The sequence below is a fragment of the Fistularia commersonii genome, chromosome 22, assembly GCF_037954325.1.
Source record: "Fistularia commersonii isolate RoL2024-O1a breed Wild chromosome 22, RoL_Fcom_v1.0, whole genome shotgun sequence".
NCBI lineage: Eukaryota > Metazoa > Chordata > Actinopteri > Syngnathiformes > Fistulariidae > Fistularia > Fistularia commersonii.
The window spans coordinates 11,777,319-12,006,071 of record NC_141305.1 but is presented as its reverse complement, the minus strand read 5'-3'; the positions used below and the strand labels follow the sequence as shown (position 1 = coordinate 12,006,071).

The 228,753-nt window shown below is 43.2% G+C and overlaps 8 protein-coding genes across 37 annotated transcripts in view; 4 read left to right on the top strand and 4 right to left on the bottom strand.

Moving 5' to 3' along the window:
• Window positions 1-2,437: 2,437 nt before the first annotated feature.
• rad9b (RAD9 checkpoint clamp component B) lies at window positions 2,438-14,360 on the top strand. Its single transcript, XM_086169310.1, has 11 exons — window positions 2,438-2,471; window positions 2,768-2,838; window positions 3,081-3,212; window positions 3,344-3,458; window positions 8,574-8,673; window positions 8,879-8,985; window positions 9,911-10,017; window positions 10,848-10,912; window positions 11,180-11,302; window positions 12,940-13,138; window positions 13,606-14,360. Exons 1-11 carry the CDS (start codon window positions 2,438-2,440, stop codon window positions 13,720-13,722), a joined length of 1,170 nt encoding a protein of 389 aa, XP_086025436.1. The 3' UTR covers window positions 13,723-14,360.
• pptc7a (protein phosphatase targeting COQ7 a) lies at window positions 14,356-25,173 on the bottom strand. Its single transcript, XM_086169315.1, has 6 exons — window positions 24,604-25,173; window positions 22,839-23,018; window positions 20,729-20,927; window positions 17,564-17,687; window positions 17,352-17,481; window positions 14,356-17,207 (listed from the first exon to the last, which is right to left on the bottom strand). The coding sequence occupies exons 1-6, from the start codon at window positions 24,803-24,805 to the stop codon at window positions 17,149-17,151; spliced, it is 894 nt and encodes a 297-aa protein (XP_086025441.1). The 5' UTR covers window positions 24,806-25,173; the 3' UTR covers window positions 14,356-17,148.
• A 418-nt stretch (window positions 25,174-25,591) lies between these two features.
• On the bottom strand, window positions 25,592-30,265 carry LOC147221728 (serine/threonine-protein phosphatase PP1-gamma catalytic subunit A). 3 transcript variants are annotated; one of them, XM_086169314.1, is made up of 9 exons: window positions 29,638-30,265; window positions 29,196-29,561; window positions 28,810-28,874; window positions 28,416-28,547; window positions 28,042-28,272; window positions 27,799-27,903; window positions 27,362-27,585; window positions 26,965-27,099; window positions 25,592-26,305 (listed from the first exon to the last, which is right to left on the bottom strand). In XM_086169314.1, exons 3-9 carry the CDS (start codon window positions 28,862-28,864, stop codon window positions 26,216-26,218), a joined length of 972 nt encoding a protein of 323 aa, XP_086025440.1. In that variant the 5' UTR covers window positions 28,865-28,874; window positions 29,196-29,561; window positions 29,638-30,265; the 3' UTR covers window positions 25,592-26,215. The 3 variants fall into 3 exon arrangements, with proteins under 3 accessions (XP_086025440.1, XP_086025439.1, XP_086025437.1); XM_086169313.1 differs by lacking the exon at window positions 29,638-30,265 and having other exon boundaries at window positions 29,146-29,235; XM_086169311.1 differs by lacking the exon at window positions 29,638-30,265 and having other exon boundaries at window positions 29,017-29,198.
• Window positions 30,266-31,101: 836 nt separating this feature from the next.
• On the bottom strand, window positions 31,102-34,283 carry myl2b (myosin, light chain 2b, regulatory, cardiac, slow). Its single transcript, XM_086169316.1, has 7 exons — window positions 34,213-34,283; window positions 32,733-32,822; window positions 32,562-32,637; window positions 31,776-31,880; window positions 31,576-31,654; window positions 31,456-31,504; window positions 31,102-31,374 (listed from the first exon to the last, which is right to left on the bottom strand). Exons 1-7 carry the CDS (start codon window positions 34,213-34,215, stop codon window positions 31,270-31,272), a joined length of 507 nt encoding a protein of 168 aa, XP_086025442.1. The 5' UTR covers window positions 34,216-34,283; the 3' UTR covers window positions 31,102-31,269.
• Window positions 34,284-39,970: 5,687 nt separating this feature from the next.
• cux2b (cut-like homeobox 2b) lies at window positions 39,971-137,329 on the top strand. 4 transcript variants are annotated; one of them, XM_086169306.1, is made up of 22 exons: window positions 39,971-40,428; window positions 80,821-80,931; window positions 84,092-84,139; window positions 107,035-107,113; window positions 118,042-118,182; window positions 119,109-119,268; window positions 121,023-121,099; window positions 121,941-122,007; window positions 124,990-125,038; window positions 125,702-125,806; window positions 126,674-126,865; window positions 126,951-127,009; window positions 127,101-127,149; window positions 127,412-127,511; window positions 127,756-128,388; window positions 130,924-131,025; window positions 131,162-132,000; window positions 133,650-133,815; window positions 133,989-134,294; window positions 134,672-134,860; window positions 134,951-135,227; window positions 135,745-137,329. In XM_086169306.1, the coding sequence occupies exons 1-22, from the start codon at window positions 40,366-40,368 to the stop codon at window positions 136,550-136,552; spliced, it is 4,620 nt and encodes a 1,539-aa protein (XP_086025432.1). In that variant the 5' UTR covers window positions 39,971-40,365; the 3' UTR covers window positions 136,553-137,329. The 4 variants fall into 4 exon arrangements, with proteins under 4 accessions (XP_086025432.1, XP_086025434.1, XP_086025433.1 ...); XM_086169308.1 differs by lacking the exon at window positions 39,971-40,428 and adding an exon at window positions 40,700-41,129; XM_086169307.1 differs by lacking the exon at window positions 39,971-40,428 and adding an exon at window positions 41,017-41,157.
• Window positions 137,330-140,195: 2,866 nt separating this feature from the next.
• mtmr3 (myotubularin related protein 3) lies at window positions 140,196-164,619 on the top strand. Of its 11 annotated transcripts, none has more exons than XR_015107846.1 (23): window positions 140,200-140,375; window positions 142,570-142,646; window positions 143,903-143,963; window positions 145,228-145,317; window positions 145,853-145,969; window positions 148,881-148,904; window positions 149,781-149,863; window positions 150,327-150,493; window positions 150,568-150,664; window positions 150,939-151,052; window positions 152,500-152,690; window positions 153,054-153,185; window positions 153,314-153,425; window positions 154,382-154,577; window positions 154,995-155,180; window positions 155,436-155,606; window positions 156,528-156,673; window positions 157,075-158,470; window positions 158,545-158,572; window positions 158,665-158,775; window positions 159,620-159,708; window positions 160,583-160,609; window positions 162,574-162,761. XR_015107846.1 is itself a non-coding variant. In XM_086169296.1 (23 exons), exons 3-22 carry the CDS (start codon window positions 143,961-143,963, stop codon window positions 162,737-162,739), a joined length of 3,720 nt encoding a protein of 1,239 aa, XP_086025422.1. In that variant the 5' UTR covers window positions 140,200-140,375; window positions 142,570-142,646; window positions 143,903-143,960; the 3' UTR covers window positions 162,740-162,761; window positions 164,245-164,385. The 11 variants fall into 11 exon arrangements, 10 of the variants coding, with proteins under 10 accessions (XP_086025427.1, XP_086025423.1, XP_086025422.1 ...); XM_086169296.1 differs by adding an exon at window positions 164,245-164,385 and having other exon boundaries at window positions 157,075-158,572; XM_086169297.1 differs by having other exon boundaries at window positions 140,197-140,294; window positions 157,075-158,572; window positions 162,574-162,884.
• Window positions 164,620-167,240: 2,621 nt separating this feature from the next.
• On the bottom strand, window positions 167,241-214,128 carry citb (citron rho-interacting serine/threonine kinase b). 12 transcript variants are annotated; one of them, XM_086169283.1, is made up of 41 exons: window positions 213,787-214,122; window positions 208,005-208,112; window positions 206,505-206,648; window positions 206,251-206,370; window positions 196,504-196,674; window positions 196,351-196,404; window positions 196,220-196,273; window positions 195,077-195,217; window positions 192,397-192,522; window positions 191,932-192,027; window positions 191,606-191,722; window positions 191,292-191,401; window positions 190,998-191,172; window positions 190,505-190,702; window positions 190,356-190,409; window positions 187,069-187,266; window positions 183,805-183,998; window positions 181,877-182,012; window positions 181,676-181,780; window positions 181,453-181,593; window positions 181,058-181,177; window positions 180,216-180,441; window positions 179,743-179,901; window positions 179,539-179,562; window positions 178,605-178,772; window positions 175,793-175,982; window positions 175,586-175,674; window positions 175,398-175,502; window positions 175,150-175,319; window positions 174,717-174,761; window positions 173,324-173,404; window positions 173,102-173,237; window positions 172,875-173,014; window positions 172,712-172,804; window positions 172,522-172,630; window positions 170,961-171,089; window positions 170,664-170,744; window positions 170,512-170,590; window positions 170,252-170,425; window positions 169,586-169,874; window positions 167,241-168,420 (listed from the first exon to the last, which is right to left on the bottom strand). In XM_086169283.1, exons 2-41 carry the CDS (start codon window positions 208,011-208,013, stop codon window positions 168,397-168,399), a joined length of 4,974 nt encoding a protein of 1,657 aa, XP_086025409.1. In that variant the 5' UTR covers window positions 208,014-208,112; window positions 213,787-214,122; the 3' UTR covers window positions 167,241-168,396. The 12 variants fall into 12 exon arrangements, 11 of the variants coding, with proteins under 11 accessions (XP_086025409.1, XP_086025411.1, XP_086025410.1 ...); XM_086169285.1 differs by having other exon boundaries at window positions 181,058-181,165; XM_086169284.1 differs by having other exon boundaries at window positions 208,005-208,109; window positions 213,787-213,925.
• A 7,237-nt stretch (window positions 214,129-221,365) lies between these two features.
• Window positions 221,366-228,753, top strand: part of bicdl1 (BICD family like cargo adaptor 1) — a 20,512-nt gene continuing 13,124 nt past the window's right edge. For all 4 annotated transcript variants that reach the window (XR_015107843.1, XR_015107844.1, XM_086169281.1 and 1 more), the window contains exons 1-2: window positions 221,366-222,223; window positions 222,909-223,124. Coding sequence is in view for 2 of the 4 variants with exons in the window: in XM_086169281.1 (XP_086025407.1) it covers window positions 221,819-222,223; window positions 222,909-223,124 (621 nt within the window). In the remaining 2 variants the exon portion in view is untranslated. The remainder of the gene's footprint in view (window positions 222,224-222,908; window positions 223,125-228,753) is intronic.

Below are 228,753 nucleotides of genomic sequence, written 5' to 3'. Positions count from 1 at the left end.
TCTGAGAAAATAACATGCCTGTGATTATTGATTATGCTCTATATATGCAGCCTGATGAACATGCAACTGTGCCATTACACCTATGCCTTTTGTCAACAGGACAGGCATGTTTACTGACACACACTGACATATTCTCTGTCTGTTGTTTGCCCTCTTCTTACAAGTAACCTCAAGGTAAGTCAGATAACCAGAATTTGTTACCTAACCTTGTCAAAAGTTATTTGTTGTCAGTATTTAACGAAACAAAGGTTAAATTTAACGAGAACCCAATTTGTCAAGGTTGCAGCCATTTTTTGTACATGTATAAATTCTGTGTTGTCTACTGTATAGTTACTATTGACACAGAACTGTAGGTTTATTTTAACTCCTTGCAGTGTAATTGAGTGGAAGAAGGGTAATGTCATAAATCATAAATAGGACAAATGTAAATAATTTTACACTCTATGAATATTTGCAAATACAATAAGCAGAAAATACCCACAGAGAGCCAGAAAATTACCAGAAAAGATAAAAGACCAATACCTTCAAAATGAGCAAAATAAAATAGCATAGCAAACTATCTAAACATTAGCGAGTTAGTTTGCTAATTTTCACATTAGCTACCGGGAAGCTTTGGATCCTAAAGCTTGCCAATAACTAAAATAAGAAAAAACAAGAAATCAATTCATAATCAGGAAAATGTTGCAGAAAGAGATAAAGTTACGAGCATTTATATACAGTGTATTAAAATATTAATAAGAGGTAAAATTTGTAAAACACTGACCCCGTTTTTTTTTTGTTTTTTTTTTTTTGCTGAGGAACAATAAACATCTTTTCGGTTCATTATGCATCCTCAAGAAATACGTGGCAGATCCCCAATTTGTCACGTACAATTCGTCACATCGCCACAGTACATCCAATGCTTACAGCGAGACAGAGACAATGTCTTAACAGTGTGTTGCAACATTGCCACTACTGTTTACTGCAGTATCTTGATGAGGCTGAGAATAGAGCTGCACTATCACAAGGTACTGCAAAAAAAAAAAAAAAAAAAAAAAGGGCAATTTAAAAAGATTGATTTAATAACCAGAATAGCAATCATTAGCCTTGTAAACATTATACCTCCCCTTATACATGCTACCAATCAATTTTCTAATAAATTCTAGTGGCAAATTTTCCCACAGTGACGAGATTTTCTCTTTTAACTCGACAATATTTTTAGGATGTAATTTCATCAATTCTTTTTTAATATTCATTTTCAATATTAATTTATCATGATGTAATCTTTAGAGGAACAGTTCATTACATATAAAGATTTGTATAATTTGCCTGTTTACCTCCTTCACATTAAGGCAAGGGAAAAATTTGGACTTCTTGTTACTTATAGCTAATGATTTTACTTGTCCGGCCCGCTTGATATCAAATTAGGCCGTATGTGGCCCCCGGACCGAAATGAGTTTGACATCCCTGCTGTAAACCATAAATACAGAGCATGAATTGATGTCAAGTTGTCGATCACAATCAGTTCACATTAAAAGTGTTGTTGTATCTAATATCGTCACCCTCTTAAAATAATCGCCTAAGTCATTTTTTCAGATTTTTCAGGAAACACAAAAAAACCGAACCATTTGACACTCTTGACATAGGCAATTTCTACTGAAGGGGTAGAATGGCACAAACTGTTTAATTGAGGATGTAGGCAATTTTGGCAGAGGTGATCAGCATCATGAGGAGATGATTTAGGCAAAAAAAAAAAACATTTTTGTAAAAAAATGTCTTATGCGATTATTTTAAGAGGGTGACGATATGTGTTGCATATCGGATGAGTCATGAAATAAACAGCTCTTCTGTTGTGTTCTTGTTCAATGAGTAACATTGCATTGAAACAAGGATCTCAACCTGAAAGGTATATTTCAATTATTTACATTCGCCTCACTTAAGATTACATATCAGATCCTTCATCAATAAACAGAGATGGATTTATTCATACACGCCTTGCTTGGATATCTTTCTCTTTTGCTGTTGTTCAAAATGTATGTATATCAAATTATCTATTTACATCTTTATTACATGGAGACCTATTCTTTTTATTCTTCCTTGATTTTTTTTTCTATAAATTACACTTCTACAGTATGAGATAATATTTTTTTAAACAAAAAAAAAAATCTTGTTTTTTTTTTCCACTTAATAGCGTAAATGATAAAACGAAACAAAAAATCAACAAATAAGTGCAACAGAATCAGTGTTACGGTCCTACCGTAGTAGGAGGAAAACTGTGCCTGTTAAATTAACTTTTTAAAAAGCCCATATATATTTCGATAACATTGAAAAAATAAGTGTGCCAATATCCAATGTATTTTCGTTTTTTTCTTTTAACTTTATACCTTTATTTATTTAAAATTAGCATACGTCAATCCAAACTTCAGCCCGCGAGCTTCACTGTCATTGTCCATCCAAAATGGAGTGTGTCCTTGAGGGAAACGGTGTAAAAGGTACTTATATTTGTGGATATATCCACGGTCACTACATTATTTGAGAGTACAAAGTGATCTCTTAATGTTGTAAACCTCTAAAAGGCAATTTCAAAAATATGTTGAGGTGTACAAACCTGGACGGTTCTAGCTTGGCTAATGTAGCTTTCCATGTTAGCATTTTCAACCTAGCAAAAGATAAGGGAGCAGCTGAGGCAACACTGCTTTTTTACGTTTAAATAAAAAATACATTTCCCCAAGAATTTCAGCATAATGGCAGGTGTTTCCTTCTACCGTTGATATTTATTGTGACACAGCATTTGGAAAGGCCATTTATGCGCTTTCGCGGGTCGGAGATGAGCTTTGGTTGGATCCGACGGTCAGAGGGGTGAGTAACACCTCATTTACTGGCGCTTTCTACATGCAATCTCTGGGAAAGTTATCCCATATCGAACTGAATTGAATCTCAACTTTATTATCAAACTCCTGTCTCTCATCCAACCTCCCAGTTGAATAATAAGAGCACTACGGATTTTTTAAGTGCAATGTTAAGTAAGCCCGTGATAGGTTCCCTGATAGCAGCTGCTGTTTGCAGCGTCTACTAACCTGCATGTCTTTTGTGTTTTGAAGCTGGCGCTGAGAACAGTGAATTCTGCACAATCTGCATACGCCTGCTTCCTCTTCTCACCACTGTTCTTCCAGTATTACAGTCTGGGCTCAGATCAGAGCAGTGAGACTATTAAATGCAAATTGCTCATAAAGGTATGCAAATTTCCAGCCAACACAAGTGAAAAGAATCAAAAGAATTGAATGTAACACACCTGTAAAATGATGACACGTATTCTACTTAATGTATCATCTACTGCTGTGTTTACCCTATTTTCGTTTTCTAGAGTTTGCTACCACTTTTCCGGTGTACGACCTCCATTGACCGTAATGTGGAGAGATGTCAGATATCAATCAGCGTTCCCAGTTGCAGAGTGATCATCCAGTTTTACTGCAGGCATGGTGGGAAATACTGCATGTTGACCCCACACCAGTTATCTTATTTTCCTTTTGGCTGCTGTCTTCATGGTTCCCCTCAGTGAATCATCTACTTGTCTACACCTGTCCTCTGTGTCCCTTTCCCTCACAGCAACTACCTTCATGCCCTCTTTCACCACATCCATTAATCTGCTTTATGATATTCCTCTAGGCCTCCTGCCAGGCTTTCCAACCTCAGCATCCTCCTACCAATATATTTTATCTTCTCCGTGCATGTCCAAAACCAACTCAGCCTGGCACCTCTGACTTTATCTCCAAATTATCGAGCATCTGCCGTCCCTCTTATGGACTCTTTACTGATCCTATCCATTGTCGTCACTCCCAAGGAGAACCTAAACACTTTTGTCTCTGCTACCTGTAGCTCTGCCTCCTTTTACTCAGTAAAATACTCAGTCTCCTAGTAAAATAACATTGCAGGTCTCATCACCATTTTGTTCACCTTTGATTCTGGCTAATACTCACTTTATTACTTCACAGCTGACACTTCTATCCACCTGTTCCAACCTGCTTGCACATGTTTCTTCACTTTTTTAATTTTTTTTATTTAACCTTTATTTAACCAGGAAAAAGTCCCGTTGAGATTTAAAACCTCTTTTACAAGGGACTCCTTATACTTCTTTTTCACAATCTCTGTTACTTTAGACTATCAGCCCTAGGTACTTAAAATCCCTGAAAAACCTCTTGGAAGAACACATAACTTAATATCCTCTCTCTTCAATTGTAAAAAGCCAATGAAGATGTGATATATTGAGGCTTGAATGTCACACGTTCTTGTCAATTATATGGTTATGGATGGAATTATAGTTTTCTGTCATTTCTGATTGCTTAACTGCTTTTGTACTGAAAAACTGAATGAGTGGACGGTAAAAGAGGTGACTATCATGAACCACATAGTAGCAGAGATCAATAAAGGTGAAATAAGGCGGGCATTGAAGAAGATGAAGAGTGTAAATGGTAGTTGGTCCTGATGAGACCTGTGAAGGTATGGAAGTGTCAAGGAGAGGTAGTTGTAGAGTTTCTGCTTAGATTATTCAACAGGATCTTAGAGAATGAGAAGATACCTTAGGCATGGGCAGAAGTGTGATGATGCCCATCTTTATGTCAGGATCTCCTCTCGGCAGCCGAGAGGAGACACGGCTGGGATTAATTCGTAATCGGCGCCAGCAGCAGCAGCTGCCGCTAATCAAGAGCCCTATAAAGGGCAGCGGCACGCTCTGCCTCGGGCCGGGGAATTGTCCCAGACCACCGCGGACCCCTGCCATGGCCGGACCCCTACCCTGCCTTGACCCTGTCCGAGATCCTGCCTTCACCCTGCCCGGGGGCCCGTCCTGCCTTCACACTGCCTGGGACCCGTCCTGGTGAGACCCAGCCCTGTGCGACCCTACGTGCCGTTCTACCCAAATAAAGTGCTTCAACCCAGATTCCTGCTCCGAGGTGTGGTTCCCTGCCGGAGTCCGCCCCTGCGCTCCGTGACACTTTAAGAATGAGGAAGATGTGCAAAATTGTGTTAACTATATAGTTGATGAGCCATACGATGAAGAACCACTATGGTTTCATCCCTAGAAAGAGTACTACATATGAAGTATTTGCTTTAAGAATGTTGGTAGAGAAGTATGTAACCTGGCGCCGAGAGATGAACTATGGAATTGTATGAGGAAGTCTGGAGTGGCAGAGAAGTGTGTCAGACTGGTGCAGGACATGTGTGTGAGACAGTGATGAGGTGTGACAGAGAAGTTCAAGGTGGAGGTGTGACTCCATCAGGGATCAGCTCTGAGCCTCTTCTTGTTTGCAGTGGTGATGGACAGGCTGACATTTGAGGTTAGACAGGAATGTCCATGGACAATGATGTTTGCAGATGACATGATCTGTAGTGAGAGCAGAGAACAGGTTGAGGAAAGTCTAGAGAGGTGCAGGTATTCTCTGGAAAGGAGAGGAATGAAGGTTAGTCGCAGCAAGACAGAATATATTTGTGTGAATGAGAGAAAACAGAACAGTGAGGCGACTGGGAGTGGAGATTAAGATGGTAATGGATTTCTAGTGCTTCGGGTCAGCAGTCCAGAGCAATGGAGTGGGTGGAAAGAGCCAAAGTAAGGAATCAGTGATGCTGCATGGTTTAGAGACAGTGGCGTTGAAGAGAAGACCGGACGCAAAGCTGGAGGCAGCAGAGACAATAGTGATGAGATTTTCTTTGGGAAAGGATAGGATCAGCAATGAGCCTTTCAGAAGGACAGCACATGTTTTTGAGAGAAAGTCCGAGAAGCCAGACTTAGATGGTTCGACCATGTACGGAGGAGGGATAGTGAATATATTGGTAAATGGATGGGGTAGGAAGGTTGGACCTGCCAGGCCGGGGGTCGAAAGGAAGACCAAAGAGTAGATTTAGAGATGTAGTCTTTTGAACTGTCTCTGGTAGGCTGGAGGGCCCATCTCCTTAGGTTGGCACTTCTAAATGTTTTTCTGTTATGCCCCCCCAAGAAAGAAGGAAACATTTTGCACGCGCCCACCACCACTCTCAGCCACAATTGTAAATGGTGTCATTTGCACAACATTGTGTTCTTATTAACATGAAAGAAAAGAATAAAAAGAGAAATATAGATCAACTTGCAACAAAGAATAACTTTATTAACATAAGTGCTCGCTGGTTTACTGAAGTAGCTTTCACAAAGCGGGATGATTGTTGCCAATGTCTGGCACGTTTTCGCTGAAAAAAACTCAAGCGGCTTATCAGGGTAATAGGGGTGTAATATCTTTGGGGGATGCCTTCATTTATTTGGCTTCATGCTGTCCGCTTACAACATTTTCTGATATAGTAAACACACCAGTCTTTCCTCAGCTCCCACCATAGTGACAGTGAAGCCAAGCGCTACATACTTTTCGTCATATTTCCTCGCCTTAGCTTTCAAGTGACATTCGTTTGTCTCATCTCCGTCTCTCAGCGCCTTTATTATCATCCCTGTGAAATATTTTCCATGTGTCTCTTGAGGGTTTGCTCACTGCACTTGATATATCCTGCTCTGTGCTGTGCGTGCACATGCTCGGATTTAAAAAAACTACACCATAGAGCTTATGCTACATCATAAGCATGTTCCCCAGGGTTAACCCCTGCCCCCCAGCATCGCCCCCATGGAGCCGCGCCCCACTATTTGAGAAGCAATGCTACAGGACACGGCGTCCGTGGCTTTCAAAAAGGTGATAAACGGTCTATTTTCATGCTCTAATTGGAATAAAATATAGGGTTTTATTTGATTTTTCAAGTCAGTGCATTCTGTTTCTATTTACATTTTACAGAGCATCCCAACCTTTTGGAATTGGGGTTGTATAATGTCCTGTAACAAGAACAAAAACACCCGAGGGGGTATCCCTATGTACCAAACAGTTTCAGGAATGGATATAGCCTCCTAAAAGATGCTTTCTGTATTTGTTTTTATATCGTGTTTTAGCTCTGAGCATTTCTTGAAGATTTTTATTGTTTTAGTGTAATGACTCGTATTGTCTTTTCATACTGCTTCTGTGCAACCTCTGCCTGAAATCATCCACAGTATATGCATAATTAAGACATGACTTTCCCGGTTCCACAATATATTAATCATAACTATGAAGTTTCATGCTGCAGTCTCCCTTTTCATTGCTGGATATGGAACTTCAGCAGTTTCTCAGAATTTTGTTCTTTGCATTTTTAGTCATTCCAGCTGTTATTTTGACTTCCTTGCTCTTTATTGAGCCTTTTAGCAGTCTTAGCAGGATATTGTAATTTAAGGTTTCTCATATATTTTGATACCAGGACACTATTCAATGAGGGGAACTCTTTTCCTTCATGAAAGATGTGTACGTCACTATATGTTACAACAAAGGACTAACAATACAAGTCCCAAGAGATTGTTTGAAAATTAACTTCCCGAATTAACACCAGAATGCACAGAAAAACAACACAAGTGTCAACGATGTCTTCCTCTGTCAATTAAGTTACCTATCTAGGATAACAGTTGATGGATAACATAGTTTGCATTATTGCTGTCTTCAGTCTCCTGAACATCACCATGGCTGCCCCAAGCCACCGTAACCTGGCATCTTTGAGAAGTATGTTCTTAAAACACTGCAGTAATTATTAAGTGATAAAATATTACATATCATTTTATAATGATAGTGGAGTATCACTGTTGAAGTGCCCTAAATTCTTCCTTGATTCTTCCTCAGAATTTATTTATGAAAAGACAGCAAGAAATGACCTTACAACCTTCGATGTGTCAATATCAGGAAGAAATGACATCTTAATGAGCAGGTCTTATGATATAGGAAAACCACACCGTTTTTTTAATAAGAAACTAACTTTAATGAGAGTGGTTTCTGGGACATACATAAACATGTTATTTTATGTATTGTATTTGATTTACTGATGCAAAAGTCTCCTTTGTCATTATTATTTCATTCTCATTCATAATAAATTGCCAGTATTGTAAATAAGTCAATTTTATCATCTTTTGGTGAATTAGATATCAGTTGTAATTTAGATCTTCCCCATCTTTCCTACAGTATATATTGTTTATTTCTCCACTGAATAATGATGGAATGTGATAAATCATGATCAACTATTTTTGAACGATTAATTAATGCACTTGTTAACACACAAGATACATCACAAAGGCAAGAACCTGGAATTGTTCAATTAACCTTGTAAATAATACATTAACAAAAACGTCATGAGAGCAAGTACAATTGACAATATATTTTGTTTGCCTGTTTCATATAGTAATTTGAGTTACTGTTTACAAGATTTTTTTTTCATTGTGAGATTGATATGCCTTACAAACACAAGAAAACTCCATGCATTAAAGCAACACTTAACTGCAGTATTTGTTGTTACATTTAAAACTCGTATGGTTTGTGTCTGTGTCTGATGCATATTTAAATCCCAACCACTTTCAGGGGCTGGTCATTGTTTCAGGCCTGAAAAACCTGCATGGCAATAGAATCAGAACTGTATCCTTTGAGTCACTGATGGATCTGTGACATGAAATACATGCTCATACATTTTGTTCACACAAGATGGCAGTATGCTCCTAAAATCCTATCTTGTGACAGGCATAACCAAGACCCACAATCTGCATTACCAGGAGAGCATGGCTCTGCAGGCAGTGTTTGCTGCTCACCTCTGCCCAAGTCTGATGAAGGCTCCAGCCAGGTCAGCGCATCGCTCCTCGTTTATTAGATGTACAGTCGCAGCCCACTGGGTGTTTACATTATGATTTATGAGGAAAACACAATATTCGAGGACTGTTTCATGTAATCTTCCAAACTTAACTCTAGAGGAACACCAGGATATATCAGCAGAATGAAATGTAAACTTGCTTAGGTGAGTCCAACCCAATCCCTGTCCACCTCAACAGGCTTTTCAGCACTATGGTGATGCATTTTCCATCATCTCAGGAGGAAATCACTCTCTCTGTGACACGGCTGAGGGTCAACTTGAGGAATTACCATGAGGGAGGAAATGGTATTGTCCCTTTTTACATGTAGGCGTTACACTCGCTTTTACATTGAATGAAATATACTGCTCAAAAAAATAAAGAACACTTGAACAACACAATGTAACTCCAAGGCAATCACACTTCTGTGAAATCATAGTGTCCACTCAGGAAGCAACACAGATTCATTTTGACTTGTTTTAAGGACATTACATCAAAGTTGGACCAGCCTGGAGTTTGTTTTTACACTTAAATTTTGAGTGTGATTCTTATCCAGACCTCCATGGGTTGATACAATTGATTTCCATTGATCATTTTTGTGTGATTTTGTTGTCAGCACATTCACTGTGTAAAGAGCAAAGTATTTCATAAGAATATTTCATTCATTTAGATCTAGGATGTGTTTTTTAAGTGTTCCCTTTATTTTTTTGAGCAGTGTATAAAGGTATATATATCCTCTTGTTCAAATCAGGCTTAAATGCGGGCCCAATTGTCTGTCAGACAAATCAATTGGACTACTCTGGTCCTCTGCAGAAAACTGGTGTTTATATATTTTTTAGGTAATCTGTACTTAGCAGAGGCTCTATACAGGTATATACATTTATGTTGCTTTGAAAGGAAATGATCAAAGTAAGCCATCATCCTGATATTTATCTTTTAAAAGAAGAATCTGTTCAAACCCGAGTCTCACATCTTACTGTGTTTTGAGTTTCTCTGGTACATGATATTTATGACCTTTGTTGGAATTTATTTTCAGTGTTAAGTATTCTGAAGTACATGTTTTAGGCATGGATCAAACAGAATCATGAGCTGATGACACAAACTTTTTTTTTACTTGCAAAGTCATTTTTTACATCAGTGCTTCCAAAAGTACAATATCGGTGAGGGCCTTATTAAGCAATATAGTAGAGCTGAGTGCAAATTCCATTTGACCTGGTGACGCTTGTGTGACAGATCACACGAAGATGATGTCCACTGAGATGTCCTTACACCCGAGCGAGTTTGAGTACTTCCAGTTTGGAGGCGACTCCGACCTCACCTTCTGTCTGAAAGAGCTCAGGGTAACAGATATTTTTGGAGGCTCCCAGTATCCCATCACATGACAGTGTTTTGCGTGTGTGTGTATGTGGAAAACTGGCTCACCGCAGTCTTTTAATGTCTGCGAGGTTATGTTTCTGCTCTTATGACTGGGATTGGAGTGTGTCTGCTCTTCTGTTTCATTTTCACAAGAACTTTCCTCTCGGAGCCGCGATTCACTGTTATAGCAAAGTTAGCTGGACCTCGGTGACACAGTGATACTCTCGCCATACAGAGGAAGTAACTCATTTATGGGTTTTAGATGTTGAAATGTCGCATTTCATGGCTCTCAATGAGAGCCTTTTGTTTTTATGTGGACAACAACAGCCATTCCCATTCCAGTCTGGCTCTACTATTTATACTTGGACTAAAAGCAAAAACCCATCCCTGAGAACAACAATGTAATGACATCGACGCTGAAACAATGAGTTATCCAGAGTTGCTGCTTACAGATTCTAAATGAACACACCCAAGATTGTACTCGTTAGTCGACCACTTGGGAAATTGGGATAAACTACCCATGGAACAGACAGTAAGTTCCTTGAGCTGCATTAACACCCACAAACCTTGTTCCTAATGTCTTGGAAAGTGTCTGACACCCTGCTGTGAAGTGCTCCGTTGCCCTTATCATCTTATCCCTGTTGGTTCCTTTGACGGCGGAAAGCAGGTTCAGGTGATTTAGACATTGGCACAGACTCACAATTGAGCACTAGTGTTTTCTTCACACTCCAAATTAAGAGGTTAGTAGCTGTAAAACAGATGGACACGATCCCCCCTCAGTATTTGCCAGTCGATCTTTGTTATGCTTCTCCAGGGTTTGCTGTCGTTTGCTGAGTTACACTGCCTGCCGGTGTCAGTGCACTTCAGCGAGGCGGGAAAGTAAGTCTTTTTTTTTCCGTGAGAGTATTCACATGAATTGCAGCGGCGTCTCAAGTTGCGGAGATGGACGTCAGCGAGGGTGGTATCTTACCCCTGTCACCTCTAGCTGTGCGGGTAATCAACACCAAGCAACCTCCAGTTTCAATTGACAATTTTTCTCCATGGGTTGAGAGGCTGTTTCCATCGCAGCCTTGTTAAATCAGAGACCACTGAATGCATCTAAACACGTTTTAAAACATCGTCCATCTGTAATACCGCTCTTTGTAGGCCTGTGGCCTTTTCTCTGGAGGATCTGGCCCTGGAAGCGACCGTGGTGCTGGCTACTCTGTTGGCCCCTGAGAGCCGGGCCCCGTCTCAGCCTGCAGAGAACCCAGTGCCAATGTCACCCAGGTAGGCAGTCACTTACGTTCAATCTCATTCCATTTGTTTATACCCTCTACACATTTCCACGAAACAGTAAGACTTATTTCGAACCTGTAGGTGCCTTGTCGCAACCGAGGTCTTAACAGGCCCCGTTTCTCAGATCTGTGGTGATCGCCAATCACGGAGTATAATCGAATCCTCCCGTCGAACTACCTGAGCCTTTCTCCTGGCACTCGTGGTCAAGACGAGTCGCCCTCGTTGGATGTTTTTAGCTCGCTGAGAAGGCATAGTGTTACAGCGGCCAGCTTTGTGTCTGTAACGGAGATAATTAGGGCAAGCCGAGGGATAGGTGAGGTTAGGTTAGAGGCCTGTCCGTGTGGCTGTCTGTAATCACCTCATCTCTGTTATGCTGGCCAGTTTGGCTGCTCTGCCATTGTCATTTTATTCTGCTTTGCTGACTCTCGAGGTTTCTCTGTGCTTTCAGCTCTGGGTTGAAGAGCTGAATGTTGAAGGGATGAATGTTGAAGTTCACTTTGCTTGTGCTGACTACTTGGAGTCCACAGCAATATCACTAACTTGATTGCTTGGCAATTTTTCAGCCCATCAGACTTAACATGGTCATATTTACTAATGGTCCGTTTACTAATTTTTTTTGTTCCTATTTAGTGTATTTTTGTGTCATTTGTGATATCCTGATAACTCAAGTTGCTTGTCCACTGCGAGAGCTCAAGCTCCTAGTCTTCTGAAGTTGAACTCTAATTCTTTTTATGGTGTTTCTCTTGGTCTGGTTGCTTTTCTGTGAGTAATGACATGCATTGTGGCTGTGAGAACAGGGATGTTTCGTTGTTTGCTCAAACTGCACTTTAGGCTACTTTCAGTCAGCTAATTAGGATCTAATACATTACACGCTGACAAATGTGTTCAAAGAAAATAACAAAATGGCCAAGAGTATAAAATTGCTAACCCAGGAAGTAACATTAACCTTAACCTAATGTCATGATTTATTAGGATAGATATTATAGTCACTAAGTGTTGGTGTCAAATCATGAAAGTATTTTAAACACATCCTTAATAGCATAAATGTATTCCACTTTCAACTAAGCAGTAAAATTTTTCCGATTGCAGTTATGCAGAAAACCCAGTATCTAATTCCTTTAGTGTATGTGTGAAAATCCTGAAAAACATTCCTCTGCCATTTGAATATTTTTGTTTCTTCAATGCCATTTGCTTTTTTTCCTTCGATATGATGAACTCAAGAACAGTCTCTACGGGGCTTTTGAGACTGACGTGGGAAAAATAATTCCTGAATACACAGCAATGTCAGCCTTTTACGAATGTAAAGGTACTCTCATCAGTTAAGCGGCTGATGTAAATACTATGTAAAATATCATCAGTGATCGGGTCCTCAAGAAGGATTTTCTAAGGTTTCAATGCATTCTGCAATTCTTCTAAGAGTTAACATTCTTAACCTTTACTACTTTGAGTTGTTAAACTGTTGTCAAATGATATATCCATCACACATTTAGTCTTCACTCTCTGAAAGCATCAATATTGGTTGGGCGTCTCTTGAAAAGAAATGCTTTGCGATCCAGAGAATTTACCGACCAAGCAAGTAAGCTAACGTGTGACTGGTGTGCATAAGTTTTTGCGTGGTATGTTTCCAGGTGCGCAGACGCTGCTGCGGTAAACATCAGTGTGCTCGAAGCGGACGGCGCTCAGTCTCAAAATGTCCACGTGGCATCCAGCCAGCGCAGTCTCATGATCAACGCGGCCACTTCTATGTCGCCTCTCCCTCGGATTGGTGAACCTGTCGCACCCGACGAGACCCGTGTCGGCATTCCCACGACTCCCGCTCCCTCCCCGGTAACTCGACCATCCTGCGGCCTTTACTTTGTCACCAGGAATCTCACACAAGTCTCTGTATGGGGCCGGCTTGCTTTAGTCTCGACGGGTAGGGTGTTGCTGTGAAATGGTTTCCTATGATAGTGAGTGGAATTACACCCAGACTATAATAATGCCTTGCCCCCCTCTGATGTGACTCAAACTGGCATGGAGTGTGAGAATGAAATGTCATTGTTCTAAATGAATCCAGTTCATCCATCTGCTGGAATGACATACCTTAATACCAGACTTACCACCTGTCTTACTTTTGACTGCCCTGCTGTGTAAAAGCCTGTCATTGGGAAGTAGCCGCGGTATCTACTGGACTGTCATTTAAAATCAGCTGCTACTGAGGATCAAATAGGCTCAGTATATAACTCCATTGAACTAAGAGAATGGTTCTTTCAGGAAATGATAATAGTGCTAACACATCACATTTACCTTTATAGACCTGCTCCCTGTTGTTCAGGGCCTTGTCCTCTGAGGGTTGCTGTGCCAGGCTGCCGGTCCTCGCATGTTACAGCGACACGGAGGACACGGGGGACTCCTTCACAGGATGCCCGTAACACCGTCACTCCTTCGGTTTGCAACTCACAAATTATTATTTATGTTCAATGTCCTGTTCCTAGTATATTTATAACTAATGTGATTAGTTTAATCTGTTTAAATGTCTCGTTGCAGTAGATTCAACCGAAAGTTCAACTGAATGTATCTATTGTAGTTACCAAAATAAATGAAAACATTAGCCCACTTGTTTTGCCCACTTTGTAAGGCCACTTGAATAAGTCACAGCTAAGTTTCATTTTTCAATGCCAGTAAACTGGCTTTTCACTCCTGATAAGTGAAAGTCCTATCGGTAAGATGCTCTGAAGGTTCTCGGTCATCCACGCCACGGTCAGCTTTTGTCAAATCCTATTGTGGCGACTGGACTTTTAAATTTATATCCTTGTAAAGGAGAGGAGAGAACACAAGTCATGTAGCCACAGTAAGATTTGATAATGGTCGGCTGGATGGGAACGTCTGGATTGTGAAGAATGTGGTTCAAGACAAGCCATTCATTCTATCCGGACCTAAAGATGTGTCTTCTTGTCGCCTGAGCACTATCCTGTGATCGCCGTCCCCTCGTCAATAAAATGGGGATTTCTTTGTTAAAAGCATATACTCCTAAATAAGCTTATGATGAAATAAACACAGAATACTGAATAATAAATACTATACTCTTTATTTAAATATTGTACATATCTGAAAATGCTCTTCTCGGCTTGGATTTGCACCGCAGTGGTACACCCAATATAGACATACTCCGGTTTTAACAGAGGAAGAACGCGTAGATGGGAGACAACTGAAAAGTCAGGGAAGGTGAATCAGGAACGACATAACCCACAACAGCAGTGCTGGCATGGGGAATTGCTTTAAAATATTCTTAAGGCTGCTTAGATTGTCTGTGTGTTGCTTTATCTAAACCTGCTCTTCTGTGCCCATGGGCCTCTCTTTTCAGAAAGACATCCTACACTGCAGTCTTCCAGTGTGAACGTGACAGATTTAGCAGGGAAACAGTCCACAAGATAGTGCAGACTTGTGAACAGTGGGAGGGGGTCAAGTATGGCATGGCTTTATCACTATTCCTCAGTGCCTGACCAAGTGCACAAAAGAGGATTTCAGAAGAAAGAGATGACATACCACAGGTTAAAGACATCCAGAGTTAAGACAGTAGGGCGTGACGGGTAAGCCGTTTTCTTACTCATCACTCGGTTCCGGGCATAGTTGGAGCAGACTATGTTTTTTTTAAGGTATAATGTTGCCAGGATCTAAGTCTGATACAAGGCAGATCATCAGAGCACTACATAACATAACATTTCCACAGGGGGTTGAAAATGCAACTGATGCAGAATTGAGATCTGCAATAAAAAAAAAAAAACCTGACGACTTTGGTGCAAAGGAGGGCTAAAAGGAAATTCTGATTGTTTCCTACTTTTGCTCCTCTCATTCAATCCCAATGAACAAAGAAGATACAAAAATAAATTTGGTCACTTGACCAACTTCTACTGTATTCAGCTTTTACTTTTTCCACCAGATAGAGCGCTTCAGACCTTTTGTGCGTTTTGACTCCGTGAGATCAATTCAGCCCAGTGGATATGGAGAAGTCTAGCCTTCACCTCCATCTCAAAGACAATAATTACACACAGAAGTACTGAGAAGCACAAGTACATTCATGCCTCATTCACACACACATACCTCATGTACTCAAAACAAACTTCAGTAGCGGCTGTAATATTAAAGGGAGGGCATCTGTTTGACACTGCGTGTCTTCAGATGCTTTTTGACTATAAAATCCTAATTTTAAACCGCCAAGTAACAAATATAGTGCAAATCTGACTTGCACTTTTGTGGAAAAGGCAGCCACTCTCAGTGTGTTCTTACATGCAGCAACAACTGAAATGCCTAAGCATTAATCGGGGTTGGGTTGCAGGGGCAGCAGCCCAAGCAGAACCCCGGCCTGCCCTGTCCCATCTTCCACGGGAACCTCGACATATTCCAAGGCCAGCCGAGAGACGCTGACCCTCCAGCATGTCCCGATCATCCCGACCAGATGCCAGGGCTATCCTGTAAAGCTCCTCTTGATGTGAAGGAGCAAATGACTGAGCTCATCTTCCTATCTCTAAGGGAGAGCCTGGACACTCTGTGGAAGGAAGTAATTTTTAGCTGCTTGTAACCATGATTTATTGTTTTTTCGATCACTATCCAGAGCTCGTGATCAAGGATGAGGTTGGACACATGGATCGATTGGTAAATCAGCAACTTCCACCTTTTGGCTCAGCCCCTTCTTTACCCCAACAGACTGACGCAGAGTCAGCGCCGCCGCAAACACTTTACTGATCAAACTGTCTATCGCTCCATTCTTCCTTCTCTTGCGAACAAGAGATACTTGAACTCCACCACTTGGGGAAGGATCTTATCCTTACCCGGAAAAGGCACTCTGCCGAGGACCGTGGGTTTGGAGAAGCCGATACGAATCCCAGCCTCTTCGCACTCGGCCGCAAACGGCTCCAGCGAGAGTTGGAAAGCGCGGTCAGATGAAGCCAGCAGAACCACATCATCCGCAAAAGGCAGAAGGATCCCATCAAAATGCCTTCTCCAAGTCCACAAAGCACACGTAGACTGGTTGGGTGAAGCCCCATGCACCCTCCGGGACCCTGTTGAGGATGTAGAGCTAGTCCACTGTTCCATGACCAAAGCGATAATGATGCTCGTCTTCCTGAATCAGAGGCTAAAATATCTGACAATCCCTCCTTTCCAGGACCCCTGAAGAGACGTAACCAGAGGGGCCGCGGAGTGCAATTCGCCTGTAGTTGGAACACCAACACCAGTCTCCATTTGACTTTCTGAAAAAAGGATTAGACATTTCAGTTCATTTTTCCCAGGACAGCAGTCACACTAGATCATCAAGTATACCTTCCCTGCTCACAAATACAAGGTCTGATGCCCTTTGAGCACAGCTTTTCTAATGATCGCGGTTTCATCGGGGAACATTCGGCAGCCTGTTTATTCAGCCCTAATGGTGCCTTTTCCTGTGCAGTTCCCTTCTTGACACTATCTTTCCCTTCTAGCAACCCAGCATGGGGCAGCTCTAACAGTTGAACTCATGTCCGGTGGCTTCATCCACTCTGCCTGAGTCTAAACCTCCTCCCTGCTCTACCACTCAGGGACAGACTACTCATCACCCTCATCTCCAATGTGCCCAATGATTGCTTATCCCAGGCAAAAGGGATTATACAGTGAGCCCTTCAGCTCAGCCAAGGGGATGTTTTAGGCCACGTATAGGAGTTCGTTTGGGGGAGAACTGTGTGATGGTCAGCTGAGGGTTGAGGCAGGATAGAGTTGGGACGTGCTGGAGCGAAATCCTATGTCAGTCCTTCATCCTGTCCAGCAGGAATCAAAGCTGTCCATGAGCTGCACAGACAGACAGCCCCCGTGTCCAAACCACACTGACTCTAGTCAGTGTATTCTGCCACAATGGACAGCAGCACTGTGATGTCATCTGGCTTTCCTCCTACACAGAGAGAGCAAAGCAAATCTTCAGTCAGGATGAAGCAAGTGACGTACTCCCTGTGTTTCCACCCTCAACAAATGTAGTCTTTTCCTCCTCCTTTCTTAAAATAACCAGGATGGAGCAACAATTTCTTTCGTTACCTACCTCTTACATTCAGCCCGTTGTCACAGGCAAACTGTGCAAAAGGCGACATGTAGTTGGGATCGTAGGCTAGAACGTGGGCTTGCTCTGCAATACTCCGCGCGGTCTGCTGGATGCTCTCGTAGTTTGAATTCTGAGCAACAAAAAGCATGACGTTTTCATACTGTTCATACTACTGACTCAGTCTCAAACAATGAAGGGCATTTTTTTTTTACCTTTAGTTTCTTCAGCTGTTGCAGGATCATGTAGTCGGGCATGTTGTCGAAGAGCCCATCAGTTGCTGTGAGAATGATGTCACCCAGCTGGACATCGAAGGAAGAGCTGTCAGCAGCGTCTGGACTGCAAACATACACAAACATAGAAAATTCAGGCATAGAGATACGGCAAACCAAAATTGTGAGACAACAAAACCCAAAGCAAACACTAAGTGCACCCCAAGGACACAACACCAAGACAAAGTGGAACATGTGGTGTGTACTTTTAAGTGCAATGAGAATTGTGATGACCTATATACATTGATGAGACAAAACAACCTCTCCAAAAATTGATGGCCCTACACAGGAGAGCCAAGTCTTCAGGTAAGGACCCAGGACCACTTACACCTTAATGACAGAGGCTACTCCTACAAAGACAGCAATGTCCCATTTCTGGCCAGAGCGGACAGATAGTTTGAGAGGGGAGTAAATGAAGCCACCTTTATCAAACTGGAGTTGAGACGGTCACTGAGCAGAGACGACCTTTCACCTACATACAACACTGCTGAAATCCGTCCCAAGATGTTCAACACCCACCTACACACAAATCTGTTTGCACCCTGCAACACACCTGGAGAAGTCTACAACCCAAACCAGGCTCAGCTGTCTTCCACCTGAGCTTCGGTTCAAGTGAACTGACAAACGCATTTTTTGGGGTAAATTTGTTCATACATGAACTTCATGTCCTCCCTAACTTTCTATCGTACATACCCACGCACAGGAAATCTGGCCTGTCTGACCTGACAGTAATCTGGATCTGCAACCCTGCTCCTGAGTCTGTCCAAGAAATACCCACAGATTAGTGCAGATTACTTGACCAGGTGACAAAAGTGGAAATATTTATAAGCAGATAACATAGTGATGACGTTTGATTCTTAATTACTTCTGATGTTTCACCCAAATCCTGACAGAAATGTAATCGTACCTTTAGCATGAGGACAAAAAAAATGTAAAGAATCACCAAGTGGAGGTTTTGGAACAGACACTTCCATCTAATAAATTCCCACTGGCCACTAGTGCTGAATGAATAAAACGGCTTGAGTCAAGTTCTGTTCTGGGAAGGAACCCATCTCTTGCAGATCACATCCCCTGCACAGTCATGGGTGTTAAACAATCTGCGTCATGTCACATGCCTCCAGGTACAACCAAACATCTAGTTATTTTGGTGTAGCCTGATTTTCACATGACGCTCAGGGTCTCAGAAAACTTTTCACCAATGTCAAACACTGCCAAAGCATGGCTCTAAACTAAGTTCAAAATCTTAGTATCTCTTTGTAAAGTCGGACATACACCACCAGGAAACTCTTTTACTGCGAAGCATTTGGCAGCTTCCTGAGGTCTGTACTGCTGTGCACATTCAACAACAAGTTAGAATATTGGCCTAATGAGATCTACTCCAAAAGTAAACTGTAAACAGCAGTCATTTGAAGACTAACCTTAATGTTCACCATTCTAGATTAAAAAGGAAAACCCAACAGATGTTTTTTTATCTTGCAATGGTAGTTAATAAGAAAAAAATAAGTCTCAAATCAGACGCTGAGCACAGACTGAAATATATAGTATGTCGAAAATATATAGCTGTAAGGCATTGTACAGTGCAAAAAGTCATTATTTAACTTCATATGAGTATATGTATGTGATTGTGGCTCTTCTTAAAGCCCCATAACTGAACCATAGAACATAACTATTCGAACATGAAGGACATCAATCAGTAATTCTGGTTAAAACCATCAACACTAACTAATACTACATTAGTTTCGTGATATATGTATATCAACTGAACAATTACACTGAATTTCATAACTTGAAGAAACGTTAAAATTGTCAAAGGGCATCTCCCACCAATTGACCACTAAAATACATTGATATACAATAGAAAAAAGGAGGCGCCAACTTCTAAAAAAGTCATACAACCACTGTGAAGCATCAGGAGGGACTAGAGGATCTCATTATGCCGATCCTAATTAAAGACATTTCAGCATATTAGAGGAGCAACTTACACTTGACTTATTAAATGTCCACACTCCCACCTGACCTTAAATGTTTTCATGTCAAACACAACCTGCCCAGGATAATTTTTTGGTTGCATTGAGATACCCTGGTGTTGTGTGAAGTTACCTGAAGTGTCAAATTCTGCAGGTGCAGGTCTCTGATGCATGCCGGATATAAGAAATTTTATGCCTTTACTTGTAGCTGTAGATTACCCTTTTTTTAATGAAAAAGATGGCAACATTCCCAGAATTCAAGCATGCTTCTCCAGGTGTACACATTATACCAGAACAAGCTTGAAGTAATTGTTTTTCAAGAATTTCCTTTTATTCTACAGTCTCATGAATGTTGTTTCCATATCTTCTTTAGCTTTCACCCTTGCTGCGCTCTCTTTGGTGCTAAATTACAATGGGAATCTGGGATTGGAAGGTAAATCTGCTGGAAATTACCAAGAAATCTTTAAATGCATGTTGCTTGGAAAAGGGTAAAATATTTATTGAGGACAATATAACGCCTAAGGTTGTGACAAGCTTATAATGATTGTTTGAGGGAAAAAAAGTAAGTAAATAAATAAAAATAAAAATAATTATTATTAAAAAAATAAAAAATAAAAATGTGTGCCATCTAAAAGATAACTATAAAATACTGCACCATTCTGTAGCTCTTATGACGTTCTTCAGCACTTAGTCTTCTACAATTTTTTTTTACAAAGTACCTTTAAGAGGCTAACAATAATCTGCATGAGTTAAGAAGAGCCAAGTGGGAGGATGGCTGAGCCTGCAAGATTGACCGTAGACACTTAAGTTTGCTCATCAGCCTGCAGAGACTTTGACCGGGGTGCGAGGGAAAGCTGGGCAACAAGCCATTGCCTGCCCTCAAGTCTACTGGCATATACTATGTTGCTTGGCACACGACATCAACGAGGCAGAGCAGCGCGTGGACCCTGACGTGCTGTTTCACTACCGTCAATAACGGTGTGTGAGAGGAACACATAATGTTCTGCAAGACATCTGCAAATCATCCATGTTATCCCGTTATGAAAGAAAAAAGTTCTGGTTATATCTAAATTCTTAGCAAGCTCAGACCTCCTCCAGTATGTGCAGCACTTTCATGGCTAGTGCATATAGCATGTCTCACCTGTCACTGAGGACAGCCCCTTCTGCCCCAGGGGGGGCAATTGACAACTGGAAAGGTGTGTTGAAGTAGTGCTGCTGCTCATCAGAGCGGTGAACCACTTCTCCTCCTCGGACCACCAGGAAGCCTGAGTCTCCGAGGTTGGCAGTGTGTAGCCTGTGACTCTGCCGGTCCAACACCACAATGCAGGCTGTGCTGCTGCCTGCAGACACAAGGGACATGTGCAATTACTTTTATTGTTAATTCAGCCGTTCCATTGTTTTTGTCAGATGTAAATGGATTCATATAAATGTGCTTTTTTGAACCTGTATCACATGTAAGTGTGATTCTATGACAATAACCAAAGACCCCCGGCAAGAAGCAAGACTAGCTGGACAGCTGTGATGTTGTACAGGTAAAAGCTGCAAAGAGAGCTCTCTTACCTGTACTTACCTATACCTAAGATAAGATTTTAGCAACTTAAAAATAGTCAAATTAGATGAAAGGAAACTATGTAAGACAGTAACAATGTATGTCCCACATCATGGCACGCATATTTTGGAGTTGTTGATCAATAGTTGATCAACAACTTTTTCATAAGATTTCATATTAACTTGACTTTTAATAACATGATATCTATTATTGTGTGTGCTGGGCACAAAATATTATGAAAAATGTGTGATTTGCAAGATTACAAATACAGGTAACAGAAAAAGAAAATTTAAAGACATTCTCTTGAGAGCAAAACAGGTTTATCACAGTCAGAAGAAACAGGACACAGGGGATGAAACAGGTAAACTGGCTCCCCTCCACAGAAGGGCTTTTAGAAGCCATTTAGAGCCTCCAGACTCAGCAGAGCTGAGGGCGTTGGAGATAAACCTAAAAAGGCACTATTAACTTGCTAGAAACACAGCACGCTGTCAGTTCACTTGAATGTGAAGCTTTCTCTTTGTCAAGAGCATATTGAGTAGCTCACATCACTTTTTGACATATGATCAGGTTGAGCCTGAAGGTAGATGTAATTATTGATACAAACATCCACATATGGGGTCAGTGGCTGATACTAAGGCATTAGAAAACCAGGAGGCTACTGGCAAATACTGAATGATGAAAACTGACACTAGATAAAGAGTTTCAGTCATGATTTTTGTGAAACTACTGATGATTTGCAACATTTATTAAATACTTAAAGAAAACTCATAATTAAAAGGAAGATATCAGCAGTTTTTAACTTTCATAAAGTTCAATCAAATATTCATAAAAAAAACAACACTATACCATGATTTTTCCTCTTGCCGTTCACACACTTCATTGCATAGCAAGAGCGAATTTTAATGGAAAGATACCGGGGAAACATTTGGAAGGCTGATTAGTGCCATTGCCTTTATCTCATAAACCATGCCAAAAACAACACTGTGTTTGCAGGAATTTTTGGAGATCAACCATCTGTGAGATGCAGGGGGAACTTGAGCTGATAGAGCAGGAGGACAGTGTGTGGCCACACCCTGCTGGTGATTCATCTGGCAATCCAAAATATGCTCACTGGGATCAACCTTCAAAAGCCCTCACGCACTGTGACTCACTCTTTACGATGTTTTCTCTCCAGTTGTACAATTACAAAACTGTTGGCCTGAAGAACATTCCCCTCCGCCATGAAGAAAATGGACAATACTGTGTTGTTTCACCAGCTGCACATGTGACAATGTACTGGAAAAATACTGACACGCATAGAGATTTGTTCCGAAAACATCTGATGTTACATGCTTGTGCACGCTTATTTACAATTATGCTCAAGGAATGGAATAATGTAGGAAATGGATTGTGGCGTGGCATGCATAGAGACATCAGATGTGGCTCTTCTGATTCATGATTCAAAGATCTCAATTAAGCCAGCCGCAGACCTCGGATTAGAACAAACAAAATTATGATCAGGACCAAATGGAAAAATCTACTGGTTAATTGGCAGGAACACAACCATATGGGTTAAATTTATTGAGACTTGATACAGATCCAAATCAATATGGAGTTGTGAAATGGTATAAGCCTAAAAGAGAAATTACCCTCCAACTACACGCACACGCACACACACACACACACACACACAGACGCACACTTTTCCTGAGGCGTCACTCACCCAGCAGTGGCACTTTGTTTTGCAGCAGCTCATAATAACTGGTGGTGAGGACTCCCACAGGGTTGGTGGGAACAAAGCGTCCTTCCTTCACTAGTCTCTCACACGTCTTCATCAGTGTACCTGAGAACTGGGAAGGGTCCACACCATAGTCCCTCCAACCACCTACTCCATCTGCCACACCTACAGACAGGCAAGCATTTCATTGAACACTGCAGTTTTGTTGTTATGCATATGAAAGAAACATGAAAATATAAGCTTTATTTATGTATTATTTTGGAGTTTGGCTGATAAATATGGTAAATCAAGTACAATATAATGACTCTGAAGTTGTACCATTACACCTTCAAATTTCCCATTGCATTTTGAAAGCAAGTGCGCAACTAAACATTATTTGCGGATCAACTTTCAAATTAAAGCTGCAGCCACAGACACAATGATCCATATCTGGATGATTTTTCAAAATTTCAGACATTCTTTGATACAATATATTTATTTTACCCAGACTAAGGAGAGACAAATGTACAAAGCAGATAGTAATTGTAAATATGAAGCCAGAATTTTCCGTTTAAATGTTAGGCTATAGGCAAACACAGAATCAGACAAGAGAATATCACCTTCTAAGTCAACATCATCTAATTAAGAACATTAAAAAAATAGATTTAACATTAATTAACGTATAACAGGTAATTATTTCTGACATTTACACTCAATTACTCAGTGATTCTCAGAATCTTGCAGAAATCAACAGGCAATGCCTTGCAACAGCTAAATTAATACGAACAATTGGAGTGTTCATCAAATGTATCAATAACATTAATTGAAAGAATGAAGAACAAGTATCAAGGGATACTGAAGTACTGAGAATGGCATTTCTAAACAAGTTTAGTGTTGTTCTATTTGCATTTCAAGCTATTCCTGACAATGGTGAAAATGTCTCTTCCCACTTCAACATGCTCAACACTTTATTGTCTTTGATGCTGAAAACGTACGGAATCAATCTAAAAGCACTGCTCATAACTACAAAACGGCAAACCACTGTATCCTTAATATGGATATATAAACAGTGATGGGGAGGGGGGCTTGTTCTCATATGAACACGCTTAGTCGGATCCGAGCCTTTCTTAGAATGGAAACTTTAGTCTCATTACTCCAAAGACACGGCATCTTCACCGCTGACCATACATGGATGGCACCGAAAAGTCTCCACAGACTAAGGCAGAAATAAAGACGCAGTCCTGCTTCGCTACAGACCTCCAAAAATAACTAGACTTCTGTAAAGAAGATGTAGTGACTCGAAGTTTTGTGTACTTTTAAGATAAGTGCTGCAACAGGGCTGCGACAGGCAGTAGAGCTGCATGGCCCCGCAAAGGTGTTAGATAACAATAGATAGTAACACATAAGCTGTTAGGACTCATTGCAGTCTGCAGTGGATTCAACGCGGGTCGTAATGCTTTGTATTCCCAAGATACAAGATGGAAGACAAATAAACAGCTAATGATGGAGGTTCACCCGTTTAATTGTGTACATGGAAATTTAAAGTACTACGGGCGAAAATCCCCCAGCACAACAACTCTCTAGGTTAGCAGTGTGCATGACGGCGTGAATTTTGACTGCAGATTCATACGTATTAAAACGGCAGTGAAACGCGGGCGTGAAACACCAAAGTAAAGACAGCGACTTTGAATCATCTTCCATTACTTTGTGAGACTGTACGGTGCGGTTAAGGTTCCCCCACCCCGCAAACACATGGGGTAACGTTACTCACCCAAAACATCCGCGGATCTGTGTCGGGCGATGAAGCACGCGTCGTCCCCATAGCACATGCCTTTCTTCAAGATACCTTTACGAAAATCTTTGCCGAAGCCGCAGCTCGCAGTCACCAGGCTGTAGTCGCGGCTGTCTGTTTGAGAGAGTCCGCCGATGACAGCTCTGGCAACCAGTCTACCGTATGACAGCACGGACAACATCACCTACTCTCCAGCTCTCACCACACAAACCGGCCAAGCTAGCCGATTCGCTAGCTTAGCGTCGAAGTGAGCTAACCCAACGGGCTGAGCTAGCCAAACACCGCCGCACTGCCAACAGCCGGGGCGATTACATAGACAATGCCACTCGCCTTCGGAGTCAAAAACTAAACAAAACAAACAAAAAAACACAGCCTCAGGGCGCTTTACCGTCGTGCCGCTGAGACTACAGAAAAATCACAGAAAACCGCCTTTATCGTAGCAAAGAAACGCAAAGTGTTGGCTCTTCGACGCCATCATGCCAGTTGTGCCCTTCGAGACGTTCTATAAATTGTTGGACAGCTGCGTTCCGTCCTCGCGCATTCAGCTCTGTGTGCAAGGTCTTGTGACTGCTCTGACGTCACACGTCATTACGCAATCCAGTTTTCCTTATAAGGAAACATCACTTATCTGACAGCGTTTATCGACAAAACGATCCCCCTATCCAAAGACACAGAATATCTAACGCCCGTTTAGCTCAAGACAAACAATCGACTTGATCTTCAAGTAGCGATCAAAATGAAGGGGAATCATCACATATCATGCAGAAACAAGGATACCGATCAGTGTATAACCTTTCTGTATGCAAATTCCCCTGGGCGGCATTTCACACACCAGCATCCAGAAACCCGTTGAATGTTGAATCAACCAAGATTAACTTCAATCTCCATATTCTGTCTCCCTCCTATGGGTATGGTCCGGTGTAATGTGTTGTCACAAAAAAAAAAAAAAAACAATAAAGCACAGCACTTTGCAACGTTGTATATCAGTTTATATTGTGATTCTTAAAAAGCAAAAGAACAAATGACATTCATGTACAGCATTCCCCCTAAAATACACTCAAAGTTTATTAGAAAGATTTAGACAAGAGTGCTCCTTTATTTGTTTACTTTAGCACAAGACTTGATTTAAAAACGTGAAGATGCAGTGAGTCATTGCTCAGTGACATTGATAGTAAATAAAGTTTTGACTGAATAGTTGTGTGACTTTTCCTATTGGTTTTACAGCCATTGAATACCCACATAGGACAGTGAGGGGGGAAAAGATGAGAAATGACTGAAAGATGAAATAAAGTTGAAAAATTGTGCACAGCTTCAAACAAGGCATTCCTGTGCATATTAGCATTATTGTTACATCTTTCCTGATTGAACAGTCATATGTGGCAAAGACTAGCTGCAAAATGGAGTGCAAAACACCTGAGGTTTTCATGGTGACATATCAATTTACCCCTGTGGACAAAACAACAAAATATTTTGCTTTCATCTGGTAGGAGTGGATATCTTTTCACTATTGGCAATATGAAGGACAGCACATCCTTCAAATGCGAGACGAAAGCAGAAGAGTGAGACTCCCAACACTTGACACCTCTTCCCCTTATTTCTTTGCTTGTTTGGTGACCATGTTCCGAGGAGGAGTGACTGGACGGCTGCCGTTGGGCTTTTTCTTCTCAGCAGGTTTCAAAATCTACAGATACAGAACACAGAATTAAATGACGGCTATTGGTTGTAAAAATACACATTAAAAAGGCTTTATATGGAAGATCTATTTTTCAGTTTCAAATACAAAGAACAAATTCTGACCATTGTGATCGTGGTTTTCAAGTTTCAACTTCAATCACCATTAAATAAATGGTGCTGAACTGAAAACAGGAAAAAGGTATATTCCAAAAAGTTTTGCAGTTTCCTATCTTGAAATAAGATTGCCCTTATTGAGTGTAATTGATGCAGGCACACACAATCAAATTTTGTTCGGATTTCTACGAAATATGGAGAAGGGAAAGCATTATTATTTTGTTCACTCTTGTTCTGTTTTGGTGGTCTGTCCATCACTCTATGTTAATTCTTTTTTAAACCACCAATGTTCAACACAAACTCTTGAAGAAAATAGACAGTCTGCATAAATTGATAGGAAGTTGCTTACTTATTCGTACATTATATTTACCAAATAAATGAGGTACGCCCTTTCAAAGGTAAAAGCAGTTAAGATTTATATCAATGAATCCACCTTTGTAGATTACAGCATTACATATCTATTAGCACTGGCGGCAATTGTTTATAAATCCTGTAACAACTTTACAAAATCACCAAACATCTTATCCCTCATTAAACAAGTAAGCATTTTACCTGAAATGAGCACATGAGGGTCTCATCCACACTCATCATGGCTCCTGCATTGTCAAACTCCCCGCAATAGTTTGGCGCTGAGAACAATGTCACGAGCTGCCTCTTTGCGAAAAACTCATAGCCGTCCTCAACAACCTGCCAACCAGAAGGCAGTCAGTATCAGCCAAAACTATTTTGAAAGATGTAACCATGAAAAAAAATGCAAGAGCACACATTCAAATGTATTACTGAATGTTTCCAGTTGGAAGACCACAGTGTTAATGACATGCACTGCAAGATGATGAATGTGCGAGGAGTGACATACAGGCTGGTGCACTCAGAATGTGATGTCCTGTCAGAACGTACAGTGAAATCTCACAGTTCCATTTTTATCTAAGAGTGAGAGGACAGAGATTACCTGGTGGGCACGACAGATCAGATCCAGGTCATGCTTATGCAGGAACTTGGCTACCACCTCGGAGCCAAAGGTAAACGATACACCCCTGTCATTCTCCCCCCAGCCCAAAACGTCCTTGTCTGGATCAGACCAGAGCAAATCACACAGCAGACCCTGGTCGGGTACATCAGTGGGACGCATGATGCGCCTGATCTGCTCCATGGACTGAAGGTCAGGTGAGAGTCCTGAACAAGAACAAATAAACACACGGATATTAGGTCGATATCTATCACAAGGGTAGGTGAGGCCCACGTCAGTGGGCAAACTGCAAACACAGCATTACTCAAGGACAAACATGAATGGTTGACGTCAAAGGTGGACCATTTTGGACATCAGGTATGAGAGCAAATCGGAGGAAATGACACTAACAATTTAGAAACAATAAATAAAAGACCCACCTCCATGGCAGCAAAATATTTTCTCATCAACAATGGCAGCAATTGGGAGGCAGTTAAAACAATCTGTGAAAGTCTTCCAAAGTTTGATGTTGTATCTTCGTTTACCTTCAAGAAGGAAAAGAAAAGGCACAGCATTATAAAGTGACATCCTGGCAATTTGAAAACATTTTTGTGCTGCTGGCTTTACTTAAGACTCTTACAGGAGAAACAAAACATGAAATATATTCAAGTTGAATTCCTCACACTCATCATAAAAACCATATATTCTGTTGATTGAAGCACACTCGTGGTTTCCCCTCAACAAGAAGAAGTTCTCTGGGTATTTGATTTTGTAGGCCAGCAGGAGACAGATGGTTTCCAAAGACTGCTTCCCCCTGTCCACATAGTCTCCCAGAAAAAGGTAATTGCTCTCAGGTGGGAAGCCCCCATACTCAAAAAGCCTCAGAAGATCATAGTATTGCCCATGGATGTCACCTGCAGAAGACAATTTAATGGTGGAATTAGTACAGGACTTTTGGCACATCCCAGCATTGTCGCCTTCATGAAATGCTTGCATGTGCACACATTTTTTTTTCTTTTTACCATTAGCTATATCCATTGTAAAAGGCACAACTTACCACAAATCTTGAGAGGTGCCTCCAGCTCCAGGAGTATGGGTTGACTGAGGAAGATCTCTCTGGACTTGAGGCACAATCCGCGAATCTCATTCTCCTGCAGCTGTACATTCTTCCCAGGTTTGGCTCCTCTGACTGCATCAGGACACGATAATACAGCATACGCGTATTTACGGGGCCCCAAACAAGCAAATCATTGACCCGAAAACAGTTTTTTTTTTACAACCTGACAGTTACATCGGGAATTGGAAAATCTGACGCGGGCTAGCTTTCAGGTCTTCATTTGCGAAGCTGTTGACAAACACGCTAAAGCTAGGCATCCTTCAGCGATTCGCGCAAGTCACATTAGCATACAGATGTTTCAAGTGTCAGACCTGATATTACGACACGAACTTACCTTCTAAAAGACGTTGGATAATACTGTCTATGTTGAGTTTGTCAACGTCAGCCATTTCAGCGTTGCTGTTAATGAAACAGATTCAGTCAAATCTGGGTCTCCGCGTTGACACACTAATAGAGGCTAGCGAGCTCTAGCTATCCCAGCATTAGCAAACCGATGTTAGCTTGCTCGATTTCCGGCTGAGGGTTAAGGTGTTGGAGTTACCCTGTTACGATTTAGCTGCTCGATGATACTTTGGAGAACCTAACACGCTACTTAAACATCACAGTTAAAAAATCGACATCGATGGTTGGAATGAACAAAGAAACGGGGAATAAAAAAAAATCGTCGTACGCCAGCCGAAGGTGGCGACAATGTCCCGATACTGTTTTTCTCTGCCGCACCTCGTACAGGCAAGCAGCGGCTTCAAGGAGGTTGCTGGTGACTGCTACGTCCTCACTGCCCCCTGCTGGACTGGAAGGACAACGCGCCCACTACAACAAACTCAAATCAAAAGATGCTCACGGTTTGAAGTTTTAAAATAATCAGCGGAGTCCATTTATATCTCCTGGCTCACTATTAATGGTATTTCAGGGATGTACTGTACCTTTCTATTATGAGACATCACAACTTTCAATGAATACTGAAGTGGGACTCCATCAGGGATCAGCTCTGAGCCCCTTCTTGTTCGCAGTTTTGATGGACAGGCTGATAGATAAGGTTAGACAGGAATCTTCATGGACCGTGATGTTTGCAGACAGCATTGTGATCTGCAGTGAGAGCAGAGAACAGGTTGAGGAAGATCTAGAGAGGAATAGAGGTTAGTCGTAGCTAGACAGAACATACGTGTGTGAATGAGAGGAACTCGGATGGAAGGGTGAGGCTGCGAGGAGTGGAGATCTAGAAGTTGGAGGATTTCAGGTGTTTGGGGTCAACGGTCCAGAGCAACAGAGAGTGTGGAAAAGAGGTGAAGAGACAGATTCAAGCAGGTTGGAATGGGTGGAGAAAAGTGTCAGGGGTACCATGAGATTGAAGACTATCAGCCAAAATGACAGGACAGGTGAGACCAGCGATGCTTTAAGGCCTAGAAACTGCAATAATGACCAAAAAACAGGAGGCAGAGCTCGAGGTCACAGGGATGAAGATGCTAAGGTTCTCTTGGGGAGTGACCAGGATGGATAGGACCAGGAATGAGTCTATCACAGGAACAGCACATGTTAGATGTTTTGGAGAGAAGGTCAGAGAAGCGAGACTGAGATGGTTGGTCATGGACAGAGGAAGGATTGTGAATATATTGGTAGACGGATGCTGGACTTGGAGCTGCCGGGCAGGAGGTCTCGAGGAAGACCAAGGAGAAGATTTGTGGATGTAGTGAGAGAGGATATACAGGTAGTTGGTGTGAGAGAGGGGGATACATAGAATAGGGTTAGATGGAGAAGGTTGATTTGCTGTGGCGAACCCTGAAGGGAAAAAAAAAACAAAAGAAGAAGACCTAAACACAGATCCTATATGATTTTAAGGGACAGATTTTGGCAGAAGTGACAAGATGATTTCCATAAATTAATTCAAATTTCTATGTGATCCCAAATTGTCTGGTTTAATCACAATTATCACATAATATTATACATGAGATATATCCAAGGAATTAAAATTGCCGTCAGATAAAGATCTGACTAAGACAAAAAATAACAATATAAAGTAATTATAATGAAAAAGAGAATACCTAAAAATGTGAACTGTATGGCATTAATATCCTTGTCTTTTTTATAGATGTCCATGATCTGATTCTGTTTTGATCTTTTTCCATTAACACTGACGAAATCAAAATGGATACATTTGATTAAAAATGTCTTATTGTAGAATAAATCAGAACAAAGGGATAAAGGAATCAATTAAAAGTGGCAACAATGTTGAATATGATAAGAAAAGAACATCATAATAAATCAAGAGACTGTGAAACCTTTAAAAAGTTTGGCATTGACTGATTTGCATTACAGCCACTGTTACCATATGACATGTATGACATCACAGGCTCACCTCGTCCACCTTGCTCACCTCGCGTTGATGGTTTCAGTTGTATAAAATGCAGAAAGTAATAACACAAAGAGGACATCCTTAAATAGACATCAGATATCTTTAAAAGCTTTCGTCATGGAGAGAGTCGAGCAGGGCAGCCGTAGATCAGTACTGGGTAATGAGGGCAACTCCTCCTTTTGGCGAATACTGAAAGTCAGATGGCACCTTTTTGGAATTTATTCTCTCATCAGTTCTTTATTGTCTCTTCTTATTTTTCATCAATCAACAGGGGGATTCTTTAGTCCAATAAGCCTTTATTTGAATATGCTATCAAGCAACTACATATACATTGTAAAACATATATGTAAAGCAAGATCACATGAAACCCTTTTTGGCTTGGAATCTGTGTGATGGAACACATGAGAACATGTTGCTATAAATATGACTGCTGAACTATCCATGTTATTCCTGATCTTTCTCTTCTCCGTGTGTGATGACGTAGACTAGGTTCTTGTAATCTAGGTTCCCCGCGACATCCGGTGGAAATGCAGCAAACATCTGTTCCATCTAGGGACAAGAGGTTAGAATAGAAATGCACAGGCATTATTTGTTGAGCAGGTCTATGAACCACACAGAATTGGATCTTACTTCTTCAGCCGAGAATCTATCCGCCTGTGTGGTCAGCATCTCTGTCACACTGTAATGAGAAGTAATGATGAAGAGCGCAGAAGTCACTCACCATCATTAAGGCTCGAGTCGGTCGCTTACAAGTCTTTCTTCAGCGTTCCTTGTCCTTCTGGATCAAACACTTTGAAAGCATTCAGGATGGTCTCCTCCGGGTCAGCCCCTAAAGACAGCGAAAGACACCTCTGAGGGGGCGGAATGGTGATTTAAAAAAAAAAACAACAACATTTCCATCATCTCTAAAGTTTTAGTTACAGAAAAATGTCCTGTGTGAGTTTCCTCACCTTTAAGTTTCTCTCCAAACATTGTGAGAAAGACTGTGAAATTAACTGGACCTGGTGCTTCTTTCAGCATTTCATCAAGCTCTTCCTGCTTGACATTTAAACGACCTAAAGAAATAGTAGCAGCTAAAGTGAACAAGGTTTTATGTGCCGCAGGTAATTAGATCGACCGATGTATAGGTAGAACGACTTTATCTGCTGATAATGGCCTTTCACCAACATATACAATTATCAGTATAATGTGGAAGGGAGTGATTTTGAAACTGAACAAAGATCCATATGTTTAATAACCACACACAACACACACAGACTTATCTATATATAGATATAATCTATTATATCTACATTCCCAGAGGGCACCCAGCAGGACACGTTATTAGGTGTTGCTTTTTGGTTGAATGTAGGATGTGAGGCCCAATGTTATGCTCTCTGATACAGCCATTTGGATTTAGACACTGACAACTGATGCTACTGATTGAGCGTTGTATTGAAGTTCAGTCACAAACATAAATCCAATATCAGTCTTATTTTCAGTACAAAACTAAATTGAGACATCATGCCAGCATGTTTCTGAAAATAATGTGAGGTGTTGTTTCTGAAAAAGCTGTTGTCTTTCTGATACTTAATTTGTGGTCCATCTGGAGCAGCCAGTAATGCAAGATTACACAGGTGTAGCCGGTTTTATTACCGTACATCTGAGAAGACATCTTTGAAATCATAATTTTGTCCAAAAACCAAAGGTTTTTTTTCTAAATGTTGCCTCTGAACTAAACTGTGACCTGATCTTACCCAAAGCTGCAAATGTGTCCCTCAGGTCATTTTTGTCGATGAAACCGTCCCTGTTTTGGTCCATGATGGTAAAGGCCTGCAGAGGAGTAACAGTCACATACTGTGTCCCTGAGCCTGCACAGTGTACAAGATCTAATTCAGTGTGAAAGAAACATTTGCCAGATCACTGACTTCTTTGAACTCTTGGATCTGGGCCTGCTCGAACATGGAAAACACATTGGAGTTGGCTCCCTCGGCTCTCTTCTTTGCTTTCTTTGGTGACTGTGGTTTGACAGTGACACTCCAATTAGATCCAGCACCAATGACGAAGTCCTCACCTGGCCGCCTTCTTCAGCCCGGCTCATTATCGGTTTTATCTGACACTCGTGGTAACAAACCAGTCGCCAAACTGAAACAAATGCGGGGGCATTAATTCCTTGATGGGCAAGGTTTATATAGGGCACACATTTCATTAGGAGGGATTACAAATGCTGTCAGTTTGTTATGCAAATATTTACTCAGGCCGCCAATTTAGTGAGAATGCAGATGGAGCCTGGAGAGGGTGTGGTCCACTGCCCCACTCCCACAGTCACAGGATCACATGGGGGATTACTCTATAGGGCCTGGGTGATGACAGGATGGTACACTGAGCCCTGTTTGATCAGAAATCCCTCAGAGGCAAGGATTATGTCTCGTTATTTACACGACTGCCAAGGAAGTGAGGAAAAACAGCACAAGTGGATGCAGAGCAGTGACATCATATTGCTTAGATTCGCGGGCCTCTCGACAGCTGCTGTCTAACCCTTGTTGTGGATTAGCTCTCCGGCAGTTGTGCGTATCTCGCATAGACGGGACCTCTGGCGCTCGCCTCCAAATATTTCTTTATTTTGTTTTAAGAGGATTCCAACATCTCACGGGACATGATGCAGAATTAGCACTTTTTTGCCCTCCGAGTATCTCTGTCCCTCTGCCAATAGAAACATCCTGTTGCTAAAATGGTCTCAGTTAATTTTATTGTCACGTTTGTGACCTGCACCTGTTGATCTGTTCCGTTCCTTTCCTTTGCATGCCAGTCATTCTTTTGATTTTCCATATTTTCTTTTCATGCATCTTTTTCGTCAATCAGTTTGCTTTTTTGTCCTTGTCCTTTTTTCATCCTTTCCATGTGTTCTTTCTGTTATTTAACATTGTTCCTATCCCTCTCATCATTTCCTTTCCTTTTGTTGTATTGTTCTTTCATTTCTTTTTCATCCCTTAACCCACTGTCTTCTTTCTACATCGTTTCCTTTCTTTTACATTTCCAGTCTCTTTGTCTCCTTTAGATATGTTTACTCTCCCTTACTCCTCTTCCTCAACCACTCTCTTCTGACTATTGCCACCCCATTTTTTTTACATTTTCATTATTGTCAACAGATCAATGCTATCAATAAGTCATCAATAGGACAGCTGTGGTGTTGTCCTATTGATGATTTGAAAAATTCCCTATTCAGCACCTATAAGCCTTTTGACGTTGCACATATTGATTGATTATCACTGGTGCGATGAGTGCAAGGCAAGCCATGAGCACTAAAACACACACAAATCTAAGGACATAAACGCAACGCCCCCTCTCTTTCCTGTGGCTCTAAACAAGATGAAACAACAATGAAAGCGAGCGGCCATCTCCACTCACCATGTTTCTGCAGTATCTGGATGAGCACCAATCTGGATGAGTCCCGGTTGCTTTGTGACAAAGTAGCACTGAAAACAAGGGGTAGATATAGTATTCCCTCTCCCCTTTGTGCTTATGGCCTATTAATACTCCATGCCTTCTTTAGGAAGAGAAGCAGGTAAAGAGGATGAACCCCATTTGTCAGACTCGAACTGCATGCGATTTAGGGATAAGAGCCAAACACACATACCCCATAAGTGAGACCCAAGAATAACAATAGGACATAGCTTTGGCTAAGGGAGGGAAGGACAGTTGATGAGATACATCATCCAGCTGTCCATTTGCTGCTCCAGCGGGAACAATGCTACGCTATGGTGAGAACTTTTTCTTAGTAGCACAATGAATGCAACTGTTAGCTAATACTCTGTGAGCCCCAATAAGACTTGATCATAAACAGGATGCCTTGCCATCGTGAACACACCATTTGGCAGGTGGTCTGTGCACGTAAGAAGCCGCACAAATAATACTCACAGGGGAATCACACCCTTTTGTCCTTGAATCTTGGATGTTGCCTGAATTCATTGTTCTGAGTCTCCTCTTCTTTTCCTGGCTGTGGATTGCTCCTTGGAGGCTCGATCTGAGGTTTTTCCATTGTTTCTTGGTTAAACCTTCTTCTTTTTTTTTTCGTTCTCCCCGCATCACTTGGAGGTCAAAAGAACCAGGGTCGCAGAATCAGATGGATTCACAAGTTTCAACAATACAGATAAACTATCGGATCTGCAATGTGCAGACAATAAAAATAAAATAATGTGTCAGGGAGGTCAAGATTCCACAGCCCTATGCAATCATCAGTCTTCTTTCGTTTTCAAAAAAGAATCCATAATCACAGAAGAGGAGAGGGAAGGGAAAGCAAAACTCCCGACAAGAACCCTTTGAAAAACAATTTACCATTAATCATTAAACAAGAGACTACATGACAAATTACCAAATCTGTTCACCCAATTACACCCCTAACCAAACACATGAACAAATTAACCAAAAAAGGTTGTGTATGTTAAAACACACACATAAATTCCGTGTGTGTTGTCCCCTCCTGCACACACCTCCATACACTACTGCAATCAGTTGGGATTTCAAAGCGTCTGCTCTTTATTATGGTAGCTTTTGACTTTGACCCTCAACATGTTGCTGCATGTTCCTGCAGCATACTCTCTCTGTCTCACATTTTCAAATCAGGCCTACAATTATTACTTTAAGCCATTTGAGGGAAGCTATTGATTATTGTGCATTCGCGCCTGCCTCTCAACATCAAGACCGATTTCACAAGAGATGGATAGGACAATAGCGCAATAACACAATAACACATACACCAATCTCTTCTGTTTATTCACTGTTGCATTTCAGCCACAACAGGCGCAACGGCAAGGGACACAAATGAGGTTAGATCGGCTCTGAAACTGTAAAAACATAAACACATGCCACTTAAGTATATATTAGGTTTTAATATTTTTTGTTTTGACTTAGTTAAAAAAAGTTAATCTCTCCCTGCTCTTCACCAATAACTCAGCATGTATGTAACGCTTCTGACATGATGGAGGGATTTCTAGGGTCGAGTCTGAAGTAAGATTTTAAAAGCAGCAGAAATCAAACACGAAGGGAACAATTGTCTAACAAATGTCTCAGTGTTCACCCACTAAGCCTTCTTCATGTTAATCATTCATTTTTTATGTGTGCATTAAGTGCTCGCTCAGCACGCAGGATGGGAACATGTAAAGCCGATTTAATTAAGACATCAAACTGCAGCCTCGAATATACACAATAGCATACTCAATTAACTTTTCGAATGGCAGTTGATGAATTGTACTTTAAAGACATCTATCTATCTATCTATCTATCTATCTATCTATCTATCTATCTATCTATCTATCTATCTATCTATCTACCTACCTACCTACCTACCTACCTACCTACCTACCTACCTACCTACCTACCTATCTACCTATCTACCTATCTATCTATCTATCTATCTATCTATCTATCTATCTATCTATCTATCTATCTATCTATCTATAGGTCTGTCTGTCTGTCTATCTAGCTGTAATTACGCTGAAAATTGAGAGGAAAAGGGAAAAGAAGTCATATCAAAGTAAAAAAAAGGGAATTACGTGTTCATAGTGTGCACTTACTACTTTCAAAAATATAATGTCTTTCTATTTTTATGTAATCTATTATTAACAACAGACTGTGTTCTCATGCACGCAGGGTGCATCAGTGTCAGAGTTTTGACAGTGCTGCTTTTGAAAATCATGCAACAGCACTCAGCGAGATGATTAGAATTTTAAAATTTTGCTGTTTATTCTTGATATAACATGTCCCTTTTTCATTGTAACTTAATGAGTATTTTTTATTTTGTGTGTGAGTGGAAAAAGAGACCCCTACATTCACAAAAGAAAAAAATATTTTCATAGCTCATTCAGAACATGAGTTGAGACGAGAATTCAGGGAGTTTACGGTACTGTTAAAAGGAATAAAGATTCTGTCCTGCGGCCATGGTAAATGTCGGTCGAAGGTGCTTGACAAATTTCTGACCAAACTCAAACTCTCACCGAACAGAGTTTAAGATGATAATTAAATATACGACTTTACATTTTGATCTTAAAAAGGTGTCCCTCTGCATCTTCTCCAGACTCCTTTCCTACTTTCATCCCCTCACCATCTGTTTACATCTCTCGTCCACTAGGTAGTGCCAGCAACACAGCACTCAAAGCTAGATCCGCTCAAATGATTAGAAAATCCCATACACGCCGCACCTCACGGTTCCACTTTCTCATAATTTAATTCCAGCTAAATACTACTTTTTCTGTAGAAATAGTTTTAAGTGGACTGCAGTCTATTTTGTTGCAATAAAATCACATGGAAAATCTGTATCTTAAACCAAATTAGGTATTTCATTATGCTGATATAATGTCTATTCATAAAAATGGCATGATATGATCACATTTCATAATGAATAGTTTAATAAACCCTTTCCAAGTTCTGCTAATCACCTAGCCTGACCGAATACTCCTTATCATGAAAGTGAAGTACAGATGCAGTTGCATAGTGTGCAAATAAACAGAGCTTTCATGTATATTTTAGCCTTGCACACAATTTTTGAATCATGTAGAAATATCTGAATTAATCATCATTCCCTCTGCAATATCACTGTTGGGAAGGCAAACTAGAGATGGAAATTGGTATTAGTGATATTTTGTCAAACTTGATTTGATTATATTGTTAATACAAATGTAGTGATGCAGAATGCGTCTCCTTTGTGATGACAGTGAAGAGAGAAAGTCTCATATGTAGTTTCTTCTCCTTTTATTTTCAGAAATATTCTTACTTATCCATCTGACTCTTCAGCCACTCCTGGAAGACGCTTTCATTCCCCAGCAATGCGGCAGTGTCAGCATTTTCTCCACCACACACAGTAGTTTGAAATCCCTTGTCCGGTCACCTCATCAAAATCTTCGAACCACATCTCCCCTCGTTTTCACTTCAGGAAGTACTTTAGATTAATCTTTTTTGCGTTTTAATTTGAACGGGTTGTCGAGGTTACACGAGGAGGCCCGTGGCGCCTCGCTAGAGACGGCTATGAAAGTGAGGTCAAGAATATTTTCAGGACTGTAGGACTGACCGAGGCCTTCAGAGACTCAGCGACTTTTTTCACAAGGTTGAATTAATGGGTGATGAATGAAGTACCGGCCTTTGGATTTAGAGACTGTTGGGTCAACTCCCATCCCACGGAGTGTGGCTCTCCCCCCGTATTGCTCCTCCGTGAGAACGTCTATGTAGCTGGATCCGCTAAGGGGTGTGGTTTGAAGGGAGCAGGGTGTCCTGTAAAGCACAGAGACAAGGTCACAGAGACAAGATGAGACAGTACTCTATGTCCTGGAGCAGAGACTCAGTCTGCACCAGCGTCACTCTTCATCGCCAGCTGCCGTTTTACCTCTCCGTTGGAAGTCACTCTGCATTAAACAAAGTGAAAAACAATAAACCTATTTTGGGCGTGAAACACAAAATATGGTGTTGGGTGAGTGCAAGCTAGTGTAGGCTTCAAAGTCTTAAAGAAACGGGAAATGTTGTAGAAGATATGCAAACAAGTGCATATTTAACAATTCATCGCCTGAGCGTCCTCTGGTCGTAATTGTGGGGAAAAATGGTAAGAGTTAGTAAAAAAAAAAGCGAAACATCAAATTTAAAAGGTCTGAATACTGACAGAAAACCACAAGATGGTTCAAGAGAAAGTTACTCTGAACATGAACCATCAAGTTGTATAAGAAGGCAGGAAATAATCCTGATTATCTGATCATTAACAACAAATAATTCAAAGATTTACAGGATGTTGATAGACATCAACACAACACCACCTAGGAAATTGACAGAACTGTCTGAAGCGCTCCTTCTGATTTTGAGAAGAACCCGAGGGTCAGAGTGATGATCCAGCGTCACTTTTATCCTGATTAAAATCATGAATGCCAAGATTGAAAATGTGGCATTTACATGTATTGTAAGAGGAGGGGTCACTTTTCCAACGCCAGTTTATTCAGTCCAGTGTCCATTCAGGATTTATGCTTACTTTTGAATCCTCTTTTTTTTCCTAAATAATATCAAAAAATACATTAAAAGACGGAAGATGTTTTCTTTTTCATAAATTCACTAATGATTTTATCCTCAGACAGCCCTCTCCATTCATTGCAATGTTCCCGGGTGCTCCACTTTCCTTCTTATTACATTCGAATCCGGCACTTTAGCCTCACCCCGGAGCCACAAACAAAATGAAATAAGCAAAAACTTTTAATAATCTCCCCTCATGTGTTTGTCTATGACAAAGGAATATGTCATTATCCCCCCGAGGCACTAGAATATGACTCATGGAGATATTATTTTCTCCCGGACACTGATTTTCTTATGTGATATCAGCTGGAGGCCGCTGGTCACGGCGCCTGGGTACGTGACCGGGATGTGGAAAGTGGATTAAACCCCTAGATTTTATGGATACCTTCACTCGGCCATAATGGCATAATTAATGGAGGTAATCACACAATGTTCATCCGCACATAACCTTGCCTGGAACACTGATGTCAGCAGGGGGAGCAGCACTCTACAGCACCCCCCTGACCAGAGGTGGGAGTTATTTTAGGCACACAAAGACCACCCTCGTGTTTGATTAAGTGAGAGTACAATATAACACCTGACAGTTTATCCGCCCCGGTGAAATCACATATATGAGAAAAAAAAAAACACTTAAAAGATGTTCATCTATTTTAAAGGGGGTTTGGTTGAACGCGTGCACGCTTATCGATACATTATTATGGATTCTATATCGATGCATGTGATCAGAGGGGTGCGCGGGTTAACGCGATCTGGGGCTGCAAAATAATGACAATTCAAGCCATTATATCACATCGGAAAATGTGGAATTGCATTCATTACGTGGATCACATTATTTATTGATTTCCACCACTTCGGGTATGTTGTTTATGCGTGTGTTGGCGTTTAAAATAAACACTTGATTGAAGGTATCCAACACGTGGCATGATAAATGTTAATTAGTTTAAAAATGAAGAAATGACAGTCAAAAAGCAACGATAAAAACAGCAGGATTCAATGCAGCTGCGATAATGCCGACAGTTTCTGGAGATAGTTTTCTCCTTCTGGTGTCTGTGCTTGTGTATTTAATCCCACGGTGAAAAGTAGGCTCGGCTAAATTCCCCGAACTCCTCTGATCTACACATCATCTTTCTTTCTTTTTTTTTTGTCTTCTTGTCTTATGCTCTCCCCCTTCTTTTCTTCCCAGACGCTATTGATCAGCCCAGAGCTTTACGTCACTATTGATAACTTTGCCAAAGTAACATCAAGTGCAATTGTCCAGTTCACGTCGCGGGCGGAGGCGCGGATACTACAGCTCTTTACTCCCCCACTCACAAAAAAAAAGGACTTTTTTTTTTTTTTTTTTAATCCGTCTTACTTCCACAAACCATGTTGGTAGACTTCTCGTCAAAGCGAGCGTCTGTAAAGTGTCACTGTTTTTTAAAAGTACGAGCGGTGACCGTAAACGTTGTTTAACGAGGGGGGAATCCAGCCCACATATTTATTGCAGCCGCTGAAAAAATCTCCTCAATATCCCCCAAGATGGCCGCCGATGTAGGATCGATGTTTCAATATTGGAAGAAATTTGATCTACGGCGGCTTCAGGTTAGTGCTATTCTCACCCTTCTCGGTTGTTTTTTCGCCAGTGCTATGCCTCGTTGTTGTACCCGGGTGTGCGTTCAGTCATTTTCGAGAGAACGCACGCCGAAAGCGGCGGTGTTAAGCATTGATAGTTATTAGAAATTGATCCCTCTTCTGCCTTTGTTCAGTTCAATCATTGATCAGCGGCGGAGCGACCGCGGAGCAGCACAGCCTCCGTTAGCCACACCGATCCAGGATCAGCACCGCGGACAGCACTGCTGTTTACACGCTTTGGCTTTTTTTTTCCGCTGCTTTTTTTCTTTTTAATATTACCCACGATGTGTGCCGCCGTTACTTACACGCACGGAAACTTTTAATGTGCCCCGGCTCGTTTGGTTTCCCGGACGTTTGACTGTAACTTTTCCCGGCCACCTTAATGTTTAATGCGGTTTGTGTCGACGGCCGTTGAGCCGCCGCCGCCACCGCAGCAGCAGCAACCCCTCTCGCCGGGCTCCTCTTGTAATTTCTTTTTCCTTTTTTGAATATCTACATCCCTCCCCGCACAAGTTTCTTGTTTTTATCGTCGAACTGGAAAGTTTATTCGGTGGACATGCGTCAACATCTGCGGACATTTTACGGCGTTTAACGCGTAAAGCGAACACTTCGGGGCAGCCGTTGTTTGTAGACTGTTCTCGAAGTCTCCGGAGCGGCGGACCGTAATGTTTGTAAGTGTACGCGCGGGGAATGTGGCAGGTGAGCAGTTTGTTTGTAACGCGAGAGAGTAACGTGTACGTGTAGTAACGTCAACTAGCATGTCAAGCCACTAGCCTGTTAGCTTAACCTCCTTCTCTCCCGGGGTGAAAGTTGAATTTCCTCCACCGCATCGCTGACAGAGTAGGTGGGAAAGAGGGGTTGAAAGCACTCGAAAGAAAAGAGGGAAACGGTGTGCGTGTTGGAGGGGAGCTACACGTTGTCAGTTTCCACCCCCTCCTTCTCTCTCCCGAAGCCGCATAGGGCTGTTCGGCCGGTGGAGAGGGGTTGTGTGTGTGTGGTGGTGGGGGGGGGAGCTGTGTAATTGTATTCCCCGCTAATGTTTGTAAATCAGCCGCGGCCGGCGCAAGGGCACCGTCTCGGCCGTCTGACTGATGTTCTGTAACATGAGAAATGACAGCAGCGTGGCAGTCCGGCTCCCCCCTCCGGAGAAATCAGCCTACCGAGGAGGAGGAATGAGACCTGCTGGCGCTCGGTCGTCTCTGGCTGCTCGAGTGTTATTCCAGCTCGCAGCCGCCGGACCTCTCTCTCTCTCTCTCCCTCTCCTTCTCTCTCTCTCTCTTTCTCCGTCAGCCGGGCTGGGGATCACAGGGGAGGCGAGGGAGCTATTGTTGTAGCGGCTCCCGTGGAGCGTCCTCCCCGCATGCTCCTCGCCCCGGTCGCACGCAAGGGGACTTGATCCGAAGGGACGGTGCAGCTCCGGAGCTCCGTGTGAACTGCCCCCCTCCAGGACGCCCCGGCCATTACCTGGGGCCAACGAGCGAGGGATGTAGTAAAACAGGCAGGTTTGCAGGCGGTGATCCTCGTAAAAGTACTCTGCCGCTAACACAAGAAATATTCCCGGCACCTGCGGAAAAAAAAGTGTTAATTCACGCTTGCATTCCCTTGAATGACCTTAGCCCCTTAAAATAAAATATATCACTTTGATATCAGCACCACTGCCAAATGCGCTTCAGGAGGGTCTTGGTCTCCTTATAGCATGGATTTATAAATCCAAAGCTGTGAGAAATCATTGGTAGGTGCACAATAATCTTTTGCACTGGTTGCTTGCGTTGCATCAAAAATGACGTGTTTTCCATATCATTCTATGAAATTGAGACGAAAATTCAAGCACCTGAGGTTTTTTTTTTTGCCCCGAGAATGTGCATTTAAATGTACATTTTGCTGAAATAGTCACGTGCGGGTCAACATGATAATGATATTCTGTCCAATAAATATGACTGACTCAAAAGAGCATTGATGTTCCAGCTTTCTTTTAAATTCTGCATTGAAACGTGTCGGATGTCGTTCGACGACGTGGCCTGACACACATAAGCTTAAGGCTGCCGCTAATGATTATTTTAAGCATCTATTAATCCATCAATTATTTCGTGGTTAGAGAAATGGTTGAACAGTCTATAAAGTGTAAGATAATGGCAGTGTCCTCGAGTGCTGAGTAAGGCGTCTTAAATAAAACGTGTTATTAAAAATGTTACAAATTGATTTCTTAATGCTCAAAATGATGTGATGAATTGCTCAAAATATCACGCATTATAAATGTGGACAAAAAAAAAAGATAATTGTCACATTATAAGATAGTGAAATAGAGGATTTAGAGTTTCGCTGCTTGAAATGTGTCTCAAATTGATTGTCAAAACAGTGGGCAATTAGTTTAAAAGTTGACAACTAATCAATTAATCAATGGGTTGCAGCTTTTTATGAGTCACGGCATATTATGCTCATTGATGTGTTTAGAAAGTGGTGGCTGTTTGTGCAAAAGAGCGAGATTACTCAGAACTAACTTTCGTTAGATGGATGCTGGATTTGAGCAGTGTTGGACTGACAGCAACCCCTCTCGGTATTATAACAACGCGGCTGGAGCTTAAATGCGACATCCTGAGCCACACGTGTCAGAAATTAATATCGTCACCGATTTATCATTCAGTCATGGTTGAATCCAGTTTCTAGACGTGTAAAATCATTACAGCTGCTCCGACATCTTGGAACGGTTTTCTTGCCTCAGTCTGGTGACACATACGCGTTATTTATATCAGTGGAGCTCGTTGGAACATTTATTATGTCGTTACAAGTTATTATATGAGTAAACTGAGTGTGCAGATCTGGTGGTGTTTGTGCAGTAGATGTGTTCTTCCTAGTTGTACAGGATGAATAATTCACCTGCAGCCTGATGAAAAGAGGGCAGGGAAAGTGTAAAGCGCTGAGGTGGTGTGACCTTGGTTCCTGCTGGCTGCAGGTCACCCGGCCGCTGCTGTGGTAATCATTCACACCCGCCAGATGGCATTTCTGTGGGCGAGCGTGAAAAGGACGGGTCAGGGTCTGTCCTGCCAGGCCTGCAAAGAACTCCAGGCCAATATGGTACAGATAGAGAGAGAGAGAGAGACAGCGAGCGAGAGAAACTGAGAGAGAAACTTTGCAGTGCCAGATAATTAAATGGTGTGGTTGATATTCACTGTTTAGTTACATGGCAGTGTTAGATTTGGTGTCAGTTTATCACTGACAGGGCAATATCGGCAAATAAAAACTGTTGCGTGATAATCAGAGGACCACTTTTCAGTATTGATGTAGATCACGATAGCTGCTTTGGTATTGACAAATATGCAACATGAACAAATTGAGTGTCTTCAGCTCCATAACCAATTCGAAGTGTTAGTGAGCTGATATTTTAAATAGATTTTTTCAAAACTCATATTCATTCTAGATTTAGGACCCTGCCATGCTATTTCCTTCAATTGCTTACCTATTTCTTGCCAATATTTTGATCATTTCAGCAATTTCTCAGTCTTTCTTTTCCCCCAACCCTTAGATACATTCATTCAGAAATTTTTCAGAGCTGTCACTTTAAAAGTTTTGGGCACTGGTATTCTTATTCCAAAGTTATCACTCGTTGTCACTCGTAGAAGTTTCTCTTGATTCAGAAATACATCAATAGAACTCCATGGAGTGATACCAAAATATTTGATTTTTTTTTTCTAGACATTGAGCATTGTATGGTCAGTAAAATGGCTTGTCAGGACTTTTGAAATAAACATAATCCACTTTATGACAGCATAGATAAAAGGAATTTGATGTATCATTTCACTGCTATGTCTTTGCACTTGCACTTTTAAAAGTAATGCACTCTGAATGTTGAACTGTTTCGAAACAGGCCATTAAGATTTGTTTTAGCCATAGAAAACTCCAGTCTTTTTAGTGCTGTTATTTCAATCCATCTCTGTTGTTTTTAGCCATGTTGCAATGCTGCGCTCATACGGTGAAATAATGCCCCACTGATTTGTTAGCATATCTTTGCCTTGTTTCCAGTCTCTTTTTTCCATGAATTTAAGAGGCAGTGGTATTTTAGATCAGGAACAAAAGCTTGTGATTGTACTACATTTAGCATGACTCAGTTGCTCTGGTGTCAGCTCTAATCCACACACAGAGACAACAGTATTGCCAAACAGTGAAATTGCTTTGCAGCCTGTGAGCCTGGCTGCCTCTGCTGCCAGCCTGCTCTCTGTGCTGTTTGCCAGTAGCTTCCCCTCCCACACACACACACACACTCACACACACACACACACACCAACCTTGCAATCTCAAATTGGCTGTGAAAATCGGTCTCTGTCTCCCTTTCATTCATGCTTAAATGTATTTGTTTGCTGATATTGTTAATGTCACATGCATCAGTATAATCCCATTGTAAGGGAGAGTAAGTGCGTCCACAGCCCCTCAGATCTTGTATTATTTGTCGTAATGACTGTATCATTTTATTCAAGCTCTGTGATACGTATAAAAGGCGTCAAAGTTGCCCTCCGCCGTTGGTACGATGTGGGCTCATTATTTCATCTTTACTATGTTGCCTTATGCTGGCAGGTTTCTCAGATCTTCCGCAAATTACATACGATGTTTGAATGAAAGAGCTGCCCACCTCATCGTAATCAGCCCCGGTTGCAAGGCGGCTTCTTCATATAAACATTCCTTAATATGCTTTCATTTTCTCCACTTCATTGAATCGATGGGTGGGGCATGTCTGTCATGGTCTCACATCCTTCAGGTTGTCCCTCTTTTCCTTTGACACTAACAACAAAGGACATAAGGAAGACAGGAGCTTTTACAGGACTATCTGGGGCAAATTGAGATGTGAAATCCAGGAGCCATAACCCCACTACATAAAACGCGGGAACATTAGAGAGCGAGCGCAGTGAAACAGACTTCAGCATTAAGCTGTTTAACCTCTCTGTGTTGCATTAGTGGTAGCAACTTCAAAGCAGATGCTTCAGTGTTGGAAGCAGAATGACAAATGGGTTTAGAGACAGCTACGGTGAGCATTCTCACATAAAGACTAGGCCTGTCATTAATGTCAGCTTAATCACTTTGACCTTCCTTCAAGTAGATTTCCATACCTATCCCTTCATTTTTGTCTCGCTTGTGCTGCTTGTTCCAAACTGCCGTATGTGCTGTTGTGTGATAAGCCCATGTGCTCCGATGACATGACATTCTTTATCAATGAAATTGCACTTGAAATGTCTTGAAGCTATTGCTGGTTTGCTTAAATTACAACAGAGCATGTTTTTCTTCAATGTCCGACTTTCACAAAGACCAATTTGAAATCTGTTGTTCTAGATTTTGAGATAGTAGTCCACATGATCTGGATACAGTTAAAAAAAGGCTTTTAGAAAATGATGTTCTTGAAATCATCACCAATAAGCCTTGCAGAAAGAAAACTCTGATAAAAGCCAATAATCACAAACACTACTACATTATTGCTGACCTCGGGTAGGCTGATATTAGCTGTAAAGAATATTGAAATACAGTCTCTATTTCCTCTAAAGCGCCTCATGAACAGTTAATTTAACCCTATAATGCGCCATAATGAATTAACAACTTCTTTTTCTGTTCAAACCATAAAAAAATATTATGTGTCCAGGTCATAGGGGAGGTTCATTTACCGTGAACCAAGATTCAATAGTAGCTTGCACTCCATCCTACTACAGTGGGTTAAAGCATTGTTTAGTGTCTGTTGGAATTGATTGATTATTTTTTTACTTTACAGATCCAACTACCCCTTGACAGAAAAAAAAACATCCCTGTTTTTTTGGGATTCTGGCATTTGTTGAAAAAGAAATCAAATTACTACCTTTTGAAATCATGTCCTGGTGTGGCAAACAGAATAGGCATAATTTATCCCATAGTTGAACATCCCACAAAGAACAAGCTGTGACGTATGACGATAACAATACAAGGTTGAGCCAAGACAATTACGCACACCTGTCTGGTTTTGAGAGGGACAAGTGTTCAAGTAACAAACAGGGAAGGTTTACTGTTTGGACAGAAAGAATATCTCTCCCAGTACAAGATTTCTTACTTCAGGAACAGGTCTACATCTCTGCAGTACGCTCAGGGCTGCCCTCTGTGTTCGGAAGTTATATTACAGTAATAATTCAGTAAAAAAACACAATGCTCTGGTTGTCATGCGTGTATAGCTTCCAGCCATGTGTGGCAGTGCTGAGCACTCTGCATTATTGCCGAGAGAAAAATGTCAAGCTATTTTTGTAATGAAAGAGCCTCTTCTTCACCAAAATAAATCTTGTCATTTGCTAGTTAAAACCCGCATTATGCAGTTTCCCCCACACAACTGGTTGCTAAACTGAATGATACGGATATTTAACTGTATTCTCTTAAGACACATAAATGTTTTTTTTTTTTTAGCATGGCTGAATAATCCATGTTTTAAAGGTAGGGTGATGTAAAAAACTGTTATCTTGGGTCAGTGGTAGTGTAGAGAAACCCCAGAACTCCAAATGTTTTCATCAGAACTCAATTGTATTGCAGAAATGTCATTATATAAACTGTTGACAGTAAATTCACTGGATGATTCAAAGTAACAGAGACAATACCCTCAAAAGAAATGATGCTGTTGGATACTTGGTTCCAACAAAAAAAAAATTCTATTCATCTCTATTACGCTAATTATAGAGATTGATACTGTTGGACAGATCACCACTGTAATCGTGTGAAAAAATGTATCAGTTAAGTCACATAAAACAACCCCTCAGAGCAAAGCATCTTGGTTGAGGATTTTTCAAGGAATTTCATGGTATTGGTCATTGATTTTATTTTTATTTTTTTGCAGAGGGAGTTTTGCACTTACTTGTACTTACTTTGCACGTGTAAAGTCTACTGCCACTTAAATTGCACTCATCCTTGCACCTGCACTTTATGAGTTGCACACCAAGCCGCACTCAAACGTCTTATTGCACTGCCACTATTCTATTGTAATATTCATATTCATATATATAATCATATTTATCATAATGTTTACAACCTTCCTATCGGCACATATCCAAATGCACTGCGGACAGCATAGTAGGAATGTCACTGGACAGGGAAACACATTTCTATACTGTATACGTGACAATAAACACTTTGAATCTGAATCTATAAGTCCTCAGTATCTCAGCATCAGTCATTTCTCAACAATTTGATCTGTTATTTCTCAACAATTTGCACTACAGCAGTCTGGAATTCTCTTTTTTTTTGAAGAGCTTGCTGTGTAAGTATCCTCTCTCATCTCATACCAGTAGAGCAGTACCACACTTTTTTTTCGTCAGGAGCGCACCCTTTGTGGTTGACAGTGCTTCATAGCTAGAGAAGCCAGATTTTTCATAGCAGTGTGTTCTCTTGCCCCTAGGCTGGAGCAATTGCTTTGCAGGAGTAAATAACCAGCTTTAACAAAACTTCAGGGACACATTAGTCAGCTGGAGGATGGCTCCATGGCGGTAGGGCAGCCTCCTCTTCCCTGACAGTGAGGCGGGCGGAAGCTTCAGGAGGAAGGAGGTAATGGCTCATCGGCATGGTTATAAAGCTGTGTCCTCTCTCCCCGCTGTCAGCCAGTCCTCTGCCCAGCAAGCCCAGATTGAACTACGTTTCTCCAGTGTGGCCTCGGCTTTATCTGTTTTGACCGTCAGATTCTACGGCAGACGTGTTGAGCACCAGCCCTTTCTTGTTCATTTCACCAGGCTTACATTGAATCCCAGTGCCCTCTCTCGATTTCTACGTGGCGGGCCTCAGCTGAATTTGATAGAGATTCACTTGCTCTATTTCATTTGGCTGTTGCCTATTTTGTTCTTTGCGATTGCCCCCCGAAAAAGCTACCCCCCCGCCCTTTGAAATGGGCCACAGCCAGGCTTTTGTACGTGTGTGTTCTGATGTTGCGTGTCATGTAGCTTAGTTTAGCATGGCGTGATGGGTGCTCCTAGGCCCGATGCACGCATGAGATCAATGCCTCACTAACCTTCTCCAGGTTGTCTTTGGGGATCTGGGCTGCTCTCATTATGTGCCAGTGCTTGGAGTATGTTTACCAGACGGGAGGCATAGTAGTCTTGTGCATGTCACCTATGTAAGGACTGTTTATCCTCATTTAACCGGGCAGGGAAAGCGAGAAGGAAGAGCCTATGATGTTTAGGAAAAAAAAAACCCAGAATTTGTTATTATTAAGCAGATACGCTTTTTAATCACAATAACACCAAAGGTGAGTTATACCCTAAACAGATGAATCAGGTTTGTTGTGTTAGCAAGGCTTTGTGCAGCTGCTTCCCTCTATAGTTAATTACTCTCTTAATTCATCCCCAGCGTTGCAAAGGGATAGAATAAATCTGAGCTGTATGCACTCTCTCTGCATCACCAGGAAGGCGTAGACTGGGACCCTGAAGCGAGCAAGTGACTTCAAGAGGTATAGTTTATCATTTTTAATGGAGAGGAACAGGAAGTAGAGATGTGAAGCTGGGTGCCGTGATTTATATGCTGCCTCAGAGTTGGGGTAAAAAAGAGCAAGTCTATCTCCCTGTCCACACCTCCGGTTAGCAGTTGCTCCCATTCGAGTAAGATACCTGCTCCTCTCCAGCACCACCAAAATATACTTGCTCTTCGCCTGACTCTCCAGGGAAATAACACCAAAAGAGCAATTGTTTTCCCAACTTGAAGATTTTGCAGAAAGGACTGCACTTTTATGCATGAATTATTACAGCAGTGTATGATGATGCATCCCTGCCTTCTTCACCGTATCTGGTTTTGTTGTTCTTTGAAATGGCCAATGATATCATGCCTCCAGTGTCACCTGTTCATTTAGTTTGGTAGTGGAGGGCATTGGGGTATTGATTAGTGTTTGCAACTGTGTTAGCAGCTCTGCCGGTGTGTAATATAGGCCTTGAGGCTATTCTGTCTTTCCATTCAGTCTCATGAGTGTATCCTAGACCTTGCATTCTTAATTAAATATGCAACTTTTGACTGCAACAGGGTCACTATTTTTGCATTTAAATGTGGTCATGGACACCCCTCCTTACATACACGAAGTTCAGGGGAATATTCATACATATTGGATCTCTGCGCAAAAAAGGAATAAAAAGAACAAAAAACTGAATTGAGTCTTGCCTTTCTTTTTTCCCCAGTTTCCCTTGTTAGCTTACTTCTGCATTCCCCCTATAGTTTTTTTCCTAGATGAATTTTATGATATTTTCTACCCTCCCCTTTCCCTCTCCTTTTTCTCGCTCGGCAGTTTTCCCCAGATAGGTTCCACAGTGTTTTAGAGGGGATGGATTTAATTGCTCTGTGGGGATTGGTTGGCTGTGCCGGGCTCGGCTGTTTAATTAGTGTACCCTGCCGGGATTGGTTTAATGCTTCATGATCTTGAAATTGTCTGATTGTTCAGCCCTCTGGGGACTCTCCCTGCCTACGTAGGCCAGCAGGTTTAGCTAAACATTGCTCCAGGCTTCTGCTGTATGTGGCAGGGGTAAGAGTATGCCTGAGGAGCTGAAATTTTGCTTTCTGAGGGGGGGTTCAAGAACTATGACAAACCAGAGGACATGCATATGAAGTAGACAGTCCTCCTGGTTCCCTTGAGTTGACATGCCAGGCTTCCCTGGCATGTTTATTTGTACAATATTTAATCCCAGCTTAATGCGATATGGAAATAATCCAATTGATTATTAATGCAGTTCCAATATTTAAACTGTGATACATTGTTTCTGTACGATAAGTAAGCATATAGTTCTTTTTTGTTTTTTTTTGCTCTAGCCAGGAAAAATAGTTTCCCTGAATCAAGGTCTTATGTTTCTGAAGGGCCTACTTGATGCATTTTGTTGTTGTTGTTGTTTTCATTATGAGGCCAACATGGTCGCACATGGATCTCTGAGTTATGCACTTGGTCACCTTGAGTGAGTGGAGCTGTGGAGATTACATTTGTGTAAAAGGGTGCAGGGCGTCTCTCTGTCCCCTCTGTAGCCTCATAGAATGCCCTTGGATTTCTTCAATCATGGCAGTGATGTCGACCTCAACACTAAATGTGCTTGGCATCAAATCCTGGTTAAGGGACAAGTGTCTGCCGCTGCTGCTGTGCAGTCCGGTGCGGATAGTACCCACTGAAAGCTAAACTCATTCCGCCTCATCAGACTTATTGAGCCAACTCAGTCAAAGAAGTCAACCTTGAAGCGCATAAATCTCCAGTGGTTGATAATAAGAATACCTTAGTCTTCTCATAACGTGTTTTTCATGTTGAACTGTTGAGTGTTCTGGTGCAACAATGATTATTTTCTGTCTGAGCCTCCTCTATTAGGAATCCTCAAGGTAAATGACATCCAAATCACGCATAATGCTTTTGTTGACTGGATCATCTGTGCTACACTCAGGGGGTCATTTTTTTCTTATACCTTATTATGTTTACATCCTCTGAGAGACTGAGTGGATGCACATGATCGCTGAGGTGATCGAACACATGGCAACTGAGCTTATCCCAAATGAGAGTCTCACCCTCAGCTCCATCCTCTTTCTCCCCCTCTCTCTGGGGGAGATGCCCTGATTACTGAGTGACTTTGTGCTGGAATTGAGAGCCTCTCCACCTGTTGGGATTGTTGTTTGTGCAATGTTGATAAGGGTTGTGAGTAATCACGGCAGCCTTGTTGTATGGACAATCTTTTAATCTTGCTATTATGAGTGTTGTTCAGCTATGTCGTAACATTTTAGCCATTTCTGATAAATGTTGCCCCTGCTCTCTCTCATTCAGCACTGGATAGTAGGTGGACTAGAATAGAACGCAAAATCTACCTACATCAGGTCCTTTTCTAAACATTGTACCGTGAACTTAGATCAATGGTACATCAATGCCAAAGTCAACAATGACGGTGTCTCATAAAGCCTAAATATTTAAAATGTAGAGCTGGTTGTTCTTTAATGAAAAAAAAAAAGATGTCCCATCCCCACTGCCTTTTGGGCAGGATTGCTTATGTCCAGCATCCGTCTAGACGCGCGGCATCATTAACCTGCCGCGACCTCAACCCCTGATGAATTGGCTCTCACGTCCCCTACAGCCTAGTGTTTGCAGACCTCCTCCCGTCCACAGGGAGCTAGGACTCCTCTGGACTGGCCATTAGAGCCACTAGCTCCACTGGCAGGCATTAATAGGCCAAGTGGCCGGAGCCTCTCGCAGACTGCTGAATAATTCAGAGCGTCTGGACTGTGTCTAGTCCCGGGGTGCAGGGGGGATGTGAACTTAGGAGCAGGGTGCAGGGGCTGCACCGGGGTGCAGGGGTTAATAACAGGTCTGTCTCTCTGTGTCAGTAGCTGCTCAGTCCCTTCCATCCCCCACCTACCGGGTGATGCACCCAACCCCAACTCACGTATGAAAGAATCGTATTCAGTTGATTAGATTTTTCAAAATGGATCAATTTTTAATCAGCAGAGCTTCTGACTATGGTCAATACCATTGTCACTGGGAAGAGAGTTGCAGGACAACCATCTATATTTACATGAATGTTTGTTTTTTATTGTATGCAGATGGAGAGGTGAGAAACCAGCCAGAGCACTGCACTATGGAAGTCCCTGGCCTGCTTAAGTAGGGATATGGGCTCTTCATGGAGGTCTGCGCTAACATTATCACCACCCAGGCCTCTGCAAATACTGTGCTTTCTGATCTTGCCCTTTGAAAGATCAGCAGTATTTGTTTATCACGTCATAGCATAAAGATTGGTTTAGATTTTTTTTTTTTTTTTTTTTGTTCGCTCTGCAAATGGCGTTTCTGTCCAAAGATAACTTAACCTATTTGGATCTGCAAGCACAGAGAATGAGCAAAGTGCTGGCAACGTTGGTGTAATTCAACCATCAAAATTTCATTGAGCTGTTGGGACACCGTAACATGTTAAATAATGAAGAGTCCATAAACTTAATGTTGAAAAGGTCTCAGAACTGCTGAGGAGGTCTTGTTATGACCTGACACATAAACAGTAGCAGAGTTCCCTCGAAGATGATCCTTCTTTAGAGTACTCTGGTTTTTGTGGTCAAACCCTTGACAGTTCTTTGTGAAATGCCTCAAGAAACATTTGCATATAAACACCTAGGTGGAGAGCCTGCTCACTGTTATTAATCTTCAGTCTATCAAATGCCATTCTGTCAGTAGTGGGACAACATCCAGAACATGTTAGACCAAACAGAGCACATTGTAAGTACAAGTAGTGGATTAACATCCGCCCTTTTCAGCTGCTCTCTAAATGGCAGTTTATTTTACCATTAATAAGTTATTTAAATATGCACTTACATGGCGGGACACATTACAATATTTACCTAGCAGTGCTTCAATGGTGTCCTTTATTAAAGAGAGATATGTTTCCGTAAACAAGGTCAAATGGAGCAGTATGGTGTAAAATCAATACTCCACTGTCCTGATGAGGTTAAATCATTTATCAAAGTCAAAAAGATAGATCAATAATATCACAGCAAAACATTTTGCATTTTGCTTATTGCGCCTATCAGTGGTAATATATTATACTTAGTACAGCCATGAAACAATTATAGAGAAGAAGTAGAGCGGTTTAGGCTAAGTTGGTCAAGCGGGTGGCCCTCCATTCTGGAGGCTGGCAATTCCCTTGCTCCTGTCTTCATGGTGAAGTGTCTTTGGCCAAGACATGGGGCTCCCACTTGCTCCTGATGGATCCGGTTAGTTCCTTGCAAGGCAGCTCTGCGGCCATCCATATGTGAATTTGAGATCAGGGGTAAAGCGCTGTGAAACTGTAAGGTGTTGATAGCACGACACATGTTTAGACCAATTACCATTAAAAGCAATGGTATATATTGGTTTTGAATAATCACATATGTAAGATCTGTTTGAAATTGTTATATTGTAATACGCTTCAGATTTCATGGACATGAAGGATTTATTCTAAATTTTACCTTCTGCATCAATGTTAAACAAAGCAAAAGCACCTATTTAAACTGACTGTCCATAACTGTACATACGTATATCCATTTTCTACTTTTTTTATGGAATCATGGAAAGATAGAAAATCAGAAACATTTGCCTTTCTCTCTCTCAGAAAGTGGTAACACCAGACAATAGGATTTGTTCAGGGCGAACATACCAAAAGACATGTATCCGTCATTGTAACAGAGTAACCATGTTAATTGAGGCAGAAAGTCTTTTTGTTACACATTGACTACATGTCATTAGTTATGAAATCTGACAATGCATGGTCTGCCACCTCCGGATACTCACCACCGTCACATAGACTGCCTTTTCTGAGGACGTCAATCACAATAAGTTTCTAGTTTGAGTGAACAAAAGTACACAATACAATTTTTGTTTTCATCAATCCCATTCTTAAAATGCACTGTTGAGGCACGCATGTACGAGGCACGCATGTACGTGCCTGAAATCTGTCCCCCTTTGTACTACATTTTGGAACGTGTCCATAAGTCAAACTGCTTCACAACACAATCACTTGCTTGTATAGATGAGAACGTAGGTATTTGAGTCAGTTTTGAAAATTAAACATTTAAGAAAAAAATTTACATCCATGTCATACTGTAGGAGGGAAAAGTAGAAAGAAAGTTGCAGGAATGGTAACACGGGTTTTGTAAATCATTTCTGCAGCAATGATCACATAAAATGTCAACAGTTGTATGAATTAAATATTCTTTGAAGATGTCATACAAACAGCTCAATGGAAATATCTCTGATTATCGCATCGCATGTAACTTAAGTCCTTCTTTTAATAATTCCGTTTTGGTAAATGCAGTATTCCCTTGCACCACAACAAATGTCTTCTTACTGTGCGAGTTTACATGCCAGACAATAACAGAGATTTCATTTTTTTTTTCCCTAGGATTAACATTGAATAAAATATGAGACCATATTCCAATCTTAATACTATAGCTACTTCTTAATTTCCTTGACAAAGATCACATCTTGGTCCAATACCAAAGATTGACACTCTAAAGTGTCACATAATTGCATAAGATACATAGGCGACTTGCAAAACTGACCGGCCTGATGTCCTGCTTCTGTGAAGAGATGATGACTTTGACTTACTTTTAATGACCTATTGACTTATTGATATTACACTAGCATAATGACTTATTGCTGTACTGTTATAATGGTATATTGACATGGTGAAATGTTGACATATTGACCACATCAAGACATAATGAGATCAACATGGCCTTCATTGTAAGGATAATTTTTAGTTAACAACAGACCATCTTGTCTTGCAATACCACCTTATTCATCCAGATGCAGTAACAGTATGCTCCTGTCAGGTTCTTAAAGGTCTTAAATCATAGGTCTTATTTAGATTTATCTCCCAGGAAAAGTTGCACTGCTAGTGTTGAACTTGTAAGCTGAGGCTCCAGCTGGGGCATGGCCAGTACTCATGGAGTTCACCATATCTCCAAAGCTGTTAACCCGGTGGCAATAGGGAAATTGGACTGACACATAAGCAACAGCGTAATGCAGTTCTTGACCTTCGAAAATAAGTGTGATCTTGCATTTGCCAAAATGCTGATTCTCAGGTTAGAACAGCAGAGTAATCACACATTACACTTTCTTTACTCACCTTCTAGTTGCACTCAGATTGTCAAGTTCAACTGCCACTTAACTAGCTAAATCCCAAAATGTTTGTCTGTACCCAGCCACAATTTAACAACTCCCTACATAAATAGGATAGGGCTATCCTAAACTCATGAGAACACTGCCACTAGATCTCTGCTAATCCCACACATGCGCTTTTAACATTTTTATTCTTCTGTTTCTAACTGACAATGGATCAAACATGAATGGAAAAAGAACCCTAATTTGGATGGTGCACTTAATAAGAAAGGATTTTCCAGAGTTAAGACATGATCATAAGGCTGACTGGAAAAACTCAAAGCTTCCACTAAGGAGTTTTTATTTTTTGCTCAAAAATGAAAATGTTTTGATTCACTTGTAAGATGCCAGTTATGTTGTTTTCCCTTCTCTGCTCTCTGATTTATAGAACTGCATAAACCAGGCAAGGTTTTGAATTGTAAGCTGCCTGCATCCCTATAGCCATTCATATTTGCAGCTTTCCTCTCCAGACCAGTTTCTCCTGATAGCCTCCTTTTTCAGGTACAGAGACATGCAGTGCACTTTATATGCAGTTATGCTGAATAGGTGCTGATGCATGTTGAAAACAGTGTTGCAGGTGCCTTGTCAAAATGTGCAGTAGCACAACTCTGTTTAATATGCAATCAATCAGTTGGTGGATTCTCATTTGTACACGCAGCATTATGAGCTTTCTGCTCCCCAGACTCTCATGACACTGCTGGTGTTTTGCTGCTCTCTTGTTCTCCAGCACCGTGTCCCTGTTGTCTGTTTGTCTGTTTAATATGCAAAGGAGGTCATTCAGGGAGTCATTTTGGACCAGTGTAAACGAATCGGCAACAATGATTAGCTGGCGCTGCAGAGGAAGTGTCCATCACTGTGTTAGTGCATTTGGAGACTATCACTCCTCCCTCAGGTCATCACGCGGCTGCACTCTCATCCTCAAAGAAGAGGCACTCAGAAAAACACCCAAACAGCAACCAGAGTAAATACACTGTAAGTGCAGTTACTTAATGGGAGATTTTGCATGCTTAATTGCAAGTATAGATTGAAGGTCCATTAAAAGACATCAGTGTCTTGGCGCCCAGCATACAGTTTGAATATGCTTTAGATGGATTGATCCATTGACTTCTTGGCTTTTCTTATTTCAAAGAAGCAATTAGAAACAAAGTAGCATTATGCTACTCCGATGATAATTTGCAAAACAAATTAAACAGTTTTTGCTATTCAGACAGCCACGTATCTGATTCTGGACCTTTTTTGTTTGAGTTTATGCATGCATGTTTCAGGGTGGCACTGCTGAGCCCCTGAGGGAAATATCAGCCTTATTTATTGGAGCCTTTTAGCCCCAGCTCAATAGCAGCAGTCTGATGGCCAGAGTACTGAGGGACTATCTGGCAGAGAAGGAGGCGGAGGGAGAAGCTGGACCTGGCGTCCGCCACACTGACAAGCTCTTATTTACCGTCCAGATCTATGACTCATTTTATGTACCTAATCGTAAAGCACTGAGATTTATCGGAGATAACAGGCCGGTGGGGAATACCCCATGAGACTGGCAGATCCAGACCCTTCCCCCCTCGTGGGCCTCAGGTTGACTCTACCTGGACCTATATGCCAAACTCCTTCTTGGAACAGTATAGGCTTGGAGCTGAAGAAGTCCATATTTCTGCCAGATATAGACAGCTGATAGCTCATCTAATAAAGAGAAGGGCAATAAAAATTGGATGGGCTAATGGATGACTCTGTAAGGATTAATAGCAGCTTATTGGTCAGGTGCAGTGACCTCTTGCAGAGCTAACAATGTACAGGCTGAGGGGGCTCTTGCTGCACACTGCACAGCAGTAAATGACCCAAACCAATAAGCAGCTGTGGGGGGGGGGGGATTATTACATGCTTATAATTTATAATGTCCAATATCTGTTGTGCCCCCTATTTTTAACTCAGGGGAATGCTTAAGCTTATTTTCTGTTTAGCACTGTATTAATTTAACAGAGAAAAAGAATCTCAAGATTGTCATTCACACTAATGATCAATGTTGCTCAAGACCGCCACTTGTGTTGTGGCAAAAGGAAAAGCAAAAACAAGAAAGTGTGGTAATACCACATTTGTTCTGACAGAACTGCTTTCAGGGCCTTTTTTTATGTTCCTGGCGAAAATTAAAATTAAATGTTCATTGTTGTGCATACTGTTTAATCCAATAATGATCTGATGTAACAAACTGCTGTAATATCTCTCAGCATACTTAATCGGAGCGGACTTAGCCTTGTCACTTTATATTAACCTCTGCTGCAACAGGAGAAGGGCTTCACTAATCTGCCATTGTTGGGTTTGGCAGTCTGTAGCTTGTGCAAAACAGATTTGGCAGTCACTGCCAAAGTAAAGGCTTTATAATGACAGCAGGGCTTCTCTGCTAATGATGTAAAAATCTAATAATGGTGTGGTCCTCAGAATAAAGGGGAGGTAAACTGGTGGGAATATTGGTAGTATAGAAAGTTTTTTTTTCTTCTGGGGATAGGGTCAAACACTTCATAATTACATTACGCACTTTTGTCACTGTAAATTTACAAACAATCCCTTATGACCTTTTAAATTCTTTGGGTGTTACCACATACACGCATAATGCCGTGTGTATTTGTCTTCTGTTGTTTAGTTGTAGGAAGAGTGTGACATTGCTTTAGATGTCATTGAGTTAGCAGGGTATAAGCTTAAGCAGGAAGCATCTGTGCTCGAGACCTAACAATTCCCGGCCAGCGGGCTGACCTCACAGTCCTCAGCAAGGCAGCATCTGCAGCGTCATCAAAGCACTTGACTCCTGTCCCCCCCCCCCCGCCCGAACACAGCCTTGTAACTTAAAACAAAAATCTGATTGGTTGCCTCTCCATCCCCATCCCCTGTGCTGTGGATTAGGTCTCAGCCCGGGAGATAAAATAGCAGTTATTTCTCATGTGCTATGCCATTTTGTCAGTTTGACTGTTCCACTTATTCAGTGTTTTTTGACTTGCTGAGCTTGAGGGGATCTGAGTACCATTTCGCACCCAGATCTGAGTTGTGTTGATTGAATTAGACAAAGTCGGAAGATAATTAAGAACCGCAAGGCGCTGCAAAACTGTCTGCTTCCAAACTGGTGAAAACGAGACGCTGCCACATCAATGAGCTAGCTGGCTCTGCTTGATGTCAGTGGTGGGTTATATCAGTTGACACCCCTTACCTCCTAGTGCTGGAGCCAGTTTCCTCCTTTCGCTTTAATGTTTCTCCAGATATCATTAATCACAAGCAGTTAAACAGTTGCTTCTGACAGTGCACCACGTTTGCACAGCTTTGTTTGTTTCTTTCACGGTAGTAATATGATCTTCAACTGCCAAGTGTAGTTTAGGGCATAAATAAAAATCCCTCAGAGGTGTATCTGCGAGTGAAATGGAATTGTAACCCTTGCATACAATATGATTTAATAATAGCTAAAATGGTGATTCTGACGCCTTTTTTAGCACATGGAAAATGCCCTTGTGTTTTTTTTTTTTGTTTGTTTATTTTTTCATTTTCTTTAATTGTTGCAATAATTTATTAGCAGGGGTTTATTCACAGGTAATGTGAATCTGTATCAGATCTGATCTGTACTTCACACATGTGAAAATTTGACTTCCCTCCCGTTTCAAGGAACTTTCCAAGCAAAAGGCGAATTGCTAGTTGCCATAAAATTAAACAGTTGTTCAACTTTCTTTTTTTTCTTTTTTTTTTTTTTGGAAAGTCATCAAAGAAATTGGAGAAGGAGGCTCAGACAGTTGACTCTGTCTGATAATGTGCTGGGAGCTCATGTGCATTCAGGCACTCTTCAGGCTTTCACTTTCTATTTCACCCATTCTATTTTTCACACTATTTTATGGATGTTGGCCATGTTAGTGCTTCTCTCCCTTTTCCAGTGCTGGATAGGTAATGTAGCTGTGAGGTTAATGTTGGGAATCTTATGGCTCAGGCACAATAAAATTGACACTGTGAGACCTAGAGAGGTGCATTTATGGTATGGTCTAGCTACTGTATGTGTCTGCCTTTTGTGCTTGTGCAGGCCAGAATCTGAAACAGGGCTGGGACTGTTCAGAGGCCCCCAAAGGGGCTAGACTCTGGGCTTGGAGGGTGGGAGCGCAGTGGAACACAGGGTGTCAAAGGCTAATTTTCAAAGCCACTCACGGGCGCTCATCTCTCACTATGAAGTGGCAAGCGTGGCAAGTGGCTTGCACGTTGTCATGGATACTAAAGCATGGGACCCCAGAGATCCAGAGCAGGGGACGAATGCCTGCCCCGTCTATAGGATTCCTGTCAGCTATGGCCTGATAGATAGCATTGACGGATCATTTGTCATACTGTAATTGTTCTTCGCAAACATAGAATACCCACTAGTATAAACAGTACTGTGCCGCTGGGCTAATAAAGCGAGAAAATGGAAAGGGATTCACTGATCCACTGCCTCTTTCACTTAAAGAGACAATGGCTCTCTTGTCCAGGAAAAGCAGTCTGATTAGAGCTTTGAGGGCTGAGAAAAAGCCTGACCGAGAGAATAAAACAAGGCAATCATAAAGCAAACGGCACTCACTTCTCTGTATCGATGTGGCTAGGTGGGGGTGAAGTCTGTGAGCAGTGTTGACAGCTGAGGGAACAACAGGAGTAGGTCTACGAGTGATTCGTTTTCTTCCCCCTCTCTATTTGGCCAGCGAAATGGTAAGGGAGAATGCTTGTCCAAGATAACAAATACAGCACAAGTGCAGATGCATAGCTGGGACTCAGAGTTCTATCTGCCAAGCTCTGCGATAGCCAAGGGCCTGAGCTGGGTACAAATGATTCTGGGTACAAAGGTAGTATTTGTTCACCCTTGTTTTGGTATGGGTGGTATTAGTATTGGGAGTGACCCTGTGCCATCGCTCTACTTGTAATACTCTCCTCACCCTGACTGTGTCTGTGTGCTTGGGGCACTCAGACTTGTGTGACTATCAAGGGCACAGGGATTGCTAAGGTGAGCTGGAATTTTCTGAGCGTCACTCTCGTGAGTGTCATGACTCTCGTGATTGTTTGTACACCTGCGGAAAACGTCTATGAGTTGCCGATTATAGCAATACCTCAGTGCCCAGGCATCAGCTGGACATGGCTCTGTCGGATTCACAGAACCGCACAGAGCTTAATGTCCGTCAGCCCTGGATGAGTTTGATTATGATAAAGGTTGGCAGTGCCCAAACTCTGCCATTTTGTGAATTGACACTGCGTACATTCGCTCTCTTACCAGTGCTTGCATGTTTAGTAGGTGTGTGTGTATGTGTTTGTGTGTGTGTGTGTGTGTGTTGCAAAAAGGCCCATGTCCTGCTGAAAAGCAATTGCTCCTGGCACAACGCATGGAATATTTCACCCCTATGACTGTACCCTGACACACTGTGATGCCTTAAGCACTTTACGTTGACCCAGCACCTCACCTCCAGCCAGATGGACAGATTAAAGGGCCATTAAGCATAATTACTGTTTCAGTTTGAGAGGCTAACTTCTTCTGTTAGAAATTGCTGCCCCTCTGCTCTTTGTATGGCTCTTTAAATCTGAATTTCATTACATTCGTCCAATTTCCTAGTATCAGTCAGGTAGGTCTTAACATGGTAAGTATCATTTGAAAAGCAAATGGTGATTCATGGAGATTACATTTTCAAATACAGCTCAAATTGTAATTTTGTAGCTTGGCTTAGGTCTTCTGTCTGTTTGTTTGTTGCAGTTTCTTTCTGAATCTGTGGCTTTAAGCAAATCGGACTGAGTCTGATGTCTGTGGAGAGAACTGTGACAGGTAGTTGATGTGATCTGGAGTGGAGCAGTGTGAGTGTGTGGTCTGCTGCGCTGTCCTTCTGATTATGTAAAATGTGGTGAGGTGGTGTAATATTGGCTGGCTGTTGCAGTGGTTTGCCAGCTCCAGAGGGCCCGTTGCCAGTTTTACATGAGAATATGCAGCAATGCGATGTAATGTTCTCATTTCTGTATCCGTAAGAAAACCCACACAGCTGCTCTAGGGAAATTGGTCGATACCATCAACCCAGCTGGAGGCCATGGCGGCAGACAGCTTTCCCATTTTTATATCAACACTGATGTTTACTATGAGATCTCCCTTTACTGTAACCTGCCCCTCTTGTGTCCCTTCTCTTCCTCATTTGTCCAATTATTACACCCATGGTGAGAACAAACAGTTTCCCCACTTAATAATTCACATCACTTTCATCTGATACTCAGTTACCATGGGCAATTTAGTAGTTGAATAATTTTCTGAAAAATTCATTTATTATCGCTGTGCGTTATGAATCTGGAGAGTGGAGTGGTGGAGGATTTTAAATTGCGTCTGTGGAGCGAGGGATCCAAGGGTAGGTAATGTGTTCTAATGTTCGCAGCCATATGCATTGTTTTCAGGGCTCATCGGTTTTACATCGATTCCCACTGAAGTGTTTAATTGCATCATGAATATGATCTAATTCTGTCCTTTTCACTGAAAGTGGAGCACTCTCTGCAAATGATGTACAGCCTTGACAGCACCACATCAGGATGTATTTTATATGGAATGTAAATTATAGTGTTAAATTAGCCTGGAAAGATAACTAGCCTGCACGGGGGAATGGACTCAACAGTTTAATTTAGTGTCAAAAGGCCATGAAGGGATAAATCACCTCTCCTCTTGCTATTATGCCATATTAAGCTTTAATCATTCTCCTTTTCTTGTAATATCTCTTGTTTCTCACAGCTTCTTAAGACATAATGTTTTTTTGAAGCATCAGTTGACTGCTTATGAATGCTTCAGTTTGAACACATGAAATACAACGGTTGCCACTTAGTTTCAAAAGGCTACTCCTTGGGGAAAAAAAAAAAACACCAAAAAAAAAAACTTTGCCTCTAGATTCAGAAAATCACTGGCAGCATATTTTCTTTTTACATGGCAGCTTTTAGGAAGGACAAAAGCTTGCAAAGAAGTGCATGGCTTTAAGCTGTAGGGTGGTAGGTAGTGTATTCATGAAATAGTAGAAAATCAGTGGTTATAGACTTGAGTTCACCATAAGGACTTCTTTTTTCCTGCCCTCAAGGCTGGAGTGTTTGTTTGAGTGGCGATGCCATTATCTTGACTTACCCTCCATGACCCAAAGAGGCCACTGACGATGGGAGAAGCTCTCTTTCAGCCTGGTCTATTTGATGTGATTGTGTCCTTGTCAACAACCACAAGAAACCACCTGGCCAAAATGTGGATGTTAATGTGAGAAGTCTGTTGGGTTTATGTTCCCACACCAATTGCAAGGACTTAACATTCATTTGAATTTGCTCCCCCCCATCCAATAAGAACTTCAGTATCAAATGGACACACTGACTTGACCAAAATACCTGTGTTGCCTCATACACGTTGTATCGCTATAGTAACAGTTTGACATAGTTTTTGAAACCCATTGCTCCCTGCTGTGCAGCATGGCTGACTCCTTGCTCTTGGAATTCCTACTTATTTTGACAGCTCTCTGGAGAAAAGGGCCCTTAAATTATCAAGTGGGGCTGTAGTTGTTTTCCTTGTTTTCATCTCGGAAGAGGGGGGAGGGTGGGCTTCAGGGAGGAATTGGTATATTAAATGAGCTATGGGAGGTCTGCTGAGGGTTTTTTTTTTTTTTTAGTCGATGGTAGTTCAGTCAGATGAGAATTGCTGTGTTGGGCGTTTGAGGCAGCTGTGTGAAGTCATTTTCCGGGAGTGCAAGCGGGAGAGAGGTGCGGATTAGGCAGCGCCTGTGAGCCGGAACAAGTCTGTCTGGGAAGGGATGAAGGCTGCAAACCATACATCTAATTCCCGCTCACGCTGCTAGACAGCAGAGACACTCACACACAGCCAGTGTGAATTAGGCCCATTTGCTCCCCTCAGTCTGAAGCAAGTGAACACAGCAGCAGACAGGGAGAAGTTGACAGACTCCGCGCATCCCTTCCTCTCTCCTGACTCCAGCCCACCTCAAAAAACTGTCTCCAGCTTGTGCTTCTTCTTTTTTTTTTTTTTTTTCATTTTTTTCAGCGCTTCAGGTCTTTATTATTGCTGGCATCAATATGAACACAGTTCAAAAAAGAATCGTGGTTGGGGGGGGATTGGGAATTCCGTTGGCTGTGCAGAAAGTGTTTGCACCTGTGGCCCCGTTGATTGCATGCTTGACACTCAAGCGCTAAGAAATTCGTGTCTTTTTAATGTGTGTAATACTTTGCCTCGGGTCATGCAATGCCCCGAGGTTAAGAAAGGTTCATGAGGCTGGGCGCGGCGACAGGTTAGCTGATTTGCCGTCCTCCTCCTTCGCTCTGCCATGGAATGCTACTTCCTCTGGCTTGCTTCAACGTATTCCAAAACAAATCCGGTGCCATCTTGTCAGTGCATAAATATCTGACCCCAGAGCCATGCAGTACACGACCGAGATCAATGTTAGTGACCCACATACACCGTCCCCCCTGCTTCTTTGTGATTAGCCACTGTTTGTTGGTGGGTCAACCGCACATTTGGAGGGACAGGAAAGGATTTTTAAGCTCAGATCTGAAATAAAAAGTTACTCCTAATGTAACCAGTCATTCAGCATTTTCACTTCATGTGTAAATGCAGAAATTATGTCATTGCTGTCCCGATCCTTGGAAAGCAAGCTGTATTTCTTTTGATATTAAGGTTTTAAAGCTCTGTTAGCTGGGATAAAAGATGGAGATGTTGGTGTGAGGGCCCCCCTCCCTTGCTTCTCCCTGTTGTGCTTGTCTCTCCCATCACAGCCCTCTGCACCCTGCGTGCCCAGTAATGAGTTGTATTACATGCTCTGTGGTGGGCATGCCTTGTGTTAGGAGGCTGTGTTCAATCTTTGTAGTGTGAGTGGAGGGGAAGGCTCTTTGTGTGTCTTTGAGAAGCACTGAATTGAAACGGTGTGCACAAGAGTGAAGCTGATGAGGAGAGCAAGTCCTGAGAAGCACATGTGGATGCCTGGCAGGCAGTGAAATGTTGCTGTATGTTTGTGAGCACTTGTGCGTGGACTTGTATCTTACAGTACCTCTGTGGGTACTCACGGTGTTTCGGTTGGGTTTCAAGGAAACATGCTGCTATCTTGATGTGAGTTGAATTAGTCTCACTTCCTCGGTTTACTTATCCCGTGTTTTTTTTTTTTTTCTTTTTTTTTTTAAATAAGCTGCCAAGAGGTACTATGCATTATGTGAATGAAAATTTACTCCAGTCAGCTCATTCATCACCTGAGTCTCTCATTGTGACCCTTTTATAAGGACTGGCGAGAGCTATAGCTATGGGCTAAATGATTTTATGAGGCAGTATCATGGGGCTCAGGTCTTATTCTTTTTTGTAGGGTTGCATTTTCTACTTAGATGGCAACAAACTGCATTTGCACTTAAAACATATTCTTTAATCTTCTGTTATTTTACATACAAATTGCATCCTGGGCGACGCATTCATCATTGCTCATATCCAGCCCACTCTTAAATGAAAAATGTATCTGAGATGAATAATGGATCCCTCTATAGTATAATTTTATGTTTCTTGAATATACTGTAGTTGAGGGTCTTTCTTCTGCCTTATCCTCTAAATGTTTCCCTCTTGCTAGTATAAAAGTTTGGGGAAGGGAAATATAAAGAAATATTACTAATATAATATAGTTATTGTTTACCTGAGAGTTTTAAGGCAAATCTCAAAAGCAACCGTCCATATCAACTTCAGGGCACATTTAAAGTTATTGCGGTATCTTAGAATGTATGTCTGCTCTGTGGGTACGTTTGGAGGAGACTACACAAGTTGGTGTTTGGGAAGTGTTGCGGGGGTCCACTCAGGTTGAGTAGCCAAACCCTTTGCCTTTCTCTCTAATTACTTGGTAAGGCCTGGGGAAAATGGGCAGAATTGTTAATTGCCCAAAGATAGGGCCCCCCTCCCCCCGGTCCGGTTGTAACACAGCGGGGGTCTGACGGTGTGAAGCATAACCAGGTCTGGTGGGGTTCCAGTCCCACCGCGGACGTTCTCTCGGGGGAACTCTTAGTGTTCATTCCACCACACAGCAGCTCTGCATTCTGCCCCATTTCCACCCACCACTCAGGGAGAAGCACACCGCAGCTTTGACAGCAAACTCTGTTGTGCTCTACTTGCTCCTGACGGTTATGTTGCTGTCCCAAAAGTTTCCCATCCTGTCCTGGGAGACACCATGACACAGAGTTACAGATGGGAAGCATTGGACCGAGGCAGCTAGTGTCACAACGTGGATTGGAATCCACAGTTGGGATAAAATATGAAACAAATATGTCATTATACATATGTTTTCCACATTTTGTTCATCCAGCTGTTTTCTTGCTCAGTCCTTGGTGCTCCCCCTTGTCTTGCCATGTAAACCTGGCTAAGGTTGAGTGATAACAATCTACAGCTCCTTTTATGAAGCTTGATAATGGCAGGAACCTTATGCCATTGTCAAACTTCACCATTCTATCTGAAATGCATGAGGTAAATGAAGGGATGAAATGTTCACCTTTAATCTGCTTGTGGCAGGCAGACCGCAGCAGGGAATAAGAGATTGTGTCATAGGGAGACCTGAAATGGCAGGACATTGTCACAAAAGAATGTTGTAAAGCATTTTGCCGACAGCCTCTGTCAAAATCACACAGGGATTGTCATTACATCTACTTTTTTTGGTTCAGTATTAACAAACAATGATGGGGTTATTTTCACAGTGGTACTGTTTTGGAGTCTGTTTCTTCATATTCAATGGTAGATTTTTTTAGGGTGTCAAATGGTGTAAATGGAAAAGCAGAATTATAGGAATGAGATTTGTGTTTTCCATATAAAGAATGGGTTAAATGTGTAGAATTGTGTTTGTACAGTTTCCGTTTTGAGTTTCCCAGCAATGTTTTTTATTTTAAAAGGATGGAATTTAAAGGTATAGATAAAGTAGCAAGAAGAGGCAGGCCTAGAGGTAGCAGGATGAAAATGTTGAGGTTCTCTTTTGAAGTGACGGGGATGGATAGGATCAGGAATGAGTCCGTCGGAGGGACAGCGCATGTTAGACGTTGTGGAGATAAAGTCAGAAAAGCAAGACTGAGATGGTTTGGAGATGAACAAGGATAGTGAACATATCGGTTGAAGGATGCCGAGGTTGGAACTGACAGGCACGAGGCCTAGAGGGAGGCCAAAGACGAGATTTATGGATGTGGGGAGAAGGACATGTGAGAGAAGGAGATGCGGAGAATGGCATTAGAGAGAGGCAGATGAGTCACTGTTGAATTAAAAAATAGTATACGCCTATATTTTTGTCCGTGATCTACCCAACTAACTGCATGGTATATTCGCTTCTCTGAAACATCGCTTTGTTATTTTTTACATGTGTGTATGTTATTATTTATTTATATTGTTAGTCTGTTTTGAAGGGGCATTTTCAGTCAACCTGGTGAGTTAAGGAGTAAAATGCTGAACTGTAGCATTCCATATTTTGTCTCCTATTCAGTTGGTGTTATGTAGAGTTTACGTACGAACCTAACCCTGAAAATCATAAGGGGAAGATTTATTTCAGCCTCATTTATGACAGAGCATTATTTTGATCAAAATATACTTTGTGAGCTACTGAATGAATTATCTATTTGAATGCAACAAAATTCATGATAGAGGTCTTCCCCTTTTCATTTTTTTTAGTGAGTTGAAAGAATCCTCAACAAGAAAAAATGTAGTAACTCAAACACTGACCATCAACGCGATGCTACTTTCATTAGCTTTCAGCCCAAAATTTCTGCTCTAAAAGTACAATATTGCGAGTGCCACGTTCTCTGGTAAATCTTCCTGACAAAGAATAAAAAAAAAGCTGTGCTGAGACTTTTGGGTTTGGTTATAACTTATATGATGACATAGTATTAGTCCAAGCACGCCGAAGTTCATTGTTTGACCGGCTGAATGAAGTGCTACATCTCTTACTGTACAATGCAACTATCCTCTATGCAAAGCATTAAAAATGCTCAGTAGTTTTGTAAAGCTGTTGAGTCTAAAAACAATTTGATCAATTCAAGATTCAGGGCTATGGAGTTGACCGGCTGGTACCATTCATCTGTGGCATGGAATGATGCTTTCACACACTCTTGGAAAACACAGTTGCATTGAGTTCATCCGTGAATGAACCTTTCAGGGTGCCTGCAATATCCAGGGCGGCCATGATCCCCCCTTGGCGGCATGCTCGATTGTATCCCATTTTTCTCAGCCAGTCAAGTCATTCGTACTTTTTGCCTACGTCACTGTTGTCGTCTTCTGCTCTATCACTTATAACAGCTCTGTACTTAAATTTTTAATGTTTCTGGCTGTTTTGATGATGTGAGGCAACACTATCAAAGGCAAACACTGAACATACTTTACTACAAATGAAGAAGCTCGAATTATTCCCAGTCAGTTAAGTGTCCTTTGATTCCTTTGCAAGTTTAATCTGCAGAAATCGATAGAAGGATGCATGTTGGGCCTGGGAGTCAACAGCAGCCGTGTTTGATGGGTAAACAGACAACCAAATGGATGATGTGAGGGAGCATTCATCTTTCTTTAGGCAAATTGGGCTGCTAGGTCCCGACTAATTGATTGATTGCATGACTTGCTGATACAATCAAAGCTCGGCCTGATTTATGGCGATAAATCGATTGATTAATCAGGTTTTCTCTGATGGGTTTGGTCGCTGGTGGTGGTGGTAAGTTGGGGGGGGGGACACCTCCAAGTCACACATCTGTCTTGATGCCGTCAACTTTGTTGGTTTTGTGTGGTAATAAGAAAGGCCTGGATCTCCCAGCCGACATTTACAAAGAGCCAGCTGGCTATGACCCGCTCCCAAGATTAACCTCCACTTGTTCTCATAAGCACCGCTGATATTAAAAGATGGGGCGAAGCCGCTGAAGGAGCTGCAAGCAGAAAAAATGAAGTGTGACTTCTTTTGGTTCACCGTTTGCATACATCATTAGGGGAAACTACAAAAATCAATTGCACATTCCAGAGTAAATAAAAACAAATATCTTGAGCAGCGCAATGCAAGGATCTCTTGTTGACTCTTCCCAGATTACATATAGCCGGGTTTTCAAATGCTGATTTACAGCAAGATGGAGTCCATATCCTCTACTCGCTGCCTCTCTGCCTGTCTGTTTAGAATATGAAATGAAAGTTAAACACTGTGAATCTCCTGCATGGGGAGGAGGGCTCTGGACGCGTGGGCAGTGTAGCATCAAATAGGTTGTGTTTCCTCCCGTGTAAACGCCTAATGTGCGCCGAGTGCTCTGACACAGATGAATGTAAGGAATTTGCTGTAAAGACTTAACGGCCCTTTTGAGAGACAAGGCTAGGAACTGGTAGCGTGAAACCTGCTCCATGCCCCCCTGAGCACAGTGCGTGCACACATACGCACAAGCTTGCACAAGTGCTTACACATGCACACACGTCAAGGCACAAAGCCCTCCAAGGAGAGCCGCTACATCATGCTGTTAAGGCTGATGCGGACATCAGGGATACTTTTTATTTGCTTTGGATCCTAGATGGCGGCCCTGATGATGTGACGAGAGCCATCTCACAAACCTGCACCCCTCTGTGTGGAATGTTTGACAGAAAAATAATCCCGGTGATTTTTCCGGCCACTCTCGTCATTTGATATACGAGCGTTACCTTCTGTTGTAGATCAGGGTAAATTATAAAATGTTTCATGTGTAAACTGCCCTTTCATGTGGCTGCTCCCATTCTGCAGCATTGGAACTCGTCTGCCAGATCTTGGCGCCTTTGTGACAGCGCTCAAAGCGCTGAGCTGCTTGTTGTGTGCACCAGTTTTATTCCCACTCTCACCGCTCTATTTAGATTAATTTATTTTTGGTTCAAATGCTGTAAAATGAAAGTGCAATACAGAGGAGAGTAAAGGAGTGTTCTCTCACTCTCAGACAGGTGGCCCAGGTTTTATGTCGCCAGGCCCCAAGGGCCCTGCTAACTAAGTCTGAGTGAGAGGAGGGACTTCTTTCAGTGCTACACAGGTGGTGTGAAACACAACCCTCTCTCCACACCTGAAATATTCAGATTCTTCCAGCGGCGGCGCTTTGATCTCGCTGCAATCGACAAGGGAAAACTGAGAGAGTAGGGGGGAGAAAACAACAAAAACAAGAGGAAGAGCAGCACACCTGAGAGCGAACAGATTGACATTTCTTAAGAGAGAATAAACAATCGCAGGTTAGCTGTGTTGCATTGCTCCAACTAGTTGTTTCAGGTAAAAGTGGGCCATCGCAGTGATGGCTGCATCTACGGAGCCTTCTTCCTCTCTTTCAAACTGACCTCGATGGCAGAGCTCCACAGACGCCGTGGAAAACAAACCTTGTCCCTAATTTTATTGTTGAGGTTGACACCATCGCTCAATTTTTGATGCATCCCCTCAAGAAGCCCACGTTTGGGAGGCTTTCACTTTTGAAGCTTAGCTTTGGATGACTACGGTGAAAACCTCCCCTGTCTGTCCTCCACATTCATATCTCTGTTTGATTCGATGATTTGTCCAACTGAGGTGATCGTGCCTTCTCTCAGGTTTCAAGCCACTAGTCTGCTAATGAATCATAAGACTGTGTAATTAGTCATCCTGCGTGAACCACACAATGACAATAGACACCCTGATTGCAGCAGAACAATAGTAGAGCTTAATGATGATAAATAAGGTGCCGTAATTGGCCTTCATTTGGAACACTCAGTCATAGATTGAAGTTTGCAGTTTATAATTGGGGAACATTTAAAGTTATTCAGTGGATGCAGAATCCTTTGATAGGAATACTACAAGATCACTGGGATTAAAACACCCTTTTCATTTGGCTGATAATATATTAGGAATACTGCTCAGTAAAACTTACCATTGTACTAAATTAAAACTGCTTTCAAAGAATGTTGTGAATACACATCCTTCAAAACCTGGAAAATTGTTTGCTGACTTTCCACTCATTAAGAAAGAATAACTTGTTTTGTCGTCGGAAAAATAGAAAAAGCAAAATCCATCTGTCCACCCATTTCCTCTGCTTATTCAAAGTTGGGTCACGGGGGAAGCAGTTAGAGCAGAGAGACCCAGGCTTCCCTCCCCCCAGCCACATGGTCCAGCTCTTCTTGGGGGGATCCCAAGGTGTTCCCAAGCCTGCCTAGAGATATAGTCTCTCCAGCATGCCCTGGCTCTTCACTGTGGCCTCCTTTCTGATGGACGTGCCCGCAATACTTCTCCCCGGGAGGCGTCCAGGAGGCATCCTGACCAGATGCTGGAGCTACCTCATATGACTCCTCTCTATGCGAAGGAGCAGCGACTACTCTGAGCTCCTCCCGGATGGCCAAACTTCTCACACTGTCTCTTAGGGAGAGTCGGGCCACCCTGCGGAGAAAGCTCATTTCGCTTGTATCCGTGATCTCGTTCTTTCGATCACTATCCACAGCTCGTGACCATAGGCGAGCGTGGGAATGTAGATCAACTGATAAATTGAGAGTTTTGGCTTCTGGCTCAGCTCCTTCTTCACCGCAACAGACCGGTACAGAGTCCGCATCACTGCAGACGCTGCCACGATCCGCCTGTTGATCTCCCGCTCCATCTTTCCCTCGCTCGTGAGCAAGACCCCGAGATACTTGATCTCCTCCACTTTGGGCAGGACCTGTTCCCGAACCCAGTCTGGGCACACCACCTGTTTCCAGTTGAGCACCATGGTCTCTGATTTGGAGGCGCTGATCCTCATCCTGGCCGCTTGACATTCGTCTGCGAACCGCTCCGATGAAGCCAACAGAACCACATCATCTGCAAAAAGCAGAGAATTGATCCTGTGGCCACCAAACCGGATACCCTCAACCCGCTGGCATTTTAAAAAGGGGGATCACCACCTCAGTCTGCCAGTCCAGCGACAATGTCCCCGATGTCCATGCAATGCTGCAGAGGCGTGTCAGCCGGACAACCCTACAATATCCCAAACCTTGAGGAACACAGGGCGGACCTCATCCACCCCCGAGGCCCTGTTACTGAAGAGCTTTTTGACTACTACAGCAACTTCAGCCCCGGAAATAGGAGGGTCCACTCCAGAGTCCCCCGGTTCAGCTTGCCCTTTGGAAGACTTTTCAACGGGTTTGAGGAGGTCTTGGAAGTATTCCTTCCACCGATCTACAACGTCTTGAGTTCAACATCTTGATTTGAGTTCAGCAGTGCCCTGCTCCCACTGTACACAGTGTTAACAAAGCACTGCTTCCCCCTCCTGAGTTGCTGGATGGTGGACCAGAATCTCCTCGAAGCCCTTCGGAAGTCATTCTCCATGGCCACCCCCAACTCCTCCCATGCCCAAGTTTTTGCTTTGGCGACCACCGAAGCTGCATCCTGCTTGGCCTGCCTGTACTTATCAGCTGCCTTCGGAGCCCCACAGGCCAGAAAGGCCCGGTAGGACTCCTTCAGTTCGATGGCATCCCTCACCACTGGCCTCACAGCCGCAGCTCCATCTGCCAGCTCACACGACACCTGACCCCCTTGGCCCTTTCTATGGGTGGCGAGCCTGTGGGTGCAGGCCCGGCCACCAGGTTTTCGCTCTGGGGGGACCCCGGTGACCTGTGTCCGGGCAGAGGAAAGCTGGGTACTTCATCATAAGGGGTCTTCTGAACTGCACTTTGTCTGGGCCCTCACCTGGGACCTGTTTGCCTTGGCTGACCCTTCTAGGGGCATAAAACCCCTGACAACATAGCTCCGAGGATCACTGGGACGCGCAAACCCTCAATGTGGTGGCAGCTCAAGGAGGAGAAAAAGCAAAATAAGGACAGTAGCCTTCAGAAGTATATTTTTTATTCCCACAAAGAACACCAACTCATTTTTTAGAGGCATTCTCTTTGTTTTTCACAGAACAGATAAAAGTATTTCTTAAAATGTATGAATAAAATATGTGACTGTATTTGAGTTAATTTTATACTCATTAGATGAGATGATTTTTATTCATATTTTTTGTGTTAATTTTCCCTCAAATTTTAAGAAACACTGAAAAGACATAAAAGTCTATCTCTTTTTGAATATTCATATCAGGTGATTTTATATCTGATTGATAGTTGTAGGCCTAATAAGGACTGACCTCATACATTCATTGCTGAAGAACAAAGTCCTCAGAAGTGATCCTTGGTAACCTTATGGAAGATCATAGTCTGCATTAAAAGAGGAGATATCATGAATTTAATGTCCAGGTGTTGCTGTTATTATATGTTCCTAATAAATTGACTTTGCAGTGTATTAGTCACTAATATGAATTGTTGTGTGCATGTGTGTCCAAGAGTACATGTTGGAATTAAAGAGAGAGAAGTGTTGACAAGTAGGCTGTGCTCTGGTGCATCAGGCGCCAAAAAGTCTCTAAATGAAGCAGGGTATGACGAATAATGGCTGACAACACGAGTCACACCTTTTGCTGATGGTTGTAACGCTCATACGCTTCTCCTTCCTTTTGTAAGCTTTAGCATGCTGTTTGAAGACAGCCTGACAGACCGGGGATTAATTATTTTGGATGATTTATCAGACTTACTAGTCCCGAGTTTGGAAAGGTGTCAACATGAAATGTGGTTTGTAAGTCTCCACTCTCAATCTATGATTCTACCTTCCTGTTTATGCACGGTGCAGTTTTGACACAGTGGACAATGTGCATGTAATATATAGGATTGCAGGTTACGATTGTGGAAGTGAGGACCGTGTGAGTGTAAGAGTTTTTTTTCCCCCGTACATATATTTATATTCAAGATGTTTTTCAATTATTTATTTATTTATTTTTTTATTTCCTATGAACTCTTATATATTCCAAAATGTTCATTGAAATGAGCAAGCCGAAAAGAATGTTCTTCATGCTTCTTTGAATATTAAACCACACCCAGGACTTAGTTAGCCTTGCTCGAACACTGAGAGATGCAGAAAATCAAGTCTGACTTCTTCTACATGTTGATGCTTAAAACTTTCCCCTCCAAATGAATAGATAGCAGCACATGAACAGAAAGTTTGCATTTTTAGAAATGCTAACTTCTTTCATGTGAGTGTGCTGATCGTGAAAGTCTTATTTTATTTTGATGTATTTTACATACCAACCCTCACCACTGGTCAAAGGCTTCGCCTTTGTGTCCAAGGATTCAGATGGCTGACGCTGAAATTGGTGAGGATTGCTTCTCCCTCATACGGCTGCATTATGGAACATAACACAACTCACGTAGCGTTTCAGCTTCCCTGCTGCCACCAGATGAAGGGTTTCAGAGATTTATTCTAATGGACACAGCAGTATCAATCTTTTGTACCAGTCAACGAAGCAGTTTCCTGAACAGGAATCTAGACAAACAAAAAAAAAAGACCCCAAGGATTCTTAAACTGGAATGCCAGCTAAGGGCACCACATGAGCATTATCATGGCATCATCAGACCATAATTATTTGTACCCATGGTTAATAGGTAAATTTTTAACTACTTATAGAAATACACCACTATGTTTACTATCTATTGGAAATCGTGTTTGACCTCGTTGGTGTGATTCTTCTGCATAGAAATTAATGAGGAATAAAAATAAAACGATTGATTATCTGGCCAAAGATAGCGTCATGATGGAGAGGAAAAACTCACTAATATTCGCAGCCGGTATATCCATCCCACTAGTTTAATACAAATTAATGACTACTACTCAGTTTTCAAGTTTCTCGCCTGCAATGTTTGCTGTTTATGTACAAATCAAAATTCCACATTGCATTAACCAACTTTTTCACTCTGCATTATTATAACTACTATTATTTATTGCTGTCCTTATTATTACAGTTACTGCTAATAGCTATGAAGTAGAAGTAAAGCAGAATAGCCTTATTTATGTTTTTTCTGATGATGTTGAAGTAGATACACAAGTTTCCTTGACATCTCGCAGTGGGGTCCATTACTTTCTGTTCTTTTCGTCAAGGAAGGCGAAACAGTTTTACTTCATGTCTCGCCTCAACTGATGGCCAGTTAGATCTGACAGGACTTGTGCAGTAGCCCCCAGTGACACTTAAATATTTTATACAGACCAACTTAAACTAAATAGTCATTGATAGTCATTTTAAATACAACTGGTTTCCCTCCTTTTCTGATAAAATTCTATGAGGAGAGGGCAATTACGGTCTTTTGAAAAACCATTATTATAAAAGAAAAAAATGCAAGAACCTGTTTGTTCACTTGTTTAATATTTACATACATTCCTTGCTCTGTATGTATGTACTGAAAAACAAAATATATGGTTGCGCTTGCAAAAAAAGCAAATGAATGGGAAGTTTCTTGCTTTTTCAGGCAGAATAGGGACCTGAAGGGTCAGCCACAAGTCAGACAAGCGCCGGTGAATATCCTACTGCGCCCTCCTGTGTTCCTGGGGCACAATTTATTGATTTGATATAGAATTCAGTTTTAGGGTTATGGTGCTAATGTTATATAAATATATATATATATATATATATATATATATATATATATATATATATATATATATATATATAGATGTGTGTGTGTGTATATGTGTGTATATATGTATATGTGTGTGTGTGTAGGTATGTATGTGTATATATATATATATATATATATATATATATATACACATACATACATACAGATTTGAAAGTCTGTATACATTTTTTATGTCCTTTTAATCATACCCTTAATATTTAGAATAAATCCCTCTTCACGGGATGTTGAGTAAAACCGTGTGTTGCGCTCTGGTGGCCCTTATGCTCCAGAGAGGAATTGGTCAGATGCAGTGGATACATTTCATTGCTTTCTGCAGACTGACAACAAAGGTTTCCTTCTATCAGCAGTGTGTTTGTGGTGTGAAATTGAGCAACCTTGTATAAATTGATGGAGAGTAAAAGTGAGGGAACAGCAGTCGGTGGTAAACAGATGGAGGGAGATGCCAGGTGATTGCAGCCCCCCAGTGTTTCTCTGTCAGAGGCCATGCTGCTCACGTTCTTGGCGCCAGGTCATGGAGGTCATAGGCTCCTCCCCCTGTCTCGATGGTCCAAAGCACATACACACATGCGCACGCCCGCACAGTTTGTCTGTTTAAACCTGAACTGATACGCTGGCCAAAGAGGCCAGATAACAGTTCATTTTGGATCTTTCATATGGACAGCCGTCAACGTGCGCTGTTTCCCGCAACGTTCCACCCCGCCCCCCACACCCCCATCCGACTGCTCCCTCCTCTCTCAGTGGCTGGCGGAAACGAACGGGGGGTGGGGCAGGTTGTTTGTAATAATGTTGAGGCCAGACTAGACTGCAATGATTGGGGCCATTGATTGTGGTGATTTGATTTATTGATCAGTCCCCCTTCTCAAATGTGGCGTCTGAGATGCAGGGCTAATCTGAGGCAGCTATGGACAATCTTGTGCCTCACAGAGAATGGGAGGCGATAAGGAATGTATGAAAGGAAGCTACACTTATCTTAATCACACACTCGTCCCTGCCCTGCCTTGCTGCAGCCTCTGTGTGTGGATGTCAGTGCACATGAGTCTCTGAACAAGCATGTGTGCCTACCGCTCTTTTGTGCGAGACCTTGTGCGTGTGTTTGTGAGTGTGTGTGTGTGTGTGCGCGTCGGTGTGGTGGGGGTTGTGAAGCAGTACAGTCACCAGGCAGAACAGAGTGGATCTATAAATTGATGGAATTCAAAGCCTCCAGCATCGATTACCATTATAACAAACAGCAGCACACAGAATGTCTGATTATTTTTAGACAAAGATTCTGTGCTCTCAGCAGCAATTCTGCTGATGCTGTCACACTTTCAGGCATCTGCCTATGATTGCAATTAGATGGGATACAAAAAGAAAAATAATACCCCATCTGCATTTTCCCCTCTGTACTCCTCCCTCCTATTTTTCCTCTTTAATTTGTGCTGTCCAAGCCTGCTGCACACAATAGTGATTTTGACTCAGTCTACCTCATTGCAGTACCTTGGTAGTTTTTCCCGCTTGTCAACATTTTCTACCATGGTTCGTCTTTGTGAAAGGCCAGAAAATAGCTTACTACTACAGATGTAATCAAGACACGCGTAGTCTAATGAATCAATGTCAAATCCTCTCCAACAATACATTAGTGAGCTCTGCATTATATCTAAAACACTTGCACAGATTGTTACAGTATGTCTCTGTTCCAACTTTTGTCAAAGGAAATTGCCTTCGCTGGATTTATTCATTACCTAGACATCACTCAACAAGCAGTTTGTGATGAAATCCAAAGAGCTTTGTCTTTCTTATTCTTTCTCGCTGCTACCAGTGCCCTCCAATTCTCTTGTTTTGTTTATCCATCACCCAATACTGTCTATAGGGACCACTCCCTGCAGTTGTTGCTGCAACACACTTGCAAAAACCTGAGCCTCCTTAATGCAGCGTGAATGGCTGCCTGTCAGATCATGTGAGGGCTCCACAACAGATGCTGATAGGGCCATCTTCGGTCAGTGTCGGAAGGGCAGAGCCGACATTTGTAAGGCAAAGGACATTTGAGTCATGGTTTCACATGTTTTTTTTTTCCTCCCCCCCTTAGGTGCTCTGTAGTTCATGTAGCTTCAAGCCAATTCAATCTTATGCTTTCCTGATCTTTGTTTCTGAGTTAAAATTCAGTAGGATAGCTCTCCCCTCCAGATTGACTTGAGCACACAAGGGCTGATTCCATGCTCAAAATCCCTCATTCCTTCCCCTCTAGCCCTAGTGACAGCTCTGTTCTCCCCAGGGAAAACTCATCAATTATGGCTGGATGTTTGACTGGCAGAGGCTTAATGACAGGAGCTCTGTATTGACCCGACTGCCACACACTGAAAATTTGGTCCCAAATGCCCTTTTGAAAACCTTTCAAATGATTACCAAGAAACTCCTCTTTGCTCAGCAAGTATAAACTATTCAAGAAATCATAAGGAAGCGCGTGTTCACACGAATGTCATTACCATATTAGATGAACGGTAGAGAGGAGTGAGAAATTGGGGTAATGCTTTGAGTTTGAGGTAGATCAGTGTCATTTGGTAGCAGACCCTTTCCTTTACAGAACCAGCTTTGCAGAAGTCTTGCGTGATGTTGCTAAGGCTGGTAATATCTTTCCCTGTTGTCTCAGCCTTCCCAGTTGCCTTGTAGTACGTCCAGTAGCGCTGGACATAAGGTGTAACGTCCTTTAGTGAAGGTATATCTCTTAGAGGGAGAAAGCTGTGTGTTTGAATTGCCAGCCAGGTCACAGACGACCGTTCCTCTTTACCCGCGTTCCAGATCCTTTTCAGTTGATGTCCCCTGGGTCTGGTTGACAGACCTGCTCAAGATACCAAGATGATTTAATTCATAATGTATAAGAAAATCTTTTAAAATGAAAAGAACCTTTCTTCAGCTGTTAATCTGCAAAGCCTTGCCTATTATCTTCATTCGGGTGTGTTTTTAAGGTGCACTCAAACCAGGATCTCTCACAAGTGGTTTTTTTTTTTTTGGCAGCTTATGTGTCAGAGCCACCATGAAACGTGACCTCAGTGCTGACCCTGCATCAGTAAAGCTTACCAAGTCATACTTGAGCTTAACACCTCTACCACCATACCAAAATGTTACACATAAACCCTCCATCATCACTGCGTGATCCAAAGTAGAATACGGTTCCTTTATTTCTCTCCTGAAAGTCATACACTTACTTACTCACTTTTTATTTGATGTGCTGCTGCCATCCGCCCTAATGGTCTGAGAACTGTGGGGCGTGTCTGAAATAGCCAGGCTCTTATGAAAGCGCTATTTGGACTGCATACAGCATCGGTACTCACTAATCTTTTCAGGTGAGCTGCATTATAATGTGAACCCAGGCCACCAAAACACTGTCAGAGTTAAATTCATCAAGTGTTGTATCTGAAGTTCTTGAAAAAAAAATCCCACCGAAAGTCACTTCTATAGGACATGATTAGTTGGTTTGAGGTCATTTAAATCTAGTGGTATTTGGCTGGCTTTTGAAAACCCACTCTCTAATCTCCACAAAAGGCTCATCCCCAATAGACTATGAGGACTAACAGGAACTTGTGAATTTTGTCAACTTAATCTGTATGTCTATGGCCTCTCTAGTAGTAATTTTTTACTGGAATGACACAAAAACTAAATGTATCTGAGAAGCAGTGGCAGTAAGACGTGTTTACAGTTTGTCTTTACCTGAAATATCAGTCAAATCGGTCAAACAGACACCCACTGGTATTGATCGGCCGGTCAATCAGTTCAAAGATTGACGTTATCATGTGAATCGTCGTCTGAGAATCTAAGTGCAGACTTATTTTAGTCCATGGTGAAGGAGCATTCTTATTGTCCAAAAACACATCATCAGCCACAGAGTTGCACTAAGTCACCTATTCCTTTATCACTACTGTATGAACACATGCAACCCACCATTTCCCTTCCTTCTTAAAGAAATACTCAGCGAAAAATAGACCCTAATAGACTCTTCATGAGTAGACCAACACTAAGGAGAAAATACAAACTGGCCTCATCAGTTTTACAGTTATTTAAATATATTACATTGATTGTGTATAATGAACAACCACAATCAGTTTCCTCTAACAGCTGTTTTTTTCCAGTGGCCTTTTGTGCTCTTGTATCATATTTGACTTCGTATTGTCCAGTGTCATCCTCATTGAAGCCAAATGTATTTGTTGTATGTAATGTTAGTAAAAGAAAGTTTTCAGTAAGATCGGAAGTTGCTTCGATTTCCTCGCAAGCAGCATAGGTGTAATCCAATTAAACCCTTGTCTTTCCCCTGTGTTTGTTTGCTTGTTTGTTTTTTTGGTTTATCTTGAATTTTAAACCTAAAGTAGAGCCAGACATTGTGTTTGTAACATGCTGGTTGAATGAAGTCCATGACTGCTTTATTTTCCTCTTTCACTGGACATCAGGGCACTAAATCTGCCTACTGTATGTGGGAAAAACAGACTGGCAAGAGGAAGGGCATTGACACTGCAGTTTGATTTATCAAAAACATCTGGCAAAATGTATGTATGTTTTTCTGATTGTCGAAATCTTCTTGTCTTGGCAACCAGACTTGAATTTTTCACCCCTCATCCGAGAGGCTTCCTCAGTTCTAATGACCAATGGGGAGTTTTCGAATATAACTTGCAGGTTTTTGGGCGGGTCTAGATTATGGTGGCTTGTTATGTCAGTGGAAGAGCGGATCTGCAGAAACTAGGTGTAAGGGGGGTTGTTATTTTAATGGGGTGTTGTTCTTTTTCTGATTATTATCTTTAAAAACTGTAAAAATAATAAACACACCCTTGCTTCTTCGCAGGTGTGAAGTTGCTGCCTTTTTCACATGGTGTGTCTGGAATATTCCATTTATTAATTCTGTTGACGCTAAAAACACATTTTTTTTTATTTTTATTTGAACAGTGCGAAGAATATCCCGGGCGAATGCCCACAAATTGTTCTCACGGCAGTATTACCGCTGCCTTTTTTTCTCCCGTTGGTGTCACGCAGGGCGTATTTACCATGCTGTAAGTGTACCCACAGAAATAAATCAGTTTAACATTGTCTCAAACTCTACTCTTAGTCCTGTTTAAGTTGCTCCCTGACTTGTCAGTCCTGGGACTTGAACCAGCAGACCTTCAATTAACAGCTCTGACCGACAGTCTGCCGCCATCCCCACGAGGCCGCTGAGGTGGAAGTTTCAGCCCTTCATTTTCATTCTTTTTTATTCCTTGTTTGATGATTTATTAAATCGTCTTTAAGTAAGACTGCAGATTAATTAAAACACAGTCAATTTAATTTCCCCGTGTCATATATAACTTTTCGGTGGTAATTGAATCCTGTACTACTCTATATTTTAGCCTAGCCATGCCGAGAAAGGACCCTCATCAATTACCAGTCAAAAATCAAGAGAAGGTGAAAGTACGGTTTTCTGTACAGTCGTCACTCAGTACAGGAGAGATGAGTTTGACTCTGCTTTTCCTTTTTTTTCACTTCGCTGGAAGAGCCGGGAATTGGATGGCCGATCGATAATATTGGATTTGTGGATGCCATGCAGTGCAGCCGAGTCCAGCATGAATGCAAGGTTCTGATGAAGGGCCTGCTACCGCAGGCAGCTTTGAATAGTGGATCAGACATGTTGCCAGGGTGGAGCTCTCATTTCCTATAACACAGACATGTAAACAACCAATGTGCGCAGACATAAATGGAATAGCGAACAGGGTTGTTGTTGTAGCAAAAGGGTAATTTAGTTAAACCTATGCAGGCTGCTGCCTTGTATTGAAAATCTGTGAGGGATCAATATAAAGATTGGTGCAGCTGATGGGAGAGGGCTTGAAAAGGGGTTGGAAATAGATCTGCCCTCTGGTAAGCGAAGCATTTGTATGTTTGAATTAGGTCTTGCCCAAGCTTAAAAACAGCCCTTCATTTCAGGAGGAAGCTCTATTTCTTCGTAAGGGTATTTGTCAGGTTATTGGGTTTCTACACGTGACTTAACCCCCCCATCCCCACCCCTCTCTCGCTCTCTCTCTCTCTCTCGCCCAGTCCCTCACTGGCGCTCTATTGCCGTTGCAAGTGTATTGATTATTTCAAATACTGATTATCTAAAAGGCCTTCTGCTACTGTAGGCATTGGATTTATTTTGGCTTAATTATTTATGGGCCAGGGTTTGCTGTAAGTATTACTGCTGTGAGATCATGAAGTATTACATTGTTAATATTCAGCAGTGTATTTTTATTTATGCACAATCCAAGCTGTACTGGATGAGTGTCGACCGGCTCCCTAAAGTGCCGTGACTCTCCATTCTCTTCCTCTCAACATTTGCGTGTCTCTCATCTCTTTGCAGAGGGAGCTCAACTCTGTAGCGTCTGAGCTGGCTGGTCGACAAGAGGAGAGCGAGCATTCCCACAAGCATCTGGTGGAGCTGAGCAGGGAGTTCAAGAGAAATGTACCTGAGGTGAGTCTATTACCCCCACATCTCGCGCACTAACCCACCCCCACGAGCACACATTCTTTCAAGTCTCGTGCCTTTTTACCTCATCTTCACTGCCTCTACTTGAGCCCCCGCACACATTTTACAAGGAATTATTTATTTCTTTTGTAAAGCAGCATTGGTATAAATTAACACTTCCTGGCAGTTTTGATAAGCAAGGGTAAGCCCAGCCCTCCTCCTCCTCTTCATCCAGTAGCTCAGTTAATATTTAAATGCTGAAGTCTTGCAGAAATGTTAGCCTCTGGCTTAGCGTGATGAGAGGCCAAGGGGCTCATTTAAAAAAAAAGGGAAGCACAACTTTGCTGCTTATTTTCCACTTGGAAGTTGTTAATAAACAACTTATTGTGATGTCAGATCTGGCAGCTGATACTGATGTACTCCAAACTTTCCACAAGACAATGAAAGAATCTTACAAAATACAACATAATCAAAACCTTTGAAAAGGAACCACCCACAGAAACCTCCTAACATTAGGGTTGCAAATATTTTTCACAGAAAGTCGGAAGCAAGCGCAATGTTTTTCAACAAATTAATCCACAATATCTCTGTAGTTCACTGTGTGGAGAAAGCCACACAGCATGAATACAACTACAAGTATTACAATGGTTGATTTGACAATTACCAATTGATTAACTATCCAATTCAATTTTTTATATCTAAAATTTAATCCAATTCTACCATTTCAAATGATATTATTATATTATTTTCTTGTCATTGAATAGAAGTGTTATTGACCAAAATAGGGAATTATAAGCCGCTGTTGTGAACAGATAGGCCAAAAACTATACCAATGATTTGTTATCTTTTTTTGTTGCTCTGCTCAAAAACTTGCTGTCTTTCAGGGCATATGAGACAAGGAAATCACAATTGTAAAAAACAAGTGTTTTTAAGTTTAGTTTTCGCCCTCCCTCGAGCAGTCTCTGAGCACAAATTCAAATACATTTATCAAACAATCTCTCTCAACCTTTTCTCACATCTAGTGATAAAAGTAAGCCACTGTGGTAGTGAATGCCACACCGTTTGGTGACAGACCAGTAGCAATCAGTGAGACAAATACCAGCTAATACTGATATACAGCTGATACACCGGTGCCTCGCTAATCACAGGCCATCACCTGGGGCACCTGGAAAATGTTACTGGCATTTTAAAATGCATTTTTTGATATTTTCTCGTGTAGCAAATTAACCAAGTAAAAGACCAATGCTAATCCTTGTTTTTGTTACCAAATATGAATAAAGGTTATTTAAGTCAACCAAAATCTAATCACTGCGTCATACACTCATGTATTAAAACAAATGATCCAAACACTAAGATATACACAATCAACACTGAAAATGGTGAACAGTGAAGGTCAAGGGTTATGTCAGCCTATCTTTCGTAAGCAATCAATTTTCTTACATAATCAGAACTATAGCAACATATGTAAAATTCCAAACTGAAATTTTACTCTTGTAATTATTATTTAATAATTGAGATACAAACTGGAGGAGTCTTGCTTTTTTTCATTCTTGTGTATTATTATTAGTGAATGATCTATGTTGAAATCTCTTCTTCAGTAGTCCCTGGTTTTGCAGAGAAAACCTGATCATTTCCTATTTGTATTTTCAATATGTGGATTTTAACAAAGTATATGATCTGTAATCACTCCGAATTGTATATTCTCTTTCAATTTAAGTTACCAAAAAAAAGACAACCCAGCTCTACATTTCCACTTACAGTTTTAGGTCTAGTTTGAAGCCCTTCTTCTTGGCTAAATCAGTCACCAAGGCCTCACCACACACGCTCTATCAAAAAAACAAACAAATAAACAAACCAAAAAAATAGAACCACTGTCATTGTACTACGGCTGTTGCATCTAGACTTTGATGCAGCGGTTTTAAACAACTGTATTCACAGTAAAGCTGACACGAGATCCATCGAGGTATGAGTACAACATATAATCGACGGTATTTGCTTTCATTGCAGTGATTCAGAAGTTTTGGTCGGAAGCAGTCGGCAGCTCACTCGTTCAGTTCACATGAAACAGATCCGTTGAAAGCCTATTTTCCTACTGAGCATACATTGCACATGCTGAAATGCAACAATATATGATATAAAAAACAAGAGAATGCAGCCTTCTTTTCTTGGTATAATTATTACAAAAACCTGCAATGATTCTATTTTAGAGATAGAGGAGATATTTTAGAGGAGCTCTTATGGTTACTTAGACAGGAGCTTAAAGATAGTGAAATTACCTTTTTTAGAGTAGACACGTTGAATCAACTGAGCCACTCTTTTACTTGTAACAGCAACAGTTTCTGTCCCAGCCGACATTATGCACCTGTCAGATGCAGCTGATTGACCAATACGCTGTTTTTCAATTGTTCATCCATGGCAGTAACAGTTTGTATTTAATGCAGCTACGCTTCCTGAAGCCACATTGAGAATCATCAGTGTCATATTCCATTTTAATTTGGCATCACATTTGAGGTGTGCCGGGCCTGCACTGCACCTTACTTTTCTGAGGCAAAAAGGCTATTAAATTTGATTGAATTGAATTCATGAAACGCTAAAGCTATGAATGATACAGATATGACTTTGTCCTTTTTTATCATGTTCTTTGAAATGATCCACTATTGACATTCGGCTGAAGTCAAAGAGAATATTTCTATATTTTATAAATGAGCCCTGCAGCTATTTGCCGTGGCTCCACTGTCTGCCTATTTCCAGCCTGAATATGTGGTGTAGTGCTGTAATCTTGTCAGTATAATACAGGCGTTTAAGACAGGATCAGGCTGTCAACACTGGCAGCACAATCCCCTTACCTGAGGCTGTGGGAGCTCACAAGTCTGGATGCTGAGCTCCAACACAAGCTACTGGAAAGCCCCACTTTTCAAACATGCCCACTCAAACCCTTTAGGTTTAACCACTAATACCCACACCCCATAACAACATAGCACTCTCTCATATGAAGTATAAGGGGGGGGGAAGGGAAGGGTCTGCCCCCCCCCCTTAAAAACCCTTAACATAAATAGAATTTGAAATGTTTGTGCCTCTTAGGGGCTAATCTGATTCCTAAACAGGTGGAGCATCTGCAAAATAAACACAACATGCTGAGGCTCGGTATATTTTTGTCTGTACATAGGAAGTCCGGGAGATGGTGGCGCCTGTCCTCAAGAGTTTCCAGGCCCAGGTGAGTCTTGGCATTTCAAAGATCCGTTTAATTTACCAGATCCAAACAAGTAAAAACCGCAAAAGCTGTTACCAAGCTCTAGACGTTTGCAAAGACAGAATCTTTAGTGTTTCTTTCACACATTGTCATTTCTAAAAAAAACAGGAGACCGTCCTGAACTCTGTCACTATAGCAATCACTTTGCTCCTGCAATGAATGATTTGACAGATATGGCGGAGGAATCCATGGCATACTTTTCATCTTACTGCTCATCTGCTGCTTATTGACTGATGCCTTTTCTGTCAAAGTGAAGTAGCATCTATCTGCCATTAGATGATCAGATATCTGGCTTCTCATATTTTCTTGGCCGAGACAAGCCCTCATTTCCTGTTGTGATGGTGCATTCACCGTGCCCCCTCTCTGACGTCGCCATATTGAAAAAGTCATCTGATATCTACCAAGTCTCTGCTCCGGCCATTAAACCAAGGTCATAAATCACATTTGTGTGCTGTGTTACGCCCGGCAAAGCACGGCCTTATGGAAATGATACCACAAATATGTTTCTAGTCTCGCCCTCCCCTCTAAACTTTGGCTCGATGCTAACCTGAAAGCCCCATCATCGGTAAACATGAGAACACTCGGCATGGATTGTTCAGTTCTCTTGGAAGTGATTATTGGCAGCTTCTTTTTAATGCTTTATAATTGACTATGCCCAAGCAAGCGTGTTCCCTGGCAGGAGCTATCACGTTCAATACTACACTCCGCAGTACCGGCTGATTTGTGTGCTGATTCAATTACTCTAACTGTAGAGTCACACAAATATCAGAAGCAGCCTTCCATATCTTTATTGTGCAAACAGGAACCCACAGGATTAATTTAAGCAACATTGATGTCTGACATCTGGGAGTCCAGAGATGTTCCATAGTAGATAAAATAGATGGCAGATAATGAGCGATGATTTTTCTCTTTTCCTTGTTAGCTGTAGGCATCGTGGTACCTTTCGTTCCCTCTTGTGTAACTTCCACCGGCTTATGTTCTGCACATTGATAAGGAAGCCTGCTCGCGACGGGAAAAGCCTCTGCATTCTTTTTTTTTTTCATCATGAGGAGTAGCGACCTACTCTACACACCATAATAATATAATCCTCTGGTGTTTTCTGATACACTTTGACCTTATTGGTAATGTCAAACAGCTTGCGGAGGCATGTGAACTTTACCCAGCGGTAGTCTGGGCGACCTCAGCGTAAGCTGTGGGACCTCGACCTGCTGCTGCAGGGGGAGAGAGGAAGGAAAAGGTGGAGTTAGATGAACCGGGTAGACTGTGTGGTCGGGGATAGAAGAAAGCTCTCCTGCATCTGGACTGCACAGGTGGCAATTCATAGAAAAGTCCTGCAGAGTGTGCGTGTGTGTGTGTGTGTGTGTGTGTGTGTGTGTGAGAAGGAACTGGGTTCTTTCTTCCGCCAGCTCCCCACCCTGTAATCCCCCCCCCCCTAGTTTTGAGGCCCAGAGGAGCGCCTCATGGTATTTGGACCCTCATCATGCCACTTCTAAAGGAAAAGTCAGCTCCTTTGAAGTGTTTGCGACATGACAGGTTTCTCTTTCTTTTCTTTTTCATTTCAGCGTTCCCCACCCACTTTCTCTCTCTTCTCCCGTCCAATCTCGCCTTCTAATTATCGCTAACCAGGCAACTGATTAGAAACACGTTGCCGACCTAGTTTTCGGTGGAGCTGGAGGAGGAGAAAGGGTTAATCCCAGAGCTGGTGGCTGTCATTGGTCGCTTCCCTCCTTCTCCTCTTTTTTCGTTCTGCTCCTCTCTTTCTTTCCCTGGAAGTTTGCTAATGAGGTCCCGTCAGAGCTGAGGAGAGGTGTTAATTTGGCCTTGTGAAGTAGGAAGGAGATTAAGGACAGTGAGGAGTTGAGTTTACGGCTTAAAATACACCGCTGTCCTTATTAATCCACAGGGCCCTGGGAGACCGGCGTTTTTGGTTTTATAATGAACACTGTCTTATAATGAAGGTAATTTTAATAAAAATTTACAGAGAAGAAGAGGAGATGGTACATGTCTCCATGGTCTCAGGCACACCTTTGGGGCTGAGGGATATGACAGTTATTTCTCAAATAACCGGTCGCTGGAGAGACGGGCTCGTCGGACCACACCGTTCACACAATTTTCACACAAGCTCCGGCTACTGTCTGAGTGTACACAATATGAGTCTTTGCAAAGTCTCACCATCTCAACATGTGCTTCTCAGTGCAATTTACACCCCCCTCTCGCGCTTATGTGTGTGTAAACTCCCTTTAGAATAGACCTTTGTGATTTGGGGAAAAAGAACAGTGACAGATCTCTGGTATGATTTTAGCTTTCCTTTTTCTTTTTTTCCTCAGGAGAGGCAGAATCCTCCCCAACTTCTCGACAACCGGGCCCAAATTAACCACTTACTCTATTCTTCTCATCTCGTCTTGCCGTTTGGTGCTCTCAGAAAAAGAGAACAGCGGCATGGGCCCCTAATTACTGAAACTTGCTTTACAATGATAATCCGTGGAGTAATTTAGCGTGCACAATGAGAGTTGTGGTGCTTACGCAGATGGAGATTCTGATAAATAGTTTGTAACGTGTAATTAGCGGCTCTACCGGTTACATACCATTAACCCCTCAAGCTCAGGAATCATTACTGTCTCTCATTATCAAGCGGCAAGGTACGATTGAGCTGACTAGACATCAAAAACATCAAACAGCTATTAAAGCTTTGCGACCCGGGGGCCAGCGGACACCTGTTTATGAGTCTAACTGTGCCGTGGCTTCCCCTGAGGTGGGGAAGTGATGATGTGGGGAAGACCATGTTTGTATGCTGTTTTTGTTTTGCCTGTTTTCTTTGAGCTCGCAAGAGTCACTCTGGCTGCGTAGCAGCTATCCGACAAAAAAAACAACAAAACAATGGATGGACATTTCAAAATGGCTGCTGTGTCAATATATCATAGGTATGCCTGGGCGATGAAAGAAATATTTAAATACGCCATTTCCTGCGATATACTGGCCACCGGTCCACGGTGTACCCCGCCTCTCGCCCAATGACAGCTGGGAAGATAGGCTCCGGCATCCCCCGCAACCCTGAGTGCAGGATGAGCGGCAGAAGATGGACGGATTGAGGCCTATATTTAATTTTTACTAATCAAGCATTGCAAACAAACTCAGTAGATTTTCAGCACAATGAAGAGAAAGCTGATTCCAAAAGGCAGACCGTATCACTGATCTAACTTTCTAAATATAATTGCAATCATAAAGTGTTCTTTTAAATCTGTACTAGATTGAATCAACTGACACCATCTTTTGAGTTTGTTGAGTAATTTCTCACAGAGTTTGACGTAATTATAAAATGATTTTAAGCAAACTACTGGATAGGCTATGATGAACATTTTTACTGATTTTTAAATATGATTCATTTCCACTTTTGCAATGGTATCATTATATCATGATCCAAATCTTGGTACTTTTTGAAAGACCTTAAAACACTTGATAGCCTTAACTTTGACACTTTATATTTTATTGTATTTCCTATTCTCCCTCCTTCCTACTATTATCTATCATTGTTATGTTTTACTTGAAACTCTGGCACAACAATTTCCTTCGGGATAAATAAAGTTGTTATCTTATCTTATATTGTACAATCATTTCATCAAAGAAGAGGTTTACTCTTGAGGGGCGGCGTGGCGCAGGAGGTCGAGCGATCGTTTTTGGAGGCGAACGTTCCAGGTTTGATTCCTGGCTCCTCCTAGTGTGTCGAAGTGTTGTTGAGCAACACGCTGAATCCCTTACTGCTCATCCATAATGGGTTCATTGCGGAGAACGAATTTCCCCACGGGGATTAATAAAGGATAAATTATTATTATCACTAAATACTGATCAAAATAAATTGACAGATCATACTAAACTAAAATGATTTCTCACGCTAAGGAAAGACTGACAGTTGCTGAGCTGATGGTTCCCTCTGCTCTTTGCTCTCATAATCTACTTTGTGAGACTTAAGTGGACAAGAAGAGATAATGTTCAACAAACATCCTAACAGCTTCTTAAAATGTCATGTCCATTACCTCTTACTTATCAGATACATCTTCGGCTGTTTTCAGCCCAGCCTGAAAAGCTGTGTGCGAGCAGATGATGTGAACGGAGTGGTGAAGTGGGAGAGCGAAGTGTTTGGGTGTTATCAAAGACCTGCCCACAGTGCCTTGCCCTGAGCCGGCCCGCCATGCAGCGAGGTAGACAAACACCGTCTTTGATCATCCATCGAGAGACGACCAGTTCTTCCTCCTTTTGATTAATTCCTGAAGGAAATGATAATTTCTCTTGAATGTATGAATATGTTATGAATAGTGGAATGAATCAAAGAGTAAAGGATGATAATTAATTACAGCGCTATGATAAAAGGCTGTGGGTGTTATGACGCAAGCTTCCTCTGTGTCATTATGAGAGGCTCCGTAATTACCTTTCTGCACGAGCCAGCGCTCCTGGCGGTGCTGGCGGTGAGAGTGCCGTTCAGTGAGTGAGTCTAACGGTCATAAAGCTTTTCCCTGCCTAATTGTCTGAGGGGCTCTATGGCACTTTCATAGATGAGGGACTGCACCGTTAGGAAAAATGCTCAGCACCGTACCAGCTTTTCCAGCTCAATGAAGACGGATCATCATTGGCTAAAGCTTGCGGTTATTACATACAGATTGCTTGAGTGCACAGCAAATTTGGGATGGTGGGTTAGAATGAGTGAGCAGTAGAATCGTACATTTTTATAAGCAAGCCATTTTGTTTTCTCTGTATGAACAGCACATATTTTTGTGCCAACGAGTCCGGCCACTGCCCAATAGTTTGCCTCTGCATGCTCACTTCTAGGGCTGGATGTTGTAGAAAACGGTATCAGGGTACTCAGAAACCACTTCAGTGTTTCTCACACTCTTTGCTCAGGTATATAAAAGTGTGTGTGAATATATGTATGCATGTGTGTATGTGTGTCTATATATATATATATATATATATGAATATATATATATGAATATGTATATATATGAATATGTGTGTGTATATATGTGTATACATATATTTGTATGTGTCTGTGTGTCTATATATATGTGTATGTGTGTGTTTATATATGTGTGTGTTTATGTATAAGTGTATAGATGGGTGTGTATATGTATATATGTATACATATATAGTTGTGTATATATATGTGTGTGTATGTGTTTGTATGTATATATATATATATATATATATATACATATACATATAGATGTGTGTGTGTGTGTGTATTATATATATGTATGTATTTATGTGTACATATATGTATACGTGTGCGTGTGTGCGTGCGTGCGTGTGTGTTGTTCTAGGAACTAACTTCACCTCAATAAAGAACATGTCCGTCTTGGTCAAGGTTGTCACCCGGCTGTTAAGCTTGGTGACAAAGGCCTTCCATCCCAACATAGAAATCATAACCCATTACATTACATTTTCAACTTAAAAACATACAATGATGTCATACCTATGACATGTTGCAATCATTGTTTGATAGATATTGACTGATCGATACTGATACTTTCAAAAAAAAAAATTTTTCAGCTATGATACCTTTTTGTCATACTCATGACTTCCCTTATGTAAGGGGCATTCACCAAAACTGCTTTTCCTGCCTCCCTCACATCCTCAACTGCCCTCCCCTGGCTATGACTTCTTCCTACTGGGTTGATGAGGTATCTCTGATCGGCAGTCTCAGGCTCATTGAGCAGGAGGCCACGGTCAGAACCTCCAGGCCATTACCTATTCACAGCACGTCCAGGCCTCCAGCCTATTGTGGGGAACATAATGGGCTCCGGGGCCATGTAAACCAGCAGCTCTCTGCTTCTGGTTTATCACTTCAGAGCAGGGAAAGGAAAGTGGGAGGCCAGAAGGAGAGGGAACGGAGACAGACAGACAGACAGACACACAGACAGACACACAGACAGACACACAGACAGACAGACACACGGACCGACAGACAAGGGGAGTTTGATTGGTCATCAGATAATACGTTCCTTGAGTGTTTTACATCCTGTGCATCTCCTGAGGGTGACTGTCCTTTTCTGTTATCAACATCGAAAGCAACTTTGACCTAAACTCAATGCATACTGTTTCCACTTACTTTCATCGATTTTGGTTAATCAAAGTCTTCAAGCCTATGTGTAAATATTGGACTTTTGAAATGTCTTTCAGTTGATACTTTGCTCGACAGTCACAGACACAGGGACCGACAATAACAAGTAGTTTAGTTGCCTTGAACTGAGGATACATTAAAGAAAAGCTATTAGCAAGGGCATCCACTTAAATAGTCAGTCTGGGCAAATCATGCAAGGTTTTGAAAAAACTTTCTTAATCATCACAGCAAGAGAAGTTTTGTTTGGACAGCATCCAACTATGTAGCCTACTCAATGGGAGTTCATTTCTTACACAATAAGGACAGCTGGTAAAAGTCAAAAGTCAGGCCACCTTCAGTGAGCCTGAGTCGATGGTTGCTAGCTCAGGGGCTAACCTCCTTTTACTTTTAGCAGGGGGTAATTAAAAACTCAGGGACTTAAACTTGATGAGTTGATACTTTTAATTCTTTGCTAAAGCCACTCATGTAGGGTGTGGTGTGATGGTAGTATCACTTGTCACCCTTTAGGAGCTTCATTAAAGAAAGAGAACGCTCAAGGTCATCCATTAGTTAATTTACTGCAGTCACACTGAGAATTTGAAAATGTCACTCTTTGTAATGCTGTTACTGGCCATTGCCTCTGTATTCTAACCATTATTGCATTACATAACATTACTAATTTTTGCACACACTCACTGATGATACTCACAAAGATTACACACTTGGCAAATTTTTCAGTGAACCGCTTGTATAACATTAAAAATGTAATCAATATACAAATCCTAGCTGTAAGTGAAGCTCAGCCCAGTATCAGATGCCTTGCGTGGTACTACGACAGCCATGGAAACAGGAGAAAACCATGGCATTCTGTTTTTTATTCTTCAGTGTTAGGTTATGTGCACTGCTGAACAACTTTGCTTGCAATTTCTAAAACTGGAGGCATTTGCCGGCTTTCTGAGGAATTTGCCAGTTTGTCATGATCCACATACTCAGAGATGAAGATACATGCCCTTGCCTTTGTCTCTGTGTACAGTGGGGAGCCAGAGACCTTTTTGCTGATTAGCTCAGCACAATAAATGGTTGTCTATGGGATCAGAAGCATTTTGTAAACATGAACTGCACACTTCCAGAAAACCAGCAAAAAGTCACATCACAGACTCAAGACAGCTGCAGTTCCCCCTTTTCCATCTGAATCTTGATCATTTAATCAGTTTATAAAATATCCTGTGTATCTGATTATATATTTTTTTTTTGCAGTGAACCCTGTGCCGACCGAGGCATTTTGTGCAATCACATTTTGTGCAACCCAGCCACATATACAGTATGCTGCTGTTCATTATGTTAAGCCTGCAAGCAGGTTTTTCACTAACTAATGTCACACAGAGAAGATATAAGATACAATAAGGTGTGCAGAATAAACCTGCAGAATCTTTGCATAATTTTTGGAAGCTCAGACGGTAAAATTTGATGTTGACTATCAGTTTGGGAAATCACTTCATACAGAAAATTTGAGTGAGTGTCACTTGTGATGGGAAATTTTTCAGCTTGTACCTTTCTATGTAACCGACTGTCCTTTTTGGCTGCCTTGTGCTGACTGATTGTTGTGATTCTGCTGGGTGTTTTTATGCTGATCTGCCTCAACCTCTCCATCAGCCTTCCCGGTGTCAGTCTTCTCCCTCCTCTGCTGTGCTGTGATCTGATTGTGTGTGTGTGTGTGTGTGTGTGTGTGTGTGTGTGTGTGTGTGTGTGTGTGTGTGTGTGTGTGTGTGTGTGTGTGTGTGTGTGTGTGTGTGTGTGTGTGTGTGTGTGTGTGTGTGTGTGTGTGTGTGTGTGTGTGTTGTCGTGTTTGTTTTCCTGTCCTGACTGATGCCCTGTCGGAGCATCCCAGTTGGGTGTATTCATCATTATGGATGCGTGTTTAGAGCCAGGGATGCACACCAGGTAAAGAAGAAAGGGGAGGGGGTGTTATAAATAGGCATTTGGTTCTCTACCCATGTGGAATTGATGAGTTTCAGCACATTCTGCTCTACAGTGCCAGGTTTAATTTCTGCCATCCTGACAGCACAAACCTCAGAGCCTGGAGACGTCACGCCTGACTGCCACCGCTGTGCAAATGTTAGCCGTGTTTGAGGATGGACGCACGCATAGCGCTGGCTGCATCGCTCCTATTGGCCCATCTGACTGGCTGTACATCCGCTTCTCTAAAGCCTTGTCACCTTAAGAGACAGGAAATTGCACCCCCCTCCTGACCCCTTACCAAACAGACACTTAGCAGCAGCGGACGGTAACTAATCTAAGAGGCAGTTTCAAGACATGGCTCGGCAAAGTCTAACACGGTCAACTGCTCGTAATGAGACAGGTGAGAGCTTTCTGCCCAGCAGCCTAAGGTGGGGCGCAGACACACACGCAGCAATAGAGGTAGTAGCACTGTTCCCGAGATTCTTCAACTCCTGGCTCGCTCTCAGCTGCTGGCAAGAGCACAGTCAAATTAGCCAATAAAAATGTGTGAAATCGGTGGCTCAGCGCCGGAGAAGACATGCCAGAAGAAATAAACATCAGTGCTCCTACAACCAGTAAAAGCCCATGTGAGGGAATGGGGGGGGCGCGCAGAACCGTGCCATCAATTCCATGGCACAATTCTCTGATTTCAGACGCAGAATCGTAGCTGCGCAGTCACAGTCGTTTCTCCGCGCTCCCGAGCCGAGCCTCGAGGCCTCAGCCCGAGCCCAAGAGAACTTGAGTTCCCGCTAGAGGAGGAACGGCCATCCCGAAGTGACATTGTTCCCCCCGTTGTGGTGGTTCCCTTCGCACAGGCCTGAGAATAACACTCTTCATTTCACCTGGCGTTAGCTGTGAAGTTTAATTTTAACTAAATCTAAACACACTAATTAAATATCATAACTTTCTGAAGAAGGCTCTTGTAAAGGTACCTGAAATTTTAATTTAAACTTCAAAAGAGCGAAGACTTAAAAGCAAATCTATTGTTTTTCATTTAGACTTGCAATTTTCTTTTCTCTCCCGTACTGCACTACACAGAAATGATTGATCTGCTAATTAAAATATGCAGAGAGGGGAAAAATATTAACTGCTCCTCTTTTCACTTTCTTTTTGTTTTAGAAAACAGTCGACAAATGTTCCTTCTCTTTCCAGCGCAGATAATTAAATTTTGCACATTGATGTTCTTTACACAGCATTCATCGGCCTCATTATTTTTCCATTTTCATCTTTCTGGTGAGAGATCGATAGATTGATAAAATGATGGAGCCCATCTTAAATAATGTAAGCAGAGAAAAGTTACACTTTCTTTGCTGCTGGCTAAGTGTTTGAACTCTTATTCTTCTTTCAAATTGTATTTAATATCCAATGAAGATAGCTCTTGCAGTAATACCTGCTCGCTGTAATGATGTATTCCCATTTTCTGCTGTCCCTTAACAAAAAAAAATGATGCAGTCTCTCCCTACTTTTATTGGGCCTATGGTATATAGGATGATGCTTGTCAAAGCTAATATCCTAAACGATAAAGAAAGTGGCAATTCAAAGAAAGACAGCGTAAAGTAGGCCAATTAGTACCTAGGGAACATTTTGCTAGAAGAGATAGCGGCTCCAAATGTCACATGCACGAACATTAGGACCGATTGTTTATAATATGACCTGACAGTTTGGGTCCCTTTTAATATGGGATTAAGTACAATACTAATTAACATGTGGCTCTATTATAACTAGCAGCTGTAAGAGAAGAAATATCTTGCCAAGGAGGGAGTAACTTCTCAGACGCACACTCTACATTCCTTGCGCTTCATCTCACAAATCACATGTATGTTTTTTGTTGTTTTTTTTTTAACAGTTATTAGAGACCTGCTAGGTATTTTCTTATTTTAAACCGGAAATCACATCCAGCACAAAGATTGGAGTGTTCTTTGCCTTTGTCACAAACAGATATAGGTTTTTAAGTCCCACAGCTGTGCTCCCCGTTTCACCAGTGACAGAAAGTGGCCACAGTGGCCTGAGGAAAGTTAAACACGTTCTCAATTAAAGCAAAGTAACTTTGCATCTCTGCTCATGATTCCTCCTGAAGTCCCTGTAATTGGCTCTCAGTGGATTTAGCGGCAGGGCTCGTGCTCTTATTCTGAAATGAAGGGCTCAGCCCGGAGTGGGACCGAGGGGACGGTCACTGAGGGAAATGCCGCCGGTTGGCCGGATGCTGGTTACGAGAGGATCAGCTGCACCCGAACGGGCGGGCAGATGCAGCGCAAGTGCAACCTTCTACAGAGAAGGTGATAATTCACATTCTGTTTCCTCAAAAGCATTAACCTAAAAATGAAATCAATTTATTAGTCAATTCCCTGGATGTTTGAAGGAATGTTTTGAGCATCGTCATATAGAAGCACATTGATTTACAACTTGGGAAAGGAATGTGTCACATGGCAAAGCTTATAAGAGAAGACTCGCTCTACTAGGTGTTATGTAGCGGTCAGTCTTTCACCCTCATTCAATAGATATTAACTGATGCAATTCATGCCAATACATTTTTTATACTCTACGCCAAAAGATTTTCATGGCCTCTCCCCAAATATCAAAAATTTGTCGGCCCCCTTTGAGGTATGCGTGCGCTTGTGTTTGGGGGGGTTGTGTGTTCCTCTGTGGTGACATGTGAAGGACAGCTGAAGGTGCGGTGAGATCCAGTGATGGGCTTGTTTTATTACATCTCATATTGAGACCAATCTCTGCCCATTCACCTGAAGGACAGCCAGCTATTCCCTAACTAAATTAGCCAGCCGCTGTGGTGTGAGAAGGGCCTCCACAGGCATGCAGACGCATGCCCTCCCCACCTCCCCTCATTCTATCTGTCTCTGGCTCTCATACATACACTCACTAGCCCCATAATAGTTACGGGGAGGCAGGCAATATTGTGTGTGTCTTTTTTGCTATTTTTTTTTCGCCTCTTCTTTCATGCACAAACTCACATGTGCAATGGTATGTCTCCTGGCTCACACACACAAGCAACACCCGATCACACACTGAAGCAGGGGATATGGGGTAATTGCAGTCACTGTGGCAGGTTGTGTGTTTGTGCTCCTATCAAGGAGTCCAGAACACCTCCTTTTGGGACCATGTGACACAGTTCTCTGTGCTGTGGCATACCTGGATATATCACTCGTGTGTGTGTGTGTGTGTGTGTGTGTGTGCGCGTGTCTCCCCGAGAACATGTGTGTTTGTGCGAGCGCACGCGCATTCGCAAGTCATCCATCCTTTGTGCGATTGCAGCATTGAGTTTTAACCTAGTAGGCAATGTGGCTTGGAGGATGGACATTTTCTCCGTGCTCCCCTTCAATCCCTAATGAAACCTCTTTTGTACATTCTCTTATACACATATTTTTGTTCACTCACGGCAGATGTTTTAATGAGGCAGATCCTGAAATAGCAGTGGGGCTAGCACTGCAGAACTATGACATCCCATGTGAAAACGTGCCCAAATCACAGTGGCTGTAGCCGTGCGTCAGGTTTCTTTATTTATAACCCGTACGGAATTGTCCTACACTCAGAGCATATGGAAGATTATATAATGCTCAACATCCAATAGATAACTGCTCTAGTCAGATCCTATATAAAGCCTGCCGAAGAGTTGTTTTTCCTCTCTGCTTCGTTGCATGTAGTGCTCATGAATTTGTGTTTAATGCGATTGGCCGAAAAAAATTGTCAAAGTGAGCAAAAACAAAATCTTCAGCTTTTTTTTTTTTCTGCTTTCATGGGCCGATTCATGATGACATCTTTGCATTTAGCACTCAAATTTGTGGGATGGCACAGTTCAGATTGTGAGATGAATGCATTAAGGCAAAAAGTTAATTGTGTGTGTTTTTTCAGTACCGCACTTTTCTTTAATCTTTAAATTAGCCCTACCTCTACGGATCTCTAAAAATGATTCAAATAATAAACAAAAATAAATCTTTAATGGGGTATAAATAACACTGGTTGAGGACTAGAATAAATGAGGAAAGGAGACAATTCTTGGAAAGATTAGTAGGCCGCTTTTGAAATATTGAATCTTAATATCAGCACTGAAAACACCAAAAAACAGATTCCCATCACTTTTAATGAGAGCTTATCTATTAAATGAATTGATTGGACTTAACCACTGTGGGTGATGTTTGATTTAGTTTAGTTTTATTTGAGCAAAGTGTTAAAAATTGAGGAATAATGGGATGAAACCAACCTGATTTCCTTGGGCATCGTGGTTTTCTGTAGTTCTTTGTAATGCCGCTCCACCTCAAGAGTTCTCTTCAAATTAATATTTAAAATAACAGCACAGACCGATTTGGAAAATTTTGTCAACAAAAAGGCAACATCTCTTTTTGAACTCCTGTGATGTATTCCATCAGTGGTTAGCTGTTCTGCCTCACAGCACGAAGGACCCCGATTCGATTCTGACAGTTCGCAAAATCGGTTCTCCGATTTCCTCCCGTAATCCAAAAGCTTACAGCAGGTTAATTGGAACAATTGGGACGATTGCCCAGATGTTTCAACGGTTATCTGTCTCTATATGTGGCGACCGGTCCAGGGCGTAGCCCGCCTCTCAGCTGATGACAGGTGGGATAGGACGCAGCATCCCTCGCGACCCAGAATAGGATAAAGCGCAAGATAATGGACGGATAAATGTATTCCATCATGTCAAAATACAAACTTCTGCGAGGTAGAGGTTTGTAGTGCTGTAATGTCTAATAATATAAAAGTAGACAGCTTGGGTCTAAAGTAGTTATGTAACAGGTGCTGTCTTGCTAAAGGCAAGGGATGAAATAAGCACTTTCATTTTGGATGAAGCGACCATTCATACGACATCAAATTGACGTTGAATGTTGAAATCGTGGCGGTAATTGTTGGCCCCGCATGTGAAAACTCGCCGCCCTCAGTTCTCCCGTCACTCATGATTCAAGCCAAAATGCCACCTCACATCTGTCACATTGTAGTTATCAGGAAGGAAAGCTGGTCATTACAATCATGACATCACATATCTGGCACCAGAGGTAAATCATCGTATATTAACCACACAGAGCTCATTTGTTTTACAGCTTTTAGTGGCGTGTTGGCACCCGAGTACATGAGCGTTAGGCTGGCATCCAGCGGGCACGGAGGGCCTCCCGGCAGAGCAAGAGCGAGATGGGCCTCGGCCAGCCCTCTAACAGAGCAATATGCAGGAGACATAGTGGAGTGTTAATGTGTCCCTCCTTCTCTCCCGGCTGATATACAGGCGGGTGACGAATGAAAGGGAAACGCCAACATTAAGAGTCTCAGGAAGGTGTTGAGCCAACGTGAGCTGCCAGAGCAGCACCGGCGCATTTTGGCGGCAATTCTGCAATTGTCTGTATCTTCAGTGGCGGGATGAACGCCACTCATCCAAGAGATATTCTCTCATCCGGTGCCATGTGATGAATCTCTCAGAGCTGTTTAATTGTGATGCGATGACATTCAACCAACCCCCTGCTCTGTTTGGATGTATTTGCATCCATTGTGTGTTCTTACGGTCATTCATTCAGGTTTTTTCCTTTTAGTTTGTCACTCCGCTCATTTGCATGCAACGAAAATACACACCCTCACACGCTTGATAATAATTGATAGTAGCTTCCGAAATGATTGTCAGGCCGCTCTCGAAAAGATTAAACAAATTTCGGTGCAAAATAAAGTCATGAAAGTCCTCTCTCCCCGCGACCGGGCTCGTCTTGACTCTCTCCGTCTTTTTTTAATCTTTGACATGTCACGGCGTCGATCATTTATCGCACAATTTAGTGCACGGACAAACACACATACATTTTAAGGATGACTTTGTATCCATACTTAGTCCTAATTATAGCAGGTGAAGCTATATTTCTGTGGCACTTTGGTGATCTGTCATCGACAGGCTCTCTTCATTCTGACTGGGAGTGATATCTCTCTGTAAAATATGTATGACATCAAAAAGCCTTAAAGGTTATTACAAATTAATAATGAGTAGTGGGCCGAGAGCAGTAAAAAATAGCCTTCCCTTGGTGTCGTGTTTAAATGTTTAATTTAACATGCTCGGGTATAAATGTGGACTGCCTCGCAGCGATATGTGCGGAGCCCCAAGGCCTCGGCAGCCTGTCAGCAGTCTGGAACATACAAACGCAGACCACCAAGCTCACATGTATTAAGATCAACATTCAGATTAGACTGATTCAGGCATCTGGAGCTGTCAAGTGTTATCTTGAAAGACGCTGCGCTTCTATCTTCACGTCTCTTAACAGCATACAGAATTATAGGAAAAAAAAATACCAAAGGAAGTCGTTTTAGTTGCATCAATCGCGGATTCTCTGTAGACTCCAAGACACAGAAAAGCTCTTTCTGAGCATTTCTCTGAAGCAAGTGAAATCATTGGCCCTGAACCCCCTTCGCAGTAATGTCTGAGGACACTGTACAAAATTGCCTTATTTATGCCTGTAATGTAAGCTGTCTGTTCCTGTGTCGTTCATTCTCGGCGGAACCGACGACGGTAGCAGAGTCTGGAGTGAATTTGCTGGGCGACTACCTGGGAAACATCAACAGTCATTAATTATGTAAAACTCTTCGCACAGCGGGAGCAGGGAGAGCTGCATACAACGGCAGCGCCCGCTCCTATTAGACTCAATGTACTCTACAATGAGCCCCCACTGCCTGGGGGCGTGGAGGGATTATCAGACTACAGCCATGACCCCCCATAGAAAGACAAACGCCGCGCAGTACATGCACACTTCCGCGCACTAAATGTGATGTTCTATTAGCTTCTGCTCCGACGTATTCCTGTGTTTAGCTGAGGAGGAGAATAACAGGAATCTTTGCGCTGTCTCTCCTCCCTAGTCACCCCATCACTCACTTGCCTTCCTCGCAGGTCCTCTCCTCGGCTTTCCGGCTTTCTCGCGACAATGAATGAAATCGGCAGATCTGACAGGACAAATGGTACGCCGTGTTTGTCAGGAAGGCCCGGGAAAGGGGCCCGCTTCATTGTTAATGCTGCTGCCACCGGATCGCGGGCTGGCCAGTAACCGAAAGGAGATGCCCCCTAGCCGGGGCCTACCTGAGCTCTTCCGAGGAGCGCCGCGATTGACAGCCGCAGATTTATCAAGCAAATAATGGACCTAATTTCTGTGGCATGTGTTTCCTATCCGTCTTCTCTCCGCAGCAGATGCAGGATTGTTTGGCAGACTACGAGGTTGTCTCCGCATCGCTCACTCCCTCCATCAGCCGCTTGTCTTTTAGCCGCGGCGCGAGACTCGTTCATCAGCGTTGTTCTTTTACGCGGATGCAGCTTTGGCATGATGTTCCTCCATGCTGAAACAAAGGCAGCGCTGACACCTGTAATTAATTAGGCCATTATGCATTCCACAATGATAATTGCCTCACTGGAAAGTCACCAGCCATCTAAGAGGGAGAGAAAGGAGAGGTGGATGGAGAGCGCTATCCATCATAGTGGAGTGTTCTCTCCCTCTCACTCTGGCTCTCTCCTCCCTCATGTCACACTGTCTCACCTTGACTAGTGTAGGCAGGGCTAGGGAAACACTGTCAACATGTGTCTTAGGGCGAGATATGCAGCTGCGCCTACCCCTCGCCAGGGCTGCTCCAGCGACGGCCTGCCAGGGTCTGTCCTCTCTGGGGCTTCGGCTCACATTGGCACAGTTACCCATGACACCCCATCTGTTGTTGCTCTGTTCAGCGGGGCATTATGGTGCCATTATAATGGGGGCACTTTATTTTTATAATTAGCCCTTACCTGTACTTCCTTCCGCTCCTCTCTCCTCTTAACACTCCTCCCTGCGATGAAATCTAGAGCAGATGTACTCATTACTACTTTTCACATCACTCTCTTTGAGCACATCAACCAGTGCCTTCATCTTAGCCTCAGCACGCCCCCGCTCCCTCCCACTCCGCGATGATAGATTCGTTTTTCAGCAGACACACTTTCCACAAGGTTTAGGTCATTTGCTGCATCAAACATTTAAAAGCGCAAACTCAAAGAAAATGACAACTTTTGTCTTTTGAACTACAAAGGCATTCAGAAAAGATTTGTTTTACTCCCCCCATTTATCTCTCACCGGCTCTTGACTTTGACTTTGCCATGACTTTGAGCTGTAAGCACCAAAGCTGGTGCTTTTGAGTTTCGTCGAGAGAGCGGGTAACACGGCGGCACTGCGGTCTGTTGATGGTGAGGGGGCACCCAAAAGACACCTGCTGCGTGCTGAAGAAAGCAGGCCCTTTGATCTGAGTTTAATCATTTGCCGTGTTCTGTCTCTTGTGGTGTTCCATGTGGCACGTCCGTTGGAATTACGTCAGCCCCACCTTGATGTGTGGAGGTCTGCTAACTTCTCGGTCTGGGTCATTAAAACGCTCTCATCTCAGGCCTCGACCTGTTGTCTCGCATGCGAAGTACCTTTTGTCAGAGTTTTGCGGGCCTTTTTCAGCCATGGTAGTAGCGTCAGAAGTCAGTCCGATGCTCTGTCATAGATTGTCTTGCCGGAACATCGCATGCCGCAAACAGAGACAGGGAAAAAAGGCAACCAAAAATCTATTTTTGTGGGTCCTGTCAACTACACTGATCGGCCTCCTGCCGGATAAAGGACATCCAGTTTGTCCACATGCTGCACCGAGCTGAGTTGAGGGTGGCCCAGGCTCCATATGTGGCTGCTGGGATGGAGTTATACCAAAATACGAGCTCTTTTGTGTCAGTGTCAAATTGTCGATGAAAATACTTGTCGTCAACCCCAACACCGCCTTAATATCTGGTATGAGCATGTACGCACACTGCTTTTTGTAAATCATTTCACAATTCCTTTCTGCAGATTTCCTTTTGTAAAAATTTGCAACAAAAATCAGCATGTAAACATTTAATTTTAACACGGATTTTCCGGTCACCTTTACATTTTGCATCACATATTGAGATGCCTAATATGATATTTGGTATGCGAGTGCCCTATCCAGCACCCCGTGTGCACATAAGTGATCTTCGAGGGCATGCACAGCTGGAAAGTATGAATTGATATAAAGTCACTGCTGGCCCTAAACCTTTTTTTTTCTAAAGAGTAGTGAGGTTAGTATGGATGGTTTTGTAAATATATCTCAACAAACACTTGGTATAATCGGACCCAAATTCCGTCAACATAATTCTTGATACATATTTAACTTAATGTTTCAGTGGGCTCATAGTATGCCAAAATTATTTATGTCTTTTATTCTTCAGAGTGTGCTTGGATGCAGAACCAATAACCGTTTTACCAGCCTCAGCTGTACTTCATGTCTTCATATTAAACTGTGACAAGTGAATGTCAGTATACTGACATTCTGTAGATTATAAAGATATATATCATCTGCAATATACTGGGATGCTAACACTTTATTAGCGTATAGCTTAATGGCTTGTTGTCCCGAAAGCTGCAGAGTGGAGTTATAGGTGAATTATCCGTCATTCTCCCAGGAGTAAATCTGTAGAATAATGGAATCATGAATACTGACTTCTCAACAAACTACATATCAGTATTATATCAGTAGGACATCATATAACTTCCTGTTGAATCAAATTGCGTTTTCTTCTCTGAATTTGACACTGTTTCACTGCAACACATATTCACTCCATAAGCAGATAAGTGGTTCAAAATAATATGGGTGGGGTCAGCTCTAGCTTTTTGTTTAGCTCAGAGGGCAGTTCTGAAGTTGTATGGTGGCGGTGGCATCAGCTACTGTTGAGCGCTGTCCTTTGATTGACAGGCAGCGCTGATCGGAATTGACGCGGCGATGAGATGTGTGTCAGTGCTCTGACTGCTCATCTGTCTGTGCACCCAGAGACAGCCATAGCCACCGCCATGATGCTACCAACGCTCTGAGATGGGTGTCACCATGATTAAATCTGACCTCAGACACAATCTTTGTATTGTGTGTGTGTGTGTGTGTTTGTGTGTGTGTGTATGCATGAGATTGACTACCTGTGTGTATTTGTAAGTGGGTGAACACGGGTCTCTAACCATCAAGATGGTACTGCAGTACCTCTGCCCCTCCCCGCCACCCACTCATCAGTCACTACGCACCAACTCATCTCTCTCCACTGAACCTATAGTCAATTTTAAACAAATGCCAGCAGTGACAGCTGGATCATTGCTGTGAAGCACAGTTAAAATGTGATTTAAAAAAAAAAAAGAAAAAAAAAGGACAGCCCCCCACTGTCCCGCTTGGCTCTGTGTGGAAAACTGTGTTTTTGACATACAGTTCACGTGTATAGAAAAATTACAACAGCAGGTTTGAATTGTCAATGCAGTGCTCTAACAAGTCCGTGTATTTTGAGTCATGGGGGTGCAAACTGTCAATCACCAGAAAGACGCATCGTTCAAGCGCGTCTTTTTTCATTTTTGTAAATCAGTTTGATGCATCAAACCTGATTTAGGTTTCCCTAAGACAAAATTGAACAAGGTCTTAAATGATTTAAGAGATTTCACGATTTCTAGGTCCAGATTTCACTATTTGTAGGTCTAGTTCAACTTGGTTTTCTTTTCTCTGTTAGCACCAAAATGTTTTACATGGGCAATTCAACACAATTATTGTCTGTCCACTTTTGCACTCATACATGTATATGTGATGTAATTTTTTTGTGGTATTTTTAAAACTGCAGGCCAAATGGCATCCACATTTGTTCAAGAGAAGACAGTTTTTCATGGAGCCAGCGTCTCACCAATTCAGTCCAAAGAATTTATAGATTAATTAATAGGACCTCTGGAAAAAAGAGAAACATGTTCTTTTCTTGTTATGGTGACCTGGTCTTTTAAACCAGAAACCAACGGATAATCCTCAAGGCTAAGATGGCCGTTTCAACCCCCCAAAATGAATCCGCTTCACCATCACAGCAAAATATCAATGGAACTTTAAAAAATTATTTGTGTTGATCTTTATGAGAGCTCCAACACAGTGTTTATAGATAAATTACTTGAAATGACTTGTTTTTTTTCCCGATGAAGCAGCTGTGCAGAATGCTGATGGCGTTTCCCTGAAAGGGAAGATTTACTGTTTTATTATTTTGGAAATTGGCTGTCAAAAATCATTTCTTTATAGACTAAACTACAAATTCATTATCCAAAAAAATGGCCTTGAATAATTGATATTGAAAATGGTTAATCATTGCAAACCCAACATGTATTATTGAATGTAAGAAATAAAGTACCTTGTTCTTACAGCAGATGCTAAAATATGAAACTAAAGGGCGAGTCTTTTTTTATTCTTACCCTTAGAATATTGCGAGAGAAATCACGCTACAGAGTGAAATATACATAATAGTATTTATCTCAGTTAGCATGGGAAAAGTGACCCCCGAGACACGACTGTTTATATGAAATCGTTGAAGGAATCTTTTCATTTCAAATATATTTTACAAGAGACACAACTGTAAGACAAGTGGTCAGAAATTGTGATTGTGTAAGGCCCCCCAAAAAAAAGTGACATTGACACGACAGCAGTAGAAGTCTGCAATGCGAACAGATGTACTAATGTCATTATATCGGAAATGCAGTCAAAAGCATTCGACTGCTTTCAACTCATCTTCACACAGTATAGTAGCATACTGCGGCTCGGTCTTCTTGACCCTCACACTAATACAAAAAAAGCAGAGTTTGTCAGTAATTCTATGAATTTTTCGTGAAGGTGTTGTGACAAGTGTTGTTGCAGTGGTAGTGGGCTTCCAACTGTTTAGTTCTAATAAGCATGGAGCGGGACTGGGGTTGTTGTGACATCCTGTCAGCCTGTGGGCTGGACCGGCGCTTCGCGAGCAGCACAGTGGGATGGACTCCCTATGATTGTGCACTGACCTTTGCATCATGGGAAAGATGACAGGTAATTTAGAGGCCTCGGGGACCGTGGAACCGTGCATTCGCTGTCCCCAAAACACCCGTAACGCCAACCACATTCACCTTGGGATGGAAGCAGTGTATTTGTGTGCGCTCTGTGTCGGCACGAAACACGTCACAGCCCGTGTGGACCCCAGATGCAGATGCGCATGCAGACGTGCTCGAAGTATTCACACGCACCTTTACAAGCATGTACCCGTTGCTCTCTTGACACCCGCCTAAAAAACCCCTCTGTCTTCGCTCCCTCGAATCACCTGCATCATCACAACCAAATCACAAGGGGTGGCAAACTGGTAAGTCAGAGGGGGAAAATGATTTAGAGTGATAATTGCATAATCACCAGTTGTGAGAATTGTAATTGGTGACTACATAATTGCTAATTGCGTGCTTTATGGCAATCTCTCTTTTCAGCTCATCTCTCTTTCTGTCTTTGCATGTCGCTCGGTAGCCCTTGACTCTGCTTCCTGTACTTCATTCCACATTTGTTCTCTCCTCCCTCATCTATTTTCCCTTTTCAACACATGCGTGCTTGCTCACACGTATGGAGACACACTTTTCATGCACGCACACACACAGACTCACTAGCGGGTGCTATAAGTATTCTCAAAGGCTTATCAGTAAGTATTTCCCAGCAGCCTTGTCCCAGAGGCTGCGCTCTGCCCACCCGGTTGCTGTGTGAAGAGTTATAGAGGAGCGCTAACAGGTTTCCTTTGTCTCTGTACTGCTACTCTGCCCCAGGCTTTACTCCTGCTTGTAAAATCAAACTGTGGCCAAGCCCATTCCCTGGGTAACCATATCCTTTATCACAAAACGGGTGAAAACAAAGAATGTGTTGTGAGTTGAAGCCAGGGCCAGAGCCATATCTCGCAGCCAAAATAGGAGATTTGCCAGCTGCAGCCTGACGCAGTCCTCGATCTGTACCTCTCCGTGAGACTTCTGGCCCACCGAAACGCCCTGTATTATGATGGAGGCGAATTAGCAGGGAGATGAAGATGACTCCCTGATCAGCTTGTATCATGCATGACACCTCTGGAGTGCTTTGATAATAGCCAGGGTGGGTTGTGCGGGTCATGCTGTATTTGAACGCATAGCAGGCGCTAACTTGAGAAGGCACCAGCCAGGCGCTTGATTGATGCCTCTGCTAGCATCTGTAGGCAGGTTAATGGTGTGATTGCGGAGGTAATCTCCGTGTTCTCTTGTTAAAGGATGATGGAGGGCCGGGAGACCCCGTGCGTCTCTTGAAGACGCAGGCAGGCTTTTGCCCTCTCATGTTCTTAGGCTTTTCACATATTCGTGCGGCATTGTCATTTTGTGCATGCTTTGCTGAGGAAGCCACCCTAGCCAGAGGACTGTCAGCGACACGTTGACGTGTGGCGGTGGTTTCCCCGCCGTAGTGGCCGCGTACTTCAGGTGTGAGCTCAGGTTGGTAATAGTTTGTCCGGGTGTCAAACCGCTGCAGCAGCTTTGTTTGTCAAGCTGACGAGCAGGGGTCCATTATTGACTGACCACCAAACTGCTCCCGTCGAGCTGCAAACATAGAAAAAAAAAATGTTTTCAGCACGGACGAGGCACATCAGAGCTTAACCAACATCGGTTACGAACACAAAAACCTTAAAAACAAATGTTTACAAGGCCGGTGGTGTCCCTGACACATTTTCACTGTTTGTGAACCAATATGCCAACAAGTAGCATCATATCCTGGAAGGATCGGGGCAGTGGTCGGAGTTAGTAGGTGGGGGGTGGGATAAATTGGGGTATAGCTGAGTGGAAACAACAGCACAGTATCACAGGGAGCTGCCTGAGAGCGCCAGACTATTGCATCTGTATTGATTGAGCTCCAGCCTTTTCCATTTTCCATGAACTCCTCTGAGCTGCTCCAAGTGGGAGTGATGGGGGGATTTGCTAGATCTTTAGGATATTTCTTTAAACATGATGCTGTCGTTATGTCTCCCCGGGGAAGATACCAGCCATTTCCAGTAAATCAAAGGCTCTCCGTCCCTCACTGTTTTCCACACACCTTATTTATAACCCCACTAAACAGCCTGAACACACCAGCGTCAACATCAGTACAATCATTGCTATTCTGAGAGTGTTTGCAGCCTTAAAATGAATATTTTTGAAGCGCAGTCATGCCAGTAAGGAGCAGCAGGGCGAAGCCGGAGCGTGCATTTGACCCTTCCATGTGAAGTCTCCCAAGCCGGTCCGGCAATCCAAATAATCAACAGTGACTGAAATGACCCAGACGAGAGACGACGACAATTTGAATTCTGTCTGCTCTCGGAGTAGGGGGCCGTTTGAACGAGCTTGATCTAATTTACTCTCGCAGGGCAGAGGACGAGAAGAGGCGTCAGAGTTATAAGCAGGCCCGTGGTCTTGGTAGGAACGGGGAGCAGGATAACCCACATACCCACTAGTGCAGGTGCCCTTTCCATGGGGCCAGGTGGTAGATAATTCACTTTCTTTGTCCCTCCTAATGAATTGTTAATTGGTTTGCATCACCCGCAGAGCTGAGGATAGCAGGTGGCAAGGGCTGCCAGTGACGGAGGCCACTGTCATACTGGCACGCCACCTCGCACACACCATAACCTACGTTTAACAGGCCAAATGTCGCCTCGCAACATGGAGCAACTTGGCAGTGACAATAGTGTGCACAGTTGATTCCCTGTGCTTCTTGCTGGCCTTGGAGTTGAGCATACAAACTGCACAGCAGTTTTTTTGCTATCTGTGCTACAGAAAAACATTTCTTCGTTTATCGTCAGGACGTTGCACGGTTGACCTTTTCCCTTCGCTGTGTTAAAGCATCCATTTAAATGGCTCCTTTGCATGCATGTTATGCATTGCGGTTTAGACATATGCCAGGATTATATCAGTCGATGTTTACCTTAATGGTGTTTTCTCCCCCGCAGGTGGTTGCTCTGAACAAGCGCAGTAAGGAGGCTGAGTCTGCATTCCTGGGAATCTACAAACAGCTTATTGAAGCCCCAGGTGTGTCTCCCACCAAGACCAGAGATGTGCATCTCTACAAACAACACCACCAGCAGATATTGAAGCGCTTTGCTTTGACATATTCTCTCTGAAATTATAGACACTAATTGGCCATCAATTGTCATTGATGGCTGCGGGTCCATTATTTCTTGGAAAGACATAGCAACTTGTACTCAGACTCCAAATCAGAAGTTGTAAATGTATGACCCGAAGCTGGGATGTCCGCCCCTCTGATAAGAAGTTTGAAAATGCAAGTTTTCTCACCCCTTAAAACTCACCCCTCAGTTACAGGCACAAGTTTTGCTGTGTGTCTTGAAGAAAGAGGTCACTTTGGCTACATTGAGTTTGCTCTAGTAATAAAAAAAGAACCTAGACCCCATGTTGTTCCAATCTGTTCTGTAGTGAAGAGCTGCAGAGCGAGAGAAGTCCATGAATATTGGCCCAGCAGCGGCTTCTTCCTCTGACTCGATGGCCTGCTGCTTGCTAGATAAGACTAATTTCTTGTTTAAAGATGGCCTTGGCTATTTTACTGACACTACCTGTATTCTTATGCTAATTGTTGAAAAATAACACCAACCAAACATGGAACATTTTAAATGCGGTCTTTTTTAAGGATGACTGACTGGCTGGATGAATGAGTGGATGAATTAACTCAATGCATTGGTCTCCGATGCTGTTATCACTCCATTACGCGTTTGTTAAATTTATTGGTCAACACACCAACCAAACATCGAACCTTTTTTCGATTTAATCTTTGTTTTTTGGGGAAAACCAGGCCCTTCATGTTTTGTCACATGTCCCAAATCCAGTCCGTTCCTTAATGCTCTCTTTGCTGAAGCTCCATGGGGTTATACTGAGAGGTGCCCCTCTTTTTTGGTACCCCACTTCTATATTGAATTGGGATGAAAAATCCAAATCATTGCCTCAACAAAGAGCATCAAAGTAAATCGACACCTCCCGAACATATTTAGCACAAACCAAGCATAATAAACCTCATGAATTGGTGATTTTTTTTATATTGTTTTCACAGAGCCAGGCTGTTTAAAGTACATCACTTTATCCCTGTGTATCTGATAAATCATCAGCTGGGTTTGTATGAAGCAACAGATAAACTGTAAAGTTAATTTCTTGCCACAGATGCAATAGCACTTGAATATAAGATACATAAAGCCCTATACCCCATGGCTGTTATCTATTTTTTAGTCTGTGCTCTCAGAGTGGTTTCCAAAACTCTGCGTGAGGCCACTTCAAAACCCAGCGCTGGTCCTTGAGTGTAGCCCGGCTGTGGAGCGAACACATCCTTGAGGAGCTCTGCTGTTGATTGTGGAGGGCCAATTAAAATCCCAACTGAAGTCTGGCTTCATGTGGAACGCAGGCCTGATGAGGCCAATGGGGGAAAAGGGAAGAGCAAGAGGGGGGGGGGGGGGGGGGGGGACGACACTAACTTAGAGGCAAGGAAAGACATATTGTGTGCTTATGCAGTTGTTATTTCAGTGCCAGGGAACATGTAGTGTATTGCTGTTTGTTGCAGGAGACATCAGCAAAACGCAGTCCAATCTCAGTCTAGATCAGAGAAACACTTGTGGCAGGAGGAGAGAATGCTGTTTACAGATTCAATGAATACAAGATAAAAGTCTGCGTCAGAGAAATAGCGATGGCAGCAACTGACTTTTAAAGGTCTCATTTTTCCTTGAAGTCCCCCCTGCTTGATATTGTAGCATCATACACACATACACATTCATACGCAGGCTTTGATTGGAGTTATTTCCTTGATAAGAAATGCTGGTCTTTGAAGATTTATTCAGTTTGATTTTGTGACCTATACATTTCATATCAAGGTTTTATTCAAGCTCAGGACTGTCTTTTGGATATATTTGGAAATATTTAGTCAAAACAGCCCCTTTAAAATACTCAGATCTGTTTTGTCTTTTTCTGTTTATTTGTTTATTTATTTATTTATTTATTTATTTGATTATTTTATTTTATTTTTTTTAAGAATAAAAGCTTTATAATAAAAAAGAACCCCTGTGGTAAAAATTCTGTGCTGCAAAATAAGTTAGAATTATCAAAACTGAGGATTTTTTTTCTTCTGTATATATAGGAAAGTAGAGGAAAAACCAGCAAAGTTTCTCAGAAAGATCTGGGCCACCTTGAATGTCAAATACACCTTAAACTAAATTCCACAATTCTCTTAGTCTGGGGGGAGTGGGGCGGCGGGGAGTATTTTCTAAACACCACATACAGCGTTTTGATGTAGATTGGGTAAACTGTATAGATTGCAGATTGGTATGAACCCCCTGGGACTGAAGGCACATGATTAGCATAGCTTCGATTGTCATTACACTGGTGAGTGACCCCTCTGTTCTGCAGTGGACCGTCTGCTTTTATGTTTTTTTTTTTAAATTCCTGATAACATTTGTTTGTGTTTGCTGAGTCAGGATAAAATCCTTTCATCTTGTCTTTGGTGGTGGACTGCAATGTGTCGAGTTACATCAGATATGTGGCACCAGCAGCCTCCACCTCCTCTTGACCCTACCTTTACAAAGGGGCTCTGTTCTCCTCCTTTTCTCGGAAACTAGTTTCTGTGCTCCAGTTTCTTCCTTAGTAAAGGTCATGGTGTAAGGAAGGTAAAAGCTGTGTTGATTTACTTTTAAGGATAAAATGCTCTTAACTTCTCAACTAAAGCGTTATCAGATTATTGGTGTATTAATTGTCGCCCCTGGAGCATTAAGTATCAAGAGAGGAAAACTGGCATAAGGGCCCTGTTCAGACGTCACATTAACACGAATCCTGAGTGATCCATGCGCCGATGCTACTGTCTGAATCCGGAATAAGAATTGAATAGTTAGTCATAGGTATCACAAAATATCTGACAAATGTATAGTGGCAGTTAGATTTTCACCCGGGTGTATTACACTTCTCATGACTGTGCAAGGTCAATATGCTGAACATCTATGGATTACTTGACCCTGAAGTTCTCACCGTGAAACATGGACACCGAGGTCCTTTATATATGGTGGCATTCATTTTTTTCCCCACTGTGTTCAACCCTAAGAAAACATTCAGAGGTGGCCTGGCACATACTTTTTATTTTTAATCAAATAACCACCTCGATGCAGTAATATGGACATACAATGTTCACGTAAGGCTGCGAACATCATTCAAAGCCTCGCCAGCCAGTGTTGACATTTTTTCGGTTACATGAAGAAGTCAAACAGTACACTGTGGTCACACTGTAAGAGGATCAAAAAGAAAAGAACAAAAGATGACTTTACATGTTAAAACTTCAACGTGCCTAATGTAGATGAAACTTATAATTTCTGAATTTTGAGTCGTTATACAGCATTATTGTGATCTCAGTCATCCGTATCAAGCTTTATGTATCAACTACCTTTAGTCTATTTGCTTAAACAACTGCAACCTGACACAATTTGCGATTTCCACTGCTAGCCCTTATTATAACCAGGTTTCATGTTGACGGTCAACCAACAGCCACACAGACAGTGCAATTACAGTGTCGGACTACCATGGTCTCCAGGCAATTACTCAATCTAGCATTTGTAATCTACTGTGTGCTGTGGACCTCATCGGGACTTGGGCCATCATGCATACGAGGTGTGCACGGATTGACTGCAACCAGGGAACAATAGGGGTCTCTTTTTTTTTTCTGCCCACAACCTTTTCACAGTCAAGTCTCACACTCTTTCCGCTCAAGACATGTAAAAGGAAGGGATCACTTTGTTGATACATTGAATACCTTTAACACATACTATGTAGGTCAGGATGCAATACGGAAATGTTCTTATAGACTTTCAAATGATTATCCCTTACCACGCCAGGTACTCTGACCTCGAAACCACATGTCTCGTCTAAGTCGGGGCAAAATGTGCGTCTTCAAAGATTACCTCATTGTACAAGCACCACCTCCAAAAGGCAGAACAGTTTGATTTAGATGAATATTCTTCCACTTTCCAGCTGCAGCCAAACGCAGGCTAGAGATAGAGAGTCCCTTGCTATATCAGACATCTGTGACGAGGGCATACAATATCCTGTGCTTGTTTGTCACTGTACATCTTGCTGCAGGTGTCCAAGGTCATATCCCTCAGCCCACCCCTTGCTAGAATAGATGACTCCTGGTAGACCGGAGGACAGTCATTTGGCTTTGGCCGCCACTACATTTCTCTCTGCCCCTCAAACACAACAGTGAGCCTCCACACCAGTCCCTCAACAAATGCTACAGCTCATGTATTTTTAATCTTTTGACAGATGCAATTATTCTTTACACGCCGTGCTCGTTAATCTTAATGCAGTTATTACTATTCATTGCTGGACGTTTTTCCCTCCTATTATTTCATTTGAAAGTGTCTCACCCCCTGTGTGTGTGTGTGTGTGTGTGTGTGTGTGTGTGTGTGCGCGTTTGCTTGCGTGCTCATTTGTCTGCTTTTTGTCCAATCAGAGCAGGCCAACAGCACTGTTAATGAATGCAAGAGGCGAACAAGGGGGGGTGAACCATCAGCTGCAGCTCAATATGTGACCTGTTGTATCTGGCTATCATTAACATCTGGTCACATATCAGTTATCCACTTTGCGCTGCTCAATATTGAATACATATAACATATCTGTTACTTTTGTGCTATGCCAGCCTGATAATGCTCCCATTCAATCACAACTAGAATGCAACCGTAAACTCCGAGCAGAAATAACTTCTTGATGCAGGTGATTGAAGTGTTTTTTTTTTTTCCTCTCCTCCTGCATTTTATGAGGCCCCTAAGCTGAGATGTCAATCCACTGGAGTGTTTCATTAGTGTGCTATATTTTGATTTGCCTGTGACATCTCCCCATGCTGTGCACTGTAACTCCTACCCAGTCTGGGGCTTGAAAGGGGCCTGTTAACAGTGTTTCCCTAACAATGTTTATATCACCTCCGCACTGTTTTGATCAGCCCAGATAAACACGTCCTGATCACTGAATGCTGAAATACTGAGGCACCTTCCGCCCGAGTTTATCGGTTTCCCAGACATGCACCCGACTTCCTCCGTCTTTCCCCCCTTTCCTCCGTGCCATTTCTGTCTGCTCCTTCTGGTGTGTGCGCGCATGTACGCGATAGTGCGGGCGAGCGCGTATGTGTTTGTGGGCGTGCACAAGTGCCGTTTGAACGTCAGCGTTTGTTGCCACCTCTGTGAGAGTAGCAAGGCCCTGTCGCCAGGGGCGTAGCCCTGAGACTGACGCTCCAGGTGTTTGCTCTTCTTTGCCTCCTCTCAGCACACACACTCATCCCTCAGGATCCTTCCCGCTCCCCCACTCCTTTAGAACACAGCCCCTTTTATCTGAGCAGGTAGCTCACTGAGAGTTTGTGAAGATTCTGATCTGAATACACCCCTCTAAGTGTGTGTGTGTGTGTGTGTGTTTGTGTGCCCGCTCCCTGGGCTAACAGCAGGTTTGAGCTGCATGTGACTATGTGTGCAAGCTGAAATGCTATGGCAACAGTGCTTGCCAGTGGTGACCAGAGGTACTACAAATCAGGGCTCAAGTCAAATCTGTCACATGAAGTAGCGCGCTGTCTTGTATCATGAGAGCTTGATGCACCTCTCACATATTGAAGTTAAGGTTTCCCGTGGCTATGAAACCATCAGATGAGAATGCACTGACCTTAGACATTCAAAGTCATTCAAACGCTTTAAGAATGGTTGTCCTTCTCAGCCCTCTTTAAACGAGAGAGAGAGTAAGAGAGAGAGAGCAAGAGAGAGAGAGAGGCCTGCAAGGCACAGCGAGCTAGCTTTATTGTAATTGTGCTGCTGAGTACCAACAGTCAGGATAAGAGGGAAGGAGGAGTGCTGTGCGTGTTTGTGGCAGTCTGTTGGAAAATAAGGGCGTATAAAAGCTGATGGAGAATGAAAGCTCTCTGGGAGGGACGGAGATTATGCACAAGTGATTAATAAGAGCAGTAATAAACAAAGGCCCAGGAGATGTTTGAGGTGCTTAATAATGCATTATGTTCATAAAAGAGCTGGGCCTCTCCAACTGATCCCCGTGGAGTAGGACACCCCAGAGGGACCAGGAGAGAAAAAGAGTGTTGGAATTTTCGTGCGTGTATATGTGTGTGTTCAGACAAGATTAGAATGTAGGATTTCAAAATGTGACAACAGACGGATGTATTTGATGATGTTTATTCCCTGTGATTTGTCTCACTTGTCAAGTAAATGAGAGTGGAAGCTAGTTTGTATTATTGTGTGTAGAATTTCTTGTGAAATTTGGTGTGAATGTCATTGTTCCTTCTTGTCTCACTGCAGCTCTGTGTTCATTTAAATGCGGTCTCGCTCCGGCTCCAGTCTTTGTTCCAAGCGTTAAAATGTCTTAGTATTGATGTCATTCCTTCTCTGTCCTTCAGTCTGTCAAAGACATGCAATGAAAAAGAGCAGGTTAAGAACTTTCTCTTTCAACTTTGTTGTGCTAACACACCAAAGTTGTCGCTTCCCACGTTCATTTTTTTTTTTTTTTTTTCCACCAGTCCCTTTATTTTAGTAGTTTTTCAATGCCACATCAAGGTAAAACAAGGTTAGTTTCCTAGCGGAATTGTATCAAGTGCTTAAAGAGGCTCTGCATCCTGAAATGCCATATATGTGAATTTGCTGTAAGGAGTTAGGTATTTCCAATCTATAGCGGTTAAAAATATGCAGCAATACATCCAACAAGTGTTGCATCAACTGTGAAAAGGTGAAAATTAAGATTGTTGTGTCAACCCAGTTTCGGGTCTTTGACAACAATATTACAACAGTGTTGCTGGTTGTTGCAGCAGCAGCAGAACGTGTTTGTGGACCTTGAAGTCCACTCAGGGAAAAAAAAAAAAAAAACAAAAAAACAAGACTGTTTTGAATGAAAAGAAAAAAACCTTGGAGCACAGCCTTGTAAATTAATTTGTTCGTGTTGTATGATGGGAACACAGCTGGCCTCATTAACATGCGCACAACAAATAATTATAGCAGTTTTTTTTTCTCTCTTCAGCCAGCCAATGCTTGGCTAATGGGCTTGCTGGGTTAATTATGTCAGAGCGTAATTACACAGGGCCCAGGGAGACATAATGGTGCACCCTACTGCGCCCACACCGACTAATGATGGTATATTGCTGACAGGGCCAAGACGGACCGCCCCGACACACCTGCTTGTCTTGGCGCACAACACACCAGTCCACCCCCGACAACCGAGACACCCATTCCTCTTTCTGTACCTGTGCTTCCTCGTCTCCGGTGCCAACCTCTGGGCCCCCCGACTAACCCCGCTCGGAGCGCTCACTCCGATCCACTAACCGCTCCATGCTCCGAGATGTGCAATAGAACCGTAACAATGAGGCAGCTTCAGGACGGCACCCTCATTACTGCTCGGATAAAGTGATGAAACTTAATATCAATTCTGCCGCGATAATGCTAAAACAATTATAAGTCAGTGACTTCGTAACACTGTACACGAGCTGCAAGTCAGGCCATTCCACGCTGCAACTGATTGACAGAAATGTTAGTAATCAGGCTTCATCGTGCGTCAAGGTGTTTTTGCCTTTGTTAATCACATATAATTGTTTACAGAGCATCACTGCTAAGGCGGTAAGGCAAACCCTAATTTTTCTACGTCACACCGCTGAAGGATCAAATGTCATATTTGGCTTTGTTATTTGTTTTTTAAAATGACATTGGTTTGAAACACCATGCTTAATTCACCAGTGTGCCGTCTGTCTAGCCTTCACCATGGCATTACTGGTTCCTTTTCATTCGGCAAAGTTAATTTTAAAAAAAAAAAAAAAAAGCACAAAAGAGCGAGGAATATATTAATGCCAAATAAAAAAAAACATGCACATTTGACCTCTGTGTGGCAAAACACTCCATAGCAAAGCTGTCTCTCAACTTTTCGGGATTTAAATTACCCTTTTTCCTTTTTTTTTTTCTCTTTTCACCTTTTCTTTCAAATTTCTGTTATTTAGTTTACTCTCTTCAATCCATCCTTGAAATACAGGTGCTAATTTGTATGGTAAATGGATATATTCATTTATTCATTTTTAGTATTTTTATACATTTTACAGACCAAGGTGAGACTGCCACAATTCAGTAAGACATGTTTCGGACATACGTCGCTCTTCAAACCATCTCTATAAAATGTAGTTTTCCATGTCTGAATGTAGGCCGCTGCATCATAGAAAAAAGTTTTTTCAAATTTTACAGCCAACCACGTCCAACATATCAGGGCCAAGGTCTCTAAACCTCTAAGTACTCCAGGGTGTCTGATGATAAATTCGTAGCATTGTTAAAAAAAAAAAAAGAGGTAAAACATAATGTCAACCTCCGTTTCAGGACATCATATTGAGACTTCCTGTTTGAGACCACATTTTCCCAAATGCGACTCAGAGAAAGTCATTGAACTTCTCCTGACCAGCAAATGACAAGCCTCCGGTTCATAATACTTGCCTACATCTTAAGGTTTTTTTATCAGATTTTAAGGAGAGAAAAAAAAATCACTGAAAACTTAAAATTCGAGGACAGGTGATGGTTTCACACTGAACAACTCACTCCTGGAGTTTAACGGCAGATCAGCTCTGAAGCTTCCTCTGAAGTAAACTGTGACAATAGTCAGATAAAGTGAAGAGAAAAAAGAAAATAAAAATGGTCAAAGATTACAAATGCTCCTCTATGTGAAGCTAACTTCATGATTATGATATTTATTTATCATGAGATTTCTGTTAAACTGAGAGACAAGTTGGTTCGTGACTGAATCGTCATTTTTAGAGCACTGTTAGTTTTAGTAACAAACTCTTTTCTAGAGCCGCGGCAGACATTTCTCACAGGCAGTTGCAACTTTTTAGATAATGTCCAAAACTCCCAAAAAATCCCATTGAGTTTGGTAAACACGCCTGTGCCGCTGTGCGCCTCGGGTCAGCCTATGATTCAGCATAGAAAACGCTGTTTTAAGTCTCGGGTGATTTATTATCTTAAATGAGCTGCCGTTGTCCGATCAGTTATTATGAGCACAGAGCAGACATCCAATCATCCATTATTAAGATAAGGAATTAAAAATTGAGCCGTTTATTGCACAGAGATTGATGTGACTCACCTGGTATACATAATGCCCCGTGTTCTATTTGTTAATGAGCGGAGATGTGAGCGGCTGTTGAATTCCTCTTCCCTCCGTCCCGGCTTTAATTTGGCGGATTTACTGTCAGAGCTGCTCTGAAAAGAAGCCGCGGCACTTATGAGCTACATCAATTAGCGGCTCCATTTCGCAAAGTTATCGGGAGTCTTTCTGGTCTCTCCTCCAGTAACTGTAGATCCCTGGCCCCGGGAGAGAATCCCCGCTGCTCTACTTTGACGGGGGGTTAATTTTGTATACAGACTTAAGTTATATCCCTTCACTTTAAATTTGACTTGACTTTACTCCCCTGCTGCTGATTGATAATCCGGGCTTGTCCATGTGTGAGCGATCCCTTACCATAATCTCTGTCCTTTGATCATTAAAAGTTGAAAGGATATATGGGAAAGAGGCTGATAAAGTGATTTCTGTGACAGTGGGTCGATGGAATAGCAGTGCTTTAAGTCATCCTGTTTGTCTTAGAAGAGCTGTACTCTTAATAGTGATGTCCCTTGTGACTGATGCAATATCTCCGCAGTCGGTGTAACAATGAATGCAGACAATGCCAGACTGTAAACGTTCCTGGGAAAAATAGCTCGATCAATTAAATGGCCCAAAATGTTTTTCTGATGAAAATGCGGATATGGCAGGTTGCAATGTATGGCCACAATTTCAACAAATTGCGCGTGTGACGCGCATTTATTCTCGTTGCCCTGCCGACTGAGCGGGTGCTTTTCTCGCTCGCCGTGGCAAAGTTTTTTAACTCCTCGCAAAATGCCACTTCAGTCGGTGCCCGCACCGAAGAGGGGATCCGATTGGCTTCCACAGAGAAGTCTAAGATGAGTGGATGAAAGCGGTGGGAGAAAAGTTTGTGCAGCAAAGCAGCGATTTTCCTCCTCTTTTAGAGTTTTGAAGGGCTGCGCTGTCTGTGTGTGTCTGTGTGTGTGTGTGTTTGCGCGCGTGTGTGTGTGTGTGTGTGCGGGAGCATGCGTGCGGGATCGTGCACGCCTGTGTGTTTGCGTGCGCGCACACATGGCTCTACATCTTGCCTCCCCCCTTGTCAAGGAGCTCCCCTGAGCCTCCCTCTCTATGCTTTGGCACTAGAAGTCACCTCCTTTGGTGTTCGTCAGGCAGGTACACAACAGGAGCAGCTCACTCTCTCTGAGCTGTTGAACTTTTCGGGAGGGGAAGAAAGGGAAGGGGAAGATTAAAAACAGCCCTGTGATGTGGAGTACCGAGCTGCCTCCTGAGAATTCCTGGCATAATAATTTAAATGATCAAATGATACAGAGGAGACTTGTTAGCTGAGAAACAGCCTCCTAGTTGGCCCCATGGGCCTGGAGCTGCCGCGCATGCATTGCAAAACAGCTCCTCTGTTGTGCTAAAGAATTCCGCTTTTTTTAACCCCCTTTTCAGGAGCAGACTTTTTCTGCACTTTGCCTAGGTGTATACTCGGGACTTAAGACTTCGTCACGTATTCGCAGCGATCGTTTTTTTGTCTTCTTTGCCGTTTATCAGCACGTGAGAAGACTCATTAGACAAGATATCTGTTCTCGTGAATGTTCGGAAATGCACTTGTATCATTAGGTCCAGCCTGTGAAATTTTCAAAGGCGCCCGGGTGTGGAAAGTCAAGAGGCACTCTGTGGAAACAAGTCTCGGCGGAATAGTTTGCCTCTGTCGAAACTCTGTACTGCGCTTTAGAGGCAACATGCATACTGTGAAGTACCTATTTTTTTCTGGAAAAGTAATGCTGCATGGATATCACGTGAGCCTCAGTAGTTCCTTCCACAGAGCTTTGTTTTTCCTGCGTGTTTCCTAGATCCGGCTCCTGTGCTGGAGGCCTCTCACACCCTGGAGGAGAGACTGAAGCAGCTCCAGAGCTCAGCCTCCAATAGCAAGGCCCTGGCACGCGAGATCAGTGGGCACTGGAAGAAACACCTGGAGTGCCTTGAAAAGACAGGTCAGGCCGGGATCACACACACACACACACACACACACACACACACACACACACACACACACACACACACACACACACACACAGAGTCTGAAATATGTAGAAGACAGTTTGGATGTCAATATAAAATGTGCAATCTGTCAGGTATGGAGAGCAAATGGGTTCGATAAATCAAATCAAATAATTAATTGTGTCCAGAGGTAGTAGAATTCTGTTCGTTCCCACTTTTACTTAAATATGATACAGCATCTTATTTTGACCTTTAAATATATCATTTCAAGAGTCCAAAAGGTTTTGCTTCTAACTTAAAAAAAAAAAACTCCTTCTAATTATCAGATACAGTTTTTGCTAGTTATTAGGGGATGTCTTTCAAATAGTTGTAATTTCTTGTAAATGCTTTTGCTGCACTTGGAAACTTAAGATATCTTGACACATAAATCCCAGAGCTGACTTTTAAGATAGAATTGTTTAATAAAATTGTTATCTTCAAAGTGTCTATAGTTTACTGTTCATTTTTTTCCACTGCATTTTCTTGCAGATTTCTGAGATGAGTTGTTTGCCTGCTACTTTTCCTCATGTCAATTTTCATTTCCATTATTTTTCCAAATGAACTGAGTGAGACAAAAAGTAATCTTGATCCAGACTGTAACGCCATATTTAGCTATTTTTGCTGGGTGTCAATAATGTATCACAACATCACTAGTAACTGATATCGTGCGTGCGTGCGTGCGTGCGTGCGTGCATGCGTGTGCGTGTGTGCGTGCATGCTTGCGTACCTGTATATTTGTTTGCCAGCCCAATTGATTGTGATTGCTGATTGCTAATTTGGTTGAGAGTGTTTGATAACAGTATCAGTAAATGCATTATTCAATAGGAACATGATGTCATCAATATGTCGAATAATTCATTGTCGTTCTGTCGATCCGTAGACCCCACAGAGGAGGGTTCAACAGTCTCAGGAGCAGCACTGACAGGAGGCCCCACTGAAACCGGCCCTCCCGCCTTCTTGATGACCCCAAACAGCACCCCGGCTCCAGGGGCCCCGGGCTCCCCGCAGCAGAACCACCAAGATGGAGCAGAGGAGCGAGGGTGAGAACCAAAGATGACTGCCTCTCTCCTATTATGAAAGGCTAGTTGGTGGAGGAAGTTTACTCATCATGTACACCAGTTAAAGTACCACTTTACAGTGTTTCACTTCAAGGGAAAAAAAAATCTACACTGAGAACCTTGCCTTCTGTATAATTGATTTAATGTACTTCAACTATCAGAAGTAGGTTCATTTGTCAAAAATGGCTACGGGTGTATTTTGGACAAATGTTCGTGCTTCACTGATACGTCGGTTGCATTCTGCCGCCGTCGCTGGAGTTTCATTTCCTAGATCATTACGTGTTTGTAGCAACGCCGTCCTCCGAGAACTGCATGCCTCTAAAAAGGCAACTCTTCATCAGCTCAGGAAAAATACTTTACAATACATTTCCCAGCTGGTCCGGGATAGTTTTTAAATTTAGCTTTAGAAAGAGGTTATTTTTTCATCTCTTAATCCCTCAGTTTGCCATAAACATTCAAACTTAAAATACTACACTCGGAGAGACGTGGCTTCACAAGACTAAGCGTATATATAGAAATGTATTTTAAACAGTGGGTGGTGAATTCCAGTCTCAGAAAAATGCAGTGGAGTAGAAAAGAAACCTCTGTTTCCAAGATTAGGTGATATAAAAATATAGATAAGCATCAAATAGAAATACCTTTCATTAACTATAGCACCTTTACAAAATGCTCTTTGTTACATTACGCAGAATGTGAACCGGATTTATTCTTTAGTAAACATTTGAGTTCGTAAATGTTTATTAATGACCTGAACCTTGATTCAACCCGAGGCATGATCACAGTAAAAGAACTCTGCATGAAAGTGTCTTTGCAGTTGTCGGAAATTACAAGTGTAACACATTTGGATAAGTTGCCTCATTATCAGTTCAGTGTTAAGACGAAAAGTTAAGTGGGCTGCATTTATAATAGCTTTTACGGGAGTACTGACCATTCAGTGTATTTCAAATGCACGGCCCCTCACTGTTGACAGAGGATACAAAATACACACACACACACACACACACACACACACACACACACACACACACACACTCATTGTCTTGCTCAAGGACACTTCGATATGGAGCAGGAGACAGGACCTGGAATTACTAGATAACCTGCTCTGCCTCAGCCGCCTGTTCTGCAAATATATAGATGGGGAAAAAAATGAAGTTAGAAAGAAATGAGGTTACCAGAGCTCTCAGCTCGCTCCTCACCTCTGTTTACGTTGCTACCAGCAGAACACAACCCATTCTAGTCAGTCGGAGCTGATTTCATAGGAGAGATAAGATGTCTGGCCTCACTCCACCAGTTTGCTCCCTCGTTTAAAGCAGGTAAAACATTTTTGCAGTATTTAGGGTTTGAAAAGCAATTCTCAAAGGAATCCAGCAATCAAACAAGCAGGATCATTTGTTCTAGAAACTATTCTAATGTTCTATTTTCCAGTCAGCTGAAGTTTAATATGTAAAGAGGAGGTAGTAGCGGCAGTGGGGGAATTTGACAAGAGGAAAAATCCAAGGGTATTAAATACTGTTTTTAGCTTTCATTTAATTGGGTAATTTCATTGGGAAGGCACATAAAGCATAACAATCCAAAGTGCTCACCGAATCATGAGAATCACATGAAACCATGCATCGCCACTGCTATTGTAAGAATCGCTTTCTGTAAAGTCTGCACTTGCCATTTCTAGGTGGCAAAAAGGTACGTTTATTAGCTTAATGACGCGGCGTAGAACTGACTTGAGTTTGTTCTCTCAGGGAGGAGGAGAACACCGATGTTAACTTGGCTGATAAACTGTCAGAGGCAGAGGAGAAGATCAAGGTTCTCCATGCATGTAAGTGTTTGAAACACTGGCACATAATGTAGCTGTTAGTTTAACTCCTGTTAGGGCTGGGCCATGTCAGACACAAGTATCACAATGTTTTGAAGCCTCTTTTCTGATATCGCTATATTTGTTCTGATATCTGCTGGAATGATCACATTTCTGATAAGAATGCAATTAATCGTGTGAATATGACCCCTGTGCATGCTGCGGTTTAATTCCACCTTATTTACAGGTTTGTGAAATGGATGTTCTTTTGAAATGAGCAGACGCCTGATACAGCGGCACTTAAATGAGCAGTAAATATAGCATTTATATGGTTACAAATTTAATGTAGCTCATTTTCAGATCATTTATCATTGATGCAGCAGGCAACTCATTGCTAAATTCGAGGCATCTTCCTTCTATTCTGTCTACCAAACCTTCACTATTTCAGGAAAATTCCTGATTCCCAGGCATTTGTTTTTAACATTTTAGTCACAATCAGCTGATTTTATGAGATTCGTAATGCCCTCTCTGCATTGTCCATGATTTCAAATACAGTTTTGAATAGGGCAAATGTGTTGAGTAAACAAGGAGAAATATGCCAATTCACTATTTAAAAAAAAAAAGAAGAAATTATTTTTTTCCATGTGATTTATTTTTGGGTTCAGATATAAAAAACGTTTGAAAATGTTCAATTACACATATTATGTAGGAGATTATGTATCTTATGATTATGTCTGTCATATCCCACAAAATAGTTAAGTATCATTAACTAATGTTTCCAAAACCAAATTCTTTATTCATTTTTAATGTCAAGGTTTGCATGATTTTTACACTTAACATTGCTCTTTCTAACTTACTTTGATAGCTTTGAGTACTGCTCAGACTGAGCTCCTGGACCTGCGGCATAAATACAACCAAGAGATGACAAACAAGTAAGGGTCTGCCTCTGACTTCACATTTCACAGTGTTTTACTTTTACACATATTCCTGGAAAAAAAAAAAAACTTCCCTCGTGCCACCCTACCTCCCCCTTTGCTGCTGAGGTGGCGATGGTACTCTGCCACTCCTGTGACCCATGCGACCCCATGTCTCTGCAGCGATTCAAGTGTTGGAATTCCTCATCTTTATTTTACTTACATAAATCCATGTCCAGCGTAGAGCCAAGGAATGCCATTGTACGGGCAGCGAGTACGAGTGACTCAGCCACTAATGCAGGTCGATGTCAGAGGTCTGTGTTTGCCTTCACTGGCAGCTGGGCCTTGACAGCCCTTTAAGAAGAATTGCTCCATTTAAAGATTGCTTCAGAAAACACTCTACCTTGTCCTGGTCTTTGAGCGCAACGTATCCACTGCACGCCTGAAAAGAATCTGAGCTTGTATGAAGGATGTCGATAGACATTCAAAGTAAACACTCCTTTGTTTGGGTTGTGCTCCAGAGCACAGTCAGCCACTGCTAATGGATTTTCTCCCAGGCTTAATCCATGGCGCAATTGAACTGATGTTTCTAGACCCACTGCCATCCATTTGCTCGGATTGGATGTGTTTTCAGTTTGGCATTACATTCCATGTGTTGGTACTGTTCGAAAGACCGTTATTGTTATATCCTCTGTGTGTGTGTGTGTGTGTGTGTGTGTGTGTGTGTGTGTGTGTGTGTGTGTGTGTGTGTTGTCCTCTTGCCCGACAGCAGCACCACTGACCTAGAGTTGCAGCTATCCCTCCCTGACCCCCAGCCTCTGAACACGGGGCTTGCCTCTATTACTCTCACTGCCTGCTTCCTCAATGTTGATAAGAAAGACTATTTGTCTGCTTCGGCTTGAGTAGCTGAGCAGGTAATCAATACAAAACATTTTCTGTACTACACAAGTTCATTAAACGTGGAGCTGACACCTGTTAGTGTGTGCTGTCAGCAGGGCGCCATCTATCCTGGCCTTATTGATAGGACCTCGACACAGCCATGACCTTATGGAACCAGCCTGCCACCACACAGGACTGGTGATCATTAATGCCCAAAATAGCTTTGGTCTGAGAGAGTCCTGGTGTCTAACTGATTCCACATTTCACTCACTCTGCAGACATTAATATTGTTTCTGATAAATACCCATTCTGATAACAGGGGGAAAAATGTGCAAACATAAAAGCAGAAGAAGGTTCAGCTAAATGAATCTTGTTTAAGAGGATTAAGAGGAGCTTGATATGTTCTCTTGAAAGAGTTTGTCTTTTCGTGGAAATAAAAGGACACAAGTATCCTGAAACCCGAGAAACCTATGTGCATATTTAAATCAATCACGGCATCCCTGTTAATTCATCCTTATCTACCTTTTGAAAATCAGGTCCCGTGTGTGCAAAATGAAACTTCAAACAAACCTCATGAATAATCTCAGAGAGCCTTGTTTAAATTAGACTTGTTAGCTATATGGAAGCAAGTTGACGTTCACTTACAAATAAGTGACATAAACCAGCCACTCTTCCAGTCACCTGTTATCTCACTATGGTCCTGAGATGCCATCAGAAGTCCAATGATATATGCCAGAGATGCTAAATTATTCACGATTTATTAATTATAATGCTGTGACTGTGGCTCAAAGAGTACGTTGTAGAAGAAGAAATCATGAACTCCATAGGGAATTGTATTTCCAGCTGTCTTAATCAGAGGAGCTGAGCTCAACAAACAAGAGGGCTCGAGTTTATTAAGGCTGCATGTTTTTCCTAGAATATCCAGCCACTGTGACAATCGGTGTTCATAATATTCAGGTTGTGCAACACTGCTGAAGTTATTGATGTTGAATTGAGAAGTTGATTCATTAATCTTTTTTAATTCATAATATCCGCAGGTAGCATATACTTACACCAAATGTAGCTAGACAGATAGAGGTTCTGGCTTCGGCAGGAGACGTAAGCAGGAGTTTACATTTTGTGTAGAAATGAAAATGTTAGGTTATCAGTGTTGTCATGAGGTTATCATTATTAGTCCAGTGTTGGTCTCAAAAGCCACAAAATGTCAGCGGTGAAAGTCACAACTGTGCAGAAACAGCATGATATCAACTTCTGCTGTCGTCAGTGTCTAAATCAAATGGTTGTTGTTAGACGTTGTGACATTGACCTACTTGCAGGCCAATATCAGTGCCCAAACAACGGTGGTGTACAGCTGGGAATGTGAATGTAACAAACCGATTAGATGGTTTACAGATTAAATATTGATCCATAAAGGTTTTCTATATAGATATATCTGTGAGAGGCTAATTTATCACTTGCGCCCTGGGTACCGCCACAATAAGAAAACAAAAGAGAATGTGGACAAAAAAAAAAAAAAATGGATTAAACAAAGCGGACCTATAAGAACCACCAAAATCAAATGTTATACTCTGTGTTCCTTAATAACACAATGCGAGAAAGCAGAGGAAGGGCGAAACTAAAAACCAAAATCATACATAAAGAAAACTATTTGAAAGAAATTTTTCAGGCTGCACTGAAGAATGCCTTGCTGTTTTTCTCTGAAGGTTTTTTAGAACGGTTCAGGGTGGACAGATAAAAAAAAAAAAAAGTTCTGTTTGTCCGTCATCTCGAGGAATGCTCATTTTGATTTTATGAGGAGGTTCTGAAGATGGCAATGATTGCATCCCAACTGACTGTCGTACAAATGTACCTGTGCATCATAATGGAGCTGCTGAAGAGCTTTCCAGCGCACCAGAGGCATCGTGCTATGAAGCACTTTGACACCGTACTTCCTTTCCTTTGTTTTCATGAATGATTTGGCTTCGAATTTCATTATTTAAGGATCCCATCGACATGATGAATTTAAGTTTGCCGCACAATATCTAACGAGAGGATCGGGAAAAGGGCTCTGCAACAGTCGCGGGGCTCGACGTTGGCTTACATGACACTTAACAGCGTGTCCTGTGTGGGTGTGTGTTCCAGGGCAGGGGAGGTCAGCACCATCTTAGCCAATCTTGAGAAGGCAAACCAGGTGAGTACAGTGTTCCCTTGCACTGATTGAGACGCTCCTTCGTTAAGGTAATCACTCCTGTAATCAAGGCGATGCTTTAATTAGATCCCCCCCCCCTTCCCCGTACCCTCCAACCCCACCTCCCTACCTTCCCCTGAGTGTGTGATTAGCGAATGTAAACCTGAGCCCCCGTCTGTGTGGCTCTGTGGTAGCAATGTTCCACTCAGCAGAGAACCAAAGACGGATGCGCACGACTGATGTTGGAGAATGGTACGCTGGGGGTCCTAAGTTATCCCGTAGCCTTGATTGCTTCCTGTCCTGGTGATGCGGCTTCTCTCTCCCGCTCTCTGTCTCTCTCTTTAATGCTCATTTTCTCACTCCTGTTCGCCATTGAAGTTCCTAGATAAATGTCTTCAAAATGAATCATTAATTCGTTTCCCACATGGGACAGAGTCGGTAAACAGTTTGGGGAATAAAGTGCGGGGGGACTTTTCAGCCGCCTCAGCAGAACAAACCCGTGTTTCCGCCCGGGTCTCTCTTCACACTTTCATTAAGCTCTAAAATTTAAAATCAAGGGAGCCTCCTTTTGATTTACTGATACTTTCTCACCTCGATCATCTAATTACCCCCCTTTGGTTTTGCAACTGTATGAAAACTGTAACGCGGGGTTGTGTCTGCACACAGAGAGCAGAAGTGGCCCAGAAAGAAGTGGAGAGGCTAAAGGAGCAGTTAGCCAGTGGCCAGGGAGCCACCAGTGGGAGCTGCCATCCAGCAGAGGGCACCAGCAGGGTAAGAACTCCACCAGTGTCCCAAGGTGTTCCCTAGACCTGGATGCTTTATCAGTAATATCATTTTTTTTTAAACAGAATTGTGTATGGTCCATTTTTGCCTCAAGTATTACAAAAATTGAGTTTTTTTTTTTTTTTTTGTGAACTTTTCTGTGAATAAGCCTTTTTTTATTTCTATATTCCCTAACTCGAACTCAGAAATTATTTTCAATATTGTGTTAACTAATCTAATAATTACTTTTCCCCTCAAAAAATCACAAGAAAACACTGCAATTAAATTAACCAAAAGATTTCCCGAAGTTGTCAAAAACTGCAAACTCGAAATTACACTGAACTGCCATTTGAAATTACTCATGAGTGAATAAAAATCTCTTCAGAATCCCTTAATAAATTATCAGGGATTAGTGAGGTTAAGACATGTCTTGTTTTTTTTTTTTGTTCTGAATGTTTTCCATGTTTCTGAATCTATGATCTTGTGTACTACATGATTATTCCTTTGAGCACTTTGTAAGTTACTGCCCTGGAGCTATCCTGTAAGTCATCAGCTATGTTAAGTCTTACAGTGCTTCTCCCTCAGAACTTTCTATTGTCTACATTTCTATCTCTAGTTGGTCTTGAAGTGGATAAATCAGCTTCGAAAAAACAATATGTAGCGTTAAGTCCTTGTTGACCATCATGGCTGTTGTAAGACTGTGAGAAAAGCTAGACAGTCACAACCACATCTATTCGTAGAATATAGATATTTGGCAAGTGAAACTTTAGTAATAGTAAATTTATTTATTATTATTATTATTATCAGTGGTGGTGTTATATTTTTTGTTATTCAGCACTACCCTCACCCTCTCTTTCCCTCTCCTAACCCTGTTAGGAAAAGAATGACAAGAACCAGCTGCTGCCCTCCCAGCTGGAGGCTGCCTTGTTGGCTAAAGACCGGGAAATCCTCCGTCTCCTGGAAAACATTCAGCGGCTGCAGTTCACCCTGCAGGATGTTCAAGAGACTTCAGCCAATCAGATCTTAGAGCTGGAACGGCAGTTGGCCTATAAGACGGAAGCTATCGAGGTGTGTGGAGCAACCCAAATCTGTCCTCTGTGACTCAGAGCATTTATTTCCATTTAAAGTGAACACCTCCTTGTCTCCGTTTCAGAGGTTAGAAGCTAAACTCCAGTCACAGATGGACTATGAGGAGATTAAAACTGAACTCAGGTGACCATATGACCCAGACTCGAAGACTAACTCCCAATGAATATAAATTAGATCAAACAATATAAGCTGCTCTGTACATTTGTGGTTGCAGTATCCTGAAGGTAATGAAGCTGGCCTCTGCAAATGGCAGCTCATCTCAGGTAAATACCCTTCTGCACCATCTTGTTTTTCACACGGCACATTGTCACATGCCAGAGTTCTCTCTTAGTATTGGTGTCAGGCGGAAAAACTGTAGCTGTGCCATTGAATGCATCAGTGATAATCTTCCATTATACAGATATCTACAGCTACTCGGATTGATTCATTGGAAATTAACTGTTTTGATTGTGCTGCGATTTGCTGTTCTGTGTGTGTGTGTGTGTGTGTGTGTGTGCGTGTGTGTGCGTGTGCGTGTGCGTGTAGGATTCTTCCAAGGCCACCGAGGCTTTTTTGCTGGATAAAGAGGGTTTTCTTCCATCACACAAGTTCCTGTTGGATAAGGCCAGAATTTTGCACAGCAATGGTATTAAATATTCCATATTTAATTTTCTATCTGTATTGTTAATAAAAGCAGAGCACTGGGCGGTGGAGTAATTTCTTCATCTAAAAATAGTGCTTGAATGGTTTGACACGAGTTAGTGTTTTCTCAGCCACAAATCTTACTGCATACGAAAACCTCTAAAGTCAGGATGTCTCTTCTGTTCCGCAACCATTTAATTCATTGAGTTTCTTATTTAAAAGTATAAGCTGCCTTTGTCAATCACCAGATGATGAGCAGTCTGAGGATGCAGGCAGAGAGAATGGCAGACCCCCCGGCTCCCACTCATCTTCCTCCCAGGTGGATGGCCGTGCCTCCCCGAGCCCCGGACCCCCCACACTGGATAGCTCCTCCTCCTCCAGCCATGACCTACCCCGTCCGTTCTCCGTGTCGCCATGCTCTGCCGACCGCCTTTCGGGCGACCACCTCCTCCACAAGCAGCTGCTTTCCCCAAACTTTAAGAAAGAGCCCCTGATGGCTTTTCCCACCGCCCTCTATGCAGCCAAAGTCGCCCTCATGTCAGCCACTCAAGGATCCTCGGGAGCGGGCAGCGGCGATGCCGGCTTGCCCAGCGACCAGTCCGAAAGTGGCGGCTCGACGGCGGGAGATGAAGATCAGCTGGACACGGCAGAGATCGCCTTCCAGGTGAAAGAGCAGCTGCTGAAGCATAATATCGGCCAGCGGGTGTTTGGCCACTATGTGCTGGGCCTGTCCCAAGGCTCGGTCAGCGAGATCCTCGCGCGCCCCAAACCCTGGAGGAAGCTCACGGTGAAAGGAAAGGAGCCCTTTATTAAGATGAAGCAGTTCCTGTCTGATGAGCAGAACATCCTGGCCCTCAGGACCATCCAGGTCCGTCAGAGAGGTGAGTAGAAAGAGTGATGGAAAGTCCGTGAACAGATGTTTGAAATTCAGACATTTGATGAATATCCAACACGGTTGAAAAGTGTCCTAAACAATCCCAGCTACGCACTACAAGTCACCACAATTCTGTTTTGGCCGTGGCAGGTCATACTTATCCACTTACTAGTAAATAAGCTGATTTGTTCACACTTTTTTGGCATACATTTTACTTTTTTTTTTTCATTTTCCTCTTAGGGAAGTGATGAAGTGTTTCTATTCATTAAGCTTATATCCGAGTCATTGGTGTTGAAGTCCAAGTCGAGGGTTAAGTTTTAATTCTTAGGATTTTGTCAAGACTCAAGTCATCAAACTGAGTCAAAGTCATGTGACTTGAATCTGCACCTCTATGATAATATGGCTCTGTCTTTGTAAAGTTTCTAAAATATGATCCACATCATCAATCGGTGTTAAGCGGGGATAAAAATGCACAGAAATAATAAACTATAGTGATCAAAAATAGTCTGTGTGCTGAGCATGTTTACTTTTATACTTTTAGAAGCAGGTTTCTGCTGATCATATTAACTTTTTCACCTCAGAACTTTACTTTTTAGCTATTGTGGACAACACACTGCCTACCCTGCTCACCGGCTGAAACCAAAGCAATACATCACATGACTTATTGTCATATCGTGTGGTTGTTTGTGAGAATGAGAGGCATCGATGTTACGATTCCTCTCCGGTCAGACCGAGTCTGTGGCCTTGGTGGCTGGCAAGCCACGCGCAGCTGCAGCCGCCAGTCAAATACACGAACTTTCTGAGACGTACGTAATAAAAGAACCCATAAGATGGAATAGGCTTTTGTAGAGATGACCGTGAAAAGACAGGAAATATAAGGAAAGCATGCAGGATCACGTGGGAGCAAACAATCCATTTACAATATGTAGCTTTGTCAAACAGAGCGGTGGAAGTACTGACAACAAAACGTCAGATCATAAAACAAATCATTTTCCCATCTTTTTTTCAAATCACTGAGGTAGAAGTGAACAAAAGGGTGAAGTAAGTGTTTTAGATCGTGATTTATATATTTAACCATTGCATACAGTGACCGGTGACGTTGAGTCAATCATTGTTTTGCCTTTTACACAATTGTCCTGTACAAACCCGAACTAGAAATCCTACAGCCTGGAAATGAGCAATATATTAATATGAAGCATTTTACCTGATTGTGTCATCAAATAACAGACTTTTGTCAAAGAGCATTGTGATCCATCATTTTACTTTTTACATCCAGAGATAGAGCCATTTAAACATTTTGTTCATTTTCCAGCTGGATTTTCCCTTCAGTCCAGTTTTTCCAATCACACTTACATGCCGTGAGTACATTATCCACTTTAAAAGTGAGCAAAATATTATTTCAAGAAAATCTAAAGAAATGTAAATGAAAAACATATCAGAAACCAGGAAAAGACCCCTCCAAAAATTATCCAGGACTTTGTGAGAAGAGGTAATCCAATTTCTGTGAAAACTTGTGGGGCATTTTACTGAGGATGAACTTCTAAATATCTAGAAACAATTTCTGTTGTGTGTCCTATATGTGATGTTCTATACACAATGATAATGATGAAAGAAAATATCTATATATTTTAGCTATCAATCATTAGCCCAAAGTGCCTGGAACGCACAAAACTGAGTTTAAATCCCAAAGATCATATCTCTGCTGTTCACCGGAATCCAAAACATTGCTCTACAAATGGACTACTTTCCACCCTTTTGGTAATGTTTCCTAAAAAACCTCATTGCCAGGCTGCTGAAGAGCAAATTAGCGATCAATTTTTAAGAAGTGAAAAAAGATGTTCTTAGAAGTTTCAAGGGGAGAATGAATGCTACAGAGCCTACTCGGGAAATCTGAGGACAAATAAGAAACATACGGAGTATCACCAGTCACCGGTGGGTCAGACTTGTTTAATCAATAGTCATTTACTGCCCACACTGTGCATAGTTTTACACACTTCCACATCCCATATAAAAAGAGCATGGTTTTATAGAAGGCCTTTTACTTGGATCATTTTCACACGATAACCTAGTGCCGTTTCTGACTCTGCTTGTTTTGGTTTACATAGAGGGCATCCTTTCAATAGGGTATTATTTTTGAGGATAACGGCCAAAGCAAATGAAAGCTGTCTTTTTGTGGATTGGGAGCCAAAAGGTAAAGCAGCAAAACTCTCCTGTTGTCTTGCTCTAGTGGCTGAGGTTTTGGACCAGGGTGTGTTTAAAACTTCTAATCTACTTGGACCTCATCCTTGACTTCCTCACGGCTTCCTCTGCCATGTTTGTAGTGTTACTTTTAAACTTTGTTTTCTCCCTAGATTCACAGCTTTTGAAAGTCGAGCTTCCCGTATACAGCAACCTCAGACAGCACGCGCTCAAAGGCAGCCATTGATCTACCAGTCAAAAGCAAAGCCTTGGAACTGCTCTCTGATCAACCATCCCACTCACCCCCTCCTCTCCTCTGTGCTCCCTCTCTATCTCTGTCTCTCTCTGTTACCCTCTGTGGCAGGGAGCATCACTCCACGCATCCGAACTCCAGAAACTGGGTCAGACGATGCCATTAGAAATATCCTGGAGCAGGCCAAGAAGGAGATCCAGTCCCAGAGGGGAGGTGAGGATGGAGCCGAGAGTGATAACGCATTGATAAAAGCGGTCATTAATTTGCTTTTTTTTAATCGCCTGCGAGTTTTGTGAATTTTTACGGCAAATGTTAAGCGTGCGTCCATGTGTTGATCTACACTGCGCAGGTGACGGCAAGACAACTCTCAGCACTGCTTTGGGCAGAAGCAGCAACGGGGCGGGCACCAGCTCTGACGAAACCATAAAGAACATCCTGGAACAGGCCAGGAGGGAAATGGAGTCCCAGCAGCAGGCCCTGATGGAGATGGAGGCCTGCGGGAGAGCCTCATCTGTCGGCCCTGGAGCGCACATGGAGCGTCTTGGGCCCCCCGAGCGTTCCAGAGGCCTGCCGTTACCCATCTCCATCAAACAAGAGGAAGGAGGCTGCGTCAATGTCTGCATGGCGAATCCCATCAGCAGCCCCCAGGCACCCCTCAGCGTCCTCTCCCCGGCCGCCTTCGTCCAGAACATAATCCGCAAAGTCAAGTCCGAGATCGGCGAAGCGGGCGCCTACTTCGACCAGCACTGGTCGCAGGAAAGGGGCTCCCTGGGGCCGGGCAGCGGCGGTAGCTCTCAGCCCTTTAACTCGATCTCCCCTTCCCTTTCTTCCTCCTCCTCGGGTCCCTCCGCCCTGCCCCGGCCCTGGCCCCGCCTGGACAACGGCGAGTGTCTCCCCAACAGCGAGGAGGCTTCTGCCGCCGAGGATGAGCTGGGACTGGGCCGGCCCGTGGAGGTGAAGGTGGAGGCCGACACATCTGTGAGCGGCGAGTCACCGGGCCCCGGTCCCGGGAGGCTCTCCTACTACCCAGCGTTCATCCCGCGCGCCCTCAAGCCCACGGTGCCGCCTCTGACCCCGGAACAGTATGAGCTCTACATGTACCGAGAGGTCGACACCATCGAGCTGACCAGACAGGTGAAGGAGAAGCTGGCCAAGAACGGCATCTGTCAGAGGATCTTTGGTGAAAAGGTTAGAATTTGTCACCTTTTTTCATGTTCGTTGTTTGTATTTTGCTATACAGCCTGAAAACTGGAATTGAAGGTGGAAAAGGATCAGTTGGAACTAACTTTAATTTTTTTTTTTTTTTTTTCATTTTTTTATCAACCAATATGGAAAAAAAATATTTTTAAGGGCTTTTGTTGCAGTTTTTATTATATATACATACCTGTAGACAAAGACTAAATGCTTAGCCCTGACAATTGCCTAGAAAAAAAACAAAAATAACAACAAAGGTTAAACAAAAAAAAAAAAAAAAAATTCAATACACTTCCATTGCAGCATTTTCAAGAAGGAATAGATGATACACGGTTAGTGCGGCGCTCAGACAAATGTAAATTTGCCCTTCAGCGGTTGACTCAATGTGACAGCCAAAATGCCCGTTAATGTCTTCGCATGCAACATCCCAAAATAGACGAGTGCTTTTTGACAAATGAAGTGTACTCCTTGTACCACTAAGCGGTGGTTATCATGCGTCCCCTCTCCTACAGTTCCTATTCTATCCGGTCGGGTTAATATTGCGCTGACCCGAGCTGTTGCTCGACAGGAGCGTCGTACTCTGACTGCTCGGTGGGAGGGGACACCTCAGGATTCAACATGCTGCAGTTTCCTCATGTCATTAACAACTCCTGTTGTGACTTTGTGATCCAAACCAGACTAATTGATTTCCCCAACTGTTGTTTACCCTGTTTTTCACTCATCACATCTAATTCTGTTGATTAAACCACTATCTGCCGCTTTCCTTTAGGAGCAGGTTCGACTGTATGGCATTCAATGGTCTGAATCTAAAGACGCTGTCAAACTTGGTTAATTGAGCAACTTGAATAGTTTCTCACACTGAAAGCATGAGTGTTTAATAAATTGAATCTGTAGAGGGTTTTCAAAAACATTTTTACACTCAAGTCTTTTGCTACTTCTCATTTGAGAGTCAATCTTTTGCTATGGCAAATATGCAGTAATAGAGGAACGTCGCTAAAAGAAAGGAATGTATTTTCACCGCTCCAAATCTTATTTCACTCAAATCACCGTTAATTTTATATTAGTTTCGTCGCTTCCCTGTCAAAATATACAGCTTTATTTCAAGTAATTCACAGAGGCAACTATATATTTTTTTCATTAGATTAAAATATATTACGTTTAATAAGATGGTCTCAGATATGAATGAATAGAAAGTTGTTAATATGTCAACAATCTGGTTGTTCCTGTCTCTTGAGAGCTATTTGAATGTGTAATTACTTGTATGGAAATATTATCTTGAAGAGTTTTCTAACTGACTAAAGATGACACTGTTAGTATAGTATATATATATAGTATATAGTATATTTAAACTTGTTTGTGGCACTGAAGTTTTGTTTTGACATTTGATGAAAAAGACGAGTCAAGAGGTAGTTTTATGTGTTTTTTTGACTCTTAAATTTCTTACTCTAATGCAGTGATTCAACTTGAAGATACAGTGGCTCGTACCCTGTCAAAAATATATATGCTGTTCTACCTCCCTCTAGTGGCCGTTTCCTGAAAATGTAGACTCAAGGTCAAAAAGTCTGTGCAGAGTTTACACACTGACAAACCTTTCATTGCCTGCAGTGACTTTGCACAGTAATAACTTACATTGTCTGGTTTAGGTGCTCGGACTGTCTCAGGGAAGTGTGAGTGACATGCTCTCTCGGCCCAAACCCTGGAGCAAGTTGACCCAGAAAGGCAGGGAGCCCTTTATTCGCATGCAGCTGTGGTTACTTGACCAACTTGGCCAGAGCCTCAACCAGGCCCCTAACCAGGGCCATGCTCAGGGTGAGCCTACACGTTACACCCACAGTTATGAAAGTTACGAAAACAGGCCGGCTGGCTTTTTCTCTGTATGCTGTGCTGTAGAATAACAGTGATGGGTAACTTGAGCAACAACTTCATCCACAGTAAAGTTTTTTTTTTTTTTCTTCTTTGTTTGTGACACCTCGTCTTATCAGATAAAAGCCCAGTGACGGCCCAGTCCTCACCCTCCCCGCCCCCTAGCCCGGCAGATAGCCACCCCAGTCCGCTGGTCGAACCAGTCAGCCTCTCCCTGGAGAGCAGCAAGGAGAACCAGCAGCCCGAGAGCCTGGTTCTGGGGCTCCCTCCGCACACCGAGGGTGGAAAGTCCACCCCCAGCCTCATGGTCTTGCATCAGCCCACAAACCCGCTGGGTATCCAGGAGCTGGTGGCCATGTCTGCAGAGCTGGACACCTACGCAATCACAAAGAAAGTCAAGGAGGTGCTAACCGACAACAACCTTGGTGAGACTGTTTTACACTGTAGCCGTGTTCCCATGAACCCGGATTTTGTGCTATTCAGAAATATCATCATGCTTTCTCATGAGTCCTCTTGACCGTACCGTGCAGTCATGGAATTCAGAGACGTAACCCTTGGTTAATATTTTGACCCAAATGAATGGCAACATGTGTTGCTCATTGAAGGGAAAGGGAGACCTAAATATCATGAACCACCCTATAAATTTTTTGATGCTAGTAAATGGAAATGCATCCAACTTCTCCCTTTTTTTTTAATGTAGAAAATCTTTTGACTGAAAGCTGTTCTGTGTGTTAAACCGACCCTCCTCATTGAAAGCAACTTTAGTCCTCTAGTCATTTTGTATGTCTGCTGCCCGCCACAGGCCAGCGTCTCTTTGGCGAGACCATCCTGGGTTTGACTCAAGGATCAGTATCTGACCTGCTATCCAGGCCCAAACCTTGGCACAAACTTAGCCTAAAAGGCAGGGAGCCGTTTGTCCGCATGCAGCTGTGGTTAAACGATCCTCATAATGTAGACAAGCTAAGAGCCATGAAGAAGATGGAGAAAAAAGGTGGGGAACACATGGTGCAATATTAACCTGTTTTTCTTTTACTAATATCATCAAATCCTTGTACACTCAGTGTCACTGTCTTCCCTGCAGCCTATTTAAAGAGGCGCTACGGGCTGCTGAGCACCGGCTCGGACAGCGACTCGCCAAGTACCCGCTCAGAGTGTGTGAGTCCTGCTTTGGCTTCCCTGGACCTGTGCCCCTACAGCCAGGTGAAGAAGCCTCGGGTGGTGCTGGGAGCTGAGGAGAAGGAGGCCCTGAGGAAGGCCTACCTCTTGGAACCTTACCCATCTCAGAACACAATTGAGATGCTGGCTTCCCAACTCCACCTCAAAACCAACACTGTTATTAACTGGTTCCACAACTACAGGCAAGTCCCATGTTACTTGAGTCCAGAAACTACACTCGTGTGTCCATGGAGACAGAAATGAACATGAGAAACAGGAACACTTTCAGCACCCATTATTTTATATCAATGCGTGCGTGTGCGTGTGTGTGTGTGTGTGTGTGTGTGTGTGTGTGTGTTCATTCGTTCGTGTTTGCCTTATTCTAGGTTATTTTGTTTTGTTGAAATGTCATTTTTGCTGCATTTGTTAGAGTCATTTCTTGTTTTTTTGTGTGAATTTTGCTGTAATTTGTTATTTTGTGTTTCAGACAATACATCAGAAAAAGATGCAATGGTGTGTCATTCATGATTGGCTTATTTTTTTCCAAAGTGCCCATTTGCTAAGGTGTTTTCTCCCTGTTGCCGGGTGGTGCATCATGATTTGAACGATAGGAAAAACAATTCTCAATAAAATGTCATAGTGTATTCAGTCCGCAGCATGTCAATGTATCGCCCGGCCCAACGGTTTTGTCGTGAGACTGACGGGAGCGTTGATGTGCAGGTCCAGGATGCGACGGGAGGTGCTGATGGAGGGTCTGCCCGACAATGACACAGATGCTGAGCACCACAGCTACTCGCCCTCAGTGACACGCAGCCCTCACTCCGATGGAGAAGAGCGGAGGCTGCAGCAGCCCTCAGGACACATCCCCTCCAGCCACCCTCTCAGTGCCAACGCCACAGCACCTCACGTCAAACAGGAGGCCATCGACAGGGGAGACGAGGGGGAGGCGGGGAGGGAGGGCTCCGTGAGACCGGGGAGAGCGCTGTGTTTCTCCACAGCAGTGCAGTTCCCCCAGCTGAAAAGCGAGCATGAGGACTCGGGCTGTCGCGAGCCCCACTTGGCCATCCAGAGCATAAGGCTAGATGAGGGGATGAGCAGTCAAGCTCAGGGGCTCTACCCCGCCATGGTCTCCGTCGACGCCCCCCCGAGAGCCATCCAGTCCAGGCACGAGGGAGAAGACTCCGGAAAATCGCCCGTCGACCCAGTCAGCTTCAAGGCCTCATCCGAGCCCTGCCGCAGCAGCTTGGAGGTCTCCCTTAATTCCCCCTCCGCCGCATCCTCACCCGGCCTCATGATGTCGGTTTCTCCTGTTCCCTCTTCCTCCGCTCCAATATCCCCCTCGCTGCCCAACCCGCCCTCTACAAGCACCAATCACAGCCTGGACGCCAACCCGCTCCCTCCTTTCCAAAGCCCCAAACTCAACAGAAGCACTCAGAGACGCAATGAGAAAATGGCCAACCTTAATAACATCATCCACAGGTTAGAGAGAGCAGCCAATCGAGAAGAAACACTGGAGTGGGAGTTTTAATCCCCCGTCGTTACTCTATCCTAATCTGACAACCGTTGTCAAACACAAGCTTCCCGAAGACTTGGAATGGAGCCTGGCTCCTAAAGGCCTGTCCTCAAAGAGTGAACCCTTGTAGGCAATGGGAACACCGAGCAAACATGGACTAAAACCCCTTATGAGAACTTAGATTTGGGTGGGGGCGGGGGGGAGTTTATAATGTGTTTCTTTTTTTTTTTTTCCTTCTTTTTTAATGCATACTTCTTTGAATTATATGTGACAGCACTAGCTGTCGTTTTACCTATTGGACTTGACATAAAGACTTTTGCAGCTATGGTGTCATAAAATGTACACTGAAATTCTGTAGATTGCCACTGGGTGAGATTAAAAAAGACCCCTGTCTTAAGCCATTAAAAGCACTATAACTATTTCAAAAGAGACATTGACCAAATTTGCTACTTTTTGAATAGCAATTTTTCAGATTTTGTCTGTAAGACTGGACAGTTTAGGTCAAGTATAATGAAATCCTACTACTGACTGGGGATAGTCCTTTAAGACTCTAAATATTCAACATCTTGTATGTACTTAGTTTCTTGGTGATATGTTTTGAAATATTTGTAACTCACACGTATAAAATGTGGTTGTACATGTTGTAGAATTGTCTGCAATAGCCTTCTCTAAACCTGATGTAGCATGGTACTCACCTGACCCTCTTATCCTCTGTAGTTAGTCACATGTGATTATACTTGAGTAAAAACAAGAGAAAAAAAAAGATGAAAACCCTGCAAAAAATGACAAAAAAGGAAACGTTAAATATAATGAGTAGAGTGCTTTTTATTGTTTTCATTTTGTTTGGATTTTTTTCCTTTGAATAATTCTCGAGGTTTACAGTTAAGGACCCTTGTGCTTTTGGTAGTAAGTGACACATTCACTGCACACAAGCACAGTTTACACAATTTCTTTCAGACTTACCTCTCTGTCCCTCAAAAAGGCACTGGTTCTCAGACTGTAACGGGCCAAGACAAGTTGCACCCGATTTACCTCAGATTATGTTAATACCCAGTCACCCTATGACCATGCGTTTCATCCCTCGACATAAACAAGACCCATGCTGATTTGAATAAATGTGGACAAATTACTCGATGTCATTCCTCAGGCATGCAGAGATCAAACAAGTAGCAAGGGGTGCGTTTTAATGAGCAAAATTTACTTATACCAAGAATATGCTGTTGTTTGAAGTGATATAGGGTGTACCAATTCTCCTCACAGCTGTAACACCTGACTGAGCTCACCTTCTCCAAAGAGGTCATTCATTGTTGCAAGAATAACGTGCATTTGTTGAAACAACCTCGACCTCCAAGCATTGACAAGTTGATGAGCGTAAAGCTTGTGACTTGACACAATAGCGCGGGAAATTGCTGTCATTCGGGTAGTCACGCTGAGATCCTCCCAGTGCACCGGCACGTTTTGGCATCAAAGTAGCAGGGATAGTTCATTCACTGGTTTAAAAGACGGGTCAACCCCACATAGAGGAATAAGCTCTGAACGCAAAGTTTGGGGAAAAGAAAGAAAAGAAAGCTATAGCATGTTTCAACACTGGCCACAAGATGCCGTTGTGCTGCCACTAGAAAGATCCTGGCTCCTCCATGTTTGGGTCTCAACTTTTGAGAGCATGATACTTCCAGTACGACTGCTCATCCAGTACATTATATTCAAAGATGCAAGAGTTTACAGGTATCCTCTCATATTATCTTTGACCACTTATGTATTGTGTCTGTAGAAGTTTCTTTGTCATGCTTGCAAGATGTTCTTTATGTATTTTGCTTCTATTTTATACTCAGAAACAGTTAACTAGATATTCAATACCTCGTGTATGAACTACGTACAGCACTTAGATTTTGATAATTGTGAGGACTCCAAAAAAGAAAAGAAAAAAAAAAAAAAATCAGATATCAACATTATCCTAAACTTAGTGTCCACAAGTCTTTGCCTTTCCTGTATTGTTGAAGTTGGTAGTAAACACTTGCACATGTCTACATAGTTCAGAGAACTTGGATTGTATTATGTAGAGATATATATTACACAATTACTAAAATAATATCTTTCATTCTTGGAACAAAATGTGCTGATTATATTGAAATAGAGTGTACAGATTTAATAAACCAAACCCATTCGAGCCAGTTCTGGTCTGGCAAGCTTGCCCACGTTTTAGACATTCTCTCAGGGTAGTCTTGCTTTTTAAAGCTTTACTGAAGCAGTTGCTCACTTCCATGGCGGTGACGATGACAAAGTTAACTTTGTTTCAAGAATGACACTGTTCTATGTTCAGTTGGCCTGTGGACCATGGTGATTTCAACTTTTTCAGGAAGACATGGTTGTCTGAGAGTTGCTGCTGTTGAATTCATTATGTGTCCAAATCCACCATGGATTGGAACTACCAGGATAAGGCAGTGGGTTGCATTTTTGAGATCAGTAGCTACTTAGCTTTCTAAAATCTTTTTTTTTTTGTTTTTTTTTTTGTTTGTTTTTGTTGTTTTTTTTGTTTTGAGTCATAGAAAAATTGTCTGGTTTCCGCGGCACCATTTTTTGTGCATAATATAAAGTATGATTAGAAGTGGCATTCTTAAGTGGAAATTTCATTGTCTCACATGGTGAAATGGGCATAGGACTGAAAAAGATATGTATTTACGCAGATCATTATCTGCGTAATGGAGAGCTAATCTCATTATTTTTGCATGCAAATCCATTCTGATCACATGACAAGGGATAGACTGTGTTTTTGTGTTGTTGTTCTTGCACAGGGACATAGTATCAGCACTTCCGTCTTTTTACAATAGTGAAGTCCATGCATGGTGCAGCTGATAAATTTGGTTCTCTCAATTCCATCATGAATCCAGCCCAAACGGAAGCCAATAAGACCCAATTTTCATCGCTCCAGAGTAAATACTGAAATCGAGACTTTTGTGCCATATCATATGCCTCATGCATTATCCTCACAAGAGTATTGCCTTGTGGTACGGTGTGATTTCGAAGGGGTGTACGGCTTCTTGTAACCTTGCTTGCAAAAAGCAAAGCTTTTTGTGACAAGAGAGCTACACTTTATATGGGTTTATTTTATAATTGACATGAGTCACTAAAGAGTGAGATAACTGGTCAGCAGAGTTTGAATGACTAAATTCATACTTCAAGAAAAATGCATTTACAACTCTGTCAAGAAGGGTTTGAATGGGGGGAAAAAAGAAGCATTTCATGTGTAAGTCAGCTGTGAGCCGACAAGGTGATGCCTCACTTGTCAGGCTATTAAATGTTAAAGAATGGAAATAGTATGCCAAGCTTCTTGGATCTGAGGTTGCATATGTAAGCCATCATTCAATACACAATTGTTAAGAAGTGGCTCTTGTTGTGTTTTTATTTCTTTGTCTTGGAAATTGACCGTGCAACATTTAGTCAGAAAGCGTTCCTACATGCGCACTCGTCACGCAAATTATGCGACATTATGACACCGTGACATTCGATCATTTCCAAGTTTGACTCCTGATGTTGATGTTGACATGATCGAGCCTCGGCTTGTGTTTACATCATTGCACCGCGTGGTGCGCGCGCCGCACCCCGCCCATGACCCCGCCTCGTGAGCCTGCCAGAGCGTGATGACGTCACATGCGTAAGTTGGTCTGGAGAATTTGCGATGATGGCGGCGACTGCTCGGCGCTGGGAAGGGACGCGGTGAAGCTGGCCTCGGCTTCGATGAGACCCATGTTTGCTCAAGGCGAGGGGTATTTATTGTTAAACAACCGCATGGGCTTCGGGTGAATGTGTGACTTCTGACTTCGCGTTCTCCGTTTAACCGGTGAGTCCGCCGGCTTTGGCCGTTCTTCGGTGTGTTTTGACAGAGGCCTCCGTTTTGGGGTCCGCCCTCCATCTCACAACAACAAAAACAGTTCCAAAGAGGCTGTGCTAGCTTAAGCTGCTAATCTTAGCCAGACAGTTTACTGCCTTGTCAGTGTCACAGCGGGCTCATTCAAACGCAGTCCAAGGTGATATTGCGACGTGAGAGCATACTGTTTACGAATCATTTAAATGCCAGCTGCTGCTCGCATTCCAAACTAACTTTGGATTAAGCGTTCGTTTCCTAGCTTTAGCTAGTTTACGTACGTGATCCTCTCGATTTACTACTGACGGGTCCACATTACCCTAACATTCCCGGCACTGATTACTAAGTAGTTGTTTCCAAACGTTAACTGCTGTACTTATTGCACATCAAAACAGGCATTCAAGTTTATCTATCAACTTGATAGCATAGCCGTCCTTAGCAATCGACCTATTGCCTGTCATTACATTTAAGGTTTCCAGTGAAGTTAGCTGTTACTAATACTACGTTGCAGCTACTTTGTCACGGTGTCACAAATAAATATCCAGGCGTGCTTTCGGTATTTGTTTTTCCCGAATATTACCATGCAACCGTTTTATTTGTTTCCGGCAAATGCTAGCCGACTCGAAATCATGTTGCTAGCATGAGCGATTGTAAACATTAGCTCGACTGATTTAACTCCACCGGAGTCCTACTAGTAACATTGAATATTCGACATTCACTACACAATACAACTTTGGTTTAGTTGTCCTCATGTTCATAAGCCCTAGGTCGGAGAGCCCTTAACTGCAGCTAACTGACTATCAATCTAGAGTTTTCCAGCAAACCGTGGGCCTTGTGTGATTCCCCCCCCCCCTCCTTCGTCTTGCCAACCTCGACAATCCTTCCTTCGAGATGCTTAACCCGACCGCAACCCCAAGAACTTGCTTTACCAAATCCAAGCCCGAACAGTGGGGAAACACAATCCGGCACAGCCGCGGTAATTGCAACTCATCCTTAGTCTGGTGAGCGTTTTGAGAAGTGCGCCCGAGTTGAAAAGCCGCTATTTGATTTGAAGAGATGTGCTCGATGGTGTTAGGAGACAGTGCTGCGCGGTGGCCCGTCACGGGATAGGAGTAACGTTAAGGCTCTAAGGGGCTTAGCCCTCGCCGTGTGACTCCGGACCCCGATCCACACTGAGCCGCAGCAACTGGTCAGGAACCGACGCGGTAAACAAAGCCGCGACAGAAACCCGCGAGAAATGAGTTTTTTTTCGACAGCCAAGATTCGCGCGGCTTCCACGGAATGACGACACGTAAACAAAGCTATGTGGCCGTGGGAGATAAGGTTTATCAGGCGGCCGCAGCAGCATGTCGGGATCTACGACTGAGTCATGATCTCTATGGACTCAAACAGCCCACCCTCTTCCGCTGCTGCAGTGGGAGTTTTACTCGGTTCCAACCCCCAGGCATCTTAAATGCTCCAAGGAGAGCACCGAGGTCCACTAACACGCTCAGATCACATTTCAGTCTCTGCCAAAGACCTTTCACTCTTATTTGTGGGTTTGTAGGCCTCAGAGTTTTCTTGCAGGTAGACCGATTTGAAAAGAAATGTTTAAAGATACCTCTCTTAGGGCAACTTCCACATCGATTGTACTAAACTTCACACGAAAACAGTTGTGGTATCTTAAAACATTATCCTAATCCTAAAAACAAATTGCAGTTCTTGGGATTAGGATCATGTTTGCATTGCAAAGCTACATTGACTTCTCTCGGCGACACATTTCTTCTATTTTCAACTAAATGTCCAGGTTGGTATAGAACCAAGCAGAAACCCAATTACATTTTTATGAGGTTTTAGTGAAATACCCAATTACTTGAATAGTTTTTAGTCATTTATTTTCACTGAATCAACTCCTTTTTATATGAGCTAGACTGTAGACTGCCTATCCACTTAGCTTGTTTTTTTTTCTCTTCTTTCATTCCACAACTGTGTTTTAGTGGTATCTTTGAGCTCACATGCACGCCACTGTGACCAGCAGTACGGCTATATTTGCTGGGAAATGAAAAGGGCTTCTGTAGAGTAAATATCTTGATATAAAAATCTGCTCTTTGGAAAATGAAGACTAGTTTGTCTGCGGGGCGTGGGGTTTGCTCATTGTTAATTTTCCATTTTTTTCCTCTTATTTCCATAGATTTACTTGACTTACGCTTGAGACGTCCGAAAAAAGTATCATCTGGACTCGCCGTCGTCCATTACTGATTGTCTGTGGTAAGACTATCAGATGGTACATATCTGAATTTATTTGATACATTTTACCAACCAGTGCCCTTTTTGTCGTACGAAATTCCATGCATCATACTAAACACAACGTTTACTGGCAGCCTATGTTGTTCTATTTTTGGCTCAACTCATTCCTTGTAGCGTTATTCCATGTTGGATTGATTTGCTAATGAGTGGTTTGAACATGACTGATGAACTAGGGTCTTGTGATATCTGGCCCATATGCTGTTGAAATGATATCCCAAGTGATGCAGCAACATCAAAGTTTAGTAATATAATACTGCATTTCATACACATTTAACAGCATGTCCACTTTTTGTGATTTGGCTTTACCATTGCTACCTGGTGCATAAAGCATGCATAATGCAGGCTATCCTGCAAATTGAGACCTAATTAAAAGTGAAGAAGTAGATGTCTAATTAAGCTTTATAAATGGAGTGCAAGGCTTGCACATGCTTTTTATTGTACAAGTGTCAAATCAGTTTGAAACGCTTATCTCTTTTTGTCTTTTAAAAACTATTTTGGGTTTGTGCTTTTATTCTTTGAGGAAGGACAATATGTGTTAGGCTGCTAATAAGGAATAACATCAAATAAAGTGTGGTCATGTTTTTACCTTTAAAACGTCGGCAATATGTATCCTCTATGTATATTCTTCAGTAATTTGGTGCAAACCATTCAACAGAAAGACTGTCCATTCAAATTGAATTTAGTAGACATGCTTGCCAGAAAAAGTTGTGAAAGTTCTGTCTGGGCATTTGAACTATGCTTAACTTATCAATAATATTAATGCCCATTTTTAGTGTTTTATATGTATCAGCGTTTCCTTGAAAAGCAGGCTTTGTCTGAAAATCTCAGAGAAAATCATCTTGAAATTTTCAAAATCTCAGCCAACTGTGATCTGAAAATGTACAAGAAATGGCTAAAATACTTAGAAGAAGTGACCTGAAATTAAATAAATAAATAAATAAATAAATGATACAGTATGATATGATGGAACCATGATATAGTAACTGATAATTCTTAATAAAAACAGCAATCTTAAAAATGTAATGCAGCATTGATGCATTCAGAAGCCTTTCACCATATGTATGCACGGTTTACTTTGAGGAAGAGGAAAAAATATGATGATACTTTAAAACAAGATGTGCGGGTATGTTCTGTATTCTCTTGGAAAATACCCCAATAAATGTAGCTTTCTTGTCTGAATTACTAGTAACTTTTTTTTTTTCATGTTTTCTTATCAGACTGAGAGGTCCAGGAAGGTGTTTGTTGCTGGGTGACCCACACTCCTTCACAGGGGCCATGGTACAGTATCTTGAGACCTCTTTGGCATTTTTGGGATGCTAACTGCTGTCTGTTCAATGGGCTGTCTGCAGTCTAAAGAACTGGAAACCGTCCATTGATTTTCAGCCTTTATCAGCTCTGTTTACCAAAGCGCAATCAGTTACATCAGCTGCAGCGGTGTCAAAGGTCCTTCAAGTTTGCTGCCTAAGCAGGGCAGCTTTCAGTTTGTTTATTTATTTTTTATTTATTTTGGATGCAGATGCATCAGTCATGTTGTCGTATCATGACATAACCACTGGGACGGGCGTGTTGCTCGTCAGTGGAGCAACACACCCGTTGGCTACCCCCTAGCCGGCCTCACCAGTACCTCTCCGCCGTGAGCTCTGCACACAAGCAGCCGGGACTCATGCTGAGCCAGCAAAAGCATACGCTACCACTGTCTATCTCTTTGGACCACCTTAATCTTTCTGTGCACATTATTCTGGATGAATTCGGCTCCTGACCAAACAGACCATAGATTCATGTTAATCTCTGTCAGCAGAAGGCCAGACATTTTTCCACCAGTTTGCCCTTGAGTCAAAATCCCTAACTGCCCGTATATCTGTGCCTCGCTATTCTCGGCCGTTGGTTATACTATGCGAAATATTTTCATCTTGCATAAGAATTCTCTGTGAGTTCAAACATTCTGTCCTTATTTATGGAGACAGCGGGTAAAAATTCCTTGATATCTAAAAAGTCCATAATCTGATTTGGCCGAATGAAATTATGATATAGAACTTTTCTGTGTCACCTGGGTCTTATATGAATTAAATGCCATTGAGTTTTCAGTTTTAGAGAGCTATGTTTTCTTTGCTTCCTTTAAACCGCGGTTTGTTGTACGAGAGATAATTATAGCAAATCAGCCTTGGTTGCACATTACAGCGTGGGTGGGGAGGAGCCGGCAGACACACAAAAGCAGTATGAATGCTACATCACCAATTGGTTGTTTGAAGCAACTGTGTTTCACAAGCAAGGTTGAGACATGGTCACTATTTCTAAATAACGCAAATTTCAGCCAGCAGTTGCAATGGGTTCACAAAAAATGAAGGCAAAGCAAACTGAAGGAAATATATGGCCAACTAAAGACGTTGACTCAATATGGTTGACTCATAGGGCTGTAAAAGTGAAAAAACGTCGTAGTTCTGTTGGAGAAACACCCCAGAAGCCAAAAGAATGATAGTAATAAAAATTGGTTGAAAAAGTTGATGGTGGCTCAGGATGGTGCTGACAGTTGTTTGCTCTTTAGGAGGAGGAGGGGCAGCAGAGTTTGGAGTGCATCCAGGCCAATCAGATTTTTCCCAAGAAATCCCCTGTCCTGGAGGAGGAAAACATGCAGGTAAAGAAGCTAACTATCATGGCAACTTATCACAGTTAACTGGTGCTGGATCAGTCTCTGAACCTAGGTGTGGACATTTCTTGTTCAGTAATTTGAACAAGAAAATATTAAAGCTGTTAAATCCATATATACAGTTCAAGTTGCACTCAAATTATTGTAACATTTTTGTTGTTTTGTGAAGCAGATTGTTTCAGAAACACTTCTGCTACAGCTAACTGTAATCATGTGCACAAAAGAAAAGGGAAACTAGCTTGAGATGTAGAAAAAAAGCATAGCTTCTGAAATGCCACTGCTTTAATGGGATCTGGGGAGGCCATGAGAATTAATAGCTGGTCCCAGCGAGACTTATCTGCTTTGGAACACCTAAATTGTCGGCAAGAGTCATTTGGTAAAATCGTTTAAATGAGCATACCTTGCAATGAAGCTCGGGCAAGATGATCTGTTTATAGCACCATCTATGTACATTTGGCATGTCATAATTGCTGGTCACCTGTCTTCAGTGTGTTTGAAGTGTTTTATCTCCTGCTCTTACAAGTTGCCCTTTTCTGAGCTGCATGGGGAGTTTACGGAGTATGTGGGGAGAGCAGAGGATGCCATCATCGCAATGTCCAACTACCGCCTACACATCAAGTACAAAGAGTCTGTGGTCAATGTAAGTCCATGTTGGGAAAAATTACCCGTTTCTCCCTCACAGCTGAAAATAATTTACGTTTTACCCACAGAAGAGTGTTAGTAAAGGTTGTAATGATTTGTGAATGGATAGAGCCCAGGCCATTGTGCCCCTGCTGTGGTGGCCAGGCTGTTTGGAGCTGATCTGCTCGGGCAGCAATGCCTCGTGACACTTCATCACCGAGCTCACCCGCTCTGTTCTCTCTCTCTCTTTCCCTCTCCCTCTCTCCCTCTGTCTTTCTCTGCACTTGCTGTTGCTATGGTTGCGCCAGTTCCAGAAGGGATGCGTAACAGTTGCGCCCTTTCTCTGTCTCTTTTCAGCTGATTAACAGAGAGCATAGCTGTGTTACTCAATACTGGTCACTTCCTAAAAAAATAAACCACAATTCTCTACAGAAAGTACTATGTGCTCACTCAACAAACGTTTGAGATCGACACTGTGTGACATAGCTCTTTATTGTAACTACATATTTGAAGGCCTTTTTTTTTTCTTTTTTTATCAAAACTATACAATATATCACAGCATTTATATAGTATTGGCCTTAACTTGTAACATATTCAAATAAATGAACTGAACCTTCCATCCCAGAGTAAAGAGGGATGGTTAAATTCCACTTACAAGTAAATGTGTTGCTTTGGAATGCTGATGCCATTCCATAAGTAATTGTTCTAACTAGTAATCTATTTCCCACTGTCTTAACAAATATTAAGGTTTTAGATCATTTATTACTGAAGTTCCTCTAATTTTTTAAAATGGATTCCTAAGTACGTTTTGGCTGATTTTTAGGCATTTTTTGCTGATGTTTGGTCTGTGAACCCTGAATGAATTCTGTAGGCTGAAAATTACTTTGCCTCAGTGTTGAGGATAGTCCTAATGCTTTGTTTTTAATACGTTGTCTTTTCTGCATTTTCAATTTGAAACATTTTGGTATTGGCAGTGGTTCTGTGATTATGTATATGCGAGTTCTGGAGAAAAAGAACGTGGATGCAGTGACTGCAGGCTGCTGTGCACTACACAGGATAATGGCAGTTGTAGTTTCTGAGATCAAAACACACGTAACAGTACATGGTAGTTTTCTCCTTTTGAAGTTCCAGTATTTATGGATAAATATACAAATTACTGTCAGTCGGTGGTAAATTACTTTCAGATGCACGGTCCCAAATGACCACACACACACATTGTGAGCATGAACAATGGCATGAAATGCACAAGGCTAGGGGGGTGATGTTAAAAAAAGTTTGATTCAATCGTAAACCCAGAGGAATCCGGAAAAAAAAGTGTAGGCTTTTGTGAGATGTAACTTGTCACCATTTAGTCTTTGCCACAAAGCACTGGGCCTGCGAGAGGTTTGCAAACAAAGAGAGCCAAGGATAGGTGGCCCCGCCCGTTGCCACGCCATGACCATACATGATGTCATGAGCAGAATTTGGACATATGTGCTGACATTTCGTGTGACGTTCCATGTGTTTGACATGAAGTTAATATTGCGGCACGTGACGGCAAATTATGGGACAAACAAATTTTTGTTTTCAATAGGGGTTCCCCTTCATTATATGCTGCCTCCTAGAGATCGTATCTGTACTTCAAGTGTAGATCATTGAAAAACCATTAGTCATCCCTGAAAAGATCATTTGGTGGTTAGTTCAAATACAGTCCAGAAAAAACAGATTGTGGTTATTTCCATCCAACAGCTCAGCTGGGCTTACTGCCTGCGTCCCCAGCTGCTTGTGAGTGTTCCCAGGAAGTGGACAGTATGCTCCTGACTTCCAGAGCCTGTTGCCCTGCAGCCGCTCCCCCATCGATCTGGGGTGGGTAAAGGATATGTCAATGCACAGTGAGGATTATTAAAGGCGAAGGTCTCCTTCCAGCCGCTGGATGAAGTGCTGGTCTGGCTCTTTCCATGGTTCACAGCTCTGAGTACAGATAAACCAGATTTGTTTTCATATGCCGCTGGTTGGTCTGTGGTAGTTGGTCTGAGTTGGTTGCACTGTCGCGCAGTTTTTTCAGCTGATATATAGTCATTCAATAAAGTGCAGAAAATATAATTTAAACTATTGGTCTGTTTCGAAACCAATCAGTGATCACATTTTGGTATCTCTTTATCTTGCCTGGAGCTTCGGTATGGATGATACTAAAAAGAACTAGTAAGCTCTAAGTGCCTTATGTCTTGTACCAGAAAGGTAGAACAAACGTCATTAAATTGTGCCAGACCAAACCCAGCTGATACCACGTATGTGTGATCCAATTAAATAAAACCATCCCCTCTGGATTGGCAGTTTCTTCGTATTGTTGGCGGTAAAGAATGTGTGAGATAACTTTTATTTCAAGTTAAAAAAAAAAACAAAAAAAACTGAACATTTTCACAATGAAGAGAGCAGAGGCCCAGCCACTGGGATCTGCTTGTACCACAATGTTTAATAATTTAACTCTGGTTTCATTTAACCCCGGGCTTTGGTAGCCGCGCCTCTGGTTTTGTCAATCCTCCTCCCTTGTGTGTTTAGCTCGTGGCTGTGGCGGTTGCATCCGCCAGTTCTGTTTCCACTGACCGCTGATTAGTTATCACATGTTGACCAGACACCAGTGAACCTGCTCAGGGGTCACACTTCATCTCTGTGCTCACACTTACTGGGACATGTCTGACGTGGCATGTGCATCATTTAGTGGCATTCACAAATCAGCAGTAGGAGGTGATGGAAAAGACCGAGGCTATTTGCTAGCTGCCCAGGAATTTTGATGATGTCTAGATTAGAGCTAGAGAGCAGGAAACAAGTTGTGTCAGCAGGATGCAGGGACATCCTGAATGTTCTGCAGTGACAGCCCTGCTTGGATGAAAAATATCTACCGATGACAGCATGCTACATGATTGCTTTCTTCTCTTTTTTTTTTTTGATAGCAGAGTTGTTGTTGTGAGGTGCCAGTAAGTACCCATCAGAGCTGCACGGCCTGGGGTGGTTGACTTGATTGTATGATTTGCTTCTATAATTTGTGTGCGCTTCTCTGGTTCCTGGCTAGTGCCCTGAGGATCTAAATTAATTTTTTCATCATGGTCCTTGAGTTAAGTGGGCGTGATGCTGACCCAACCCCACAAAGTCTATTGTCTTCTAACGTAACATATGCATTAACAAAGTGTCCACCACACAAGCCCTGTCAGTCTGCTCGGTTGTTAAATTAGGAGCCTGGCTGGTTGATGGCTGTTGCTAGTGCATGGCTCCTAACAGTGTGTGAGTAGCAGCTTGAGTCACACCTCTTATGAAAGCCCACTGTGCTGCTGAAAGTGCTCTTAGCTAATTAACCGAGCTTAGTCAAAAGCAGCAGTGGTATTTCCCTGCAGTATTGAAAGTATGCACCAAAGTCATGAACACATGACACTTTTGTTCTTTGGATTGTATTTGCTTATGAAAGTTAAGACTGTAATTCTGGGCCAAACAGAGACGTTGATAGACGCTGTTCAGCATCTAGTGTTCGTGTGCTTCTGTGCTGTGGCTCAGAAGATTATATTGTGTCTTTTTCTAAGATGTGCTGTGAAAACATTAATAAAACTGCATCAGAACAACTAAAGTGTATTTTCTAAACTGACTTAACTTATCTGGTTCAGTGAGTGACAAGTGAATTACAACAAAATGTTGTTCCAAGTGTTGAGAATTTTTAGCATGGCAGCGCCACTAATTTGTCCAAGGGATATTACAACTATAGTCCACCAAATTACAGAGTGCATGGGATAGTTTTTCACATTTTTAAATTGGTGCTATGGTTGTAAAGCAACTGATTTTTCTCCCTCTTTGTGATTCTACAGGTCCCGCTGCAGCTGATTGAGAGTGTGGAGTGCCGTGACATGTTCCAGCTGCATGTCACCTGTAAGGACTGTAAAGTTGTCAGGTGAGACCGGCAACGAAAGAATAGTCACACATACTTGCGAGGCAGCTTTAAACAATATGTCTAAACCTGTTTTTATGGCACCATACCTTTTCTGCCAGAAGTTTGACCAAAACCATACATGTGCCATTCATGCCAAAATCATTAGCCAGTCTCAGTGTTTCCAGACTAACAAATGGTGAAGTACAGTGCTGTAAAAGCTTGAACAGGTTTTGATCATTTCAAACAGTGCCAGGCTACGTGCCAGGCTAGAAGGTTTTTATGCTAAACTTACCTGTGACTCTTGATTCATTGAAGTAGTGCAGATGTGAATGTAGTAGCTTGCATCATGTTTCACTATTGGTACGAAAGACAACACGCTTTGCCCGAAAAAAACGCCCCCAAGTTCTATATTTTTTCATTTTGAGAGTTCATTTGAGAATTTGCACTTTTGTTATAAGAAATGGTGCTTAACTTTGATCTCTAGGTGTCAGTTTTCCACCTTCGAGCAGTGCCAGGAATGGTTGAAACGCCTCAATGCAGTGGTGCACCCTCCCTCCCGTCTGGAAGACCTGTTCTCCTTTGCCTTTCATGCCTGGTGCATGGACGTGTATGCTGGTGAAAAGGAGCAGCATGGCGAGCTATGCAGACCAGGTAGTGCAGCGTCCCTCGTATTCCATCACAGTAGCACCCACACTCTTGTCTTAGCGAGTGACCCTGTTCTGCAGGAGAACATGTGACCTCCTGGTTTAAGAACGAGGTGGAGAGGATGTGTTTCGACACTCAGAATGCCTGGAGGATATCTGACATCAACAGCAAGTTCAGGTAATGGCAGCTTTCTTTCAAGATACCCGCTGTTCCACAGATATCCATAGCAAAGAGCCAGAATAGAGATCCTGTCCTTTGCTTTCTTTGTCATTCAGCATAAGTCTTAAGACACTATGTGGTTGTGATATTGTGTGCCGCGCCCCAGGCAGATAAGGGCTCAACCCAGGATTAAATGTCTGCAGACAGACTTTGTTTGAGGCATGACAGTGGCCTGGTACTTTCACTCTGGCTACTTGTGAACTGTGACTCTCTCCATCCCTGGTGCTGCTAGACTCTGCCCCAGCTATCCTCAGCAGCTTTTGGTGCCGGCCTGGATCACCGACAAGGAGCTGGAAAACGTGGCAGCCTTCCGCTCCTGGAAGAGGTTTCCTGCAGTAGTTTATAGGTTGGTTGGTTTTTCCTCTAAACTCTTCAAAATAGAAAGCTGACTTGTTTACTGCCACATTGTGAGGTAAGCATGCTTGTATGCTGATTGGCTTGTTGTTTGTGGAAGGATTTTTGCCATCCTCAGATACCGTGGCACGAAAAGCTACAGCTCACAGCTTATTGCTAATGGGTTTTTCCTTTTGGGGTGTATTTCTCTTTTCTCTCCTGATCATGATGTGTCACCACCGCTGCACTCAGGCTGTAATCGATTTAAGCCACGTCTCCAAGGAGACTGTTGACCTTGTTTACTTGGTGGAGTAAAAACCATTTCCAACTTGGTATCACCCACAAACAAATATGAAAGAAGGTCTGCTGACAGTTGCAGTGCAGACAGCGTTTTTCAAATGAGCACAATCACACAAGTCCCTCACTCAGTTGGAAGAATATGCATGACGCGGTGTTTCTCCCTCGTTATCAATACACTCTGAGGCGAAAATGTAAACAGGCAGACATGGTGTGATTTTTGAGTAAATACAGTAAAGCCTAAAGGCAACGCTCTAATCTGGTCTCAGTTTCAGACATGTTCTCTGCAAAAGTTTCATCATAAGGCCACTCTGTCCACTGATATGGTTGTAGTTGTTTCTTTTTCTTTTTAAGTATTAAGATGTCTTTCACAGAGGCTTGACAGTAGGTTGTTTTCCTTTAGTTCTGCATTCTGTAGTGCTAAAAGTTTCCATCAGTGAAAACATTAAATCATTTAAGTACCGTGGCCTCCACCATGTTTACATCTTTTTTTCATTAATGCAAAACACCAAACATGTGATTTGCTAGAGAAAGTTCGAATTTAGCCTCTCAATTTGCTGTCCTAAAAATTAGCCTCTCAAGGTCCATGAAGTTCAAACAAACAATCAACAAAGTTTTGATCAATATTTGGAGGAAAAAATCAAGACTTTAAGTGTCCATCTCATTCAACATGAAGTAGGCATTTCACAAATTGCAAGACATATATCTGAAAATGTTGAATGAACTGCGAGCTTTTATCCATTGATGAAATAATAGACTTAATAATAGTGAAGAATCGGTGCAACTGCAAAACACATTTTGAATATAATTGTTGAATTTAGAAGTCAATTGTGACAGAAGGACGCTTTAAACTGTTGTTTGGTTGTCACAAAGTTATGTTAAATGTCCTCTAATGGAGTGAGTGAACATCCGGTGGCTGTTAAGAGAAGTTGAGACAAAACAAGACAGAGGTGACATTCTGTAGAATGGCTAAAACATAGAGAGAAAATGTTTTCTCGCCTTGGATGCTTCCTCATTTGTTTCTGCGTGTGCACAAGTGAGCAGTTAGTGATATTTAATGTCAGCAAGCGAAGAATTCAGACATAATAAAGACACAGTAAGATTATGGGATGAGTGGTTGTGTCCTGGCCAATTTCTTCTCTATCTCCCAACCGTACTCATAGGCACCAAAGCACAGGAGCAGTAATCGCACGCTGCGGCCAGCCGGAAGTCAGCTGGTGGGGTTGGAGGAATGCTGATGATGAACACCTGGCCCAGTCCATCGCCAAGGCCTGTGCTGTGGACAGCAGCTCCCAAAAACACCTTCAAAATGGCAGCTATAACAACGGCTCAGACCTGCCGGATACAGACTTTGGTGAGAGCTCATTTGGCCTTGATCAAATACTGACAAACTCCATACACCCACACGCTTATACAGCCATGTCTTGCTCAACACACACACACATACACACACACACACACACAAAACAGTATCTCTGTGCATTTGTGGCAGACAATGTTGTGCAATCCATCCTGCAGGGGCTTGTCTGTGGCAGAAGGCTCACACACAGATATAAAAGCAACTTCTACTTCCAGACAGACTGATAGATTCTCAAACAAATCCTCATTATATTGTGACTTGTTTGTTTTTGGTTTTCAGGATTTCATTAACGCCAGCCATTTGCTTTCATACATTCACAATTGGTCTGAGACATAAACCCTCTTGTGTCTGTATCAGAATCCTCCATGACAAACAGCTCAGAGGTTGAGACATTGGCCATCCAGCCCCACAAATTGCTGATCCTGGATGCACGTTCCTATGCTGCTGCTGTAGCCAACAGGGCTAAAGGAGGAGGCTGTGAATGTCCTGGTAGGTCTCCTAAGTGCAGTCATCGCACTTCATTGAATGAGGTCATTCTGTACTGACTGAGCTTCATATAAAAATGAAAGAGCCCCTCCAATTTTTGGTGAGTCATGTTTTGAACTCCCCCCCTACAGAGTACTACCCCAACTGTGAGGTGGTGTTCATGGGCATGGCCAACATCCACTCCATCCGTAAGAGTTTCCAGTCCTTGCGTTTTCTCTGCACTCAGATGCCTGATCCAGCCAAGTAAGTTTTTTTTTTTTTTTATTTGTCTGCTTCCCCAGCTCCATGCACAGTAGGCTAAAGCTTTTAAATCCAAAGAAGGTCTCAAGTGTTGCTGTAGTAATTATAGGTGACAATGCGATTTTGTGGCCTTCGCCAGACATTTAGAAAGGCTGGCCCAACCGCAGTTGTAAGATCTCTTTCCATATGTGCCCCAATCCAATATTTTGGTGACATGTCATTCTGACCTGGAAATCTCCTTTAAGTGGGTGGGGGATCAAATCAGATGGAAATTATTCATTTGACAAATTGTTCCAACACACAAAACTCAGCATGGTCAATAGCTATTCCTTCTGTCTTAAAGGATAAAGTTTAGTAAAGTGTATCAGATTCACTGCAAGTTAATTAAAGCTCTATTTATTGAAAGGAGGTAAATCCAATGAAACATGAACTTTTTATTGACGTGAGTCAAGATATGCATGCTTTTTCATGTGGTACTTTTAAGTATGCAATATTTTAGCTGGTTTGGAATATTGAAAGCTCTCATCTCCTAACACGGGGTATTTGAATTACATATTGGAAAATCTGCAATTAAAACTGCATGAATTCATACATGGGAGAAAAACTGTGACAAAATTGTTGCATCACTGGCTTTTGTTAGCAAGTATTTTCCCAAATTCACAACTGGCAGATAGATTTTATCAGTTGTAGTCAAGGCTCTGGGCGCATGAAGAAAGCTAAATCAAAGGGATGTAAATGTGTAATCATGTCCAATGTATCATCATCATGGGTGTGCATTCAGCAGTGAAGTAATGGAAAGAGATATCGACATTCACACTAAACAAGCTGTAGTTAATATAGATGCTGTCTAGCCTTGATCCATTTGTGCACTTGGGTCTCCTGATGGCACATTGTATTTTAGAGCCCGTATAAGGCCCTCCATTGTGTGTTTCTGTTTGTGTGTGTGTGTATATGTGCAGCTGGCTGTCTGCACTGGAGAGCACTAAGTGGCTGCAGCACCTGTCCCTGATGCTAAAAGCAGCGCTTTTGGTGGTCAATGCTGTGGACCGGGACCACAGGCCTGTTCTGGTGCACTGCTCTGATGGCTGGGACCGCACACCTCAGATAGTTGCTTTGTCTAAGCTGCTGCTGGACCCGTACTACCGCACTATTGAGGTACAACAGAACATTAGTGGGTTATTTTGTTTATTTATTTGGGGAACCATAAGTGTAGTGACGTTGTCCCGGGGCTAGCCTTGATTAGCATTTATATTTCATTCATCAAAATAAGGCAGAAATATTAATTTTAATGTTATAAAAATAGAGGTGACTTCAAAAGGTAAAAAATATCTCATAATGAGCATGATTTTCTGTGAAAAGTGGTTAAAAACAAGTACCTGAAAATTACCATGTACTAACTGTAAAATGATCATGAAATTAATTGAAAATAGAGTAAACATGTTTGAGGAGGCTTGGAAATAGAGGAGATCATTGTGTTTCTTACCAGCTGAATTGCTGGCAAGCAAAAATGCCCCTGGAATGACTTCACAGGAGACGGTGAATCCTGTGCATGTGTGGCTTGTCTTTATAAAGGGCTTCCAGGTTCTGGTGGAAACCGAGTGGTTGGACTTTGGGCACAAGTTTGCCGACCGCTGTGGCCACGGGGAGAATTCCGAGGACGTGAACGAGCGCTGTCCCGTCTTCCTGCAGTGGCTGGACTGTGTGCACCAACTGCAGAGACAGTTCCCGTGCTCCTTTGAGTTTAACGAGGCCTTCCTGGTATGTAGTCTTTGGCTCTTGCGGTGAGATTAAGGTGACGTAAATGTTTTTTTCATCGATGAATGTGTAAATGACAAATGACACATTACATGTTTGTGTGTAACTCATTCACTTTCATTGTAAAAAAAAAAAAAAAACACAGATATGCAATTGCAATCTGAATGTTTAGTAATATAAGGACGTTTCTGTGGTCATATCATTCCTAAGTTGTGAATGCAAGCCTCTACATGTTAGCGTGTGATTTAATGTCTGCAGGTAAAACTGGTGCAGCACACCTACTCTTGTCTGTTCGGCACCTTCCTCTGCAACAGCGGCAAGGAGAGGGAGGACCGCCATGTTCAGGAGAGGACATGCTCAGTCTGGTCCCTGCTGAGACCCGCCAACCGCACACTGAGGAATATGCTGTATTCCTCGCACTCTGAGACTGTGAGTGCTTTGTCTGTCACTCTGCTCATTGCTTAGTACATTTTTTTATGTTCAACAAGGTGAAACAAATTATTAATCCAGCAAGGCAAATTTTATTACTTACACAAATGCTGAAAATGCGCAAGAACGGGGAATTAGGAAAATGACTCCCCGCCAGGCCTGATTTTCAGAATAAGTGTTATTTAGACATCATAGTCCACTGTTATCATGGGAAGTAAGAGTCCCATAGTGATGCATCTCATACCCCTTTCAATTAATTTCTAAGGTTCGTAAGAGACTATTTACATTTGTTTTCTTAAATTAAAGATTGGATGACCTTCTAGTCAGAAATAGTGGATGGAAAAAAGAGAAAATTTGTGTACGTATTGTAAGATGGATGACACTTGTCATCTAAAAAGGATTAGTTATGTTGTTGATCATATTGACATCCAAATGGCAACGTGAGTTTATGAGCCATATCATTTTAAAAGATTTGTGTTCTTCATCTTTTGCATATTTACCATCACCAAGTAACAAATCAAAGATTCTTGTTTTATCTGAAAAAGTGATCTGAATCATCAGGAGAATACTTGAATACAGTACCAACATGGCTAGTAAGCTAGTTAAGCTATTAGCTGTTCTAATAAAGGCCAACCTCTCTGCATCCACAGAGAGGGACCCTTTAGATTTGGACGTTGTCCATGTCTGCCACAACAGTTAGACTCTGTGTGATAAATATACTTGAAATGGATGTCTGGGAGAGTGAAAATAAGGTTTTAATGTCTATGTGGTAAAATTATCTTGTAATTGAACTCAGATGCATAGCTGTTTTCAGATTTTGCCATATTTGTAATAATTGAATAGTCCTGTACGTTAGCATTTTGACAATCTATCTTTTTTCTCTTCCTCATTAAATCCTAAACTTTGCATTTGATCTTTAAGGTTCTTCATCCAGTGTGTCACGTTCGCAACCTGATGCTGTGGACTGCAGTCTACCTGCCCAGTTCCTCCCCCACAACCCCATCTGATGACTCGTGCGCCCCTTATCCTGCACCTGGTGGCAACCCCGAGGATGCGCCCCTGGGCAGGTGAGCCTGGCGCGGGCACCGAACCCCCCCCTCTTCAACCCTCATGTAAGATAAACAGAGTTCAAGGTCTCCCACAGCCGACAGGCCCTGGTTTTTCATCTCCTCCGCTTACATGTTGTGCTCAATCTCACAATAACACAGCCGATACTGTTTAATGCTTTGCTTTTCTGGTGTCTCATGACAGTCATGCCATCATGATGGATCAACACCAGTGGGTTTTACATAATATTTACATTGTTAAAGACAACTTTGTAAATCTTTAAGAGACACTTTTCTTTGTTTTTACTTCAATATTGTCATTTTAGATGATTCAGACATGACTGACTAGCTTGCAAAGCAATTAGTTGTAATTATATAAAGCTGTTTTGTTTGCATGACGCCACTCTTTTGTCTCTCTGTAGACGTACGAAAACACGCTCGTTCGACAACTTGCCCATTGCTTGTGAGCTAGGAAGCTCGCTGGCTCCGAACCGCCGCTCCAGTGACCCGAGCCTCAATGAGAAATGGCAGGACCACCGGCGCTCTCTGGAGCTCAACATGGGAGTGGGGCCTGAGGGAGGGGGGAACCCAGATCAAGAGCTGCGGAACAACGGAGTGTGCCCTTACCCCGATGGAGCGGACTCCGAGCTGGACGACAGCCCGCAGCCCCAGGGCTCACATGCTGAGTTGGCACAGGGAGCATCCACCGGCCAATCAACAACAGGAGAGGACACTGAGGAGGCCGAGCTGTCTGTGGCAGTGGGCGTGGCCGAGGGCCAGATGGAGAATATTCTCCAGGAAGCCACAAAGGAGGAGGCAGGCACAGATGCTCAGAGAGTTAGTGCTGCTGCTGTCCCTCATGTCACTAACTCTATCGTCTCAGAGGTGGAGACAGATGCAAAATCACTGGAAAGTGCTCCGTGTGCTAAAGCTAATGGGACTGAAGAGCAAGATGGGTTTGCCAATGGCTGCCATCCAGAGAATGGTGTATTCGAGGCTGTTGAGAATGATGCCTCCCCTGCTCTGTATGCGCAGCTGAAGCTGGAGCAACAAGCAGATGATGGCACCCAGACATCAGAAGACGTGGAGAAACAGCTTATAGAGAACTGTCGTGAACGAAAGGAGCTTGCTCTTGGAAACAGCGAGTCTGACTTGGGTGAGACGGCAGCTCATAGAACTTTAACGAATGGCTTTACAGACAGTTCACCTGAGGAACCGGGTTTAGATGAGGAGACCTCCCCTGATTCTGAATCCGACAGAGGTGTCTCAGAGTTGGCAGAGCAATTGGACAAGAGGGCCTCCCTGATGGAAAGCTCCACGGAGACTTTAACAGAAGAGGCCTGCACCAGGTTTGAGAACCCAATACAGACGCCTCTCAGTCAGAGTCGTCACGGCGACAACAGTAGCCAAGCAGCCTCCTCCAGAAAAGAGAAGGTTGCTGAGATGGTCGAGCACGGCTTTATCAGAACTTTAAATGGGGGTAGCAAGCGACCCTCCGTGAGTGCCTTTCAGACTGTAAATACTGACCTCAACAGCGACAGTTCAGACGGGGAGCCCTGCGCAGGACACAATTGGGCCAAAGGGAACGGGGAGCGGGCCCCGCTGAGCCGACAGGTGTCTCTGGCGAGCTGCAATTCCCTGATCCTGCACCATCGCGGCAGCTGCTCCCAGCACCGATGCTACCACGTTCAACAGAGCCGGGCTACTCAGAGCCCAGAGCAGCCGTCCCGCAGCCACCTGGACGACGATGGGTTGATGCTGCACACAGATGCCATCCAGCAGCGGCTGCGGCAAATAGAAGCAGGACACCAGATGGAGGTAGAGACCCTGAAAAAGCAGGTGCAGGAGCTTAGGAGCCGCCTGGAAAATCAGCAGCACATTGGCTCCCACAGGATCAACGGAGACTTGGGGGACGAAGTGGTAAGCAGCTGGAGCTCCGGCAAAAAGATGCTGTTTTGTTAACGCCGGATGAATTCTCAACAAATCTCCTGTCTGTGTTGCCCCTCGTGCAGACCTCCATAACTGACTCCGAGTACAACTTGGACCCCAACTGTCTGTCGCGCTGCAGCACAGAGCTCTTCTCCGAAGCCAGCTGGGAGCAGGTGGACAAGCAGGACACTGAGGTGAGTGCCTGTGCTCAGTTCATTACTTATCGCTCACTTGAGCCAAATCTAAGCTCATGAGCTTTCAGGCCAAAGGGTCTTTTATTTTAATCTTATACATTTTTTATAGTATTTGTATGCGCTAATATATGTTGATAAAAGATGTGGCGTTAAAAATGTCGATGTGCTGAAGTTAACACTCGAGTGTTGCAAGCCAAAGGTGCAACACCTTTGGCCCAATCACTGTTGAAACATATACACTACATACGGCCTTGCTGATATCAAAACTGCCTTTAAATGATGTCATAATGCAGGGGTAGTTGTAAAGAGTTGGCACATAAGTCAAAAGGACTTCATCTAGTTATGATTAAAACTGGGCATTAAGTCTACTTAATGACTTCAAAAGTGATTAGAAATCTAATGAAATCAAACCACCCTAAAAAGATAAGAAATGGCCTCATAATAATCAAGAAATAACTTTAGACATGGTATATATTAGCAATAGAGGAACTTAAATAAGCAGCGTAGCATATTAGTTTCAGTTCAGAGCAGCTTGAATGCTGTTACGAATGTCTTGGAAAATGATCTCAAGAACGTGTGTGAACTGTAAGGCATAGCAGCTCGCTGGGAATGGACACAAAATATACTTGATCATCGTATGTATTACTCATACAGTATTATATTTATCCATACATCACCAACATAGCCATATCTATAAGGCTGATAGGTGTTGATAAAATTGTCAGGCCAAACCATTTGTTTTGCTCTTGTATTCTTAAATTGTTTTTGATGTTTGTGGGCTCGTGGGAAGGGACTGTGACTGTTGTTCCGAAAGTGAGTTGATCGACCATCCTGTGCCTTTCAGGTCACGCGCTGGTACCCCGACCATTTGGCAGCTCAGTGTTACGGCTGCGAGAGCAGGTTCTGGCTTGCTGCTAGGAAGCACCACTGCAGGTAAGGCCCGGTCACATTCCTCCTTCAGTCTGCGAGCCACTACCGTTCAGACTTCTAGGGATGTTTTCTCCCTCCCCATCTGACCTTCGCTTGTTGAGAACCAGTGGTGCTCGTCCATCAGATGAGCTGAGCTGAAGGAGAACATTTTACTGCTCGGTAACACATTTCAGTTGGAGGAGTTCCCTCAATGTTTAAATTTAAGCAAATAACTCACATCAAGTGCAACCTTGAATAGCAGAGTAATATGGATATAGTGTCAAAGGCCTGTTTTGTTGTTATTTTCCTTATCGCTGCGCTTTAGCATCAAATGAGAAAAATCCCAAGATGTGCAACAAAAAAAAAATCTATGAGCAAGACTGGCAGCTTCAATTTGCACTATATTTATAATCCTTTCACATAATTTCAAATCTGACACAGCGTCACTGATATGACAACGGAATAATATAATTCTGATAATATATTTGGAAAAAAAAAAATCTCTTAATTTTTAAGGGTATTTCCTGAGATTTTTTTTAATATTTTCCCACTGCTTTTGGAGTAGCCTGATTATTTTTTTATGTATCTAAAAGGCATTCTGAATAGAATATAGGTGGTACTGATTCGGCCAACATAGAGATTAGATAGATTTTAAGGATAGGAGTCATAAAGTACACTATACCAACAGCATCATGGTCAGACTGGACAAATATAAAAGATATCCTATTTCAGTCTCAGTGTGTTGTCTGATGGTGTTTCCACTGGGTACGTAATTTCCTGTGCTGACTTCTCCGTGTGCGGGGTCTTTGTTCCCCCCCCCTCCCATCCCCGCAGTATGTGAACTTGTGGCTAGTTGATCAGGCAGTTGTTCTCCATTGTCTCCCCCTGTCCTCCACAGTGGCAGGGAGCCTGTCCAGGAGGTCTGGTGAGATCCGGCTCCTCTGCCTCCCCACCACGTCACCCTAACCCTCTCATTGCAGTCCCTTCCCCTCCCTTAATCTTTATCCCCATTCCCCAACGCTCCTCCCCTCCCACCCCCTGCATCTAGTTTCAGTAGTCTGTTTTGCGATGGACCTGAGTAAGCTCCACAGGGGCTGCTGTGTTTTCATCTTGACATGTTTGATTTTCTAATTACCTCAGTGATGTCTAGAGAGACCTGATTGGTAAACAAAAAAAAAAAAAAAAAATTCACACTTCACACTCCTCCAGCTCAATATAAGCACAATCCAACCTGGAAGCATGCTGCCCCAACTTGCATCCTCCCCCTTCTAGCAGCACAGCGTGGTACCGCACTTCACCCGCTGCTGACCAAGCTGGGAGACTCTTGAGTGAATCCACCCCTCGCTAAGCCTCTCCTACCTCACCCCCTTATCCAAGTATGTCAACAGCTAAGACCAATGGAAAATGCTGACAGAGTTCACATATGGAAGTATGACAGCTGTCCTGGCAGCAGGCAATGGGGTGGGGTAACGTCTCCAAAGCTAAAAAACACCACCAAGAGTTGGAGTGACAGAGATTGATTGGACACCAGATATCAGTCAAGAAGGCAAAGTTTTCAGGTGGACCTAATTGTGTGTTAAAGTTATTAAGTGCATTTTCCTAAATGAAAAAAAACTCTAATGTTAAAAAAGAGGGAGAATATTATGTGTTTCCTGTAAAACGCTGAATATCTGAGGTTGCAATCAGTCGTCACAAATAATCCGTGGATCCTGTTCAGCTCCCATTGTTAGACAAATATTACCGTGCTTCTGAGTCTCATGAACAGTATGAGGGCGTGAAGGATGAACCGGGGAGGGCAGGGCCCAGCGGCGGGTGGATTAAGATGTGACTTGTGGCGTTCAGGATGAGTGCAGGCAGACTGTGTGAGCATGGCCATACTTCTGAATAGAGCATGAGAGCTGCCGTCATGTCCAGTGCTGGTACCGTATGATTCCCATACAAGGATTGACATTTTGCTGCTCATATTAACATGGGGTCAGTCGTCGCACGATAGCACCGAACCCGCTCCCCGCCTCCCTTCACCCCTTACCCCTCCTGCATCTCCTCTGACGACACGGTTTCTGGTGTTTCATCCATGTCCTGTTCCTCTCATGGCTTGGGCAGTAGATAAATACTAAATAATTAAGATAAAAGTGACGTAACATCTTTCTTTATCAAAGATACTCCCTAATAAGAAGAGGAATTAAAAGTCCTCCTTACTGTTCCTTCATGTATTTTTATTTTATAGATATCCAAGAGGTATACATCAATGCAGTTAAAATGATCAACATGTACACAGAATGTAAGATAAATTAATTCAGTGTACTTGAAGAATGACACAGTCATTTGGTATCATAGTTTTTCTGTCATTAAATCAAAAAATATTCACCAAGAACTTTTGATTTTGTCATGTAGTCAATAGTGTGTGGGTGTGGGTGTGCATGTGTGTGTGTGTGTGTGTGTGGTGAACCTGGAGACGTCCTGCTTGTGCAGTCGGTCGGCCGCATAGTTGCTGCCTCGCATTCCCACGTGAATACATGTATATAAACAGCCGCCTGGTATCAAACATGATTCGGCCTGGTGATGTGCAAACAATCAACGGTAGCAAAAAAAGCAATGTGTCATCAGGAAGAAACCTTTAAGAATATCCAAGTCTGAATTATTAATGATTGACACAGGCCAACGTGCGGTGTCAAATTAATCAGAAGGTCACAAACATCACTTTGAGGTGTTATTTACACAAATAGGTGTAGCTTAATTCTTAAGTGTTTACGTGTAAAGTTGCTAAAAAGATCACAAACATCTGAAGAACAGGACCTGAGTTAAAGGAAGAAGGCATACGGTGGGTTGGGGGGTCTTGGTCCCATCTCTCTGTGACGTGTCTGTGTGTGTGTGTGTGTCTCCTTCCAGGAACTGCGGTAACGTTTTCTGCGCCAGCTGCTGTGACCAGAAGATCCCGGTACCGAGCCAGCAGCTGTTCGAGCCCAGCCGTGTCTGCAAAACCTGCTACGGCAGCCTCGAGCTCGGCCCAGCCTCCATGGACCTGGAGAAGCCCATCGCAGCCAGCTCCAACTAGTCTCCGGAGGGCAGGGACACGAGTAAGGATGAAAGGGGGAGGGTTGAGTCTCCGGCCCCTGACGTGAGCACACTGCTGAAGAAGAAGAGCACAGGAAATGCACAGAATGTCCCATGTACTTCTTGTTTGTATGAGTGCGCTAGTGTGCATGTGTACGCCGCCGAGACCATCGAGGCGGGTGAAGCAAAACGTAGGCTCTGAACAGTAGTGGGTGCAATGCGGTGCGTGTTTGTGTGCGTAGCTGCGCGTGAGCCCGAATCTGTGAGATCGCTCGGCGGCGGGAGGAGGGGATGCGCGGGCAGGGTCCCGGTGCCTCGAGGAGCTCGTCTCGCTGGAGGCTCACAAAGAATATGGCCGTACGTCATCGGAGCAGTGAGGCCCGGGTACCCCTCCTCCTCCGGTGGAAGGTACAAGACCAGGAAGACGCCCTTCATCGCACATTGATTTGGACAGATGTTTAGACAAAGGGTTAGGTCACCCAAACTCACGACAACATCTTCACTGCTGTTGATCTCGCATTTTGCGGGTAAAAAGGCATTTTTTATTTTTATTTCTCAAACTAGATACACTTTTATTTCCAATACGATATGACTTATGCTTCCGCCACACAGTTCCAGTTCCACTCGACGGGGTGCGGGCGGTTCCCTATTTCTTCGTAGTACTTCAGTCTGGGCCAGCCATGCTAACAGATATTTCTTTTGCGTTTTTTTTTTTTTTTTTTGGATGGTGGTTATGATTCTTGTGTCGAGGTTAAACGTTAGTATCGGATCAGCTCGCTCAGAGCCTCACAGGAGCAGGCACTGAAAAGTACCAGGCAGCAGGTACGACAAAAAGGAAACGACAAAAGGGAAGAGTCGTGGCTGGAACTGCTAAGTGGGAAAAAAACGGCATAAGGCATTTCACCAAGCCTGTTAGGTAGTGCTAGAGATAACAATAGAATTAGAAATGTTACAAAATCATCCAATCTTCCCAGGCAGAAGAAGGACTTGGAAAAGTTGATCCTTTCACTGTCCCCGTGTTCTGATGTCTCAAACTTTACACGGACAAAGCCCCTTACCGAAAAGCTTTGGAAGCTTTGAGTTTCTTTCTTCCTCATTTGTCTTGCGATCTGGGTGACCTGGCCCTGTTTAGACACAGCGGGCTGAATCTCAACTCAGTGGTAACTTTTTTTTTTTGTGAATATACAGCAAAATGATGTATATAGAAAAATGTAAAAAAAAAATATATATATACATATATATATATATATTTTTGGCACAGAGGTGTGTGTGTTAGATTTGAAGTCGTGTGCGCTGAGGTTCAGTCCAGCTGGAACCCTGTAAGTGGAGGATTTTATTGCCTTTGGATGCCCCCACCCCAAAATACTGTTTGTGTTTGACAGAACTGGAAGGCTTGGCGGTGTTGTCAGTTTGTGTCAAGAGGAGCTTCAGGTTGTTTGGCCAACGCGCACTTGACATGCTCTTCGACCATGAACACAAACCCCTTATTTTCTTATTTTTACCCAGCAGGCACTGGGACCTGGATGCCTCACAGCCTCTCGGCAGTGGAGATCAGAAGTGAAGTGAGGGTCGCAGACGTAGTCGCGCCCTTTACTATCGCAAAGGAGTCAGCCACATAAATCCTAGCTGCCAGGGCTTGCTTTCTGTTGAAATGGCCACGACATCGACACCGCACGTGATCCCCGCTGTGATCGGACGAATAGCCGAACGGCAGCAGAAAAGGGCTCCTCCCAAAAGTCTGTAACCCGACATCTGTGAGAGGCTCCTCTGAGACATGCAGCTGCCTGACACTCATTCGATGACCTCCTTGCACAGACACATTTTTGTAAAATAAATGAATAAAATAATATATTCAGATACCTATAGAGCATTTAAGCAAAATGTATAGAAACCTTGAATAGTGGCTCACTAAATTCGTCACCAAAAAGTTTTTTAACTTTTTGTTTTCTTAAGATCGTAGCAGAAATGTACCTATTTTGCAACCTGTCGAAAGGGCGGATGTTATATCTTTTTTTTTTTGTAAAATAGAAAGTCAGGACGTCCTGTTTTAACGCTGTAGTGTTTTTATTTTCCCTTTTTGAATGCGATCATGAATCGGACTTTATTTATTGTGGCGTTGCTGACGTTGCTGCATTGCTGTTCAGAAAAAAAAAAAAAAAACCCAGACAATTCAATTTGCCACGAGATAATCAGTGTTTTGAGACATGGAGCGAAACATGGCCGCTCTCGTCGTGTTCGGCTCCCTGGAGCACGTGGCTGCTTCCATGAACAGCGGCCCAAAACAACGAGACTTAACCCTAATCCCCCCCACACACACACACACACAAACATGACTTCCTTTAATTTCACTTACAAACACTACCTCTTACACACACATTCACAGCGTACAGTTGCATAGAGATTCTCACTTCCACGTTTCCTCTGTGGAGGACGGCCTTTAATTATCGAACACACTGATGTTTCGTTTAACACTTTTAAGGTACAACACACGACTTTCCTTCATGATCTCCATCTGGACAGCCAGGCTCTTCACTCCGCGTCGCCGTGGGTGTCCTGTCAGCGTTGCATTTATTTGAATAATGGCAAGAAAAATGTTTGACTTGTCAGTGGGGCAGAAGTCTGGTGGTGTCATGGCCGCCAGGATGCTTCTTGATCCACTTGAGCTGTGTGGATTTTTGGCCTACAGTCAGATTGAAACGAAGTGAAATCTGCAGATTTTTCTGTTTCTCAGTGGAGGTCAAGAGAAATGACAGCCGCGCGGTGATCGGCGATAAATTCAAGAGCTCAAACAATAAAAACAATGATATTCTTCCCCTCCCAGATGCTATTCTGAATATGATGTTTACAAAAATGAATTGGTACGGTTCAATGGAGCCCAGTACTATGGATTATCGCTGATGTATGAACAAAATTGGATTGGTTTGCTTTTCATCGTACAGCCAGGCAACACGTGAGAGGGGTGGAATAACAATAATCACAAAATTTAAGCTATAGATGCAGAAAACAAAAACAGTGAGTGTGTGTCCCCTGCATGGGCTGTTTACTTCCACTTGTGTTTCGCAGTCTTGCGCAACTTACAGATTTCATTTATAGAAACCTGAAAGTATCGCTTGGCTGACTTCTTTTTAAGAAAATGGCTGAAACAGTTTCTACCCCGATTTTCTATCACGCTCCTGGTTATCACCTTGTGAATTCACGATCATTTTTTTTTTTTTTCTTTTAATAGTTTTGGATTTTTTTTCTCCGGATTTTAAATGTCCTCGCTAAATTTAATCCAACCAAGTGCTGATCTACTTCTGGCATTTTCTCATGAAACCTTTTTCAACATGCGCCTGTATTTACTGAACAAACCTTTGATTAGTACACAAGCAAAAAAAAAAAAAAAAAAAAAAAAAAAAATTATTAGCAAACCAAGATTTATACTAGGCTAGATCCATGTCTAAATGTAGTAATATTATGATTCATAGTGTTTGATATGAATAATCCACTATCTATCTATCTCTCTATATATATCTATATATATATAGATAGATATAAATCAGCTTGATACATATATATATATATATATATATATATATATATATATATGTATTGATGAATCGCCCCATCTTTTCATTGCAGCAAACACTCCATTCATTATTGATCCAGGTGCCGTGTCATGCTCATCTTGCCAGAGGAAATGAAAGCTGTGTATCCACACACATCCAGCAATGCATTTTGTGCATGTGAGGCACTAAGCTTGTCTGGTTCCACAATCCAGGAATGTGAATTTGTCAAATAGAAAAAAAAAAAAGGCATTTATTTGCACAGGACAAAGTAGACACTGCCACATTGAAATATAGCTGGAAGTGAAGAATGCTGCGCTATTCAGTATTGTAAGTCATCGAGCATGATGGGAGTTTTTAGGTGTGTGTGTGTGTGTGTGTGTGTGTGTGTGTGTGTGTGTGCGCGTTTGCGCACACTGGCGCGTGTGAGTTAGGGTAACGTTGACGATCCATCGTGCTTCTCTTTTTTCACCCCACACATTCTCGGAGCTGCGTGTGTTGTATTTCTTTTCACTCGAGCCAATGCTCCATCAGGGGCGTCTTTGCAATGGCCCGATTATCACTGAGGCGCGTGTGTTCAAGTGAATGTATCACCCATGGTTTGACTGTGAGTGTGTGTGTGCGTGTGTATGTGTCTTTCAGTGGAGACTGGTGCCAAGCCGTTATATTACGGGTCTCTCACAAAGGGATCACTCGTGCTTTTGTTGGAATTTCCTCCTTTTTCTCCCCTCTGTTTGATAAGCACTTTGAACCTTCTGTCCGTCAGGAGTGTGTAGCTGTACATAGCAATTTCCTGTAACAACAAGTGCTCCTTGTTCGGTCTGAATATTTTGTTTCGTTGGATTTACTTTCAAGAGCATTACCTTGTTGTAGATTTTAAGGAGAAATAAACTAGATAAACCAAATGAGTGTGTGTGTGTGTGTGCCTGGATGCACAGAAATACCAACGCAGTCCAACACTTCAATCATGTTTAATGCATGTACCGGTTTTACATTTTTAAAAATCAGGAAAAATCACTAACATCACTGTCCACCTACTGAATTGCAAATTCAAGTGAATACGTGACCAAAATATAGCAACAAAGAGAAGACTCAAAATTGAAAAGCGGCACGTGGTGCTCAAAGGTAGCCATGCTCATTGATGGGACGAACAGAGGTTGTCTTACTGGCTCTAAAGGAACGATGCGACCCCTGACAATTTACTAGACTTCATACCACTGCACACAAACAGGAAGGCGGCAGCGGCAACAGCAGCAGCAGCGGAGCAGGAGCAAGCCGAGGCCTCGTCACCGGACGGCCCACAGCCGAGGAGCCGCACAGTTCTAATTTAGATTTTTATTACTTTTACTTAAATTTTTTTTTTGCCGGAAACAACACAAAGAACACCTGGAGCAAAAAAAACATTGCTTTCCTTCATTTACAAGGTGTGGCGGACGACAGCTGTCAATAAAGCAAGTCTAGATATCTATGAAAGGCTATCTAATGAAGAGGACCGTGCACTTGATCCGAAAAGAAAGACTGGTCGTGTAACAACAATGAGTTTTGTTTGTCCTTGTTTTTTTTTTTAAACTCCTGTTCAAATCCTATCTCGTGTGCAAAGTTCACCTCACTAGACCTCTGTCCCATCAGGATTTATGTGAGATTATTTCATAATGAAATGTTGATTTTTTTTTTTTTTAAATATACTATTTTCAACCAACATCATTAGTCTCCCTGCAACTGCTTTAGAAACTCATTTTTTAAAAAAAATAGACATGGCTTTTTCCAGCCGACTATTCCCTTTATCTATAAAAACTCCCAACAGCAATATTTACAACTTTGATGAAGTATTATAAAGCAGCTTCTCTGGATCTGCAGATCAGAAGAGGTTCCCTGCCACCGATTCTACAGTGGGATCTTCTCCCACAAGCGTATCAGAAAAGAGGATTGTCGCCGGAGACGTGTCCCAGTGCAGGTTCATGGCGCGTGGGATGAGGAGCTGAGGCTGCACTATCTACAGGCAATGGACACCTGGGTGTGTGCATGTGTGTTTGTATGTATGTGTGTGTGTGTGTGTGTGTGTGCTTGCACTCAGGTTGAATCAAAGGTTTCCTGTGGATTATCTTCAAGCCTCTCACACTGATGATTGATCCCACACCTGCAAAAGTAGAGGGGAGGCAAACAAAGTGTGAATTAGATGCACAGGTGGGGACCGGAGGAAACAAGGAGCATTTTTTAACCGGACGGACAGAGAAAAGACCGATGACTGTCATTTTTTTTCTAATCTGTCACTCCCTATAACCAACACATAAAAAGCTATTTATACTCCATAGACTATTCAATTTCTGAAGACTTATATTCACGCTTCACACGTCCATGGTTCTCCACCTTGCCCTCCAATCATCATCCCATGTCTTTAAATACACTTTTATTCCCATGCTGATGTTTTTTCCTTCTGTAATCTACCCACATACCCACTTGTCTTCATTTTTAAAGAGGCTAAAAGTGTAAATTGCATTACTTTGAGTTGAAGAGGCCACTAAGTAACTGTCACCACTGAGTGTGTGCAAGGGGGCGGTTTTATAACGCTCGTGTGAGGGTGGGAAGCAGGTGGCAACTAAAAATAAACAATATTTCCAGTATTTCTTGACTTTCAAGGAGGAGGTGGAACAGAAAGTGTCTGTCTCTCTCTCTCTCTCTTTGGTCGCTGTGCCTGCGAGCGTCAGATGTGTCTGGCAGAGAGGAGCAGCCGAAGGCAGGAGCAGGGACCCATATCTGAACGTTTTTCAATTTTTAGGAGGCTGCTTCCATCCGGCCGGTCGGGGGCGCAGGCATCGTCCGTGCTGTTCACAGAGCGGGACGGATTTAAAACGGATGGCACAACACATAAAAACACGGTCTACTAGTTGTTTTGTTTTTGCGTGGATTAGGATTCGAATCAAACCATCTGTAAACGGCGGGTGTTTGTTTCCACGGTAACACAGCCTTAGGCATCAAATAAGCTCAGCTGCTTAGCGGGACTCAAATGATAGATTAGATGCATTTTCTCCATAATAAAACCGCCATGATTAAACCCAGACCAGGTGGTAAACACGTTTACATTTCGGACCGCCCGCTAGCAAGCCAGATTAATAGCATGGCGATCCCTTATTAAGACCCCTCTCCGAGAGCTCCTCCCATTTAAGATATAAAAAATGCAGCAGTTGTACTGTTTCCCTTCGTACTGAAAGACGATTTCGATTCATCATTCATTTTTCTATCCATACCATGAATAACGTCCAAATTCTGCACATTGAACCCATACCGTCGGTCCTCCGGCTAACCTTGTTAACGGGGGCAAGCTGTGTTCGCACAGACCCGGCGTGGAGACGGGCGCTGTCCCCGAACCTCCCGGGGGATCGCTCCCTGCGGCTGTCGAGGACCCTGCCGGGCGACTTCTCCCTGTCCAAAGGCCGTGCCGGAGATTTGTCCCGCCTGAACTCGGTGCGGCCCTCTCGGTACCGATGCGGCGTGCTGGGCTCCCTGTGCAGGCCGTCGTGACTACCGGGGCCCGAGGACAGACGCTTGGTGATGTGCTCCGTGTAGGTTGGCGGGCCTCGCTTGGTGGGACTCCTGCCGCCACACAATAAGGACACGCAACTCAATCCCGGTCGTAGATCTGACACGCAGTGCATCTACATCACGCAGGTAATCCCTTCGTATCGCTCCGTGCCTCGATCCAGGATCATGCGGTGTTATTATGAGATGAAATAAGGGTCTTATTTGTATTACAAGTTTTTGAGTTCAATGGTAACAATCATTTCAGTTGTTAGGTGACACTGAACATTAGACTGCAGCCACCTTTCCACCTAAGCCTGCGTTGTGGTTAAAAAAATGATGGCGTTTCCGCTGCTGCAACAGCAGATGGCGCTTATGCTGCGTTTAACACTAGCGGTTTCTTATAATGTTTTTTTTTTTTTTTTTTATTTAAACAATAATCCACAGCTGACCCTCGGCTGGAGCCGGTCCTCTGCAGCTCCCCCGACTCCCTGATCAGGCTACCCTTACAGCAGATGACCCGCAGCTTGTTCTGGTAGGAGGAGGCCAGGTAGATGGCCCCGGAGGAGATGGCCGGGCCCAGGTAGCGAGGGTTGGGGATGTCGAGGTGAGCCAACACCGAAGCACTGGAGGAGTCAGAGCAGCCGTTCGTGAGACCCCGGGCGCGAAAAACCGAGACGGCGGAGCCAAAACCGCAAACGGCGAGTCTCACCCGAGGGAGGCGTGACCTTGAACCTCGATTACGTCCAGCGAGTTGAAGTAGGTGACGAACAGGTAGGGCTCCCTGTAGGCTGCACGGAGCAAGAGCAGTGTCACTTTTCTACCGCGGCGAGGGGCCATCGCTTGGTTACGGGGAGTATTTACCAAAGGACAACGGCAGACGGCTCCACTTGATATCCTCGGTGCGGCTCCTCCGTCCATACGTGTCGACGAACACTCCGAATTCTGCGAAAAAAAAAAAAAGAAGAACCTTAGTCGTCCGAGAATCGCGGACCGATGGCCACGCTTTTTTCATCTCCGCAATGAACCCATCCACTGACGGAGCAGCAAGATGTTTGCTCAACGACACTTTGACACACGAGCAGGAGCCGGGAATCAAAGCGGGATCGTTCGGCTCCAAAAGACAACGGCTTCACCTCCGGTTTAAACACACCAACCCACCGTGGTAGCACAGCAGGTACTCCTCCTTCTGCAGGCTGCCGGCCACCTGCATGATGGCAATGGGGAAGCTGTGGGACGAGCCGGCAAACACCGCCGAGGCCAGAGACACGTCGTTCTTGTCCAGGAACTCTGCCGAGAAGCAAACACCGCGCTCAGGAACTTACGCAACACATCGGAATCCGGGATTTTAGGCTAATTCGGGAAATCGGACAACTCTTCAACATCCTCGTGCCTCGTCTTCTTCTTCTACTTTCCACTGCTCCCTACAGGGGTCGCCGCAGAGAATCAACCTCCTCCATCTAAATCTATTCTCCGTATCCTCTTCTCTCGAAATGACTAACTTGTCTTAGCTTCACGTGGCTTTCCCTCCATCCGTTTCTCTCCCGAGTCTTCCTCCAGGAAATCTTCTTCCCATAAACTCACCTCTGTGCACGTCCAAGCCATCTCAGTCTGACTTCATCTCCAAAACATCTAACATGCGCTGCCTCTGACGGACTCCTTCCTGATCCGATCTATCCTTATCATCACTCAAAGTGAACATGAACGGCTGACTTTCATTCTCCGTTCCTCCACCTGCCTCTGCTGCCTGCTCTTACAAAAGATCCTAACGTCATCTGCAAGCACCATGGTCCATGAAGATTCATGTCAAAACCTCCAAATATGTCTTCTTCTTCTTTTTCTTTGTCTTTTCTTTTTTTTTTCCTTTTTTTTTTTCTTTTTCTTTTTCTTTTTCTTTTTCTTTTTTTTTTTTCCTTTTTCTTTTTCTTCATCTTCTTTGTCCCCGCCTTCGTCATCGTCTTCTTCTTCTTCTTCTTCTTCTTCTTCTTCTTCTTCGTCTTCTTCTTTTTCTTTCTCTTTTTCTTCATCTTCGTCGTCTTTGTCATCTTCTTCATCTTCTTCGTCTTCGTCTTCGTCTTCGTCTTTTTCCTTTTCTTCGTCCTCGTCTTCGTCGTCTTTGTCATCATCTTCTTCTTCTTCTTCTTTGTCTTCGTCTTCTTCTTCGTCTTTGTTGTCTTTGTCATAGTCTTCTTCTTTTTCCTCTTTTTCTTTTTCTTCTTCTTCTTCTTCGTCTTCTTCTTTTTCTTTTTCTTTTTCTTTTTCTTCGTCCTCGTCTTTGTCGTCTTTGTCATCGTCTTCTTCTTCTTCTTTGTCTTCGTCTTCTTCGTCTTCTTCGTCTTTTTCTTTTTCTTTTTCTTTTTCTTTTTCTTTTTCTTTTTCTTTTTCTTTTTCTTTTTCTTTTTCTTCGTCTTCATCGTCTTTGTCATCGTCTTCTTCTTCTTCTTCTTTGTCTTCTTCTTCTTCATCTTCTTGGTCTTTTTCTTTTTCTTTTTCTTTGTCCTCGTCTTCGTCGTCTTCATCATCGTCTTTGTCTTCTTCTTCTTTGTCTTCTTCTTTTCCCTTCACCTTTTCCCTTCCTGGGTCCTGATACATCATGTAATATTTGCTGCCAGCAATACAATATCAGCGCCTGAGGATGCTACACTTGCGATGGGATGAAGCCTTCTGTCAGGAAGCTGAGAGACAACGAGACGTCCCAGCGAGGCGAAGCGGCTCTGCTCACCTTCCAGCACGAACTGCTTCATCTCGATCTCATAGAACTTGTTGGTGCCGATGATGATGCTGTAGCTGGTCAGGTGGATGCAGCTGCACGGCTCGAGGGTCTCGATCTCCTGCGAGACAAAGGGACGATGGGACGCAATTTCGGAAAAGTGCGGGAAGAGAAGCGGTCGCGGATCGAACGGCGAGCGCACCTTCCGAATGCAGTACTTGCTGAGATTGTCGTTGTAGCGCAGGACGGTGATCTTGTTTGGCATGGCCGCACATATACACGGCCCGTTGTCTATCTGTAGACAGATATCGGTGTCGGGTGATGGACCGCCATCCGCCTCATCGGTCGGAGGTCGGGTGACTCACCCTCCCCGCGGCGAACAGGTGGCATCCTTTAACCGTCTCGAAGATGTAGGGCGCCAGCTCGGCCTGGCTGGGTAGGTGGGACTGAGCCAGAGACTGCTTCACGCGCTTTATCTCCACCAGGCACAGAGCCCTCTCATCCCCTGAGTTAACACACACACACGCTTGAATTAAACGTCAGCCTCCGATTTTGCCGCCGACCCTGAGAAGAAGCCGGGCTCGCCGCTCACCGACGATCATCAGCAGCTTCTCCTGCTCCTTGATGATGTGGATCTGGAACACCGACCCCAGGCCCGGGATGTGAGTCAGGGAGTTCTTGATAACGTTGAGGGCGTAAAGACCCTCCTCAGAGCCCACCAGGACAATCTGCGGGTGGCACAGGTGACAGCACCTGTCAGATGCTCACACACACACACACACGCACACACACACACACACACACACACACACACCTGGTCTGTGAGGGGGAGGGTGCAGTTGATGTCCAGCCTGTCGTCTCCCTCCAGTTTGAGGAGAGAGTTTCCGAGCAGCTTCTGAAAGAGAAAGGAAAGAGGAGGAAAAAAGAAATTCAGATGCGTCGCGATGTGGCCGCGGGGTTTCGGAGAGGAACAGCGAGGAGCACAAACGGGAGGCGGGAGGGACCGGGGGGGCCGAGGGGGGGGGGGGGGCGCTGCAGGTTAACGTTGTCAGAGGTGGGACCGGGTCATATGTCAGTCTCCGGGGTCATGCACGGGCGATTGACATTTTACGCATCAGGGACAGGAATACTTATGATTAACCACCAAATTGTAACAGGATTATAACAATGATGACACGAAGTGAGACACGTGGTGACTTAAAAATTAATATCAATATATATTGTACAATAAAAGTACAATATAAGGTCTTAAGTACAATATCTTTGTACTTAAGACCTTAAAACACTTGATAGCCTTAACCTTGACACTTTATATTTTATTGTTTTTCTTATTCTCCCTCCGTCCTACTATTATCTATTATTGTTATGTTATCGCTTGAAACTCTGGCACAAGAATTTCCTTCGGGATAAATAAAGTTGTTCTCATCTCTCATCTCTCTATTGATATCAATATCATGTACAATTTGATTTAGCACATGTTAAATTTCAGCGAAGGAGCCGTCGAGCCGGGCCGACGACCTCTGTTTGACGGAGTTTTTAGAAAAGGTTAAGGTTCGGGGGTTTCGGAGGAACGGTTGCAATCGAAGCAGGAGCAAAGGAATCCGTCGAAATGAGAGATGAGATGAGAACAACTTTATTAATCCCGAAGGAAATTGTTGTGCCAGAGTTTCAAGTAAAAAACATAACAGTAACAGATAATCGTAGAAAGGAGGAAGAATAAAAAATATAATGAAATATGAATTGTCTTAACTGTCAGCAGTAACTACAAAGATCGAAGATTCCCTGCGGCTGAGGGAAGAGGAACTAAAAATTCCCGTTCTCCCCGCCGTCCTTACCAGGGTTAGGATGGCGGTAAAGTCAAATCTCATGAACACTTGAATCCAGCCTCCGATTCTAGATCCTCCGGGACGAAAAAACGAGCGAGGAGGCTCGATCGGGTGACGGCGAGCGACGTCAGGGTTCGGGAGCATCATATTTGAACGATCGGAGAACGATTCGGTGACCGAAAACGACCGAGGACGGTCAAAGTGAGGAGAAGGTGCGGGAGTCGGGGGTGTGAAGGGTGAAGGCGGGGGTCCGACAACCGACACGATGATAGACACATGCACAATCGCATGCCTTATGAATGATAAGCAAGCGCGGCTGTGTGTGTGTGTGTGTTTGTGTGTGTGCAAAGGTCTTTTGTCTGGATCTTGAGGAGACTTTACCTGGACCAGAGGAGACAGAACCGCTTGTCTTTTGGACACAGCGGCCTGTGTGTGCAATCAAACCCAATGGGAGGGGCAGAGTCCAGCCAATCAACAAAACATGCCCATATACCGGACATACAGTGTGGCACGATGGGAAAGCGACAAACATGAGTGACAGCGATCAAGGAGGAGAGAGAGAGAGAGAGAGAGAGAGAGAGAGGGAGAGAGAGAGGAGGAGAGAAGAAGGGGACAATTAACGACACGTGGAATTGAAAGCGGTAGATCATCCTTAAAAACTGATGAGTTACATTGAGCCTCGCAGCTCATGAGAGGGTAACGGAGAACTTATGATCGCACCCGCTGCGGGCGGATGGGGAGGAAGGGGGTCGTTTTTTATTTTTTTTGTTGTTGTTACGGTCGCGAGACCCCCCGCCGCTCCGGAGATACTCACTGCGTCGGCCTCGGCCTTCTCCCGCGAGGCCCGGCCACCGGCAACCACCGACTCCATGACGGCCACCCAACGCTGTTTGTCCGGGAAGCTGGGCGCCATGAAGTAAACCGACTGCCCGGGCCAGCAGGGGGCGTGGCAGCGAGACTCCAGCTTCAGGACGTACGGGACGTCTGACACACGGAGGGGGAACGGTCAGGACTTAAAAACGACCTTTTGTTATTTTGTTTCGCCGGACGGTTCGAAGCTACCTGACTTGGCCGTGTTCGGGAGCTCCGACACCCCCACCGCTCCGTGGACTTCCACCTCGCCGTCCGACAGGCACAGGTCAAACTCCTCCAGCGGCTTCACCGAATCTGGGTTTACGTGCGGAACAAGCAGGTTTGTCGTCTGGCAGCGTTTGACACTCACACACACACACACAGGAAGGCTTACATACCTTCTCTGGGCTCTATTTCATAGATGGACACCTTGGTTCCGTCCAGGACGACGTACTTCCTCTCCCAGCCTTGGCCTCGCTTCCCGTTCCTGCCGAATGCAAACAACGTGATGAGAACTCTCTGCCGGCAACATTTGGAAAACACCTCCAGGTAGCAGGCGAGTGGATCATCTTCATTTAAAGACTATTTCTAGGATGGTGAGGGACCTTGGCTGTTTCATCCAGCCCTCCAGGTGCATGTGTCCGCCGGCCTCTTTCAGCTGCTGGCCGCCGCCGCCGCCGCCGTTGCCCTTGTCCCGGCAAAGGCCGTCGAGCAGATGCAGGGAGCAGTCGCTGGACATGCCGCACGTGGACGGAAGGCACGGGGAGCATTTTGGGTGGCACAGAGCGTGACATTCTGAGGACGGGAGAAAAAGGTGAAATTCGGAAATGAAGTTGCGCACTCGAATGCCACACTGACGTCCTGTCAGAGCTCTTTCAGCCGTCGATTGATACCACCGAGGAGCTCCACTGAACGCCACAGGAGGTCTTTCCCGGCTATCAGACTTTTTAATTCCTCTCCCTTCAGACGCAGGGGAATCTTAAAATCTCAAACCTTAAAAAAAAAAAAAAATCACACCCACTTACTGTAAATGGTGATAATTTATCTGTATATATGTTCATAACTGTGCAATATTTCACATGTACATGTACAATATTTTTCATGTGCACTCCTTATCTTTCACTTGGTACTTTAGACCTTAAGACACTTTATAGTTTCTCACTTGTTACTTAGGACACTTTATAGTTTATTTGTATTTCTTATTCTCACCCTTTTTTTCAATGTTTATACAATTTTCTACTATTATTTATTATTGTTATATTTTTCTTGTAACTCTGGCACAACAATTTCCTTCAGGATAAATACAGTTGTTCTTCTTCTTCTTCTTAAATCAGTCAGTTCTCCTTTTCCTTTGGACTGCTCCCTTCAGGGGCGGCCAAAGCCGATCATCTGCCTCCATCTCACCCTATACTCTGTGTCTCCTCTCTCACACAAAACAACTTCATGTCCTCTTTCATTTCGTCTATAAATCTCATCTTCGGTCATCTTCGGCCTCCTGCCCGGCAGCTTCCACCTAAGACTCCGTCTGGCAGTATACTCACAAACTCTCCCCTCTACGTGTCCAAACTATCTCATTCCACACTATCTCAGCTCTGCTTCCTGTCTTTTCCCAAGCGCCACCATTTCTAAACCATACAGCATTTGTCAAGCACACCTTTCCTTTCATTCTGGTTGATATTCTTTTATCAAGCCTACACCTGAAACTTTTCTCCAATCGGTCAAACTTGCTTGCACACGTCTCTGTACTCAACCTTCTTTATTTCGACTCCCTGCCTCACGATTCTCCCTGGATCCCGCTCATTCACGCACATGCTGAGACTAACCTTCATTCCTCTCTTTCCCAGATCATACCTCCACCTTTCGCTATGTTCTTCTGCTTCCTGCTCTCAGTACAGATCACAATGTCATCTGCAAACATCCACACACCTCCACCTTGAACTTGAGGTGTCCAGTCAAGTCAGGTTTTATCAATATAGCACCAAATCACAACAGTAGCCTGATGAAGCCTTCCATGATCACATCTTTGAGATGATCCACAGAAACCTGACATCCCTCAATGAACAGGCTCTTGGCGACAGCGGCAAGGAAAAACTGCCTTTTACCGGGCAGAAACCCAGAAACAGATTGGGTGGCCGTCTGTTCTCAAGCGCTTGGGTTTTAGCAAGCGAGAAGGACAAAGAGATAGAAAGATTGCGACAGCGATGGAAGGTGGTATGAGGGTTGGGGGCTGTAATGATCCCCGTAATTTCGTGGCGGCACAGATCTTGACTGCTGGTGTAGTTTATAGTTTTATTTGCAACCATTGAAAACAAAACGTAAAAAACGACGACCACCTTAAAGCTTGTGCCCTATTAAGGGTTCATATAAAAAGTAGAAAAATAAAACTTCACATAGAGGATGCCGTAACTTTCTCTCGTAAGCGCTATTGCAATTCAACCATTTTTCCGGCGGAAGTAAGAAAATAAAATCCTCTTACCAAAATAAAATATCAAATTCGGAAAACACAATCAAACAATTGACCTAAAATAATAACACATTTCAGGGGGTTATTTACAGGGGCCCAGTTGCATTTACATTGTAATAGCTGGCATGATACGAAGTTTGTGTACTTGGCAACCCCCACCCCCGGCAACCTGCAAAATGGGAGAGTCCAAAGATTCGGGACATTTTTGCAGACGGGAAAGGAAGAGCGGGAGGAATGAGAGAAGTGCATTCCGGCCAGTTTGTTGGGCCGGAGCAGGGGTTCGGAGCGCTCGTCTTTCCCAGTTCCGTTCCCGTGCTCCTGCTAGCCTGTTGAAGTGCGTGTGACCCGCCTCATCGGTGTCGGGTTAAATGCAGTTCCTTCTCAGCGTAACTAGGGGCAATCCGAAGCCAACCCTGACTGGGCTTTCTCAATAAGGAGGGTATTAAGCCTATTCTTAAAGAAAGAGGAGCTGATCTGTCCCCCGATCGAGGATCCGAAGATCGCTAACTGAATAATCCGGCTCCCTTTCTGCTTTTAGAGAATCCGGGGGCCACAAATAACCCTGCCTCCTGGTGGCGTATGGAGCGATCGGCCTCAAAGGTGCAGTAGTTTTGCTAAATATCCGTTCCCGTGATGGTTGCGACCGTCATATTACTGCTGTTTCCCGCGGATTTTTGTCGTGTTCAGTTCTACGTACCAGTGAAGGAAAAGAAATGCATGAGAGAGATTTTTCCAAGCGCGATCCCAGCGGGGATTGTGGTGACGCAACAAAGGAGTCAGTTTATAATGGGGTAAATAAAACATGTGTTTCGAAATTTGTGAGATGCAGCTAAAAAAAAATGCTGACTTATCACCCGTTGCATAAAAAGAAAACCAAGGCAGTTCCGGGAAGTTCCGATCTTCCCTCGGTAGTTCACACGAAGGCCTTTCGGTCGGTCTTCGGTCGGACTCACCGAGACAGGTAGCGGCTTGCCGACCAAAGTGCACGGTATCCAGGCATACCGTGCACTTGGCAGCTCTCATGTTGAGCCCCACGGTGAAGCGGTGGGCGGTGTTGTGGTGCGCTCGCTCTCGCTCCCTCTCTCGGTCTCGCTGACTGTCCTTCAGACGGCGACTGTACTCTGGAAAAGGGCGAAACGGTGATTTCGCGGCGCCACGGATACTAAAAGTGTTTCAAACCAAAGAGAGGGTCTGAGAGATGTTCAGCGCAATGTATAAGCACGGAAAACCTGAAAACAACAACAAAAAAAGAAGGTGTGAAATAAAGTATATTAATTCAACTGATGTCTCCGTCCACTCGCTGATACATCTTAAAAGTATTATCCAGTCAGGTTTTGCATGATCGCTGGTGTCGTCATAAATTTTTTTTTTCTTTTCCTGATTTTTGGGGCGATCGAAACCCATCTCTTGATGCTAACAGACCAATGGTGGGAAAAACCCTATTCGGTCTTTTGTGACTGAATAATACCTTTGCGATTTAGACAGTGCAGCTTTAATATGTGATGCGCTCGGTCCCTTTTTATTCTTTGTCGCGGTCTATCGTCTGATTCATCTGTTGGTGTGTTGGACGCTGAGGTCGGGTGGGATCGCCGTGGGTTAATGAGCGCCGCCTACTTTTGCAAATCAGACTTTCTAAAGCTTCGGCAACCGAGATAAGATGCTGCAGATTTCTAAAGCTGTGCACTGATGAAATGGACTTGAAATATCGTCGGCTTTGTCAGGCCCGCCAGCTGGGATCTGACATTTTATGAGAAACAAAAGAGGGGAAAAAAAAAAAAAAAAAAGTGCAGAGCTTTTCAAATCTGGCCTTTTTGAGGAATGGATGAGGCGCGGGGAGAAAAGAGATAAGAGACCAAACTGCAAAAATCTGGAGTTTGGGCGACTTACTTTCAAAAGTGACCCTCCTTCTTTCTGAAAGGTGTGTGAAAGAAAAAGGGACAGTAAGTGCTCCATGAAAAGATCCTTTGTGAGTGAGATAATATGTTTGTGGAGAGGCGTGTGTGTGTGTGTGTGTGTGTGTTTGACAGAGCCAAGAATCAAATCGGTGCTGGCTCATATGGACCGAGCGTGCTCCGCCCCTCCCTCACTCACCCTCGGGCGTCGCCGCCTCCTTCCTCCGTCCAGAGCTGGACGGCGCCAAGTTGGACGGGCCCTGCTGGTGCTCGGGCGACTTCACCATCGCGGACATTATCATCTGTTGCCGGGTTGCGGGCGGGTTTCCGGCACTTCCGTGATCCTTGTACTGGAGCGCTGGGTTGGAATAATTCATTCGTTCAAGATCCGATTCCCGAATCAAAGACTTCAGGGATGTTGAAACACGGTCGGAGCTTTGAACGCGTATTCGAGACGGCGTCGGAACCGGAGGTAGTCATGGCCCGAGCGCCGACCGCCACAAAGGGCTCTTTGAGGCCTGAAAAATTATAATTATAAGTATCATTAAAGACGGTGGTTGGACAAATTTGTCCGTGAAAATCCGGAGATAAGAGCGTTTCGGGATATTCTCTCCCGGGCTTCCTCAAGCCTGATTTTCAGTCTTACTCGAGCGAATGGCGCGGCGGTCTCACCCTCCTCCCGCAGGGAGCGTAGCTCCGCTCGCATCTTCTGCAGAGCGTCCTCCAGCTCGGAGCAACGGTTGCGTTCTTTGTCCAGGGCCGCCTTCATATCGCTGTACTGCAGGGGTACGGGCTGGATGGGGGGCACGGGGGACACCTGGCCCTGACTCTGACTCTGGGCCTGGGCCTGGGCGGCCATGGCGGCCAGCAGATCCTCACGCCGACGGCCAAACAGACCCTGAGACACACAAAATCGAACGCCCGAGTTGAGGGTCGCGTTTCTAAAATGCGCGTGACGCGCTGACGTATTGTCAGGGATTACGCAAAAAAAAAAAAAAACATCTCCAACATGCATCCTTGACTTTTACCTTGATAGAAATACACTGCTCAAAAAAATAAAGGGGACACTTAAAAAACACATCCTAGATCTAAATGAATGAAATACTCTTATGAAATACTTTGCTCAGTTGAATGTGCTGACAACAAAATCACACAAAAATGATCAATGGAAATCAATTGTATCAACCATGGAGGTCTGGATTAGGAATCACACTCAAAATTAAAGTGTAAAAACAAACTCCAGGCTGATCCAACTTTGATGTAATGTCCTTAAAGCAGGTCAAAATGAATCTGTGTTGCTTCCTGAGTGGACACTATGATTTCACAGAAGTGCGATTGACTTGGAGTTACATTGTGTTGTTCAAGTGTTCCCTTTATGTTTTTTGAGCAGTATATAATTGTCCTATCCATTTCAAAGATCCTTTAAACAGATTTGTTCGTCACTTCCCTCTATTTCAACCGTTTTGGGTCGATTTAACACGACTCGAACCGGAGTTTTTCGGCTTCGGTCCAACCTTTTTCTTCTTGGAGCCGCCGTGGGCCTGGGCCTGGAGGAAGTCAATGAGTTTGGTCTGCTGGGTGATGGTCCCTTCCATTTTCACCTTCTCATGGGAGTAGACGGCCTGCAGGTGGAGCTAAGTGAACATCACTACCGCCGTGAATTTCTCTTCGAGTACTTTGTTTCACACAGAGAGGGTGACGGGGGAGATGGGGTGCGGGTCTGAGACAAACCGTGGAGGGCATGCGTGTGACAACGAACGTCATTTCACCGTCAGAATAAAGTGAGAGCGGCCGGGCTGAAAATGGCTCCAGCGACGCGACTCCCCGACCACCTCATAATCTCTTGTTTATTCACCGGCCGTGTGTTAGTAGATACGGCGTGCGCTTAGAAACGTGCACGTAGCAGCACCTGGATGTTCTCCAGCTGATATTCCAGGTCCGTCCTCTCGGTTTTCAGCAGGTCGGTCTGGTCCAGAGCGTCCTGGAGCCCTTGGGTCAAGCGGAAGATGTGAGTCTTCTGGGCATCCATCTGCTGCTGGAGTTTCTCTTGCTGTGAAAAAGACAAACAGCCGCAAAAGCTCACGCAGGGCAAAGAGGAAACGGTAAAAACGAATACGAAATACGGATCGGACCTCCTCCAGGAGCCTTTGCTTCACATCCCTCTCACTCTCCAGCTTTTGCTGCAAACTGCGGGCGTTCATCTCCAGCATGGCGTGCTTCTTCTCCAGATCGTTCAGCTGAGGCGGGGCAGAGGGCAGAGCGGGTTTTACCGACGTACGCAAAACGGCGAGGGAGAGGTACCTGCTCCTCGGAGGGGTGGCGGCGGCGCTCACGGTGTCGGCGAGGCTCTCGGCTTTGAGCTTCTGGTCTTTGAGGACCTGCTGCAGAGTCAGGATCTCGGCTTTGTGCTCTTTAACCGCTTGATCCACGGCCTGGCGGGAGTCGGAGCTGCGCTGCTCGGCGCGGAGCCTAAAACCACACGCGGACCTTCGTTCACAATTCATTCTGTTCATCGTGAGCTTTCGTCAAGTCGGCAATGAGGATGTCGGCAAGATTTTTGCGAGGAGATATTAGTGCAAGCCCTTAAGCCTTAGGTGTCAAACTCTGGCCCGCGGGCCAAATTTGGCCCACACTGTAATTATATTTGGCCCGCAAAGCCATAACAAATGACTATAAGAGCTAGTCTACAGTGCACGTATCGCTAATTCTACAAATCCCAGAATTTTCTGTTGGTGTTTTGACACGAAAATCACAACAGGACCCATAAACGCCCTCTCCTCTGTTGACAGTAGTCATAGCAACCATATGCTAATACTGGCACCCTGCTACTTTGGCAGAAAACAGGATTATGCATAAGATAAGATAAGATAAGATAAGATAAGATAAGATAAGATAAGATAAGATAAGATAAGATAAGATAAGATAAGATGAGATAAGATAAGATAAGATAAGAACAACTTTATTAATCCCGAAGGAAATTGTTGTGCCAGAGTTACAGAAAATATAACAGTAATAAATAATAAAAAGAAAAAGGCAGAATTAGAAATAAAAATAAACTATAAACTATAAAGTGTCTCAGTGAAACTATAAAGCATGTGTGCAATATCAACTTATATATTGTATAGTATTAAACTATGCTTGTTCCATATTTAGTTTTTAAGCAAAACTTTTTTGGGTTCATATGGGGTTATACTGGGTTATATCTGGAGGAAGATATTTTTCAATAAATATCAATATTGGCCCGTGACTGTCCCAGTTTTGACTTTTGCGCCAGTGTGTATTTGCGTTTGACACCCCCGTCTTAAGGGATCGGGTCGAGTTGCGATAATCAACAGCAGCACTTTAGACTGATTATCCCAATGATAGGTTGCGTACCCTCATCGAAAAAAGCAACTCTGTATAAAGTTCATAAAGCAAGAAAGATACACAGTCATTGCCCATAAGTAACGCCAATGAAAAGGGAACACTAGCATGCAATAGATTGGCGGCCACATTCTCATTTAAATAATTACGGTTTGTAAAAATGTGCCCAAAGATTGTTTCTTTTCTCTCTTTAACTTCATTTCATTTTATGCAGTATGCAGACGCCACGCTGCACAGAATGGTAATACCACCAGGTACTATTGGCGCATTCCGTAACCATACAGCTGCAAGACAAGTTCCAAATAGGACTATTTAGATATCAAAGTGTCTTGTAGATTATTAGTATTCAATAAAAAAATTGTTGTACACCCACATCATTACCTCTCATCATTGACTAGACTACAATTATCCAAACCTTTCCGGCTCCGCAACGTCTCTCCCCTGCAAGTTTATTTTGTTGTTGTTTTTTTTTTTGTGCTTCCCGCTGAACCAATTGACCCGCCTTGCCCACATCGACTCGGAAAATAATTTCACATATTTGCAAGAATATCTTTTTCGACAAACCCCCGAGACTACGGGGGAACCTGCGTGCAACATGTGCGGAGGCGTCGGCAGGCAAGCAAGGAATATATAACTCCTCTCTCAGTGTAACAGCTCCTCTGGACAATGCGGTAACGGATAATTGAAGTCACTATAGGTGACAAACGTGTGTTTATTGCATCGTGGCATCACTTAAAACCTCTTTAAGTCCTTCGAGCATACCGCTTAAAGTTAAACTGAAAACAAATAAAAAAATATATAAAAATAAAAACAGCCTCGGGTACTCGATCGGGATCGTAATAGGACCGCGGTTATAGCGAACGCTGCTTTAAGCGAATGAAATCTGTGCGCTCTCAACCTGCTCTGCTTCTCCGTATCCAGCAGCCTCTGGATCTCCCTGGTCCTCCTCTCGGCCTGGTTCTTCTCCTCCTCCAGCGTCGCCCTCCAGGCATCCCACTGTCTTTCCTTCTCCAGCAGCTCATCGTTCAAGGTCTCCAGCTCCAGGACCTGCTCCTCCAGCATGGTGCATGTGGTTTTCAGGGTTTCCAGGTTCTAGCGCAAAACCCACGAGGAAACGAATTTAGAGATCAGCGTAAAGTACTTTGCGGGTGGGATTTGCATCCTACGCTTGTAAATCTGAGATGTGTATTTTGAATCAGTTAATAATACAGTAATTACGGGGTCAAAATGAATTAAACCTAACTCCACGTCATGTGCTCCCTTCCAGAGGTCCACAACCACTCGACCTTTCGGTATAAGGCCGCAAAGAAATCATAAAGTTGTTCAAAATGTTGTGTATTTATTTTCATTTGTCCACCAGGTATTTTATTTTGAAAAAATTGCCACTTCAGTCTCACTCCTGCAGTTCACGCAGTCGGGTTTTTTTTTTTTTCGTGCAGCATCAGCGAGTCGGTATACTAACTCTTGGCTAAAACAGCCGAGAAATAGATTTGAAAAGGGAGAAAGAGACAATGATGAGACACCAGAAGGATTTCGGAGCGGCGGTAAAAAGAAAGCCGAGTCGAAAGCTAATGAAGCTACGGAAGCCTCGAAACTACTTTGCCACATCGAGACCAAGAAACACACCTCGGCTAAACGGGGTTTTCCGCCAGTGACGGCGACAAAACCAAAACGACGGAATAGAGCGGACATCGGGAAACACACTCGAAGTGTCACCGTCTACCGTCGCCCCCAGATGGGACTGTCTAGTAGCTCAGGGCTCCCACTGATTCTGCATTATGGTGAGTAGATATTGGTGTGATAGTGATTTGTTATGTGCATAATACAACATAATAACATTTACATTCTTTTTTTTTCTTTTAATTATCGCCCACTCTGCAAAAATAGTTGTCCGGTCGTCCGGTCGCTGCTCTATTACATCCAGCAAAGAGCAATGATGATATGATAACCATATGAGCAACCATAAAAACCTATCTTTAACCTATCTTTAACCTAAAAACAAACAAAAATGTGCAATATCTCATTTCTGTGCAATATTCAGAAACTGTGCAATATTTCATCTCATCTCATAACAGCTACACTACAATGTTCCCTTCTATCATACTATTGTGCACTCCTTACCTCACTTGTTACTAAGACACTTATTGTTTTATCACTGCTTACTAAGACACTTTATAGTTTCACTGAGACACTTTATAGTTTATAGTTTATTTTTATTTCTAATTCTGCCTTTCTTTTATTATTTATTACCGTTATATTTTCTGTAACTCTGGCACAGCAATTTCCTTCGGGATTAATAAAGTTGTTCTTATTCTTATTCTTATTCTTATTCTTATAACAATATAACCTCGGTGAAAGACGTTTTTTTTTTTTTCTTTTTCTGCCACATCTGTTGGATTTGGTTTATTTATTTGTCAAGCCCAGTGCCAGAGCAGAGACACGTTTAAGTTCCAGGGCTTAAAAAAACAGATTCTCGACCGATCCTGAACGCGACCTGTTGGTCGTTCAACATGACCTTCTTATGGTTTTGTTTCCAAAACCACGGTAACGTCCAAAGAAAACGGATGGAAGCTCTTCCCTGCGGATTCCCAACGGACAGTAACCTCCTCCCGTCAAGACTGGCGATGTTTGACGATGTTTAAATGACACACCTGGACATTTTTCTGTGCCCACACAGAGAGCGGCGTTTAATGCACCGCATCAACGCGTTAGACAAAGCAGCGGAAGACAAATATAGCCCGCGCCGGTGCTGCGGCATCATCGTGGGCCCTCTGAAGTCCAACGCTTCCACGGCCGACGCGACCTGGGAGTGATGGGGATGATGCATCCCTCCCACACTGCGCCCCATCCCTCGTCTATGACTTCCATCGGCGGTTACACAATCCGCAGGAGCGAGAGCGCTACTGGACACCCACACACACATCCTCCCACAGGAGCACACACATCGCACTGCCTCCCAGCTCTCTCTCTCTCTTTCTCTACTTAGCGCGATCCGTAACAATACTCAAACATTCAGAGGGTTTCTGCTGCCGGATTTACACTCAACCCTGTCAGAGACATCTAGGTCACCTGTCGCAGGAGAGATAGCAGAAATTGTTAAGTCGGTGAAAACCCGGAGTCCGACCGGTCGCTGGTAAGAGGAGGAGAACGCAGACGGAAGTCAGGTTAGAAGAGCAACGCGTTGTCCGAGGCGTCGCCGACCGAAAGGAGTCGACGTGTCCTTGCGGAGACTCCAAAGGTGGCGGTCGGCGGGCTTCTGCAACCGTTTGCTGCATTTCGATAGACAGAAACCACCGCGGACAAGGCTCGGGGTTAAATTCGGGGGGAACCCGACTTTTGCCCAAATCTCTATATTGTCACCCTCTTAAAATTATCGCCTATGTCTTTTTTTACAATTTTTTTTTTTTTTTTGCATAAATCATCTCCTCATGACGCTGACCACCTCTGGCAAAATTGCCTACATCCTCAGTTAAACAGACATTCTACCCCTTTAGTAGAAGTTGCCTATGTCAAGAGTCAAATAGTTTGTTTTTTTTTGTTTCCTGAAAAATCTGAAAAAATGACTTAGGCGATTATTTTAAGAGGGTGACGATGTGATATTTGTAATACTTTCTCTCTCACTACCTCTTTTAGATACTCTGCCAAACTGAACGCTCTGATGATATCTCGGTGGATTTTAGCGCAAACTATTACGCTGATATATGAAGCGTTTGAAACGTCACACATTTGACTTGTGTAATGTGGAAAAAATGGAACTCATAATTCACTCGACCGGATAAAGTGATGGGAAATAAGAGGATGGGCCGTCACTAGATAGTCATTAATGATTGAATTCTTTACTATGATAACAAAAACATGCCAAGAAACTGGACAAAATCAGTAAAAAGCTTCTTACAAACCGTCAATCAAGCAGACACAAAAATGAGAATGAAAAAATGAAAATAACATCCAATTGACTACTTTGACGGTACGTAAAGAATAAAGAAATGCAATGCCCCAGTTGTGAATGCTGCATTATGGTGCGTCTTGGAGTATTTTATTATTCATATTTATCACACAGGGCAGCACCCATGGAGTTTGATGTTTGTTTGTTTTTTTTAAAGTATTATGACTAAGTCATTACACATGAACGGGGAAAAGAAGTCACTAGAAGTCAGCTGACCTGTTTCTGGTTGTTCAGGTGCATCTCCCGGTCGGCCACCTCCCGCCGCAGCCTGTCCACGTCCTGGCTGAGATGAAGCCGGTCTTCCCTCTCATCGGACGCTTCGTCCAGCTGCTTGGACAGGTAGAAGTTTTGGCGGTTCAGTTCGCCGTTCTCTTGGGTCAGAGTGGTCAGCTGCTCCTCGAGGTCGGTGATCACCTACGGGAAGCCGACGGGAGCCGGTCAGGTCGCCCAGAGCACAGACGGCACTCGGTAGATCTATCTGAGCGTCTGCCTACTTGATGATTTCTTCTATTTTTACGTACAAAAACAGCAGACACAATGCGGATAATAAGAGCTCCGTATACATTTAACTTTGGTTGTTCCGGGTCAGCTATTATATATCATATTAAGATATTCTGATAAAAAACAGCACTGACTCTAGAATGAAGGTTGCTGTTTAACCTGAAAAAAAAAAAAAGTGATCACAGAAGGTTAAACAGCTGAATATGTTCAGCAAGTCAAAATGAAACCTTGTGAAAACTTTCAGAAGTTTGTAGAAAGAGAAAAGACCTCCCACACAGGCAGTTATCCGAGTGTTAATAGGAAAAATGTTTCCCATCAAGTCTGCGGACAAAAAAAAACAAAACAAAAAAAAAAAAAACGCAACTGAGCGTGTCACAGTTTCACAACGGGTACGATCTCTACTACGTTTTCACAATCTACACGCATGGAAGCGGCGTGCTGCTGGCCACATTTCCCCTCCGAAGGCCTGCAAGGCGACGCATCTCGGCTGCATGGTCAAATTCAGGCGCCGTTCGGAGGAAGGAGGTGAGAGTCCGGATGCGTCTGCATGCTAATTGACCCTTATTCTCAGCTCCCGTGGGAACTTGCGTCCCACGCAGAGTGACAAGGTGGCGCCGGGAAAGACGCAAAGCTTTGACTCTGACAATTAGCCCGTCCCCGCTCCCCACCTCCCCCGACGGAAAGCGGCGGGAAATGCTTCGTCGGTAATCCGACGGGCCTCCGCGTGCACGAGTTGGTGGAACAACTCGGTGGGCGGAATTGAACGCAATATCACACTTTGCAGTTTCGACGCTGCAGATTTTAAACTGTCCCGACCGTGCGAATGCGCCACCTGAAAGTAGAAGTTTTAAAGTCCGTGCATTCATTCATTCATTCATTCATTCATTCATTCATCATTGATGCCGCTTATCCTTTGTTTGGCAAAAGAGAGCCTTTCGGTCTTTATACCCGAATTTGCAATTTATTTATCCATCCATTCCTTTCTTATCCATACCGTTTGTCCTACGGTCAGATTTTTTTGTTTTTTTTTGGGAGCATCCCAGTGGCTGGGATTCTTATAAGACCTATTATACCAAATTAATTCTGATGATGTGAAATAATGTGAAAAATATAATTTTCTTATAAATCCAAAAACACATACCCTGCTCACCCTAACCTGAAGTCTACAGCTTCCCTTTCTGTTTCCCCAGTTGCTGTTTCCAGCTTCAACCTTCAACACTCAGCCGATAAACTAACCCGGTAAGCGACGTCTCAAGCTCGAAAAACAAACCCAAAGAAAAAAAGAAAGCGGAAGCTCCTGGCAGCGTCCGCCCGATCACTGGCCAGATGAATAGATGGGCCGAGCCTTCCGAACAGTTTGTGAGTGGGTGGATCTCCGAAGCGCCACAATGGCATGAAGAGACCGCGATGACTTTGCTGATCATTCAATGCATTTGGACGCCGCCGGCCTCATATGGTTAAATAAATGGACAGAGGAAAAGATTTAGATTCTTTTGTTTATCAGAAGCTGTTGTTTCGCAGCCCGATGGAGATGGAGTGTTCAAAATGGAGATCGCCGACTTAGTGACGTGGCGGGAAGCCATGAAGTGGCTCATTTACGACAAACCCGGAAATGTAAATACTCGAAGGTATGCTGGTGTCACAGTGTGTGTTGCACAACTTCAAGAAATGAGGTGAAGACCTGCTACATGCTAGCAAGACAGTGCTACAGTGCGGATTAAAAAGGAAAATCGGGTAAAGATGAATCAATACATTCATTCGGTATCTTTCGGTGGTCACGTATAGAGACATACAGCCATTCACGTGTCTGGACAATTTATGGCCTCCCATGAACCGATTGCAGGCACGTCCAAAGTCCGGCCCGCGGGCCAAATGCGGCCCGTGCTCCAATTTACACCGGCCCGCAGCCTGTGTCATAAAATCAATAATAAAATCTAAAATCTGCGGCCCGTTCTTCTATTTCATATTTGTGATCTGAGTATAAAATTGAAAAAAATGGAAAACGCTGCATTTCTCCTTTTTGATAAGGAGTAATACAAGTATTCATATGGCCCTCAAAGTTGTGTACTTCTGAATAATATTACGGTTAGTGTTATTTTCTTGTTCACATGTTTTGAATTTAGAATTTCATTATGAGCATTTAATTGTGAATAATATGAACTTAGATATGTTTAATTGTTCTGATTTTTTTGGTTTTCAAAAAGACTTTTTCCTCATTTTATGTGGTATTCAAATATGAACTTCAGAGTGACTATGGTAAAAACTTTAGTTTTCTGTTCTGTGTTAAGAGATGAAAAGTATGCCATTTGCAAAAAAAAAAAAAAAAATTGTGAAATTGTTAGAAATAGCATTTAATGTTAATGGTTCAAAGAATGTCAGGCTGAATGGTCGGCCCTTACACATTTTCACCTTACCAAATATGGCCCTCCTTGCAAAAAAATTTGGACATCCCTGACCTATTGCATGTTTTTGGACTGTGGGAGGAAACTAGAGGAAACCCAATCAGACAAAGGTAGAACCGGCCTGCCGCAAGGCATTATGCTTCGGGGACCCTGGACACTTCACGGAAAAAGGCCAAAGGAGCAACCGGGGAGACACAAGAAGCAGCGGTTTGTCAGATCAGAGAAGTATCACTCTGCAGAGTCCCTTTCTCTTCTCCGTCTTTGGCCGCTCCCTTCAGGGGTCACCATTGCAAATCACGCGCCTCCATCTAAGCCTCTTCTCTGCCACCAACTAACCTCATGTCCTCTTTCAATGTGGCCAGAAATCACCTTTTTGGTCGTCCCCTGGACCTCCTGCCCGGCAGATCCGACCTCAGCATCCTTCTACCGACATAGTCACTCAAACCGTCCTTCCGATGGACTCGTTCCGCATCCCGAGTCCGTTTTTGGACAAATATCCAAAACGGTACTGCGACGTCGCTGGCGAGCGACATGCCAGGACTCGATCGGCGCGAACGCCGCAGGATCCGTCTACTCTCGGAGAGCGACCGGGGCGCTTACCGCGCAGCTGTCTCTCAGGGCGTCGAACTTGCGTTGAATCTCGTCTCGATGCGCCTGGCGGGTTCAGTGAGACAAACGGACCACCTCAATCACGTGGCAGGAAATAACACGTCGTCTCCGGCGCTCCTTCATTTCGGTCTTTCTCTCACCCGGAGCACGGTGATCTCCTCCTCCGCCTCGGCCGTAGTCTCCTCAAGCTCGGTCTTGGCCCGCTGCAGCTGGCTCTCCAGAGCGTGCCGAGCCGCCTGCAGGTTGCTGATCTGAGATTCGCGCTCCTGCAGCGACAGGGTCAGCTCCGTCACCTGCCGCTTGATCTCCAGCTTCTGTTCTTCGTGCTCCAGCCCGATCTGAGGGGAACGAGGGGGGTCTGAGACGGAAAAATAAGCTCGAGACACCGGGGCTTTAAACCCGCCGCCATATCTTCTGTCGTCGGTCTCGTTTAAGAATATAAATCAGCGCTCCTGACTAAACGGGGTTGTCATAAATACCAAAGCGCATCTAGTAAACATACATTTAAAGCCCCTTGATGAACTAAGACGTGCTTTTTTTTACGCTCCGTCTGCTTCCACCTTCTTCTGTCACGGCCCACGGCTTTTACTTCCGAAAAACGCGGTAGGAGGAAAACGGCGAACTGATAGAGACCTCCCGCAGCCGGGTTTCCAGCTCCAGCACACGGCTCTTGTTGCTTTGCTCCTGCTGACTCATTTTCTCCAGATGCTCCTCCAGTTTGGCGTTCTGGGCCTCCAGTTTGCCGGCCTGAGACTCCAAGTAGAACTTCTGCTGGCGGAGCTCCGAGATCATCTCCTCTTGGGCTTTCCTGATCGGATGTAACTCGTAGGTGAGAAGACGATAGCGGGGGAGGTCGTACAAACAATCAAGCGCAAACGCAACCCCGATGTTTGTTTAAGATTTAGTTTCCATCCGGCTCGTACTCACATGTTTTTCTGGGTGTAGATGCTGCTGTTAGCCGCTAGTTTGTTGGCCTCGGACAACTCGGCGATTCTCTGTTCCAGGCTGTTCATCTTGGAGTCCATCGCATTTATGGTCTGAAAGGGAATTATTGACGAGAGCTAGAATGCTTCCGACATTCCATAAATCTCTACAGATGGGCGCCATCCAAAAAAAGCTGATTTTATTTCTTTGTTCTTGTCCGTGTTTGTGTTTGTGTGCGATTATTCAGAAATGGGAATCTATGTCAGTGTGATAAATGTTAAAATATGCCGAGAATAGTGTCACCGCTTCGCCCTCACCGCCTTCTGCTCACTGATGATGCCGCACTTCTCTCGCACCTCCTCTTCGTATTTGCTCTGACTGGACTCCAGCATTTCCTTATCGGCCATGTCCGCTTTCATCTGGGCCTCCAGCACCTGCTCGGCGCCAGGAAAACCCACAGAACCAGAACCGGGATATGACTTAACATCACTAGAGGACGGTGGGAAGAACTGCAGAGAAAACACACCGGCTGAAGTGCTCCAAATGTGTGTGTGTGTAGCTCACATACCGTGTTTCGCCTCCTGTGAAAAAGAGCACGTCGCTTAATTGCTGTTTTATTCTCCTGTGTTATTCTATATCTCACCTTGATTTTATCTTCGTACAGTTTTTCCTTCTGCTTCAGATGCGTCTCCAAGCGTTGCGCCGTGGCCTGCATCTCCCTGAGGCTCTCTTCAAGCTCCTGCAGCAGGTCATGAATGTGTCAGACATGATGGAACGACAGCTGGTCCTCCAGATAAGACTATTTTAACACAAAACTATATATTTTTCTATATCTTAAGGCGGATGTATACGGTAGCTCCCGCAGTAATACTTCATTTCGAAACAGCAAAAGGGACAAGATGAAGTTTACATCTGGGAACAAAAAAGAAAAGTCCGACTTGAGAAACGGGGTGGTTTGCAAAGATATTCATCCCAAAAACTGATGTTATGGAGGTGTGTTATGTAAAATAGCACTTCCTCTGCAACAAAGAAAGCGAGACGCCTCGGATTATTCCGTCTTCGCACACAACCGACGAAAGACGGGTTGTTGTTATCTTTTTTTTTTTACCAGGATCTTGTCGGCCATCTGCTGAATTTGCTGGCCTTTGCTCTGGACCTCGTCCTTCAGTTTCGTCTCACGACGCTCGACGATCTCCAGCCGCTTCACCTGATTCTCAAGGGTCTTTCGTCCGTCCTGGTCACACACACACACACACAATCACACACACACACACACGCACACACACAAACAGAAAACACTGTTTCTGAGAAGCAGACGTAAAGTTCAAGAGGAACATATTCAGGGGGAAGGAAGGAGAGACTCTTCATTCTGTGGAAACGGTAATGGATTTCAGCTGAACAACAATTCAACTTCAGTCCTGAAAATAAAACCGATGATTAATTGTCCTGGTCGCATCCATTCCGATAAAAAGATAAAAATCTTCGCAATGTTTAGACCTCATTATTCTTAGATCATCACAGAGCTCATTTGCATTCATGTCTTCTGCAGCGAGGAGTCTTTTCAATCCAACTGCATCCGTATTTACGTCTCCAGCCCTGACACTCGATTAACACTTGACAAACTAATATACATATATCTTTTCAGAGGCAAATACGGAGCACTGATTTTGTAGAACATGCAATAAAACTTTTAATTAATCAAGTGTGTTTTATTGTTTTTATAGAGTCTTAACAGGAGACATGAAGTATATGTATTCAACGTGGAAACCTCTGGAGAAGCCCTTTCCTGCTGTATATGTTGTAAATATGTGCAGACATTTGAAATGATACTTTCTTACTTTTTATACTGTCAGATTTTATATTGATTTTATTCTATTATTATATTTTTATTTCTGTTTTTTTGGCCTGTCACTGTCTGTTCTATGTATGTTATAGTAATGCTGCCCAATGATTTCCAAAAACATATCTTATCTTACATTGCCTTAAACTCATCAGAGTGAAGTGCTAGTGTAATTCATGAAGGATCTATACCTCTAAAAATCAAATTCAAAAGTAATTATACATTAATTAATGTGGAAATATAGTCGTGCTCTATATAGCGTGCGAAACATGAACTTAATCAAATTGTGGTAGTCGACAGAATTTGCTCATTTGAACAGGGGAGTCACCTGAGAGGGACGTTTGGATGGGAACAAAACAATATTCCCATCCTCGGTTCATCAAAATCAAATATTCAAAATGCTGAGTTTTTGAATATTTCCTATTTTGCAGTTACACATTGTAGGCGTGAATGTAAAAGTCTGTTGCTGGTTTTACTGATAGATTTCTGTCTGTTCAAGCCAAACAGTTTTAAAGTACATATGTTTCACATTAGCATACAAAGAATTACTATACATACGTGTACAAACATGTCTGTACACAAATAGATTGATGCCGGTTTTTGTGCCTGCAAAGAAGGGATCTGAAATAGTTGGTCATTTTGTTTTTCAGACAGATTGCTTTGTTTTTTGGCACAAATTTATTGTTATGTTGTTGTTGTTGTTGGAGAAGATGTTCACACACAAGGAGAAACTTAATATTTTGGGTTTATCAAAGCAAAGCCTTGGAGGGCGTCTCATGCCTGACACTAATCTTCACCCCCGAGGGCAGCTACATCCAAATAGCCTGGAGTTTGGGTCACTGGGAGGCAGAAGCCTATCGAAGCCGTCGTCGGGCGAGAGCAAGGGTTCACCAACCGAGGCTGGTGAAATGTAAGGTCTCAAATGAATCGACTGCAAATTTTTGGACAGGATAGCCCCCCCGTTGGAATCGAATCGGGGACGTTTTTGCTGTGAGGTGCACCGATGTGCCACTTTTTGGTGTCTGCGGGAGGAAGCGGTAACACCCGCACGTCGAGAGGAGCGCAATACGAAGACTGTTCCGACGCGAGGGTTCTGAGGGGCCTCAGTGATTCAGGAGAAAACGAAAACCTCCGACTACATCTAATACATCTAAAGAAAAAGAAAAGCCATACCAATCGCGTCAAAAACATCGCGACCCATGGAGTGAATTGAATCTTGATGGGAGACAAAATAAAAGCCAAATAAAAGCCTTTTTATTTATTTACACTCCCAACCCCAAGGTTGATTTGTTCGTTTAGACGTGGCGCGGGCGTCAGCTGAACGTTACCGGTTCGATTCTTGGCTCGTCCACACTGAACCCCTAACTGCTCCCCATGAGGGAATCAAAGTTATTATTTGCTGTACAAACAAACCCTTAAGAGAAACGCCCAATATACTGGGGGTTATGCATGAAACGATAAATCTAGTTGATGACAAATCAATGGGTAAATGGATGAGTGATAAAGTTCACTAAGCAAGAGGCAGATTTAATCTCTACAAAGTTCTCGCAGCCAGAAACGGGCAATAAAAGTTGTTTATTGAGATATACTCTCATAAATGTGCAGTTAGTTCGAAAAAAAATTTAGTTTTTGAGAGTGTGAGACACCTATCAGTGTAGTCCTTTCAGATTTAGCTCCAGAAACGGGAGGGTGGGGAAGCCATGCAGAGATGTGAAAAGCAGGAAACGTCCAGAGAGCCATTGAATCCTCTCGGCGATGTTCGGTCGGGCGTTTGTCCGCAAATCGTGAGAAAACAAACATTTAACTAGTGAGCGTACGGGTTCTCTGCAACTTGTATGTTTAAGCGACGAAGTCCAACGGTGAAGTTTCCGGGAAGACAATGAAACGCACGGTGTTGACATGCTTGGGAGGAAGACACGAGATGACACGAGATGAGTTTCGGGGTTACCTCGGTCTCGCGGAGGCGTCTTCGCAGGCTGTCGCTGGAGTCTTCTTTGTTCTGTAGCCTCTCCAGGTCCCGCTCCATCCGCTCCTTGGCAGCTTTCAGGCTCTGAAGGTGGTCGGTCGCCTCGGCGCTGGCCTTCAACGCCTGCCGTTTGTCAACAACGATACACTCGGAGTTAAATAGGTCATTTTCGCGCCGAACTTTGTCCCACGCACTTATGCTCTGTCGCTTGACGCAAGGGGGCCATTTATCCGGAAGTGTGATGTCACGATATTTGACTGGTTCGGAAAACACCGTTGTGCACGGCGCTCAATGTTATGACGGATTACTAAGTAGGTGTTGAAATAATTATGTTTAGTATCTAAACTCCTGCATGCAAGGTTATCTTTTGGATCCTATCCTAGCTGACAGTGGCCGAGAGGTAGGGTTCAGCCCCGACTTCCCAGTAAATCACAGGGCCACGTACTGTATTGTCACCTTCTGAAAATAATTTTCCTCGGTCATTTTTTTGCAAAAATGATTTTCTTCCCAATATCCTCATTTAACATATGGTTGGATTTTTAATCTTTTCTGAAAAAGCTGAAAAATTTCCCTGCTGATTATTTTGAGAAGACGTCAACACAGAGACAAACAACAGTTCAACCTCTAATCGCGATTCTCAGAGAGTTAGTCGCAAGTATATTGCGAAGTCCACAAAAAGGATATCCACGTTTAATGTTTTCTCACGAGTATCACGAGTATTCTGTCCCCAAAATGTGGGAACTTCTAGTATCTAACTACATCCCTTGAGGTAAGGCTTCAGATCATCTTCCTCATCCTTTCTATGACTGTGTTATTTCATCCGGGTGAGAATATGTGTCACACTCGCAAGCAGAATGAATGGATCCTCAGAAATAATGGACAATCAGGATGAAATAATTTACCTTGATTGGATGAAAGCGGTGCGACGGCTGATTAAAAACGTGCTAATTCTGCTCGAGCGGCTTCGGGCCACAGATGCCGTTCGACATCGAAAAAATAAAAAGAGAGGCGACGATCCGCAGAAAGAACGCAAGCATTCGTGTACTTATTTGAAAGGGCTGATTCACGTCTTCTACTTTGAATAACTTTTTTGTAGTTAATTTCGCCGGGAATTCCCCATTTTACCTTGGTGAGCTTCTCTTGCAGATCAAGGATCTTTGTCTGCTGTTCATCACTGGTCTAAAAAAAACACACACACACATCCATCAGCTTCTATTAAACATTAAGACAACAAAAACACTCAAATAGACAACTACCTTTTCTAGCTTGGTAATCATCTCTTCTGCCTCGGTTTTGCCTTGTTCTTTAGCCTGTAAAAAGCAAACTCCATCGGTAAATGAAGTTACAAGGTCATGCAGTGACGGAGGAGACAAATCGTAAAAATATACGTCTTTTGGTGAAACATAAACCTTCTGCATTCTGTGCTGGTAGTCGGCGGCCTTTCTTTTCAGCTCCTCGCCGGTTTGCCGAGAATCTTTCAGCTCAGCCTCGTACAAGTCGCTACGGCGACGGGCGGCTGACAGGTCCTCCTCCAGTTGCCTGATGGAAACCCGCATCTCCTCCAGCTGCGCGTGATATTCCTGGAGAGAACACATGGGGTCCGGAGCGGTAATGCTAAACCCGTAATGCTAAACCCTCACAAAAATATGAAAACTAAAATATCAGCTACTGTAAGACTTTTCGAAGAAAACGTTTCGTTGTGCTGGTTTAATTCTGATATACTCTCTCTCCTCACCTAACTGAACAAAATTTATTTCCCTTTTTTACATTGCTGAAGGACACCTAACATCTCATCCACCCAGAGGAAGTGTTATAACTGGAAGGACGTCATTCATTATCTTTGATTTTAATTAAGGGGACTTTTGTGCGAAAAAAAAACGACACGGGCGTTCTGATGTATGCGCATGTGTTCTCTGACGTGTTCGCTTTGGAGACAGGAATCACAAAATGCCCGACAATGCAACATTATAAAGGTATTTAGCTGAAAATAGGGTATGATGTATAAAGACGATGTCATATACTTTACCCAAAAACATTTTAATTTAAAAGTGAGCAGTGTTTTGGATGAGGTTTTCTTATTTTTTCTTTTACATATTCATGTGTGAGTGTTTGTGTATTGAGGGAGAACACACCATGTTCAGCATCTTATATACAGGACTGTCTCAGACAATTAGAATATTGTGATAAAGCTCTTTATCTTCTGTAATGCAATTACAAAAACAAAAATGTCATACATTCTGGATTCATTACAAATCAACTGAAATATTGCAAGTCTTTTATTATTTTAATATTGCTGATTATGGCTTACATCTCGGGAAAACTCAAAAATCCTATTTCAAAATACTAGAATATCATGAAAAAGTAATTTTTGTTATTTTAATTGCATTACAGAAGATAAAGAACTTTAACACAATATTCTAATTTTCTGAGACAGTCCTGTATATATACAGTAGTATTCAATGGACAAGTTGTAAAGGATCTTTCCGTTATTATATTTGTCCTGAATCCTGAAGAAAATGTTCTCATTAAAACTTAATTAAAACACATTTACAACGAATATATTTCTAATATAATTGAAGAGGAGTGGCGTGTGTCCGCTGGCGATTAGTCAAAAATCTGCGGGGGAAACTCGACGTTAGCGGGAACAATGAATATCATCACCTTCTCAAAATAATTACCTCAGTCATTTTTGTTTCTGGAAAACTAGAAAAGATGACCTGGTTTTAAGAAGGCGACGATACGATGGCATTCACGGCCCGTGAGGTCGGGCGGGAATAAAAAAACAAGTGGTCGGCCGGAGTAACTTGGAACACGTGTCCGATGAAAAGTAATTAGTCACAGACTCGTGGATCTAATTTCAAGCTCCTCATCGAGTTAGATGGATGATGTGTACGTCTGTCCCTTTAATAGAAAGGAGAATTTTCCGCGTCCCGGGAGACTGATGCTCGACTGGCACGGATTAGGATGACTGAAGCAGACGGGAGCTGACGTGGCAAAAACAAGGTCCTAAAACAGTTCAGCTCAAGCGGAGTGACATCTTTCATAGGTAGCGGTGACCTAAAAAAGGTTGGGGCAAACAAACACGCGGTGCACAAAAACCCCAAACCCCCCAGACATCGCTTTCAAATGTCAACACGGCAATGAAACGAGGAGGAGGTGTGATGATTGGGAAGAACACCGGCGGAGAATCCCGGGATGTCGCCCGCACACAGCAGAGAATCAAAAGGACCGTGAAGGATCGCAATTGAACTCTAGAATAAACTAAATAAAGTATCAAGGCTTTTCTAAAAGAACGTTACTCCGAGGCCTCCCGCGGTTGTGCGTCACGTCGAGCTTCCTCCCTTAAGATGGAGTATTAAGAGCAACTTTGGAGGCAAACACACATTATTTGGAGTCACTGGAGATACATGAGTTACACTTTCATACACACACACACACACACAAACGGCAACAATAAGTTGAATACTGCCTGATTTGCGTTGTTAATATACAAAGTCATGGTATTGCATTTCCTGTTTTTAACCCCAAGCAAACATCACTGTCTGATTTCATCTCAATACTTGTTTTTTGCCACCAATACGTTTTTTTTTTCTGTGCAAATTCACGCAATTGTTTTCCAAATCCTGTGGTAATCCATTTGCAACAGGTCATCTTTGTAGGAATCGTCACTTTCATTATGATTGCTTTCATACAATCACCAGAAATATGGGACAGTTTCCCCAAAATTGTCTTGAAATAGCACAATAAATCATTGACAAATTAACAATAAATAGGGTTATGCAAGCAAATGTGAAATTAAACCACAAAGGAAAATTATATATTTGACCAAAATGTCCATCAGCTACCTGGCCTGAGGGGATATCGATAGTTATAGCCACATCTCTATTTTTAAATTCTTTTAAATATTATATATTTTTCTGATATTTACCGTATTTTTCGGACTATAAGTCACACTTTTTTTTATGGTTTGGCTGGTCCTGCGGCTCATACTCAGGTGAGACATATATATTAAAATATCTACGGTAATTTCACAGGTTCATTATTGTCATACTAACAACCGCGAGAGTGCGCTCTTGGCTTGAGTGCCAGGATCCGCTACTCCTATTACTCCTGTAGCACGGAAATTTTAAATTTAAACATCAACGTATGAAGACAACTGAGAAAGACTGAACACAAATGCCCCCGAAAGCTCATAAGTGACACCGAAGATGAAAAATTCAATGGATTTTGTGATTTGGAGTGACATTGAGAGTTTGGTAAACTTTTATGATTTGTTGGTTATGCTATAGTTATCTGAATAGCTGTTAATTTATTACATTAACATATCAGATACCTGTACAGCCGCTTGCTCTATTATTCTTTTGTTATTACCATTGTAACGACCCTGCGATACTGTTTGGATAAATATTCAGGCTGGCTGTGAATGTGTTTTGGGATGATAGAGAGCGAGGGGACGGGGTGGGAGGAGAGAGAGCTTTGGGATGGAGAAGATTAAGTGGAGCTGCAGTTGCTTAATTGTTGTAATTGTTCTAATAAAGATCAGGTCGAACCGGCGATTCTTCATCGTTGACACGTCTGCATGAACATTACACTGTAACTTGAATGGCTGTTCTTGGTCTCTGATTTTATCAAAAAAAAAAAAAAAAAAACCCAAGATGCGACTTATTGTCCAGTGCAACTTATATATGTTTTTTTTTTCTTTATAATGCATTGTTTGGCTGGTGCGACTTACACTCCGGAGCGACTTGTAGTCCGGAAAATAAGGTGTATATCTTGCTGCTTGGACATTATTACCTACTTTTACTGCACTATCCACTCTCTGCTGTGTGAATGAAATATCCCCACTGTGGGACAATCAAAAGAATATTCTCTTCCATTCTACTCATCTTCTAATGAGTCATGTTGTCTTTTTCCATATGACATGTACATACAATTGTGTGTGTGTGTGTGTGTGTGTGAGTTTGATTTTGGTCCAGTTGTTCTTGCTTTTGTCATGGGTGAGATTGAACCATCACTTATTTGCAGGACTTGATGGCTTCAGCGCAAACAATTTTTTGTTTATTGATTCTTTTTAATGAATCTATCCCCTTCCCATCGCTACCGCTTGTTGATGCAACACTGCATAGCTTTGAGAGGAAAACGCCAAACAGCGCAGTCACATGACAGAGCGTGGGAGACAGATGCTTTTCAAGATGAAATGCAGGATTTAGCTCATGTGAATGTCCTGCCGAGTGCTACCGACGAGAAACCCGCTGAGCCTGATGCAATCCAAAAGCGGCAAACTAAATCCGCGAGCACTGATAATAACGTAGATATTACAGTGTGTGTGTTTTGAGGGGCTCTGATATTTTTCTGTAATTACACACCTAGTATTATTAGTCATAATTTCACTATTTCTTGTCCTTTAATTAAGCCGACTTCATGGCTATGCTACGTGGGATTGCACTGATACATAGTCTTTCAGTGTTCTGGTGCACATTAATATTTTTTTCACTCGAGCTGTTTAAAGCAAAATTGACAAGATACAAATCAGTTTCTTCGAGACAGCGAGTAGAATTTGTTTTGTGTTGCTTTCTATCCTTATCACACCTGACTAAATGACTTTGGAAAAGCCTTTTTTTTGGAAGGTCTCCGGGTTCAAAGTTAGTATATTTTTTGGATCGGTAAGACAGGAGATCAAGCGTTTTCTCCTTCAGATTTGGCGGCAATTGTCATTAAAAGTACTTTATTTACTGTAAAACCTCTCACTTAACCTCTCTTTGCCTTCTCTGTCTTCTTTCAGCTCTCCGTGCACTACATGGAAGAGTTACTGACACCGTATACGTCCCTATTTAAGAATTGTGAGGAATATTAATTTTCTTGAATTTTCATCCTCAGTGTTCTAGTCACGTTGTCAAAGATGCCCAAGTGCAAATAAACAAAAAATCAAAAGTATCAAACAGAGCCGCATATACAGTTCAATGGGTTTCATTTAGGTCTTTATCGTACAATGCGACTGCATTATTTTCAATTAACCGTGTTTCTACCAAGAGATTACACACTTAAACCCGGATTCTTGTGAACCCCTCGGGTAAAAAAGCTAACCGATGAATCCAGAGACTCCAGAATAGTTGCCTTGTCATGGCCTCAAGGATGTTTTTTGGATCTGTCATGTCGAGACACCCAACGCATTCGAACATCCAGCCAACTGATAAATGACACGGTACGCCCAACTCAATGTAAAAGTTGGAGTAAGATAAAAAGTGAAAATCTGTATTCAGAATCTGCATTCAATTCGGGTTCTTTAAAAAAAAAATACTGTTTCCATCCTGGCAGGCATTGTTTGAATACATTTAGGGAAATTATGGGCAAAAAAAAAAAAAAAAGCCATGATTGTATTTTATTGGGTAAACTAAAACTTGGCATGTAGGCGAAGCTCCAAACACAAAATGGTCCAAAACTCCCGAGGGGTCGTCTGCAGCCTCAGAATGCTTGAAATAAGAGGATTGGGAGATTCTGAAACTGAGAATAGCAGTTTATAGCAAGCCCTTCCACACATTGTCAAGGTCCAAAAGAACAAATCTATCACTTTTTTTCATTCGGAATAACACAGTTTTCATGCCCGGTTCACATGCCGAATTGCCATTTAGGCAGACGTAGAAAAGGTGGCCAGTATTTGAACTTCTCTCGAGAGCAATCTCATCAGTCTTCGGTACCATTACTCTTCATGAGCAGCCATGAGTACAGGCTGTTCAAAGGTATTAGTTTTGCTCCCCAGTTGTGCAAACCATTGCCTCTGGGTTCTTACAGTATACTGTTTTTTTGTGCCGAGGAGTGGCAGCTGACATGCATATCAAAAACAAGATCATCATTTCAAAATGCTTTATATGATTTAGAGATCGATGATGCCAATGGGAGTGATCGCGTGCTAGTAAATGATAAGAATATGATCTATAGGGGGATTTCAAACTTTATCAATGATATGCAATTAAAAGATATAAATATTTAAAAATATTCACAAAATTAAAAAAAAAAAATGTCCAACAAACACCGGTGCATCAGGTAATGGTTAAAAATTATATTTCTCAAACAGAATGAGCCCCAGCACCTCGTCACGACAGCCTGCCCACTGCATCAGTGCTCTCCTCACTTGTAGGTATATGGCTCTCATCACCATAGCAACCATTGCACAATGTGTTCAGTGCTTGGTAACCAGCACTAGTGTAGGCTGAGAAAAACACGTTGCTTTTCTATAACCTTTTAAAAAAGATTCCAATATTAAAAAAAAAAGCAGTGCATTGTGCCAACCGGATTATTTTACATACTCTGTCGTCTGTTGTACCAAACTGTTGATCCTGTGACAGCTGAATTCTAACAGCTGGTAACACTCAGCAGCAAAAGCTACCTCACATGCAGCTATGTACATAAACACATGCAGCATGTTCGCCATACACTCAACACAGCCTGGTTCAATGATCGAGGCTAGCGAGCATTGTAAGTCTTGCCTGTTTGTATCTTCCATGGACATATTACTTCTCCCACAGGGAATCAGAATAAAATGTATTTTCCCCGAGGGGGGCACATGAGGCAGCAGCAGCATCAAAGTATGAACATCAAAATAAAGAATGATAAATTACTGTACAGAACTGTGCAAATTATGCCATTGGTCTGCCAGACTTTATATTCTTATAATAAATATATCATGAGCAGCATTACACTCGGCGGGGGGGGTCACAGGGTTGCTGGGAATTGAGGAGTCGGACAACTCCGGGGACAAAAGTTGCCCCTCTCCTCCAGGGCAACCAGAAGGGAGGCCACTCGAAGGCTGGGTGTAAGATGCGGGACTGGTCTGTGAGGATCTTTTTGGCTGTTTTCAAAATTTGTCCAACGTGGCCAACATTTTGACCAAAATTTGACCTGAGGGGTCGGACAATTATTTCGGCGTAGACCAAGGCGGTGCGCTCCAGGCCATTCCTGTCCTGTTTGGGGATGGAATGGAACCGGCGGGTGACGGAGAAGGTCATTCTGTTCTCAGTGAAAGTGTAACACCTCAAATGACCTTCCTGAGCAGGTACCGCCGTTGGTCTCCTCAATGTTGGAGGAGAACCTCAAGAGGTTGTCCAAGACAGTGCCTGGGCGTCTGTACTCCTTCACCACTTCTACAGGCTCCCCTTTGTATGATGGTGGTGAATGCCTCTGCCAGTTGCCTCCGTCCGTTGGAGAACGTGACGACTTTGTCCTTCGTCTTGTTTCGGCTTCGGGCAGGAGGCTTCGCACCAGAACGTGAAGTCCTGGTGGAGTGAGGGACCGGACAACAGGGACGGGAGGACAAAGACCAGGGAAACAGCAGGTATGTAGCCTTGAGGTGTAGCGGGTGGTGGAGAGGACCATGTCCATCAGCTCTCTCTGGGATCTGTTAGTGAGGAAGCTGATGATTGAGGTGGAAACGGGTCAACAACATCTCTGCCAGTATGTACGGTTGCGGGGCGATAAAGGCTGCGGAGAAATCGGGAAAAAGGAGCCTGTACTGTGCGTGGAGGGTTTCCAGGTGTCCGTGTATGGAGTCAATGAGGAAGATCTTGGTATCATCCACCCAACTGGGAGCACATTAGGCGAATTGGAGAAGATCATCTAGGGATCGCCCTCCCCTGACAGCAATGACCTGAGAGAAGAGGGCCCTTTGCCCTTACAATCGCGAGCTGTTAACGTCACACTACGTCTGGCTCGCCCCCCGTGGGCGCCGAACCTGTCGCGCTGTCTGTCCTGTTGTCTGATGAGTTTATATGTTGAGCAAAGCAAATGTAATGACGACTTCACGGGCAAAGCAAGCATATTGATTACTTCAAGTTACTCCGAAGATGTGAGTTTTTACAATTCTCTCCAAGGCCTTAATCACCAGTAAGGAAGAAGCAACTGGCCTGAGGTCATTCAGGGCTTCAGGGGTCCCCTTTTTTCGAGATGTTGAGTGTTTCCACATCTTGGGCACGATGCTGCAGCACGGGGAGTTATGGAAAAGGGGATGGAAGCTACACCGGGCTGCTCTGCACAGTTCTGAAGGGTTCTGTCTGGACCAAGTGTTCACCGAGGCCATATTTTTGATCCCCTGCCAAGCTGAGCGGAGGTCCCCCTGTGCAAAGGTTGGTTCCACCTTGTTCTTATAGCTCCGCTCGGCAGTTCTTATGTCTTGTTTGACCTCCTTATTTACCTCCTCCTTCACAGCTTCAGAGCCGGAGAAGAAGATCCTTTTTTTTTTTTTTTTTTTATTTAGAAGTTTCTTTAGCTCTTAAGTCACCAAGGGTTTGTTGTGAGCGAACACGATAGCTTTTTTGTGGGGATGACGTTGTCAACAGAAAAGGAAAATGTAGGATGACACCTGCTCGCCGATATCCTCGGATGCGGACGGAAGACTATCCCGGTCCGGGGACTCAAAACATCCCTGAAGCCTGAGAATGCTGTCTGGCGTCCACTGCTTGATGATTTTAGTCACTGCACCTGCTCTCCTTACCAACGGCGCATAAGCGCAAGCAGGATGGAGTGGTGGTTAGCAGAGCCAAGGGCAGCTTCATAGGCATCAGTGACAGATCCAAATCAATTGTCAAGTGTATTTCCCGGTTGACATACCGCTGGATTCCTTTAAGAGTTTTGTCCAGTGAGCAGTGATTTAAATCACCCATTATTAGGGGTTAATATAAACTGCCATATCGCTCTGAATTGTTTCCATTTTAGAGAGACGGCACATTGATTTTCACTTGAGTGGAATTTACAGGAGGTGGATTTCAAAACCTGTCAAACTTTGAAAATCCACCCCGAGGTTAAGATTGGACTTAAGCAATGAAACATTTTGGATTTGAAATGCAGAAAAAAGTGTGCACAACGAGACAGATGGAGAGATTTCTAAACACAGTTGTAGGTGTTTGCGGTTATTCTGGCTGTTGATAATGATCAATATGTCCCTGCGATTCTTCTAAACAAAGTGGATGCTTTGATTGGCTGTCACCTGAGAACAGTTTTTCCAGTTCTTTCCTTGGAGATGCACAATGTGGTCAATTTTGACTTCAAGTTTTGGATACACATATAGTGTTGCATAATAATCTATTTCTTCACAAAATTCTTTCATTTGTTATCGATTTAAAAAAAAAAATCCCCACAGTTCTGAAGGGCTTTACACTGGCTCACCCATTCACACACAGATGGCAGCAGAGCTGCCATAGCGGGCCTTCACGAGCAGCAAGTTGCCAAAGACAGATCGCCATGCGGACAAGAAGAGCTGAGGATTGAAACACTAACCTTTCTATTGCAGGGACGGCCCCTCTACCAACTGAGCTACAGCAGATTATCCTGCACCCCGGGGTGGGGTGGGTGCTGGAGCCTATCTTAGCTGTCACTGGGAGAGAAGCAGGGTACCCTGGACCAGTTGCTAGTCGATCGAAAACCTTTCACTCGCTCATTCACACGTCTGGGCAATTTAGGATCTCCAATGAGTCCACTGTATGTTTTTGGACTCAGGGAGGGAACTGGAGAACCTAGAGCATAGGTGTCAATCTCTGGCCCGCGAGCCAAATTTGGCCTGCACTGTAATTATATTTGCCCGCGGGCCAGAGTTTGACACCTATGCTCAAACTCTGGCCATACCAAGTGACTATTAGAGCTGGCCCGCCGGGATAGTCTACATCGCGTGTACCGCTAATTCTACAAATCCCAGAATTTTCTGCTGTTGTTTTGGCACAAAAATCACAACAGGACCCATAAATACCCTCTCCTCTGTTGACAGTAGTCATAGCGACCTTACGCTAATACTGGCACCCTGCTACTTTGGCAGAAAACAGGATTTTGCATGTACACAATATTAAGTTATATATTGTATACTATTAAGCTATGCTTGTTCCATATGTTGTTTTTATGCAAACTTGTTTGGGTTCATTGTTGTATCTGGAGGAAGATTTTTTTCAATAAATATCAATGTTGGCTCGTGACTTTGTCCCAGGTTTGAATTTTGCCCCACTGTGTATTTGCGTTTGACAACCCGACCAAGAGGAAACCCAGGGAGAAACGGGGAAGAACATGCATGCTGTACACAGAAAGGCCTCCGGTGGGAATTGAACCAGGGACTTTCTTGCCGTTGTACAAATACTCGTACAAATACTGTACAAAAGTGTCTCCAGGGGACGTGATCTAACCTGCTCCTTTATCTCCTGAAGCTTGTTGCTCTGCTCCCGGATGTCGTGGAGGAGCTGTAACGCTTTGTCGTCCTCCTGCGACACCTCCATGCGAGCTTGCTCCAAACTGCGCTTCAAACTCTGCCGGCAAAACACACAAACATCCCCCTCAATGCGACGGTCAATTGTTTAACATTGTGTCAGGACATATGTATCTGAAATGCATTTCTAAGATAAGCAACAATTTGGTCATCATCCCCGAGCTGTGTATTTACACTGCATTCTGTGATGTAGGTTGCCAGGTCCTGCTCCAGGATGGACCTCTGCGTCTCCGAGGCCTTCAGCTCAATGTCTTTCTGCTGAAGCACTGACTCGAGGTCAGACATCTTCCTCTGGACAAGCGTGATCTCCTGCTCAACCTGGAAATTAGAACATAGCGCGGTGATTGTCAGGAATATCCGGGGCATTGGAGGAAACATGCACAGCTACACTGACAAAATGCCATGGGAGCGAAGCTGCATGATGAGTGTGGTGTTATTTTTAAAGCGATGGTCCTCGCAGAGATAGTCAGAGTGGGACAAATATGGGAGTGGGTGTTTTCAGAAAATATCTTTGTCTGTCAACTACCCTGCAATAACCTGTATAAGAAAACTAATACATAAAGTGGGCGAGGGGCAGAAATTGATTTTTTTTCCTGCTAATTCTTGGGTAAAAATCCAGTAGTCATATATGGCTATTATCTTGTATCTTCCCAGATAACCAATCTAATAATGCCGTTAAATTGCACAAAAAAATTCCAAAAAAGGTAAAGCAAAAAAAAAAAAAGAAATGAAATGAAACAATCGACTTGAAAATTTTGATAACCCAAATTTTTGAAAACTAATAATCAGCAACATATAACCCCCCCCCAAAATAAAATTTAGTTGTAGAAATAAACAACGTTTTAAGGAAAAATCAGCAAGAATCACCATGTTCTTAACACGATTAGAAACATTCTTCACAATAAATTAAAATCCAAAAATCAACAAATCAAAAATATGGATAAGTTCATTTTCGTCCACTATATTTGTCTTTTCAATTATTACTTTCTTTTGGATGAAACTGGGGGTCACAAGGTACTGGCATTGCTATTTTGGGGTACCATGGCCTGAAACCTGACCTGACTGAATATTACCTTTTCTTGCATCCCTGGTCCAAAGCGGGCAATAATAATATTGTACCCTTATCCTAAATGTTATGCGTGTGTGTGTGTTTGTATGCGTCTTAACGCACGAGACTATTTTTGCTTTGAGGCATATGTTATTGGAAGAGTAGTAGCGATTAATGATACAATTAGATGTGCCTTTATAGCGTTAAAAGGCCTAGCGACTGCTGGGAAGCAGAAACACAGCAGGACTGGCAGCACAGTCACAGTCATAGCACTTAGTGTATCACAACACTAACATACAGTCAGGATGAGTCAACCTCACTCAAATCTTCTAACAATAGGCCACAATTTGTTTTGTTGGTTAGCGCTCAATTATGAATGTCAAAGTGGCACAGAGGTGGTAGAGAGTCCGGATCTAAGGGCTTCACGTATGTGAGCATCTGGGTTCTCGGCCTCGCGTATTTTATAAAAACAATACAAGCGTCCAAAGGGTATTTATGTTTTCCAAGACTGCCCTGTAGGGGATGCCAAGTATGATGCGACACACACACACACACACACACACACACACGAACATTGTCTAATTTGACTCTCTTTGGAAACAGTCTTACCATGGGAAGGATAATACCTGTGACATGTGTCCAGAAATTCTGACTGTTGCGTGTGTTTAAAGCGACGAGGATTTCCAAAAGATACGGTTTTATTAAGGGAGCCGATGGGTGTATTCACCAGTCTGCTGGAGAGAATAGTAATAAATAAAGAAAGTTAAATTCGGTAAAGCTGACAGACTTTTACAACACAAAAGTAGAAGACTTTTCTTAAACTCATATTTCAGCAAAGTAACTGTAATTATGTTGTAATTTTAAGAGCTCCGGAAAACTACCCCGTTCAAAAGTCATACATAACGGGTCACAGAAATGAGTCTTTTTGTAAAATGTAAAAAAAAAAAAAAAAACATGGTGAAAATCAGCTGTCGAGAAAGGCTAGCATTAAGTAATTAGCGTCATGCCATGTTCAAAAGACTTGCCCTGCTTGAGATGTTAATACTTCATTCGGTTTTTTCCCATGATCAAACAGGAGGACGAGCAGGAAACATACCGAACACATTCCCAGATTTCCAGCTCGACAAAGACTATAAATAGCTGGATTGCGCTCACACAGCAACCTCTTTTTTTTTAACCACCACTGGATATATTTGGCAGCGTTTGTGATCAAGAGGCAGGCAAGAAGAATGAATGACGGAGGCAGGATGTCTATTAAAAGCATCGGCTCACCTCCCACTCCTCCCTACAGTAACATGCTCAAGTCAACCTCAGACACATGTGGACTGTATTGGTGGATTTTTCCTGTGTTCATATATGCTACATTTCTCTTTTTGGTATTGTTTTTACATTCGTCCTCCCTCCATGTGCAGGGTATAAGCAGAGGCCAAGAAGCTGTGTTAAAAACAAGACAACTCCTCACACATTGCCAATGAACAATGAGGCCCTGGCACTTATTAATATTTGCCCGGAAATGGGACCGACGGGTGGGGTGATGTGCTCTCGTTGCATCAGAACACCGCCTCGTATTCCAGTGCGATTAGGATGACATGACACAGGAGCAGGTGGCTTGTAATGAATAACGACAGCGAAGCGAAGCCTTCCCCGAGGTCACTCCTCTGCACGGCACCCGTCGATCTTGGAGCAATAAGCGCATCGAGTCAGGGGCGTAAAGCCCTGGTCTCGTTTGGCTGTTTATATTTCTCTGTTTGTGGTTTTGGATATGGGTAGTAGAGTGCAGCCTTACATAAGGAAAGCTATTTAGTCATTGCAGGTAAGGCTTAGTCATATAAACACTAGAAATGCTATTTTAGGGAGCCAGTTTTTAAATGTGAATATAAGTCATTTTATTTCTCAAGTATGGAAAACACATTACCAAGCGCAATGATGAGGCCGTTTGTTTATATGTTACATTCGGAGGTTTTGTTTTTCACGTTTTTAAGTCTAACCCATCTGACATAACACCTCTGAAAAGACATTTAATTAATCAATAATTGGATATTTTGAAAAATTCACTTTTTTTATCATTTTCCTTTCTGCTTGCTACTGCATTGTTATCTCTGGGTATATTCTTTCTGAATTTCTCTCCTTTTTTTTTGCTGACTTGCAATGATGCTTAGTGGCCACCATAATAATGACATTATTCATTTACTTTGGAGGCAATCAAATCAAAACACAAAGCGCAAACTTCCAGGTAAATTGAGCAAAGTAGGAAATTTCATCTACATATTAGACAAAAGCCAAGTTTATTTTTGCTCTCAAAATACAATATCCCATTTTTTCACGACATATTGTAGCGAGCTAAGCGTTTTGCTCTTTTCAGTTGACTCGGTAAAAGTATGGCACAGCCAAACTTTAATTTTGAGCACCCAGAACACAAGACAGCCACAGTCATCTTTTCCCTGCTTTGTCCTGCGGGCTACCACTGGCCGACTGTGCCAAAGGTTTGCGCCCCCGGACTCTTCGGCAGCTGAGGGATGTGGCTGGTAGGGTACCAGCCGGTTCTTCACCACGACCGGTTCTTCTTGCACAGTGTCACTCTGGATAGCATATCGCCATGTTGGACCACTTGGCGTCTGTGGTGGCTGGTCAGCTCCCAATCAGACGTGGACCCCCAGGGAGGATTGCATCCTGCTGCTAAGGTCGCCGGATCTGCTGAGAATCAAGGGTGTCCCGGTCATCGACGGGTGCCACGGCAACTCACAGAGCGGCGAGTCTCCAAACCCGAAAGGCATCGATCCTCCTATCTTCTTTCATATCTGTACCTCTCCTTGGTGCCACATTCTCAGCTCAACAGGGCCGCTAGCGGTGAAACCCTGAATGCTGGAGCCGTCGGCTTCCGGCTTCCTAGAACGACAGTGTGGTTTGGTGCAAGGAGTGCCTTGCAAGCTGCTTCCTACTCTTTACCTTTGTTCTAGTCAGCCTACGGAGGAAAGCCTGGAAAGTGACCTCCTCCTGGACCTTCTTGCTGAAGCCAGGGTGTTTAAAGCAGGTGTAAATGCGCAGCTTAGTGCTGGGCGAATTTGTCTCCGACGTTGTTAGTCTGGACCCGGTGAGCAAAACGCAGTCAGATAGCTGCCATAAATGTTACTCAATCTTGGGGCTCAGGCGGTTGTTTGGGGAGAAAAGCCACATTGCGGTCTGTCTCTTCAGGAACACAGGGATCGAACTGCGCTGCGAGCTAGGTAGGCGACAGATAATCGTCTGCCGGCCCGTCCACGTTGTAGCGAGGTGGCTCTTCGTGAGCGATGCTTTCCCCATCGCTCACCAGAGACAAGACGGGGAAGGTGTTCCGTTCTGCTCCGCCTCGAACATTGATCTCCCGGTTTAGACCGGGTCACCCTCAAACCGGGAGCAATAAGGGTGCAGGAACAGGGTCTTGGCACCGACATTCTGCCCGCCGTTCCACCCTTCGATCGGGTAGCTCGGCGGCCCGTTGCTCCCGCTCTGGGGCCCCACAATATCGAAGGCGATGTTCAGCCAGTTCTTTTAAAAAGAACAGCGGCGTATCAAAAACGAGATGAGAAGGCAGCGCTGTATTCGTATTAGGCTGACGGTTAAGGGGTGCCATCCGACAGCGCGGTGCCAGATGGGACTCTTTTTCTCAGGCTGGAGCACTTTCTGTCTGCTCATAATGATCCATGCTAATAGTCCAGGCAGCTTGGCTCCCCCTTTGCGATAATTAGTATCCTGAAAGCAATTACATATAAGTAAGTTCAATATACCGGTATGTGCAGGGATGCTCTACAAAGAGAACGTCTTGGTTATTCCTATTGGAACATCTTCCCGTACAAGCCGACGGAGTTAATTTCTACTGGGTGCTGTAAAAAGCGTTCCGTTCGTCGCTTGCTATCGGAGATCATTATCCCCGACACCAACATTTAAAGAGGACTCGGTCAAGACCTTCACCGTGGGATGTATACCGTGTACATCGGTGTGAGTCAGAGTTGTTGAAGAGGGTGGGATGGGATGTAGGTTGCGTTCAACTCATGGTGACGCCCCACGTTAAGTCTTCTGGTCGACGAAGAGCCAGTGCTTCAGCGGCGAAACACACACTTGTTGCAACGACGGACAGCCTCAGAGCCATCCTGGAAAAAGATTCTTTCAGTCCAACCCCACCTGATATTAGGAGATATTTTATGACTATTGTCATGACAACAACAAATAAGTAATGCCAATGCGGGAAAGAGTGCCTCGGTGGCAGTTTGGATTTCACTGTGATTCTCGACCGCCGTTTACGGCTTTCGAGCCGCAGGATCTAAACATTCGGGAGCTTAACCTCCCCAAAAAGCTTCAAAGAATGCGAATTCAGCTCAGCTCTGTTTTTTTGAAGGACACATTCGATTCCTACTCTCACTCCAAAATACCGTAACAACAAGCACATTAGTGATTAAATCATAATGTGAGCTTGGTGTGCAGAAAAACAGAGCATGAGGTTCACACAATTTTCAGAGGGAAATGTTAGATTATGTAACCAGTAGACAAAGCGGCAACATCGATATCCCACAATGCAATGCAGCAATGAATATTTGATCACAGTGGACAGTGTGCTAGTGCTACCATACTATCAAATCGTGAAGTAGGTTTCGTACATCTGATGCGTTCACATCTTTGTCTGAGGGCACCGTGTCGTGATTACCGTGAAGTTATGTGTTATGCGGGTTACTATGGCAACACACTTCCAACCGGCAAGGAGGTTCTCAGGAACTGATGTGACAAACCCATGTGAAATCTGTCTGCAAAGACGTCCGACAAATACACGAAACGTATGATCGTCCAAACGCGTCCGAGTTTTCAGAGAGCGGAGGTCTCAGCTCTCACCGAGCGCCGTTTCCAAGCGGATCTGTGGGTGATACACCTGCAGGATGTACCGGAGGCTTAGTTGTTTATTATCATTACGGCCATTTGTTTGATGCACCTTAATTGTGGTAAATGGATGCAATGTAAGTAGCACGGGTGAGTGGGACTGTTATAAAAACCTGTGGCAACTCCTTCTCTGACAAGAAGTGGAAATGACACGATATCAGGCTAAAATAAGTGCTTTCACATATCACATTTCGTGCATGGTACATCCATTCAGAAAGGGATTCTTAATCAAGTCAAAGAAACGATCGCCCTTGGATGATTAGATGCGTTTTACAAACGGATGAATATGGTCCGACATCGAGAGAAAGACCAAACATTCGTTTTAAAAAAAAAGGCTTGATTGAGCGTTGCAATCGATAAAACTGCGCGCTCAACAATCGTGAACGCACGACCATCATTATATCACACATTCGATTGACAGAGACGTTTCGTGTGGGCTTCTAAAGGAGGCTTCTGGGATAATAACACTTGAGGACATGAAGCAGTGCAGCTCCCTCTCACTTCTCCCTCATCATTACTCACATTACAATTGACAGACCTCCTCTGCAGGGAGTTTGTCTCATGTTTGCACGGCACAGGAGGCTCACATTTTTAAAATAGCCACTGCAAAATCCACCTCAAAAAACATATTATGTGAAAGGCGGTCCGTGAGTCGTGAGGAATAGCCTCTCCTTCCGCCGTTATCGATCAGCCTATTAACCTGCCCATCACTGTCATTCTCTGTTTTCGATAGTTTTGTTTATCTCCGATCGAAAGTTTTGTCAGCGTTGTCATCCCTGATCTACTTGAATAGATGCCAGAGGGAAACAGCACGCTTCCTTCACCTCTCTTCTACCCTCTGCAAAACCCGCTGTTACCATAGAGATACTTTCCTCCAACCACAGTTGGCTGCTTGTCATACTTTTTCCAACTGACTTTTTTTTTCATTTCGGCACCAAATCCTACATTAAGCAGCTATGGGAACCCCCCCAAAAAATGCAAGCTCAGAATCCTGGCAGCCCCTGCGGGATACGGGTCAATCACGTAGCGCGGTGTTGCCGAAACTTCTTCAGTTTCAGAGAAATTAGGCAAGCGCTTGTCTCTTTGAGGCCACAAAGTCAGTTTGAATGCCACGGCAGGACACAAAGCTGTGTGTGCGAGTGTACGCCACGGTGAGCAAGCCAAGAAGAGAGATAGGAAAAAAAAGCATTTCAGCGTCGTGACGGAGTGAAGCACCAAAATCACTCTTAATAGACAAGACACAGCTGCTGCAGCGTCTTGACGCAACAATGCTATGTCATTACACGGCTGTCATGTCAAGTCAATCTATCAATCGATCAGTCAATCAATTATGCAATACTTCCAACATGCTCGAAAGGCGAATCCCGTGCTGCAGCGGTTTGGAATCACGGACACGAGCGGATACAGTTTTTGTTTTGTTTGTTTTTTTTTTTTCCCCGAAAAAAACAGTCGTAGCCCTCAGCCTTTTTATCGTCTTCGCAAGTGGACCAGAGCAACACTTACTCAGAGCTCGTTCCAGCTGAAGCTCCTCACACGCGGCACCTCCTCGTCCAATAAGCCCGTGCATGTGAGGTCTCCCTCGCCAGCCGCCAGCCAGAATAGGAGCTTCGCTGGTTCATCAGATTTGGGGACGACATTCTCACCACGGGGAGAGAGTGGGGCTAAGAGGGGGGAGAGACAGACAGAGAGAGAAAGAGAGAGAGAGAGATGCTCTGTGGCAGAAAGAGTGACTGCTCACAGAGACAGAGGAGGAGGACTACGTTGGAGCGGCTCTGTAGAGAAATGCAGCAGACTGGTGATCACATACAGTCGTGGGAGAGGAAGCACTCGCTCTCACTCTATCCATCCTTCCACCCCCCCCCCAACAATTTCTTGCTCTCCCGTACTGCAGCAGCAGTTGCCGCTAATCACATTAATGTATGCAGCTTGAAAGCCTGCATGAGCGTTCGGCTTCCCCACCACCACCACCACCACCACCACCGTAGTTACAAACTCGTCCGAGGCCCCCACATCTGCTGCGACTTCTTCAATTGTGCAGCTCATTAGCGGCTAAATACAATGCCACCCACTGACCCCCCCGCCCTCCCTCCCAATGAGCAGCAGTGGTGTAATCTAATAACGCTTAGAACAAAAGATTTTATCGCTCCAAACATAATGCTCGAGCCTGCCCGGAAAATACGGAGAGCATAGATGCAGCTTTTTTTCCTGCGCTCGGTTTCAAGAGTAGTGTGACATTTTGGCAAGAAAGAGGTCTTTGACGCATTTCATAAGCTCATAGTCGTGCAAATAAAAGAAGGAAAAAAACTTTACATATGAAATATTTATTTACTTGCGTAACATACCGCGCCACATTCGGTTATATTTTATCAATCGGCCTTTTTTTGAGAGAGAATCAGTCAGAGCCATTTTTCGGATAGACGCCTGAGTTAGTTAGGATCGTAGTTAATGTGTTTACACTTGAGCGACCCAACATTTCCAACTGCGTAGTTACTAACGTGGTCTTTTTTACTCTTAAATGAGGCTTTGCAAAACACACTGAAAGCTTTCCATGATGCCTCCTAATCCAGCACGGCTTTAACCATCACTCAGACTGCAAACTTGACTGCTTCCGTATCTACATAAATAGTCCTTGCCGTACAGGAGAGACTGTATTTCAGCAGAATGGTGACACTGCAAAGTAAAGCCAAATATTTTCGACATACATCACACTGTGATGTTATACAGGTCGTGTCACATCCTCACCGGGGCCTCGGCGGTTCACGTCAATCGTGCCTAACATCGCTCGTACGCTGAACACTCACAGAATCACATTTAATAGTGGAACGAAATGAAGTGACAAAATGCTTGGATGGTGCAAGTCCCACACACGGCACGGCGAATAAGACTCAGACTTGGAGTGATGACTCAATACTATGTGCACGCTCATTTGACTTACAGACTTACATTTGAATTATAGAGAGAAAGCTATTTCATGACACAAAACAAGATTCCTTTTATATTCATCCAAATTGCTCGGTGTCACTGGAGTTTCCTAAAACAATTGTCTTGATGTCTAAAGACGAGCCAGACCGTTGCGGTTCTCTTGTGTTACACAGCAGAAGGACTATTTCCTGACAGTGTAAAATAACTTGAAAAGTGAACTGCATTTCCTGATACTGGATTTAAAAATGATTATTTATATCGTTATGTAACATCTTTCACGCATTCGTCAATTATACTGTTTATCCTACAATCAGGGTCCCATGGGGGCAGGAGCCTATCCCCGTTGTCATTGCGCGAAAGGTTGGGTTCCCCTTCTTATGTCCCTTCACTGGCTCCAGGTAGCCGCCCGCATCAAGTTCAAGTGGTGCGCGCCTACCGGGCAGTGAATGGGACAGCGCCGTCTTATCTCCAGGATATGGTAAAGCCACATGTCCCTACCCGTCGCCTCCGATCTGCCACCTCTCGGCGACCGTCCAACCCATCACTCCGAGGCTGCCAATCGAACCGGTCTCGGCTCTTCTCGGTCTCGGCTCCTCAGTGGCGGAACGAACTCCCGGAAAAGGTCAGAACAGCGGGCTCGCTGCCCATCTTCCGCCGTGAGCTGAAAACGTACCTCTTCACCAAGCACTACCCCACTAATCATACATAGCCCCCCCCCCCCAAAAAAAAAATACCCGAAGAAATGAATGTATGTATGTATATGGTTTTGAGATTGTTATTTGGCAGAGTGGTGACTTCTGAATAACGACTACTGGTACTTTGGATTTTCGGTTATTGAATTGCAATTTTTGTAAGTCGCTTTGGAGAAAAGCGTCTGCTAAATAACTGTAATCTAATGTAAAGTTCCCCCTGGATCGATCGCAGGGTCACAAATAGAGACAAACAACCGCTACCCCTTTCATTCACATGTCTGGACAATTTAGGGACTCCAATGAACCTACCGCGTTATTTCCTGGAGGACCAGGAGGAAAGCTACATCGACACTCGGGGGGAACACTCAACTCCACCTAGGAAGTCCCCCTGTCGGAATCAGAGGGCCACCGTGCCGCCGATATGATAACTTATCAAACCGAATTCTGTCAAACAGAGCAATGCAAACCCTCTGAATTAGACAAACGGGCAGCGGATTTGGATTGCCTTCTAAAATATTTGTGATGTCACGAACTCTTGAATTCGGTTCAGAGAAAATGTACACATTCATCGAGGATCGTGGCAACTGTCGTCCACGATGCTGCAAGCGCGTATTTCCAGACGGCAAATACTGAGCTTCTTGCAAAAAATAGCATACGCTCATCATTCTCCCAGAGGTAGATGCTAAAAGTGTGCTTGCTTTCAAACCCAAGCTGCTGCAAAACAGTACAGCGACTCGAAGGATAGCACACACTGTACTGAGATCAACACAGAATCTATATAATGACTACCATCCTTATGCATGTATTCTCTATGGGGCCAAAACAAATGTCATTTCATGAAGTAATGAAAGTATCATGTCATGTTTTAGAGTGCATGATTCGCAGAAGTCAGTATAGGGTTGGTCGAAAAGCAAAGGCATGATATTACCGCGCAACAAGGTAGTATTTGTTGATACGCCCAAATTTGTTCAGCGATATATCGTAAATAAATACTTTCGCTTGGGATTTTCATCATCTTCCTCGGACCTTTCGCTTCATCTGCCATTTAAATCGATCTCCGGTGAGCGATGTGTTGAAATAAAGGAAACTTCATCAAATCGGCAAATCCCAAGAACAATCATGCATAGACAGAACAGTACCTCCTTAGAAAGTGTCACACACTTTTCATTTCAGCTGCCACACACACCAGTGAAATAACATTGCCATCCCATGGCCAAACACTGAAACAACTACATTTCTGTATTATGTGTGTATGTGTGTGAGTGTGTGCTGATGTGATGCTATTAAAAAGAAATGCTGCAATCTAGAGGTTTGAAAACCCTGGCTTTCCTACATTGCAGGTAGCAAACCTTGCATTAGTCTAAAAAAAGGCAGAGTCAGTTCCGTGTGACTAAGACGGCCGGTTACATAAGCAGAGAACACTCGGTCCTCGGGATGCTGCTCCAAATACTCACTATAAACTGTCACCGCTGAGAAAGTCAAAAGTCAAAACGCACTACCTGATAGATACCACCGGGTTATGTGCGGCGGGGGGGGTTGGGGTTGTGACACTTGCAGATTTACAGACAAAGATTTGGTCTTTCTGTCGATCCTTCACAATTCGGAAGGCAGTTGTTGCTATTTCTGTGTGTGTGTGTGTGTGTGTGTGTGTGTGTGTGTGTGTGAACAGTAAAATTACAATAATTCCTTAAAAGCACATGTTTTGGATATATTTTGCCATAAGCCCTGTAGTTGATGCTATATGTGCTTGTGTGTGTGTGTGTGTGTGCGTGTGTGTGTGTGTGTGTGTGTGTGTGTGTGTGTGGAGGGGGGGTGTCTTTTTATTCTATCCAGCGAAAAGTCCAATGATTGTTTACCAGTTATTTTGGGGAATGTGAGTGTTGTGTCTTCTTCTTCCATAGAGGGAGCTAGAGTCCATTATAAAGAGCAGAAAGGATTTTGGGACTCTTTCATACCATCGGTATATGGGACTGATGTCGATTTGATAAATATAATGCAATTACATTAACCTAATCTTCAGATTTTTTTTCCGATTTTTGGGGGGAAAGATGACAAATGTTATCTGGGGGAAAAAGGTATCTGATTTTATCATCTGAACGGGAGTTATATAACAAAGGGACGTGTCAGTGTGCTTTAATAATACATCATTCAACCCCCTTCTGTGATTTGTTTTTTAATCTCATTTTATTGAGATTCTGTCTGGCTGCCATATTCTCACCATCCCTTTGGCTGCACAATATGTCATGAAGCATATATATTTCAACCCACATATATAAATATAGATTTGATCTTAAAATCATTTTAATGTGGACAAGAAATTATCAGAAAAAAAACTACATAAGGCAAAAACTACCAAAGATTGCATCTAAAACTCTTTTTTTTTTTGGTTTCTTTTTTTAATTCAAACGAAGGTGAATTTTAACATTACTAGCGCTTGTCACTGCTCTATTGCAATGTTCACATTTATATCTGTAGTCATAATTACAACAATGCTTACACTCTTCTACTGGCACATATCTCAATACAATGCGGACAGCAAAGTAGGACTTTCACTGGACAGGGAAACACGTTTGTACACTGTGCACGTGACAATAAACACTCTGAATCTTGAGACAGGAATGAGACACTCAAACTCACTTGTGTTGTGTATCTGACTTGCACTTTAACCTATCTGAGCTGATTCTTAACCGCATCTCATGTTTGCTGGTTGTGGAATATTGGAAATATATTGCCGAGCATATAAATGAAACTAGAGATATGAAAACATACAAGTATTACTCCACTGACTGACTGACCGGAGAGTAATGCGTGACTCTTTTTAGAGCACATATGTTGTTGTTGTCGTCCTTTCCCTCTTATTTCCCATCAACGCAACATTACACCAATAAGGATAATACAGGCTTTTGATGTTGCGGCTAAATCGGCCGTTATCTCCGGGGTGAACCCTCGGCCCCTGAGGCCGGGGGGCTGTGGACCGGCAGGCTGTGACCCACTTCTTTTGTATCTTTACTTTATCAGCTCAGGAGGCTTTGTTTGTAATCATTCACCATCACTAGTGCGCGTCCCAAATTCCACCACCCCTCCATCCCTCCGCCCACTCGTGTATGACATGCTCTATTGGTGAGCACATGTTATGTTGGTATTCTCCTATGTGAATTAATCAGGTTAAAACACATTTGACCAATCACACATGGGAGTGTAACGTCTTTGATCGCTATCCTTGATGAATTGTGCCACGAGATTTCACCATTTTCATCTCGCCAACAAACACCTGTCACATTGAAAAGCCGCAGGCAGCTGAATTTTTGACCGAAGGGCCGAACATTACGCCACGTGTCGAGTCATCACAAGAGCAGTAGAGGCATCGTGCGTCCGTGTTTTTCAACACGCCATTGAAATACATTACGTCCCACATATACCATCAAATGGAAAAAAATACGTATACTGTATTTCACATTAACTGTGTTGGATTCAGGTGCTTGAAAAGGAATATAATAGTAACCATTTGGGCATATTTGAATAATTAGCTGGATCTGAGTACTGTTCTTTGTATTTTAGACTGAGCAAAAATGCTCCTCTTCCTCAGAGAGCTCCACAATGGAGTCCGCCTACAAGTCCAATGTGATAAAATAGTATGATGAAAGACCAGAATATCACCGGCAAAATATTTGTAAAGTCACTCGCTGTGCTCGTGATCTGTGTTTTTCTGAAATCATGAACATCCGTGGTGCGTGTCATCTGCTGAGTCAATGCTAGACGCCATTGAATATTAGAAGTAATATGCCAAATGCTTTTTATATCAACAAAAGCATTGTTTTTACAACAGCATAGAATTTCATTATTTATTGTTTTACCTACAAAGAAACCAGTCCCAATATACAGGACTGTCTCAGAAAATTAGAATATTGTGATAAAGTTCTTTATCTTCCGTAATGCAATTACAAAAACAAAAATGTCATACATTCTGGATTCATTACAAATCAACTGAAATATTGCAAGCTGTTCATTATTTTGATATTGCTGATTATGGCTTACATCTTGAGAAAACTCAAAAATCCTATCTCAAAATATTAGAATATCATGAAAAAGGTTTTTTTTTTTTTTAATTGCATTACAGAAGATAAAGAACTTTATCACAATATTCTAATTTTCTGAGATATTCCTGTACAGCGGATTAACATCTACATTTACAATTACATTTGCACACAAGATTCAAAACTTTTATTATCATGTGCGTCATTAGAATGTGGTGATTTGGACAATGTGATGAAATTCTTACTTTGCACCGGGCGAATACCAGAAACAATAGCTGACGATAACGTTGGACAATAAGACAACAGTATTTGCACAAACTAAAAACCTGCGCAGTCAGTAAAAAGTGATTGCACAGTAAACATTTACATGAGTAATAGATATGTCTTAAAAGGAAATACAAAGTTTTATAAATAAAGGAGAGAAACAGTGTTTGCGAGTCTCTTTTTAGACTCCGCTAGCGTCGACCTGACGGCAGATGTGTCGAAAGGTTGTGTTGTGGGTGCAACGTCCGATGCTTTGGGCCTCCAGATGACACTCAATATGTCAGGACGACTACCTCAGAGATCTTCTGGGTTCTTTTAAGACGGCGACGGAGCTGGTGATGACACGTAAAAGCTGTCAGTTGTTCCGAGATCCTTGCTAATGTTTGGATAGAGGAAATTGAAGGTTTTCACCCTCTCCACCTGAGTAAATCAGGGTTGTGCTGCCCCTTCCGACCCCTGGAACCTTCTTCTTCTTCTCATCTAAGCTGCGATCTAGTAGGCCTTAACAAAACACGTCAAGAACGCGACAGATTTTCTTCGCTTGGGGTTTGATCTTTACAGTGGGATCGTAACATCTCGGAAATACCGCGTTATACGCATTATTGTCTTTTGCGTTCGTTCGCTGTCTTCATATGCATTTCAAGCGCGTCGGTGTGTATTCGCCAGTATGTCGGGGATTCTTTCACGAATATTGGGCTTTATGTGGATGCTTGTTTTCTGTGATTTTGGGGTCGCTGGGAACGATGTGGGTGAGGTTTGGGGTGCAATCAATTCCAGGTTGATTTGTTTTTTTTTACCTAAAATTGAGACAGTCAGTTGTATTGCAAGCTTGTGTGTTGTGAATGTGCCAAACCGGGTGTTTCCCTGACTAAAAAACGCTCCATTTGCCAGCGTGCGTGTGTTTTCCCGGAGGAGGCCACCAGAGGGAGCCGGGACGGGTAAAAGGACACGTTTCCCCAGTAATATTTTCATTACAACACCCTTCTGGCCCCTTGTAACGTACTGTGCAATTCGCCCAAATGTGATCAAATATAAGTATCTGGGATTTGCTGCCTCCACGGGCTCATCACCGAAATATGGCGCTATCCTGGTGAGCCAATAGGCGCGCAGCCTTGCGAACAGGTTGCAGCTGTGCGTCATCGCCGCTGCGGGCACACGCTTTCAGGAAGCTTGAGGAGGAAACATCGGGACCGCGCTCGTCGCTCAGGCTGGCGGATGTAAGCAGGCCGACCGGTATGGGGGACCCCGAACCCCGCCACGGGACGGAGGCTGGCCGAGCGGACGCAGCGGGGATCTCATCCGGGCGGATTATACCGGGATAAGAGGGAGGACGGAAAGAGAGCGGGGAAAGGGTTGGGGGGGGGGAAGAATCTGTGCCTGGTGAATCGCGTCTGCCCGGGGGAAGGGAGAGAAGCGGCGCCGTTCGCCGGGATTCGAGCCGCGGCGGCCGCTTCACCGCAGCAGTTTGCGCCCGACGCGGGCCGGAGGAGGGACGGCGGGGATGGGCGAACCGATTCCCCAGGCCGACCCCGCCAGAGCTGGGTGGGTTCACCCGGAGTGAAATCGGTCGCTTCTCATCCGTACAGCACCAACTCCCTCCTTCTCCCTCCTCTTCTTCCTCCGATGTCCGCTTTCCGCCTGGATCTGCAGGCGGTTTCAGCACCCCTGGAGCTGGACAGCGACTGCCTGGAGCCGCGGGCCGCGCCGGAGCCCGGCGGCCGCCAGGGTCACCCGCTGCGGCGCGCCGGCTCCGGAGGCCTCGGCGTGGCCTTGGAGGAAGAACTGGCCATGCTGAGCGGGGAACGGGGCGACGAAGAGGAGGAGGAGGAGGAAGAGGAGGAGGAGGAGGAGCCGGCGGACTTCCAGGCGCCCGCCGCGGTGCGTAACGCAGACTTGCTGTCGCTCTTCCGCCAGAAGGAGAAGGACTTGGTCTTGGCCGCCAAACTCGGCAAAGCGCTGCTGGAGAGGAACCAAGACTTGACCAAGCAATACGAGCAAATGCACAAAGATCTCAACGATAAACTAGAGGTAAAGTGGTTTTTTCATCCTCCCACCCGCACGCAGCCAGGTGCTGTTCATTTGGGGATGAGTGGAAACGTGGAAACGTGGACGTATGTCTTCAAAACATCTGCAACAAGGTTTAAAACACTTCCTAAAACCTGAGGAGATCGACGATCGAATAAAACCATCGCATAACCGAATAAAAGTTATTCACTTGATAGAAATGAGTGAACCCCCACCCCTGCCGAATAGTGAGTCGGAGTCGCTGCGACCCCAGTGATCTCACGCATGTTCTTTACAATCTTCTCAATGGCCTAAAAATTCAAAACAACAACAACAACAACAACAACAGCAGCAGCAGCAGACTAATCCTGTTGCTCTCTTCCGTCGTTGCATCTGTTGAGCCCTTTGATCCAGAATCATCCTCACGTTGCAGCTGGGAGAGATAAGCCGCTTCCTAATATTAGACTCATTGATGTCGTGTTTAATGGTGTCCCTTTTATTCTTTGTTCGTCAACCGCTCCCCCGCGGACCCTCTGTTGGTTCGGTGTCACCTGAAATAAGTCCGAGTCAAGTTTTGTAACAAGGCTTGGGTTCGGTGGACGTTTCTACATCTTTTACCTCAAATCAGTGTGACGTTCCCCTTGTTTCCTCCACCTGTGTTGACATCTGACATCTGATATCTCTCGTTTGCACGTGTCCCCGCTCGCAGCACTTGGAGCAGGAAAAACACGAGTTGCGCCGACGTCTGGAAAGCCGGGAGGGAGAATGGGAAGGCCGCGTGGCCGAGCTGGAGACGGACGTCCAGCAGCTGCAGGGCGAGCTGGAGCGTCACCAGGTCCAGCTGAGGGACGCCGACCGGGACAAAAGCAAGGCCGTCGGCGAGCTGTCCGAACAGAACCACAGGCTGCTGGAGCAACTCAGTAGGGTGAGGATCGGCGTGTGTTTGTGTGTGAACGGTGCAAATATGCATTTCGGATTGAATTATACTGGGCTGGTCTGAATGTTGTATTCAAGGCCGAGATCCCCATTTAAGTATAAGCCTACTTTACCGTATGCGGGTTTTCTTTTATGGCCTGAGCCACGACCCCCAGGCTGACATCCCTCGGGAGCAGATCCGACCCCTGGTCTCTCGATGGCGTCGCCTGAACGATGGCGCCTCATTAATATGAAAAGGGGAGCGTCCGGGGTTGCGGATAAATATTTCAGAGTGATTGGAATTACGCAACATCACTCATGTGTATTAACAGGTTTTTCGGGAGGGCGATTGGCGGCAGTAGGGAGAAGGCCTCCGGGTCGACGGGGTAGCGACTCGCAGAGGCGCTGAGAGCGGCAGGTCCGAGGTCGCGGCTGAGTAAAACCCTCTTCAGGAGCTCAACCTAGCTCCTCGGTCTGACCCGACATGAAAAGATACTTTATCCAGACTGAGGGAACAGATAGCGGCGCGGAACATGATCAAATATTTCGGTGTCCTCTTGTATATAGCGCAGTGGTTCTTAACCTGGGTTCGATCGAACCCCAGGGGTTCGGTGAGTCAGTCTCAGGGGTTCGGCGGAGGTCAAGACACATATTGGTGATGACATCACTGGCTGCAGGTGATCACGCAACATAGCTTGGCCTATCCGTGCTGCAGGGATTTTGGCACGCTCAGTTGTAGTAACTTGTGACTGTCGTGATGGTACGTCATGTGATTTCGTCCTTAATATTTTAATCCCTTCATACTAATTATGTCGGGCAAAAAAAGAAAGTGGTCGGAAGAATACGTACAATACGGATTCACATGTATGACGGAACGTGATTGGAATCGATGTCCTAACTGCATGATTTGGAATGACAAGATGAGCAATTCTAGTCCAGCACTGGCAAAACTAAGGGAAGGTTTCCTTCAGCTGCATGGAGATGGGAGCTACAAGAACATAGCGCTTGCTGAATTCAAGGTGAAGGGAGCCAGATCCGATGAAAAGGCTACTCTGCCTGTTCTTTGTACCCATCAACGAAACGATCCTCGATCCAATAAAGAAGGGTTCGGTGAATGCGCATGTAAAACAGGTGGGGTTCAGTACCTCCAACAAGGTTAAGAACCACTGATATAGCGATTTTGGCTTTATTGCCGCTTGAGGGAAAATGCTGTGCAGAAAGGTGGATAGTGACGGTAGAATTTTGGGCCCGGCGCTCCCTCTTGTATCGGGGAATCAGCCGATGTGTCGGTCGCTACGCCTCAAAATAACTCTCAGGCTTCGATAGGTTCGTCATTTATCATGTAAAGTAGCACTAGTAACCGCCCGCTGTGTTTTCTTTTTTACTTCCTGTTATTTTTTATGTGGAATAATATCAAACGTTCAAACTATACACTGCCCAGGTGCATTCGTTTTTTTCAGTATGAGGTTTTTGGGTCCTGAGAGAAAACTGAATTCAAATTGCATCCAGGTTGAAATTCTAGACTCAGTTTGGAATCCTGAGTGGGAAAAAAAAGAAAACATGGCCAAGAGAAGATATGGTCACATTCTATGAGTAACTTTTATCTATTCCCCTTGACTTATTAGTCTCGCGCATCCGCCTTCATGAAAACTATGCGCACTTGTCGTAACCACGAGCCTCTGGAGAAACAGCCAAACAAATAAATCTTCGGGAAAGCACAATATTGAAACACAACAGGCTAAACGACTAGATGAAGATGCAAGAACTAGAGACAAACACTTTTTTGCAAACATTTAAAATCATTGGTGGTATGAAATCAGCCAGTGAGAGGCTAACACGACTGATAGCGCCTTGACTCTTGGCTAGAAACATGACCAGGGACCTTTTGCATTGCATGGGTGTCTGAGGTTTACGGCTGGTGAGGCACTAACGTCATCACCGCACGTCTCTCTTTCATATTTGAACGGTAAATGTGAATTTTTTTTAGCAATTTTGAAAAAAAAAAAAAACTAAAAATAGTGAAGTTACTTGGTGAAGCTACTTGGAAAAAAACTGTATGGTACAAATCACTGAATAAATATAACCATTTAATTTATTTTTTCATTTTGCTATTTTTTCTTTCCATGATGACTCCTCTGCCTCTACTGACTGCACGTCACTGACTAGAAAATACCCATGAGCTTTTTTTGCACGGTTGTCACAGCCTGTGCAGGAGATATTTTCGAAGGCTGATTTTATATATATATATTATATATATACAGGACTGTCTCAGAAAATTAGAATATTGTGATAAAGTTCTTTATCTTCTGTAATGTAATTAAAAAAACAAAAGTTACTTTTTCATGATATCCTAATATTTTGTGATAGGATTTTTGAGTTTTCTTAAGATGTAAGCCATAATCAGCGATATTAAAATAATAAAATGCTTGCAATATTTCAGTTGTTTTGTAATGAATTCAGAATGTATGACATTTTTTGTTTTTGCAATTGCATTAAGGAAGATAATGAACTTTATCACAATATTCTAATTTTATGACACAGTCCTGTATATATAAATTCCTATCTTTTTCTATTGTATCTATCTTTTGACCCGATTACATCAGCCCCTACTCCAGCTCCCTCTTGGCCTTGCAGTTATGGGCTGCACAGAGCTAGAGCAGCCACTCAGTGTAATTAAAAGCATTTTAAGTCTAACCGGAGCCTTAGCTCAGGAATCCGTGAAAGACAGCGGCCTCTCACAATTGATTTTTTTTTGGTTGTTATTAGTGGGTGGGGCATTTCTTGTGGTCTTTCTGACTCAGTGGATCCCACCAGAGTTAACTGACTGCATCGACCCAGATCTCATGACTCAGTGCACTGGGCGGTGAGAGGGAGACCCGCCGGAAAACACAATGGAGGAGGTCAGCCTCAATGCAAGCCCCCCCTCAGCCGTTTCACTCTTTCTTCATGCCGCTCATTACTGAGCAGCAGGCTGCAGTTATGTAAGGTTGCACGAAGGGAGGGTATATTAACTAACAGAAGGCCCCAATTGTGCTCTCGCCACCCTTTTCAACCTATTGATAACTGTTTTTTTTCTGATCGCTGGTTTCCAATGGACGAGCTTGTGTTCCTCTGCCATGTCCATCCAGCGGCTGTGAGCTTGTTATTCTAGTCAACTTTGTCTGTGAATAATAGGGCGTCTGCCACTACGGCCACTGTAACTTGGGGTGAGAGGTTTGTAGTGAGAGAAAGCTTGTGCACAGTAGTGTACAACCCCACAGGAACAAGAAATGAGTAGTTTTGTTTAAATGCAACCCAAATATATTTGCACGTTCCCAAGATACTTTCATATAAACGTCGTTAATTCAGAAGAACGGGCCTGTTCATGTAAATAAAGGCCTTGTGTGTTCATATTTGTATTTCACAATAAACACAATAAAACCCCAATCAAATTACCAAAAAAACAGGATTTTTTAAAAATTGTATTTATTTATAAATAAATAAATGAATAAATATGGATATGAATTATATATATTGAAAAAAAATAACTAGGGCAATTTCATGTGAAATGTACATTTACTGTACATGTACATTGTAAGTAAATATATGCGGAAAATCAGAAATATTTACACGTGGCTTTAAAGACAAGCTTATAATATCATATTATCCATGTGTGTTTGTTTAGTTTTTTTTTAATTTTTGGTCAGATAGTCTTAGATCATGACATTAACGGACTTATACATGTATATTTGGATATTGTTATTGATTATATGTGGTTGTGTCACTGCATATACTTGTATGTGTGTGTATGTGTGTGTGGTACAATTATTTACCTGCGACGTCATATTTGATTTAATTATTTATTTGGCTATATTTAACCATTTTTGATTAAGCTTTAGTTATCATTGCTCTATTTTTAAGAGCTTGGGTTTTATAAGCAGAGCCCCAGATTTGCGTCAGAGGGTCCGTCTTAACGGTGCCTTCAAGTGGCTGCACCGGGATGACCTTGAAGATGCAGGGCACTCGGCAGGAAGTGATGTAAGTCATGCAGCATTGAGGAGATTAGCCTGTAATCCCTGCTAATAGCCTCGCCATATGCATCCAGCCAGGAACTGGAACTACCGGGCCTCTTACTCTACTTAATTAACAACAGCAGGTAACTTCCATGTTCATGCAGGAACCATCTAAAAGTTCCCGATGGATTCGCTGTCAAAACCTGTCCTGGATTGATCTAAATACCCCTCTGTTATTCCTCTGGGGTGTTTGTTTTCACGTGTGTGCTAATTTCCAATGCAGGATAAAAATCAATACATTACTGTCCGAGAAGAAAGAACTAAGATACGGCCCTTAGAGGAAAAAAAAGCCAGGAGGTGTGTGTTGCTGTGTGAGGACAGTCAATCTTCTCAGGCCTAATCTGGTCACCAGCAGGAGATGGAGCTTCTCTAATGACATTAGAAACATGTGTTCCAAGCTGTAGCAGCATATGTGTGTGTGTGTGTGTGTGTGTGTGTGTGTGTGTGTGTGCTAAATTGTATTTTACATTAAAGAGTAGCTTCTGGTGACTCATCGGTTGTTTGTACGAGGCAACCAGAGAAGAGGAGTTGGTCTCACTTGGTTTGTTTTTGCCCTGTGCCTCCTTCAGATGGGGAAGGTTTGATAAATATTTGGGAATGTGAGGAGAGATGTAGTGCGATACTTCCCTCCCTGTCAGTACCGAGTATCCGGCGGGTGTTTGGTACATGGGAAAACACCCTAACATTGTTGTTTAATATTTCACCAACCGGTGAAAAGCTAAAAAACATATTTTATATCGGAGAATGAATCTCTGGTACATGTAATTGCAGTCCACCGGTGTGCTCCAAAGGTAGCGGGCTCATTTTCTCTCAGAGGCGGATCTGTTATGCAACCGGTTGAACGCGACGCAGCCCATCCTCCCTACGTCAAACCGGGACGCATGTGACGTGTCGAGAAAACTCCCTGGAAAATACTAGAAGCGCCGAGACCAATAAGTCGCAGCTCCTCCCATCCCCGTTCTGCCTGGTTGCCAGGACAACCGCAGTGCCACGCAATGTGTCATTACCATGGGAATATGCACTACCGAAGGACAAGAGGGTACAGACGGGCAGCGGACAGCTCACAGGTGACTCAACAGGAGTAGGTTGGCTCCTTGCAAGTTTGCGCTCCGCTCTGAATGTCAGAGCAAAGAGGTTCGGTGCTGCCGAGACCTACTTCCCCACCCTGGATTCCGTCGTCCGATTTGCCCCCGTTTGCCACCACGATAATACTTAATCTAGGATCTGAGGAATTTGGCCGTAGATTAACTCTGAAGCTGCGAAACAGACAGTTAGCCCGACTCCCTGTTTTTATGACCTGATCTCAATCTGTCGGCATGTCGGGGGCCAGTGTGAGATTTCATGTTACCACGGTGACCCGCTGCTGCACGACCTCCTGTGACTCCTTGGCGGCGCCCAGCTGTCGCATTGGAAACCAACATCTGGAACCAGGCGCAGCTGCTCTATTTCACTAATCATATCACAAGCAGGACATCAAAATAAAATGAACAAATGCTTTTTTCCACTATAAGCCACCGCTGAAAATAAAGCGATTTCAATACTTGCTATAAGTGAAACATCAGGGTAGTTACAGTTAAATAGATCAAC

Coding starts and splice junctions, on each gene's coding strand:
- mtmr3 (XM_086169296.1), top strand. Junction 150,494..150,567: donor TGGCGAGCTATGCAGACCAG/GTAGTGCAGCGT, acceptor CCTGTTCTGCAG/GAGAACATGTGACCTCCTGG. Junction 152,691..153,053: donor CCTGCCGGATACAGACTTTG/GTGAGAGCTCAT, acceptor TGTCTGTATCAG/AATCCTCCATGACAAACAGC.
- rad9b (XM_086169310.1), top strand. CDS start 2,438: ATGGAGTGTGTCCTTGAGGGAAACGGTGTAAAAG. Junction 2,472..2,767: donor TGAGGGAAACGGTGTAAAAG/GTACTTATATTT, acceptor ATTGTGACACAG/CATTTGGAAAGGCCATTTAT. Junction 11,303..12,939: donor CCAGTGCCAATGTCACCCAG/GTAGGCAGTCAC, acceptor GTATGTTTCCAG/GTGCGCAGACGCTGCTGCGG.
- LOC147221728 (XM_086169314.1), bottom strand. CDS start 28,864: ATGGCTGACGTTGACAAACTCAACATAGACAGTATTATCCAACGTCTT. Junction 28,548..28,809: donor TATCCAACGTCTTTTAGAAG/GTAAGTTCGTGT, acceptor GTCCTGATGCAG/TCAGAGGAGCCAAACCTGGG. Junction 27,904..28,041: donor ATATGGTTTTTATGATGAGT/GTGAGGAATTCA, acceptor TCCTTCTTGAAG/GTAAACGAAGATACAACATC.
- myl2b (XM_086169316.1), bottom strand. Junction 32,638..32,732: donor AGATCCAAGAGTTCAAAGAA/GTCAGTGATCTG, acceptor ACTCCTCTGCAG/GCCTTTACCATCATGGACCA. Junction 31,881..32,561: donor GGACACATTTGCAGCTTTGG/GTAAGATCAGGT, acceptor CTATTTCTTTAG/GTCGTTTAAATGTCAAGCAG.
- citb (XM_086169283.1), bottom strand. Junction 172,805..172,874: donor ACCTGTTCGCCGCGGGGAGG/GTGAGTCACCCG, acceptor ATCTGTCTACAG/ATAGACAACGGGCCGTGTAT. Junction 168,421..169,585: donor AGCTTGCCCCCGTTAACAAG/GTTAGCCGGAGG, acceptor CTACTTTTGCAG/GTGTGGGATCAATCATCAGT.
- cux2b (XM_086169306.1), top strand. CDS start 40,366: ATGGCCGCCGATGTAGGATCGATGTTTCAATATTGGAAGAAATTTGAT. Junction 84,140..107,034: donor TCAAGAGTTTCCAGGCCCAG/GTGAGTCTTGGC, acceptor TCTCCCCCGCAG/GTGGTTGCTCTGAACAAGCG. Junction 127,512..127,755: donor CAGAATTTTGCACAGCAATG/GTATTAAATATT, acceptor GTCAATCACCAG/ATGATGAGCAGTCTGAGGAT.
- pptc7a (XM_086169315.1), bottom strand. CDS start 24,805: ATGTTGTCCGTGCTGTCATACGGTAGACTGGTTGCCAGAGCTGTCATC. Junction 17,482..17,563: donor AACAGCTGAAGAAACTAAAG/GTAAAAAAAAAA, acceptor TTTGTTGCTCAG/AATTCAAACTACGAGAGCAT. Junction 17,208..17,351: donor CAACGGGCTGAATGTAAGAG/GTAGGTAACGAA, acceptor CTCTCTGTGTAG/GAGGAAAGCCAGATGACATC.